This window comes from Lithobates pipiens, unplaced genomic scaffold, assembly GCF_037356315.1.
Source record: "Lithobates pipiens isolate NorthernLeopardFrog02 unplaced genomic scaffold, aLitPip1_a1.2 Scaffold_30, whole genome shotgun sequence".
Classification (NCBI taxonomy): Eukaryota; Metazoa; Chordata; class Amphibia; order Anura; family Ranidae; genus Lithobates; species Lithobates pipiens.
In genome coordinates, this window is record NW_027507791.1 from 82,307,556 (window position 1) to 82,595,913 (window position 288,358).

The 288,358-nt window shown below is 44.6% G+C and overlaps 1 protein-coding gene across 9 annotated transcripts; it reads right to left on the minus strand.

The window, feature by feature from the left end:
* Positions 1-6,034: 6,034 nt before the first annotated feature.
* On the minus strand, positions 6,035-150,982 carry MARK3 (microtubule affinity regulating kinase 3). Of its 9 annotated transcripts, none has more exons than XM_077464507.1 (18): positions 150,452-150,981; positions 116,888-117,079; positions 109,202-109,255; positions 82,642-82,690; positions 81,172-81,237; positions 72,615-72,685; positions 62,939-62,995; positions 54,624-54,860; positions 45,817-45,936; positions 43,495-43,594; positions 41,973-42,085; positions 39,640-39,793; positions 38,136-38,365; positions 36,386-36,489; positions 28,739-28,996; positions 14,352-14,378; positions 13,137-13,181; positions 6,035-7,488 (listed from the first exon to the last, which is right to left on the minus strand). In XM_077464507.1, exons 1-18 carry the CDS (start codon positions 150,500-150,502, stop codon positions 7,143-7,145), a joined length of 2,274 nt encoding a protein of 757 aa, XP_077320633.1. In that variant the 5' UTR covers positions 150,503-150,981; the 3' UTR covers positions 6,035-7,142. The 9 variants fall into 9 exon arrangements, with proteins under 9 accessions (XP_077320633.1, XP_077320634.1, XP_077320635.1 ...); XM_077464508.1 differs by having other exon boundaries at positions 38,148-38,365; positions 150,452-150,980; XM_077464509.1 differs by lacking the exon at positions 14,352-14,378.
* Positions 150,983-288,358: the final 137,376 nt, after the last annotated feature.

The window sequence follows — 288,358 nt, forward strand, 5'->3', positions numbered from 1 at the left end:
CAAGAACAGTCACCATACACAATAAAATAAAACAGCAGTGACCAGGTTTTATTACAGAACGATTCTGCAGGTTTACATCAAAATTCAGGAAGGGATTCACATGGCTCTTGTATTTAACCACTTCCCACCCAGCATATAGTAAAAATGATGGTAGCGGTGGCACTCTTGTTCTGGGACTGCATATGATGGTGCCCCAGAGTCGGCACGCATCGCGGCCACGCCATGTTCCTAGGACACGGCGCAACCCCAATCTCAGTAAAGAGCCAATGACAGTTCTTTACCCATGTGATCGGTTGTGTCCAATCACAGCCAGTCCCATGTAAACAAGGAAGTGTCATTTAGTGGCTCTCCTCACCTCACACTGACAGAGTGTGAGGCGAGAAGCGCCAATCAACGGCATTTCCTTGGAGGGGGAAACGTACAGGTAATCAGGGCTCAGATCATCGGGGCCTTGATTACAGTTCAGCCCCAGCCGTGCCCATCGGTGCCACCAATCATTACGCACCAGTGCAGCATCAGCAGTAGAGAAAAGATTTACAAAATTTACTGACAAACTAAGAAAACCTATTTTTTTTATTCAAAATGCAGTCTTTACATTTTTTTTTTTTTGGAGAAAAATCAAAAACCCAGCAGTGATTAAATACCACCAAAAGAAAGCGCTGTGTGAAAAAATGTCATTTGGGTAAAGTGCAGCATGACCGCACAATTGTCATTTAAAGTGTGACATCACTGAAAGCTGAAAATTGGCCTGAGCAGGAGGGGTGGGGTTGAAAGTGCCCAGTAGGCAAGTGGTTAAACATTTGCTAATCCCAGTGTTCAGCTTTAGGTCTTTGCCAAGATGCTCTCTTTAGGGAACCCTGGCTGAATCATTTTCAATCGAAGAGTTGGCATGGCTGCAGCCAGGGGAAGGCAAGGCCAGACACTGCAAGAGGAAGGTATACTGAATCATTTAGCTTGGTGCAGTTAGAGCCTGTTACTTGGGGGATACTTAGCCGGGTCAGACAAATACTTACAGTTCTCTTATACATCTCCTGTAACAACATGAAGAGCTTCCTCATTAAATATGGATGCTGATTACTCCACTTGCAAAGAAGGTGGTCATCAGGGTTTTTTCTTTGCATCATTGTAAATAAATTCCCACGTTACAAATGTTATGCATGATAGGTATTGGTCTTTATAAAATTATTGTAACATTAAAGTCATGCTGGTACATGCATTTCTTAAATCTATGTACTTCTACACCACATACTGTAATAGAAATCTTTGCCACAAAAAAAAAAAAACAGAACAAAACAAGAGGCAAAGCCTGCTGTAATAGCTGTAACCCTGGCATTTGGCCTCCATCAAATGGACATTTTCAGGAACAAAATATGCCTAGTCTAAAATTCATAGTTTTCCCACTCTCAAGGTGGTGCATAGCTGTACTCATGTAGACACCGATACGCCTATGCACTTGTGTTTACCGGCACACGCGCGTACAATGTACTTTCTGAATGTGAACGTTCCATGTTTGGGGAAAGACATTGCATGTGCAAGTTAAGTCCAATGCACAGAAGAATCATCAGGGCTTTTTTTTTTTTTTCAGTGGGAACACAGTTTCAGGACCTCTCCCACTGAATGTATGTAATGTCAAGTGATGTTGGGGTGTGCTGCAGGGTCAACTGCTGCTAGGGGATCGATTGTTGCTGGAGGTGATCTATTTTTTTTGCAAGTGTGTATTGTTGCTGGGGCTAGATCTCATGCTTCTGGGAGATGTTGTTGCTGCTAGGAGTGTAGCTGGCTGCAGGGTATTTTACTGCTTTTCTTGGAACAAATTACTTAGTACCAATTATACTTCTGTATTCTCTGAAATAGAGCTGTATTGGGAGGCGGGTAGGGACAGAGACAACAGATGACTTGAAAAGGGGTAGGTCCTGCACCTATTCTTGGAGGGGGAGGGAAAAAAAAAAAAAAAAAACACAAGCATTGCCATGTACACACATATAACCATTTACTTTTAAATGTCAGTTCTATGCCCCACCTGCAGCATGTTGGGGCACAGTAAAATGCTGGAAATGTTATGCTTCACTCATTTATGCCTAAAATTGTCTACATGCATGAGGTCTTACTGTGAAATAAAGGTACTTAGACTAATGGTGAGGCCACCTTGCTTGACCAATATGGCAGCACAGAAAGCAGAGCGCTAAAGCAACAACTTTCTAGTTTTAATTAAAAAAAAAAAAAATCCTTGGGTTTTAGGACCCTAGAGATGTTCCATAAGGGATACTAAAATCAAAACTAGAAATGAAAGGATCACACACAAAGAATGACACATAAACCTCTATTTAAAGTTGGAACAGGTTTTTAGAGCACACCCGTTTAATTTTTTTTCAAACTGCAAATTAAAAGTGTATGTAAAGGCTCAGGACCAAGAAAAATACAGTATTGCATTAAAGAATGGAAAAGCAAATTAAATCATAGCTTTACTTTGACCCAAAATTAAAAATCTTGGTGAATCTACAAACCATACATCTACAAGTTCACAAATCCAGGAAATGTCATACATTTTTGACCAGGTGGTAACGAACCCCAGCGAGATTGGCACAGATCTATCCAACTGCAGATGCCAATTGTTAGAGAGGATGCAGGCAGAGGGGTACCCCTCTCCACATATGGTGGCTGTGTCCCCTGATCAAGGGTTTTTGGCAGGAAATTGCCCCTTGGCTAGAAAGGTTATCCCCTGGAAAAATAGAACGCCCCTAAACTTCTTATTCCACAGGACAATGACATCAGCTAGAACATACAAGGATAGTATAAGACCATATTTATTAAATGCAGAAAAACTATTAATACCCAGATTATGGAGACAGACCACACGACCAACTTTGATAGAATGGAAGAAAGAAGTGGATAGGATAATGGAGGCTGAAAGATGGATACACAGTTAAAAATAGAAAGGAGGAATTTAAGGAAAATTTGACACAATGGGAGCTCTTTTCAATAGAGATCGAATAATGCGAGTTCTTTGGGGTGGCAGAGAGGGCAGGACGAGGTGTGTGAAGGGGGCACTGGGAAGAGAGGATTACCCCCTTTTTTTCCCCCTCTTTTTTTTGGGGGGGGGGGGGTGCACTGAAGATATAGTGTATGTAAATAAGATGTTGGAAATGCTATACAATACGGAACTGTTTTTTAAGACTAATAAAAATTTTGATTAAAAATTTTTTTTATATGTAAAGCTTAACAAAGATACTCTTATTTGGTTGCTTCTAGTCTAATACACAAATTAAAGTATTTTGCTCTAATTGATAAGTTAAAATACATTTTTTGATCTTACCATGCATTTGATTTGACTCCATTTTCTGATGCATTTCTGGAAGATCTTAACCATGCACATCTCCTGATCATTTATTAACAATTTTCAGTGAAATAAGGGCTCTGTCAAGTCGGATCTTTTAAGTTAACAAATTGAGAGCCACACAGAGTACAGTTTTTAGAAGACTGTTGAAAACAATCCCTGATTTACCTGCATTGCAGCTAAAAGGTGAATCTATTATATAATCAGGCCGTTCACACATTTCTGCTAGAGAAGAAAAGAAAAACAAAAAAAACACATACACTCATGGAAGGCGCACCAGACCAAAGAATAAGCGTGCAAATGAAGTTAAAGCCTTATAACAAAAAAGAAATACCCACAGGATTTCAGGGGTCAGTGTTGGCCATTTTAGTACAAGTCTTCCACATATGAATGTTCAACCAGCGAACTTTCAAAGATGTGAACATGTGTTTGGATGTCCAACCGTGTAAAGTTGGGTAAACTTTTTTACGATGAACGAAAAAACAAAAAACAAAAAAAAACGCCGATAGATCACCGTTCCAACACAAGCCACATTGGTGTGGCGAATTTCACCCACCTGAACACACTGATCAGCGCTTGCAGCTATTTTCAGCAGGTGCTGATCTTAGTTGTACTTGAAAACTAGCTCCCAGAACGGAACTTGTTCCCAAGTAGGCAACTTACCATATAAAAACTAATAAGTTAATTTGGACTCTTATCTTTTGGTCTGGTGCTCCTTCAATTAGTGCACTTATTTTCTGCTAACCTGTTGAGGTAACCACTGTAAGGTAGCCTTAGCTGTTGTGAATAGCCTAACATGAGCCAGTGAGCTCTCCTAATGTTTGTTCGTTCGTACTGTATGGACTCACATGAAAGTCCCAGTGTCTCTTGCATGCTTTTGTTTCTTCATTCAAGCATTTTTACTGGTAGTCTATGAAAACTACAAGTGTACTTTGTTTTACTAAACAATGTCAGCATGGACCTGCCTACCAGGAATGCTGGATCCACAGACAAGACAACCTCTGAAGGTAGAGAGGAGAGTTCTGCTCAGGGAACTATCTTGTCAAAGTCAGACAAATGGCAGCCTTGGGTGTAATAGGTAACAGATGCCCAGACAGGGTCTACTTGCGCTTCATTAAAAAGGTAAGCTCTAGAACCCATGTTAAAACAAGCACCATATTGGCCTAGTTTTCACCTGGGGATCCTGCAAGTAATACACTTCCTGGCCTCAGGTGACGCTTACCACATTGTATTTATGGAGAAAGCCATGGTTGTCACCACATCTCCCCCTCTACTGCTCCAATGGGCGTGAAGTCTCCAGACGATAGTTGCAATAGCAGAATACATTGTTTGAGATTTCATATCACAAAAAGTGAGAGCAAGCATTTTCTGTACGTGAAGAAAAATGTATTAAAACATTCATTTTCTCTTTTCCATCCAAGATATCAAAACAATGGAAGGCTGAAACTGAACTTACAGTAAAAGAATTGTATAGGCAGGTTACAGTCAGTGAAAACTCCATGTCAGAATGGAAACACCTGGCCTCAATTTCAATCTCCACATATTCTCCAAATAGCTGAGAGAACCATATACACTGCTATTTCTGAACCCCTTCCAAAAACTTGATACCTGGCTGTCAGTTATCCAATAGCTTCTATACTTTAAGTTAGTGACCCAAAAAAAGCATATGGGCATTTGAAGTGAGAACTTGTATGTATGCATGCTGTTGATCCAGAATTTGGTATGTTTTATTAGGATTAGCAATGCCCATGTTGATTTCTGCAGTGTTTTCATTTACATTCTGCCTCTGCATGTGTAGCGTATGTTACAATCGAGGCATGGGTCTGTCAATACCTGGCGCAATTGCCAGTGTGCTTATGTCTGCTCTCAATAGGACTTTTTAAAGCCATGCCTGCTCAGCCTGTGGCCCTCCAGCTGTACACACCACATGAGGCATTGCAAGCCACTAAATTACAAGCGTGACTCCCAGAGGTATGATGGGACTTGTAGTTCAGCAACAGCTGGAGGGCCACAGCTTAAGCACACATGCTTTAAGCCCTTAAATGACCTAGGTTGTACCTGGTCATGTGTGCAGCACCGTGGCAACTACAGATCCAATAAGAGGCCAAGATATCATATCATTCTCAGCAGATGGGGGGGGGGGGTTAATTCTGTGTTAACTGTATCTCCTTTAAATATGGTACTTGTCTAAGCTACCTTAGGTGCTGGCCCACTAGCCTACACCTGGGCACACATTAGTTCTAAAGGAAGAATGAGCAGCAAGCCCAAACTGCTCTGCCCCATTAACAATTCAAATGACCAATGCCCCATTGCTTTAGCCATGTGACCAGCACGGTTTCAGAATTTAAGGTTTTCTATTATTCCAGCTATCCATCGCTGCCAGACAAAAACAAGTTTAGTCTACTTTAAAACATGCTTGTTGCAAAATAAAGTATGCCGACTTTCAAAATGACAATGCCTACGCCCAGTAAACATTAAGTCCATCTATAATGGGTCTTAACATACACAGAAGAAGCCAGAGAGAATGCACAGTGCCAAAGCAATACAAGACTTAATTTCGGTATATGGCAGGGAGGGTGTCATCAAATCATTTTCATTAGGATAAAATCATACTGGCAAAGAATAAATTACTTCTCCAATTAAGATCAACCCAGGTGACTTTAGTTAAAACTTTAATTTCCTAAAAAAATGAAGCTCACACAGACAAGGCCAACAGTGGTTGCCACAGGCTGGCCAATTTATTTGAACATTCAGTGACAACTGGACAAAAATGTAATGAAATATGATGGCCTCATGCTGCAACTTTAATAAAGGCAAAAGTCTAGTGTTTGCAGCAAACTGACTTAAGAGTTCTCAGGTTATTTCTTTGCCTTGTGATCCCACCTACATAGTGATCTACCTATCCTAGTGGGAGTCCATCTACATACCTTGCATTATGGAAAAGCATTGGCTGTTTTTTTTTTTTCTTTAAGGGTTGTGGATTTCCAAAATTCAAATAAAGCACACTACATTTTCATATTAATGGTTACCAGGGTAAAAAAAAAAAAAAAAAGACACTCTTGAGCCACCTTCAGCAGGGACACCATTTAATTGCTGGTCATCTCACTCCTATTCAATTACAATTTTCATACCTTAGGTCACTAAATTTTTTTTTTTTTACCGTCTCAAATCAGACAAGGAAAATACTGTCAGAATAGAACATGTGAAAATTAACACTTAGTCTAAAAAAAATTCTTTGTAACAAAAAAAAAAAAAAAAAAAAAAAAAAAAAAAGGAAAAACAAAAATAAAATAACCGTTTTTTTTCTGAAACATGATCATGTGAAAAAACAGAAAAGGGAGGGTGGTACAATAGGTCTGTTTAATAACAGCCATATTTTTTTTTTCTTTTTTAAAACACAATACTGTGTGCTCAGTGCAAATGGAACATCCATACTTGCACACGCATACAGGATGGATATCAATAAGGAAATATATTAGATGGATAACATATCATCGCAATGAACAGAGCACAGGAAAAAAGCCAAAAGTAAATAATTTACATATTAGGCAACTTTTAATGCTGTAGTGCACTTATATATATATTTATATATAAAAAAAAAAAAAAAAAAAAAAAAAAAAAGTCCAACTCTCCCTCCCGTTCCAGCAGCTTGTTCCTTTTTTTGTCATATCGTAATTTCAGGAGATGCAGGAATTATTGCCTAAATAATTCTATACATTAAACCAGTGTTCTCAGGGAAAAAAACACCTCAAATTGCTACGTATTTTACAATGATTGTTCACCTTCCTGCCTAGTTATGTTTCCTTCTTTACAGTTTTAACTCATTGGCAATTTTGGAAGCAATGTTTTTGAAAGCTATGGAGGTTCCAGATATCCGCTTAAAGCGGACACCGTTCAGAGACAGTCTCGGCAACTTGCACACTTCCATCTCCCACTGGACGAGATTTTCGGCATGGCCATCCCCGTGGACACAGAAAAGCAAGAAGCGCTCTCGCTGCTCGTAGTCGCAGTTGTTGGCATCTAGAACCTTGCGGATCTCGCGCATCATGTCGTTGGGATCCATGGAACTGGTGGTTTTCATGCTCCACGTAAAACGTAGAGACCGAGGCTTGGATTCTTTGTTCTCATCTTTCTGGTCCCCTGACACGTTACGACTAGAAGAAAAAAAAAAGTGACGCTGTTTGTCATCTATCATGTCAAGTTGAAATATTAGGATATAATATTGTGATGAGCTGGACACAGTGGTGGAGATATACTAAAACTGGGGCACTCAAGCTGGTGCAGCTGTGTACGATAGCCAATCAGCTTCTAACTTCAGCTTGTTCAATTACACTTTGACAATAAAACCTGGAAACTGGTTTCCAACTTTCTATGCAGAGCTGCACCAGATTTTGCACTTCCCAGTTTTAGTAAATAACCCCTGATGTGTTTGAGGCTTTACTTCAGTGCTTTATTTTAACATTGTCATTTTTTTGGTGACTATTAAATTTAAAACCTTTTCAAATAGACATGAAAAGTGTACATAAAGTCAAACTATGTATTCTTTTGGAGTAGGAAAGAATTAAAACTATTTTTTTTTCCTATCTGGATCCCACGATTTTCTAATGTGAAAAAAAAGTCACTAGCACACCAAGGATATCTCAAACAGGCCCAAAGCTTTATTACAAGGTCACATAACACATACAAAGGCAACGATGAAAGCCCCTCTGTCAGGCAAGTGGTTCAGAAACGCTGCCTTTGTATGCAACCTCGTAATAAAATTTTGGACCCGTTTGAGGAATCCTTGGTGTGCTGGTGACATTTCTTCGCATTGTGTCCACGGTTCCCAGCCCGGGGTCACTGCAGCACCCACCAATACTAAACAGCCATGTTCAGGAACGTGAGCATTGAGAATATTGTGCTTGCACTGATATTTCCCCATGACATCTTGTCCCAGACACACAACAGAAGTGAAAGAACTCCAAAGGGAGAAGCTGTCACTAGAGCAGGTGCCCCCATTGGAATATTTTCCCTCACTTGCTATTTCTTTGAAAAAATTTGAATTTTAGATATCATTCACTTAAAGTGGTTATAAACTGCAGAAGTAAAAAAATAAAAAAATATCCCCTGTAAGGCAATTGCATAATGTGCTAGTACAGGGCTCTAAATGTCAAGTCCTGAGCTACTAGCCAGGCCTCAAGTGTTACTCGCCACCAGTGCCCAACAACGTAGCCTACCTGTAGCAATACCGCTTTACCTGTGCCGGGGAGGAGGAAGAGGAAGAGGATTGCCCGCCGTATCATCAGAGGCTTGAGGAACATTGCTGTAACGCAGGGTTTCTCAATTCCAGTCCTCATGGCCCACTAACAGGTCATGTTTTCAGGATTTCCCTCAGATTAAACAGCTGGGGTAATTACTAAGGCAGTGAAACTGATCAAATCACCTGTGCAAAATAATGGAAAGCCTGAAAACATGACCTGTTAGTGGGCCATGAGGACTGGAATTGAGAAACACTGCTGTAACGGCTTTCATTTGAATTGCCGTGTGTTCGCCATGCTTGCTGACACATACAGCCCCGCCTCCTGACCCGGGGGACTTTGCTAGAACACCCATGTAATCCTGGGATGTGTAACGTATATCAAAGTACCTGATCCAGGAGGCAGGGCTGTGTGAGACTGAGTGCGGGGAACACACGGCAATCAATGAAAGCTGTTACAGCGATGTTCCGTGCTCTGATGATCTGACCAGCTCTCTCCCTCTGGGCGATCATGTGTCAGTGATGTCACCAACTGCATCCAGTGTTATCTCCTAAACAGTGCACGCTTGAAGATATTAAGTTTACCTACAGGTAAGCCTTATTATAAGCTTACCTGTAGGTTAAAAAAAAAAAAAAAAAAATCACAAGACAGCCTTTACTACCGCCTTAATGACCACAGATGGCAGTAAAAGCTTGACAAGATTTAAACCCTTCTGTAATCTATCTAGGGGAAAAAAAAAAAAAAAAAAAGGCTTTATTAGTGCTGGCGAGGGAACCCAGAAAAGGAGATTCTGTGCAAAACCACTGCACGATGTGGTAAAAAACATTTTAGGGAAAAGTTATCCTTCACAATAATTTTAAAGGATGTGATTGGAAAAAAAATTAGACTTCTGTATCAGTCTGACTGGACTGAGATGTTCAGCCTGGCAACAGGGGGCACTGTCTCTTGTAGCAGGCGTGGAACTATGGTCCGGTCAGGCGCTTAAGTTACTTTTTTGGAGGCAGGTCAGTGGCCCTCTCGCTGTGCCCTCTGGGAGAGGATATTTAAGATGTGGACGTCACGTGGTTCGGGGTTCCGGACCAGTATGATGTGTCGATTACACGGTCCCAGTCCTCCTGACCAGCCCCCAGGAAGGCTATGCCCTGGGGTGCGGATCCACCCGACTTTAATGCCTCGAGGCTGGCTAGCCCAAGGTGGGGAAACTAGGAGGATTCTGAGGTGGATGGGTGCCATCTCCGGTTCGGGAGAGACCCAGTATACTTCAGGCATTCCAGGGGAGGACTCTTTAGAACACCACGCACGGGTTGGTTTTCTTAACAAGAGCCTGGAAGGGCTGAAGTTACCGAAAGAATCCAGTCTTGTGGATATTGCCAAGCAGGCTGAAAGATCCAGGTATCCTACAAGTGTTCTACAGCGTAGTTTCCCTATGTGTTCTGCAACAACGTCTGTGACAAAGACTTTGTTCCTGAGTAAGCACCTTGTTGGCTGCTAGGCCTTGCGAGAGAGGGACTGTCCAAACAGTGTTCATCCAGCTGCGAATGGCTATTCTCTGGATGCAGTCGAAGTTAGTTCTTTAACGTTTTTGGACTTTGACATTGAGAGTACCTGAACTTCCTTTCCAACCCTCTGATCCCAAGTTAAAAAACTGTTCAATGGTTTAAGTTTTGCAAATAAAATCTATTCAAGTGGATCTATTGACCGTCTCAAGTTACTGGGTCATCCACCACGGGACATCCCCTAGACATGCAACAAGGAGAGCGGAAGGTAACGGTAAGCCCAAAAATAACCAGCAGCTCCTTCGGGGGTTAGTGCTACATAATTTTACAGCAGTAACTCCAGTCCATGAAAGCTTTTGGCTTACTATAAAGGGCTAGGTGACTGCTGTAAAACATGGCGGCCAATCTGGCGGACTTCGATCTTCATCATGGAGACTACCTGCAGGCAGTGAATGTCAAGATGTCCAACTATGCATACACATGGCTGGCTAATCAATCATGGCTAAGCATCCAGATGATAGGCAATGAATAATTATGAACTTGCTGCTGGAAGTTGTAACCCTGCCACTGCCTGACTAGTAGCAGGAAGGCCGAGGGGGGGGGGGGGGGGATAAAATAAAACTCTCCTAAAGTGATAACGTTGCTGCGTTTAAATTTTTCACAGTTATATGTAGGAATCATTCTGGACAATTCTGAACAGAGGTCAAAATAAGCAATTCTTTTTATTAGCATCCGAAAAAGCTAAGGCAACAAAGGGATACTCTTCAATGGACAGACCCTCAGCTGAAGGTCAAGCCCAAAATATGGTGTAGCAAAAGAAAACCCTTTGCATAAGTACATAAGAAAATGTTAAAGCTTTCATTAAACCGATATTAAAGATATTTTAAACATGACAGATAAACCAACTACCTGCACGTCGGCCCCTGCAAGAAGGATAGCAATGTCCGCCGGTGGTAGACACGATAACCTTTGCGCAAACAAATATACGGCTATTGTGAGTTTAACAAAAAATATGTAAGAGAATACATATCGGCCTGAACTGATTAATTTTTTGGGATATGTATTATAGCAGAAAGTAAAAAAAGTAATTTTTTACCAAAAATGGTCTGTTTATAGCGTTAAAAAAAAAAAAAAAAAAAAAAAAAAAAAATGCAGGGGTCATAAAATACTGCCAAAAAAAAAAGCTATTTGTGGGGCAAAAGGATGTAAATTTTGATTGGGTACAGCACCACATTTGTTAAACTGGAGCAATGCCATATTGCAAAAAAATAAATAAAAAAGGCCTGTCATTAAGGTGACGAATCCTTCCAGGGCTGAAGTGGTTAATGAATCTTGAGCTGCATTAACTGGTACCTTTTTACCAGCTTGAAGCTCAGCTTTAAAACAGTAGTTGTAATTTCTAATGAACACTCAATAATGATCCTGAATTTTTTTGGCCAAATATATATTTTCTCTTTTAGGCTGGGTTCACACTGGTGCAAATTGGATGATTGTTTTCTGCATCCAATTCGAATGACAGGAGATTGTGACCGGTTCTTAAGGGGAGGAAGCAAACTGGAAAAGGGTCCAATGTATCTTTGACTCCATTTCAGGTGCGAATTCAGGCAAAAATGTAGTCCCGACTCACACTTGAAACAGTGAAAAGGGACACGCTGGACCCCTGCTGTGACCAGTTGGTGTGAAACCAGCCTTATTGGATGCGATTGTTTGACAAAGTTTCACAGGGTTGAAAAAGGAAAACTTACCCATAGCTACCAGATACCTCCTTTTTTAACCAGGTCAATGACAACACTTGTCACACGTGTAAAACTTTTCTTTTTTGCTAGAAAATTACTTAAATCTCAAACGTTACACATTTTTTTTGTAAGCAAAGGCCATACACGTTACACATTTTTTTTTTTTGGTCACACGGTATTTACGCAGCAGTTTTAAAACTCAATTTTTTTTGGGAGGGGGGGGGGGGAACCCAAATTCTAGTCCTCTTTATGGAAAGATCTGGGGTCTAATAGATGCCAGATGTCTCCTCTGGTGACAAAAATAATCTGATCAAACCGAGATTGGTTTGATCAGATGCTTGTACAAGCCGCTAAAAGCTTGTAAACATTAAACCAAAACTGGAAGCAGCAAAATCCTCAATTTCTGATCTCACAGAGGGAAGAAAAAAAAAAAAAAAACGCCAGCCAATGCCACCAGTTGGAGGGGTTCCGGGCTTCTCAATCAAAATGAGAGTCTGGGGAAAGGAGGCGGCAAGAGGGGTGCACCCCCCTTCCACCTCCCGTAGAAGTGATCAAGTGGCCGTAAAGGGAATTGCCAGCTGATGCTTGCTCGTACAGACAACATCCCAGAATAACCATCGAAACCCTAGGACGTCAAAAAGTTTAAAACTACAGAATATCAGCACCTGATATCAGCTATCGGCCCTGAAAAAAAATAAAAAAAAAAATAAGTCGACCCCTAACCAGAATTCCACTAAAGAGGAAGGCAGGGGAAGAAGACTTAAAAAATGTTTTTAGTTTATTTTAAAACTAAATTTACCTCTGTCACCTGAAACCTCAAGCCTTACCATATGGTACACGTCATTAAATTCAGACCCTTTTGACATGGGAATTACTATAGCTGATCTACAGAATTAGGTTTTGGGAGCATTTCCTGGTTTGTCTCTGTAGCATCATAAGAAATGTAGCCCTCGCATAGTTTCCACATAACCTAACTTTCCCAAGTTGCCATGGTGACAGTCAATAGAACATCTCACAGCAAAAGTACACATTAAACAGTTTCCAAAATAAGTTTTTTTTTTGGAGGCTAGTGTCTACCTACCTTTCCCTCTTCTTTCATAACATGTTTTACAAAAATCACAACAAAATGTGACCCTTTAACAGTAAATTTTCATGCACTATGAAGCAAAATGGAAATGCTATAGACAAAAAAAAAATAAAAATAAAAAAACTTCAGGAAACTCAGGCTTTTTGCAATTATATAAAGCAGCATGCATAAACATTCTCATGGAAGGGTTAACTGGATGCTTGAGAGTGAACGTTAGAAGAGAGAAATAAATATGATTGCCCTCACCTTGAGCCCTCATACCTCCCGTTTCTCTCAGTTTCAGATGGGAGCCTCATTGAAAACATTGTGAAAAAGCAAAGACAAGCAGAAACAAATCTTACACTGGTGTACTAGGACTCAAAAACGATAAGTGATCAGATCAAAACATTTTCTTTTTAACTTTCATTGGAATGCTGCAAATACTTTGATACTGCACAATTTAATTACCTTTTGGCTAACAGGTTAGTGTAATAAGTGCCATTCAACATTTGACCCCTAAAAGGTTTTGTTCCTTTGAGAATACAGTTGAAGAAATATCCTTTCGTTATTTGTGGCAAAGTGGCCAATACTGTAAAATCACAAAGACCAATCATTTGACTACCTTTGAGTAAATTACAGTGATTATAAATATCAGCATTGAAAAAGGTTTGACCATATTTTAGAAAAAAAAAGGCAACGGGGAAAATAAATAAATAAAAATAAAACCCAATCAGTACTAGATGGTCCATTTATAAAGGTCTCACACAACTTTACCTGAAGTTTAGCACATTTTTCAAATTGGATTTCATGGAAAAAATAAAAAAAATTTAGTCCAGGATGAAAGTTATGCAACTCACATGGATTAAAAACAGCAGTTTCCAAATTGTATGTTGCCTCCTCCCCCCCCCCCATACAAAATAGTATGCAGTAAGTTATGACCCATAAATACATTACAAGCCTTTACTACAAACTGTAGCTTTGAAACCTGGCCAAGATTTAGAAATCTGTCTATTCTACTCCAATGCTTGTGGACCTTTGACGAAGCAAAAAAAAAAAAAAAAAAAAAAAAAAGACTCGGTAGCTTCAAAAATTACAATTGTGGAAATCTGAAATATTGGTGGCCATTTATACACCAAACATATAATTACTACAATGGAGTGTGAGGGCACGAGCATTATAAACTTTGACAAAGTAACTCATATTTCTGAAATTGCCAAGAGCTACAAATCTTTGGCTGCCAGCATGCGAAGTGTATTAGTAATCAAGAAACATGAATTTTATGATGCGCAAGACTTCATGGTGCCACAGTGCACAAGACATGCACAGCTGAAAAAGTAGTTCATTATCCAGTGAACAGTAAGAAGGAAGGGCCCTACCAAAATTTAGTTGTCAGCAGAAAGGTTTAGTAGTCAGAAAACTCAGATATCCAGTAAGACAAGGTATACAGGAAAAACAAAAATGCATAGGCAACTTAAATCCTACCTTTTTATAAATCTGAATGACATGTTTCTAAAAAATAAAAAATTAAGTAGAAAAATTAAAATGGGCAAACTTACAAAAGGAAAGCGAAAAGCAGTCACACCTAAAACATGGCAATGCAAAAAACACCCAGAAACAAACTCAGTGATGTCAGTTGTTGGTCCAAATATTAACTTTTTATTAATGTTAATGTAAATTGCCTGGATCAACAGTTGGTTTTTTCTTGACACCATATTGTCACAAATTTTATTAAAGTAGCAGCCTATGCAGTTTGCAGATGTTTTAAAATTTGTATTAAAATGACTATTCAATTCTGGAAATTAGGTATTTGTCAAAGTTCTGTAACAGGTTTTGTGTAAACCCACAATGAAAGACTAAATGTTTGTCAAGTCTTGACCTTTAGGTAATAGGATTCAGTCTTTTGCTGCACGAAGAAACATACATACTCATGCAAGTCTTCTTACAAAAATGCTCATGTAGGATCTGGAATGTTTTTTTACATCATAACTAGTGGTCGACAAAAATAATAATAATAATAATAATAATAATAATAATAATAATAATATATATATATATATATATATACACACAGTATATAACTCGTGCGGTAACTTTTTTGTTGAAAAAAAAAAAAAAAATTCAAAGGCTAGTAAAATAAAATCAAGAGTTTAGCGTTTCATCAAAAGGCATAAAAAATATAATTAGTAGCTATATGCATAAATGCTGACAATATTAATAGATTAATATATCTCTATTATAAAAATATGTATAAAAAAAGCAAAATTCACATAACTGCACGTTTATGCCAACTAAAGGAGATGGGACAAAGATCTTTGTCCTAACATGAAATTGCAAAGAATGTTTTTCTTGTTGAATAAGGTTTGATCTACCTATAGGAGGTAGCAACTTTCAGTTGTGAGTACTGGGACACCAGACGTTATTCCATTACTGCCATTATCCCCACCAAGGGCTTAGGTTCCACCAAAATAGCTTTGTGCTTGAACTGGTGACCAGTTGTAAAATTAATGTGCATGGTTTAAAGTGATAACCTGAAAAGTGTGTCCAAGAGCAGAGTTCCCTTAAGCTGAAACACCAAACGGCCCCTTAAGCCGGCCATAGATGGATCAAATCTCAGCCGATTCAACAGGGACTGGGCGAGATTTGAACCACCAGTAATCATTGTGCTCCCTTGGCAAAGATGGCTCCCTGCGATCCCCGGCTGGGAAAACATAATAGTTCTGCGGGAGGGATTCCCCCCAACAATGCTGACAGCATTGATGGCGGAATTTAGCCATTTCCCTGCAACCGGTAGTTGCAGGAAAGAAAATCATAATTTATGGCCTGCCTTAGTGGAACTTAAGAATAAAATCTCTTCACCCGAGTCCAAACAATATCCACACACCAGGGAGTATTCCAGTTTGATCATGTCATCAGCCGTTAAAAGTAATCGCATACAAGCAGAAGGGCCCCCTTTGTCTTTTTTGGGGGGGGGGGGGGGGCGCACAAGAGGAGGAGTCTTTTGTCTGACAGCATCAATGTTTTCTAGGTTTCTATAGTAATGTAATGGGTTCCATGTTGCAAACCTGAACTAAATACAAAAAAAAACAAGATAGATATCTACATGAAATGTTTTCTTCTGAACCTGTCCCTAACCTTAGATCAAAGTGGGGGAAAAAAGTCATCTTGTAGAACACTTGTAGGATACTACACTCCATGTATTTTTCTGACTCCGGGCGCTTCATGAGGTCTAGAGCAGAAATAAGTGCCATACATCTCCACGAACTATGCAAATCGTTGGCTTTATATTGAATTGTGGCAAAAAAAAATAAAAAATTTACAGACCATCGTAAGGAGCGAGGAGGATGGCAAACGGCTTGTTAATGAACACTTCCACTTTTCCTTTGTTTGATTTTAGGGATAAAGGGAGAATGTCTGATTACTACTTTATTACCTACCTTTATTAAATGCCTATACTAGCACTTTCCAAATTCCCTTTGTGATCATGTAGGTTCCATATCTATATAGAAAGCTGGGTCCAATGTGAGCACCCCATAAAAAAAAAAAAAAAAAAAGAAGTATTTGCAGCAGGCAAAGTCAAACCCATCCCCTATACCAGTGATGGTGAACCTTGGCACTCCTGATGTTTTGAAACTATATTTCCCATGATGCTCCACTACACTGCAGAGTGCATGAGCATCATGGGAAATGTAGTTCCAAAACATCTGGGGTGCCAAGGTTCGCCATCACTGCCCTATACACACCGCCACATAGTACCAAGGAAAGACAACAGAAGGCCTGAAATTCACTGGCCACTAAACTACTGCTTTAAGAGCCAACAGCAGCTGGTCATGTAATCAAATGCCTAAAACAGAGGATGTGATCTCTGGAATGATAGGATTAGTCAATCAGGAACTCTGGTCCTCATCTTCTGCAAGGATTGCATGACCAGATGCTCAGTGAAGGTAAGCATTTCATGTGTTTTGTTATTCTTCGTTACAATAGTGGGACTAATGGTCTGCACTAAATGCTTTTGACAGACTACCAAGACAACTGGGGAATTATCTTAACATAGGGCACCAGGAATGAATTTTCAAAGCATAATGGGGAAAGATTATAAAAAGTATTTATAGCCAAAGCTTTGCAGTCTATTGTCTTGCTTTACAGTGTCATTTATCAGAAATGTCAATGTTATGATTGAAGTGGTCAAATAAAAGCAGAATTAAAAATTCAGACTGTCAGTCCCATCTAGGAGTCAATGGATAATTTAATAGTCAGAGATCAGGTGTTGCCATTAAGGACAATAAAAGGCTTAAATTAACTATCCACCAATTTTAGCCACTTTGGCTACCTGGGCCCTGAGTTTAAACCAGCCAAACTTGAACAAGCAACCTCCAACGGTTTTCAAAGATTTTAAAAATAACCTTACTGCCCAAGTGCAGGCATCCCAAAGTATATATGGCACCTTTTTTTACTTTTGGATAGAGCAAGGAAGGATTAGGAGACTTCCTGTGTGGGGGAAAAAAAAAAAAAAAATCTATGTAAAAGCAGTAAAACCCTGACAACGGGTTCCAATCTTTCTAAAATCCATTCAAAACTTAAGGAAAAAAAAACAAAAAAAGTTTGGGGGTAGAGCTATGCTTAAAGGGAACACAGCTTTCATCACTGGGAGGTAAATTTACCCAGCATGCACTCCTTGGATCAAAGGAAGGATTAAAGAACCTAATACAGACACACTTGCAGGCGTTTTACATTGTTTTCACTGAAAAATTTAACTTTTTTAAGCAAATCTCCAGGGGCTCAAACTTCAATCAGGACAAGAAGTCAGCACTCCACTCAAAAAAAATAAAAAATAAATAAAATGTTTTTGGTGGTTGCACTTCAAGCAGCAGGATCCTCTTACAAATATAGCAAACCCTGACAGGCTCATATAATGCCAATGAATTAGGGATGAACCGATACCAGTTTTTAAGACCAATACTTTTTCTTAAGTACTCACCGATACCAATCGCTGATACCCATTTTTAGTGTCATATGACAGTTTTACCAAACTAATGAAAAAATACTGGTTCACATATAAGTTTTGGATGAGTTTTGAACCACATCGGATTTGTATGACATGCGACCCAAAATCCTTTTCTATGGAGACAGTTCACACATGTGCGAGCCCGGCCGCAGTGCAGTTAAAAATTTTCAGCCCTGTTCAGGTCCAATTTCCAATGTCACACACTTTAACAATTTGCTCTGGAATCGCATCTGAACCGAAAAACAAAACTGCACCTGACTTTTACAAATTGCACTGCTAACCAGCCCCGCACACATGTGAATCCAGGCTTAGGTCGACAGTTGAAGTCTGCAGACTTGAAGGTAACGGTTCTATGATCAGAGCATTTGCACAAATACTCGTGCAAATTCTACGTACCGGTATAACACTACAATAAACGACTTACAATTTTTTTTATTAAAATGCCTAAAGTAAAAATAGTGAAAATAAAAACTTACACTTATTTTTCTAAAAAAAAAAAAAAAAAAACACTAAGTTATTTGACACAAACATGATATTTCTGAAAGTTTTATTAAACTTTGTTACAAGCAAATCAGAATGGAAGTTATGTAAATAAGTCAAATTGTTTTTTTTACAGACAGATTAAATCAACTGGTTAATTGAACTGTAGCAGAAAGAAGGAAGAGTGACTAAGTGACAACTTCTGGACCTGCCAGTCGTCAGGCTGCACACTGGAAAAAGTGGTATTAATGAGGATTAGATTATTAGGCCCTGAGAACATTTTTTCCTGTCAGGAGATTGAGGTCATCAGTATGTAACAATGTAACATTATTGCATTGCTCTTAACAGATCAAGGTAACCCATTGTAACTAACAACGAACACTGAAGGTTTAGAAGAAAAAAAATGTCAGGCTCACAGAATGTTTTTTTAAAACAGACCTGTCACCTACACAGAATAGAAGCAAAGACTGTCACTTCCTGTGTACAAGACAGGTCACCTTTAAGGCAAATGTCAATACTTTAAATTCAGGTGCACATTCAGGATGCATTCACACCTGAGCATTTTAAAGTTGTGCTGTTTACTGCGGTTTTGTACAGGTCACCAATGAAAAAAGCAGAAAACCACCTGTAATCTGCCCCAAAGAAGCTGGTGTTTTTTTGAGCTTAAGGCGCTTAACAGGCATTTTGCTTCAGGTGACAAAACACTCAGCTGTGAACAGGTGCCATTGAAATGAATGGGATTGTTCTGGGGGCCTTTTTCAGGCTTTTTACAAGCGTTTTATGAGCTAAAAATGCTCCGGTGTGAATGCAGCCTTAAATAAATACAGGCAAGATTTTGTTCAAGGGCTAAAACACACACAAAAAAAAAACAACAAAAAAAACACATTTTTAAACCGTATTTGAGACTTGACATTGCAAAGTAAAACATTTTACAAAAGGTTCTGTAACAAGTTTTATTTTAGGTACAGAAAACATAACCTGGATTCCTCTGCTCTTCCCAAATGCTGAAATGATCCAATTAGGCAAAGCTATCCCTAATATTGAGTCTGGCCACCAAGCAGTCCCGTCATGGTGGCAGACCAACAGAATAGGGAACAGACAAGCTCAAATATCAGCACAACCAAATGTTGCCTGATATCACCCATCAGAACTGCCCAGCATTTGGACACAGCAAGTGCACCGAAAGCTTGGCAGTTACATTTAGACACCTTGAGGGTTCTAAATGTATACCTCGGCGTAGCTTTTTGGGTGTTAGTCACTTTAAAGGCTTGCGTTCAAAACAGTCAGTGCAAACTGGAGCAGACAGAATCTGGAGGGGCTGCACATGGCAACCAGTTTGTTCAGTAGAGCTTTGAAAATGAAAGCTAGAATTGGACTGGTTGCAATGCACAGCTGCTCCAGATTTGATAAACTCCCTTCAATGATTGTTAAAATAGATCAACCAGGAAGCCACACTGCATATTTCGGCAATAAATGGGTCTTGGTCAGTTTATGGTTTAAAGCAGGAGTCTCAAACTGGAGGCCCTCCAGCTGTTGTGAAACTCCAAGTCCCATCATGCCTCTGCCTGTGGGAGTCATACTTGTAAACGGTCAGCCTTGCAATGCCTCATGGGACTTGCAGTTTCACAACAGCTAGAGGGCCGCCAGTTTGAGACCCCTGGTTTAAAGGATTAAAAATAATAAAAGGATTTTTAATGTCAAAGGGTACCAGTAACCCAAACTCTCCCTTACATTTTTGTCCCAGAGCTTCCTGAACTTTAATGACCAAAAAATGATGAATTTTAGCAAAGTCTGAAAAGACAGCAAAAATGTATTGGATAGAGCAGAGATTGGGACAATGGTGTAACAAAACCAAAGTTTTGGTCCATTACAAAAGCGACCAAATAAATTTAAAATCCATTTAGTTGTAGGTTTAAAGATCATTCCTTTTTAAAGCGGTTTTCTACTTTAAGAAAAAAAATTGACTTTTATTTACTATGGGTAGCAATTCAGGGGTGCCTTGTGCTAGGCCACCCCACACTCTGCACCAGCAATGCACTTGAAAAGTGGTATTGTGTCTTGTTCATTTATATGGGAGAGTCATATGGTTATGGTCAAGGAAGTTAACCAAATGGGCTGACCTAGCCCATGGAGACATCTGAAGGTAGTAAAACCATTCAACATGGATAATTTTAGCTCTTCTGGATAACCATATGTTCCGTGTAGGTGTGTGCAAAGACTTGATTGCAGCATAATTGATCAACTGCAATGCCTAATCTAGAAATGGCATGTGTGAAAAGATGGAGACAATGTCTCAATGGTCTGAAAACACTATTCGTTCTCCAGTATTCAAGTATATCTCATACAGATAGGGAGTAAACCATGTTTGACACTTAAATATGTGCATGAGTACAATCTTTTATAGTTTTACTTTAAGTTTCCTTAAAGCTAAAAGAAGATTTATGTCTTGAGTTGAGTTTTAAGCACGGAGTACACCCTTCATAGGTAATAAGAAAATATAGTTACCCCAATGCAAATACATAATTTTATTTGTGATGGCATTTATATGCCTACAAAGAAAAAAAAAATTTGGACCTGTTCACACTAGTAAATTATCACAACGCACAAATCCAGACATGCCCCGATTTTTTTTTTTCCATAAAAGTGCAGCACAACACAATGCACAGATGGTACAACACAACTACCTTGTGGTGCATTGGAAATCTATACAAAAATTAATGGCATTACATTATATTTCTTGCATTATGCTTAAAAAATTAAAAAATGTTAGTTTGTTAACATAATAGTAGATACCCTGTTTAAACGTGTGCCTACAAGTGTATAACAAGTCTTACCAGTACCATATCTTACATCTCCTAAATTTACATTGTATGTACAGTGTGCTCTGCATTCAGGACATAGATTGTGTGGTGAACGCAGAAAGCACCGTGCTGCGATTGTGACTGCCATGTGAGCGAGAACCAGAAAGGAAGACTGGGTGCAGATGGAAGCACCAGAATCGATGACAGCTCAGTGCTAAAGAGCTTTGCTTACAAAATAAGCTTGTCATAATGTGCTAGTAAATACTGCACATTATGGCATATACCTACCGGGGGCCCATTTAAGAAAAAGCTTTTTTGTTTTTAAATGGTAGCGTTTACTCTGGCTTTAAGAGGGAGCTACAAGGTCGATTCACACTGATGCACCACAGTAATGCTCTTAAGATTAAATTTTTTTGCGTTTTTTAAAAATTGTTAGTGCAACGTACTGGTGAACACAGTTTCCTCATTATATGGGTATTTTAAAAGCAGCAAAGAATATAGTCATTGCTTACAAGGGAATGTCGGAGGAGGGACATGTCCATCACACAACGTGAGCCCATTTTTCATTTAAAGTGAAAACACCCTTTTGATTCAGAATTTTTGTTTGCATTATATACAAGATATTAGTAAACTTTCAATTAAAGTGTGTGTAATACCAGATTACACTTGCGTGTAAAATTCAGAGGTAGCCTTAGTGTTCAAGTTACAAATACACTTGTGCCAATAACCCAAGCTCTAGGAGTTCTACGTTCAAAAAAAAAAACGTACACTAACATGGTGAACACAATACGGAAAGGCTAGACTGGAACAAATAGGGACAATGAGACCTTTGCGCTACTTTGCTCTCCAAGACATCGCAAAAGCTGAACTTAAATACACTGATTATATGGTCTAACATAACAGGCTTTACACTAGCAAAGCACAAAACTAAAAAAAGAAAGAAATGAGAAGAGTACATAGATACATTACAGCACCTCAATGGTTCAGCAGGTTGTGCTTTCATCCCTGGTCCAGATTGGAAGGAAATAGAAGGCAGCTGGGTTTAATATTGCACCGATACATACCACATTCACTGCAGTACACTTAACAAGCAGTAAAATAAATGGAGAAAATACATAAAAAAAATGATCCCACCCACACACAATCAAAGAGGTAAATACAAGCAGCAGAAAAGGAACTATATGTAGGTACTAAAGCCAAAGTCAGGATGACAGCCCAGGGGCATTCGCATTTAAGCACATCAGCTCCATGTATTTCATGTCTTAAGTGGGGACTGGGCTTGTGCAGGCAATGGGATTAATCAGGCAAAAAACACTGTTCACTTTACATGGGAAGTTGTAGTCTGTAAAAAAAAAAAAAAAAAAAAAAAGTCCCCAGAGCTTAGTAAATGAGATGAAGCTCGGCTGATTTCGGTCATGCAATCACACGTAAGCAATTTCTGTCATGCAATCAAACGCAAGCCTGACTTGGCATGAGCTGACCAGACAACCAGACACCTTGCTACCCAAAATAAGTCCACCATCTTCTTTGCATGTGTTTGAGTATTCGTTGCAAAGTGAATTTTCACATTCATTAAGCCCTGGGTTGCAAAATATAACTTCCCTTGCAAAGCAAACAGCCTATTTGCCAATAGTAAATCACGCTAAATGATTTCAGCCAGCTTTAAAAAGTATTTACCTAGCATCAAAAGTAATGGAGGCTCCATTTTATAAAATTTACACTAGAAAAGGTTTGTGCATTTTTACTAGTATTAACACATGTGCTCTCATCTGCGTGTGCATATAAAATACGTTTGCTTGCAAATGTAGCTGGACACTACATAGCTTCAACACCTGATAATCAATACAGAACAGGGGTCTCCAAACTTTATAAACAAAAGGGCCAGTTTACTGTACTTTAAACTTTAGGAGGGTCAGACTGGCCGGTGGGAGAACATGTTCTGGTGTCAGTGGGAGTAAACAATACCCCATCATTGGTATTAAAGTGTTACTAAACCCACAACTATAAAATCAATCTGTATATGCAGTAAAGAATGTTTGTTATACTCACTGTTGGACTTGAGAGGTTAATCCTGCGCATTGTGTAAAGGCAGTTTGATCTTGTATGCAAAGATCCTCCTCCTCTTCTACCGACTCCAGAACAGGTCCTGATAAGACCGTTCATGGAGTCAGGCTGCACATGTTCAGTTTGGTGTGTATTGCTAGAGTTTTTTTTGTTCTTGGAAGAATGCATATGATCAGCACAGGGCCGATCAGCACAGGGCCAATCAGCACCATCAAGACAGGGTCAAGGGTCCTGGATTCTGATAGGACAGCATGAAATCTCTTCCTACAATCTTTAACCAGGAACGGATAGAAGTCACCTAACTGCTATATAATGGTGATAAGAAAGGGTATTTAGCAGTTTATATTTACTAAAATAATTGCCTTTCCCATTTTCTGTGTATTGTGGGAGAGCAGATATAGTGAATGCAGGGTCCTGTTTTTAGTAACACTTTAAGGGGAGTAATAAAGCCCAATCTTTGGTGTTAGCAGAAGATATAGTACTCCATTGGTATCAGAGGGAGGACTAGTGTCCCACCATTGGTGTCGGTAATCGTGCCCCACCATTGGTGTCAACGGGAGGAATAATTCCCCATTGTCGGTTTCAGTGGCAGTAACTATGCCCCAGTGCTGACAGTGGGGGAATACTGCCCCAACGGCCAGATAAAAGCAAAGCAAAGGGTAGCATCTGGCCCCGGGCCATAGTTTGGAGACCTCTGCTATAGAAGCTTATCGGCTATCCTATTAAAAAACAAAAACACACCACAAGACAATTAAGGCGCTCACGCTTAAGGGAAGACTTTCCAGAAGATTTTACAGAGTCTGTGGGGCATTTCTGAGGTTGGGTACCAATGATGCAGCAAGAGAACACTCGGGTCATAAGCGGCATTCTAATTCAGCCCAATGCTGTTCTGCAGAGTTGAGCTTGGGGTTCCTCAACACCAAACTTCACAAACCAGGCTTTAATCAAATCTGGCACAGATATGCAGGAAAAAAAAAAGGGGGGGGCATTCTTCAAGCTGGTGCTGATTGGAATCGCCCAGTGTGGTAAAATGTAAGCTGTAGTTTAACCGGGACCCTTCACTGAAACACCTGAACTCATTTTGGTAAGGTATCCAAATACTGGTTATGCTGTAGGTGCGATCATCATGTGTTCACATACTTCTGGTTATATAATGCATCTGTGTGCATCAGGGGTTTGATGGGCACAGAAGCATGCGATTACACTGGAAGAATAGACAGGAAGTACTCGAAGCAAAAAAAAAAAAAACCCCACAAATGTAAACAATGTTTTTCTGCATGTTGCCTTTTCTGTTCATTTGCAAAAAGGACAATGCGCCAATATGGTGGCTGGGCAGAATTGGGTTCAGTGAGGGGGTGGTACCCCACCATTGGTCTCAGTGAGGGGGTGGTACCCCACCATTGGTCTCAGTGAGGGGGTGGTACCCCACCATTGGTCTCAGTGAGGGGGTGGTACCCCACCATTGGTCTCAGTGAGGGGGTGGTACCCCACCATTGGTCTCAGTGAGGGGGTGGTACCCCACCATTGGTCTCAGTGAGGGGGTGGTACCCCACCATTGGTCTCAGTGAGGGGGTGGTACCCCACCATTGGTCTCAGTGAGGGGGTGGTACCCCACCATTGGTCTCAGTGAGGGGGGGGGGGGTACACCATTGGTCTCAGTGAGGGGGGGGGGGTACACCATTGGTCTCAGTGAGGGGGGGGGGGTACACCATCATTGGTCTCAGTGAGGGGGGGGGGGGGATGGTACACCATCATTGGTCTCAGTGAGGGGGGGGAATGGTACACCATCATTGGTCTCAGTGAGGGGGGGGGGAATGGTACACCATCATTGGTCTCAGTGAGGGGGGGGGGAATGGTACACCATCATTGGTCTCAGTGAGGGGAGGGGGAATGGTACACCATCATTGGTCTCAGTGAGGGGGGGGGGGGGAAATGGTACACCATCATTGGTCTCAGTGAGGGGGGGGGGAATGGTACACCATCATTGGTCTCAGTGAGGGGGGGGGGGGAATGGTACACCATCATTGGTCTCAGTGAGGGGGGATGGTACACCATCATTGGTCTCAGTGAGGGGGGGTGGTACACCATTGGTCTCAGTGAGGGGGGGGGGGTGGTACACCATCATTGGTCTCAGTGAGGGGGGGTGGTACACCATCATTGGTCTCAGTGAGGGGGGGTGGTACACCATCATTGGTCTCAGTGAGGGGGGGTGGTACACCATCATTGGTCTCAGTGAGGGGGGGTGGTACACCATCATTGGTCTCAGTGAGGGGGGGGGGATGGTACACCATCATTGGTCTCAGTGAGGGGGGGGAATGGTACACCATCATTGGTCTCAGTGAGGGGGGGGGGGGAATGGTACACCATCATTGGTCTCAGTGAGGGGAGGGGGAATGGTACACCATCATTGGTCTCAGTGAGGAGGGGGGGGAATGGTACACCATCATTGGTCTCAGTGAGGGGGGGGGAATGGTACACCATCATTGGTCTCAGTGAGGGGGGGGGAATGGTACACCATCATTGGTCTCAGTGAGGGGGGAATGGTACACCATCATTGGTCTCAGTGAGGGGGGGTGGTACACCATTGGTCTCAGTGAGGGGGGGGGGGTGGTACACCATTGGTCTCAGTGAGGGGGGGGTGGTACACCATCATTGGTCTCAGTGAGGGGGGGTGGTACACCATCATTGGTCTCAGTGAGGGGGGGTGGTACACCATCATTGGTCTCAGTGAGGGGGGGTGGTACACCATCATTGGTCTCAGTGAGGGGGGGTGGTACACCATCATTGGTCTCAGTGAGGGGGGGGGTGGTACACCATCATTGGTCTCAGTGAGGGGGGGTGGTACACCATCATTGGTCTCAGTGAGGGGGGGTGGTACACCATCATTGGTCTCAGTGAGGGGGGGTGGTACACCATCATTGGTCTCAGTGAGGGGGGGTGGTACATCATCATTGGTCTCAGTGAGGGGGAATGGTACACCATCATTGGTCTCAGTGAGGGGGGGGGAATGGTACACCATCATTGGTCTCAGTGAGGGGGGGGAATGGTACACCATCATTGGTCTCAGTGAGGGGGGGGGGAATGGTACACCATCATTGGTCTCAGTGAGGGGGGGGAATGGTACACCATCATTGGTCTCAGTGAGGGGGGGGAATGGTACACCATCATTGGTCTCAGTGAGGGGGGGGAATGGTACACCATCATTGGTCTCAGTGAGGGGGGGGAATGGTACACCATCACTGGTCTCAGTGGGGGGGGGGGGGAATGGTACACCATCACTGGTCTCAGTGAGGGGGGGGGGAATGGTACACCATCATTGGTCTCAGTGAGGGGGGGGGGGAATGGTACACCATCATTGGTCTCAGTGAGGGGGGGAATGGTACACCATAATTGGTCTCAGTGAGGGGGGGAATGGTACACCATAATTGGTCTCAGTGAGGGGGGGAATGGTACACCATAATTGGTCTCAGTGAGGGGGGGAATGGTACACCATCATTGGTCTCAGTGGGGGGGGGGGGGTTGGTACACCATCATTGGTCTCAGTGAGGGGGGGGGGGTGGTACACCATCATTGGTCTCAGTGAGGGGGGGGGGGTGGTACACCATCATTGGTCTCAGTGAGGGGGGGGGTGGTACACCATCATTGGTCTCAGTGAGGGGGAGGGGGGGGGGGGGGGCGATACACCATCATTGGTATTAGTGGGAGGAATAGTGCGCCATCATTGGTGTCAGTGAGAGGGACAGTGCGTCATCATTGGTGTAAGTGGGATGAATAGTGTCCCAAGGACTGGATAAAGGCAAGCATAGGGCCACAGATTGCAGACCACTGTTCTAGGGTGTGACTCCATTTGATCCCACCAGAAATCTTTGTTAGCTTATAACTTGTGTTGCATTCATATCAGTTACATTGACCCCAGTTCTCTCTTGGGACTACAACAAACCTTCACTTGTTAGCCTTAAAATGCTTCTAAAGCCAAAGACGTTTAACCTTCATGCATTCCCTGCATTAAAAGGTAAAAAATGTTTTATATCTTTCTGTCCTCCCCCTTCTGTGTGAAGGGGGAAGAGAGAGGAAGAGAAAGTAAGAAGAAATCAAGCGCTGTGCATGGCTGCATCTCTTCGTCCCTCTTTTCCTCTTTACACAGTGATTTGGGCAGCAGCAGGAGCTAGCCAATCAAATGCAGTAAGGAGGAAATGGGAGGCTGAGCCCCGCTGTGTAGGTCTTTGCAGTTCGGCTCCATAGATGCACACAAAGAGAGTGAGCATGCACTGAGAGCCCCCATAGAAAGCCGCTTGTTATGGGGGGACGCGAGGAGCCAAGATCGCCGGTGGGGGACCCCAGAATAGGATTGGTGCCATTCTGCGCAATACCATTTCCCAGAGGTGGTGACTATAACATGTTTTCTTTTACATTTTTTAAAAACATACAGCCATCACATATTTAGGTTAATAAGCTATGTTACTTTTTTGGTCCTTGGGTTTACATGCACTAAAAAAAAAAAAAAATTCAAAAGCCAATTTTTTTTTCTCCAATTTACAGAAGGGAATGGTTAAAAGCATCTCAAAAAATGTTGCCATCTATGTCCCCATTTACAAGATTTGCTTTTAAGTGCAGGTAGTACCCGCTTAGAAACATTTGTCATTGAACAGGAGTCCCCGCCGGGAGATTTCACCTCTATTCATCACTTTACACAAAAATGTTGGCTTTAGATAGACGTTAAGCTGTGTTCAATGCAGCAAAACAGAGGTGAGAGCATAACTATCAAGAGCAATAAGAGGAAGGAACTATTGCAGTCACATTAGCTCAGTAAAGCACAGGACCCAACTAACTCATATTTACTGCTTGTTAAGTGTAGCTTCTTTTTAAACCCACATACACATCACATAAGGGCAAGATTTATTAAAAAAATCTGAGAGGAAAAATGATAAAGTGCTTAAAACTATAATAGCTTGATCTAGATCGTATCGGTATAGGTATAGCTTAATAAATCTGCCCAGCAGAGCCCATATTCTAATAGCTAGTCACCCAACTACACACCAGAACTAAACATATCAGAGCTCTTTAAATTTATGGAAGAGCACATTAGCCACCCGCCTTCTGGACCACAATAGTGTTGAAAGGGTTAATAAAGTTTTCAGAGGTCTGCTCATTTCCAGCTGTCTTTTTTTTTTTGCACAAGTGCATCAACATTTCACCAAGTGTAAAAGGGAATTGTAGTGCAAAAAAACTCAGACAACAGCTGACCAACTATACCATTTACAATAAAGCAGTTTTCTTTAGTTTAAACTGGTCTTGAGCCTTTGGGATATGCTGAAGTATTTACAAAAAACAGAAGTCGAATAAACAGTCAACACAAACACACAGAAGAAAGTAACCATAAAAATATGGCACAAAAATATACATAGTTTAAAAAATAAAAGATTCAGACGTTATGACTCCACGACATGAGGATCTCTTTTGGGAGTGATGGCACGCAGTGAGAAGAGGAAAGGAAAATTCCCCAAACCACCAAAGCAACTTACCTTCTTGTTAATTTTGAAGTTAATTTACTAAATAGATTAGTGGAGCCTCTACTTCGAGTCTGTGACAGAGGTGTGGCTTCGTGGGATAAACTGGGCGAGGCGGGTGGTCCGTTGTAGGTAGCAGTGCGTCGCTCGCGGAGCTGACCATGGAAAGTGCTTCGGCTGGCGGTTCCTCTGGGAAATCGCATGCGGTCTGGAGTAGTGGTGCTTGTTATGCTGTGCGTTGATGCTACAGATGTCCTCTGATCAGGCATTGTGCTATGGGGACAAATTAAAGTCATTGCCACATATAGTCTGGATAAAAAGCAGCTTTGGCTCTTAAACTCAGTCATATAAACACAATGACATTCATAAATGTTTATGAAAAAGATCCATGACCTTAGATGTGTAGTCTCAAAAAAATAATAAAATAAATGAGAGATAGATTGAGAGCCAAAGTTTAACCACTTGACTTCCAGTTTTACCCCTCCCCCTTCCAATTTTTTTTGCAATTTGGCACTGCCGCTACTTTAACTGGTAATTGAGTTTTCCTGCAATGCTGTACCCAAACAAAATGTCCTTTTCTTTCCACAAATAGAACTTTATTTTGGTGGAATCCGATCGCCACTGGAATTCGTATTTTTTGTGATAAACGAAAAAAATTATATTTTCTACTATTGAAAAACATTATTTGCCTCAGGTGCATATTTTGTGGGAAAGATGAATAAGCCATCCACACAAACTATTTAGGTCCAAAAAGTATCTAGCAACTTAAAATTTGATATTTAATTTAGTTAGGTTGATGTCAATAAATTAAACCACCAAAAAGAGCAGCACTATGTATTACTACATGTAGTGATTAATATCCACATATAGCGCTGCACTTTTTGGTTGTTGATTTGTGGTTATGCTTTGTGCTAAGGCATTGTGTCAGTTGCTTTTTGTTTTAATTCTGTCCAAAGCACTAAATTATCTTCCCTTTTATTGATATCAATGAAGTATCCACCATAGAAAAGATTTAGCCGGCCATAGATGGTTCAAATCTACGCCAGTTTAGCAGAGATCAGCCAAGATTCGAACCAGGTATGGGCAAGACTGATTGTACCCAAGTTTATCAACCTGGTACAACCAGATTGTCAGATTTTTAAACGCAATTGAAAAAGTAGCTATAGCCGCTAGGAATCACTGTGTTCTCCCAGCCGTGATGGAGAAGCCCCCCCCCCCCCCCCCGACGGGAGAACACAATAGCTTTGTGGGAGGGACCCCCCCCCCCCCCCCCCCACATCAACACATTCAGTGTTGATGGGGAAAGTTTAGCAATTTTTTCCCTGTAATAGGTGGTTGCAGGAAAGAAAACTGCACCATCTATGGACAACTATAGAGAAACAGCGAGATTCTATTCCAAGCCCATGCCTTCACCAAGCTGTCTGAAGGGAAGTCTATTATTGTGGAGGCCAGGTGTTATTGATTTTAATCTAGATTTCTACTGAGTGTTAGGACCCTTTCACACAGGACGGATCAGTAATGATCTGCCCCGTGATGATCTGCTTGCTCAGCGGGGATTGCTCTGTTGTCCCCGCTGAGCCGGATAGCACAGTGTGCCGGGACCGCCCTATCAGCTCTCCATTCTCCTCTATGGGGGAACGGACAAACACGGACCGTCTGTGTTCATCCGATCCGCTCTGCAGACGCATAGAAAAATATGATTTTCCTCAGGCTGCAGAATCGGACAATTGCGGAGGCGGACGATAGTGGGTGTCTGCGGATGTTCATCCGCAAGCACCCGCTATCCCAAATGAATGCATGTATGTCCGTATTTCAGCCGCAAATGGATGGATGAAATACGGACATAATGTCCGCATGTGTGAAAGGGGCCTTAAGGAAAAACAGGTGACATTAATTCTCATTAAGTACAATAGGACAGACTATCAGAAGTTGGACTGTGAAAATTTCATTTCTAGTAACTGCAGGTCATTAAAGCGTTAAAGATCTACATATCTACACACTGGCACACATCCAAAATTGAAATAAATGGACTTTTCACTTTAAAGGCCAAGGAACTCTTCCATATACACTTATAAATGTGATTAATAGCATTTTGGAAACGTAATGATATTTCAGGTTTATTGCTCATGGGGGTTCATTCACATCTATTTACATTGGTTTATACCCTTAGTACAAAGCGGTATTTAATGATGAATTTACAGAATTTCATCTGAAATTAACGTCACTCTAAACACACCAAAGCAATGTAGGTATTTGGTGCTTGAATGTTACCATAGATGTGAATGTAGCCTTAACAGAAGGTCAGGGAGGAGTAATGGGGAGATGCATCAGATGCTTTAAAAGTAAAAAACAATGGAAGATAATGGATGACATCTGAACGGAGGCTGAAATTTCACAAGAACTACAAATTATGTACACAAACAGTCACAAGTCACAGTGTCAGGAGAATTTAGTACAACATTGTAGTGTAGAGACCTACTGCACTACAAAACAAACATTATAAGTAATAGCAATTTAAACTGAACCTGTCATTAAAAACAGCATAATTTGTCCTATAGCGGGCCATAGACCGCTCTAATCCCAGGCGGTTCAGCAGGAACGGCCCAGATTAGAACCATGTACGGGCAAGGCTGAATGTACCCAAGTTGATCGATTGACTTGAGACACAACCAGCCCGCCAAATTGTACATGTGATTATTGCTAGCAGTTGTTATAGCCACTAGCAATAATCACTGTTCTCCTGGTGAGCAAGGCTTCTCCCGCCAGGGAAACAATATCTCTGCGGGTGGGATGACCCCTATAACATGGACTGAGTTGATGGGGGAATCTAGCGATTCTTTGCTGCAAACAGAAATTCGCTCCATCTATGGTCGACCTTAAGGGTTCCCTACATCAGATGTATTTGAGTTACAGATGACATTTGGGTGGCCAAATCATTCATTGCCTAATCATTTTTTTCAGATATGAAATCTCTACAACATCGTATCTGCTTCTTTAGGCTCCTGCTGCATTTTTCAGAATATGATAAAAATCCAGCAGTAGAATTGAACTTCCTGATAACAGCCACAGAGATTTACCCATAATTGAAATGTTTGGTGGTTATCTTTAATTATTCTTAAAAAAATAAATAAAAAAAAATGCATGACTTCCGAGGACAAATTGTGAAAAACACACACACACACACACACACAGACACACAGACACAGACACACACCTTGCGTTTTTGTCATGCAGGAGAAATGCATCAAAAACATGAGGCAACCACAAAACCAAAAAATGCATCAACTGCAGCCTGCATACCTGAGCCTAAAGGCCAACTCTTGACTGCTGTTAAAATAACTCATGCAGTAGGGTAATCCCAATGCACTGCACATGTTAAATGCTTACTTGGCTAGTGGGGAAAGAAGTAGAAATACTTATTCCTCACTCCCCCAGGCAGTGGAAACGATCTTCCACTCCGGAATGAGGACGGGGCCCTCGCTGTTCACAAACAAGGCAAATACAGCAGTCCTGCTTTGTATGCGAGATGTCGTCAGGCAGTGAGGTGATGCCGCTGGTCATATGAAGGGAAGGAAGCCAGCAGGATAAGGATCTCGACTTATTGCTTCCCCTCTGAACAAGCAAGCATTTAACCCATGCAGTACATGGGGACCAACTGCATGGGAAAATATAACAGCAGCTGGGCTGTAATAACTTCAATAAATGTGAATATATTTAATAAAATACATATGATGCATTTAATGACAGGTTTGCTTTAACTGCCATCCACAAACATTTTGAGGGGATGGTTAAGACAGCAGCCTGCGTTTACATCTATATTTCTGCCTGTAGTACTGCAGTTCAGATCAAACTGCATAAAAAAGTTCCTTGAACATCTTCCTCTGCTCACTGCCACCTGGTTAGAACTAGGCTGCTACCCCACTGACTTCAACAGCAGACAGGTAGCACACGCAAAAGCAAAGAGGGGAGGAGAAAATGCCAGGAACCTTGCTACACCAGCTCACTGCAATTGCCATTTACTTTAAGTAACCTTCATTATTACCACCAAGTAAATCTAAAGCCTAGTAGACATGGGCCGAACGTTGGGCGGCATAGGTCGGTTCAATAGAAACCGGCCAACATTCGGCCTGTGTATGCTGGAGTTAGGCCGGTTTCTGTTGAAGGGGCATGACCAATCAGCGCTCACAGCCATTAGTGTCCTGGTCATCCCCCGTCAGAACAATAAAACAGCAGGGGAGATTGCTGTACTAACATTGGGCAGTTAGTACAACAGCTCCTCCTGAGCTCTCAGTTTTTTTCATTCAGCCCTGCTGGGTTGCACGAAAAGAAAACTACTAGTGTGCAAGCTTTTTTCTTGCTTTGGGAAGAGTAGGAAGGGGTTAAAACCTTTATCAGATGTTGTGCACTTTCTGTGCTTGGAGAGATGCCCCTTCACTTCCTTTCCAATAGATACAAGGATATGTCCCTTCACTTCCTGTCCAATAGCTACAAGAGGAGAGATGTCTCTTGACTTCTTGTCCAACAGATAAGAGAAAATCTATCCAAAAACACACAGATAAGCCCCTCATACTCCGGTCACAGGAATAGGCATCCCCATTTCTTTGTGCTTTGCCATCAGTCCCTGCAACAGCACTGCAGCAACCAGTATAAAGAGTGTGAAATGTCCCTTGTGGGAATGCAGACAGTAACCCTGTTGAACCCTTCCCTACTTAATACAAAACAAAAAAGTTTTGGCTTTAAATATACTTAAAGCGGAGGTCCACCCTAAAGTGGACCTTCCGCTCATTGGAACCCTCCCCCCCTCCGGCGCCACAAATGGCACCTTTCAGGGGGGAGGGGGGTTGCAGGTACCTGTACAGAACAGGTATCTGCACCCACTTCCGGCGTAGATTCTGCAGAAGGTACGCCCCTTTCCGCAAAATCTACACCCCTTTCCGAAGGTCCCCCGCTGCCTGCTGGGAAACACACGGATCCCAGAGACAGCGGGGACCATCCTTATTGTGCAGCGCGACTCGCGCATGCGCAGTAGGGAACCGGGAAATGAAGCCGAAAGGCTCCACTTCCTGATTCCCATACCCAAGATGGCGGCAGCAGCACCCGAGAGACGATCGAGAGATCGGCTTCGGGTGCCGACATCGCGGGCGCGCTGGGCGGGTAAGTGTCATTATTTTAAAAGTCATCAGCTGCAGTATTTGTAGCTACTGGCTTTAAAAAAAAAAAAAAAAAAAAAAAAAGACTCCCGGCGGACTCCCGCTTTAAACAGTTTTGGTTATTTTTCACAAATTATGCTGTAATTGCAGGTATATATAATTTGAGTTCACGAACATTTAAGCACCTTTAGCTTAGGAAAGGAAAAGACGAAAAAATATACAACGACCCAGCAAGCAATACAATACCCGGGCTTTGTATTACGACTGGGAGACAGAGCAACACTGAGGGGCAGTGAGGTACAGGTTAGTTTGACATTTCTGAACGGGGAGGGGTAGATTTGGTTTATTGTGTTATACGTAGGTGTTCTTTTCTTACTCAGCCTCGAAGTTATCTGCATCACTGGCAATTGGCGGTAACATCTCCGAATGCCTGGAGGCTGACATGGACATCGATTTCGGATGCCGCAGCCGAGCAAAGATGGAGGTTATGGCGAATACTGAGGCAGGACTAGTTGCATAAGTGAAAATTCCTGTCAGGCTGTGATGGGGAGGGGGGAGGGGGGAATAGGTTTGGGCAAACAGAACAGTATAATGGACCAATAAAACAGGCTCACATGATTAAGAGCAGAAAATTCTACAGATTCAAAAAAAATTAACAAATAATAATCTTGTACTGTCGCACATCATTTTTTATAGTAAATACTGCACAACTGTCACATTATTCTAGCTTATCCATCCAGGGGTAAAAGTCATGTGTGGAAAACTTCCTCGGGTCAAGATGCTAGCAATAAATTCCAATTGAAGGAAAGAGCGTCATCCTTTCAACAATTTTGCCTTTCTGAAACGGAGACGTAGCGCTGTCTGCCCATGGCCACAGGCAATGAGATGGCTTTGCCTGCTTGCATTCACTGACATCTCTGCTGTGTCGAGCAACATTATGCAAAATTTCCGCCACAACACGTACTGACCTACATAACACTATGTAAAAAGGCTGTTGCTGGAATTGGGGGTGGGGGGGTGGCTTTAAGGAGGCTGTAGGGTTTTAAAAATAAAAAATCTAATATCTATTTCAGCGACACAAAATTAACCACTTCTGCCCCAGCAGCAATGAGGGTGCATTTAGCTCCTTTGCATACAATATTACACGCTTTGACCTAAGCCAAAGCAACCCATTGCAGCACGAGCTGCAAAACTTATTTCTGCCCATGTTTTTTTCTATGACCCTGGGAGGGGATCGTCTCCCCATTTCTGCCATAGCAGTGTTGGGCTGGCACAGCAACTCAGCTACTTGAAATCAACAGCCTGTGTACCATCTACATATTCATAATAAATATACACTAGAATGTGGGAGTCATGGATTAAAAAGAAAAATCTGAAAGGAGGCCCAATTTAAAGTGACCCATGCCATTCTCCTCTTGCTACACCCCTCATCAGTATCTGTGCACAGTGGCTGTTGTAAGCTTCTTATTGCACCCACGTACGTCATCTCTCTAGAAAATCCCTAGACAACGAGCTGTGAAAACTCTAAAAACTGAGTTTACCATTGCAAGTCTGCAATGGGCAGCACAGTGGTGTAGTGGTTAGCACTCTCACCTAGCAGTAAAAAGGGTCGCTGGTTTGAATCCCAACCACGACACTAACTGCCTGGAGTTTGCATGTTCTCCTTGTGCCTGCGTGGGTTTCCTCCGGGTACTCCAGTTTCCTCCCACACTCCAAAGACATGCAGGTAGATTAATTGGCTTCTGTCCAAAATTGGCCCTAGTATATGAATGGGGACCTTGGATTGTGGGCTCCTTGAGGGTAGGGACCAATGTGAGTGTGCAATGTACAGGGATAGGGACAATTGTAGACACTCACTCAGGTTGAACTGGATGGACTGGTGTCTTTATTCAACCTTACTAACTATGAAGTCGGTCAGTTGTCAGTCTGCCAGGAAGCAATGGTATCATACCTTCTTTACAGATTGGCTGGAATTTTCTTCTGCTGCCTAATCTTTGCCCACAGAAAAAAAAAAAAAAAAAAAAAGACAGACCTAACGGGAAAGCAGGGATGAATGCAATAACAGCGTTTTTTTCAGTAAAGTCGATTTTTACACAGCTATTATCTAGAGATTTTTACAGAGCTCTGACCTGAAGATGAGCATCTATTCATTGTATAGCACCTAGCAACTCTTCCTGGTCTTGAAGATCAAATCCAATCAAAATGTGGTTGTAAGTGGCCAGGTTGAACCCTCTACTTGTAATTGTATTAAAAAAAAAAAAATCCAGTGGGTTTTTACTACACTACAGTTGTCTTTACACAGAACGGCAAATACATATCTGAATTACTGTTTCAGGATTCTAAAATATATTAAAAACAATATATTTTGCCATTATACTCAATGCTACTTTAGGATAACCAAGAGAATACCAGCATAAAAATGTAAACCCTTAGAAAAAAGAATTTGCCATTGCAAAGCCTTGTAAAAAGGTAAAGTGTGGAATATTACAGAAGTCCAAACAACTTTTTATACCTGTTCTCTTTGCCGTTTTGAATGACAGAGTGCCGGTCAGTTGAAGCACGCTCGTTGCAAACGTAAGTATTCCGACGTGTCATTCCTCCGGATGTAGAATTACTCTGATGGGCAAAAAAAAACAGAATTTTTGAGTGTAAATCCTACACTTTCATAAATCTCCTTTTTTCCTGCACTTTCATCTTGTGATGTGACCTAAATAGCGACCCTTAACATTTACACTTTCAACCATGGGGCATTTTCTGGCAGCAGCACAATCTAATCCTGTTTAAATGTCAGTTCCGTAACACGGCACAGTTTTCCCACAGCAAGGGGGGGTCATGTAAAAAGTACAAGATTTTGGCACACTTAGTGTTTGGAGTGACAAATAATCCATTCACCAGCAACAGGGCCTACAAAGAACCAGTAAACCAAAAAGCAAGAAAAACTGAAAAGTTAATCTATACGGAAAACAACAAAAAAAAAAAAAATACATAAAAAAAAAAAAAAAAAAAAAAAAAAAAACTTACAAATATGTGCACAATACACAAATGTAACAGACCACATACCAGCTTAAGAAATGAGAAACCGAAGAGGATTTTGCAGCGCAGACTGTTCTATGCCCCCGCCCACTACCACGTGGGGCTCCACCCAATGGGCCACATCATCCATTCACGATATCCTGTGGGTTGGAAATCTACAAATCTGGCTTGTAGCGCTCACTGAACATGGCAGTGTGGAGCACTGTGATAGTTCATTTTCTGTCGGTGTGTATCTGCTTGCCCATACGAGGCATGAGCAGGCAGATGCACTGACAAGTCTGCAGGAGTCCTGTGTGACACTAGCGATCGGCTAATCATGGGCACAATGCTTTACAGGCTCCATGTAAAAAAAAAAAAAAATAAATCACTTTTTTTTACCAGCAAAAAGATATGCCTTTAGTTTTAAGGTGAACTTATCCTTTTATTTTTTTGCATTACAATTAAAGTAGTATTTTGTATAAGTGCTTGGTTATAATGTTGACCTAAGTGTCTTTCCTTAAAGCGGGAGCCCGCCTTTTTTTTTTTTTTTTTTTAAAGCCAGCAGCTACAAATACTGCAGCTGCTGACTTTTAAAATAACGACACTTACCTGCCCAGCGCGCCCGCGATGTCGGCGCCCGAAGCCGATCTCTCGATCGTCTCTCGGGTGCTGCCGCCGCCATCTTGGGTATGGGAAAAAGGAAGTGGAGCCTTTCGGCTTCATTTCCTGGTTCCCTACTGCGCATGTGCGAGTCGCGCTGCGCAATAAGGATGGTCCCCGCTGTCTCTGGGATCCGTGTGTTTCCCAGCAGGCAACCTTCGGAAAGGGGCGTAGATTCTGCGGAAAGGGGCGTACCTTCTGCAGAATCTACGCCGGAAGTGGGTGCAGATACCTGTACTGTACAGGTACCTGCACCCCCCTCCCCCCTGAAAGGTGCCAATTGTAGCGTCGGAGGGGGGGGGGGGGTGGGGGGAGGGTTCCAATGAGCGGAAGGTCCACTTTAGGGTGGACCTCCGCTTTAAGATTTTTATATCTGGCAATTTTTCGTTCATAAAAATATGATATGGGAAAGATTGTGGATATAAGACCCTTACACCTAAATGAGCTTGTTAGACAATTCCTAGTGTCAACTTCATATCAATGCTCATGCATTTGGAATAGCATGTATGAGCTTTACCCAATTAAAATGCATCATATTCTACAGGTAGTTCCAATATGTTCCAGAAATATATAAAAAATAGATCACGTACTTTCATACTTACACTTGGGACAACCGAACTCTTCTTTCGGTCAGGGATATCTGCTTTATTAGGATTGTTTGCGTTTCCAAGCATCGGGCTAGGAGGGGTCACACCCCTCCCGCTGACTGCGCTGCTACTTGACTTTCGAGACTGTACCGCCTCTTCTTTTAGATCGTTATCTGTGTTGCTCGTCTGGCTTCGTTTTGGGTAAACTGTAACTGCAGGGATGGCAGGGCCAGCTACAGGAACAGAGAACACACCTGTTATTTGTCTGAAAGGATTCAGGAACACCACACTCTGGGCCCTAGGTAAAAACTGACAGCAGTAAAAACGATTCACACACAATATCAAATACTGGGACACAAGCTCCAAGAAGGTCACTTCTAATAGCCAATGGTTAACAACTATAAATATATATTCTCTAGCAGGAGAATTTCTAAGCGGATAAATTTGCAACTACACATTACAATTCATACATCTAAGTGCCAACTGGCACTGGAGCTCAGTAGGGAAATTTTTCATTGGCACTTTGAACTTCATGTCTGTGGAGGTGAAAGCATAACCAAACATTTATGGAGTATTTATTGCACTGCACAACACCTTCCAACATACAGTAAGGCCACTACATACAAACTTTTTTTTCCATTCAGCCCAGCGGACGGAATAAAAAAAACAAAAGAAAAAAAACTTTGGACTTACAAACGAGCTCCCAAAAAACAAACAAAAAAAATAAAAACTCATTTGTAAGTAAGGGGACTTATTGTACCATGATTTATGCACTGGGGACAGGAGTGGAAGGTAACTAGCCAGACAAAAAAGGAGAACAGGAAGGATCGCACTAATGTGGACTAATGTGTGCAAAGAGGGCAGGTGACACAAAAAGGTGAAGACTCTGTATAAACATGTCACACTTCTGATTACACAGTATAGAAGGGATGTACGAATCACAAATTATAAATCTTTTGTTCAATATAATCGTTCACATACACTAAACAGACTCGCATACAAGTTTACATATGTATTAAGCACTTTGAGAACAGCACAGCAGATGGTCCGTCTGCTAAAAAGTGCTTCGAAATACATAGCTACATAGTTGTGGTTCTCCAAGCTGCAGGGTATTCCCAAGAAAACCACACAATTTCAGTTAAGGGGGGCTGCTGCTTTTTTTTAAAGAACTGAGGGCTGAGTAACATTAATACATATGCATTTATTATTTTTTCTTTTGGAGTCCGTAAAACATTGCACCAGTGATCAGATCATTGAGAACTACAAAGGATCTTGGGGCTTGTAGTTCATTCACACACAGATCTGGTCGTACCAATTTTAAAAAGTGACAGCTAGTACGGGCAACTTCTTCCCTACTACTGCCACAGGGAGTGTGAGCAGCGGCTGCAGCATTGGGAACATAAAAACGGCGAGGAACATGTAAACATGTTCCCAAAAGGGGAACTTATCCTTTAAACTGCCACCCCAAAAATATTGTGAACCTGTACTGCAGTAAATGTTTACTCACCATGGTCACTGTACCGTCTCTGTTTTTGGCTGGAAGAGATACTTCTCTGCACCTTGTGGTGGGGGGATTGTCCAGTGCTATTATTGAGATCGCTGCTCGGTCTTACTTTAGCCAGTGACAAGTTACTACTAGAGCTGGAGTCACTGGCATCCAACTGTAAACATGGAAAATGCATCATAAGCTGGCGTGACGTTACATTCTACAAGGTTACCATATGACAGACAAAATGACACCCACAAACTATGTCTATACTGGTGTATTATGGATCATTATCAATTGGTGTGCATTCCTCAAAGATTCTATCTATACATACACCAAAGTTAAACACCCTTTACTCCTATCAGTAAATTGTTAATCCTAATATTTCTATGTTAACCTCACTTGGTGCAGAGGATCATCACTTAAATGCTGCAGCTCAAGTTCTGTCAGCATTGTCACCCTCTACCCTAAGGACTACAAGACTACACAGGTACCCCAGAGCTACCCCATTATGTGCAGGTATTGTCACTGTGCCAGCAACATCTACATCTGCAGAGCATGAACAAGGTCTCGCTCTCTCCTAACCCCAAAGTCACAGGACTTAACTTTGGAGTGTAAGTTTGGTGCAGCTACGGATGGGCGAGATCTAGCTGACTTTTTGCCCCTCTGCAAAGTTGGACCCACTGTTGCGTGTAAGATTTTCATGCAACTTTTAAGGGTTAACATTGAAGTCTATGGCCATCAAGTTGCATGAAATTCAGACCAAAGTAGTGCATGAACTCTGAAGTCCCACATATATGAAACGGTCATCATTGTAAAACATGGGTATGACCCATCATGCGACTTTGAGGTCCAAAGTCGCATAACAAGTTGCACAAGTGAACGGAGTGTAAATCTCCTGCACTGCGTGTTAACGTGGCACGTACTGTGCAAGTGTTGGGATGGCTGGAGTACTTGCCTTTACTGGAGAAAATGGTGCTCTAAGCTGCCTTCAGTTCAGCCTGCAGGCCAAGAAATAGCTTAGCAGACCATTACCATTTATCCCAGTAAGATTGAAAGTCCTTAATCATCACCTACAATAAACCTACATGTATTATCTTTTTAAAGTTCCCACTGTTACTTTTTTTTAGAATATCTTGTTAAGGCTTATTTAGAGCACTCACATTTGTGTGATTAATTGGCGATCGATTGCCGATTTTATAGAGGAATATATCTTGTATTCCCATTTCGTGTCAGTTTCCATGGTGCTTGTGGGCATGTGAAGCCCACAAGCACTATATTCCGGGCTCTGGTGCAGCTGAACAACCAGCATGCAACGCCCATTCCCACGCATGCCCCTAATGTACGACGCAGCACTGTACACTTCTGATGTTGCCATCACAACGGGCGGTGGCATCGGAAGTGCCCTTCCCCATTGTGATGGCAACAAAGCCCTCGGTGCTGCCCAGTGACTAGTAAGCATGGGCGCTGAGGGAAATGACGTCAGGCGCATTGGAGAGGAAGATTACGAGGGACCGCCTAGCAACAGACCTGAAAAGGTGAGCAAAAAAATAAAAAAAAAAAACACGTTTTTTTTCCAAAGGTTATTTATATTTAATGCAGTTGAATAATGGAACTCCGCTTTAATTTAAAGCAACGCTTCAATATTTCAATTTTTTTTTATGCGAGTACAGACATTAGCGTAAGTAGTTTAGTTTCATTGTACGGTTTTGTAAAGCTTTTCTAAGAGCATCTGCCAAATTCTGTGTGTGGTTAAAACAGAACTACACAGAAATTTTCTAAATGGGTTTGCATCCCATAGCAAACGTATTGTTACAGTAACTACATTTTGAGAACCTAGTGGTCTTTTTTTATTTTAATTTTATGTAAGCAGACATAGGGAAGATATAGAAAAGAGACAATAAAATGTTTCAGGGCTTGTTCAAACCAGTGAGCCGCATTGATCACATGGCAGCTGGGAGACAGTCACCAATCTCGGGCCCATTGCACCATTTGCCTTTTCTGTGCACTCACCATTACAAAGCGGAGGTTCGGGTGTACTGCAAAAAGTACCGACATATTTGAAAACAAGGCATTTTGATTTGTCCAAGCACTGAAAAACATGCGACCGCTTTCAACACATGCATTTTTTAAGGCTTGTTCAGATGCTTTGGGGCTGCGCTGACCGAAAAAGTGGTCCGCGTAGCCCAAAAGCATCTGAACAAGCCTTAGAAAATATGCATACTTTATAAAAACGTATAGGTGTCTACATACACTCCAAAGCAGAGGGTGGAGCCATTCTTTTACAACTGCACAAATAGCACTGATATGATCTAAATGTGCAGCTAATTGTATAGCCTGCTAGTTAGTCCTACCTCAGTGGATTTTCTTCCAAGTAACAGGTAGGTAGCCGTTATCTCGTCATATTTCATCTTGCTGAGGGATTCTTGAATTTCCTCCTTTGAATATCCCATTCCTATCATTATGTCTATTAGGGAACAAGTAGTTTTAGCATTTCACAGTGTTATTATAGATTACATATGTCTATACCCAATAAAAATTATTTTATCTGCCCCACACAAGTCAAATGAAGTCTAGGAGACACCTTGTAGGCAGGTTGCGATTTGCAACTTTTTACCTAGAAGCCAAATGCAGTCATGTTTAATCTGACATTTGCAATTCCTGGAAATCATGAATTTCATTAGATACATATAATCAGCTCAACTGTGCTGATTCTTGGGGAACTCAGATGAATAATAAAGAGAGCATGTCACCATCACTGACCATCAAAATACAGGAGCCTGCAGTGTGAAATTGCTTTTTGCAAGGGGTCCTTGCTGAGCAAAGGACTAGAACAATGCAGAGAGACTGCTACCATCTGTATTTAAGCGAAATATTTTTTGTGTGTGCTGGCAGGTAAACTATTCACCTTATTGAGTAGTAGATATCACCCCCATCAAGAGGTTTAAACTTAAAGTGGTTCTTAAAGCATTCTATATATGCAGGTAAAAAACCTTCAGTATGCAGCTCCTCCCTCAGCCCCCCTAATGCTTACTCAAGCCCGATCACGATCCAGTGATGTGCATGAGAGCTGCTGCTCTCCCAAGTCTCTGTCATAGGCTCCTGCTGTCAATCACAGCCAATGAGGGAGCATGCAGCGAGGCCGAGCCCCGTTCTATGTGTCTAGCAAACACACAAAGTGGGGCTCGGGGAGCGATCATGCACGAGTACCCCCATGTCAAGCAGCTTGCTACGGGGGCACTGGGAGAAGATAAAGGCCATAAACGCCAGTGAGGGAACAGAAGAGGAGGATCGTGGCTGCTCTGTGCAAAATCATTACACAGAGAAGGGAAGTATGACATGTTTGTAATTTAAAAGAAAAATATATATACTTTTAATATCACTAGCTTGCTTGGAACATTTTCTGTATTATTTAGACATAGTCAGGGTAATTATAAACCCCAATTATATTTGTAATGACATAACATTGAGGGCCCATTCACACTAGGAACTGCATTTGAAAAAAATCACACAGGAACTACATAGAAAATTCACATGCAGTTCAATTTCAGTCCATTCATTTTGAATGAGCTGAAATCGCACTGCATTAAAAGTAGTGTATGCACTACTTTTTGAAACACACTGTGACCAGGGCAGGCTAACACTGTTTGAGGTGATGTTAACTTTGCACGGTCACCAACTGCAGATCGCAATGGCCGATCTATTGGAAACAGTACAATATGTAGGTAAAGCTAAAACTTCCTTTTGGCTTTGGGCTAGAGTGAGTGGTTGCTGAAAAAACAACATATTGACAGACTAATGTCTAGTAGTCATATGCAGCTGACCTCATCAGAGCCTATAGACTTCGCTGCATAAGTGACAAGCACAATTGATTACCTATTCGTTTCTGGTCTGAAATATCAAGCTCTGGCTCAACAAATGGTTTCAGTTCATCCTCTTCGTGCCCTGCGTTGATCCATCTGTCCTTCATTATTTGCTAAAATGGAAACACAGATGCAACAAGAGAAGAGGGGGGGGGGGGGGTAAAGAAAGTGAAAGCACAGCACCAGTTAAATGAGCCAGTAAGAAATCATGCCGGCTGTCAAGTCTGCTTATTAAACCACACAACACCTTCTAAAAAGAAGGCAGCATACAAATTAGCAAAGGAGAAAACACTTAAAGTGGTGTTGCCACCAAAAAAAAAAAAAAAAAAAAAAAAAATGTTTAAAATTCTTTAAAAAAAAAAATTAAAAAAAAATATACTCACCTCTAAATGCCTGTTGCTAGGGTGTCCCGCGTAGTCTGCCTTCTTCATTGCCCAGGCTGGTGACATCACTTCCCCTCGCGCCGCACAGTCATCTGGGACCTGTCACGTGTCCCAGATGACTGTGCGGCGTATCACAGCGCCCTGCGCCGCTTGCGCAGTGGGTGCCCGGCTGTGGCTTCACAGTAAGAATGACAGCGAGAGAACGGGGGGGGGCTTCGTTCCCCCGCATCACTGGACCCTGGGACAGGCAAGTGTCCAATTATTAAAAGTCAGCAGCTGCAGTATTTGTAGCTGCTGACTTAATTTTTATTTTTTAGGCGGCACCCCACTTTAAGCATAAGATCTTCAAAGCTTGGCAAAGACACAGCAATATCTGTATTTGCGTTAAAACACAGGGCTCATTAACTGGCCCATGTTATGGTTATATCAGCCTGTTCCTAGTGAACCCCACAGAGTGAAGCCTAAATGGCATTGAGAGGTCACTGAAAGACTAAAGCTGGCCACACATACTGTACACATTTCTTTTGCACACAATTTGAAAGGGTTTAGGTTTGACCCCCTATTATATTAGTTTTGATAAATCTAAAGGAAAATTTGATTAGTAAATTGTATAATGTGTAGCCAGCTTTAAAGGGCTAATCATCTGAAAAACACTACACCCTTTTATTAAAACAATGTACCAAACCTCTGAAAGATTGACCCCTTCTTCATGACCAGGTCATTTTGTGCTATACAGAACTGCGTTACTTTAAAAACTGACAATTGCGTGATCATGCAACGCTGTACATTAATTAAACTTATGTCCTTAAGTGGAGAAAATATGGCACAACAGTGTTATTACGAAGAACTGGACACCCCTCCAAAATTGATGAAAAGAAGAAAACTGGTCAGGGAGGCTGCTAAGAGGCCTACAGGGCATTTATACACCCAAAAGAGCTTTTATTTAATCACCACTGGGTTTTTTAGTTTTTGCGATATAAGTGAAAAACGAAAATTAATAAACACTTTAGTTTCTATGATAACATTTTGCAAAGTTATTTTTGTTCATAAATTTTCATTTTCAGCACATTCCTTAGTCCTTATGCACCCCGTTCTCTGCCTTGTGAATGGTCGAGATGGCCTAGGAGATCTCTGAACTAGCAAAAGCCTTTGGTTTCAATACGGTATCTCCATCTGTTAGAGGTAACTATACCTTGTAAATCCATATAGATAATATTTGTATATTTGTAGACTTTGCAATATTGCGCAACTATAAAGTTCAATATATTTTTGTATCTAGACATTGCAGCCCCCTGAAGACTATGACTTATGTTGTCGAAAACACATCAGTGGAATAGCTCAGGGCAGAAATACTTACCATAGTTAGTCCAGGATATTTGCACATTCTGTATTATATATGATGGGTCATGATTTGTAAACCAGAGCTCATTCTAAATCTTTGTGGATTTTAATATTTGTACAATAAAAAAAACTTTCTATTTACTATGACAATTTGATAGTCTGCCGCAAAAAAAAAAAAAATCCACAGAAAACACTGCATTTCGCAAAAAAAAAAAAAAAACACACACAAGATTTTAAACGCATATCTATTCGGACAGGATACTGCTTGAATTATAGCTACCATGTGAAGAAAAGGGCAAATGCCCCTAAAAATGGGACTTATAGCACTACTACAACGAGGAAAAGAAATATAGAAAATGTTGATATGCATTTTCTTTTTGAATAAAATTATCTTTATATCTACCTTTTTCTCATTGTAGTAGTGCTCTAAAATTCCCATTTTAGGGGTATTTCCCCTTTTCTTTCTTTTATTTATCAGGCTGTGGCACACCCATTGATAGTATTCTCTCAGATCCTTGCTCTATATAGCTGTTTAACCTATTCTCACCAATGGGATGGAGTTATAAAATGAAAATCTTTAGCAGAATGCTTTATAGACTTTGATCCTATACCTCTAGAGTGCCCCTTTTGGTTGGGTTTAGCACCAGGAACCGCTTGAGAAGATTTTCACAGTCTGTTGACATGTAGAAGGGAATTCGGTACTTCCCTCGTAGTACTCTTTCCCTCAATTCCTAGGAAGAGGAAAAAAAAAAAAAAAAAACTGCATTTAAGAGCGTACATCAGTAGTAAAAGTTAATAAAAATAGCAACACAAGTACAACAGGCATTTTGACTTAGGGTTTCCTTTATCTTCTGTGGGCCCACCACTGCAGTCTGAAGATGCAAGCCATACATGATGAAAATAGGATTTTTCTATTCACCACAAAATACTTTTCTTGAAGTCCACTGAGGGACACAGGTGTCCAACCATAGTTAAACTTCCTGCTGCAGGAAGATCTGACAAACAAAAACATCATAACTAAACTGTAGGCCAGCCAAGGATAACCCCCGCCCACCACTAGTGTGCTTCTGTCTTGTGGAAAAGTGGTATAGAGAGCACTAGGTGGTAGGAGAAGCACACAATGGAATTCAAGAAAATAAAATTACTGCCAATACAAAAAAAAAAAAAAAAAAAAAAACTGCTTTGTTGATTGAGGGGGCAAAGGAAATCTTTAAACGTCGGGGGTGTTCAAAAGCAAACACAGAGGTGGGCAAATGCAGCCCACAAAAAGCCAACTGAACACAAAAAGCCAAAAAAAAAAAACACCCAGAAGAAACCAGTAAACCCGTACAGGTATTGGCGCATACCACATTAGTAGGAGCCAAAGCAGTTTCAAAATTTGGAAGTAAAAGCAGTGGACTGCCTCTCCTCGGGTGCAAGCTCAAGGACTGGAGCAACTCAGATTCTTCATCAGATTAAGCCCAGGCACTGGGATTCTCAGGTAGAAGACCCAATGATATAATAAACACTAGAAGCAGAGGGAAGAATAACTTCAGGCTGCAGACACCAGCACCATCGTGAAACTCAGGGTAGGAGGCAAGGCTCCAGGTACTCCTAAAACTCAGACAACTGTCAGCAGGTGAGGGTCAGATGGCTGGAGTTGACCAAAGGTCCCCGTAGGTGGACAGCAGTAATGGCTCTACCAGTGAAGTTCCATGTGGCCCTCTGAAAGCATGACCAGCCATGGGGAGATGTTTCTTCAACATTGCATGGTTGGAAAGAGTGCTTAGGGCATAACACTCCACCCAACATACGTCAGCGCTCTGTCTCACAGCATACGCAACTTCCACAGGGGAAGTTTGTGGGAAATTTTAAAAGCTCCCACCAACTTATGTCATTAAGGTAGCTCATGGAACGTGATCTAACTGGCCTACTCACAAAAGGAGTCTGAGCAGGGCTATGACCCTGGAAAGAAACGAACACAGATCTGAGTGTTTTGATTAAAGCGTAATAACATTTTTATTTTTTAAAGTGCTAGCTAGGCTAGTCGTTCCACATGACAGAACTGAACAAAAAGATGTCTATCCTCCTAGGACACTAGCAAGAAAATAAAAAAATAATAAGGCATGCTGAAAGTAGGAGTTCTTGCAGGCTGGCCTACATTTTTTGTTTGCCAGTGATCAAACCTCCTGGGAGAGTAGTATAACTGGAAGGTTAAAGCGGAGCTCCACCCAAAAGTGGACGTTCTGCTTTAAAACACTCCTTACCCCCTTACATGCCACATTTGGCATGTCTTTTTGGGAGGGTGGTGCAGGTACCTAGTTTTGCTAGAGTGGAAGTTCTTCTCTCCCCCTCCCTGCAATCTTCTGGGACACACCACAGGTCCCAGAAGATTGCCTCGCCATTGAGGCAGTGCAACTCAAGTATGCGCAGTGCGCACCCGGCTGTGAAGACACAAGCAGTCACAGCCAGGTGTCCACACTTGCAAAACAGCTGGAACACCGCGTTTCTCAACAGAAGAGAAAGAAAGGCATTTTTAACGCAAGCAGCTTAAATACCTGAATTTGACCAGATATCCGCATTGTGAAAACCTCTTTAAAAAAAAATAAAAAAATAAAGTAGAGCTGCTACTGGGAGGGGCAGCACTAAATGCCAATAAGGAAAGAAATACAAATACTGGCCAATAAAACTATTATGCATTTAAAGTAGAACTATAGGCAATTTCTTCATTTTGGATAGCGTAAGGGAGGATTATAACCTCCAGATTTTTTTTTTCCCCCCCCCTCCATCTGTGCCCCATTGTGGAGATTTCCCTTTACTTCCTATGCTACAGCCAAACAGGAAGTGAGAGGAAATCCCTGCAAATTAAAGGAATTCCTTGGAGACCCCCAGGTCACCAGAATTAGTGTCCACATTTGACAATTTCTCATCGGTTACTTTTCTCGGGACAAGCCAAAATTTGAGAGTTTTTTTTACTTTCAATGATAACTGTAAACAGGACAAATAGAGAGGGTGAATGTCCTTGACGGAGACACACCCAGCAATAAAAACTGGCAAGTGTTCTACTCTATGCAAAACACAAAAAATAAAAAAAAGTTTTGCCTTTAGTTATATTTTAATTTGGGTATTTAGTAGTTTGCCTGGAACGGCGCTTTAACCACTTCCGGAGCACCCACCATGTTAAGGCCCCCACTCAACTATGCCCTTGGAGGGCCGATGCAATGTTAAACTTCACTTCCACCCTCCGTCCTTTATGGGCCCATTTTTATGTGCAAAAGTAAAAATTTCATAATTTTTTTTTTTTTATTGCTTTTAAGTGTAAATTGAGATCCGAGGTCTTTTTGACCCCAGATCTCACATTAAAGGAGGACCTGTCCTGCTTATTTCAGTTACAAGGGATGTTTAAATTCCTTGTAATAAGAATAAAAATGATAAAAAATATGATTTTTTATACTCACCGTAACCCTTCAGGAGAGGACTAGGCAGAACATGTTAACATGTTATAACAAAACTAGAACTTTCTAGTTCCGCCCAAGGGGCGGTCCCTTAGGCAACAACCCCTCGGGGCTTGCTACTGCAGCCTCAGTACGTCAACAAGCAGTATAACAGATAAAAATAGGAGGGGAGGGTGCTGTGTCAGTCGGTGAAGTACAGAGAAAAGGATTTTACGGCGGGTACAAAAAAATAAATTTTTCTTACGTTCACCAACTGAGACAGCTCCTTTCTTAGACCATTGGGACGTCCCCAAGCAGTGCCAAAACAACGAGGGGTGGGAAAAACAGCATAAAAACTTTACCCACAAAAAAACAACAGTGTGTGGGAATAAAGAACTTTTTATACCCACAGAGTGCTCCTCAACTGGGAGCCACTGCCTCCAAACCGCCTCAGAACAGCGGTAACAAATAAAACAGTGCATTTATTTAAAAAGGCACTCTGTTTACCAAAAAAAAAAAATGTAAGTGCAATTGCAATTATACGGCCGCCTGCAAAACAGGCATCAGCCGATGCACCGACATCTACCTTTTGGTCATCTGTCCATACCGTTACAAAATGCTAAGTCCCCGCTTTACATGCTTGAGCGACAGGCGATTGATGTCGGAAGGCCCAAGACATTTCAATTGCCCTGGTGGAGTGGGCCGCGACCTGTAAAGGGGGCACCCGCCTCTTCAAGGCATAGGCTTGTACTACAATCCGTCTGATCCACCTGGAAATGGTGGCCGACGAGACCGACATGCCTTTTTACGGACCAGCCAGCCATCGAAACAAAGGAGTCTGACTTCCAAAAGGGAGCCGTAGCAGACAAATACACCGCTGCCTCCTTATGGTGGGGTCGGTCTAGGACACAGAGATGGTAACACAATGTCTTCATTGATGTGGAACGCCAAAACCACCTTTGGCAGAAAAGGTTGCAGACGCAACACCACCTGATTGGCGGCCTTGTCTTGCAAGTCGCCCTGTTCCGAAACCCTCCTGGCCGCAGTTATGGCCACTAGAAAGACCACTTTCTGAGAAAGGAACAGAGGGATCTCTCTGATATTTTCAAATGGTGGTTTTTGAAGCTCCGATAACACCAGGTTTAGATCCCACAGGTGTAATGGTGGACGCACCAGAGGAACTACATGTCGGCCCCCCTTGAACAAAAGTGCTCACTAGAGAGTGAGACGCCAGGGGTCGTATTAAAAAAAAAAAAAAAAAAAAAAAACACACAACAGCCAAAGCTGATATTTGTCCCTTAATGGTGCTTAAAGCGGTTGTATACCCGCTAATGTTTTTTTTTGCCACCTGCAAAGGGAAAGGCATAATGAGCTAGTATGCACCGCATACTAGCTCATTATGAAATACTTACCTTAGAACGAGGCCCCGACATCTGGCCCGATCCACGCCGAGGGAGCAGACATGCTCCCTCGGTGTTTCTTCTGGCCACTCACAGCGCCGGAGCCGCGATATCGCCACTCCCGCGCGGGAGATTTCATCACGGCCGGGTCCGGCGGCTGCCAGGCTTTCAGCCGAGAATACCCTTGTGCGCATGCGCCGCTGCAGTCAGCGGCGCATACCGAGGGGAATATCTCCTCAACTGTACAGGTTTAGATTTTTTTTTACCTACAGGTAAGCCTTATTATAGGCTTTCCTGTAGGTAAAAGTAAAAAAAAAAAAAAAAAAAAAAAAATTACTAAACAACCACTTTAAAGAGGAAGTAAACCCTGATGGGTTTACTTCCTCTTTTTTTCCCTGCAAAGGTAAAGCATAATGGACTACTATGCATCGCATAGTAGCTCATTATGTGTCACTTACCTGACACAGGAGCCAGCGAAGTCGCCGCTGTCCCCTGTAGTCCGCCGCATCCATGTTGCTGGTGGCGTCTCGCAGCTCCGACGAATCACAGCTGCGCAGCCGCGATGACGTCACTCCCGCGCATGCGCACGGGAGTCGCGTCTCGCAGCTCCGCCGCTGCCATTCGGCGAAGCCGCGATGACGTCACTCCCGCGCATGCGCACGGGAGTCGACAAATTAGGCAAATCCATTCTTGGATTTGCCGCATTTAGTGCGCCTGCGCGCCGCTGTCTACGGCGCATGCGCCGTAGACAGCGGTGCCCATTTTCGGGCAAATATCTCCTAAACCATATAGGTTTAGGAGATATTGCTTGGACCTACAGGTAAGCCTTAATCTAGGCTTACCTGTAGGTCCAAGTTGTTTGGAAGGGTTTACTTCCTCTTTAAAGCCAATTTCTGGTCTACTCCTTGCTGTAGAAACAGCAGGATCCTGGATATAGAAAAGGAGCCATCCTTTCTCCTCACTAGGCAGAAAAAAAAAACAAAAAAAAAAAAACCTGAGGCTGAGGGGTTGTTACCTAAGGGACCGCCCCTTGGGCGGAACTAGAAAATTCTAGTTTTATTATAACATGTTCTGCCTAGTCCTCCCCTGAAGATGGCGCAACAACCCAATGGAGAAAGGAGCTGTGTTAGTTGGTGAACGCAAGTGAAATTTTTTTTTTTTTTTTTTTTTTAAGGGACAATGTAAAAAAAAAAAAAAAAAAAAGTTACAAAATAATTTTTTGAGCGCCCCATGCCCCCAAGCTCGCGAGCAGGAGCAAATGCAAGTCGCGCCCACATATGTAAACTGTTCAAGCCATGTGTGAGGCATTGCCGTGATCATTCAAGCAATAAATCTAGCACTAGATTTCCTCCAACTCTAAACAGGTAACCTGTAAAAATGTTTAAAGAGTCGACTATGGAGATTTTTAAGTACCATAGTTTGTCGCTATTCCACGGGCATCTTAAAGCATGACATGTTAGGTATCAATTTACTTGGTGTAACATCTTTCACATTATACAAATTGAGCCAACGTTACCGGTTTCTTATTTAAATTCATTCAAAAGTAGTGTATTTTTCCAAAAAAATTGCGTTTGTAAGATAGCCACGCAAATACGATGTGACAAAGTATTACAAAGATATCCATTTTAGTCCTCAGGGTCTCTGCTATATAAAAAAAATAAAAATAAAAAATATCCATCTATATAAAATGTTTGGGGGTTCCACGTAATTTTCTAGCAAAAAATACAGATTTTAACGTAAACAAACTCAGAAATAGGCTTGGTCCTTAAGTGGTTAATTTAGAGTAATAAATTTGAGTGCATTAATCTTAGTCCATTCCACATTTTGTACCCTATTTAGACCAATGGCGTCAACATACAACTGGCTACAAAAAGCTACCAAATAGTAAGGGTTACACAAACCTTGGGAAAACCCCTTCAAACCATTCACTTTTCAATCTTTAGGCTCTGTTAAAGCTTGCAGTTCACTTTGAAATCGCTTACAAATGTTCCTAATGACAGCTTGTGCAGTGATCAAGGGTCAATGAGTGCAGAAGCTCTGTGATCCACTGACATGCTCTCATCTCACAGCAATACAACAATCACATGTAGCGAGCGAACCAAGATTTCCTGAATCCCTCCCTTACACAAATGCCTGTTTTATGTCACTGCAGCAAGACTGTTTTGGCCGGAGCTGTTCCATAAAGCCAATTAAAAAAAAAAAAGGTAAATAAATCAAGTGCATGTTTGTTTAAGCAAAATTCTTTAACTACATGCTGACCGCCCCACGTGCATGCACATACAGGTACGCGATTCTACACCTCCGGGTATGGGGCATGCACGTGCGCCAGTCCACTCCCACTGTATCCAATCACATCTGGAGCGAGTCACTGGTGGGGCACGCGTCCCATACCCGATGTTCGCCGGGACCTGCCAATCGTTCCCAAGAAAAGCAGAACAGCAGTTTGCCTATGTAAACAAGGCAGATCACCGTTCTGTGACAAGGGAAGATAGGGATCCTGTGTTCCTACTAAGCAGGAAAATGGATCTCTGTCTTCCCAGTTAAAGCACGCGCCACACAGTTAGAAACCACTCCCTAGGAACACATTTAACCCTCTCATCACCCATGAAGTTAACCCCTTCCCTGCCAATTTTTTTAGCACTGATCACTGTATTGGTGTCACTGGTCCCCAAATAAGTATCACTTGGTGTCTGATTTGTCCGCCGTAATCCCACTATAAGTCGCAGTCCCACTATAAATTGTTGATCGCCACCATCACTAGTAAAAATAAATTAAAAGCCAATAAAAATATCCCCTAGTTTGTATGCTATAACTTCTGCGCAAACCAATCAATATACACTTGTTGGGATTCTCTCTTTTTTTTTTACCAAAAACATGTAGCAGAATATCTATTGCCCATATATTATTGGGGGGGGGCTAACCTTCTGGAAGTTGAAGTGGTTACACAAAAATTCAGTAAATCTATTACATGCACACTTCGCCAAGTCTTGTCTATTCAAAATGCTGCAAGTACACAAAAAATACTTGGTGATCCTGCCAGAAATTCAGCAAGCCCCGAACATCCTGTAAAAAAGCTTACAACGCTGACTTTTCAGCATTAACATCCCAAGCAGTGTTAGCCCTGTCTGTGTTCTCCTCTACTGGACTACAGAACACATCCCAGTCATTGCGACTGCTCCGGATTAGGGGCCTGCAGCATGCAGCACCACCACCCCCTACCCCCAGGTGTCCACAGGACACAATGGATTATAGTTACAGGTAATAGAGTATCACATGATTGCTATGATTGGTCATAGCGATCACATACTAAGGTAAACACAACCCATCATTAATGGCTTTCCATTCACAAACAGCTTGCTTACAGGTGATTTCATTGGCCCATGGCAATTACACGATACCTGGTTAAATGTACCCTATGAGTAACTGTAGCCAATCGCAGATCACAACCAAAAGCAAGCCGTTTATAAAATGGTTAACCCGTTCATGATAGCTAAAACTACTGCTTATACAGTGACTGTCACCTATACCCCAGAGCAAAAAAAAAAAGGGGGGGGGTGATGCTATACTGCACTGGTGACAGCATGTAAAGAAAAAAAGAAAAAAGAAGAAAAAAAAAAGTATATTTAAATTTCCCCCAAAAATGTGACAAAAGATTACAAAAAAATAAATAAAAAAGCTCCCCATGCCTCTTACTAAATACCCTAAACCAGTAATGGCAAACCTTGGCACCCCAGATGTTTTGGAACTACATTTCCCATGATGCTCATGCACTCTGCAGTGTAGCTGAGCATCATGGGAAATGTAGTTCCAAAACATCTGGGGTGCCAAGGTTCACCATCACTGCCCTAAACGGTCTACCTTCCAAAAATGGGTCATTTTGGGGACATTTGTACTATCCTGCCAATTGAGGGCCTCAAGAAATGTCAAGGCTGTCTACATCAGGGCTGATCAATTTTCAAACATATATACCATAGTTTTCAGTCACTATATTATATGGTGATAGGTCTAGGAATAAAAACATACACCAGGAGAGACTTCAGGAACCTAATATGTACAATCTTGAAGAAAGAAGAGAAAATGGGGTAATACATGAAAGCTTTAAATCCATAAAAGGTTTGAATAAGATTCAGTGGGGCAATATTTTCAATATGAAGATCAAATGTTCAAGAACACAGGGACATGCCCTCATATTCACAGGAAAAACTTTTAAAACTAACCTTAGAAAGTATTTTATCAAACTAGTGGATGCCCAAAACCTACTTCCAGCAAAGAGCATGTGTCAGTCAACAGTAAATGAATTTCAAGATCCATTAAACCGGCAGGTCCACAGCAACCTTACCCACATAGAAGTGGGGATGCATGGCATGAATGAAATATGTGGCTGTAATTCCACCTATGGGGTCCCATTCAGTAGCCTGCTAAATCTGACAACTGGATTTTATAAACTCAAAATGATAGTAAATTAGATGGACCAGTTAAATCAAACATATTTTAGCCTGCCAACTGTACTATACCTGCAACGATAGCACCAAGACTTTTTATTTTACATATATATTTAGATTTGTTGGCATCTAATAATTTCCAAAATAGCCCAAAGAAACATACCTTTAAATTTTGTCCATCAAAGGGTAAAGATCCACTGACCAAAGTGTAAAGAATAACTCCTAAGCTCCAGACATCCACCTCAGGCCCATCGTACTTCTTCCCCTGGAAGAGCTCCGGAGCAGCGTAGGGTGGGCTGCCACAAAAAGTGTCCAGTTTATTTCCAACAGTAAACTCGTTACTAAACCCAAAGTCCGCTATTTTAATGTTCATATCTGCATCCAGTAAAAGGTTTTCTGCCTGCAACATGAAGAAAATATTACTGCACAGGGGCAAAGCCGACATTCAAAAAGCAGAACGTTTGTAGTTTACAGCCTTTGTTGGCCATCTTATTGACCCCTTCACAATGGCCATACACAGGTGGGCTTTAATTCCTAGCTGATAGAGAGCGATATATTAATATTAAATTTTATATTATATATATATATATATATATATATATATATAATCTGTGTACATCTGGCATCCCTGTTCTGTGCTGGTGGCACTTATTGAGTGCCCACTGCACTGTGATCGCAGTGGCAACAACAGCCCCCAGTCACAAGGAGCTGGTGAAGCATGTTCCTAGTCAGGTTTTCGCTGTGACAGCCAACCAGTCAGGGGCGGACTGACAACTCATGGGGCAAAAGAAGATCATGGGGCCCCCTTGGTCTCCACACTCAAGCCAAACCTGCACAGGGAGACACTGGAGGGAGAACGCGCACACACACACACACACACAGGAGGGAGAACACGCACACACACACACACAGGGGGGGACACTGGAAGGAGAACACGCGCACACACACACACACACGGGGGGACACTGGAGGGAGAAGGCACACACACAGGGTGACACTGGAGGGAGAAGGCACACACACAGGGTGACACTGGAGGGAGAAGGCACACACACAGGGTGACACTGGAGGGAGAAGGCACACACACAGGGGGACACTGGAGGGAGAAGGCACACACACAGGGGGACACTGGAGGGAGAAGGCACACACACAGGGTGACACTGGAGGGAGAAGGCACACACACAGGGTGACACTGGAGGGAGAAGGCACACACACAGGGTGACACTGGAGGGAGAAGGCACACACACACACACACACACAGGGTGACACTGGAGGGAGAAGGCACACACACACACACACACACACAGGGTGACACTGGAGGGAGAAGGCACACACACACACACACACACACACACACAGGGGGACACTGGAGGGAGAAGGCACACACACACACACACACACACACACACACACAGGGTGACACTGGAGGGAGAAGGCACACACACAGGGTGACACTGGAGGGAGAAGGCACACACACAGGGTGACACTGGAGGGAGAAGGCACACACACAGGGGGACACTGGAGGGAGAAGGCACACACACAGGGGGACACTGGAGGGAGAAGGCACACACACAGGGGGACACTGGAGGGAGAAGGCACACACACACACACACAGGGGGACACTGGAGGGAGAAGGGACACACACACACACACACACACACACAGGGGGACACTGGAGGGAGAAGGCACACACACACACACACACACACACACACGGGGACACTGGAGGGAGAAGGCACACACACACACACACACACACACACACACACACACACACAGGGGGACACTGGAGGGAGAAGGCACACACACACACACACACACACAGGGGGACACTGGAGGGAGAAGGCACGCACACACACACACACACACAGGGGGACACTGGAGGGAGAAGGCACACACACACACACACACACAGGGGGACACTGGAGGGAGAAGGCACACACACACACACACACACAGGGGGACACTGGAGGGAGAAGGCACACACACACACACACACACACACAGGGGGACACTGGAGGGAGAAGGCGCACACACACACACACACACACAGGGGGACACTGGAGGGAGAAGGCGCACACACACACACACACACACACACAGGGGGACACTGGAGGGAGAAGGCGCACACACACACACACACACACACACACACACACACAGGGGGACACTGGAGGGAGAAGGCACACACACACACACAGGGGGACACTGGAGGGAGAAGGCACACACACACACACAGGGGGACACTGGAGGGAGAAGGCACACACACACACACACACACACACACACACACACACAGGGGGACACTGGAGGGAGAAGGCACACACACACACACACACACACACACACACACACACACACACACAGGGTGACACTGGAGGGAGAAGGCACACACACACAGGGTGACACTGGAGGGAGAAGGCACACACACACAGGGTGACACTGGAGGGAGAAGGCACACACACACAGGGTGACACTGGAGGGAGAAGGCACACACACAGGGTGACACTGGAGGGAGAAGGCACACACACAGGGTGACACTGGAGGGAGAAGGCACACACACACACACACACAGGGTGACACTGGAGGGAGAAGGCACACACACACACAGGGGGACACTGGAGGGAGAAGGCACACACACAGGGGGACACTGGAGGGAGAAGGCACACACACAGGGGGACACTGGAGGGAGAAGGCACACACACACACACACACACACACACACACACACAGGGGGACACTGGAAGGAGAAGGCACACACACACACACACACACAGGGGGACACTGGAGGGAGAAGGCACACACACACACAGGGGGACACTGGAGGGAGAAGGCACACACACACACAGGGGGACACTGGAGGGAGAAGGCACACACACACACACACACACACACAGGGGGACACTGGAGGGAGAAGGCACACACACACACACACACACACACACACACACACTGGAGGGAGAAGGCACACACACACACACACACACACAGGGTGACACTGGAGGGAGAAGGCACACACACACACACACACACACACAGGGTGACACTGGAGGGAGAAGGCGCACACACACACACACACACACAGGGTGACACTGGAGGGAGAAGGCACACACACACACACACAGGGTGACACTGGAGGGAGAAGGCACACACACACACACACACAGGGTGACACTGGAGGGAGAAGGCACACACACACACAGGGTGACACTGGAGGGAGAAGGCACACACACACACACGGTGACACTGGAGGGAGAAGGCACACACACACACACACACACACAGGGTGACACTGGAGGGAGAAGGCACACACACACACACGGTGACACTGGAGGGAGAAGGCACACACACACACAGGGTGACACTGGAGGGAGAAGGCACACACACACACACACACAGGGTGACACTGGAGGGAGAAGGCACACACACACACACAGGGTGACACTGGAGGGAGAAGGCGCACACACACACACACACAGGGTGACACTGGAGGGAGAAGGCGCACACACACACACACACACACACACACACAGGAGGGAGAAGGCACACACACACACACACACACACAGGGTGACACTGGAGGGAGAAGGCACACACACAGGGTGACACTGGAGGGAGAAGGCACACACACAGGGTGACACTGGAGGGAGAAGGCACACACACACACACACACACACACACACAGGGTGACACTGGAGGGAGAAGGCACACACACACACAGGGGGACACTGGAGGGAGAAGGCACACACACAGGGGGACACTGGAGGGAGAAGGCACACACACACACACACACACACACACACAGGGTGACACTGGAGGGAGAAGACACACACACACACACACACACACACACGGGGTGACACTGGAGGGAGAAGGCGCACACACACACACACACACACACGGGGACACTGGAGGGAGAAGGCACACACACACACACACGGGGACACTGGAGGGAGAAGGCACACACACACACACACACACACACGGGGACACTGGAGGGAGAAGGCACACACACACACACACACACACACAAACACACAAACACACGGGGACACTGGAGGGAGAAGGCACACACACACACACACACACACACACACGGGGACACTGGAGGGAGAAGGCACACACACACACACACACACACACACACGGGGACACTGGAGGGAGAAGGCACACACACACACACACACGGGGACACTGGAGGGAGAAGGCACACACACACACACACGGGGACACTGGAGGGAGAAGGCACACACACACACACACGGGGACACTGGAGGGAGAAGGCACACACACACACACACACACACACACGGGGACACTGGAGGGAGAAGGCGCACACACACACACACACACACACACACACACGGGGACACTGGAGGGAGAAGGCGCACACACACACACACACACACACACACACAGGAGGGAGAAGGCACACACACACACACACACACAGGGTGACACTGGAGGGAGAAGGCACACACACACACACACACACAGGGTGACACTGGAGGGAGAAGGCACACACACACACAGGGTGACACTGGAGGGAGAAGGCGCACACACACACACACGGTGACACTGGAGGGAGAAGGCACACACACACACACACACACACAGGGTGACACTGGAGGGAGAAGGCACACACACACACACGGTGACACTGGAGGGAGAAGGCACACACACACACAGGGTGACACTGGAGGGAGAAGGCACACACACACACACACACAGGGTGACACTGGAGGGAGAAGGCACACACACACACACAGGGTGACACTGGAGGGAGAAGGCGCACACACACACACACACAGGGTGACACTGGAGGGAGAAGGCGCACACACACACACACACACACACAGGAGGGAGAAGGCACACACATACACACACACACACACACAGGGTGACACTGGAGGGAGAAGGCACACACACAGGGTGACACTGGAGGGAGAAGGCACACACACACACACACACACACACACACAGGGTGACACTGGAGGGAGAAGGCACACACACACACACACACACACACACAGGGTGACACTGGAGGGAGAAGGCACACACACACACACACAGGGTGACACTGGAGGGAGAAGGCACACACACACACACACACAGGGTGACACTGGAGGGAGAAGGCACACACACACACACACACACACAGGGTGACACTGGAGGGAGAAGGCACACACACACACACACACACGGGGACACTGGAGGGAGAAGGCACACACACACACACACACACACACAAACACACACACACACGGGGACACTGGAGGGAGAAGGCACACACACACACACACACACACACAAACACACACACACACGGGGACACTGGAGGGAGAAGGCACACACACACACACACACACACAAACACACAAACACACGGGGACACTGGAGGGAGAAGGCACACACACACACACACACACACACACACACGGGGACACTGGAGGGAGAAGGCACACACACACACACACACACACACACGGGGACACTGGAGGGAGAAGGCACACACACACACACACACGGGGACACTGGAGGGAGAAGGCACACACACACACACACACACACACACACACACACACACACACACACACACACACGGGGACACTGGAGGGAGAAGGCGCACACACACACACACACACACACACACACACACACTGGAGGGAGAAGGCGCACACACACACACACACACACACACACACACACACACAGGGGGGCACGGGGGGGGGACACATGCACACAGCACAGGGGGACATGCGCACGGGGGGGGGACACATGCACACAGCACGGGGGGGGGACACATGCACACAGCACGGGGGGGGACACATGCACACAGCACGGGGGGGGACACATGCACACAGCACGGGGGGGGACATGCGCACGGGGGGGACACACGCACACAGCACAGGGGGGACACACGCACACAGCACAGGGGGGACACACGCACACAGCACAGGGGGGACACACGCACACAGCACAGGGGGGACACACGCACACAGCACAGGGGGGACACACGCACACAGCACAGGGGGGACACACGCACACAGCACAGGGGGGACACACGCACACAGCACAGGGGGGACACACGCACACAGCACAGGGGGGACACACGCACACAGCACAGGGGGGACACACGCACACAGCACAGGGGGGACACACGCACACAGCACAGGGGGGACACACGCACACAGCACAGGGGGGACACACGCACACAGCACAGGGGGGACACACGCACACAGCACAGGGGGGACACACGCACACAGCACAGGGGGGGACACACGCACACAGCACAGGGGGGGACACACGCACACAGCACAGGGGGGGACACACGCACACAGCACAGGGGGGGACACACGCACACAGCACAGGGGGGGACACACGCACACAGCACAGGGGGGGACACACGCACACAGCACAGGGGGGGACACACGCACACAGCACAGGGGGGGACACACGCACACAGCACAGGGGGGACACACGCACACAGCACAGGGGGGGACACACGCACACAGCACAGGGGGGACACACGCACACAGCACAGGGGGGACACACGCACACAGCACAGGGGGGACACACGCACACAGCACAGGGGGGACACACGCACACAGCACAGGGGGGACACACGCACACAGCACAGGGGGGACACGCACACAGCACAGGGGGACACTGTGGGATGGGGGGACCCGGGGCACATGCATCTGTCTGTACCCCCCCCACATCACGTGTGAGGGCCCTGGTGTCTCGGCTTCACTCACTGAGTCACCGAATGCTGAGCCTGAGACACTTCTAATGGCGCGCTGCTCCCCGCCGGCCCCTCCACTCTTCTCGTCCGTCCCAGGTGATGTCACGATGCATACAGTACAAGCACCTGGGACGGACGTGGGGAAGGAGGGGCCAGCGGGGAGCAGCGCACAGTTAGCATCTGCATCGCGGCATGTAATTCAGCAGCTGCAAGTGGCCTCTCACATGCCGAGTCCGGGCCCCTAATGTCCGCGGGCCCTCGGGCGGCGTCCGAGTGACCGACTGGTCAGTCCGCCCCGGCAACCAGTGTTTATATCACAGGAAGGGCCATGAAAAGCTCCCAGCATTAATGACTTTTAAAACAGCTCCTGCTAGCTGGAAATCGTTCAAGATTATTATTATTTTTATTTATTTTTATTTTATTTTTTTGAGATAGTATCTTCCAGCTTCTTAAAAGACTGCATTTCTAACTTACATTAGCCAATAAAGGGTATCACTGAAACTAAATGTATTAATCAATGGCTAATAGTATAATACACGCATGCTGAGCGTGTCACATAGGAGTATGGTGGCAAAGCGGCTCTTCTGCACTAGATCAAGTATTAGATAAGTGATCCAGCACTTGCACATAGTGGACCCGATCCGCCTTCCCTAGGGTCCCCCACCGGCGCCCTCGACTCCTCTTCTGTGTCTGCTATAGGGGGGGGCAAACATGCGGGCTGGAGCCCGAGCTGGGCTGTGTACCTCTATTGACACAGTGGAGCTCAGCCTCACCATATGTGAAGTATAGGGGGAACGGGAGATATAGCTGCCTTTTTTTCCCTTAAATTGGTTCTAAAAGGCAGAAGTTCTTTTTATCTTAATGCATTCTAAGCATTAGGATAAACCTGTGTGCAGCAGCCTCCCTCAATACTTACCCGAGCCCCATCTCAATCCAGCAATATCCATGAGAGACTCGCCTGGCTGGGACTCACCCTCCCGATTGGCTGAGACAGCAGAGGAGCGCCATTGCTGCTGTCAAAGTATGTGAGCCAATGAGGAGTAGGCAGGGCGCGGCTCTGTGTCAGAATGGAAACAAACCATTGGCTCAGGTGCTGCCTCATTGCAAGCTGCTTGCTGTTTGGACACTCGCCAGGGGGGCTGAAGAGGGTCCCAAAAAAGGAGAATCTGGGCTGCACTGTGCAAAATCACTACATAGAGCACGTGGCACGTGTTTGTTATTTTTCAATGAAAAAAAAAACAGAGGCTTTCATATCACTTTAATGCGTGGGAAGCCATAAAGGATAAAAAATGTCATGCCTTTAGGACCACTGTAAGCCATGTTTACATTGGAAACAAAATCAGCCCTTGCTGCAGCCCATCACCTTATGAAATGTTACAGAGTTACAATTACGCAGTCTTATCACTAGGGGGAGAGGTTACTGAAGAAACGCTTCCTCCTGCCTGCAGAACATTAACACCACTTTGCCTCAAACTCACTTATCTGGATATAGATGTATAGATTAATTATAGAATATATATATATATATATATATATATATATATATATATATAGAATATATATATATATATATATATATATATATATATATATATATATATATATATATATATATATATATATACACATATACACACATATACATATACATATACACACACACACACATCTATCTATATACACATACCAACCTTCAGCAAAGCTTAGAGGGGGGAAAAAAAGTTTTCTTTACTTACCTTAAGATCCCTATGAACAATGTGTTTTTGATGACAGTACTGCACTGCAGACACGATCTGCAAAAGAGAAAACGTTATTTGTAGCGTGATCAGTCTCAAAAATCTGCAAAGGGCAATTCCAGGCAAGTGACAAAGCTGCTTTATTGAACTTTGAACAAGCGTACCTTTAAAATGTCCAAAAGATATCACACAAGGATAAGTGACTTTCACAAAGACAACATGAGAATTTGATACAATATCCTACTTACCCACAATGCGTACTTATTCTGCCCACAAATCTAGACATCCAATGGCAAAAATTGTTTGGTCCCCTGCAGATTTTCTTTGTCCACTTACAAAGAAATGAAGGGTCTATAAATTTTTAACAGGTGTGTTTTAAGCAGAGAGTATAGACAGAATATCAACCAAAAATCCAAGAAAAATAAAATAAAAAAACCACGATACAAGTGTTATAAATGGAGTTGCAGCAAAACATGACTTGGTGGAAACACTTGTTGGCAAGCACAGTGGTTAGACGTTTGTTGTAGTTGGTTACCGGGTTTGCTCACATCTCAGAAGCGATTTTGGTTTACTCTTTACAGAACTTCTAAATCCTTAAATGTTTCTTGGTGGTAGTCTGGCAACTAGAAGATTCAGCTCCCTCCATAAATATTCTATAGGATTAAGGTCTGGAGACTGGCTAGGCCACTCCATGAGCTTAAAGTGGATGTAAACCCTCACACATATACCCAGTGAAGTGAACAGCCTCAGATGATACAGAGATGAAACAAATATCCCTACATAAGTATTACTTGTATATCTGCTGTCTTGTGCTTTATAAAATTCTTTAGAAAGTTCAGATCATGTTAGGAGATTTTCTCTTTCTGTTCAGCTCTGCAGTGAAGCTTGGGCATACAGCCAAGACAGCTAAATGAAGGAAGGGCACACACCCCCTCTGGTGGAGACTTTCAGAACTGTTGGTCAAATAGTTTAGCACTCTGCTAATTTATAGCATCCTCCCAAACACAAAACCTAGGCTGCTTAAGTCTCAGTTGATAAGAGAACTTGTGATTTATCAGGCTGATAAAAGAATGGAGCAGGAGACAGCTATGGGATATAGGGCTTTGAAGAGAGAACAGAAAACACTGAAGATGTATGCGCCTAGCTCAAATGTCATGAATCAAGTTTACATCAACTTGAATGTGCTTCTTTTTGAGCCACGCCTTGTTGCCTGCGTGGTATGTTTTGGGTCATTGCCATGCTGAAAGACTCATTCATAACCCACCCTCTGTTCTGGCTGAGGGAAGAAGGTTCTAATCCAGGTTTTAACAATACATGGCCCTGTCCATTAGCCCCTCAATTCACCAAGGTTGTCCTTATACCTTTAGCAGAGAACCAGCCCCAAAGCATCATGTTTCCGCCTCCGTGCTTGACTGTAGGGATAGTGTTGGGGGTCAGTCAATTTAAAGTGTTACTAAACCCACAACAGTAAAATCAGTCTGTATATGCAGTAAAGCATTCTTGCTATACTCACTGTGGAACTTAACCACTTCCCGACCACCGCACGACGATGTACGTCGACAGCATGGCACGGGCAGGCATATTGGCGTACATGTACGTCCCTGCCTTCCCGCGCGCCGGTGCCTGCGGCGGTCGGTATTCGTGCGGGAGCGATCCCGGACGAGGGGGCGGCCATTCGTTCATGGCCACCCCCTCGCGATCGCTCCCGACGAATAGGAATCGTTCGTGGCATCACTTCCTCTCCTGTAATGTAAACACAGGAGAGGAAGTGATGTATTCTCTCCTCCGTGTCGGTATTTTTCGTTCCGACACCGAGGAGAGAGGATCGGTGAGTTGCACCAACACGTCACTAAACAGTAGAACATGCCAGGCACACTCACACCCCCCCGATCACCCCTGCCCCCCAGTCACAGTGACACCAATGTCTTTTTTTTTTTTTTGCATTGGTGTCATTTGTGACTGTAATAACTGTTTATGAGAACGAATGTGATTCGCACCGCACTGCAAATCACATCCGATCTCTGTGCGATTCGAGTTCAGCCATTCGCCGCACCCGCCGCAAATTCGCACGGGACCCTTTTTTTGGCCCGCAGCAGAATCGGATAGCATGGGTGTTCACACCATGCGATCCGAGTTTGCAGATCGCACTGCGATATGCGAACTGATCTGGGGGTGTCATTAACATTTCACTGACACTCCCAGCAGTTCGCATAGGGCAGTGTGAACTGCCGCCGGGAGGCATGCGATGCGGGAACCCGCCGCGGATTCGTGGCGTTCCCGCATCGCTCCAGTGTGAACCCAGCCTAATAAGCGATCATTTTTCTGATCGCCGTATTAGTGTCACAGGTGACGCTAGTTAGGCAGGTAGGTATTTAGGTTCGCCGCAGCTTTTTATAGCGCCAGGGACCCCCATATACTACCGCATAAAGCCCCCTGATTGCCCCCTAGTTAACCCTTTCACCAGTGATCACCATATAACTGTTACAGGTGACGCTGGTTGGTTAGTTATTTTTTTATAGTTTCAGGGCACCCGCCATTTATTACCTAATAAAGGTTTAACCCCCTGATCACCCGGCGGGTGTCATTTGTGACTAATAACTGTTAGGGCAGTTAGGGTTAGCCCCCTTTAGTTCTAAGGTACCCCCCTAACCCCCCCAATAAAGGTTTAACCCCGTGATCACCCCCCGTCGCCAGTGTCACTAAGGCTGGGTTCACATTGCAGCGGTTTATGAGAACGAATGTGATTCGCACCGCACTGCAGTGCAAATCACATCCGATCTCTGTGCGATTCGAGTTCAGCTATACAGATAGTATGGCTGAATTCGTGTCGCACCCGCCGCAAACTCGCATGGGACCCTTTTTTTGGTCCGCAGCAGAATCGGATCGCATGGGTGTTCACACCATGCGATCCAAGTTTGCAGATCGCACTGCGATATGCGAACTGATCTGGGGGTGTCATTAACATTTCACTGACACTCCCAGCAGTTCGCATAGGGCAGTGTGAACTGCCGCCGGGAGGCATGCGATGCGGGAACCCGCCGCGGATTCGTGGCGTTCCCGCATCGCTCCAGTGTGAACCCAGCCTAATAAGCGATCGTTTTTCTGATCGCTGTATTAGTGTCACAGGTGACGCTAGTTAGGCAGGTAGGTATTTAGGTTCGCCGCAGCTTTTTATAGCGCCAGGGACCCCCATATACTACCGCATAAAGCCCCCTGATTGCCCCCTAGTTAACCCTTTCACCAGTGATCACCATATAACGGTTACAGGTGACGCTGGTTGGTTAGTTATTTTTTTATAGTTTCAGGGCACCCGCCATTTATTACCTAGTCTCACTAGTGTACCCCTAAATTTAGGGGTGTCTACTTTCCAAAATGGGGTCATTTGGGGGGGGTTTGTGCCATCTTGGCATTTTATGGCCTTCAAAACTGTAACGCCCTTAGAAAGCCTGAAGGCGGTGCTTGGTTTTCGGGGCCCCGTACGCGGCTAGGCTCCCAAAAAGTCCCACATATGTGGTATCCCCGTACTCAGGAGAAGCAGCAGAATTTATTTTGGGGTGTCATTTCACATATGCCCATGGCATGCATGAGCAATATATCATTTAGTGACAACTTTGTGAAAAAAATAAAAAATAAAATAAAGTTTGTAATTTTCCCGCAACTTGTGGCAAAATATAAAATATTCCATGAACTCAACATGCCTCTCAGCAAATAGCTTGGGGTGTCTACTTTCTAAAATGGGGTCATTTGTGGGGGGTTTTGTGCCATCTTGGCATTTTATGGCCTTCAAAACTGTAATAGGTAGTGAGAAGTGAACTCAAAAATTTACGCCCTTAGAAAGCCTGAAGGCGGTGCTTGGATTTCGGGGCCCCGTACGCGGCTAGGCTCCCAAAAAGTCCCACATATGTGGTATCCCCGTACTCAGGAGAAGCAGCAGAATTTATTTTGAGGTGTCATTTCACATATGCCCATAGCATGTGTGAGCAATATATCATTTAGTGACAACTTTGTGTAAAAAAAAAAAAAATATTTTTTTTTTGTCATTATTCAATCGCTTGAGGCAAAAAAATAAAATATTCAATGGGCTCAACATGCCACTTATCAATTTCCTTAGGGGGTCTACTTTCCAAAATGGGGTCATTTGGGGGGGTTTTGTACTGCCCTGCCATTTTAGCACCTCAAGAAATGAGATAGGCAGTCGTAAACTAAAAGCTGCGTAAATTCCAGAAAACGTACCTTAGTTTGTAGATGTGACAACTTTTGCGCAAACCAATAAATATACAATTATTGACTTTTTTTTTACCAAAGACATGTGGCTGAATACATTTTGGCCTAAATGTATGACTAAAATTGAGTTTATTGGATTTTTCTAATAACAAAAAGTGGAAAATATCATTTTTTTCAAAATTTGCGGTCTTTTTACGTTTATATCGCAAAAAATAAAAATCGCAGAGGCAATCAAATACCATCAAAAGAAAGCTCTATTTGTGGGAAGAAAAGGACGCAAATTTTGTTTGGGTACAACATTGCATGACAGCGCAATTACCAGTTAAAGCAGCGCAGTGCCAAATTGTAAAAAGACCTCTGGTCATTTACCAGCAAAATGGTCCGGTCTGAAAGTGGTTAAGGGGGTTAACCCTCTGCATTCTATAAAAAAGGCTGTTTTGATCCAGTCTCCTCTGATCCGCCCCTTCTTCCACGGTCTCCAATCAATCGCCTTAAAACAGAGCCTTTGGAGTCACTCTGCACACGCTCAGTTTGGTGTGTAATGCCAATTTTATTTTATAGTTTTTCTTGGGAGATTGCATGTGATCAGCAGTGTCCAGACAGAGGGCTAGGGGTCCTGCAGCCTCATGGGACAGACAGATTAGAATGAAACCCCTACAAGCTTTAACCAGACACTGGTAGAAGTCACAGTACTGCCATATACTGCTGAAGAGAAAAAAGGTATTTGGCAGTTTATATTTACTAAAAACAATAATTGCATTTCCATGTTTGTGTGCTGTGGGAGACCAGATATAGTCAATACAGGGTTCTGGGTTTAGTAACACTTTACTGCCAAGAACTCAATTTTGGTCTCCTCTAACCACATCCCTTTCTCCCAAATGCTCTCTAAATCATTTAGATGTTCTTTGACTTCAGACAGGCCTGCCTGTACATGTACCTTCTTGAGGGGGGACCTTGCAGGTGCTGCAGGAATTAAATTTATGGTGGTGTATTGTGTTACCAATGGTTTGTTTGGTGACTGTGGTCCCAACTGCCTTAAGATAATAATTCACAAGATCCCTCACTTTATTTATGATCATCCTTTTTACCCCATGAGGCAAAATCTTGCATTGAGTTTCAGACCAAGGGCAATTTATTATTTTGTATTTTTTCCATTTGCAAATAATCCCTCCAACAGTTGTCTCCTTCTCATCAAGCTTCTTGCTGATGGTCTTGTAAGCCCATTGCAGTCTTGTGCAGGTCTACAATCTTGTCCCTGAGGTCCTTTGACATCCGTTTGGTCTTGCCCATGATGGTGAGGTTTGAATGGAAGAAATATTCTGTGGACAGGCGTCTTTTATACACACACACACACACGTTGTCGTTCGGAGTGCCTTCTTAAATAGACAGGACTAATCTGCGTACCGCATGAGCACATACTGTAGCCAGTCTGTGGGAGCCAGAATTGTTGGCTGGTAGGGGTTCAAATAAATACTTTTTTTACGCACTGAATTGCAACTCAATATATAAAACATATGTATCTTGTTTTTTCTGGATTTTTGGCTGATATTCTGTCTATCATTTAAAATACACACATGATAATTATAGACCCTTCATTTCTTTGTAAGTGGGCCAACTTACAAAATCTGCCAGGGATCAAATAATTAATTTATTTTCACCACTACTGTTATCTTGTGCCACAGGCGGTCAGTATGACAAGGTATTTACTACGATTGGAAATCACACCATTAGCATAAGAAGTTTGAAGGACATCAGAAGTTCAAGCAATTAAATCCCTCTAATTAGGTGATCTGTGCCAAATCACTTGATATCATTCAACCCAATAATACAGCATTGGAACTTTGATCATATATAGTGCCTTGCAAAAGCATTCACCCCCTTGGCTTTTTACCCATTTTGTTACATTACAGCCTTCAGTTTGTTTGTTAGTCTAAGTTGATGAAATAAAAATTAGAAAAATGTATACATAAAACTATTTTTCAGAAATTAAAAAACTGATAATTGGCATGTGCGTATGTATTCACCCCCTTTGCTATGAAGCCCATAAAAAGCTCTGGTGCAGCCAATTACCTTCAGAATTCACATAATTAGTGAAATTATATCCACCTGTGTGCAATCTAAGTGTCACATGATCTGTCATTACATATACACACCTTTTTGAAAGGCCCCAGAGGCTGCAACACCTAAGCAAGAGGCACCACTAACCAAACACTGCCATGAAGACCAAGGAACTCTCCAAACAAGAGGCAATGTTGTTAAGTACAAGTCAGGGTTAGGTTATATAAAAAAAATATATATATATCCAAATCTTTGATGATCCCTAGGAGCACCATCAAATCTATCATAACCAAAATGGAAAGAACATGGCACAAAAACAAACCTGCCAAGGCTGCACACCAAAACTCATGGACAGGACAAGGAGGGCATTAATCAGAGAGGCAGCACAGAGACCTAAGGTAACACTGGAGGAGCTGCAGAGTTCCATAGCAGAGACTGGAGTATCTGTACATAGGATGATAATAAGCCGTACGCTCCATAGAGTTGGGCTCTATGGCAGAGTGTCCAAAAGAAAGCCATTACTTTCAGCATAAACCAAAAATGGCACATTTTGAGTTTGGGAAAAGGCATGTGGGACACTCCCAAAATGTATGGAGGAAGGTGCTCTGGTCTGAGGAGACTAAAATTGAACTTTCTGGCCAAAGAAAATGCTATGTCTGGCACATCACCCAAGAACACCTATTTTCAGCAGTCGGGACAGGGAAACTGGTCAGGGTTGAGGGAAAGACAGATGGTGCTAAATACAGGGATATGCTTGAGCAAAACTTGTACCACTGTGTGTGATTTGAGGCTAGGACAGAGGTTCACCTTCCAGCAGGACAATGACCCCCAAACTCACTGCTAAAGCAACACTTGAGTGGTTTATGGGGAAACAAGTAAATGTGTTGGAATGGCCTCGTCAAAGCCCAGACCTCAATCCAATAGAAAATCTGTGGTCAGACTTAGAGATTGCTGTTCACAAGCGCAAACCATCCAACTTGAAGGAGCTGGAGCAGTTTTGAAAGGAGGAATGGGCAAAAATCACAGTGGCAAGCTCATAGAGACTTATCCAAAGCAACTTGGATCTGCGGTATCCGCAAAAGGTGGCTCTACAAAGTATTGACTTTGGGCGGTGGGGGAGGAGTGAATAGTTATGCACATTGACCTTTTCAGTTATTTTGTCCTATTTGTGGTTTGCTTCACAATTAAAAAATAATCCTCAAAGTTGTGGCCATGTTCTGTAAATTAAATGATGCAAATCCTCAAACAATCCATGTTAATTACAAGTTGTGAGGCAACAAAACACGAAAAATGCCAAGGGGCGTGAATACTTTTGCAAGGCATTGTATGTATGGGTATGTTGAATTGTTATTAAATGTTTAAAGCCTGTGACATGGCTTGTTTTTGTGTAGATCCAAGAGAAGTCATAAAAGTTCAGTGCTCGCCTTTCAGTTTAACTGCAGTTGCATAAAACTATGGTGCCAACATCAGGTGATCAGTCAAGGTAGCGACAGTGTCACCAACACACTGATGTGGATAAACAGAGAAGTTATTGCCATAATGTTATAAGGTGATGTCTTGGGACCACTTCATCAAGAAATCATGGTTTATACACAGAATGCTGCCGATGATTAGCTACTTAAAAAAATACTGGAAAGAAGATCATAAATTAGACACAAACGCAGTAGAAGAAATCAAAAAAAAAAAAAAAAAAAAAAAAAAAAAAAGTGGAACAAGGGTGCTTATATTGAAATCCATGGTGCCAAAAAGGCATGAGTATGCTGCTAAGGCTGCTTTCACACTGGAGTAGGCGGGCTTTGACGGTAAAATACAGCTTTTTAGCTGCGCTTTACTGTAGTTTTTGCAGAGGTTTCCGCCCGCTAGCAGCCGAAAAAGGGTTAAAAACGACCCACAAAGCGACTCTCTGCTGTTGGCGATGCCCATTTTTAATGGGCAGGAACAGTTTAGGAGTGGTGTATACACTGCTCCAAAAGATGCTGCTTACAGTATTTTTGTTTTTTTCACATCCTGCCAGCGCATTGCCTCAGTGTGAAAGCACTCAGGCTCTCAGACTGCAGGGGAGCAGTTTTTCAGGCGCTATTTTAGCCCGAAAGCACCTGAAAAACACCTCAGTGTGAAAGGGGTCTTAGAGAAATAAATAAATAAAATGTACGTGTGTGACCGTGGACAATTAGAAATAGTGGGAATTTGCATATTGGACGTAGTCATGGATAGAGAAATGACTTCAAAAACCAATTGTGAAAAGAGAAGCAAAGGATTTTTTTTCCAGAAACATACTTGCCATTATTGGAAGCAGCATAGGTACATCTGTCCCCTGGCAACTCTGCACTGAGAACCGAGCAATCGAAGATCGCTGATCGCTCAGTTTTCAGAGCTCTGTGAGCAGAGAGCTCCAGACTGTCACTCACAGCTCTCAGTTCTGCCCCCTCTTTGCTCACTGGAGCGCTGGGCTGTGTGTGTGTGGGGGGGGGGTTAGATAGCTCAGTGGCTCGATGAGAGGCTGACCTGGGTGTCAGTCCAGGCACCTGATGGATCCAGACTTTGCTGTCGTAATTACGCGGTGCCTGGACTGACATCCGTGCATCAGCAGAGAGCGGACTTCAGCCCGCTCTCTGCTGAAAACGTGTTTGCGCTCCTGTGATCTATAGTAGTTCAGCCAAACGAACTTTGGCTGTATTTCTCCTTTAATCCCAATGTGCAAATGGAGGTGAATAATTCCCACAAACCACAGTTAAGCCTAGTACATAGAGGCTAAATGTCAGATGGCATTGACTGATTCAATAGAAACCGGCCGACATTCTGCCTGGTCCGTGTGTATGACAGTCAAAAGGAAGGGTCGTGACCGAAAGGTATGCCAACCAGCTCCCTTTCAGCGCTCTCAGACAATGGCTGAGAGCACTGATCGGAGTGGCGGGGGGACCTTCCCCATGTCAAAACACAATAGCACAGCAGGGGAGATCGCTGCACTAACATTGGCTTGTCAGTGCAGCGGCTCTGTCTGTTTTACTTCAACCCGATGGGTTGAAAGAAAAAAAGATAAAATAATGGCGTGTATGAAGCTTTAGTGTTAAGCACAACCAAAATGAAAGTCTGAGTAAGGTGTGCCACCTGAGAGTTTTTAATCTGCAGGGATTATAGAAAACAAGTTCTGATATTGTAAATAAGAAAAGTAAGCAAAAAAAAAAAAAACACAATTCAGAACAAGATCAGAACACACACATTGTAAATGACTCACAGTTGCCATTTGAGGAAAATACACTCAAATCACACTAAATGACTGTGCATGTCTTCTACATTGTCTGCAGGCTTTTTTTTTTTTTTTTTTTTTTTTTTTTTTTTTTTGAGGCGAGGGGAAATATATGTTTTCAAGGGAAATCTTTCCATATTTACACACCTGCCGGAATTTGGATCTTGCTTCCTTTTCCTTCATTCTTCCATGTGCTACCAAATAGTCAAAGACTTCCCCTGCAGAGGAAATGAAAAGGATAAATGAGAAAAAATGAAACCGAGAAGTAAACTCATCTGCTGTATTACACACAAATCATGTACACATCCCTCCATCTCAAAGCCCAATGCTGGCCATACGAAAAATTGGCCAAACCCATTTCTCAAAAAACAAACATTCGGCCGTATGAGCAAATGATAGTACCATCATGTAATGACCGATAAATCGTTCAGTGGAAAGGGGACGGGAAACACTTTATCCTTTCAATTTAAGAAAGTGTTCAAACTTGTGCTTTGTTTTTTCACATGGCTACACTGCCGGGATCCCAATACGGGCTTAAGGCCTGTGTTGATGTGCTTTGGGCTTGAACCGATGACAGTTTGAGTCTAACAAGGCTCATGGCCACTCATTAGAATTAGAAGAAAAGATGTTTAACCTTAAAGTGGATGTAAACCCACTCTCATCCTTTCTAAACTACTGCAATATTGGTTATCTAGAAGGGTATACATGTCTCCTGCATGTATCCTTATCTGTCAAATGTCTCCCCTCTGTCTGCTATGAGACCCGGAAAACTGCGGATTTTGTGGGTGGGTCTGTTTTCCAGGGCTCAGTGGGTGGAGTCGTGATGTCAGTAGACTCCCCGCCCACCTCTACACTCCCCTTATCAACATGCACATTGTCCTGTGTATTTCTTACACTGAACTTCTGCTATGATCATTAACATCCAGTGAAAACTCCAGAAAAGTCCCCACATGACTTCAGCATGCCAAATCATGCTGAGGTGGGGAACAGCCAATCCTTGCAGAGCAGCAGAAGAAAGGAGTGGGTGGGAATTAAATAATGCATTTCTCAATTGATAGGAAATTGTATACTCTACATTATGACAAAAAAAAAAAAAAAAAAAAAAAAGATTGAGTTTACATCCACTTTAAGCTATGTAGAGGGTTCTTTACTGTAAGAGCAGCAAGGATATGGAATTCCCTTCCACAGGCGGTGATCTCAGTGGAGGGCATTGATGGTTTCAAGAAACGATTAGATAAGCACCTGAATGACTGCAACATACAGGGATATACAATGTAATACTGACATATAATCCCACGCATAGGTTGGACTTGTGCCTTTTTCAACCTCGCCTACTATGAGATACTTCTGAGCTGTGAATAAACTCAAAGACAGATACATCGTGCTATTGACCTGCAGATCATCTCCTCTGACCTGCTTTAACTTCTTGCAGTCCATGCAACACATATGTGCAGTGGCAAAGAACCGCATGGGTGTCCATGAGCAAAAGAGCCTTCTGTGCTGGGAGCACGGTGACTGAGCTGTAAAAAGACAGAGCTGAAACCATACTAATGATCGGGAATCGAAGGATAGGCTCCCAATCATGTGTCCACTAACACAGCCAATCACATGATCAGCTGATCCTTCCCACATCCTGGGCGTACAGACTATATTAAAGGGGCCCCGGAGCTGAGCAGGAATGGGTCAGGCAGGTTTTGAATTCTCCATAGACTTGTATGGGAATGCAAAACTCATCTGAAGCAAAAAAAAGACTGTCAACACAGACCCTAGAACAGTCTGGCACAAGTGCCTGGCTTAATAGAATTAGAAATCTTTTGGAAGGAAAAACATTCACATACCGTATGCATTTAGTTGTTTAGAGTTGTGTTTTAAAGTGACACAGTCACCAGTATACACAGTTTAGCCTGAACAGAGCCTTAAAGCGTTATTAAACCCAGGACCCTGCATTTGCTATATCTGCTCTCCCACAGTAACAGAACATGGAAATGCAATTGTTTTAGTAAATATAAAGTAGTCAGCAGTATATAAAATGTCTTAACAGTCTTGTGATCCGTGTCCAGCCGAGCGCTGGATAAAGCTTGCAGGAGTTTTTATTTTCCTGTCCTGTGAAGCTGCACGATCCTCTGTCTGGCCCTGTGCTGATAACATGCATCCAAAAAAAAAAAAAAAAAAAAAAAAAAAAAACACAACCCCAACCACCACACCCAACTCTAGCAATATAACTCAAACTGTGCAGAGCGCCCCCAAGGCTCTGTGCTATTGCCAGATGGTTTGGGGACAGTGGAAGGGGAGGATCAGAGCAGACAGGATCAAAACAACCTTTTTATACAATATGCAGGATAACCTCTTAGGCTCAACAGTGAGTATAACAAGCATGCCTTACTGCATATACAGACAACGCCGATCATTCGGCACACTGACAGAATGGCAGTCTGCCTATGTAAACAAGGCAGATTGCCATTCTGTCAGTATGGAAGGCATGGATCCTGTGTTCTTGTAAAGCAGAAACACTGATCCATGTCTTCCACTAGTAAAAGCCCCTCCCCCACTACACTGAAACATTAGCTAGGCACACAGTTAGGGCCGGTTCACACAGGGGGCGATGCGAGGCGACACCGACTTGCCTCGTCGCGACCTCAGCGGCGACTTGCAAATGACTTCTGTATAGAAGTCAATGCAAGTCGCCCCGAGGTCGCCCAAAAGTAGTACAGGAACCTTTTTTCTGAGTCGGAGCGACTCGAGTCGCTCCTCTCAGAACGGTTCCATTGTACAGAACGGGGGCGACTTGTCAGATCGCGGCGAGGCAAGTCGTGTCGCCTCGCATCGCCCCCAGTGTGAACCGGCCCTTAACCCTTTGGTCGCCAGTGTTAACCCCTTCCCTCCCTGTCAGTGTCATTGGTACAGTGACAGTGCATTTTTTTTAGCACTGATCACTGTAATTTCGGCACTGGTCCCCCAAAAAAATAAGTGTCAGGTGTCCACTACAATATCACAGTCCTACTATAAAAATGACCCTGCGCACAGCTGCCACCCTGTAGCAGTAAAACTGCTATGGGGGGGACAGCAAAGGGTTAACAGTGGCTAGCAACAAACAACTTTAAACACACTTTATATAAAATATGAATAAACAGGTGATAGTGAAGGGCAGAGTGAGTTAAAACACATGGCTATATGCAAAGATCAGTCCGGACCAGAGTGGAGGTATCAGCGCTGTGTGTTTTGTTAAAAATCCACAAGATTGGCTTCTGCATTTTACGTCAAGGAGGGGCAACTCAGCATGTCCATAGCATTTGTTTGGAGACAGACTCACTTTAGTTCATTCTGCCAAGGTAGTCTGAACAGTTTTAAACAGGAAACGGTTACATGCCCAAACTGATATTTGGTTTTGTGGAAGATTTCATAGGAATAATAATAAGCGTTGCTGGTCTTTAAAGCGGTGATCACTCACTTCAAACTACTAAGCTCGTCCTTATTAGGAACATTTGAGGTTACGCCTAAAAAGCAAAAAAATTCAGAACATGACCTTCTGGCTCTGGCACTTTCCTCTGTAAAATAAACTTCCTCTCCCTGTACTTCATTAACACCGCTGACCACAGAGCACACACACAGAGCACACACAGCACTGCTGCCAAGAAAACACACCAAGCAGACATCATTTACAAGGGAAACACCATTTCATAAGAGCACGGGGGGAGAACAAAGGCTGATCACTAAAGCGATCACTTCTTTCGCACTAAGGTCTATAGAAAACGTGGCAATATTCAGTATGTCTGTTTTGGTGGAACTGCAAGTCCCAGCATTCATTTCCAGGTTTTAGCTCTACAAGAGAAGCACAAAAACACAAACCAGCACAGATATTTTGATGTGGTTTTCATGTGCAATGGGTTTCATTTGACCAATATTAACCACTTCCCACCCGGCCGTATATGTGCATTGGCCGGGTGGGAGCTGTCTACTTCTGATGGAGCGGGATCGTGCCCACGCAGCGGCGCAATCCCGATGTGCTGGTGTCACCCGGACACGGCGCATCTCAGATCAGCAGGAGGGCTCTGTGATTGGCCCTCCTGATCACATGACGGCCCTGTCGAATCACGGCCATCATGTGATGTAAACAGCCGGTTGCTAGGCAATCGGCTCCTCCTCTCCTCACACAAAAGTCATCGTTGAGGAGAGCAGATCGCTGCAGCCGGCTGAGGATTAGTATTTTTTACAGCTTTTTACTCACTGATCACCAGTTTAGTGTAAACACACAACACACCACACAGTATGAACACAATGTCCCCAAAACACACATGTCCCCAAATAATAAAAACACATGTCCCTAATAATAAAAACCTGTCCCACACATATGTCCCACTGAAATCACATGTTCCAATGATTATCTGCACACATATGTACATGATCATTTGCGTACATATGTCCGTGATCACACAAACCAATTATTATACACTTAACAGAATTTTTTTTTTACCAAAAATATGTAGCAGAATACATTTTGGCTTAAATTTATGACAAAATTTGATTTTATTGGATTTCTTTTAAAATAGAAAAATTTTTTTTTCCAAATTTCCGCTTTTTTTGCGCTTATATCACAAAAAATAAAAAGCTGAGTCATGAATAAATAACACCAAAATAAAGCTCTATTTGTGCGAACAAAATGATAAAAAAATTTCATTTGGGTACAGTGTAGCACGACCGCGCAATTGTCACTGAAAGCGCTAGAGCGATGAAAGCTGAAAATCGGGCTGGGAAGGAAGGGGGCGAAAGTGCCCTGTATTGAAGTGGTTAAACAAAGCTATACATACACATACTGTATGGATGTAAAAAGTCACTTTCACAGATGACTGATGTGTACCGACTACTATCTAATAAGAGTTTGAATGTGATTGGTTAATTCAGAACACAGCCATATCCCCAATTATAAGAGGGTGTGTACACTTATGCAGTCACATTTTAGTATTTGTTTCCCCCCCCCAACACACTACAACTTATTTTTAACTGAATTGGAAACATTAAAGTGGAAAAGTGATTTACCTTGGTCTGATTTTTTCTCTCTCAAAAACCTATCAATTTTACAAGGGTGTGTAGACTTTTTATATTCGCTGTATGGGAGATGTTTTACCCGACAAAGGATTTATAGTTTTGTTTAGTCATTCTGTATGCAGCACTGCAGAGTGGGTGACCTGACTTCTCTTTTGCTGAAGCAATACAGCTAGGTCACCTCCCCCAACCCCGGTCTGTGATTGGGCACTGAAGGAGCAGTAGCAGACTGATGAAGTCAGCTGATGCCTCTACAAAAGTCAACATGTAACCAATCAGAAAGTGTACACGCAACAGTCTACATTTATAACACAACTCCAATTGCTCTCAACTTTCTATGGCATAGCAGATGATGATCATTTAAATACAACCTAACCTGCCACAGCTGTCACGGCAGCATGAATATACAAGGGGATGTTAAACAGTGTAGTATTAAGTAGTGCTTTATCAAACTCTTTTATAATACAACCACCCAAAAAAATGTAATGTAGCTTACCAGTCCTTAGATGCAGACACTTAGTGTTTGTAAAAAAACAAAACAAAAAAACAACCCTTTTACAAACAAACATGTCATACCTGCTCTGTGCAAGGGTTTTGCACAGCACGGCCCTGATCCTCATTTTCTGGGGTTCCCCAGCAGCACTCCTGGCTGCTGCTCCTCCTCATTGAGTGCCCCCAAGGTGAGCCACATTCCCTGGTGGGACCCGTGCAGACACTGGTCACTGTATTTGACAGCAGCGGGAGCCAATGGCTCCCGCTGCTATCAATCTATCCAATGAGAAATCGAGACAGCGGCTGGAGCTGCTGGGCTCATGCTTGCAGCTGAAACGATAGTGTTCAGGTTCAGCTGCAACGTCTAGAAACTAAAAAAAAAAATATATATATTTTTTTTTTGTGAAGATGAAAAAAAATTCTGCTCCTAGAAGCTGAAGCTCAAAAAAATGCCAGTAGCCTAACAGTGTTCATGTACACATAGGATAACACCATTTAGCTTTTAGGTGTAAAAATGCTAACAGCTTCTAGGAGCTTAAAAAAAATAAAAAAAAACCCCACTAGTGTGCATGGAGCCTAAAAAGTTTTTATTTCACTTTTTAATCCCGTGAATCCCTCCACCGTACATGTGAAAGGAGCCAGGTTGGACTTCAAACTAGCCATAGATTAGTATTTTTTCAGCCAGCGGACCAAAGAAGCAAAAAATTCCTTCAAACCACCCAAGCGAAGTGGATAGAGGAATCCTCCCACTGGGACTTTGAACAGCGGCTGCAGTCAGCTGATCTAGACACATTTTCCAACAAGCCTATTCAACAAAAAAGTCAACCTAACAATCGATTTCTGTTGAACAGGCATGAACACACATGGATCAAAATTCAATGCTGAATTGGAAGGCTTTTGACTTGGGTCATTTAAACATGTCTGCCTTTGTTCATCTCCATAATATGGGGGATTGGAAGAGTACATGTTTACATAAGGAAGAACACATTGTTTCACGCTTTCAGGAAGTGACAAGGACACATTTCTGACAAGATCAGCATTTTCTGTACTTGCTGAGAATGTACTTAAAGTGGTGTTGCCACCAAAAAATAAAAAGTTGCTTAAAATTCTTAAAAAATAAATAGGCAAAAAAAAGAAATTTTTACTCACCTCTAAACACCTGTTGCTAGGGGGTCCCTTGTAGTCTGCCTTCTTCCTTGCCCGGGCTGGTGACATCACTTCCCCTCGCGCCGCACATTCACCTGGGACCTGTCACGTGTCCCAGGTGACTGTACAGCGTATCACGGCACCCTGCGCCGCTTGCGCAGTGGGTGCCCGGCTGTGAAGCAACAGCCGGGTGCCCACAGTATGCATGATGGCGCGGGGAACGAAGGGGGGCTTCGTTCCCCCGCATTCCTGGACCCTGGGACAAGTAAGTGTCCGATTATTAAAAGTCAGCAGCTGCAGTATTTGTAGCTGCTGACTTAAATTTTTATTTTTTTTAGGGGGTACCCCACTTTAACATGGAAAAAGAAAAAGAACAAACAGCAGACACCACATTTAAGGATTGGTAAACGGTAATACAGTATACTTAATTTTTTGTTCTTTAGATTAGTTATCCTTTAAAGCAGCATTAAACTCTACCGACCCATCAACAAATTAACTCAAACGCCCCATAACAAAAGTTGTCCACATCTTTATGAAATGTTAAACAGGAGATTAATAAATATGTTGGTCATGCTCTCTGCTCTAGGCTGCACCACCCTGAAGCCAGCGCCATCCTGGATGTAACCCATCTTCCTCTTTTTACATACTGTCTGCCCATCATAGAAGTCATCTGCAAATCCTGTGCAGTACAATGGAACTAAACCAAGCTTTCAATCCACATTTGCTAGTCACATGGAGGAATTGCGAGTGCCTATTTGGAAGAAGGGTCCTGATGCCATTCAGACAATACATTCTACAGATTGTGACACAGGCAGGATGCTGGGAATTAAATGTTAAACTGTGCTTGCATTAGTGATGCAACAAGAACGAATTAAGGCTGGGTTCACACTGATGCGAATTGGATGCACTTTTATGCACATGACAGGAGAGTGAAACTCGGTGGCGTGCGTGCTCTGCACTGGAAAAGGGTTCTATGCGTTGGTTCAGTTTCAGGTGCGAATTCAGGCAGAAATTCAGACCTGATGATTCGAACCTGAATCAGCGTACAGGGACGCACAGGTGTGAACCCAGCCTAAAGCAGTAGTAAACTGGGAGGTAGTTAAAAAGAAAAACAAAAATTCACTGCTAGGAAAATGTCATAATGTGCTATTACGTAATGCATACTAGCACATTATGAGAAACTTGCATTAGGACGAAGCCCTCCAACGCCGATATCTTGCCCCGTTCTTCCTTCTGGATTCGTAGCCTCTGGCTACACGAGTGGCAGGGGGGCGCAATGACATCATCACTCCCACACGTGTGCGGGAGCCGCCATCAACGGCACAGGCTCTGAAGGTCTGGTACTGTAACCCGGACCTTCAGAGTGCATGCGTCAGTGAGGTCATCAGCTGCATGCAAGTTTAGAAGATATTTACAGTACCTACAAGGTAAGCCTATAATAAGTGGTGTAACGGTTTACTATCACGTTAAAGTGGTTGTAAACCCTTACAGGCCACTACAGTTAAGCCTAGATTAAGGCTTACCTGTAGGTGCAAGAAATATCTCCTAAACCTTCACAGCTTAGGGGATATTTGCAAAAGACAGGCACCGATGTCTACGGCGCATGCGCCGTAGACAACAGTGCGCAGGTGCACTGAGCGTGCCGTTTCTAATAGCGATCGATAAGTTAGTGGCCACTCCCACGTGCACGCGTGACATCGCTGCTATGGCCAGTCACTTTGCCAGAGCCGCTATACCCCACGTGCACGCGTGACATCGCTGCTATGGCCAGTCACTTTGCCAGAGCCGCTATACCCGGCAGTCACTCAGGGAGATATGGCGGGGGCTTCGATCTCAGGTATGCATACTAGCTCATTATGCCTTTGTCTTGCAGGTTGATTATTTTAATTTTTCCAGAGGGATTACTTCCTCTTTAAATAGATACAAGAGAGCAAGGGGAAGACTTGAGAATCTTGCTTCTATGTACATTTTCAAAGCATGTTTTCAGCAACAAAAGCCCAGGCTCATATTAGGTTAATGTACTCACCGCCACTCGCATATTCCATTATCAAGTAGAGCGTTTTCTCAGTTTCAATAACTTCAAATAATTTAACTGCACAAAAGAGAGAAAGAAATAAACCTCATTACTTTTTTTTTTTTTTTTTGTGTTACTACTGGTCTGCAAAGACAGTTCAGATAAATAAAGTATTGCACAACACGAGATGAAGTGTTTCCAGCTGTTCAGGGGACCAAAATATAGGAACCAAGCTATTTTTTCTCTTTGGTCTCCACGACAGTACAAAATGCAACAATACATAATCCACGCAGAGAGGTGGGAGAATAAGCTTTTTTTGCAAGCAGTAATACAGAAGACAAAAGCAAAGATATGCAGCATCCGGGGACTTAAAACTAAAGGGAAATTATGAGTAAGGGGTTTTAATTAATCCCCTATGTTTCCAGAATGGGATTTCCAGGAAACACTGAACACGTACTGTATGTAAGGCCATAAACTGCTCACCACAATAGCATTTAAAAATAATGGAGACAGCTGTATACTGAACACATATAGAAAGGGAATGGTCAGGATACAACAGAATAATCCTGGTGACTACATTTAACAGAGGCAATGTGTAGTAACTCGCAGCAGCCAATCACAAAAGTTTTTATCCACTCCTTTGAAAAAAATAAATAGAAATAATCTATAAATAAATCTGAGTTTTGTTATGAGCTCCATGACATGCCTTTGCTGTTTCAATTCCTTAAACACCATTCACATGGATGTAAACACTGACCAACAACCCATTCGCACTGAATGGGGCATTGAAATTGCACAGGAAAAAATAAAAAATTGTGAGAAAAAGGGGATAATGTCCACAAGATTTTTTGCTCAGGTGATCAATCACATCAGTAGAGGAGAACAGGTGTAATGAGAGGAGGAAGCCTTATGCAGGCCATACATGGGGGGGTCAAACTCCAAATGATTTGTTAATCAAAAATTGAAAATTGTGTGCGTTTTGTAATCCGATGGTGGCACCATGGATTTAGAAATGCGACCCACCAAGCTTTTTTACGGAAATTTGTGGCCTGGAATCTTGTTTTCTTTTTAAATCAAAATCTTTTTCGATTTCTTGCACGATTCTCTCATTGATTAGAAATTCATTTGTCTGTTTTAACAAAAATTTCCAACATGCCCGATCAACCAAGTTCGATGGCCACACAAAACTGTCTCTTGTCCTACTAATCATCAAAAATCAAACGGTGCGATTTTCGAACAAAAAATGTAATCCGAATTTGACACGCGTTTGGCGGGCCTTATTCCTAACCCACTTGATAAAATGGCCATTTTAACCCTTTCAGTTGAGGGATTTGGTTCAACTGAACCTCCCCATGACACTCCATGTGTTCTAATGTGTGCTCTGGGTTATTGATCCCCAATTGCAAAATGTTATTTTTAATACTGGGATGGCAGCTTCCAACTAAGGCTTCTCACACGGGCACTATGCTATGAATTACTCACCTATATTAGGATGATTTAAAATCTTCATTATTCGTACTTCCCTGAATAGCTGAAAAGAAAAACCAAACAAAATTCAGCACCAATTAATTCAGAAATATACTCATCACAACAATGATATGTATAAAATATATGAAACTCCCATAAAAGTAATTCCCCATATAGTAGGAGATGCATCAAAATTTCAGCTGCTGAAACATACCGGCCAAAAACGGCATTACCGGCATTTTGCCGATGAGAGATAATGGCAAGGAAAATGCACACGATTTTTCGACAATTTTACTGCGTTTATGGCGTTTTTCATGGGTCATGTGACAGCTATAATATTCAATGTGAAAAAAATGCAAAAAAGATGAGAACATATGTACAGTACCTAAACCAAACATGTGGGGGTAGGAAGACAAAAAAATTAAAAGCTGTAAATATGTTTCCGCTCAAAAGGTGTTCATATAAAAATTAGATACATTTTACGTATAGCAGCTGGTGATCATTTCTTTCATGGTTACGTGGCTAAATCCAAACGCCTTATAATTTCACTGCGGAGGGGACTATGTTTTATTACAAAAAAGTTACTTAAATAGTTACAAAAAAGATTGTCAGAAAGCCACTGTTCATTGTCAAAAGTATGAGGGACAGAAAAGATGTTGCTGGCCCATTACAACACTGACCATGTAGAAATTTGGTCAAGATTTTTGACAAAGGTTTCCCCCATAAATGCTACAACCCTCGCTGTACACCCCCCTAGGGCTTCCTTCCTACATGCTACAACCCTCGCTGTACACCCCAGGGCTTCCTTCCTACATGCTACAACCCTCACTGTACACCCCAGGGCTTCCTTCCTACTCTCCATACATGCTACAACCCTCACTGTACACCCCAGGGCTTCCTTCCTACTCTCCATACATGCTACAACCCTCACTGTACACCCCAGGGCTTCCTTCCTACTCTCCATACATGCTACAACCCTCACTGTACACCCCAGGGCTTCCTTCCTACTCTCCATACATGCTACAACCCTCACTGTACACCCCAGGGCTTCCTTCCTACTCTCCATACATGCTACATCCCTCACTGTACACCCCAGGGCTTCCTTCCTACTCTCCATACATGCTACAACCCTCACTGTACACCCCAGGGCTTCCTTCCTACTCTCCATACATGCTACAACCCTCACTGTACACCCCAGGGCTTCCTTCCTACTCTCCCATACATGCTACAACCCTCACTGTACACCCCAGGGCTTCCTTCCTACTCTCCATACATGCTACAACCCTCACTGTACACCCCAGGGCTTCCTTCCTACTCTCCATACAGGCTACATCCCTCACTGTACACCCCAGGGCTTCCTTCCTACTCTCCATACATGCTACAACCCTCACTGTACACCCCAGGGCTTCCATCCTACTCTCCATACATGCTACAACCCTCACTGTACACCCCAGGGCTTCCTTCCTACTCTCAATACATGCTACAACCCTCACTGTACACCCCAGGGCTTCCATCCTACTCTCCATACATGCTACAACCCTCACTGTACACCCCAGGGCTTCCTTCCTGCTCCTCACACATGCTACAACCCTCACTGTTATCACGTAAAAATTAGATGTGGACCTCTGCAGGAACAACATGTCAATTCAAGACCCCTGCTCTATAGTATTGTCCTTTCCTCCTCCACCTGGCAGCTACATAAAAGGTCACATAGGAAGGTGCGAGAAGCGGTAGATGAGCTGGGCCACAGAAGATCGTGATTAGACATTCCCAGAAGAGGAGGCATATGAAGTTAAAGTAGGGAGGGGGCTGTGCTTGGCGATTGACTTTCCCTACAGCAGGCAAATTTGCTAGCAAGTCAAAAAATGTTTATGTAAAGAAAAACACTGCAAGTATACATTTAACATTTGTAATTCTTCTGCGTTTTTACCTGCAATTTAGGCCGACGACAGGGCGTCTTTAGGAATGACATGTGGGCATCACAGAATAATCCATCACCCTCAGCAAACTGCACACTTGCCAAGAGGGCTATGTAACAAGGTTCAGAAAGGACATGGTCTTTAGTAAAGGCGGCCATAAACAGATTGAATCTTCTTCTGAACCGGCCGAAATTCAAATATTTGGACAGGCTGAATGTACTTTGGTACAACCGGCCTGCCGGTTTTACATGCATTTTCCTGGCAGGGGTTGCAGTCCCTAAAGGGGAGAATACAATGGCTCTGCGGGAGAGATTCCCCATCACCACTGAAAGAAAATCGCTCCGTCTATGGCTGGCTTTACCCATAGCAGCCAGTTAATATATCATTATCAAAACAAGCTGGTCAGTACAATGAAAGACTTGATGACTGCATGTTGTGCTTTACAGCATTTTGCCTCATTTAATACGGTTGTGTTTTCAGTTTAGTTTCCTTTTCCATCAGACAAGAACTCATGTCACACATTCCCTCGGACTGGAAGGAAACATGTCTTACAGCTTATATGGGATCAGCATTCTTCTCAGTAATTATAAAAGGACAAATGACATTCACATTGCGAAAGAACTGCACAACCAGGCTGAATTAGGCACTAAATTTAGAACAAAAATTATCATCTCCATTAACTGTTAGCTGATTGATGCAAGATTTAAATTATAAATGAGATGCCCGGCTTCCTACCCCGCCCAGCAGCCTGAGAGCTAGCGCAGCTACAACCTGGGATTCTGCAGACCAAGCCATGCCCGCTAACTGGGCCTTATTCTGCATACATGGAAATACTGACCCAAGGAGATTATCCTCTACATTTAAATGCATCTCCAAGCAGATAAACAAAAACGACTACGCAATCCCGTATAGTATGTACAAAAAAAAAAAAAAAAAAAAAAACACACACACACACACACACACACACACACACACACACACACACACACACACACACACACACACACACACACTTTTCATAGTTTGTTAAAATTTTTGCAAAAGGGTAATTTTTCTCCTTCACAGATGTGCGCTGCTGTGCATGCACGGGTGGGCACCGATTAGCAGCACTGATAATCAGTACTGATAATCAGTGCCGATGTCCCTTTAACATAAGCCAGTTATCGGCTTTCTTATTCTCTTCTCACACTATCAGCGTGAGGAAAGAAAAGCAGATAACCGGCTTGCGTTTACGTCCCGTGATCAGCTGGCAATGCCTCATAGCTGACCATGTAGTCAATTGCCCCTTTAACCCGATCTGTGATCAGCAGAGTCCAAAAGACTTGGCAATCACTGGGAGCGCAGGCAGCACGATCACAGGAGGACTTCCATGTACGTCCTTCTGGCAACACAAGCCCAGACTGTAGCTGTATTTCGGCTATAGCACGGGCGTGAAGTGGTTAAAGTAGAAAATATATAATGTATCAAAAAAGGTAATACAATTATGCGACAGTGAAGACTCAAGAATTGCTAATGATAACCTGCATCATGTGTATCCTTGCGATTTCCAATCTACTTTAACCACTTGCCGACCAGCGCACGACGAATGGCACGCGCAGGCAAATGGGCGTACATGTACGTCCCTTTAAATTTGCCGCCCTGCCATCCCGCGCTGCCGCTCCCGCGCTGGTCGGGACCCCCATGAGTGCAGTCGCGGGACCCGCAGACTCGATCGCCGTCGGCATACCCGCGATCGTCTCACGGAGCGGCCAAATGAAGAAATGCCGTTGTAAACAGCATTTCTCCATTCTGCCTAGCAACTAGTGACGCTGATCTCTGCTCCATGTGATTGGAGCAGAGATCAGTGTTCACTAAATGAAAGCCCAACCCCCCCCCCCACAGTTAGTAACACACCCCTAGGAACACTTAACCCCTATACTGCCACCCACTGGTTAACCCCTTCACTGCCAGTGTCATTTACACAGGAATCACTGCATTTATATAGCAGTGATTACTGTATAAATGACAATGGTCCCAAAAATGTGTCAAAAATGTCCGATGGGTCCCCCACAATGTCGCAGTCACAATAAAAAAAAAAAAAATAAAAAAATAAAAAAAATAAAAAAAAAAAATCGCTGATCGCCGCCATTACTAGTAAAAAAAAAAAAAATAATAAAAAATTAATAAAAATGCTATAAAACTATCCCTATTTTGTAAACGCTATAACTTTTGCGCAAACCAATCAATAATCGCTTATTGCGATTTTTACCAAAAATATGTAGAAGAATACGTATTGGCCTAAACTGAGGGAAAAAAATGTTTTTTTTATATATTTTTGGGGGATATTATAACAAAAAGTAAAAAATGCGTTTTTTTCAAAATTGTCGCTCTATTTTTGTTTATAGTGCAAAAAATAAAAACCGCAGAGGTGATCAAATACCACCAAAAGAAAGCTCCATTTGTGGGAAAAAAAGGACGTCAATTTTGTTTGGGAGCCACGTCGCACGACCGCGCAATTGTCAGTTAAAGCGACGCAGTGCCGAATCGCAAAAAGTGGTCTGGTCTTTGACCAGCAAATTGGTCCGGTCTGTAAGTGGTTAATGAAATAGAAGGCAATTTTTTTTTAATTATACTGTTAAATAGAGATGCACCCAACTTTGTGTCATTTTGCTGATCGAGAAAAGGGTGCACCATTTTGCCACGATTTTTGTTGTGCATTTTTCATTAGATCATATGACTCAATAACTACATGAAAAAAGTAACACGGGTGCATAATTGATGCGTTCCTAATGCATTTCAGTGGGAAGGTGCGTTTTTGGTGCAGTTTTTTTTTTGTTTTTTTTAAACTGACCAAAAATGTATTAAGCAAGATTTTTAACACCACAACGGAAGTGCAGCAGACTGGTGTGAAGAGACAGAATTTAAAGGAATGCATTTTTTCGCTTTTCGTGTGCTAAAATGTGCTGATAATGGCCAACTACATTTTTTTTTTAAATTTCTGCTATAAAAAAACACTACCAATTAGATTTTTATTTTATTTTATTTTTTTTTTCTAAATCACAAGCAGCGTATATTGATTGGTTACTGCAAAAGTTATAGCTTCTGCAAAATAGGGAATAGATTTAGGGCTTTTTTTATCGTTTTTACTAGTAATGACAGCGATCCGCGAATGCGACATTGCGGCAGACAAATCTGACACCGAGTGACACTTTCTTGGGGACCAGTGACACCAATACAGTGATCAGTGCTCTAAAAATGCACCGATTACTGTATACATGACACTGGCAGGGAAGGGGGTTAACACCAGAGCCGAACAAAGGGTTAAATGTCCCCTAGAGAGGTGCTTACTGTGTGGGGTAGTGTCACACTCTGAAGGAAAAACGAACTCTGCGATACAGCTTAGCTGAATCACAAGATATCTCTTTACCTTCCTGACAGATCTGCCATTTGCCTTGTTTACACGGGCAGATGGCTGAGCTGTCTCTCCTGTGACTGATCAGCGGAAAATCGCAGCCACTGGACCAGCTGATTGGCTCCCGCTGTGTCCAATCACAGCCAGGACAGCATGCGCGCTTAAAATCACATGCATGAAATGATGTGCCTGTACATCGTTTTGCGCAGCCGGGTCGCCCTGCCACAGTATATATGTGGTGGGCAGGCTGGAACTGATTAAAAAGTGTGTGTGTGTGTGTGTGTGTGTGTGTGTGTGTGTGTGTGTGTGTACATACATAAATACACACACACGCACACACTTTTTAAAAGTGTCAGTTTCGGTCAAGAGCATTCTCCATTTTCAGTACCAAAATTTCCATTTGGTGCACCTCTACTGTTATAATAAATTGCGAGACATCGTATATGAATTCAAAGTCAAACCACAAAGCTACTGATAGGTCTGCTTTAAACAGAACAGTGTGTGCATATCTAATCTAGTCTTCGATCTGAAATTGTGGGATTTATCAAAAGTTTTTTTTTTTTTTTCATGTGACAATGATCTAGTGTCTGCTTGAATGAATGGCTTCTGCCTGCCAGACCTTTACCAGTGAATCAACCCATCCTGCCCACACTGGTAGTTCCCAAAACACCTTCTGTTTCCTCACTTCAGCTTAAGAGGATGATTACCAGCTGAGAGAGAAAAGAACAGCTCATCACAATCCCTTCTTACCACATATAAAACAAACCTATTAAAAAGAAGAAGTGAATAAGTGCCGGAACAATTCTGAATCATATCAACTGGTAGATAGATAAAACAGAAGATAAAAGCAGTACTGAACTGCTCAACCCTCTTATCAAAGTTCCAACAAAGGCCACAGACATAAAATAGTGGCACAAATTTCCTGCACATTTTAGAAAGATATGTACACAGACCAACAAGTTGCGTCACCAGTACAGGTCTAAGCAAGCATGGACACCTCTGTGCGAGCCCCTATCTGGAGGGTTCTCAAGTATAGAGAAGCTCAGAAATTATACAAAATCTCTTTCCTTAGACAAAGGAAAGAAAAATCAATATATTACCCCACCGTCACAGTCTCTCTCCTCGCCGCCCGCCCCCGCCCGGCTCTAGAGGAGTTCCAGGAGGAATACTCACAACTGAATGACCCATTTCTGAGCGAGTTTAAGCTCTATAATTTGAGATCCACCTAAACCGGTAAGCGCCCTCTCTTACTATAAAGATCACCATGTCCAGAATGGTTTAATATCACTACTGAAGCACCATATGGACTTGAATACACAGTATTTAATTTGCATCTGTTTTTGGTTGCGCAATTTGCTTTTCACAAAGAAGTCCAGCCTGAGCTTTTTAGACTGGGCTTCTCCTATGGGTTGCATTCCTACGATCCATTTTCAGCAGGAAGTCTGCTCTCCGCTGAGTTGAGGCAGCACGTCATCCTGACTTCAGAAGTCTGGATCCTCCACTCGTCTTGACTGATGGCTCTCTGCCTCGCCCCTCCACAGCTCAGCGCTCCAGCGAGCATGAAGGAACAGAGCAGGAGAGATGCTGATTGACATGCAGCAGCTCTCTGCTTGGGGAGGAGAACCGAGCCACCGGCTGCGTTCAGTGGCTCAGTACCCAGTGAAGAGGTTGCAGGGGACAGCTGCAGCATCGGTCTGATACTGCATCAACCCAAGTATAAATCTCAAAAAAAAAAAAAAAAAAAAAAAGAAGCCCCACACACAAACAAATACACACCACCGTGACCCCATATTTCTCTTTTAAGCCCTGGTCCCAACAATATTGTCTGGTGATCTGTACAACATTTGCATTCACTGTGCAAGCTTAATAAATGGCATATGTGACGCATGAGGTCATTTTAACTACAAAGCAAAAAAAGTTACTGTTGTGCAAATTTGTGCATTTGTCAACTTGACTCAAGATTTTAATATGTTTAATATGTTAAAGTGAAAGTCCATGCAAAAACTAAAATCCTTACATCTATAGCCACCAGGATTCAAACACTAACCTCTCTAGCCCAGTAAAGGGTAAACAAAACAAAAAAAAAGCCACGTATACTAATTTTCTTCTTTACAGGGCAAGAGAGGTTAGTGTTAGATCAGTGGTGTCCATAGATGCAGGGATTTTATTTTTTGCATGGACTTCCACATCAATTTAAGCAAACTGCCTCTGTCTATTTGTCACAATTTAGCATCTAAAAAAGGGAATAAGAATCCGCTGAAGTAAAATGCTGCATTTTGAGCTTTAGCATTCTGTTCCATAAAAAAGTCACGCGATATAATTTTTCACATCACTAATTTGGTGGTAATTATAATTATATGGAGCTATGAAAATGTAAAGTTTGTGCAATGAAATTTTGTAGGAAAATGCATTTCCCACTTTTTTTAACCACCTTCAGACCGGACCATTTTGCTGGTCAATGACCAGAGGTCTTTTTACAATTTGGCACTGCGCTGCTTTAACTGGTAATTGCGCGGTCATGCAATGTTGTACCCAAACAAAATTTGCGTCCTTTTCTTCCCACAAATAGAGCTTTCTTTTGATGGTATTTGATTGCCTCTGCGATTTTTATTTTTTTGCGATATAAACGTAAAAAGACCGCAAATTTTGAAAAAAAAAATGATATTTTCTACTTTTTGTTAATAGAAAAATCCAATAAACTCAATTTTAGTCATACATTTAGGCCAAAATGTATTCAGCCACATGTCTTTGGTAAAAAAAAAGTCAATAATTGTATATTTATTGGTTTGCGCAAAAGTTGTCACATCTACAAACTAAGGTACGTTTTCTGGAATTTACGCAGCTTTTAGTTTACGACTGCCTATCTCATTTCTTGAGGTGCTAAAATGGCAGGGCAGTACAAAACCCCCCCAAATGACCCCATTTTGGAAAGTAGACACCCTAAGGAAATTGATAAGTGGCATGTTGAGCCCATTGAATATTTTATTTTTTTGCCTCAAGCGATTGAATAATGACAAAAAATATATATATATATTTTTTTTTTTACACAAAGTTGTCACTAAATGATATATTGCTCACACATGCTATGGGCATATGTGAAATGACACCCCAAAATAAATTCTGCTGCTTCTCCTGAGTACGGGGATACCACATATGTGGGACTTTTTGGGAGCCTAGCCGCGTACGGGGCCCCGAAAACCAAGCACCGCCTTCAGGCTTTCTAAGGGCGTAAATTTTTGATTTCACTTCTCACTACCTATTACAGTTTTGAAGGCCATAAAATGCCAAGATGGCACAAAACCCCCACAAATGACCCCATTTTAGAAAGTAGACACCCCAAGCTATTTGCGCTGAGAGGCATGTTGAGTCCATGGAATATTTTATATTTTGCCACAAGTTGCGGGAAAATTACAAACTTTTTTTTTTTTTTTCACAAAGTTGTCACTAAATTGCTCACATTGCGCATGCCATGGGCATATGTGAAATGACACCCCAAAATAAATTCTGCTGCTTCTCCTGAGTACGGGGATACCACATATGTGGGACTTTTTGGGAGCCTAGCCGCGTACGGGGCCCCGAAAACCAAGCACCGCCTTCAGGCTTTCTAAGGGCGTTACAGTTTTGAAGGCCATAAAATGCCAAGATGGCACAAACCCCCCCCAAATGACCCCATTTTGGAAAGTAGACACCCCTAAATTTAGGGGTACACTAGTGAGACTAGGTAATAAATGGCGGGTGCCCTGAAACTATAAAAAAAATAACTAACCAACCAGCGTCACCTGTAACAGTTATATGGGGATCACTGGTGAAAGGGTTAACTAGGGGGCAATCAGGGGGCTTTATGCGGTAGTATATGGGGGTCCCTGGCGCTATAAAAAGCTGCGGCAAACCTAAATACCTACCTGCCTAACTAGCGTCACCTGTGACACTAATACAGTGATCAGAAAAACGATCGCTTATTAGGCTGGGTTCACACTGGAGCGATGCGGGAACGCCACGAATCCGCGGCGGGTTCCCGCATCACATGCCTCCCAGCGGCAGTTCACACTGCCCTATGCGAACTGCTGGGAGTGTCAGTGAAATGTTAATGACACCCCCAGATCAGTTTGCATATCGCAGTGCGATCTGCAAACTCGGATCGCATGGTGTGAACACCCATGCGATCCGATTCTGCTGCGGACCAAAAAAAAGGGTCCCGTGCGAGTTTACGGCGGGTGCGGCGGGTGCGACACGAATTCAGCCATACTATCTGTATGGCTGAACTCGAATGGCACAGAGATCGGATGTGATTTGCACTGCAGTGCGAATCACATTCGTTCTCATAAACCGCTGCAATGTGAACCCAGCCTTAGTGACACTGGGGTGATCACGGGGTTAAACCTTTATTGGGGGGGTTAGGGGGGCACATTAGAACTAAAGTGGGCTAACCCTAACTGCCCTAACAGTTATTACAGTCACAAATGACACCAATGCAAAAAAAAAAAAAAAAAAAAAAAAAAGCAATTGGTGTCACTGTGACTGGGGGGGCAGGGGTAATTGGGGGGGTGATCGGGGGGTAAAGGGGGGGTGTGAGTGTGCCTGGCATGTTCTACTGTGTAGTGTAGTGCTTGTGCAACTCACCGATGCTCTCTCCTCGGTGCCGGAACGAAAAATACCGACACGGAGGAGAGAATACATCACTTCCTCTCCTGTGTTTACATTACAGGAGAGGAAGTGATGTCACGGGACATTTTCATTCGTCGGGAGCGATCGCGAGGGGGTGGCCATGAATGAATGGCCATCCCCTCGTCCGGGATCGCTCCCGAACGAATACCGACCGCCGCAGGCACCGGGCGGGGGCCCGATCGGGCCCCCGACCGTCGGGCAGGCAAGGACGTACATGTAAGCCCTTATGCCTGCCCGTGCCATTCTGTCGACGTACATCGTCGTGCGGCGGTCGGCAAGTGGTTAAAAATAAAATATTAAATTCAAAAAACAAACACTGAATGATATCCAAGGGCAGACTAAAAACAAAACCTAAAAAAGATATACCCTGCATATCTGAGGAACCACCAGGAAAAAAAATAAATAAATAATAATCTAAGACTAAAAAGGAGAAAACCGCCTGGGAACTTGGATGGTTCGAGGCTCAAGCAATGCATCCTGGCATAAGACAAGGTGGCCAGGTGCACCCACATACCCAGGAGTACACAGGTACTCCAGCTCAGACAGGAAAAAAAAATAAAAAAATAAAAAAACACACACACACACAATCCTTTACAGATAAGATGAAGTGGACCTATATTCCAATGTTAATATACAGCGACATTAACAGGCAAGGTGGGTTAAATAATAACTAAGGGCTCGTTCACACCATGTGCAGTGTCCTACAACAATCTGCACATCAACACAGGCCTAAAACAAAGGCCCTGTTCACATCAGAAAACCACGCTCAGATGAGTAGCGGTGTCTTGCATAAAAATGCAGCCATGCTTCTCACATCAGCACATCCTGCTGCAGTGCAGACAGATGAATGAAGTGTCATTTTGTGACAAAAAAGAAAAACCCTTGTGCCTTGCACTGCAACAAAGCAGGGCACCACCCCTCACTGCTGCTACAAACCAGACACCAGGCCGCATGGTAAAACTGAGTTTTAGCGCACAGGCTGGAACGAATGAGCTCTAAGGCCCCTTTCACACTGACTGAATTCGCCAGCTCAGCAGGAGATCTCTCTGCTGATCCCCGCTGAGCAGGCGGATAACAGGTCCGTGTCCTGTTTTTGCAGAGTGGACACTGACAAATCACGCAGTCTATGGGCTGTTCATCTGTCGGTTGTCATCCAAACCGCCAGACGGATGGGAAACAGAATCGGATGTCAGCAGCTGTCAGACATGTCTGTTGACATCCACTGCTCCATAGAGAGCAATGGAAGGTTCGACTGACAGGCAGACCCAATGGGTCCATCCGTGTGAAAGGGGTCTAAAGCTTCAATCACATTGGCATTGTCAAACCTGTGTAGGACACTGGACATTTCTACATGCTAGAGCTGCACGATTCTGGCTACAATGAGAATCGTGATTTTTTTTTGCTTAGAAGATAGCTCATGATTCTCTCACGATTTTCGCAGCGTATCATCTTTCATCATTAAAACAAAAAAATTGGGCTACCTTTACAAAAAAATGTTTTAGTCAAAGTGTATTTCCCCCCCCCCCAAAAAAAAGCATTTGAAAGACCGCTGGGCAAATACATTGTGACAAAATATTGCAGCAATTGACATTTTATTCCCTAGGGCAGTGATGGCGAACCTTGGCACCCCAGATGTTTTAGAACTACATTTCCCATGATGCTCATGCACTCTGCTGTGTATTTGAGCATCATGGGAAATGTAGTTCCAAAACATCTGGGGTGCCAAGGTTCACCATCACTGCCCTAGGGTCTCTGCTGAAAGTGTGTGGGGGTTACAAGTAATTTTCTAGCAAAAAATATTGATTTTAACTTAAGTGTCAGAAAAATATTTAGACTTTAGATGGTTAAACTTCCTGCATTTACAGGTTGTTTAAAAAACTTGGCAGACTGCCTGGATATTTTTTTTTCACACAAGTTTATCCCTTTGATCTGAAGAGGAAGAGCTAGTTACATTTTAAAAACTTGGCAGACTGCCCAGATGTTTTCTTTTGACAGCTGAGTGAACAGGTAAGTCTTTCTGCTTGTTATATGAAGGAATCGCAAACTCAACAGTGCCATTTATACAATTTATTTGCGTTTAGGTGCAGTCAATTTTGCTGCGTTTAGAGAAAACAGAATTTTAGAATTCTAAGATTAATTTATCTAGCCCTGTAAAGCAAGAATTTCTATACTTGCCTGTTCTGTAGACACTCAGGTCAAGTCCCATGCTTGGCTGTCAGCGGCAGCCTCAGTGTGTGAGTGTGCAGTAGAAGCAGCTAACAGAAGCCTCATAGAGACTATGGGTGATGTCACTTCCCAGCCATTGTCGGTTCTCTCCTGCACTCAGCATCCACAATGGGAGACCAGCTCAGCTGCAGAAATGGCAAGTATAGTGATTTTTTTTCTTTACAGGGCTAGATAGATTAGCCTTAGAATTTGGCATAGAGTAGGATTAGAGTGTTAGCTTTGCCTACACTTCCACTTTAAGTGCATGTTCCCTGAAAATGTGTGTTTGATAAAAAGGGCTGCACAAGTATCGTGTGACCAAAAAATTGCAACAACCATTTTACTCTCCATGGCATCTGCTTTCAAAAAACAGTGTCGGGTGGTCGAAAGTAATTTACTAGCAAAACACAAAAATACTAATTAAAAAAAAAAAATAAAAAATTATAAAATCCATACATACACACACCTCAGCAAGGTCAAAATTGGTCTGGAGAGCAGTGTTAAGTTTGTAATTTCATTAATGCCATTTTTTAGTTTGTCGTATTTTAGTCGACTAAAATGGTATTAGTCAAGAGTATGACAGGGATCCATTATTCCTCTTCAGAGAAATGAACAGACTCACACGTTACTTTTAATATGTATGTTTTCTTTTATACAGAGAAACTCGTGTCCACCCCTAGGTCGTCTTCTCTTTCTATTCTCCTACTTAGTTTTCTCGCTTTCGAACACGGTTACAAGCCTTCTGAAACCCTTTTTTGGGTAATTTACTACTGCCCTGACTACATGTGTGTTACAGGCCACTCTGGAGACACTGGTTCTCAGGGGTCCCTTTTCTACTGCTGTCGCAAAACTTATTCAAAACTTGTTTGGGTCCTCGCAGCCCTTCTTATTGAAATTTTATTGTTGAAAACTACCCAAGTAGAGGGGGAAAAAAAAAAAAAAAATAATTAAAAACTCCTCTGGAAACTGATCCAGTGCACCATATTGGTTTCACGAATATTTTATTAGATCAACTTAGATCGATTATTTTTGTTATCTTCTGAACTGGTTAACAAAAACCATATTCAACCATAAGAGTGACAAACTAAATTAAAATTTTACATCAAAATGAACACTGGCATGTAGTGCACGTTCAAACCTAAATACCATAAATAACATTGGATTTTTCACTCCAGTAGTATAAGAGTTTGGAAATTGTAGAGAAATGCATTACAATTTAACTACGCCTATTTGATTTTAGTCGACTAAAATGTATTGGAGATTTAGTCAACCACATACGAGGAAAACAATTGCGAAGACTAAAAATGGGACTAAACGCCATTTTAGTCAAAAGACCAAGACAAAACTAAATTGACATTTGCTGCCAAAATTAACACTGCTGGAGAGCAAGTGGTTAATCATCAGATATGCCCTGCGCTACTGCACTTTATAAATTCGCATGGAATAGAACACTGTAGTGTGAATATTCAGTTATCTCACTAGTGTCTGAGATTGCACAAACTGCTGGCGTCACTTGAAACTTTTTACTAAAAACATATACAAAGAATCTCTCTTCATACACAGTAGGACTCATTTGCTGAAAAATCTTCAAATCTGACAACTGATCTAAAGCCAGCTTTTCCACATTACCTCACTTCCTGCAGTACCTTATGTTCTAGAAATTTGCTCGGTCAGGCAATACGAGATGAGCAGCTTATAAAATATTAAAGAGACAATAAAAGGAAGGCTGAAGACTAGAACTGATTGACTGCACATTTATTCCCAAATGCAACTTTGAAAACTTGAGCATATGAGATTTTCCATTGGTATGAAGCTGCCAAAAAGGGTTTTTCAACAGCAGCACTACAATGGTGTCAGCAGTGTTGTTCATCTACGAAAACATTTGTCTGGCTGTTAAAGGGGACTCAAATATTACTAAAATGTACACAACACAGCCTAGAGCTGGAAAAAAAATGGTTTGAATTTCGGAAGGTACCAAGTGAAATTAGCTCAGTGGGTGGCCCTCTCGGTCACCTCCGTCAGACATTAAAGTTAAAAATCGAAGCGGTCAGGCAGAAAATGGTCAGCTGAAAAGGGGCTGACAGTGGGGCCGGTTGTTAACACAAAAGGCATTTTATTAATCAATACGAGTTGTATATGTATAGTGTGGATGGGAGAATGTAAGTTTTTTTGCTTTAGCAAAAAAAATAAAAAAATAAAATAAAAAAACACCAACATCAACATATTGGTCAACTTGCTTAGTTTAAACAGGTCATACCTCCACTGTGCAGCTCGTTTCACAGAGTGTCCCTGATCCAAGTCTTCTGGGGTCCCTCGGCGGCTCTCACGGCTCCTCTCCGCATTAGATAACCCTCTGGGAGAAGCTCTCTTCCCCAGGGGTTACCTTGTGGGCAGGCTCCCGAGTCCAGGCTTCAGCAGCCATAGACGCCGAATGCAGGACTCTGCCCTGCCCCCATCGGCCGCATCAATGGATTTGATTAACAGCAGCGGGAGCCAATGGTTGCGCTGCTATCCATCTAATCAACAGAAACCCCAAGCCAAGAGACGGCACTTCCCCGTGGGACAAGGTTTGAGGGTTCAGGTAAGTGAAACATATGGGGGCTGGTCATTGATAGGTGTTTTTCCCCTTAATGCATAGGATGCTTTAAGGTTAAAAAAAAAATAAAAAAATAAAAACACACTTACCTTCACAACTCCTTTAAGTCAGCAGCTGCAAACACCAAATAATAAAAAAGCACACTTATCCAGGGGTCCAGCACCATCCTCACCTCAACGTTGCCAGTCTTCAGGTCCCCAGCATGTTTACTGTGGCCAGCTGCCCGCTACACTTTGTGAATACTCCTAAGACCTTCTGGGACCTGTGATGTATTGCTGATTTTGGGGGGGGGGGGGGGGGGGTGTTTTGGGAGAAGGTGAACTTCGGGTGGATCGCTGTGGTGATCCGCCCAGGAATGGGAGCAGGTACCTTTCAAAACCAGGTCCCCGTTCCGCCACAGGTAAACAGAAGCTAGCTCAGTCTCCCTGCAAAATGAAATTCATAATTACTGGGGATTGCTCAGCCTCCAAATATCACAACACTAAAGCCGGCCACAGACTGTGCAAATTTCTTTCCTGCAACCATGGGTTGCAGAAAATAAATTTGAATGACCCCCTCCCCCATCAACAGTGCTGAAAGGGGAATCCCTTCTGCTGAGACATTGTATTCTTCCAGTGGAGAAGCCATCCCTGCTGGGAGAAAACAGTGATTATTGCTAGCTGCTATAGCAGCCGCTAGCAATACTTGCAAGTAAATCCGGCAGGCTGGTTGCACCCAAGTTGATTGACCAAATTTGGTACATTCAGCCAACCCATACAAGGTAAGAACCTTCCCCTGGATTGAAAACTGTACCCGATTAGCAGATATAGTAAAACTTCCCAAAACAAAAGTAATGTTTTAGCTGCTCATTTGAAGTTGGAGCATTTTAAAGTCTGATCATTGTTTTGGTCCTCACCAAGGTCACGACTCTGAAGGAGGTGAAGATCAAAATCGCAGTCTGGCCGTAATGTTTTTGTTGTCTTTCCCACAGTGTTCAAGCCAGAGGAAGGATATTCAACTTGATGTAGGAGCGGAAACTGAGGGCTTCCTCCTCTGAGAAACATGTTCGCTTTCTTGAATGAGGGCTGCAATACGTATAAATGCAATGAAAATCTAAGGTGCACTTGTTCTCTTGACCTAGCAGTGAAGAAGCTGTCGCATTTCCAAAAGTGCTGTTGGAGGGGCATGAAAACCAGGCCACACAAGGATTGAAATTTGGACGGTTCAGCGTGGATTGGCCAAACTTCAATCCATGTATGGGCAGGCTGGTTGCACTCAAGCCAATCCATCAACTAATTCGTATACAACCAAACTGTTGGAATATTTTCTCCAGATCAGTGCCGGCGGAGCCAGTGTTTTCTGACAGCAGGGAAGTCTCCCCACTGTCAGAATAAAATAGCACAGCTGGAGGGATTCCCCCATCCACAGTAAGAGTGTAGATGGAGGAATCAAGGCTTTTCGTTCAACTCACTGATCGAAAAAATAAAGAAAAGGATGGCTAGCCGAAGGGTTGTAGAACCCTTTTCAAAAGTTTTGCATGCAAATTACCCTAGGAGGTCTTATTAATCTATTAGGATGACACAGACTGTCCTTTTCAAGACCTTTTGCGTTCCCATGGCTGAGGCAAATGGTGTCCATTTAGGAGCTGGGAGCCTTTATATTCTAGTGTAACCGATCAATGAAAGGTTTAGAGCAGCAAAGAGAGCAGATAAAAAGGAGCTTAACAATACCTCCTTTAGCCAAGCATGCGTTTACCCAGCAGCCTTTGAATGTATTGTAATGACACATAATGGCCTTTGATTCGCAGCTAAAAACTTGCTCTAAAATGCTCCCTATTGAAACCCCCAATAGATCTTGTGTGAAGAGCTCATGCAGCATCAGGCTCGTAACTTCCAACCAATCTAACAGGAAACCGTTTTGCTCTCTTCCACCACCACAGAAACATGGGATTAATCCAGGGCACTGCTGACTTGGCAATACATGGACGCACGCATTAACAGCAATCATTCTTAAACGAGTCATGGGGGTGTGCAGATTGATTAGACACCACATGGCACTCTACGTAACTCGTACAATACGTGACATCAGGCAACAGCTGAACAAACAGCCAGCCGTCGGGTGTATCCAACGGCAAGCTAAAGGTTACTTTGTTCCTGTGCAGAGCTATCCTGGTAACAAGTCCGTTACAAAATGTGGTTTATTTTTGGCTTCAATATTCTTATTAAAGTTTGAGATTGCTTAACATCTGATACAATAGGGTTTTCAATGTACGTCCAACAATTTTGAAAAATCTGTTAAATTAACATTAACGGTGTTAATTAGGAGTGTTCATTGATGAATATTCAAGAGAATTTAGAACACAACTGAGACTTAAACCAAAGAACTTTACATATAACCATTTATTATAGTTTTTCACTATGAGCTAATGGATAATGTGTATCCACAGTAATGACCATTTAAAAAAACAGACCATTAAACCGTAACTTAACATTTCCCCCCCCCCCCCCCCCCCCCCCAAGTGATCTATGTACAATGTGAAATATCAAACTTTGTTGCAGATTCCTACTTTTTCTCATTCCTACCTGTGTCTGTGCCCATGTGGTAAAATGAATCTAATGGGAGTGGTTTCTTAGTTATCAATCAGCGGCGGCGGCACCTGCAGGGCACTAATGAGGAAATATGCTGGGCCTTCATCCCTTTAGACGTGTTCCTATTGGGAGTGAGTATCTCGTCAAAAATTAAATTGTTGCAGCACCAAGGGATTCCCTTTATTTTCTGTGATATCCCCTCGCTTCCTGTTTTGGCTACGGGACAGGAAGTAAAGGAAATTCTCAGGAATGAGACATGAAAACAAAAATTTTTGTTTGACATTTGGGGGGGGGGGGGTAAAATGTTGCCTATAGTTCAACTTAACAGATATATGGAAAACGAGGAAGCGTGGTGCAGGACTGTCTTCAGCCAATGGAAAAGGGATGCCGTTTGGGCCCGATGCCTTAGGTTCAGCAAGTCTCCACAAAACAGGAAAGAGAAGAAAATCCACATTAAAACTGTACACTTTCATAATAGTGTTCAATTAGGAAAGATAAACAGTAAAAGGGATTCAAATGAATGACCCCTGCCGATTCTGAACTTTTTACCCCCCCCCCCCCCCCCCCCAACGCTATTCAGTCTACATAGAGGATAAATGTCCTTGGGTACTTTTGTATGAGAATGGCATTCCTGTGTCCTCCCCCAGCTCATATTGTAGATTCTGTGCTGGATCTGACAGCAGGATAACAGGAGCAGGGAGGAAACTGCCTCTTATGGGAAATGCTCTTCTTACCTTCCTTTAAAAGGATGGGAAAGACAGCTGACCCCCACAACTGACTAATGTAATAATGCAACACTCCGCACCACTAGACAACAGTTACAGGAATGGAAAAATGCTAAATGTTAATGAGACTTGTGCTACGCTCAACACTGCAAGGAATACACAACGATCAGGTTACAAAACTGAAAATACTGCTGAAAAAAAAAAATAAAAAAATCACCATCTGGTGCAAGGCTGTATTTGAAATTGCACAATTTTCTTAAAATGTTGAACCTCGTCAACTTCAAAAAACACAGCAGTATAAACTGGCTCACCAAGCCCAATGAAAACAAGCAATACGCCCCTTACAAATAGGATGGTTACAGGTACAATACCGGCCACTCAGCACTCTCAAGCATCGGAAGTACTTGTTATAACACCAAACTTTAATTTAACATACTGAACAATCTTTGGGACTGTGATAATTCTCTTTGATAGGATGCAAATTTCTTGCCCAATTTGCACTGTGTATTCGACTTGGATAATCTTGGAAGACAACTGTAGCAGGTTAATATGTGTGGTAGACTGATGTCCGTCTTTCTCAGACATCTACCAGCCTTAGGAAATAAGGTACCCCGGAAGATGGTCTTCAAATAACAGAACCGGAAAGTAATCACAGAAATCAGGACCTTTAAGATACCCCCTGAACTAGATCTAAGAACTACTCCTCCTGTTCTTTAACAATCAAAGATCCCATGACAATGCACTTTGAGCAGCATTTGGTCAGTTTAATTTCCATTCAATTCCTGACTCGGCCAAAATTTGAGCATTGTAAGGTTCCCACCACTTAAATTTACAAAGGTGGTCTGCTGCTAGAATTACCCCCCATGATCTGACGTTCATCGCGATACCTCATACAGTTAGGGCCATAAATATTTGGACAGTGACACAAGTTTTGTTATTTTAGCTGTTTACAAAAACATGTTCAGAAATACAATTATATATATATAATATGGGCTGAAAGTGCACACTCCCAGCTGCAATATGAGAGTTTCCACATCCAAATCGGAGAAAGGGTTTAGGAATCATAGCTCTGTAATGCATAGCCTCCTCTTTTTCAAGGGACCAAAAGTAATTGGACAATGGACTCTAAGGGCTGCAATTAACTCTGAAGGCGTCTCCCTCGTTAACCTGTAAATCAATGAAGTAGTTAAAAGGTCTGGGGTTGATTCCAGGTGTGTGGTTTTGCATTTGGAAGCTGTTGCTGTGACCAGACAACATGCGGTCAAAGGAACTCTCAATTGAGGTGAAGCAGAACATCCTGAGGCTGAAAAAAAAAGAAAAAATCCATCAGAGAGATAGCAGACATGCTTGGAGTAGCAAAATCAACAGTCGGGTACATTCTGAGAAAAAAAGGAATTGACTGGTGAGCTTGGGAACTCAAAAAGGGCTGGGCGTCCACGGAAGACAACAGTGGTGGATGATCGCCGCATACTTTCTTTGGTGAAGAAGAACCCGTTCACAACATCAACTGAAGTCCAGAACACTCTCAGGGAAGTAGGTGTATCTGTCTCTAAGTCAACAGTAAAGAGAAGACTCCATGAAAGTAAATACAAAGGGTTCACATGTAGATGCAAACCATTCATCAATTCCAAAAATAGACAGGCTAGAGTTAAATTTGCCCAAAAACACCTCAAGAAGCCAGCTCAGTTTTGGAAAAGTATTCTATGGACAGATGAGACAAAGATCAACCTGTACCAGAATGATGGGAAGAAAAAAGTTTGGAGAAGAAAGGGAACGGCACATGATCCAAGGCACACCACATCCTCTGTAAAACATGGTGGAGGCAACGTGATGGCATGGGCATGCATGGCTTTCAATGGCACTGGGTCACTTGTGTTTATTGACGACATAACAGCAGACAAGAGTAGCCGGATGAATTCTGAAGTGTACCGGGATATACTTTCAGCCCAGATTCAGCCAAATGGTGCAAAGTTGATCGGACGGCGCTTCATAGTACAGATGGACAATGACCCCAAGCATACAGCCAAAGCTACCCAGGAGTTCATGAGTGCAAAAAAGTGGAACATTCTGCAATGGCCAAGTCAATCACCAGATCTTAACCCAATTGAGCATGCATTTCACTTGCTCAAATCCAGACTTAAGACGGAAAGACCCACAAACAAGCAAGACCTGAAGGCTGCGGCTGGAAAGGCCTGGCAAAGCATTAAGAAGGAGGAAACCCAGCGTTTGGTGATGTCCATGGGTTCCAGACTTAAGGCAGTGATTGCCTCCAAAGGATTTGCAACAAAATATTGAATAAATAAATATTTTGTTTGGGTTATGTTTATTTGTCCAATTACTTTTGAGCTCCTAAAATGTGGAGTGTTTGTAAAGAAATGTGTACAATTCCTACATTTTATATCAGGTATTTTTGTTCAACCCTTCAAATTAAACGTTACAATCTGCACTTGAATTCTGTTGTAGAGGTTTTATTTCAAATCCAATGCGGTGGCATGCAGAGCCCAACTTGCGAAAATTGTGTCACTGTCCAAATATTTATGGCCCTAACTGTATGTGTAGAACGATCACCGTTTGTGTGCAGGACCAACACAAGCTCACCTTTGCGCAGTAGCACAGGGGTGCTTTAAATTTTTTTTTCAACAAGATTAGTGTGATCAAATGCTTTCCATTTTAAAAAATGGCACCAGGGCAACGGGAAGTGATGCATGGTCCTTGCTTTCCATTTCCTATATCAGAGGCAGACAAAGGGGTTGCGTTTTGTCCGCCTGTATGATCAGCTTACAGAAGCGTCGGCATGTTGATCGGGTGTCCCATGAGGGGGCTGCTTAGCCACTTAAGAGATTGATTTTGAGAGAGCCGACCATCGGCTCTAAACCATGCCGCTTGCCTGCAGCAGAGCTAAAATGGAAAAAAACTTCTTGCCCCGGAACTGCATGTCTTGGGCGTCCAGCAATAGGAATTCACTATTCCAAAATCGCTTTGATTTTTTTGCATTCAGCTTGCAGGCTTAACAAAAGCAATTGGTGTATGACCAGCTTAGACCCGATGAGCAGAACAAAGGTTAGCAAACCGCGCTACACATACCTACAACAGCGTTCTATGCTAAAGCAATTTGAGCTACTCAGATATCAGGAATACAGGCAGTCCATGGGTTACAAACAATATCGGGTCTGTAGGTTTGTTAACAAGTCAAAACAGGTAAATTTTTTAAGTGTAGCTCCAGCCAAAAATGTTTTAAGTTTGTTGGATAGCATTGGGGAAGGTCAACACCCCTGTAACATCTTTTGCTGTCTGTGCCCCTGTTCATCTTACTTTCTGTCCCTTTGACAATTGGATTTTGAAAATTTTGCATTGTTGTGGAAACAAAGATTGGTGATAAAGCTTCAGTTGATACAGGAGAGAGTGTCCCTTCCTAGGGGTAGATTTCTTCTCACTTCCTGTTGTCTCCCTTCGTTGGTAAGTAGTGGTTGTTTGTAAGTCGTATGTATGTAACCCGGGGACCGCTTGTACCTGGTTCCCACTCAAATTTCATCCTAGTATGCAACACTAGGAGGGAAACATTTGATTAACTGATTCTCTACAAGATATCTTGCTATGGCTAGCAATACATGCCTGGATTTCACTCATTCTGCCCCGCTGGCTGAGCAAGAGAAATAAATGAATTCCATACTGAACACGGAAGGAGGAATCTCCCCTACTGACTATGGTAACCACTCGTGGAAATGCCTGAACAGTGTCTATTTTTTTAAACTTTCCACCAATCTTTTCAACTGCCTTTTGTGATGCAGACAGGGACATCCACCCTTCAAAATTTTGGCCGATTCCTGCTAAACCGGCTAAAGTAAAATATGGTATGTCCAAGGAGAAAAGCACACAAAAGGCAGAGATAAATACTAAGCCTGCAAAACTGCTAGGTAACATAAGGCATGATTACATAATTATTATGCATATTGCTAAAGATCTCTGCTGTACATCAAGAAGGGTAGGGTGGCGTGGGGTGAAGGCTGGGGGGGGGGGGGGGGGGTCAGGCGTTTCTACAAACTGACGTAAACACTACATTTTCCTTTAGAAAGCCCCATGTTTCACTGTAAAGCATTACCTGGGACTTTATTTTTTTTTTTTTTTTTTTTTTTTTTAATACGCCCATATCAAGTTGTTCTTACATTGTAGTACCAGAACAGTATGCAGATTAGGAAAGTCCTAATGGAAATCAGAAGTCATTATCTACATACTTATACTGGGTCAATGCAAATTCAGGGGGTCAGCATGACAAGTAACATTTTTAGAAGGATCCCCAGTGGAAGCCTTCATATAGCTTTCTAGACTGGCTTTACATGTGCTCTTAAAAAGAGAGCCTAACAATACCTTTCATTCGCTCCCTTTTGGTCTGTTGAAACTGAACTCCAGGCAATCAGCTAAATACACACAAATGAAATACATAAAGGAAAGTAGTCTTACATGCCAAAGTATTTGCATTTCTGTCCATTCAGTTAAGAGTTACGCAGCTTTGCCAACAAAACACAGTTCTGTCTAGCAAGGCAGAAGATCTGATCTCTCTTCTGCGATTCAGCTCTTACAGGTCACCTCACCACACCCAGCCTTTGACTGGACAGCGATAGGAGAAGCAGCACTGATGAACTCATCTGTCATTCTGCTCTTGCCAACTATTAGTATGTATCGGCCTCCCCCCATCAAATTATTCTCTGCAGCTATTACCTTTTATACCACCACCCCCACCCTTTAGAATGTAAGCTCTAGGAGCAGGGCCCTCCTGTACCTTTTGTACTGAACTGAAATGTAATGGTGTTGTCCCCCCTATACATTGTAAATCGCTGCGTAAAATGTTGGCGCTATGTAAATCGTGAATAAGATTATCATCATTAATAATGTTCCTTGCCCTGCACCAAAACTGCTCTTAGTGCCACTCTGCCTTCCCCCAGTCTGAGCTCTGTTTTACACGAGTCGAGTTCAGGTGCTTTCGCTGCATGCAATTTATGGATGTAAAAATAAAAGCTGCATTCATTTGTGTGCCATATCTGCCTGGAGATCAGCTTAAAAATACAATTAAAAGCATTTCATCTGTCCTACATGTGCAAAAAAAATAAAAAATAAAAAATTTAAATACACCTGGATCCTACCAGAAATCCAATGCTGTCTTGTGCACTCTGCAGTTTTATTAGCCTTACCCAGATCACCCCAAAACTATAGAACTCCCCTTTGTCACGCTATGACGATAAAGAAAGGAGGTGGTGTTCAGAAGTCTGAATACACTTATTTCTGGGTTTAAATACATTGACTACTTCCACACAAGACAGACTACATAGCTCATTTTTTTTTCCACAGCCAACATTGTACAACTTACAATGCCTGCAAACATTTCGTTTAGGCAAAAAAAATAAAAAGCCAGTAAGAATTGGTACATAAACCTGGGAGTGACGTCTATGGCAATGACAATTACAAGTGTGTGAGCAGTTGCTATAGGTAACTCCCGCACACTTCCTTTCCTACAAACTTTGTACAAAAGGCTCTTTGTTTAGCTCAACTTTCAGTTTCGGCACCCAGAACAACAAAGCAGAACCAGACTCCAGAGGAAGTACAAAACTTCCTCTAGAGTGCGGAAAAGGGAAACATTAAAATCTTCCTATATGATCGCCAAACAATTGACGTCACCACAGGGCCTCACAAGCAACGTTTCAGTAACTTTAAAGCTGAAATTTTGTGCGAATTCAAAAGTTTGCTAGAAGGAAAGGTTCTTATATCGCAAATGAGACATTCTAGGTCTATTCTGCCATAGAGGAATAGTCTCTTCTGTGTCACAAACTGTTACATGTACACTCCTATATGCTTTAAAAAAACGTGGAAGAACAAAAAAAAAAAAAAAAAAAAAAAAAAAAAAAACTTTCCAATTTTATAATAAAGCTTACCTGTAGGTTAAACTAATCTCTCCTAAACGTGCACATTTAGGAGATATTCTAGTAAGCAGGAGTCGGTGACGTCACCAGCACATGCACTCTGAAGGAACGGCATTACCCGTACCATTTCTTTAGAGCTCTGTACCGTCCAAGCGACATCACGGCTCGGCTATTCAATCCGCTGCCGTTTGCAAACCCGGAAGACCAAGTGAAGATGGAAGCCTCTGCAGCGTTGACAGCATGGCGCTCGAGGCCTTTGTTTCAAGGCAAGTCTTTAATAGCACACTATGCCTTTACCTTGCAGGGAGAGTTTCTTTTTTTGCTCAACCTTTACTACCGCTTTAACTGCGCCATGGTCTGGTTCAGTAGGGATCGGCTGAATTTTGCTCTCTATTTGGCCACTCACACTGGGAAATAAATTTCCCAATGAGCAATGTATTCCGACAGCGGCGAGTCCCTGCTGTCAAAATACATCTCAGCGAGGAGGATTCCTCCATCCATGTTGCGATTGTGCAGATGGAGGATTCTTTTTTTCATTTGAATATAAAAAAAAAGAAGATCCATGGCCAGCCTTAGACAATCAGGTAAGATAAACAGGCATTTACTGTATAGCCCCATCTCTATCCTTAAAACTCCAGGTGGTATAGTGGGGGCACCAAAGACAGAAGCTAAAAGGCAAGCAAAAAAAAAAAAAATAAAAAAAAAATAAAAAAAAATAAAACTGGGGAGGGGGATGGAGGTCGCATTGAAACCCATGAAAACCCTTGTTACATCCAATACGTGACCTCCCTTCACCCACTCCTACCAGAACTTATCCATTTCACTTTAACAATTTAGCGGCGGTAGAAGAATAAAGTAATTTACCCTACTCCTAAATCTAGCATCAGTTTATGATCGACTCCTGGATTTGGTTTAACTACTCACCCTTATTATTCATATGCAGTATACCACTACATAAGGAAACTGTTGAAAATATTTAAACCGGTATCCAACCATCCCATACACTATGAAATTTACAAATTCTCTCTGTAGTTATGCATCAGGTCCCATAAAGATAAAATTGGTCCACTTTCCAAAGCCCCTTTACCACAGTTGGCGATTTACCTGTCTCCATATAGGCATCAATATCTTTGCTGCATTTAACAGGTGCGGTATTATAATGAGCCCTTGTACTTTATATCTCTTGGGAGATCCCGGTAGCATGAAAAAAAAAAAAAAAAAAAAAAAAAACGCTTTGCCAAGCATCTTGTGAGATTTCAACGCCAGATTAACCACTTAAGCCCCGGACCAATTTTGCTGGCCAAAAGGCCACAGCACTTTTTGTGATTCGTCACTGCGTCGCTTTAACTGACAAATTGCGCCAGTCGTTCGGCGTGGCTACCAAACAAAATGGACGTCTTTTTTTCCCCACAAATACAACTTTCTTTTGGTGGTATTTGATCACCTCTGCAGTTTTTATTTTTTGTGCCAAAAAAAAAAAAAGTGCCAATTTTGACAGAATTATATATATATATATATATATATATAGCTAGAATATCCCCCAAATATATATATAAAAAACTTTTTCCCTCAGTTTAGGCCGATACGTAGTCTACATATTTTTGTGGAAAAAAATAAATAAAAACCCACACAGCAATAAGCGTTTATTGATTGGTTTGCACAAAAATTATAGCGGTTACAAAATTGGGGTTAGTTTTATGGCATTTTTATAAAAAATGTTTTACTAGTAATAGCGGCGATCAGCGATTTTTATCATGACTGCGACATTATGGTGGACAGACATTTTTGGGACCATTGTCATTTATACAGCAATCAGTGCTATACAAATACACTGATTCCTGTGTAAATGACACTGCCACGGGGGGTAGTGTAGGGGTTAAGTATGTCCTGGGGAGTGATTCTAACTCGAGGGGGCATGGCTTACGTGACACGTCACTGATCTCTGGCTCCCAATCACAGGGGGCAGAGATCAGTGACACTGCCAATAGGCAGAACTGGGAGATTCTTGTTAACATTATCTCCCCGTTCTTGTTTCTCTGTGAGACTATCGCGGGTATCCCCGCGGAAAACGACTGTACAGGACCCATGACCCGACTCACAGAGCTTGCCGCGGGCAGACACGCCCGTAAGCCACCTCTTAAAGGGCAAAGTACAGGTACATTAGTTTGCCTGTACGAGCCCTTCTGCCGACGTATAGCGGTGTAAGCGGTTAACTGGAACACTTGTGGGATTTTCCTTCAAACATGTCCGTATGATGGAACACTGCCACAATACTGCATATGAGCAAGGCACACAGTAGTGGATATAATTTTTGGCTTTTAGGGAATATATTTAAATGGAAAAGTTTGTATGTTCCAAGTTCAGCTTTAAAACACGCAGATGCCTTTCCTGGTAAAAGAGCAGAGCCCACCTTCCCTAGACTCCTCAGAGGAATGACATCTTTTATCAGATGACAGGTGCAGTTTAACTAGCAGACACAGATCACTATAAATGTGATCTTGCTCTGCTGCTCCCTATCTACTATACAAGCACTGGAAAGTAGCTGTATAAAATAATCATGTAATGTTCCACATGTAAATTAAATCATAAACTTACCTTTTGCAGACTAGTTGGATTTAACTGTGTTTTATCAATTATTTTTATTGCCACCTGCAAAAAATAAATAAAATAAATAAATAAGTTACATTTTTAAAATTAGCAGGGCACATGTAGTTATTACTAAACCACAATTCTGAGCTCTGACTATACACTGGAAAAAACCCACACAAAACCACATAACTGCCAGGCAGCTTGGGCCTAGATTACATCCCCCCACCCCTGGCTACCAGACCATTAGGAGAGCTTCAGTTGAGAAGTTTGGAGGAGAGTGCTAGAAAAAATGTCTGAGGCACACGTAGTGAATTATGTGTAAAGATATGGGCTAGTGCCACATTATTTCATGAAATCCCTGGCAGAATTTATGATTTCTTGGCCAGTTTTCAGAAAATATGAACACAAAAACATTTTTCACTCATGGTTATTGTTTCAGAAACTACCCAAATGACCCTGATCAAAAGTTCACATACATGCGATTTTGCCCCGATAACATGCACAAGTGGACACAAAGAGGTTTTAATGGCTATTAAAGAGGTAATCATCCTCATCTGTGATCCGTTTGCTTGTAATTAGTGCGAGAGTGTGTGTAAAAGGTTGAGTTTCTGGACTCCTGACAGACCCTTGCATCTTTCATCCAGTGCTGCACTGACATTTCTGCATTCTGAGTCATAGCGAAAGCAAAAGAATTGTCAAAGGATCTGTGGGAAAAGGTAGTTGAACTGTATAAAACAGGAAAGTGCTATAAAAAGATATCCAAGGAATTGAGAATCCCAATCAGCCGTGTTCAAAATCAATCAAGAAGTCGAAAATGAGGGGTTCTGTTGAGGACAAACCACGGTCAGGTAGACCAACTAAAACCTCAGCCACAACTGCCAGGAAAATTGTTTGGGATGCAAAGAAAAATCCACAAACAACTTCAGGTGAAATACAGGACTCTAAAAACATGTGGAAGCACTTAAAGACTGTTAGAAAAGTTTTAAATGTTTATTGTGCGACTATTAGAAAAACAAAAACCTGAGACTGATTTTTAAGAGGACTTCTGAGCAAGTTGTATTAACATTAGTTGCATTTGTTTTAACCAACTCCACAGTAAGTTGTAGGATGATTAGGCTTAACCATATATGGTAGAACAGAGTGTACAGAAAATGCTAACTGGCCAATAAAGTATGTACCACTTTGTACCAAGCATGCTATCAGTGTTTCCTAGGTATTAGGAGGGGGGCTGTACATCCATTTGTACGATTCTTACTGCATCCTTTGACTTGTAAGGATCATCCTTTTGTGTGACATCTGAAATAAATTGTCTGCTTTTCAATACATCTGGAGTTTGACTGATCACAGGAGAAGAATAATCCTAACAGATGGGTTGCATGGTCGAGTCGCCAGAAGAAAGCCATTACTAAGCAAATGCCACAAACTATCCCACTTACAATACGCAAAACAGCACAGAGACAGCCCTCAAACCTTCTGGCACAAAGTCACTTGGAGTGATGAGACCAAAAATTAGCTTTTTGGCCACAACCATAAAACGCTTCATTTGGAGAGGAGTCAACAAGGCCTATGATGAAAAAGTACGGAGGTGGAGCGCTGATGTTTTGGGGATGTGTGAGCTACAAAAAGGCACAGGAAAATTGGTCAAAATTGTTAGCAAGGTGAATGCAGTATGTTATCAAAAAATGCTGGAGGAACATTTGCATTCCTCAGCCAGGAAGCTGCGCATGGGACTTACGTGGACATGACAATGATCCAAAACAAAGGCCAAGTCCACCTGTCATTGGCTACAGCAGAATAAAGTGAAGGTTTTGGAGTGGCCATTTCAGTCTCCTGACCTCAATATCATTGGGCCACTCTGGGGAGATCTCAAAACGTGCAGTTCATGTAAGACAGCCCAAGAATTTACAGAACTCGAGGCTTTTTGCCAAGAGGAATGGGCAGCTTTACCATCCGAAGATAAAGAGCCTCATCCACAAATACCACAAAAGACTTCAAGCTGTCATTGATGTTAGATGGGGGCAATACACGGTATTAAGTACTGGGTTATGTAAACTTTTGAACAGGGTCATTTGGGTAGTTTCCGTTGCCATTATGATTTAAAAAAAGTGTAAACAGTTAATAAATGGCTTCAGCCAAAACACTAACCATGAGTGAAAAAAAAAAAAAAAAAAGTTTGTGTTATTCATATTCTTGGAAAAATGGCCAAGAAAAATTCTGCCAGGGTATGTAAACTTATGAGCACAACTGTACATTTTATTATTACCAACTTTAGGAGTGCACCAATACCAAGCATTTTCACGAGTACTCATAAAAATGTTCAATACCAATACTTTACAGTGCGATTTGCATCCATGCAAAATGAATGGGTGCAAATCACACTGCAAAAGAATCGGAAGAGATTTGAACACGAATGCAGTGCAATTCCTGTCCAAATCGCCTGCGACTTCCCCCACCGCTGCTGTGTGCGAGCGCTATATAGGGCAGCAATAGGCAGTTTATTAAAATGCTATAAAATAGCCCATCGCCGATAGCAAAATATGTCCCCTGGGAGATGCTCACAGGGCTGGAGATGTTCAGGAGCTTCCAATAATAAAGACCGCTCAATGCTGAGCTCTCTCCCCTTGTGCAGTGTGACTGGTCTCGTCTTCACCCCATTCTGTAGTGGGAAGGACCTACTTAAGCCCCTTTCACACTAGTACGACTTGGGACTTTAAAACCACATGACAAGTCCTACCCCATGATTTCCAATAAGCACAATTTATATCGGTGCAACTTCAAAGTAGACCCTGCACTACTCTGGTCCAACTGATGCAACTTGAGGTCCATAGAGACAGGCATTGCTTCAAGTAGCAGCAAAAAACAACAAAAAACAGTGCGGTAAAAATGACGTGGCTTTCAGGGCGCACAAATGTGAAAGGAGCCTTAATGGGCCTTCGCCCACACAGCGTCTCTCTCTGTACAGACTATATGTAGCACAGAAACCTCTATATCCTTTGTGGCTATAAGAGAATATACACTATATTGTCAAAAGAATTGGGACGCCTGCATTTACACACATTAACTAATAAAATTCCAGTCTAATGGCCCGTACACGATCCGAATACCGTACGAAAACGGTCGTCCAAGGATTGTGTGTACACTACTTTTACAGCCGATCACGACCTTTCATCCAATCGATCGGGCATGCACGATAAGTTTTCCTTGTAGGATTCCAGATCGTACGATTTTTGGTTAGTCGGTATGGTTGTCGTCTGAAAATTTAATACAAAAAAACATGACATCACTTCTGATTTTTTTTTCTGTCGTATGAGAATTTTTGTGACTTTATTTAGCTATTCAATTTCTACTTGCGACTATTAAGCGAAAACGGTCATACGATATTTGGATCGTGTGTACAGGCCATTAGTCCATAGAGTTCAATATTGAGTTGGCCCACCCTTTGCAGCCGTAACAGCTTCAACTCTTCTGGGAAGGCTGTCCACAAAGTTTAGGAGTGAGTCTATGGGAGTGTTTGACCATTCTTCTGGAAGCACATTTGTGGGGTGAGGCACTGATGTTGGAAGAGAAGGTCTGGCTTGCAGTCTCCGATTTAATTCACCCCAAAAGGTGTTCTATTGGTTTGAGGTCAGGACTCTGTAGGTCAGTAAAGTTCCTCCACCCCAAACTCGCTAATCCATGTCTTAATGGACCTTGCTTTGTGCACTGGTCTAAATCATTTGGTGGAGGGGGGGGGGGGTTGTGGTGTGGGGTGTTTTTTTTTTTTTGTTTTTTTTTAAGGGGTTGGGCTTGGCCCCTTAGTTCCAGTGAAGGGAACTCTTAACGTGATTGTAAAGTCTTGGGGGTTTTTTTTCTCTACATGTTCTACTTACCAGCTCTGTGTAATGGTTTTGCAGAGGGTAGCCCAGATCCTCTTTTTCTTGGGTTCCTGGCTGGAGCTCCTCACCCCTCCCTTCGGTTGAGTGCCCCCACAGAAAGCAGTTTGCTATGGTAGCACCTGAGCCAAGCTGCAGCTCTGTTGATCCATTCAGACACGGGCCAGTCCCGCCCTGATTGGCAGAGTTTGACAGCAGTGGTATCCAATGGTGCTGCGCTGCTGTCTCAGCCAATCAGGAGAGAGTCCCGGATGGACAAGGCACTTATGGATATCGCTGGATAGAGATGAGGCTCAGGTGAGTAGTAGGGGGGGGGGGGGGGGGGGCTGCTGTACACAGAAGGCTTTTTATTTGAATGCATAGAATGTATAAAGATAAACTTCTGCATTTACAACCACTTTAAGGTATCAGCATACCAAGACATTTTGGACAATTTCAAGCTCCCTAATTTATGGTAAGGGCCGGTTCACACAGGGGGCGACACGGCTTGCCGTGCTGCGACCTGACAAGTCGCCCCCGTTCTGTACAATGGAACCGTTCTAAGAGGAGCGACTTGAGTCGCTCCGACTCAGAAAAAAAGGTTCCTGTACTACTTTTGGGCGACCTCGGGGCGACTTGCATTGACTTCTATACAGAAGTCATTTGCAAGTCGCCGTTGAGGTCGCGGCAGGTCGCAGCGAGGCAAGTCGTGTCGCCTCGCATCACCCCCTGTGTGAACCGAGCCCAACAGTTTGGAGATGGCCCCTTCCTGTTCCAACATGACTGCAAACCAGTGCAAAAAGCAAGGTCTATAAATAGATGAGCAAAAAGGAAGGCGTCCCCATACATTTGACAATATAGTGTATGTAAGCCAAAGTTTTTGCATCTGGATTTCTGTTTTAATAACTATTCATATAAGAGTTTGCTCAAATCACCCAAAAAAAAAAAAAAACACTTTCTTCTGGCTCTGTATTACATAGCAGCTAGGGCTAGTTTACACTTGCTTCAAAATATGGCTTCAGACACACTTTTTAAAAGATCCCCGAATGTCAAAGCCCCTGGTCACTAAATAAAATGGTTAGCTTACACTCCTGCTTACACATTGCTTTTGCTTGGTGCTCCGGTGGAGCTTCGATGAGGCTTCGAGAGAGCTTTGCCATGAGGCTTTGAAGAACCACTAAAGCTACATGGGAGGTATAAATTTTTGAAGCAAAGCAAAAGCAGGTGTAAACAGGACAGTAAGTTAACCATTTTATTTAGTGACAGGGGCTTTGACTACTGTTCAGAGAGCTTTAACAAAGCCTGTCTGATGCCTTGCTTTGAAGTGTAAACTAGCCCTTAATGTGTGTTGGAGCCCTCAAGTCAATTTTTTTGCCATCTTTGTCCCCACTGGGGCGATTTCCTGCTACTTCTGTCTCACTAAAACAAAGGGAATCTCTTCAACAGAGACATAGGTTCTACATTTTCCACGCGCTAAAGTGTTTTCGGTTCCTGTTGGAGTGATTTCCCCCTGTGGACACAGCAGCAAAGGGAAATCTCTCAAACTATGACACAGATGGCAAAAGAAACCCGAAAGATGTTCTAAAAACGCAATCCAAAAATGTTACTATAGTTCGCATTCATGTGCATATAATATATAAAAAAAACCCACACAGTTTTATTTGATCATCAAAACAGGCCAACCTCTAATACAATCGTCAGGCAGAGATTTTTGTAAACAAGGAGCTCCTGAAAGCCAGCAAGGTTTCCTGGGAATGTAACTAGATATCAGAACAATTAGCAGGGCACACAATGGCATTTCCCAGAACAGAGTGTTATTGAGGTGTTATTAAAGGAGGAGAAGGAGAGCCAAAGTCCAGGGAATGAGAGAGCAAGCACTGCTGTGTGTTCAATGCATGTTTTCCACGCTCATGGTAAAGTGAGAGTAAGTCTAGATGGGATTTTTACTTGCCGTGTCCTTATTAAGAATATAGATGGGTACTTTATAGGGCCATTTGTAGGTCAGACAATGCAATCAACTTGGTGATAATACCCAAAGATGTTCAATTGACGTTTAAAGTGGTACTCTGGCCACTTGAAGACCAGGCCTTTTCTGGCAGTGTGTTTAAATCATTTTTTTTGGCTAGAAAATTACTTATAACCCCCAAACATTTTTTAGCAGAGACCCTAGGGAATAAAAATGGTGATCGGTGCAATATTTTGTGTCACATGGTATTTGCACAGCATTTTTTGGGCAAAAAATACGCTTTAAAAGAAAAGAAGAAAAAAAAACACCTTTGTGGACCAGGCAGTATATCACTAGACTGATTATTATTTATTGTTTTTATGTTTTTAACTATTTTTGTACAGATTTTATAGATAAAACCAAGCACACAACTGTGAGGTATGCTAGAGATCAAGTATCTTGGCAGAAATAAATGGTTCTCGAAATGTAATATTGGGTGAACAGGACATAATATAAACCCAACTTTTTGTAAAATATCGAGTTGTGCTTTAACATGCACATGCTCGTGGAATGGCAACAAACTACAGTTTACAGAGGCGGTCTAGCGCTAGAATTATTGCTTTCGCTCTAATGTTCGCAGCGATACCTCACATGTGTATATGACTTTTGTATGCATTTGCTTCTGCTTACTTTCTGGCTAAGACCAAGAACTGAAGGATCACAGACTGCTGATTGCTCAGTCTTCAGTGAACAGAGAGCCGGTGACTGTCAGTCACCAGCTCTCTCCCCTGCCCCTCCAGTGGTCACTGGAGCATTGCATCTTTGATGCATTTCTGCTGCGTTTTTGCAGGTTTCTCCTGCAAGACGAGAACTCCCAAATGCGCAAAAAAAAACAAAAAAAAACAAACACACACACACACACACACACACACACTGCACCTGGAAAACCATCAACCACAACCTGCATAGGTGTGAACCAAGTCAGACAGTAAAAATAGAACTGGGTCTGTGTTCTATCCAGACGGACAATCTGGGGCTATGTCAGGTTTTTTTTTGTGTAGAAGTGGATAATGTGTTTCGGGGTGGGAGGAACTTCTATCTTTCTCATGTAAGCTGTCCTGGAAGATGACTTGGGAAATGCAAATAACTAAGCCTTATGTATTACATAGTCTACTCTTGTAGCACAAAACAATTCTACAGCACCTTACAGAATGCATATTAAAAAAAAAAAAAAAATAAAAAAAAAAAAACACACACACACACACACACACACACACACACACACACACACCTTTTTTTGGAGCCTGTAATGATTACATGCTCCAACAAATAAAATGCTTGCACCAGCGATCAGGTCTCCTTCAGATCTGTCAGTGTATCTGTCTGCCCGTACATCCCGCACAGGTAAGTAGATACAATGTGACATGGAGAGAATGAACAACCACAGTGCTCCACTACTGGTGATCTGAAGATAATCGGGTAGCTGTCAGATCGGGGATGTGTGGGGGGGGCCTGTCCGCAACTTGATGCACTCTGAATACGAGAAATGCAGTAACATGCATCCTATTGAGTCACAGTCTCAAGAAGCAGGCCAAGAATCTCAAATCCAACAGATTCTAGCCCTGACCTTTTACTGCAGACAAGCTCATTGTGTACTGGAGCGAGCGCCACATGGGGATCTCAAATGGATTGCTGTAGTGAATACACAATGAGGTCTTCTAACAATATGCATGCTTTAGTAACATTCCAGCACAGAATGACATTGAAAATATGCATGCACTCTACTCCTAGTTACACAACACTCTGCGTACTGGGGATGAACGTGAATGAAGCGAGTACAGGCCATGTACAGTTCTGCCAAAACAGCAAACACACAAAGTCTAGAAGCCGATTTACCTCTCTGCCAGTGAGGATATGCCGAGCCAGTTTCACTTTAGCAAAGTTTCCTTTGCCGATGGTTTTAAGAAGCCTGTAGTTCCCAATGTGGGGCTGCTCGTCCGCACAGGAGGCGATGGAATTCCTGTTTCGAGCTCCAGAACGGCTGGGACGGGTAGGGACATCTTGTCGTCCATCTCCATGAGACGTATGCTGCAAAAACATAGGAAATAAGCTTAAATAACAAGAAAATAAGACCGTAAATTACAGGATTAGCTGAAAAAAATATATATTTTATGGTGGTATATTAAAATACATGCAAACGCTTTTGCACATGCTTACACTTAAAAGTAAAGGCTAACAGCACTAAAAATGGTCAATATAGATATGGAACTGCTGGAAACACCTATTCTTGGATATTCTGCACCTTGGCCACTTGATAGATATGCTTTTCCTCCACAACTCATTAGCAAATATGTGGACAGGGGTTTCCAGAGTGCCCGGGGCTGTAGAGCTCAATGAAGATCCAGTCAGTCACATGGCACCCCAGGTGGCACTTCTGCACATTTTGCAGGATATCTCCATGGTTGTGTGACAGCAGAGCACTTTCTTTTCCTCTGCCATCAGATGAACTTCAGGTACAAGTCTGCATTTTCACAAGTGTCACGTGAGCTGGATAAAAAAATGTAAGAAAAAAGGACGAGCTCTACTGCCAATCACGATGATTGAGCTGCCCCACGCCTTGAGGCTTGACAGGAAGCCAAAACGGGAATGCATGGCTTCCCAGCGCAAAATTTACAGCATACATTAGGCAAAGTGGCAATGCAGAAGACTGATCAACCAGCACAGCATTGCCACTCTGAAGGACGTACTATGAACCGACAGGGTCACTAGGCACTTACTATACAAAATAGTTTTTAGAGCCAATGAGGCAAAATACTTTTGGGTTGGCAAAAAAAAAACAAAAAAACAAAAAAAAAAAAAAAACAACACCACGTCACCACCCGATCGGTCCTTCAAACTCCCCCCCCCACCCCAATCAGTCATTACGGGGACCTTGAGCCAGTCAGTGCAGCCTGTTGCTGGCCATACACTATACAAAAAAATCAGGCGAACCCAATTTCGAAAAACAAATGTTAGGCCACGAGTGCAAACAATGGTGCCTTCGTGTAATGCCCGATAACTGTTAGGTGGACATAAATACATTTTATGTTCGTTTACATATATCTAGTGCAGACAGGTCGGACGGGAAACACATTAACCTTTCAATCGTTTGGCAGAAAATTTCCAAACTGGTTTGTTTTTTTGGCTCAAAAACGTCCAAACGCTTATCGATTTTGTGCCCTTTAACTGGCCGAAAAAACGAACCGTCTAATAACCAAATTTCGGCTGATTTTTTGTAGTGTATGGCCAGCATAAGTGTACAAGCAGCGGCTGATCACATAGCCCTGTCAGCATTCAATAGGGCAGTATAGTTTAGCACTTTCTCATCAGCGTTTGCCCTAATGCACCTTGGGAAGTTGCACAAACGATTCTGCCCCAGCCATTTTCGTGCATTGTATGCAAGCTAGGACACGGCACAAAAAACATTTTTAGGCTTCAAATACTGCTGTCCAGGGCTTTACACCACTCAAATCAATGTAAATCTGCAGCAGGTATGGTCAGGTGTTTGCAATGAGCTGCAGCCACTCAGCCAGTACAAAATCAATTACAGGTGCCACAGCGGTTTACATGGAGAACAACATTTCCTGGGCTTTACATACACTGAGCCCCCCGTTCATATCGGGGCAATATGACATGTCAAGTCATTGCCCATTGCAGGCAACGTCCGAATCAGTGCAACACCACACCGATTCCCAAAAGTAGTTCCTGCTCTACTTTTGGAGACTTCAGGGGCAATTTCAATAGACATTTGTGCAGCAACCCACCCGCACAGATGTCTCCGAAAACGCTCTCGAAGTCAGACTGAAATGCGGGTTTGAACTTGCAGTTTCAAACCCGCATTCAGTATTGAACCTAGGCTAAAGGCCAGCTCACACCACATGCAGGCCAGTGCATTTTTTATTTTTTTGCATTAAAAACACACGAAAAAACATTATGAATGGATCTGGAGTGTGTTTTTTCTTGTGTGAACCAGCCCTAAACCTGGATACACACTACACAATTTTCAGTAGATTTTTCCTTCAGATTTACCAAACCCATATAATATGAGGTCCAGGCCCTTGCACTACATGGTTTTGGTAAATCTAAAGGAAGTCAGACAAAAGTTGTATAGGGTGTATAACATCTTAGTCCTGTCTCCAAATGGTGCCAAGCCCCATCGCCTAATTAAAATGCCAGAGCCTGAGATTCATCAATCATTACCTTGAAAATATTTAGTGCCAGTTGCTTCAGTGTGTTTAGTAGCTTTTGTTTTTTTAGACCACTTTCAAACTGGGAGGCGTTTTTTCCCCCAGTGCTTTAGCAAATAGCACATGAAAAAAAAATCTTCAGCTGCAATCCCAGTGTGAAAGGCACAGTGTTTTCACACCGGGGGTGCTGCACTGGCAGGGTGTCACAAGAATCCTGCAAACAGCTTCTTTGCAGCGCTGTTGGAGCGGTGAACACACCACCCCTAAAGTGCCCCTTGCCCATTGAAATCAATGGACAGCACCACCAAACCGTCAGCAAAGCGTCGCTTTAGTGCCGTTTTGTGGGTGGTTTTAACCCTTTCGGCTGACAGCGAGGGTTAAAAGTGCCCCGATATCAGCAGAATAGCGCAGCTAGAAATAGCCGACGCCCAGGTGATGGCAGCGTGAAAGTGCCCTTAGTGGAGAGTTTTTAGAATGGCACCATTCACTTGAACTGGACTCCCTCTGCTCCAAAGAAGCTCATGTGCCAAATCTTGGCACAGCGCCAGGAGCATTTGTGGCTCCTAACTTTTTAGCTGCCTCCTAGAGTCAAAAGCAAGTTTGTCAAGCCCCGCTTTAACCCCTTCACTGCAGAAGGACTTGAAACCATTTCATGGCTTTTAGGCACAATTTAACCTTTACATCTGACCACTGAAGTTATGTCCAAACTGATTATGAATTATGTCATACCAGGATTTGAGAACGATGCCATGGCAACACTTCCTGTATACCCCATTCAAATTTAATACAGACTGTTTTAGCCTTGTTGGCCTTGGCATTTATTCTATAAAACAAGGCATGTATAGAGCAGATACCTAGACAGGCTACAGCTGCCAAGATAAAAGGTGTCTAGTATGTTACTGCTAAAGAGTTGTGTGCACAGACAAGACACTGGCAGACAGAGCAACAGAAACTTGACAGGGGTTTTAGCCCCTTCCCATCTAAGGGTAAAACAAATCTAAATGCCCAAGCCCAATTTTGTGACTTTGACACGCGTTAGTAAAACCGTACATATCACCACAACTACTTTGTGCATCCAGGTTGATTATAAATGGTTTTATTCCAGGATAAAATTATAACGGTCATCTCCCACTTTTGTTTTATTATCAAAAGGAAGGCCCAAAATAGAAAAATAAATAAATGTATATCTATAAAAATTTTACTTGGCTGTATATTTCTGATTACTACCATAACCTACCACCAAAGAACAACCCAAAATAAATGATCCTGCTCCTGGCGATACCACATGTGTAAGTTAGTTGTATATACAGCCCAAAACAAATAGTGCACCAAACACAAAAAAAAAAATAAATAAAAAAAAAGCAATCCATCGCTCTCCTCCATTCACAGAAAAAGAAAGAAAAAACAGGGCGGGCTGCACAGTGACTGATTACCGATAGCCTCTTATTGGCTATCACAGCGATCGTAGTCCGGAACTCGAGATTCCGGGTCACCTGATCGGTGGTACAGGGTCTGAGCCTCACAGCAAGACCCCGGTCTCTGCGCTGAGAGCGTGCCACGTGGTGTGGAAATTTGCGGCCCCATGGGAAAAATGCAGCCCCACTGCACCGGGCTATTTGAGGATGATGTGAAGGGGTCGTTTGCTGCCTTATCCAAAAAAACATGCATATCCCTGGGCAATACATAGCATTATGATCAGAATGCCTCGTACACTGGACATTAAAATAATGTTCTAGAAATGCCAGTAGCTTTGCAGCGAGTTTTTTAAAGGTTTTTGCAATAGCGTTTACGATACATCAACACCACTCCTATCACAATGCACTCCAGTGGCTGCTGGTGAGAATAGGCATGGGACTCCTGGGTGCAGAAGCTTTCAGCAACAGCGAAATGTAGGATGTTCTGCAGGGACTATGGGGTCAGCAGGAGAAACCATCGCCCCAACACCACAGCAGGGAAACCAAGAAATTTACATTCCTGAAACTTCAAGTGATTCTTATTCAATGGAGTGGCAGTCAAAAACTGAGGCAGCAGGAAAAATGTCTACCTAGTGCTTAAGTTTTTTTTTTTTTTAATAGAACAGAACAGGTTATACTTGCCTGTTCTGTGCAATGCTTTTTTCCCCCAAAAAAAGTTGCATATAAAGACCACTGCACAAATACCGTGCGACATAAAATATTGCAAGAATCGCCATTCTGATATAGATGGAAGCGCGAGAGAGAGAGCGAGCTCATATAGATATATCTATCGGGGGGGGGGGGGTCCTACCAAAATAGTGCTTATTGTAGGGGTAATGTGTATTTACAAACCTGTGTGGTCACTTAGTTGCTGCTACTCTTAAGCTGTCCTCAAGCTGTACATACCTACTCTATTACCAGTGACTAAAGCTGCACGATTAAGGCCCCATGTACACAGGACACTGAGGCAAAGCCCCCTGAACAAATTGTTTGACATCTTGAAACAGGCGTTTAAAATGCCCGTTTAGCCACGTTTGCATCTAGAAGTGTTTATTAACCCTTTCATGACTAAGCTTTTTGACATTTGGTGTTTACAAGATAAAATCCATATTTTTTGCTAAAATTATACATTTTTTTTAGCAGAGAATCTAGAGAATAAAATGAAAACTGTTGCAATATTTTATGTCGCACGGTATTAAAAAAAGTCGCTCTAAAAAAAACAGGTACCGGGATGATGCCTGCAGCCGCGGGCATCATCCCAGTATGACCCCCAAAAGCAGAGTATGCACATCTGTGTACGCTCGGTGGCAAGGGGTTAAGATTACTTCATTTAAGACCCTCACCAAGCTCAAAAAACATTGTAAGTTAACCATTTCAGCCATTTTGACCAGAGTGAGTAGCAGCAGCAGAGAGAAATTGTCTACTTATATTTGCCTCTATTACTGTGCTTTTTTTTTTGGACATGTCACCCATAATGAGCATTTGAGAAAATGCTCCTGATATTGCTCTTGATGAGGCTAGAACGACACCAAAAATTGCATGAGAGGTCCAGAGTCTGGGTTTGTCACTACTGGACCCATCCATTGATTGCGAAATGAATGTCAGCAGGATATTTTGTAAACATGTACATACAGCTGCGTACCTAGCTCCCCCAGCCCCAGGAACTTGCATCTGTAGTGATCCTTCAGGATATCGGAATGGACCATGTGAGACTTCATTGGGTGCAGGCTTATCCTCCACCACCAAAAGCTTCTCTTTAGCCTGGCGGGTAGCCAGACCCTTGACTCCAGGGACCTCGAGTCTCCATCCCAGTTTAATAGAAACAGTTGTAATGGACATGGTACTGCGGGAACGCATGAGGTCATCAGACCCACTGCCCTTGAAACTTGTCTTAGCGAGACCAACCGTTTTGTCTGCAACGCTGACAGTTTGGATCACTTTTGTAATCTTCTCCTGAGGAAAAATGACTTTTTGGTCTACTGATCAAAAGTTGTAACCCAGATACGTTACTTTCTGGGCCAGAATTAAGGATGACTTCTCTACGTTTATTAACCAGCCTAGTGATTGTAGGAAGTCTTGTACAGTCTAGAGATCCGCTACCAACTTCTGGTATGACTGCCACTACAAGGAGGTCGTCCAGGTAAGGAAAAATCGTTATCTCCCTTAACCTTAGTGGAGCCAGCGCTCAACACTTTTGAAAAAAAAAACGTGGGGCCGAGGACAAACCAAAGGGGAGGGCTTGAAATTGAAAGTGCCGAGTCTCTGTTCCCATCTTGACTGCTAATCTCAAGAAACTCTGGAAGACTGGATGGATGGGGGATGTGAAGGTAAGCATCCCTCAAATCCAAAGTGGCCATGAAGGGTAGAGCAGATTTGATTGTGAATATCGTCTCCACACGGAAGTGCTTGTATCTGATCGAGTTTAAAGACTGAAGGTTCAGGATAAGCCAAAACCTTTCCTGACGGCTTTTTGATGACAACTGTATGAGAATACTACCCCTTGCCCTGATCTGACCACGGAACAGGGATCAGGACTTTTTGATCTAACAAGTCTCCAATTTGGAGACCCAGAGTCTTCGCTTTCTCTTGAACTTGGGGAGGAAAGGTGACCAATAACCACTCCGGTGGTTGGTGAACAAATTCCAGCCTGTACCCTTTGGTCACTAGGTCCAGGATTAAGGGACTTGAATTGACTGCTGCCCATTGTGGGAGAAAGGCCCTCAATCTTCCTCCCACTGGGGAACACGATTCACTGTGGCTTGGCGGGTTGTTGAGGAGGATTAAACAAGAACCCCCTTTATGTTTTTTTTTAGGCCTGCTGTCCTTTTCTCTAAGACCTTGCTGCCTGCCTTGGCCATGGAAAAACTTCCTGGCTGTCGAGTTGTTTTTCTCTGATAACGCCTTTTCCTTATCGGCTGTGCGTTCCAGTGCCTCCTGCAGTCCTTGGCCACAAAGATGACATTACCGTAAGGGGGAGCCCACAAAGGCACAACTTAGAGGCTGAATCACCTGACCAGGTTTTAAGCCATAGGCTTCTCCTGGCCAAATTCATGGCTGTCATTCTTACCAACTCTGCAGAAGAATCAGCCAAAAATCCCACTGCACGAAAAAGGAGGAGAGGGAAGGACTTCAAAGTCTGCTCTCTAGAGATACCCGCCAACAGATGTGTTTGAATTTATGTCAACCAAACTTCCAGATTTCTGGCTACACGTGGAGGCCAGAGCTGATTTAAGGTTCCCAACAGCTGAATCCCAGGCTCTGTGGAGAAGGATATCCCCTTTCCAAGGATATTGTCCATCGGGTCCATATCAAACGCTAGGTCTAAGTTTTTGAAACCTTTGAAAGAGGAGTGTCCAACTTAGGGTTTTTGTTCCACGGCTGTGCTCTCATCAAAAAGGAAACCTTTTTAGGTTAGGTCAGGTGTTACACATGTCACCCATGGCCATCTCTTTGGTTAGATGATTGTGATATGTTGATACGCCAGCACTCGGCTCTGGGTGCTTAAGAATGTGAGTACATTTCTGTGTAATTTTATACGATAATAAAGCTTTTATACAGTGAGCACTAGATTGCTTTCTCCCCTTTATCGTGCGAGGAACATTGCTTTTACCTGCTTCTGTGGACAATGTTTTAAGAAGGTGGATTTGTTTCCCTGTTTACTGCTTTATGACCTGTTGCAGGTCAATGCTTTGAGGCGAGAGGCTAATTTTACCTGTGGTGGAGGGATCAACAGCACCGGATCTGCCATTTGTTTTAGGTTTTCATCACCGCATGCAATGGGACTGTTGTCATTATCAATGTGCACTCATTTGGGATCTCCTTTGGATTAGAGGACTTTTTAATATCTAGGGATTTCCTTTTTAATCCATTATAGAATTGCGCTGAACTATTTTATTTTGGGGATTGATGAATTTACCTGGAGTGCTAGCTTGCAGTGTGTTTGTATATTTTTTGTTTATGCATCAGCGTTGAATATTTCTACATTTGTTTGATAGCCTCTCTTTTGTGGTAACCTAAAAAGGTTTTCTCTTTGGATTTTCCCACTCCAGTTTGATATTATCAATCACAGAGCTATGTACTGGAAAAACCTCTAGACTACTTATGCAAACCCTTATACATATCATGTTTAGATAATTGAACCTCTTACTCTTTCAATTCAAGTGTAGTATAGATAGCCTTTAATAAGTCATCAACATCTTCTAAAAAGAACTTAAACCTTGAGCCCTGGAGTGGATTCTCTATCCCTGGGCTCTACATCTGACCCCAATTCTTCCAGAGAAGAACAGGTAGATCTGACTTCAGCTTCAGACTCTTCGCTCTCCGCTTGCTGAGGAGTGCTACTGACTGAAGCCCTATTTGAAGACAGACTCTCAGCTGGAGCCTGAAGCTTGTCAATTAGCGTATTAAATGAGCTAAAGGTAGATGCAAGTTCATCTCTAACAGATGTCAGCATCTTCTGTCAAAAAGCTACCCGGTCACCCTTTACTAAGCCTTCTATACAAGTGCGACAAACCATCAATTTGTTTGCGCAAAAAGCACATTTCCTTTTTAGTGGTTGCGCTTGGGGCTTGTCCTGGGTCTTTGTCTGCAAGACAAAATAGGATGACCTGCAATGAAGCCATCACCCCGATACTCCGAAACACCACATGCAGGAGGGAGGAAGTGTCCCCTTACACCCACTACTACAGAAAGGGGAGAGGGATGGAACACACACAGGGATAGCGAGTGGGTGACTAACACTCCAGGTTTACCTGTGAGGTGCTAGTGTTGGGGATCGCATCTATTGCCTGTGCAGGTACTGCCAAAGGATCCACCCTGCCCCACTTTGTCCACAGCCTCGCTGCTTTAACAAAGTGAAAACACCAGCAGCCAGCGTCCCCTATCTGCGCCCTTATGAAGACCGGAACTGGCGTCTTCAGCGCCCAATGATGACATAATCTGCCCCGGAAGTGACCCCTCTAGGTATTCTCTGTGGGCCAGCTTAAAGAACAGTAACCACGCCCCCCTCAAGCGCTGCAACTTCCTCTTTTCCCTGCATGCATCAGCTATGCTGTCAGCGGGGAAAGGACATAGCCGTTCTAAACTTATTGTGTTGCACCACGCTTTCAGGAGCCATCACCACCCCAGTCCTGACCCTTTCCAGGCACTGAAAACAGAGGGACAGCAGCACAGGAAGGTTAGTGGAAAGCCCCCCAAACAGCCATTTCAGAGCCCCTGCTCATGAGATCTAGGGGGACCAGGTTCCAGGAACATGTTACTCACCCCACCGGAGGAAACACTAATAACTGACATGGGGCCTGGAGGACCGCCCTTTTATCTGGTGGGGGTAACATGTTTCCTGTCCTTGTGGGGGGAGCCCTAGGTCTCATGGGCTGTCCTGGAAGATGCTTGGAGAAAAATATTAGGACCCCCAAACATGCAGTCATGGCCAAAATTGTTGGCACCCCAGAAAAAAATAAAGTATTGCAGTAACACATGTTTTGCTATACACGTTTATTCCCTTTGTGTGTATTGGAACAAAAAATAAATAAATAAGGACGGAAAAAATAAAAAAATAAATAAAAAAAAAACGCAAATTGGACATAATGTCACACAATTACAAAAATGGGCTGGTCAAAATTCTTGGCACCCTTTCAAAATTGTGGATAACTAAGATTGTTTCAAGCATGTGATGCTCATTTAAACTGACCTGGGGCAAGTAACAGGTGTGGGCAATATAAAAAAGTTCACTTAGTCTTTGCATTGTGTGTGCCACACTAAGCATGGACAACAGAAAGAAGAGAACCGTGAGGACTCGAGAACCAAAATTTTGGAAAAATAAACAAACAATCTCAAGGTTACAAGTCCATCTCCAGAGATCTAGATTTGCCTCTGTCCACAGTGCACAACATTAATCAAGAAGTCGGCTACCCATGACACACTAGCTAATCTCTCTTGGCATGGACGGAAGAGAAAAATTGATGAAAGGTTGCAACGCAGGATAGTCCGGATGTGGATAAGCAGCCCCAGCCAAGTTCCAAAGAAATTCAAGCTGTCCCGCAGGCTCAGGGAGCATCTATCAGCGCAAACTATGCATTGACATTTAAATAAAATGAAACGCTATGGCAGGAGACCCAGGAGGACCCCACTGCTGACACAGACACATAAAAAAGCAAGACTACAGTTTGCCAAAATGTACTTAAGTAAGCCAAAACCCTTCTGGAAAACGTCTTGTGGACAGATGAGACCAAGACAGATCTTTTTGGTAAAGCACATCATTCCACTGCTTATTGAAAACGGAATGAGGCCTACAAAAGGAAAGAACACAGTACCTACAGTGAAATATGGCAAAGGGTCAATGATGTTTTGGGGTTGTTTTGGTGCCTTGAATGTGTGCAAGGCATCATAAAATCTGAGGCTTACCAAAGGATTTTGGGTCACCCTGTAGAGCCCAGTGTCAGAAAGCTGGGTTTGCGTTCAAGATCTTGGGTCTTCCAGCAGGACAACGACCCCAAACATACGTCAAAAAGCACCCAGAAATGGATGGCAACAAAATCGCTGGAGAGTTCTTCAGTGGCCAGCAATGAGTCCAGATCCAAATCCCATTGACCACCTGTGGAGAGATCTTAAAATTGCTGTAGGGAAAAGGTGCCCTTCCAATAAGAGACCTGGAGCAGTCTGCAAAGGAAGAGTGGTCCAAAATTCCAGGCGACAGGTGCAAGCAGCTTATTGGCAGTTATAGGAATTTCATTTCTTTTTTCCAAATGATTTGCAACCAAATGTTAAGTTAAGGGTGCCAAGAATTTTGACCAGTCCATTATGTCCAATTTGATTTTTTCCTGTTTTGTTCCAATACACACAAAGGGAAAACATGTGTATAGCAAAACATATGTTACTGCAATACTTTTCTGTGAGAAATGCTTGATTTCCTGGAAAAATGTCTGAGGTGGCAACAATTTCAGCCATGACATATACATATATACACACACACACACACCTCAATGCAAAATTTAAAAACACTCGTATACTCACTTGAAGGATCCAACCTTTACAACGTGTGCAATGCATCAAGGAGGATGTAACAGTATTTACTAAGCCTTTCAAATCTCCAGCAACATGGAAGTGCACAAGAGAAAGCAATAATGTGGACTTTATTTGGAGCATGGCATTGCACTTTAATGCCCTTTGTCTCTCAATGGCATTTTTAACTTACATCCACCCCCAAATAACACTGTTCATTTATCTGTATTGCAACCTTGGTGAACAAAGCAAGGGACAAACATTATTAAAGCAGTGCCTAAAGTCTGTGGGATGCATAACTGACACGGTCATCTGCAAGGCTCTCCCCACAAAGCATTGACGCATTTCCTGACAGCTCAGAAGACAGGCTTTGTAACCAGAGACTCTACAGCAGACCCTACAGAAACCCCTACAACAGGTAATGATATGGAGGGACTCATGCATTTTCATACAAGAAGAAATTACAAGATCAAAACACTGTCAATGACAACATGCTCTGCAAATGTCTGACAAACATATTATGCAGAGATAATTAATTGTCGCAAGAATTTTCACACCAATAGAAAAACTACACAGTGCATGCCTAATTGCCATCACAACTAGAAATCTTTATTTTGATCATAAGCGTGTACATCTCACACCGAGGTAAAGATCCTAAAACAAAAACACAAAGAACAAAAGCAGATTTGGCTGTATGACAATTGTTGGTTATCCCATGTAAAACAGGCAATCCAAAGTGATAGGAAAACATGGGATCACATTCTATATACTGGCCATTTGGGGACTATGGAAGAGATCGCCATCGGCCCATAGTCAAATGTCCCAATCACAGAGAAGGGCTAAACTACACCTGCATACTTAAAGTGGAGCTCCACCCAAAAAGGAAAGCTCCGCTTGCTTGCTTCCACCCAGATGTTTGATGTGCGATGCATAGTAGTCCATTATGCTTTGCCTTTGCAGGGAATGAAAGAGGAAGTAAACTCATCAGGGTTTACTTCCTCTTTAACCGGCTGTGAAGTCACAAAGCTTCACTGCCAGCTCCCTTACAAGGAATGGCAGCGGCAGCATCTGTGAGCAGAATGGGGGAAAAAAAAGGCATGAAGACACTGCTGGATCCCAGGACAGGCAAGTGTCCTAATAAAAGTCAGCAGCTATAGTATTTGTAGCTGCAGACTTTTTTCTGAAGACACCCAGAGCCCTGCTTGAAGCCCCATACACACGATAAGAAGATTTGAAGAAAAATGTCATACAACGAATAATTGCCCTATTATCTGATCATTAATATAGTTGTAGAACTGCCATCCTTGCCTACTGTGGTTTTGCACCAGAGCCATCTAGTGAATGAATGAATGAATGAATGAAATACTTATATAGCGCACAATGCGAACTGAATCGCCTCTAGGCCTCTAGTGACCAAATAGGGGTAAAGCACCTGTTTATGATTACCTCAGAACAACCTAAAGACTTGTACAGGAAGTAACTGTTTTGGATTCTGAAGGTTCACCTTGTTACCCAGGAGTCCGTGTGACCTACCCATGAACACTTTCTTAGGCAGTGCAAGGTGGGTAGGAGATAAAAGGGACTGGAGCGGGCATTTTAGGCATCATGGGACCATGCTGCCTGCCTGTGTGGATCTGTGGGGAGGATTCCCGGAGACAGCGGCCGACAGCCATCACAAAGCGCCAGCCTGTTTGTGAGGTGACCTGACGGAGCTTGAAAGACGGTGGCCGGATTGAGAAGGTCTAGAGACACTCAGCGGAAAACCAAATTGATTGATTCAGCAAAGCGATACAGAGCGTCTGGCCCAGCTGACAGAGAGGCAAACTACAGTCACCGGAGGCATAGCAGAGCAACTGACACTGAGCAGGCTTGATTTACCTATTTACCTTGGTGCCTCAAGCATTGTAAATAAATTTACTGGAGTGTCACCAGGAGCATTTCAGCTTAATCCTCCATGAACTTTGGATTATAAATAAAAAGAAGTGACTTTAGCTAGCAAAGAAAAGAAGACCCTGGATAAAGTACTTTAAGTGAGGCCTCACATATAGCTTTTAAGCAGGGGGAGCTCCCAGGTCTATATATGTACATATAAACAGCTTGCATTGTTTTATATTGTACTGTATTACATTGCACAACAGCTGTGCCAAGGGGATTGAGTCAAGTTAGTGGGGTTTCTCGGTAGAGTGCAGGCCCAATTCAAACCAGCAGCTCCTTTGGGGGGTCAGTGCTACATAGTGATTTCGACAGACAATTCCAACTTTTCAAACAAAAACTGAAGGTGCATGCTAGAAAATTTATCGCACGTGAAAAACATCCAATTAGTACAATTTTCCACCGAAAAAATAAATAGGATGAAGATCAGAAGAGCGAGACTATGCATGCTCAGAAAAGAAAGAATACATTACCGCCTGTCAGTTTACATCCAACTGTCATCCAATCCGTATAGGCGGAAAGGATCAGTTGTCAGCCGGTGTTTTTTTACCCTAATATAGAGAATGCACAAGGTAAAAAACCTTTAGCTTTTTCAACCACTGCGATAATGAAGACTGTCTGCTAATGGTTAGTGTCAGCCTGGGCTAAATTACATTCAGGACATCCCTGCAAGACACAAACCTTTTCCCATCCCCTTATGCCACAAAATACAGAAAACTACCCAGTGATCTGCTGAGTCAGATCAAAATGAATACAAAAGGTCACGTGTGACACATGGGTCTATTGTGGCTTTAGCTCCATCCTGATGGAAGAAAGTACCCAAATAATAGGTTTATGGGTGGCTGGATGTGAGGCTAGGTTTACACATGAGCTTGAGAATCTTCAAACATTTTTGGAGGGTTTTTTTTTTAAACTTTAGGTTTGCACATTTGTTTTTGGGTGTTTAGCATTTTTGTTTTATACAAATTTTACCATTTTTGTTAGCGAAATTTTTTTTTTTTAATATATATATAAAATTTTCCGGCGTAGAAGACGACCTTTTACACTTAAAACTGGCCGAAAATCAGGTGTCGACTTATACGCTGGATCAGCCCCTCCGATGCCTGCTGAGGGTTCGGTAATACTGCATGTAGCTTCGGCTACATACAGTATATACCGCTGAGCCAATCCCAGCGAGCGATGTATTCAAATGAATACAGAGCCTGCTCGGATTGGAGTAACAACCTCTGCCAATCCGAGCAGGCTACTCTGTAGCCTGCTCGGATTGGCTTTGAGAGTCAGAGGCGCGGGCTGATGATGATACAGCCTCTGCCAATCCAAGCAGGCTTTGTATTCATTAATAGAATACATCGCTCGCCGTGATTGGTTCCAGCAAAAGTAGGAAGGAGGATATGGCGCCAGCTCCTGCTCCAGTAAGAAGGACGAAATATCAAGCGTCGGAAGCCTTGGAAGGGGGTCGTCTTATACGGTAAGTACAATAAAAAAAATGCTTAATCAACAGTAGGATTAGGGGGGGGTCGTCTTATATGCCCGGTCGTCTAACACCAAAAACCTTTTACTACACTATAGGGCCCTTATTTTTTCTTGTATGCATACCCTTGGCTGCATCGGAGAGTGGTGAGAGCAAGGAGTTGTTTGCTGCTACAGCTGGGAGATCTGCCCCCTGAGCATATCAGGTGTATCCTAACGGATCCAGGAGCGAGATACAATTGGATGATAACAGCTGAATGTCGGATGCTTAGGATTATAACATCTGGGCTCCAACCCTACTTACATGCGTAATACTCCTGCAGGGGTTACTGCAGCTGGTGAGTGGGGAACCACAAGGGGGAGCACCGAAAGTCGCCAGGATATTTTCCTGTGTTCACTGCAATAGGAAGTCACTGAGCACTTTATAATCACCAAAGACTGTTTTTTCTAGCATTGCATGGTTTCAGACATAATCTGGCCTTGGCTCATTTATCTCACATTTTCATATATTTTATCTGCTCATTTTTTATGCAATTTTTTATGCAATTTATTGGTGTTACTTCTGGCACTGTATATCACGGCTTATCACAATGTTAATATTTGGTATGTCACATGGTACACGTATGACACATGTACATTGTAGCAACTAAGGAGTTTAGCACTCTAAGGCGACTTAGTATTTTTCTGTCGCTTTTCAGACTATAGCCACATCACCATTTACTATATTTAATTGATAGGACTGTCGTTTCTCACTATATAGGGAGTGCCGGATTAATTTTTATATATATTTTTTACATTCTAGTCCCTAGCAGGGTAGGCTGCATACCTATTGCCCCTTTTTGCCTAAGCGCAGTTGTTTTTATTAATTTATATATATATATATATATATATATATATATATATATATATATATATATATATATATATATATATATATATATATATATATATATATATATATATCTCATTTTGTTTTAGTCAACGGAAGGCTAGTCACTAGGGGAAGGAGAGAAGAAATGGCGTTACATGTGTTTTCGATTGCTCCCATGAAAAAGTCTAGAGACCAAACATTCACAACTGCCCCAAAAAAGAGACACTTTATTTTTTTGACTGGCAAGTTTCAAGCAACACAGTACTCAGGTTTTAAAATGGATATCAGTGACTATAATGGATATCAAAGTGCAGATCTGAAGTGCTTTGGGAAATGCAATTTAATTCGCTCAGTTGTGACCTGTACCTAAGCAGACATTCATCCACCTATATGCACCCACGTCCAATCAGGTCAGTAATGGCAAACCTAGTTGCAAACAATTTGTGCTCAGTCCGACATACCTGCATATGGACTGGATACTGGAATCATCAATGTATATATTCGCTAGCACACAAAAGGATCCTCAATCACCATCCAAAAGGTTTTTTTATTGTAGAAAGATCACATATCACCAAGACAAGTGCAAGGTTTTGGAGCCACGCAGGGCCCTTTTGTCAGGAAAGTGACGATTACAATGCCTGACAAAGGGGTCCTGCGTGGCTCTGAAACGTTGCACCTGTCTTGGCGATGTGATCTTTCTGCAATAAAAACCTTTGAATGGTGATTGAAGATGCTTGGTGTGCTGGTGAATACGTACACTTCTATGTGGATGCATATCAGTTTACATATGACCACCCATAGGAATACACTGAACAGATTTTGATTTGTGCAATCACACTAGTCAAAAAACAGACCTCCAGAATGCCTGTGTGAAAGGCCCTATTAATATCTGACAATAGCTACACCTGTATGGGCAACAAAACTGCAAGACAATAAAATAAAATTCTGCAAAAGAGGCTACATTCTTTGAAAACAAAGTAGATCTGTAGGAAAACTTTTTTCTTCATTTTGAAGAGAGCAAGGGAGGGTTATAACCCCTGTAAGATGTTTATTTTTTTTACCTTTAATGCCCCATTGCAGAAATTTCCCCTTCATTTCCTGTCCCATAGCCAAAACAGGAAGTGAGAGGAAATCCCTGCAACAGGAATTCCTTGGGACCCTTAAGTCACCAGAACTAGTGTGCCCATTGGAAGATTTCCCCATTATTACTTTTCTGGGGACAACCCAAACATTTTATTTTGTTTTTTTGTTTTTTTTTATACTTTCAATGAGAATGTTAAGCAAATTGAGAGGATAAATCCTTTTAATTGGGGCATAGACAGCAAGAAAAACCGACAGGCGTTATAATCAATCGCCACTCTGTCCAAAACTAGAAAAAAAAAAAAAAGTTGGTTATACTTTAAACACAAAAAAATAAAAAAAAGGAGGCAGAAAAAAATAAGACGGATAAGACGGACTAAACAACCACAGTTTTTATCTTAGAAATCTTGCCCACCCACTGGGTTCATTACAAGGGAGCCAACACTCCCCTTGTTGAGCTTTCAATTATTGAGAATACAAGAATAACAGCACACCCTTCACAACAAGGTTTGCAGGAACATAGCCAGGAATGATGGGGGATTTGGAGTCACTGGAAGCCATTGGGTGACTCACTGCACCGGACTTCACCTCTAAGTGAATAATGGCTATCCACATCTGAAATGTCACTTTTTCAAAGCCAAAAAGGGACCAATTTTTTTTATATCTATCTATCTATCTATGACTCTAGCTATGTGTGTGCAAGCCTGAAAAGAACATATGGAAATAACTGCTGAAATCTGCCTACTATGAGACAATTATATCTCACCTCCACTTTATACAAATCTACCGAAAAACATGAGCCAAAATGGGACCAGAGCATACAGATTTAGCCAGAATGCTAGACGAGGAAGATCCAAAAAAAAAAAAATAAAATAAAAAAAAAAAATTTATGAAAAAAAGCAAACAGACACGGATCTTCTCCAATAATCTGATACCCCAACAGCACTTTTTTTTTTTAGACGTTAAACCAGCTCTGAGCAGTTATTTCAATATAAACACAAATACATAATCACATGAAAACTTCCAAAGCCAATGGGGCTCTCAATAGTTGCTAATGCTGTGCAAGCAGATCCATACACAGTTGGGCCAAAAAAAAATAAAAAATAAAAAATAAAATAAAATAGGTACAAAAAGGAAAAATAAAATATGGGGGTGTATGCAAAATAAAAAACTGGCTGGAAAAGTTGACCTACCCTTCATTTGCAGTTTGACTGGGGCATCTATATAAACACAAACGTAAACTGGGAGCTGTTGGCCACAGCAAGCAATAAGAAAAAATGCGCAGGAGTGACGTCATCGCTGCTCCGGCGAATCACAGCGCCGGAGCAGCGATGACGCCACTCCCGCGCATGCACACGGGAGCCGACACTTGCGGCATATCGCCGCGATCTGCGGCCTGCCCAGTGCGCCTGCGCACCACTGTCTACGGCACACAGAGGAGAAAGATATCCTTTGTGAATGCCAGAGAATGAACGGACACCCAAACCTTTTTCTGACATTTGTTGGTTTCAAGTTAAATTATTTTTTTTGCTAGAAAATTACTTAGAACCCCCAAACACAAATATATACATATACACACACACACACACACAACACATAAGACACTATGCATTGTGGTGTGCTGCAGAGTACGGGCATTTTAGAGGCACTGAAAGACTGGCGCCGCAGAGTGTTAACATCTGTTACTGCAACACAACACACAGACCCTCGACAGATTTCAAGGTCATACAGCAAAAGACCATTCATAACACTATGCCTCCAACGGAAATCTATAAAAAAAAAAAAAAAAAGTAAAAATACACACCCCCACACACACCTCTCTCATGAATTGTTTTTGACACACTGTGTCTAGGAACATAAAAAGCTGTACAAGTCACAGCATCCATTTCTTTATATCAGAGAAATAGACAAACATTTACACAAGGGGGGGGGGGGGGGGAATACATTTCTAAACCATAGATATACATTTGTGTTTTAAAGATTACTTTGCTGAACATTCTCAGCTTTTATGAAGAGATCAATTCAAGATTGCCTGCTTCTAAACCTGAAACTATCAGGAGAGAAAATACAGGGGTTGCCATTGTCAAAGTGAATTCTGTTGCAAAAAAAAAAAAAAGGAGATAAAAACAAGGTCCTACCTGCAAAGAAATTATTAAAACAATTCCCTCTTTTGCTGTCCCAAGCCACTAAACCACCATTGTCCCGCTGCGCTCAGTGCTTCCACCTGCCAAGCCTTACCATTACTTCTGTGACCTGTATAAGGGCTCTTTCACACTGGGGAGGAGTTGGCGGTAAATCGGCAGTATTTTTAGCGGCGCTACTCTGTCACTAGCAGGCGGTTTTAACCCCCGCCAGCAGCCGAGAAAGGGTTAAAAACCACAACAAAGCTATGCAGGCGGTATAGCCATGCTGTCCCACCGATTTCAATGGGCACGAGCTGTGTGGTGTATATGCCGCTCCAAAGATGCTGCTAGCAGGACTTTGAGTGTTCTGTCAGCGCACCGCTCCAGTGTGAAAGCCCTCGGGGCTTTTACATTGGAGAGACAGCAGGCGCTATTTTTAGCACTGTAGCGCCTGCAAAGCGTCCCAGTGTGAAAGGGGTCTTAAGGTCAGTGGGAGCAACTACAAAAAGCACATCAGGGGACCAGGGCATCGACACACTCATGCCTGGTACACACAGCAACCTAGAGGGCGAAAGCCCACTTCACACTAATGGGGTGCGGGAACCGTAAGGGATTTGGACAGGAATCACACCGCAATCCCGTTCAAATGACATGCATTTCTCTAGGGCTCAAAACGCACTGCATCAAAACCGTGCAGGACCCTTTGAGGCACCAAAAATCGAATCGCATGGGTGTGTTTACATCCATATAATCTGATCTTGCAATTTGCGCTGCATTTTGCAAACTTTCAGGGTACATTAACACACACCTGCAGCAGTTCGCATGAACGGGTGCCATTTTGAAACCGCACAGAATTCGCTGCAAATTCCGCACAGCATCGGTGTGAACTGGGCCTGGGCAAAAACACCTCTCTACTATTTGAAGTTAGTACAGGGATCTCTCTACTGTGCTATTGTGTTCTGACAGGGGGACCGCCTATCCTCACCCCCGCTAGAACACAGTCAACTTTGGCAGCCATTGGCTGAGAGCACTGAAAAAATGTAAAATTAAAAAACACCCCCACACAAAAAGTGATATTTTCTATCACTTCCTATCCTAAAACTGCAAGAAGAGTCACTGTATTAGGGATCGACCAATAGTTTTTTCGGTGCCAATGATACTGATATTTCAGCCATCTCTCAGGCTGATATTATGTGTCAATGTTCTGTACATTTTACGTTTTCACACTTTTTTTTTTAAATCACTTATTGCTGTCCCAAGGAATGTAAACATCCCTTGTGACAGTAATTGGCAGTGACAGATACTCTTTATGGAGGGATCGGGGATCTACAAGACCCCAAACCCCTTCTTCCTCTGCACTTGAAAGTATTTAAGATGTCAAGATCAGCGTTTTTGAATATTATTAAAAAAAATAAAAAATTAACTGGCGCCTTTAAGATGCCAATAATCTGGGAAGTGATGCCATGACATCGCTTCCAGGTTACTAGATCCGAGACCCGATGGAAGCATTGGTTTTGTTCAGGTCTTCGGCCAGCTCAGGCCTTCTGGTGGGATGGGAGAGCCTATCCGAGTGGCGGGATGTCCCCTCCCACTGCTTGTAATAACAGGCGAGTGGCTGCTGAGCCGCAGCGATCGTTATTACAATGAAGCCGACCGTCTGCTCTAAAGAACAGTGTGATGCCTCCAGCTGCCAACCTGGTAAAACCCCTTGAAGCAATATCAGTCTAGTTTGCAACCAACACCGATTTTTTGGAAAATGCCGATATCAGCCTGCAATAAATCAGCCGATCGCTACAAAATAATAGTGTATATTTTAATATAACATATCCACACATATAAAAAAACAATCACACACAAAAATGTCCCATAAGAAGCTCATGTATATGTTATAGCTTCATCAAGCTTCTTCTGTCACGTTTCAAGCAATACGACCCTCAGGTGTTAAAAAGGGAACTATAATGGGAGTCATGTTGTTCAACAACTCAAAGTGACTGTCCTTAAACAAGTTGCTTTGTTTGGTGAAGTTTCTTCTGAAACCAACACTTCCAGGCATGTCAATCTCATGAGTCCCCTGCAGTGCACGCGGTTTCTCCTGTCAACTCCACATCATCACACGATACAAAATAACGATATAGGATTAAAGTGCCCGCGCTGGTCGGGACCTCCGTGAGTCCAGTCGCGGGACCCGATCGTCTCACGGAGCGGCCGAATGAAGAAATGCCGCTGTAAACAACATTTCTCCATTCTGCCTAGCAACTAGTGACGCTGATCTCTGCTCCATGTGATTGGAGCAGAGATCAGTGTTCACTAAATGAAAGCCCAACCCCCCCACAGTTAGTAACACACCCCTAGGAACACTTAACCCCTACACTGGCACCCACTGGTTAACCCTTTCACTGCCAGTGTCATTTACACAGGAATCACTGCATTTATATAGCAGTGATTATTGTATAAATGACAATGGTCCCAAAAATGTGTCAAAAATGTCCGATGGGTCCCCCACAATGTCGCAGTCACAATAAAAATCACTGATCGCCGCCATTACTAGTAAAAAAATAAATAAAAAATTATTAATAAAAATGCTATAAAACTATCCCTATTTTGTAAACGCTATAACTTTTGCGCAAACCAATCAATCGCTTATTGCGATTTTTTTACCAAAAATATGTAGAAGAATACGTATCGGCCTAAACTGAGGGAAAAAAATTTTTTTTATATATTTTTGGGGGATATTTATTATAACAAAAAGTAAAAAAATGATGCGTTTTTTTTTTTAAATTGTCGCTCTATTTTTGTTTATAGCGCAAAAAATAAAAACCGCAGGGGTGATCAAATACCACCAAAAGAAAGCTCTATTTGTGGGAAAAAAAGGACGTCAATTTTGTTTGGGAGCCACGTCGCACGACCGCGCAATTGTCAGTTAAAGCGACGCAGTGCCGAATCGCAAAAAGTGGTCTGGTCTTTGACCAGCAAATTGGTCCGGTCTGAAAGTGGTTAATGCAAGCCAAATGTATAGATTTCTCCATTTCAACCCACGGGCTGAACAAGAGAAATCAAAAAAAAAAAAAAAAAAAAAAAAAACATAGGGAGGTCTCCCCTGCCAACTACTCTGTTCTTAAGGCTGCCAACCAATCGCTGTATATCCAAACAGTGCCCATATATGACTGGAAGTGGTCAGGGCTTGTTCACACCAGCAGCTGCACTGGACATGTATGTTGGAGGGACAGTGCGAATACTCCTATTTTTATTATAATACAGGACTTATATATAGCACCAACAGTTTACACGGTGCTTTACAACAACATAAGGGTAGACAGTACAATTTAATACAGGAGGAATCAGAGGGCTCTGCTTGCTAGAGCTTACAATCTAAGCCTAGGTTTACACCGAAATGTGGGTCTGAACTCGCACAACTTCAAACTGGCATTTGGCTTTGGGGGACGATTTCAGCGACATCTGTGCAGGTTCCTGCACAGATGTTTATTAAAAATCGCCCCTGAAGTCACTAAAAAGTAGTGCAAAAAACGACTTTTGGGAATCGGTGCAGCGCTGCAAAGTCAGCATCACACCGATTCTGAAAGTGCTGTTTGCCGTTAAGAGAAGCTTTTTTGGCATGCCTGATGTAAACAGGGCCAAGAGATACACAGTAATAACTGTGGAGGATGGGCTGATTGAGAAAATAAATGTGCAGTTAGGTGAGAGCAAGATAGGTTTCTCTGAAGAGATGACTTTTCAGGCATCGTCTAAAGCTTCGTACAGACTAGGATTGCACAGATACCATTTTCTTTACGACGAGTACTTTATTTTTATTTTTTAGTACTCGCCGATACCTACCGCAACTGTTTTGTTTACACTTCAGCTGTCAGCAATGGTACAAAGCATTGAAAAGTCATTTACAAGTTAATTTTTTTTTTTTTGCTTTGTTGGTGAATAATCTCACATAAAAAAAAAAAAGCGCAAAATTAAAAAACAAAGTTTTAATTGTTTATCGCTTATAAAATAGATGTGAAAAAAAAAAAGCAGTAAAATAATTAAATGGAGGAGAATAGGGAGTAAATTAAGGGTTAATAAGGGGTTAAACAGAGGAACATTTGCTCATTCCCACTGACGGCTCAAAGAACCAAGCTTGAAAGTATCGTATTCAGGTATTGGTGCATTTGCACGATTACCGATACTTGTGCAAATACTCGGTATCGGCACAAATAGCAATACCAGTATCGGTGCAACCCTAGTACACACTCTGATTTTCAGACGACATAACGTCCGATATTTGCGGCATGCTAGTCTCATTTCGAAAGTGAAATGGTTACTAACAATCCAAGAATTTTCATTTGACAGAATATGTCAAAAGCGATGTAACGTATTGAACAATTTTGTATGTATTCTTTCGTTTCTGAGCATGCGTAGTCTTGCTCTTATGATTTTTTTTCATACGAAAAGCAGACATTGAGTTCATATCTGACAAAATTCGCATTTTTTCGGATTCTGCACATCCAGCTTTTGTCTGACAAAAAAAAAAAAAAAAAAATAAAAAAGGGAAATCGGCTGTCGAAAGCTCTGTACTAACGGTAAGATTTGCGGATGATCGGTCGTCGTAACACAATTGACATCCGAAAATCAAAGCGTGTGTGTGGGTCTTAAGAGAGGTCAGAGTAGTGATAGCGAGACGGATTGGGGGAAGGGAGAGGCTCTGGAGAAGTCCTGGAGGCCACAAGGTGCTAGAGAGCAGGAGGTCCTGGGAAGAAAGAACGATTTGGTTGGTATTTTGAGACTAGGTCAGTGATGTAGCTGGGGGCCAAGTTGTGGATAGCTTTTGAAGTGACCCATCCACCTTACGAACTGCTTAGTGTCTGCTACCCCACTCTGCCAATCCCTCCACTGGCTTCCTCTCGCCCAATTCAATATACTAACCACTGCAATATACTAACCACTAAGCAGTTTGTAAGGTGGATGGGTCTGGCAGCAGTATTCATGATGGACTGAAGGGGAGATTAGCCTATGTAAGGGTAAGCCAATGAGGAGGGAGTTGCAATAGCTGAGGCGAGGAGATAACCAGGGAGGGAAGTAGAGGCTTTGTGGTATCATTAGTTAGGAAGTCTTGGAGAAGTTGTGTAGGTTGAGGTGGCATACTTTGGACAGTGATTGGATGTGGCTGAAAGGATAGTTCAGGATTACACCTAGAACTTTGGCACATTAAATAATTGTTATTTTTATAGGAAAAAAACTAGAGACTTTACAAACATATTACGCTTAACTGCTCTGTGCAGTGGAATTGCACACAGCAGCATGGATCCCTCTTCTGTGATCCTGTCCCCTCCCTCCTATTCAGTGCCCCCACAGCAAGCAAGCAGCCAGCTATGGGGGCACCCGAGCTGAGCCACAGCCCCCCTGTGTCCATTCAGACACAGAGCCTCGCCCCCCTCTCTCTCCCCCAATTGGCTACCCTGTTTCCTCTAAAATAAGACCTAGCGTGATTGTCGGTGTTGGCTGCAATATAAGCCCTACCACCCAAATAAGCCCTACTCTGTTTCCTCAAAAACCCTACCCTGAAAAAAAGACCTACAAGGACTTTAACTAGGGCTTATTTGGGGGGTAGGGCTTTTATTGCAGCTATCACCGACAATCACACTAGGTCTTATTTTAGGGGAAACAGGGTAGCTGATGTTGATTGACAGCAGCAGAAGCCAATGACACCATTGCTGTGTTTCAATCAAGAGGGAGAATATCTGATGGCTGAGACAGTCATGGACATCGCTGGACAGAGAGGCACCTTATGTAAGTTTTAGGGGGGACTGCTGCACACAGAAGGCTTCTTACAACCACTTTAAGTGCTACTGGCTGCAGCACCGAATGATGAAGCTGACTGCATCATACCACACTGTTCTGAAAAAGAAAGATTAAAGGGAGGAAGAAGTACAGCAAGCCATACTTCTTTCCAGTGCACGCTGCTGAGACAGTGCTATTTGTTACCCAGTGCAGGCTCAATATACATGGTTTGAAGGGGCCTTCACTTTTCAGTCAACAGTTTTCTACCTGGCTCCTTCAATTTTTCAGTTGAAGTTTGTAGACAGGGCCACATGGCTCAAATTTTGATGCAATCAACCAAACTTTGAGCAGTGTATAAACACTGTTATAGGACTGTTTCATGCTTGCATGAAATTTAGTTGCATCTGTCATAACAAAAAAAATAAGTTGTTTATGAATACCTCCTAATTCCCAGCCATCCACTACATGAATTCTACTACTGACATTTTGGATGCCCTCACTTGAGCTGAAATGTATATTATAGCCAAAACTTTTCCCCTATGGCTGCCTGTGTGGATTCATCCTCTCCATTTGTCCTGGTGATTATTACCACAGAGAAAGTTCAAATGGGACACCTGTTCTAATGACAAGAGGGCAATTCCTCTCACTTCACACAGACATCCTCCGACTTCCTGCTGTGTCTTCAGGACAGGAACTGAAGAGAAATCTTGCAAAAAAAGAAGTTGTAAAAGTTGACAATAAACTGACATTTTACCCATTCCCAACAATATCCCAAGCAACTACAGTTTGGTTTTAAATGCAGTGTACACAAACTGACAGGAGCACTTTGAGAGCAATATTCCAGCCTGCAGAATGCCAAGTTTTGGCTGCTCAAACCATGATTGTGCCACCACTTGCTGGAGGCTGGGTTCACACCTATGTGAATTGGATGCAGGTTTCTCTGCATCCAATTCGCATGACAGGAGATTGTGACCAGCTCTCTATGGAGCCGGTGTCTTATCATACAAGGTCCCCCATCAGATAGTGTCCGCTGTGTACTGCGCATGCGCAGTACACAGATTCCGAAAATAGCCGAGGATGAACGCGCACTGAGTTCAGGTTCTAGCCCCACCATCCAAGTGGACATAGAGTAGGAATAAAAAAATTTAAAAAGCGCCGAGCGCAACGAGGCCGAGCCCGAAGCGTGGCGAGCGAAGCTCGCCCGCGAGAGGCCGTCTAATTTTCACAACCCTATGTCCGCTGGGATGGTGGGGCTACCACCTCCACTCACGGCGCAGGTGCCGTTCAGCTTCGGAAATTTTACGAAGCTTCTTCTGCCCCGTATTGCGCAGTACAGGGCGGACGCTATATGATGGCCGGACTGAATATGCCAGAACACCCGTTCACATATCTCTATTGCAGCTGCAGAGTGGCTTGAACAGGAACGATCTGCGTCTCTGGCTCCATTTCAGGGTTGAATGCAGGCAAAAAAAAAAAAGGCTCCCTGATTGGTTGCTGAAACGGAGAACAGGGACGCAGTGGACCCCTGCTGCAAGCAGCATCCATCGGAGGTGTGAACCCAGCCTTACCGTTGGCACAAGAAAGTCCCGGTCATAAGTTTGGGACAGTGTTTGCCACACAAACAGACTCCAGTGGTTGGGAACGGTGTGAAGCTCAATTCCTTGGACCATTTTACAGTTCTCCATTGATCAATAGTCCACAATTTATGGACTCCTCTCCACCACTCTCTCCTCTGAGTAGAGCTACACGATTCAGGCCAAAATCACAATTATTTTTTTTGCTTACAATGAAGATCACAATTCTCACGGTGTAACATCAGCTTTCACATTATACAAAAAAAATTGTGCTAATTTTATTCATTAAAGTGTTTTGTTTTAAAAAAATAAATAAATAAAGTTACATTTGAAAGACCGCTGTGCAAAAAATAAGGATTTTAACTTGAAACCAACAAGTGACAGAAAGGTTTAGTCTTTACGTGGTTAAACTTCCCTCATTTACAGACTGAAGTTCATTGCTTTGATCTAAAGAACAATGTTTATAGTTAGCTCAGGGCTGAGGAATGTTGCGATACTTGGCAGATTGCCTGTTTTTGTTTTTTTGACAGCAGTCAGCATTCTCTGCATAGAAAGAATCGGAAAATGCTTTGATAAGATCGCAAAGGGGGGGGGAAGTACTTCTGAGCATTAATATCTGTCACTGGTGGTTTGGCAATTGAAGCTCGCCCGTGAATGTTTTCCTTATGGAGTTCCCTCCACACAGTTTTTGTGGACACAAGCTTTGGAAGACTGAAATTGAGCCCTAAAGTCACTTTTGAAGCCATTATTTTCTTACTCTGGGTCACAGTCCTGCACAATGTCACTTCATCTCTTTTGGTCAGGTGACCATGTTGACTGCGCTTATGCTTATCAGATGATGTTTTCACTGAAACTGTATACGCAGTCATAACCTTCGATGCTGTACCTCACGAGACCACAAAAACATTGGCAACTTCAGTCACATAGGCACCAGCAATTTTCCCCTCTTTGAAACGCTGAGTTCTGACATTACTCAGTATTACTAGCAGCGCATGCAGTGAATGACGGAAGTGAGGCTTCCCACCTGTTAGCTAGGAGCCTCATCACACAGCAGAAGCAAGAGAATGTTACATCACAAATATAAGAGACTGAATAATCAGTCTCCCCAAAAATGAATCCTAGGACACAAAAATGGGCTTCAACTCCTCCACACACCTCTCAACAAGTGACAGGATGTCAAACACGTTAATGCTCATCTTTCTTTGTTACTGGACCCCAAAACTCAAACTGAATGGTGAGACCATTTAGATCAAAATGTAATTCTAGATCCCTTGGCAAACCACTGGTACCAACAAACATCTGGAGATCTCAAAAATCAACTCTGGCATTTTATACAGGGTCTAGACCACCAAACAAAAACCCAAAATGAAAAGATTTTTCATTGCTTCGAAACCCAAAAGTTACAAGAAAGGGTCTTCAACTATTCAGACCAGTCAAAATTAAATGTGGGCTTCAGCCCCTCCACACACCGTCACAAGTGGCAGAAGACCTCAAACCTATGTCAGTCAATGTCATTCTTGTTGTACCAGACCCCAAAAACACAAGGTTACCATTAAGAAATGTAATTCCAGATTTCCCCCCTCCCCAATACAAATAGATGTTACAGAACCCCAAAACACAGCGATTTCCCCCCAAATCCCAACAAAGCAAAACAGTTTGATCATTAAGGGTTTTCAAATATCATTTTAGATCCCTCACGCTCCACCGGTCACAAATAGAACTCATAGCAACCCAAAATAAAGGGATCCCCAAAACCCAATAAAGTGAGTGGTGTGACCACATAGAGCACCGAAATGTAATTCTAGATCCCTTAACCAGTTGCCGACCGCCGCACGACGATGTACGTCGACAGCATGGCACGGGCAGGCATATTGGCGTACATGTACGTCCCTGCCTTCCCGCGGGTCGGGGGCCCGATCGGGCCCCCGCCCGGTGCCTGCGGCGGTCGGTTTTCGTCCGGGAGCGATCCGGGACGAGGGGGCGGCCATTCATTCATGGCCACCCCCTTGCGATCGCTCCCGACGAATAGAAATCCCCCGTGACATCACTTCCTCTCCTGTAATGTAAACACAGGAGAGGAAGTGATGTATTCTCTCCTCCGTGTCGGTATTTTTCGTTCCGACACGGAGGAGAGCGGATCGGTGAGTTGCACCAACACTCTACACACACAGTAGAACATGCCAGGCACACTCACACCCCCCCTTTACCCCCCGATCACCCCCCCCCCCCCCCCCAATTACCCCTGCCCCCCAGTCACAGTGACACCAATGTAATTTTTTTTTTATTTTTTATTTTTTGCATTGGTGTCATTTGTGACTGTAATAACTGTTAGGGCAGTTAGGGTTAGCCCCCTTTAGTTCTAATGTACCCCCCTAACCCCCCCAATAAAGGTTTAACCCCGTGATCACCCCCCGTCGCCAGTGTCACTAAGGCTGGGTTCACATTGCAGCGGTTTATGAGAACGAATGTGATTCGCACCGCACTGCAGTGCAAATCACATCCGATCTCTGTGCGATTCGAGTTCAGCCATTCGCCGCACCCGCCGCAAATTCGCACGGGACCCTTTTTTTGGCCCGCAGCAGAATCGGATCGCATGGATGTTCACACCATGCGATCCGAGTTTGCAGATCGCACTGCGATATGCGAACTGATCTGGGGGTGTCAGTAACATTTCACTGACACTCCCAGCAGTTCGCATAGGGCAGTGTGAACTGCCGCCGGGAGGCATGCGATGCGGGAACCCGCCGCGGATTCGTGGCGTTTCCGCATCGCTCCAGTGTGAACCCAGCCTAATAAGCGATCATTTTTCTGATCGCCGTATTAGTGTCACAGGTGACGCTAGTTAGGCAGGTAGGTATTTAGGTTCGCCGCAGCTTTTTATAGCGCCAGGGACCCCCATATACTACCGCATAAAGCCCCCTGATTGCCCCCTAGTTAACCCTTTCACCAGTGATCACCATATAACTGTTACAGGTGACGCTGGTTGGTTAGTTATTTTTTTATAGTTTCAGGGCACCCGCCATTTATTACCTAGTCTCACTAGTGTACCCCTAAATTTAGGGGTGTCTACTTTCCAAAATGGGGTCATTTGGGGGGGGTTTGTGCCATCTTGGCATTTTATGGCCTTCAAAACTGTAACGCCCTTAGAAAGCCTGAAGGCGGTGCTTGGTTTTCGGGGCCCCGTACGCGGCTAGGCTCCCAAAAAGTCCCACATATGTGGTATCCCCGTACTCAGGAGAAGCAGCAGAATTTATTTTGGGGTGTCATTTCACATATGCCCATAGCATGTGTGAGCAATATATCATTTAGTGACAACTTTGTGTAAAAAAAAAAAAATATTTTTTTTTTGTCATTATTCAATCGCTTGAGGCAAAAAAATAAAATATTCAATGGGCTCAACATGCCTCTTATCAATTTCCTTAGGGGGTCTACTTTCCAAAATGGGGTCATTTGGGGGGGTTTTGTACTGCCCTGCCAATTTAGCACCTCAAGAAATGAGATAGGCAGTCGTAAACTAAAAGCTGCGTAAATTCCAGAAAACGTACCTTAGTTTGTAGATGTGACAACTTTTGCGCAAACCAATAAATATACAATTATTGACTTTTTTTTTACCAAAGACATGTGGCTGAATACATTTTGGCCTAAATGTATGACTAAAATTTAGTTTATTGGATTTTTCTAATAACAAAAAGTAGAAAATATCATTTTTTTTCAAAATTTGCGGTCTTTTTACGTTTATATCGCAAAAAATAAAAATCGCAGAGGCAATCAAATACCATCAAAAGAAAGCTCTATTTGTGGGAAGAAAAGGACGCAAATTTTGTTTGGGTACAACATTGCATGACCGCGCAATTACCAGTTAAAGCAGCGCAGTGCCAAAGTGTAAAAAGACCTCTGGTCATTTACCAGCAAAATGGTCCGGTCTGAAAGTGGTTAACACACCCTAAATAAAAACAGATCTTGTAAACCCCAAAATAAAAGGGATCCCCAAAACCCCAAAGTATTCTGGGAAAGGGCATTTAAGGTACTGACATCACGTCCTTTGGGGTTCTGGTCCAGAAGATCTTTGTTTGGTCCTGGTCCTCCTGACCAGCCCCCATGAGTCTCGGGGCTGGCTAGCCTGAGGCAAAGTAACTGAGAGGAGGATTCAAAGGTGGCCTGGTGCCGTCTCATCTGTGGAGAGGCCCAGCAACTGGAGAAGCCTCATAGTTAGTAAGGTTGAATAAAGACACCAGTCCAACCTGAGCAAGCGTCTACCCCTATGCCTGTATATTGCACACTCACATTGGTCCCTACCCTCAAGGAGCCCACAATCTAAGGTCCCCATTCATATACTAGGGCCATTTTTGGACAGAAGCCAATTAACCTACCTGCATGTCTTTGGATATGCAAACTCCATTGGCCCATCAGGCCTGATGGACCAATGGAGTTTGCATATGTGTATACTTCATCAGATATTAAAGGAGAAGTTCTATCGTACCCGCTTAGCTATTTATGTGTGAGCAATGGGAGTCCTGTGATGAACCCTGGCACTTTTTCCTTACACACATGATGATGTGCCTGATTTACTCCTATACAGAGTGAGTATACTACTTTTTAAATAAATACTTGTGGACTTCAGTACTGCACTTATGTTGGCGCTGTTTTGTTTCTCTTTGCTTGTATATCTTTTAAAGGTGTCTTCTACCCTTCAACATGCTGCCTCCCTGCTTGTGCTACGATACCTCCTTTTTCCAGTGACTACAGACTATTATTGTCCAATAATAACTGCTGAATTGTTTGGACCCATTTTCAAAAAAGCAATATTGGAAATCCAAACATTGCTCTATACCACAGTCATAGTATACCCCCTATCTCCCCATCCTATCCCCTACCACACCCGATATAGATAACCCAGCAGCGCAACAAAAAAAACTGTGTCTTTCTTTGTATAATCAGGCTCTCCAAGAATACATCCAAGAAAACAAAAATCTGTTTCTGGACCCCAAAAAAACAGAATACCCCCCAAAACGCAACAGTGTGACCAGTAAGAGCACCAGAATTGAATTCTAGATCCCTCACGCTACAGTGGGTACAAACAGTTCACGTTACAGGACCCCGAAATAAAAGGATCCACCCAAAAAGTGAATGTGTGACCATTAAAGGAACAAAAAAACCCACACACAAACACACCCCCCAATGGTGTGTCCATTAAGAGTCTCAAAACTTTATTCTAGATCCCTCATGCTCCACTGGGTACAAATAGATCATGGTATAGGACCCAAAAACCCAACAAAGGAACCCCAAAATGTAATTCTAGAACCCTCAATGCACCCTGGGTACAAACAGATCATACTGCAATATCCAAAAAAATATAGGAAAGGCTCTTCGTATAAATCAGGCTCCCCAAAAATAAATGCCAGAACCCACATCGGTTTCAGTCCTGCCACAAGTGTTGATAAATGTCAAAGTTAAAGCGGAGTTCCACCCAAACATGGCACTTCCACTTTAAGTATTCCCGACATGCCACATTTGGCATCTTTTTTTTGGGGGGGGGTGGTACCTAGTTTTCACAGGTGCCAGGAGAGGAAGTTCACCGACTCCACCCCAATCTTCTGGGACACATCACAGAACCCAGAAGAATGCCTGGCCATTCATAACGCGCAGCACGGCTCGAGCATGCTTAGTGCACTCCCACACTTGCAATGCCCATGCCGCAGAGAGGAAGGGGGGGGGGGGGAGAGAGGCGAGGCTTCAGGCAGCCGCATCACTGGACTGTGGGACAGATGAGTGTCTGTTTATTAAAAGTCAGCAGCTACACTTTTTTTTTTTTTTAAATGGAACACCACTTTAATGTTAATCCTCCTTTGGCATTCCAGATGGTTGGACCCCAAAAGACAGAATTCCCCCAAAACACGTGAACAGTGTGACCATTAAGAGACCCAAAATTTTATTCTAGAACCCTCAATGTACCCTGGGTGAGACCATATAGCAGCATGCAAAAAATATAAGAAAGGCTCTTGGTAGAAATCAGGGCCCCCCCAAAAAATAAATATTAGAACCCAACATGGGTTTAAGGCCAGCTACACACCAACTGACAGATGTCAAACCTAAGTTAATGTTAATCTTCCTTTGGCAGTGCAGATGGCTGGACCCCAAATGACAGAACTCGCTCAAAAAAGTGAAAAAAAAGTGTGACTATTAAAGTGGTTGTAAACCCTTACAAACCACTTTGACCTACAGTTAAGCTTAGATTCAGGCTTACCTGTAGGTCCAAGAAATATCTCCTAAACCATATAGGTTTAGGAGATATTTACCTGAAGACAGCCACCGCTGTCTACGGCGCATGCGCCGTGCAGACGCACTGGGTAAGCCGCGAGTGTTGGCTCCTGTGGGCATGCACGGGAGTGACGTCATCGCTGCTCCGGCCAATCACAGCGACGGAGCTGCGAGACCCCACCAAGAAGCTGGACGCTTGGAACTACAGGGGACAGCGGTGACTTCGCTGGCTCCTGTGTCAGGTAAGTGACACATAATGGGCTACTATGCGATGCATAGTAGTCCATTATGCTTTACCTTTGCAGGGAATCAAAGAGGAAGTAAACCTATCAGGGTTTACTTCCTCTTTAAGAGCCTCAAAATTTCAGTCTAGATCCCTCACGCTCAACTGTGTACAAATAGATCATGTTACAGGACCCAAAGTCAATGCGTGAGCATTAAAGTTCACCCAGAATTTAAATTCTAGATCCCTTAATGCACCCCTGGATACAAACAGGTCACGTCCCAAAAATTATAAGAAAGGCTCTTTGTATAAATCAGGCCCTGCAATAAATGAATCTCAGCATTGGGTTTCAGCCCTGTCACACACACACACCGCAACAAGTGACAGAAGACGTCAAACCTACGTCGGCGTTCATCTTCCTTTGTTACGAAACCCCAAAAGCCAACAAAGCTAACAGTGCGACCATTAAGGGCCCCAACATTTTATTCTAGATCCCTCAAGCTCCATGGTGTTAAAAAAAAAAATGTTCCAGCAACCCAAAATAAAGGGATTCCCAAAATCCAGCAGAGTGAGTGGTGTGAACATTTAGATCACTCAACATACCCTAGGTACAAATAGATCATGTTACAGGCCCCCAACAAAATCAATGGAGTGACCACTTAAGAGTCTCAAAATGTTATTCTAGATCCCTCACGCTCCACCAAGTACAAATAGCTCATGTTATAGGACCGCAAAATAGTGCGTTTTCCACCAAACCCCAACAAAGTGCAAGGTGTGACCATTACGAAACCCCAAATATGTTACTGTAGAACGCAGAACATACACCACCCCCCCCCCCCCCGCTACAAAATAGATGATGTTATAGCTCCCAAAAATAATAAGGATGGCTTCTTGTTTAATCAGGCCCCCCTCAGAATGAATCCAAAAATCTGTTTCAGCCCTGCTACAAGTGACAGAAGATGTCAAACCAAAGTCAACGTTCCAGAAAGGCTGGACCCCAAAAGATAGAACACCCCCAAAAAGGCAACAAAGTGAACAGTGTGACCATTAAGAGACCCAACATTTCATTGTAGACCCTTCATACTCCACTGGGTACAAATAGATCACGTTACAGGACCCTGAGATAAAAGGGAACCCCTAAAACCCAATCAAAACGTGTGACCATTAAAGGACCCCAGAATTTAATTCCCCTGGGAACAAAAGTCATTGTACAGCACCCAAAAAATATAAGAAATGCTCTTCATATAAATCAGGCCCCCCAAAAAAAGAATCTGAGCACTCGGAATTGGGATTCAGCCCCGCAACAAGTGACAGAAGACGTGAAACCTACGTCAGCGTCCATTTTCCTTTATTACGGGACCCCAAAATATAGCGATCCCCCAAAAGCCAAGTATGCAGTGTGACCATTAAGAGCCCCTGAATGTAACGCTCCCCGGGGGGGCACAAAAGGAAGAGTCGTTAGGTGGGGGGGGGGGGGAACTTACATTTTCGGTGTCGCGCTCGTTGACGGTGGGCAGTGGGGTTCTGGTGGACATGGTGTTCCCTTGTGGTGGCCAGTGATGGAGGAAGGATAGTGGTTACAGATCAGATCCCCGGTGATTGGCTGGAAGGACGGGGCTCTCACCGCAGCTGACACCCTGTGGCCTCCAGGGGGCTCATTCTCTACACACAGCGGTGAGGACGGAGCTCACATCATCCTCTATGGACACAGCGCAGCCAGGAGAACGGCCACCGGGCAGCCAATCACACAGGCCCCGGTGTGAGGTTCCAGGGGCGAGGCTCACACACTCTCCCGGGGCGGGAGGCAAGCCTAGGCCGCTCTCGCTGTACGCCGAGCCCCGGTGGCTCCTCGGGCTTCCCTGAACATCTGGGGGCTGCCGCCGGTGTTTCTTCCCCCCCCCCGGATGGACCGCTCTGCCCCCTCCGTGCTGCTAATACACCATCCAAGATGGCCGAACCGCTTCCTCCGGACGGATCCGATCAGCCTAGCCCTACAGCCGCCGGAAATGACGCCGTCTCCGTCGGCGGCGCTGATTGGGGGCGGGATAGAGTGCGGGTTAAATGTTGTTGCTAGGAGCGACTGGAGCAGCTGAAGGAGGGAAGGTGGGGTGGGGGGCGTTGCCCGGAGCAACCAATGGCGTTGCAGCTGGGTTTGTTGCTGCAGAGGCTAGTAATAAAAGGGCGCAGCTGATTGGTTGTTATTGGCAACACAGGGTACACAGGAGGCGTTAAAGTTAAGGAGATGTAAACACAATCACTAAAATTACATGTGTTGATGTTCCAAAAGCCGTTCTCAGTATTTTTAATTCATTAACCACTTGCTTCCCAAGCCTGTTCTGACACTTCTCTCCTACATGGAAAATGTAGTTTTTTTTTTTTTTGCTAGAAATTAATTGGAACTCCCAAACATAGATTTTTTTTTAAGCAGAGGCACCAGAGAATAAAATGGCGGTCGTTTGCAATTTTTTATGTCAAACGTTTTTTGCGCAGTGTTTTTTCAAATGCAGTTTTTTTGGGGAAGTAATTAAAACAAAACACAATTTATACCCCAATTTTTGGGTATAATATGAAAAATCATGTTACGCCGATTAAATAGATACTTAACATTTCATATTTAACCACTTAAGCCCCCGACCATTTGGCTGCCCAAAAACCAGAGCACTTTTTGCGATTCGGTCACTTTAACTGACAATTGCATGGTCGTGCAAAGTGGCTCCCAAGCAAAATTTACGTCTTTTTTTCCCCACAAATAGAGCTTTCTTCTGGTGGAATTTGATCATCTCCGCGTTTTTTATTTTTTGCGCTACAAACAAAATAAAGTGTCAATTTTGAAAAAAATGCATTTTTTTTTACTTTTTGCTATAATAAATATTCCCCAAAAATATATAAAAAAACATTTTTTTCCTCAGTTTAGGCCGATACGTATCCTTCTACATATTTTTGGTAAAAAAAATAAATAAATCACAATAAGCGTTTTTTTGATTGGTTTGCACAAAAGTTATAGCGTCTACAAAATAGGTGATAGTTTTATGGCATTTTTATTGATAATTTTTTTTTTACTAGTGGCGGCGATCAGCGATTTTTATCACGACTGCAACATTATGGTGGACAGATCGGATACTTTTGGCACGATTTTGGTGTCATTCACATTTATACAGTGATCAGTGCAACTAAAAATGCATTGACTACTGTGTAAATGTGACTGACAGTGAAGGGGTTAACCACTAGGTGGCGCGGTAGGGCTTAAGTGTGTCCTAGGGAGTGATTCTAACTGTGTGGGGAGGGGCTGTGTGTGACACGTCACTGATCACCGGTCCCAATTACAGGGAGCCGTGATCAGTGACAGTGTCACTAGGCAGAATGAGGAAATGCTTGTTTACATTAGCATCTCCCCGTTCTTCCTCACCGTGAGACGATCGCGGGTATCCCAGTGGACATCGAGTCCACGAGACCTGCAATCACGGAGCCCCTGGCGGCACATGCACGCCCACAAGGCGCCTCTTAAAGGACAACGTGCAGGTATGTTAATCTGCCTGTATGTGCCCTTCTGCCGCAGTATATCTGCGTGAGGCGGTCGGGAAGCGGTTGAAAACCTCCATAGGTAATACGTTAGACATTTCTACAGGTTACTTGTTTCGAGCTACAGGTGTTAGAATTAATGCTCTTGCTCTGACGTTCGCGGCAATATGTGTGGTGCAAGCACTATTTACATATGTGGGACGGGGCGCATTAACCACCGTACCGGGCACTTTCGCACCTTCATGCCCAGGCCAATTTTCAGCTTTCAGCACTGTCACTTTTTAAATGAAAAGTGCACGGTCATGCCACACTGTGCCCAAACTAAATTTTTATACTTTTGTTCCCACAAATATAACTTTATTTTGGTGGTATTTGATCACCTCTGCGGTTTTTATTTTTTGCTAAACGAATAAAAAAAAGACTGAAAATTTTGAAAAAAAAAAGTTTTTCTTTGTTTTTGTTATAAAATGTTGTAAATAAGTAAGTTTTCTCCTTCACTGATGGGCACTTACAAGCTGCATTTCTTAGGCGGCACCAGTGAGGTGGCACCAATGAGGTGGCACTGATGGGCACTGACAATGGGCACTGCTTGGCAGCACTGGTAGGTGGCACTGATGGGTATTGATAGGCGGCACTGATGGGCACTCATAGGTGGCACTGGTGGGCAACACTGATGGACACTGAAAGGCGGCACTGGTGGGCACTGATAGGCAACATGGATGGGCACTGAAATGCTGCACTGTTGGGTATTTATGGGTGGCACTGATAGACAGCACTGATGGGCACTGATAGGCGGCACTAATGGGCACTGAAAGGCAGCACTGATAGATTTCACTGATGGCACTGGCAGACATTTTTAATTGAAACTGATTGGCAGCTGTCTGGGCACTGATTGGCATTTCTCTGATGGTCTCTGGTAGCATACCTGGTGGTCTAGTGTGTTTTCCATCCCTGATGGTCCTGGCAGCATCCTTGTGGTCATGGGCGGGCATCTGAGGGGGGGCTGCGCTGACCAGGGGGTTTGCGCTGAATCAGCACAGACCCCCCCTCCCCTGTCAGGAGAGCAGCCGATTGGCTCTCCTCTACTCACGTCTGTCAGATGCAAGTGAGGAGAAGCCGATCAACAGCTCTTCCTGTTTCCATCGTGATCAGCTGTGATTGGACATGGCTGATCACGTGGCAAAGAGTCTCTGTCAGAGACTCTTTACCTAGATCGAAGTTGCGGTGTGTTAGACTGACTCACGCGCCACTGTGCACGGCATGTGATCGCGATCGCACTGACCGTGCACGTCGGTGGCGGCGTGTTCCCGGGAACACTGCTTGTCACCGACGCTGGTAAACTGCCATTGGCCTGCTGTTTACCCATGCGATCGTCTGTGATCGTTTCACAGCCGATCACTAAATGTAAACAAACCGCGGTAATAAGATTTTACTGGGTCCTCCACCTCACACACAGATCTTGTGTGAGGAGGAGATTGTGGTAACATCTCGTTACCGCCTACATTGTACACCAATCACACTGATTGCCCCCCTAATAAAGAGGACCTGTCACCACCCATCAAAGTACCTGTCACAGTCCATCAAAGTACCTGTCACAGTCCATCAGAGTACCTGTCACAGTCCATCAGAGTACCTGTCACAGTCCATCAGAGTACCTGTCACAGTCCATCAGAGTACCCGAGTACCTGTCACAGTCCATCAGAGTACCCGAGTACCTTTCACAGTCCATCTGAGTACCCGAGTACCTGTCACAGTCCATCAGAGTACATGAGTACCTGTCACAGTCCATCACAGTGCACGGGTACCTGTCCCAGTCCATCAGAGTAGACGAGTACCTGTCCCAGTCCATCAGAGTACCCGCGTACCTGTCCCAGTTCATCTGAGTACCCGAGTACCTGTCCCAGTCCATCTGAGTACCCGAGTACCTGTCCCAGTCCATATGAGTACCTGAATACCTGTCCCAGTCCATATGAGTACCTGAATACCTGTCACAGTTCATCTGAGTACCTGTCACAATCCATATGAGTACCTGTCACAGTCCATATGAGTACCTGTCACAGTTCATATGAGGACCTATCACCGCCCTTCAGAGTACCCGAATACCAGTCACCAGGCCATCAGAGTACCTGTCACCAGGCCATCAGAGTACCCGAGTACCTGTCACCAGACCATCAGAGTACTCGAGTACCTATCTGCAGCCCATCAGAGTACCCAAGTACCTATTTGCAGCCCATGCCTCATAGAATATACGTTGGGGTGTTTGCTTTCCAAAATGAGGTCATTTTGTGGGTAATTCCATTGTCCTGGTGCTCCTGTGAATAGGAATGAAATGAGATGTGTCATTTATGCTCCTAGAATGCCTGAAGGTACTACTTCAATGTTCGGCCTCTGTATGTGGCCAGGCTGTGTAAAAGTCTCACACATGTGGTATCACCATACTCGGGAGGAGTAGCTGAATGTGTTTTGGGGTGTAATGTTTGCTATATACATGCTATGTGTTAGAAATATCTTATAAATTGGCAACTTTGTGTAAAAAAAAAAACGCGTTTTCGTTTTTTTCCACATATTCCAAAAACTTCTGGAAAAAAATGAACTGTTCAAAAGACTCATTCTGCCTCATAGATTATACGTTGGATTGTTTGCTTTCCAAAATGGGGTCATTTTGTGGGCAATTCCATTGTTCTGGTGCTCCAGGGCCTTTAAAAGTGTAATAGGTGGCTGTGAAATGAGATGTGTCATTTTTCCCCATAGAACGTCTGAAAGTGCTACTTCAATGTTGGTACTCTGTATGTGGCCAGGCTGTGTAAAAGTCTCACACATGTGGTATCGCCGTACTCGGGAAGAGTAGCAGAATGTATTTTGGGGTGTAATTTGTTGTATGCATATGCTGTGTGTGAGAAATAACCTGATAATATGACAATTTTGTAAAAAAAAAAATCTTAATTTTGCAAAGAATTGTGGGAAAAAATGGCAACCATGCTACTTACTTAATACCTCGGAATGGGGTCATTTGGGGGGTATTTGTACTTTCCTGACTTGTTAATGAGATACACCTGATGTACTGAAGGCCTGATCAGATGTGATCAATTTTCAGTGATTGGCACCATAGTTTTTAGACTCTATAACTTTCACAAAGACCAAATAATATATACTAATGTGGGTTATTTTTTACCAAAGATATGTATCAGTATAAATTTTGGCCAAAATTTATGAAGAAAAATTACTAATTAGCAAAATTTTATGACACAAACAAAGAGAAAGGCATTTTTTTCACAAAAATTTCCTTTTTTTTTTTATTTATAGCACAAAAAAAACACTAGTGATTAAATACCACTAAAAGAAAGCTCTATTTGTGTGGAAAAAAGGACACAAGTTTCATATGGATACAGTGTTGGATGACTGAGTAATTGTGAAAATGTAGCTGAAAAAACAGCAACTAATAAACTCCGCGCCACTCAAAATAAAAAAATATAAACTAATACTCAGTGAATCAAATAGGCTAAGTGAAACACTAGTAGCTGCTCCCTAAAAAACAAGAAAAAAAACTTGTCGTGCTGAAAATATAATAGTAATAGGGGCGCTGAACAAATATAATTTGACTGAGTAATTGTCTTTCAAACTGTGAGAGCGCTGAAAGCTGAAAATTGGTCTGGACAGGAAGAGGGAGTAAGTGCACTTGTATTGAGGTGGTTAAAAAAAAATATTTTTGTTATCACTTTTATTGCTATCACAAGGGATATAGACATCTCTAACAATACAGCATGACAGGTCCTCTTTATGGAGAGACCGGGGCTGATTGGGCAAAGGGGGAGCCAATCAGCAGACCTGATGTCAGTCAACCACCCTCGATCATTCCTGAGAGAAGCAGAACGGTGGTCTGTCCATGTAAACAAGGCAGCTCGCCATTCTGACAGGGACGAAGCAGAAGCATGGATCTCTGTCTTCACCCAGTCAGACCATCCCCCGCACAGTTAGCAAGCACCCCCAGGCACACAGTTTACCCTTTGATCGCCCCTGATGTAAACCCCTTCCCAGCCAGTGTCATTAGTACAGTAACAGTGCATTTTTTTTAGCACTGATCACTAGGGATGAGCTCAATGTTTGACTCAAACATAAGGCGTTCTCCTAACAGCATTCACAGGAATATAATGAGACGTAGGGCCCCCCCCCCCCAAAATCCATACCAGACCCTTATCTGAGCAAGCAGCCATGGCAGGCCAGGAAAGGGAGGGGGGGTGAGCAAGCCCTCCCTGAACCATACCAGGATGTCGACTAATTGCCAGCTCTCATCTCTCTCCACAGTCACCCAGCTGTTCCTGATCCTACTTGTCGGACCTGCCTACTTAGAGCTATCCAGCTCACTTCACCTCTGCCTTCGCCTTGGTCACATCACAAGAAACCATCTCCTGCAGTTCTGTTTAAAGACTGGCTTGCTGACATCCCTTCTGGATCCTTATCCTGCTTGCTGTTGCTCCACTTGGATCCCTGACTTCTGGCCTGGCTGATTACCCGATCTGGTTATTGAACTCTGGACTGGCTGACTACTCGATCCGGTTACTGGACTCTGGCTATGCTTTGACTACGTTTCTCTATTTACCTTTTTATTTTTTATTAATAAACAAGTGTAATCTAATTGTACTTCTGTCTCAGTCTGGTTCATGGTTTCTGACAGTTGGGGACAAGGGCCTCATCTCCACAGCCATTGGTGGTTGTGGGGGTCTGCGGGCGGGGGGGCTTATTGGAATCTGGAAGCCCCCTTTAACAAGGGGGCCCCAGATCCTGGCCTCCCCCCTATGTGAATGGGTATCATTGTACCCCTACCCATTCACCAAAAAAAGTGTCAAAAAAGTAAAAGCGACAGGAGAAAGTTTTTGACAATTCCTATATTAAAAAAAAGAAAAAGAAAAAAACTGTCCCACGATGTCCATCTATCTTCAATCACAGCGCCCGGACCCGAAAAATAGAAAAAAAAAGCTCTGCCTTGATGGGAGGTATCTCACCAACTGCTGTATTTTCGTGGTGACCGCTGTTATATAGACACGTAACCGGGTAACCCCACCCCTTCTGACGGCAGAGAGGGGTAGGGTCACCCATTTAATGCACCGGGTGGCCCCACCCTTGCCTACACAACAGCTGTCAAAGCCAAGAGACAGCCGGTCTTTAATACATCTTAAATCACGGCGCCCGGCACGCAAATCGTTCTTTTGAATAGACAGTGTAAGTGTATCTTAATATGTATGTTCATATGTTTTGTGTTCTCGAATCGTTCTTTGGGCAGTGTATTAGTGAGCGATGTATCTTACTTAATATCTTTAGCCAATCAGCTTATCCCTTTTGTGTCTGAGTCACACGGTATTCCTGAATCTTTTTAGATTCAGTTGAGGAGGAGTCAGATCTCGTGACTGAGGGAGTGGACTGGGAGTAAGTACAGGACTTATTAGAAAAGCAAGCATAGGATTATTATTCTTTATTTCCTACGAAAGTAACAATTAACGAAAAAGGCAATCTCACAAAAGTAATAATTACTAAATTACGAGTAGTGTACCGAATAAACAAAAATTATTATCTAACAAAATTATGAATTTAGAATCAAAGAAACAGAATTACAAATCATTTCGTATCAACAAAAATATAACTGCTACGAAAATACGAACGAGTCCGATCATGAAAACTTGCATCTTACGAAATTACGAATCGCTAGACTAACGGAATTCCGAATCATTTCGTACCAACGAAAAAATATCTGTTCCTAAAATACGAACAAGCCCAAATATATAAAACTCACGTCTTACGAAATTACAAATTGTTACGAATCAACGGAAACGTAAAGAAACAAAACAAAACATTTTTTTTGTTGTACACATGTCTAGCCACCAGTTCACAGTACAATGCGGGCGGGTTCGGCTCATCCCTAGTCTCTTGCAAATTTATTTTAAAGTGGTTGTAAACCCTTACTGACCACTTTGACCTACAGGTAAGCCTAGATTAAGGCTTACCTGCAGGTCCAAGAAATATCTCCTTAACCTACACGGTTAAGGAGATATTTTTCAAAAACCAGGCACCGATATCTACGGCAACGGTGCAGGTGCACTGAGCGCGCCGCAAGTGAAGCCGAAGATGCTGTCAATGATGGCTCCCACGAGCATGCACTGGAGTGACATCATCGCGGCTCCGGCCAGTCACAACGCCGGAGCCACGATATCCAGAAGTCACTCTGGGTATCATGGCGGAGAAGGTGACCGAGGACCACTGCGGGGGCTTAGATCTCAGGTAAGTAATTCATAATGAGCTAGTATGCTATGCATACTAGCTCATTATGCCTTTGCCTTGCAGGATGTAATTTTTTTTTTTTCCGACTTTACTTCCTCTTTAAAGTTTGGTTCTAGTTGCAACTATCCAACAGGGTTTACTCCATCAAGTGAATCCACCTGCTCAGCAGGGAATCTCTCTGCTGATCCCGCTGAGCAAACGAATGACAGGTTTATGTCTGCTCCGCTATGAGCAGACACGTACACAGCCTGCTGTTCTCTATGGGATGGTTGGATGACAACGGACCGCCTGTTTGTTTCCATCCAACTATAATCCGATGCGCTGGATAGATGGCGGACATATCCCCATCTGTCTATTTCTAGCGGACTAGATCGGATGCCAACGGGTGTCAGCGTTCATCCACCACTCTATAGAGAACAATGTGTGGTCTGATCGAGTCCGTCTGAAAAACGGACAGACGACCTGATCGGTCCGCCGGTGTGAAAGAGGCCTAAGATGTCACCATCCCACCTCTTCACCTCATCGTCCTCGCCTGAGAATGGTTTGTATTCACTGAGCAAATGCAATGTGTTTACTATGTGTTGGTGCTGAATGATCAACCTCCCATGTTCAGTAAGCAGTAGGACAGCCACTTGGCATAGGACCTGGAAGAAAGTGGAGATCACTGTATTAGCAGTGTCTATTATATAGATTTCCAGCTTCTATGGGGATCCTACAAGTATGACACATGCCGACTTACAGTACATTGGGCCAAGCTGTACCAATAAAACTATATAAATGTTTCCATACCTTTATGCTCCATTCACAGTTGTGTGATTTGTCATGCGACTTTGAACCTCAAAGTCTGCATAGTCTCACCCCATTATTTTCAATGGCACTTAAAGTGAGTTGGAAAACGTGCCTGCCTACTGCACTGTTTTGGTGCGACTTTTGATGCAACTTAGATCCATTGAGTGTAAAGTCAGATCAAAATTGCATCAAAGTCGTTCTCCAAAGTTGCACTGGAAATCCTGCGACTTTGGTGATGCGCTAATGGGAATGGAGCCTTAACATTGACTTTAAAATCAAACAGTTACAAACAGTTACAAAAGGGATGGATAATATATTTAACAAATACAATCCTTTGTTTTGTTTTGCATCCCCCAGGTACAGGGCCAGACTTACCATTGGGCTTGACTGGGCTCAAGCCCATGGGCCCGCCGAGATACATAGCTCACAGTCACGCCCAGTCCCACCCTATGATGGACATAACACACGGACTCGGCGTGACTGTGAGCCTAACCGAGAACACTTGGCTACTCTTGGCTCCGCTCGGGACTGCGAGAGGACCCGAGAGCCGCAGAGAGCTGTCGAGATGACCCGAGAGCCGCCGAGATACACAGGACTCTGTATCTCGGCAGCACCATTTTTAAACTTCAAGACTACAATGACAAAGCTGCAAATGACACTGGGGCAAGGCTGCAAATGACAAGGATACACTGACAAGGCTGCAAATGATAAGGCTACACTGACAAGGATGCAATGACACTGACAAGGATGCAATGACACTGGACAAGGCTGCAGGTGGATGGGCAAGGCTACATATGGATGGGCAAAGCTGCAGATGGATGAGCAAGGCTGCAGATGGACACTGATAAGCTGCCTTGATGGGCATTTAAACGTAAGTTTTTTCCTTACATTCCCCTCCTAAAAGTTATTTTCCTTAAAATTCCCTCCTAAACTTGGGGTGCGTGTTATACGCCGATAAATACGGTAATGTATAGAAGGTAGGGCCCGAAAGTGACTCAAGCCCAGGGGTCCCCACTACCCTAAGTCCTGCCCTGCCCATGTATACTGTTGCTTTTACTTGTTATGCTCAGGAAGCATTGTTTTCTTTCTTTAAAGTGCAGTGGAGTATCTCTTTAATTATGCTCAGTTATGTGATTACAGATCATTATCATGGCATTGTGTTTTTTATATTGTTGCTGTATGACTGTAAGGTGAAACTAGTCTCATTGAAGGTGATTTCATTGGTTTCTTCCTGAGCTGGCAAGTGTGAGATTGTCTTACTGGAGTAATAAGATTACCTCATTGTCTCTCCAGCCCGGGCCGTTTCTCACCCCAATTTGTGTCACTGATTCAATTAAGGATGTCATGTACGGTATAAATATCTATTGTAAATAAAATAATTTTTTTTATTATATTTTAAGATGATCACACATGCATTGATTTTATTAGTATCATGTACTAGGTATAGCAGGCACAATGTTTATGTCTATTGTAAGTCTTCTGATACGCAGTAAGTGGAAGTTATGATCGATAATGGCAGTTTTTGCCTTAACCACTTGACCCCCAGGCCTTTTCTGACACGTTTTCTTTACATGTAACAATCAATATTTTTTTCTAGTAAATATCTTAGAACCCCCAAATGGCAGGTTTTGCATTTTTTTATGTCACACAGAAATTTGCTCAGCGGTTTTTCAAACACACTTTTTTTTAAGAAGAAAATACACTTTTTTCAAATGTAAAAAAAGCGCTATACAAAACCCAATTTTTTGCTAAAATATAAAAGATGATGTTACGCCGAGTAAATAGATACTAAACATGTCGTGCTTTAAAATTGTAACGGCAACAAATGACGAAAATTTTAATATCCATAGGTGACATTTTAACCACTTCAGCCCCAGAAGGATTTATCCCCTTAATGACCAGGCCATTTTTTTGTGCTACAGCACTGCGTCACTTTAACTGACAATTGCGTGGTTGTGCGCCGCTGTACCCAAACGAAATGTATGTCTTTTTTTTCCCACAAATAGAGATTTCTTTTGGTGGTATTTGATCACCACTGTGGTTTTTATTTTTTGCGCTATAAATAAAAAAAGAGCAACAATTTTGAAAAAAAATTATATTTTTTACTGTTTGCTATAATAAATATCCAAAAAAGTAAAAAAACGAATTTCTTCATCAGTTTAGGCCAATATGTATTCTTTTACATATTTTTGGTAAAAAAATTGCAATAAGCCTATGTTGATTGGTTTGTGCAAAAGTTATAACGTCTACAAAATAGAGGAAAGATTTATGGCATTTTTTTTTACTAGTAATGGCGGTGATTAGCGATTTTTAGCAGGACTGCGACATTGTGGCGGACAGATCGGACACTTTTGACACTTTTTTGGGGACCAGTGACATTTATACAGCCATCAGTGCTATAAAAATGCACTGATTACTGTATAAATGACACTGGCAGGGAAGGGGTTAACACTAGGGGCCGATCAAGGGGTTAAGTCTGTCCTAGCGAGGTGCTTCTAACTGTGAGGGGATGGGACTGACTGGGAGAAGAGAGAGATTGCTGTTCCTGATTACTAGGAACAGATAATCTCTCTGCACTTCCCTGACAGAATGGGGATCTTTTTGTTTACATTGACAGATCCCTGTTCTGCCTCCCTGTGGAATCGATCACGGGTGGCCAGCGGACATCGTGGCCTCCCTCTACAATCTCAACTTCACCCCAGTAATATCTAGGATACTTAGTGAGCGGGAGACATGGAGGCATGGATCTCTTCGGGAGATGTCATCTATTCAAAATGGTTAGCTATTCCCCTACTATTACGCCACAAAGACATACAAAACTTACACGGAGCCCTAGCCAAATTTCTCTGGCGGAGACGGCGCCCCCGCATTTCACTGCAAAAACTCTTTCTCCCGGGGAGCGAGGGGGGAGCTAACCTCCCCATTATAAGAGTGTACAATTTGTCTTGCACCCCTTCTGGAACAACAACGCATCAGGATCATGGACATTTATCCACTTTTGAATACACACCTCAGCAAACCCCTGCAAACAACGTCTGTTGCATCATGGACCTCCATTCCCCGGATGCTGTAGACCGTATCATTACTGGATATAATTCAACCTGTCTTTTTGTCACCAACAAATTTTGTCATGAACAACAGTTCAAAATAATGCATCATGCCTATAACTCAACAAATCCCCAAACAACATTGCCCTCTCTGTGGCCAGAAAAGACTCACATTGCTCCACAAACTCTGGCACTGTCCCCACATCACCTCCTTTTGGAACCAAATTGAGAAATTTGCTCTAAAAGTCATGGGCCGTACCCCTACAAAAGACATCTTCTCTTTACACTTCGGGAACCTCAAAATCCCGTCCATGAATTGTACGACCACTCAGCCAATGGCCCCACAATGCAACAAAGCATGGCTATCTACATGCTTTATGTCAGCCAGATGTGCTATACTCAAAAAGTACTCAGAATGTACCCCTCCTACAGCCAACCTATGGTTCAGAATGTTAAACTAGACCTTACATTCCTGCTGGACAAAGAAAAGCCTGATGCAAGCTTATCCAAACGTGGCCCCTCACCGTGATTTCAACTCAAATGGTCACCCTACATCACCACAGCACTACCATCTACAGACCACCCTGAATGCCTTCCATCTCCCTCTGTTACCATCGGAACCCTCCCTCTACCTACAGAACTCTATTCTCCTTAAGACCACCCTATGGATCTTCCCAACATTTGCTGGAGCCCGGTGGCATCCCTAATCTCATCCACATCCAACGACATTTAACACGGAGTGCCACCCCCACATACTGCATATATAGCAATGGATAAACCCCAGGTCACCCCTACCCCCTCTCCCAGGAGCCTATCTGTATACACAGGCTCACTTCTATCCCCCCGGTTCCTCGTCCCACCCGTATCCCCAGAATTACTATGCTGTGGTTATGTTGCCCTTTCTGCCAATGTTGTATCATCTTGAACCTACCGTCACATCCATAGTCTCCAATTTAGGGATAATACTTGACATACACAGCTGTTACACCTTTCCTTGAAGACTATATCTTTTAACTAACTTCACCGGGGATGGGGTCCAGGGGTTGCACTTCATTCTTAGGAAGGTAACACTCCCCTGTTATGAGAGACAAGGAGGGGCGATTCCACAGGGACTGGAGAGAAGTTCTTCCACCCTCCATACCACACCAGCTCTCACAGTTGGAAAATTACCTTCCCCTTGTATCATAATTTCTGTACTCTGTTCTCAGGGAAAGCCTCAGCAAGTTCACTTTGCTATGTATTGTTGTACTCTCTGCAGTTGTAAAATCTCAATAATATATTTTGAAAAAAAAAAAGCATTTGATCACACCAAGATGGGTGTGATCAAATGCTTTGTATTTTTAAAAATGGCGCAGTTTACATCCGGGTAAACTGTAAGTGATGTAAGATCATTGCTTATGGGTTACTATATCATAGAGCCGAACAAAGCCGGTCCAGATGAATGGTTTGCTCTCCAGCCCCCCGGGTTTGCTCGTTCTCAGAGACTTCCACCAGCCTCCCTGGACTCATTTGCCACCTCGACTTTCCCAGCCTCCCAGACCCTCTCTTGGTCTCCCATGCCTGCATAGCCAACCTGAACTCCCCAGTCCTTCGGGCAAGAAATCCCCCTCAGCAGTCTTTGACATAAACCAGTTCTCCTCCCTGGGGTCTGTCCCAAAAGGACATCAGATTTGGCTGTAGATAACTAGTAAAAACTGGACACAGGACTGAAGGCTCTGTCCCATCCAATACTCTTTGGAAACTTGAGCCCAGGTTTACAGTGATGCGGTGCGGGACACCACATTTAGTTTAACACATTTCAGTATGGCTCCTTTCTCTTGCAGCAACTTATGGATCCACCCTTGTGTAGCACTGACCCCCGAAGCAGCTGCTGAATTTTTATTGGGCTTAGCGTTACCTCACCTGTTCACTGTGTCCATCTCAGGCGTCCCATTCACTTAGGGTCCTTTCACACGGGGCGGATCAGTGCTGATACGCCCCGTGGATATCCGCTTGCACAGCGGGGATCGCCAGAGCGATCTCCGCAGAGCAGGGAGATGACAGGTCTGTCTCTGCACACTGTGCAGGGACGGACCTGTCACAGCGCCGCTATTCCCTATGGGAGATCGGGTGACCACGGACCGCAGTGTCCTTCGTCACCTGATCTGGTCTGATGACGGATGGAAAAATATCTTTTTCCTCCGTCACACTTTTTCGGATCGGAGCGGGTCGGATGTCAGTGGACATGTCACCGCTGACATCCGACACCCCATAGAGCTCTATGGAGCATCCGTTCAGGTCCGCCTGAAAAACTGACGGGCGGATCTGAACGGATCGGTAGTGTGAAAGGGGCCTTAGTCCTTTTTTTTCCAAAGATTTATTTGAAATAAACAAGGTTTTGCAATAGAGGGATAGAGGGTTAAGGGGAGTTCAGGTACCATGTAATTACGGATTAGAGGTATTTCCTTGATCCAGAGCACAAACAGCTTCCACAGACTGGATCCAGCAATCACCAGATAGGCCTCTCTCACTGACCTAGCAGCCGGTGGGATGCTCAAACAAAGTCTCTGCCACAGACTTGTCAATTTAAATAAAATCGTTGTACAATCCTCTGCCACAGGAAAGCACAACCAGCAACTTGATCAGAAATTAAAGAATTGTCGCACAGTACCAGTTTCCTTCAGCCAATCCGGCAATACAGTGTGTTGGTGACCCAGGATGCGTCCTCCAACTAAGTCTCCAGGCTCTTCCAGAGATACTAGTCTTGTTGCTCGGTTCTCTCCTGAAAAAGTCCTCCCCTGGATCCTCCAGTCGCTTGGCTTCTCCCCGCAGGCAAGACAGCACAGGACCACCCCTGGATCGGTAGGCCCCAAGACTTTTGAGCCTACCCTTTCAGTTACAAAGCCTCGGGCCAGCCGGCCCCGAGACCCAGGAACAGGTTGGACACACCCCAGGCCAGGAGGGCCATGAGGTCGGGATAACGAACCCCGAATGCACAGTGGGTGAACCACTCCCACTGGGCTATTTCTGAGTAAAAGGGGTATTCAATGCATTCAGCCTGTTGCATTTCCAACACTTACCGGTGGTCACAGCGACACCCACGGCCAAGTGGAAACTAGCACAACCCAGCTGAACTGGTACAGAAACCAGAACTTTGAAATAATTAGTCTGAGCCAAACTGCAGCTTCAGACAACTTAAATTTGCAAAAACAATAGCGTCTGCTCATTAGGAGCAGGGCGCTACACTTGTATACAGGGACTAGAGTTGTGTCGCCCTACACTGTGTGCACACACAGCCCCATGGCCCAGGATGGCAAGGTGCTCCCCTGTGCCTCCTTCCCTTCTCCCAGCTAACAGAGTGGTTTAAAACTGCACTGTCCACTGTTAACACTTTCCTGTGAAGACTGGAAATTCAGAGAAGCCGCACTGAGAGAGCAGAAGCAACATTGAATGTTGTGAGCTGCAAGTGCTGGGGTAAGAATTTTGACAAATAGTTTACTGGGGAATGTTTATTTTATTATGCCTAATGTGTTAAGTTAAAAAAAAGCTGAGGATTTAATACTGCTTTAATCGCTTGATGACCGTGCTATATCTGAAAGAGGACTACAGCATGGCTCGCTCTGGGAAGGCGTCCATGGATGTCCTCCCAGAACCACCCCCCCATGTGCCCCTGGACACAGATCATAGTAAAGGGCCAATCACAGTGACCCATTAGCATGTGATCAGATGTGTCCAATCACAGCTGATCGCATGCAAACCAACTTGCAGGTTATCGGCATTTCTGTCATATTGTGAGGAGAGCCAGTAACCGGCAAATATGATCAATCAAGCCCCTGTTGAAGACCTCTAGAGTCGAAACATGCGTCGGGCAGCTTTCTTGTACCCCACATTGCTTTTACTATTGTTTTACCATTGTTCGTGATCACTTTTTATGGATATTTTATGGTGTGTCATTTTATTTATGACATATTGTAATAAACATATGAGTGTTTTTTGACCTGCACCATTTGGAGCCCCTTTGTTCCTTTTTTATATCTCAACCTGAGCATTGGAGGACAACAAGTGAACTGGTCCCAGATATGGCCATCTTGGAGTATTTACTCCTTGGAGCTCGTGGATACAGAGTTAAGGACCTTCTGTAAGGATCTATCTAACCACTGCTCCCACATGGCATTAGATTGTGATTGCAAGCCTTTATGACCCACTGTCATATGACATGTGTGTCCAACTATATCAGTAAGAGTACCCACCTTTTTTCTTGACTGGTCAATGTTGATGTGACTTCAGACAACTAGTCCTAGCCTCCATTGTTGGCATCGCTTTTCCCAGATTTCTCTTTGTGTTTGGCATTATCCTACAGGAACATTCACCTGCACATTTGGGCTTATGCAGACTATTTCCAATACAGGACACACTGGAGTTAATTTTTTCAATGTGAACCAAGTCCTTCACTTTGTCTACTTTTTTTATATATTGTTTTGCACTTTTATGTAAATTTTATCACATTGTGCAGTGCTGTTTTATGTGCTGTATCACACTTGTATTTACACTTGTGGGCTTTAAAGGTACACTGGTAAACAGTCTAAAAGTAATTACATTTATTTAAGTACATAGATAAAAAAACATAATTGCATATAGATATATAAAAATCAATAAAGCTAGTAATTATGCACCCTGTACACAAGAAGTCTGGCACCACATTGCATAGTATTAAAAATACATAACCAAATCCGAGAAACAGTGACTAGAATTCTTGTAATGATCTCCAAGTAAGGATGTGGGTGTACAAAAGCTGTGGGTCAGGGTGTGAGTCTGGGCGCAAAAAGTTCATTTAGTTGCTCGACATGTTGCGTGTAAACGTACACTTCTTCAGGAGCATAGGATTCTGATAAAGTACCCTATTTTTCGCTCCATAAGACGCACCTGACCATAAGACGCACCTTGTCCCCATGTTGATGAGGACAAGGGCCTCTTCCCGACAACCCTGGCCGTTGGTTGTCGGGGTCTGCGGGCGGGGGGCTTATCGGAATCCGTGAGCCCCCTTTAATAAGGGGGCCCCCGGATCCCGGCCCCCACCCTATGTGAATGAGTATGGGGTACAATGGACCCCTACCCATTCACCTGTGAAAAAAAAAAAACACAACACACAAGGGTTAAAATAGTTTATTGCACAGCTTCGGGGGTCTTCTTCCGTCTTCGGGGGTCTTCTCGCCAGACTCCTCCACTATCTTCTGCTCTTTTGCTAGCTCTTTTACTAGTGGAGGAGCCCGGCTTTCTTCTTTGTCGCCGCCCTCTTCTTCCGACTTCGGGGGTCTTGTCCCCCTCTTCGGGGGTCTTGTCCCCCTCTTCGATTCTTCTTGCCGGGCCTCCGCGCCTTCTTCTAGCTCTTTTACAAGCGGTGGCCCGGTCTTCTTTTGCCGTTGTCGCCGCTGTCTTCTGGCCTTCTGTTCTTCTCTTCTCTTCTTGAGCTGTTGCCTCGTCGCTGTCTCTGGCCACAATGACAGGCACGCAGCGTGCGCCGACTTATATAGGGACTTTGTCGGATGATGTCCCCGCCCATTATTATGTCACAGTCACAGCATCCTCTGGGACTGTGAAATCATAATGGGTGGGGACATCATCCGGCGATGTCCCTGTATAAGTCGCCGCACGCCGCGTGCCTGTCATTGTGGCCAGAGACACACATGGACTCAAGTCCGCCGGACTTTTCCACCGGATTGTTTGATCGTGTGTACGCGGCATTATGGTCCGAAAAATAGGGTACATACAAAAACATCACATAAACATACAGATTATTAACATGACAAAAAAATATAGGCAAACATATATACAAAAATGCTCTAGTAAGGTCAAATGGTAGCAGGCAAACTCCCCAACAGAGATTGGACCACCTGGAGGCGAGGAGCAAAGTCACCCAGTTGGGGCATATATATATATATATGTATAGAACTGAGGGTGTGGTATGCAATAATATATTCTATGGAAATTCGTAGGCTAGACAGATATAGCACTAAAAAGTGCACCTGTATAATTAAAAAACTGGGCAGATAAAATACCCCAAGCAGTAGGCAAATGAATAACCCGTTTTTTATGTATTTAAAGAGAGTAAATTAAAACAGTATCAGGGGTAGTGGCATGCTAAAATCAGATGTAGGATTAGATATTTTACCCCCTACCTAGCTCTGTCCCATCCAATACTCTTTGGAAACTTGAGCCCAGGTTTACAGTGATGCGGTGCGGGACACCACATTTAGTTTAACACATTTCAGTATGGCTCCTTTCTCTTGCAGCAACTTATGGATCCACCCTTGTGTAGCACTGACCCCCGAAGCAGCTGCTGAATTTTTATTGGGCTTAGCGTTACCTCACCTGTTCACTGTGTCCATCTCAGGCGTCCCATTCACTTAGGGTCCTTTCACACGGGGCGGATCAGTGCTGATACGCCCCGTGGATATCCGCTTGCACAGCGGGGATCGCTAGAGCGATCTCCGCTGAGCAGGGAGATGACAGGTCCGTCTCTGCACACTGTGCAGGGACGGACCTATCACAGCGCCGCTATCCCCTATTGGAGATCGGGTGACGACGAACTGCAGTGTCCATCGTCACCTGATCTGGTCCGATGACGGATGGAAAAATAGCTTTTTCCTACCATTTTACCGAGCAAGAACTTAATGTACTCAAATTTGGCCTGAGTTTTTGTACATCTCAACAACTAGACAGATATGAAATGATAAAAGATGTTTATATGTTCACTAGAAATCTTATTCACAAATTTATGTTTGACGGGGAACATTTGCGAGCCAGAGAGGAATGTAATTTCTCAGAAAGCATCAAGCACTTCAAAATAGAGGACTTTAGAGCCCTCTGTGATTTGATGCTTCTGCTAGATGAGAATGAGGACATCAAAACCATTGAGACTACCACCTCTGATACACAACTACCCCCCCCCCCCCCCTTAAAACGGGAGTCCGCCGTTTTTTTTTTTTTAAAAGCCAGCAGCTACAAATACTGCAGCTGCTGACTTTTAAAATAATGACACTTACCCGCCCAGCGCGCCTGCGATGTCGGCACCCGAAGCCGATCTCTCGATCGTCTCTCGGGTGTTGCCGCCACCATCTTGGGTATGGTAATCAGGAAGTGGAGCCTTTCGGCTTCATTTCCCGGTTCCCTACTGCGCATGCGTGAGTCGCGCTGCGCAATAAGGATGGTCCCCGCTGTCGCTGGGATCCATGTGTTTCCCAGCAGGCAGCGGGGGACCTTCGGAAAGGGGCGTACCTTCTGCAGAATCTACGCCGGAATTGGGTGCAGATACCTGTACTGTACAGGTACCTGCGCCCCCCTCCCCCCTGAAAGGTGCCGATTGTGGTGCCGGAGGGGGGGAGGGTTCCAATGAGCGGAAGGTCCACTTTAGGGTGGACCTCCGCTTTATTCAAGCCTAAATCCAAACATTTTCCTGACCTCTATGTCAATCCCCAGGCTTGGGCCTTTTTACAGAATGTTGTCAGTGACATTAAGCGAATGCACGTTACTCCCAAGGAGAGTAACTTAACAAGGACACGATGACAAACTATTTCCAAACTACAAGACCACCCTGATGTGGTCAGCAAGGCCACGGACAAAGGTGGAAACATAGTTATTATGACCAGGGGTTTCTATGAAAGAATGTGCCATAATATCTTGTCCAACCCCCATTGGTACCATCGCATCTCCAAACTTTGCACTTCTTCCTTTAGAAAGGATTATCTCGATATTATCAACAATGCCTATTCTGAAGGCCTTGTTGATAAAGACATCTACGATTACCTGAATGTTCGGTCTCCCAGGGTGGCGACGTTCTATGCACTACCCAAAGTGCACAAGAACCCCTCGGTCACCCCCTTGGAGACCGATAATTTAGAGACTCGGCAGCCTCACTGAAAATGCTAGCAGACTTATAGACTCTGTTCTAATGCCACATTTTACAGCGCTACCTTTGTACACTCGAGATACGTTAGACTTACTCAAACAGATCGAGGGATTGGTCGCTCCTCCCAACTCCCTGCTTGTGACTCTGGATGTTGAGGCACTTTACTCCAGCATCCCGCATGAGCAGGGAGTTGGGATGAACTGTATCTTCCTTTACGAGGAGGACCACCATCAGTGGAAGTATAATGGATTTATATTGAAGCTGATGTGGTTTATCCTCACTCACAACTGGTTTTGCTTTATGGACTCCCACTATCTCCAGATACAGGGGGTGGCTATGGGCACATGTTGCGCCCCTGCCTATGCCGACCTGTATCTGGGGGGGTGGGAGAGACATATGTTTTTTGGCAAAGCACTGATGGAATTTCTTGACAAAGTCTTAGTTTGGAGATGTTATATCGATGACGTCTTCATTGTCTGGATGGGTACCCAGACACTCCTTGATGAATTTGTGCAGTCGCTTAATGTCAATCAGTTTAATCTAACATTTACATAAAATTGCGACACAAATAAAACCAATTTTCTTGACCATGTTATCTACAAGGATAAAGATAATATATTGGCAACCAATCTTTTCCGCAAAACAACGGCTGGAAACACTTTGTTGCACGCAGCCAGTGCACATCCTCCAGCAGTTATTCGGAGAATACCGTACGCTCAGTACATTAGGCTCTGTTGCATCTGTATGCATCTTTTGAATTTCCAGGAACAAGCTAGGCTATTACAATCATGCCTACTTGTGAGAGGATACAGTAAATCACTCTTGCGCCAGGCCTATAACAAGGCCTTGCGCCAAACAGGTAACAACCTACTATTTAAAACTGAGATCCCACTTAAGAAATCAACAGTGAAACTAACTACGAAATTTTCATCACATCATGAGGATATCAGGATGATAATGGGCACTCACTGGCACCTCTTAGAGGAAGATCTGATACTTAAAAAATATATTGGTGAAATTATTTTTAGAAGTGCTATTTCTCTCAGAGATAGACTTGTTAGCAGTCACTATACTGCACATAAGTCTCTATCCAATCTGCCTCTAGGGACATCACCCTGTTGCAGATGTGCATTCTGCCCATAGGTTTCATCTAGCCCCAAAATCTTACTTCCCAATGGCGAGACGTACTACCCTAAATTCACTGCTACGTGCCACACACAGGGTCTGGTATACCTCATGATGTACAAATGTGAGGCTTTTTATGTGGGGAAGACAGCCAGACAGCTAAGACAAAGAATCAATGATCACATATACAATGGCAGAATGCTCACTCAACATCTTGATTTTTACCATTGACACTGCCTTGTTTGCTGTTCTGGCCGTCGTCCCTAAAAGCCCCGGGGGGGCGAATGGGACAAATTTATTTTGCAAAAAGAAACTCTTTGGATAGAGCGATTGAATACTACACGAATGCTGGGGTTAAATGAGACCCAATCATACAAACCCTTCCTGTAATTGCATGCCATCTCTATATGTGTTAATAAAAAAAAAAAACTTTTTCTAGTTGATTGAGTCAACGACCTCCAAATACTTCTTTGGTCCAATTTTTTTCCTATAGTGATAACCCCTGACCATTTCCTTGTTCTCCCTTTCTAGTCTAACCCACTTAATCAATGTCCTATATTAACCACTTTCAGACCGGACCATTTTGCTGGCTTAAGACCAGACCACTTTTTGCGATTCGGCACAGCGTCGCTTTAACTGACAATTGCGCAGTCATGCGACGTGGCTCCCAAACAAAATTGACGTCCTTTTTTCCCCACAAATAGAGCTTTCTTTGTGTGGTATTTGATCACCTCTGCGGTTTTTATTTTTTGCGATATAAACAAATAGAACAACAATTTTGAAAAAAAAACACGTTATTTTTTACTTTTTGCTATAATAAATATCCCCTAAAAAGATATATAAAAAAACTTTTTTTTTCCTCAGTTTAGGCCGATACGTATTCTTCTACATATTTTGGTAAAAAAATGGCAATAAGCGACTATTGATTGGTTTGCGCAAAATTTATAGCGTTTACAAAATAGGGGATAGTTTTATGGTATTTTTATTAATAATTTTTTTTTACTAGTAATGGCGGCGATCAGCGATTCTCTTGTGACTGCGACATTATGGCGGACACATCGGACATTTTTTACACATTTTTGGGACCATTGTCATTTATACAGCAATCAGTGCTATACAAATGCACTGATTCCTGTGTAAATGGCAGTGAAGGGGTTAACCAGGGGGTGGCAGTATAGGGGTTAAGTGTGTCCTAGGGGCGTGTTACTAACTGTGGGGGGCTGGGCTGTGTGTTAGTGAACACTGATCTCTGCTCCAATCACATGGAGCAGAGATCAGTGTCACTTGTTGCTAGGCAGAACGGGGCGATGCTGTTTACATCAGCATCTCCTTGTTCAGCCACCCCATGAGATGATCGTGGGTATCACCGTGGCGATCGAGTCTGCGGGACCCGTGACCGGACTCACGGGGGTCCCGGCTGGTGGCGTGCACGCGATGGCAGGGTGGCAAATACAAATGGATGTACCTGTACGCCAGTTTGCCTGCCCGTGTCATTCTGCCGATGTACATAGTAATGCGCCGGTCGGGAAGTGGTTAAAATAACAATAATAAAATAAATCTAATTTTGTATTCTATCTAGAATTACTAATATTAGATATTGTATATGATGACTGCATGTTTACGTCCTTAACCTGGTGGTGCAGCGGTTCTTGGGCAGGTACCCGGGCTTACAGGATGTCCTGAAGCAGGCCAGGAAAGTCTGTGTGCATTTCCGCCGATCATTTAATGCCTGTGCTCGGCTGGCTGAGCTCCAAAAGAAGTTGAACCTGCCCAAGAACCGCCTTATATGTGACATGCCCACCAGGTGGAACTCAATGTTGGCCATGCTGCAGCGGCTGCACACACAGCAGAGGGCCATCAATGAGTACCTGTGCGACTACGGCACCAGGACAGGGTCAGGGGTCCTCGGTTTTTTCTCACCACGCCAGTGGGACATTATCAGAGATGCATGCACTGTCCTGTCACCGTTTGAGGAGGCCACAAGGATGGTGAGCAGTGACAGTGCATGCATCAGTGACACTGTACCTCTTGTCCACCTGTTGGAGCATACGCTGCGTGGAATAATGGACAGGGCACTTGAGGCAGAACAGAGGCAGGAAGAGGAGGACTTCCTTGCTTCTCAAGGCCCCCTTTATCCAGACAGTGTTCCTGCTGTCCCACCCATCACACAGGAAGAGGAGGAGGAGGAGGAGGAGGATGATTGTGTCAGCATGGAGGGGGAGGCTGGCACTCAGCATCAGCAGCAGTCTTGTAGGGATAATTTACAGTCCCAAGAAACCCGTGGACTTGTACGTGGCTGGGAGGAGGTAGCTGTGGATCATGTTGTCCTTAGTGACCCAGAGTACTCCGGACCGAATGCCTCAGCTAACCTACGCTGCATGGCCTCCCTGATCCTGCAAAGCCTGCGGAAGGATCCTCGTATTCTTCGGATCAAGGAGAGGAACCATTACTGGCTGGCCACTCTCCTTAATCCACGGTACAAGGGTAAGGTTGCCGACCTTATCTTGCCATCGCAGAGGGAGCAGAGGATGAGACATCTCTGGGAGGCCTTGTAGAAAGGTCTGTGCAACGCGTTCCCAGAGACTGGGCGGTTACAAACTCCTGGTCCTGGACAACGTGTTGCTGAGGCATCAGTCAGAAGGAGCAGGTGGCCATCTGACCGATGCGTTCAGACAATTTTTTAGTCCGCAGCCCCAAGGTATGATCGGTTCCAGCAACCATCGCCAGCGTCTGATTTACATGGTGCAGGAATACCTAGGGGCAAGGTCAGACTTGGACACCTTTCCCACCGAAAATCCTCTGGCTTACTGGGTCTTGAGGATGGATCACTGGTCAGAGCTTGCACAGTATGCAATTGAGCTACTGGCCTGTCCTGCATCCAGCGTTCTTTTGGAACGCACCTTCAGTGCTGCTGGTGGCTTTGTTACCGATCACAGGGTGCGCCTGTCCACCGACTCGGTTGATCGACTGACTTTCATAAAGATGAATCAGTCTTGGATCACCCACAGCTACCAAGCACCTGAAGCTGATGTAACCGACTAATTTTTTTTGAAATATCACATCCCTTCAAGCCTATGCTGATGCTGAGTGACTGTCCTGTTATGTTGACTGTCTATCCTCTTCCTCCTCCGCTGATATCTTGGAAGAACAATTTTTCTGCCCCTGTTTAACAGGGGCGTTTAATTAAAAATTTTGATGCAATACTTTGCAGCAGGGCTCATTCCTGCACTACAACTAGAGTATATGGGAGAGGTTGCAGTGCCTAAGGCCCAATTTTTCAGCCCCTGTTTAACAGGGGCATGTAATTACAAATTTTGATGCAATGATTTGCAGCAGGGCTCATTCCTGCACTACAACTAGAGTATATGGGAGAGGTTGCAGTGTCGTGGCACCAGCACCAGTGCCTAAGGCCCAATTTTTCAGCCTCTGTTTAACAGGGGCATGTAATTACAATTCTTGATATAATATTTCACAGCAGGGCCCATTCCTGTGCCCACCGAGAGTAACTGTGAGGACTTATAGTGTTGTGGCACCAGCACCACAACCACCAAAGGCCCAATTTTTCTACCACTGTTCAACAATGGCATGTAATTACAATTCTTGATATAATTGTTCACAGCAGGGCGCTCCATCGCCCACCAAGAGTCACTTTGAGGGCTTACAATGTTGTGGCAACACCAACACCTTGTTCCGCCATTTCTGCAGAGCATATAGGGCAGGCCCCTACTTTCAAACATCCAACTTACAAACGTCTCCTACTTGCAAACGGAAGGAGACAACAGGAAGTGAGATGAAAAAAGACGGACAGCAAAACGAATTATACAAGGGTGATAACCCTTCCCTATGTTTTCCAAAAAGCTTAAAAATGTTTTGACTGGAGCTACACTTTAAAAATGTACCAGTTCAAAATTACAAACAGATTCTACTTAACACAACAAACCTACACAGTCTCTGTCTTGTATATATTGAGTATATAGGGCCTGGGGGCACCACGCCTTTCCTTTTTTTAATATGGGTACGGAGTTCCCCTTAATATCCGCACAAGACGCAAAGGGGCTGGTAATGGGCAGGGGGGCTACCCATGCCATTTTTCTCAATGATTTTCATCCATATTGCCGGAACAAGATATTACATTAAAACCGCAAGCAGTTTTAAATGACTTTTTTTCCGTTAGATGTCATTTTGTGCAGGGACTGTTCTAAACACGGGAAACACATGGCACTTTACAGGGATAATATAGACACCCCCCAGGCACGATATTTAACCACTACAGATCCGCGCTATTGCCAAATGACGGCATCAGCGCGGACCTACATTTCCGGGACGACGTCTATTGACGTCGTCCCGGATACGAGGGGCGCGCGCGGCGCGCTCTGTGATCGGCGAGTCCGTGAGACTCGCCTGATCACCGATCCGTGCAAGGGGTCGATCCCGACCCCTTATCACGTGATCAGCTGTCAGCCAATGACAGCTGATCATGTGATAGAACGGAGCCGGTAATCGGCTATTATTCCTCCTCGCGCTGACAGCGCGAGGAGAGAAAAAAAAAGCCGATCACCGGCGGCCGTGATCGGGACATCAGTCCCGATCACGGCCAGCAATACAGCTGACCACCTGCCCCCTGCCAGTGCCCACCTGCCCACCGCCGTGTCATCCTGAATAAAAGTAAGTGCCCCCCATCAGTGCCCCCCATCAGTGCCCATAGTGCCCACAGTGCCACCTACAGTGCCACCCACAATGCCACCCACAGTGCCATCCAGCAGTGCCACCAACAGTGCCACCCACAGTGCCCACAATCTGCCTCAAAGGTGCTGCGACCCAGTGCCGCCCATCAGTGCCCAGCAGTGCCGCCCATCAGTGCCCAGCAGTGCCGCCCATCAGTGCCCAGCAGTGCCACCTATCAGAGCCACCTATCAGTGCCACCTATCAGTGCCCATCAGTCCCATCTATCAGTGGTACCTATCAGTGCCCATCCGTGCCACCCATCCGTGCCACTTATCCGTGCCACCCATCCATGCCATCTTATCTGTGCCCATCTTTGCCCATCAGTGCCGCCTTATCTGTGCCCATCGGTGCCGCCTTATCTGTGCCTATTAGTGCCGCCTTAACTATGCCTATCAGTGCCCACCAGTGCAGCCCATCAGTGCCCACCAATGCAGCCCATCAGTGCCCACCAATGCAGCCATCAGTGCCGCCTAATCAGCGCACTTCAATGAAGGAGAAAAATGACCCGTTTGCAAAATTTTATAACAAACTATTAAAACATGATTTATTTATTTTTATTTTTTTGCATCTTTTTTTGTTTGTTTAGCAAAAAATAAAACTCCGAGCTGTAACTAAATACCACCAAAAGAAAGCTCTATTTGTGGGAAAAAAATGATAAAAATTTCATTTGGGTACAGTGTTGTATGCCCGCGCAATTGTCATTCAAAGTGCATCAGCGCTGAAAGCTGAAAATTGGTCTGGGTCTGGGATTTTAATGGTTATTAAAATCAGTGCTCCTGAAAAAACTGCCATTTTTAAAAACATTTTAGGCATTGAGCCATGTCCCCTGGGGCAGGAGCCAGGTCCCCAAACCCTTTTTTAGGACAACATCTTGCACATTAGCCATTAAAATTAGCACTTTTTATTTTGAACATTCGAGTCCCATAGACTTCAATGGGGTTCTAAAGTTCGCACAAATTTGCGGTCCGTTCGAAAGTTCTGGTACGAACCAAACCAGGGGGTGTTCGGCTCATCCCTAGTGGTCTATGATCTAACCTAGGATTGGCCACAGACACCGATAAACTTTATGGATTAGAATCCAAAGGACATCGACCAGTCTAAAAAAGATTAATTATAACAATAAATTAACTTTAGTAGAAGAAAAATATATATTAAATGGTCAGTCTAATAAGACGGATCGATTATTAAATGTATTCAATATAGTAGGGACGGTGCCGAGCCATGGTCCTGTAGTATGTAGTTGCTGTGCAGGGCTTGCGTGTGCTCTAGAATTGGGACTTAAATTTGCTTTAGATAGGAATCTTAGCAAGTTTGATGTTTTTATTGATTTCCAGAAATTTATTAGGAAAATTAATATTAAAAAGTTTTATGCCAAGAATGATTTACCAGTGGGGCAGGCAGCAGAGGAATATCAGCATATCCGTCTTAAAAACAATTCCGTTTTTAATCCCAAAATGGCCAACAATCACTTTGTTGAAGTTCTCAAGGCAATGGTGGAGCAGGATTTGGACAAAATGGTTGTCCATCCTAGCAGACAAAAGAAAGCTATTGAGAGGGGGTTTGAACAGTTGGAAAAAAATAAAAATATAGTGATTAGATCAGCTGACCGGGGTGGGGGGGGGGATTTGGTTATTCTCAATAAAAAGGATTATTTGGATGAATTAAACAAATTAAAGGGGAATCCCATACATAAACTTAAAGCCAAATTGATTAATTAAAGGGGTGCACAAGGAGGGAATATTAAACAAGGAAGGAAGCTGGTGATGTGAGACCTAAGGGAATTGGTTATTTCCTATTGGATTGTGCGAGAGGAGGACCCATTTTCGGGGATATAAATCAGATCACACAAAACCGGAAGCAGTATGGAAATCTCCACTGTAAGAGGCTCCAGAGAAAACCTTGTGTCTCCCAACTGATCCTATTTGATCCAAGCTTTTCTGACCCCAGAATGCAAAGCTGCGGGTTCTTGCAATCTGGTGAGTGGGGTCACAAGAGGGGAGTGTGGTACATGGCACTGTTCTTAACTGTGGAGCACTAGCAATAATATTGGAGAACTAATGTGCTTTTCAAGCACCTTTTTGAGCACCTTTTTTTTTGAGTTATCATTTATGCAAATCATGTTTATTGTAGTTAATTAGTTGTATATATTCACTTACTTGTAAGCGCTGTTCTTATTGATTTTTCTAGTAGTGGTTGATTGCCAAGACCACTCAGTGTCTAGCAACCAACCACATGGATTGTCTGACTCTGCCCCGACCCCTGGTGTTCAGTGGAGGAGCACGAGACTTCATACACTAGACCGGGCTGCTGTGGTGCTTGCCAGAGCCACATGGCTTGTCTGACTTTGCCCTTGAACCCCCCTGTATTCAGTGGAGGAGCATGGGGCTTCCTCCTCCAGACCTGGCTACTACAGCTACTGACAGTGGAAGCTAAGTGAACTCAAGTAGGGTAAGGAAATGCTCTGATTTATTGTTAGAGGAGGAGCAGCTCTGGGTCCCTGGTATAAGAAGGAGGTGACCCTGATGAAGGAGGGAAATGTGTGGACCCTGATGTAAGGGCAGTGGATCTGAGGATGCTGATGTAAGCATGGGGAAACTCTGGGGATCCTGATGTAAGGAGGGGGGCTCTGGGGACCCTGATGTAAGGAGGGGGGCTCTGGGGACCCTGATGTAAGGAGGGGGGCTCTGGGGATCCTGATGTAAAGAGGGAGGCTCTCTGGTGACCCTGAAGTAAGAAGGGGGCACTGGTGACCCTGATATATAGAGGGGATAACTCTGGGGATCCTGATTTAAGTTTGGGGGCTCTGGGGACCATAATATAAGAAAGGTGACTCTGGGACCATGATATAAGGTTGGGAAACTCTGGGGACTCTGCTGTAAGAAGGGGGCTCTGGGGACCCTGATGTAAGGAGGGGGGCTTTCTGGAGACCCCGATGTATGGAGGGGGGATTTGAGGACCTTGATGTAAGGGGGAAGCTATGGGAACCCTAATGTAAGGAAGGGGCTCTCTGGGGACCCTGCTGTAAGGAGGGGGCTCTGAGGACCCTGATGTATTAAAGGGGGCTCTGGGGACCCTGATGTAAGGAGGGGGGCTCTGGTGACCCCGAAGTAAGGAGAGGAGCATTGGGGATCCCAATATATTGAACACTGGGGATCCTGATTTAAATTTGGGGCCTCTGGTTACCTTAATACAAGAAAGGTGACTCTGGGGACCATGATACAAGGTGGAGTAACTCTGGTGGCACTGCCACTGATCCCATCCCCCCACCAGCACTGCCACTCATCCCATCCCTTTCCAGCACTGCCACTCATCCCCCCCAGCGCTGCCACTAATCACGCCCCCCAACACTGCCACTCATCTCATTCCCCCAGCACTGCCGCTTATCCCCCCACAGCTCCAGCAACCAACAGGTGAGTGGTAATGATGTGCAGTAGCCTCTAGCAACCAATCAGCGAGTGTAAGGATGTGCAGTAACCTCTAGCAACCAATCAGCAAGCAAAAATGATGTGCTGTAACCTCTAACAACTAATCAGTGAGCTATAATGTGTGCTGTAACCTCTAGCAACCAGTCAGTGAGTGGTATTGTTATGCGGTAAGTTTTGGCAACCAATTGCAATCACTACCTGATCTGCTGTAGTAAACATATTTTGAGTTTATTTGGGATTTACTGTATGTCTCATAGCAGATGAAGAGAGAATTTGCATGGTGGGGGCCCAAAAAAATGTTTGTCTGGGGTCCAATCAATATTAAAGATGACCCTGGTGCTCAACAGTGCCACCTATCAGTGCCGCATATCAGTGCCACCTATCAGTACCAATGAGCTCCAACTATCAGTGCCTATGTGTCCCGCCTCATCATTGCCCATCAGTGCAGCCTCAACGTTGCACATCAGTGAGGGAGAAAAATTACTTATATGCAAAATTTTATAACAGAAACTAGGAAAAAATCTTTTCACATTTTCCGTCGTTTTTCATCTGTTTAGCAAAAAAAATAAAAAACCCAGTGATGATTAAATACCACCAAAAAAAAGCTCTGTCTCAAAATGATGATAAAAATGTGATATATGGGTACAGAGTTGCATGACCACACAATTGGCATTTAAAGTGTGACAGCGCTGAAAATTGGCCTGGGCAGCAAGGGAGTCAAAGTGCCATGTATTGAATGGGTTAAAAGAATTACCAAAATGTATTTTCTGTCAGGTTGAAATTAGTAAAATCACACAAAAACTATCAAACATGCTGTATCGTGAAGAGAGTAGGAGTAATCAGAACAACATTATTTTATTTTTTTAATCTCAAAAGAATTCATTAAAAGTACACTGTGAAAGTCATGCAGAGACAAATTATGAATCGACCACATTCTAATAATTCAAAGCAGAATGGAAAATCATAATAGTAAGAATACAATACGTCTAAATTTAGCACAATGTTCTTCCACAAGACCAGAAGAAGAACAAAAGGCACAAGAAGAATATTCAATTCCGATGACAGTACTCTGAAAGGAAGCTTTTGTAGAGAGAAAAGGAGAGGATGCCTTGCTGATCCCCTTTTGAAAATGCTAGCTGCCTGGCAGTCATGCTGATCCTTTGACGTCGGTACATTCTGAGCAGCCAGTGAAATCAAAACTCCTTATTGTCATTCTTGCTCCAGATTTATGGTTAAGGTAATGGATCAGCATAACAGCACCTAGAAATTACAGAAAGAGATTTTAGCATTGGCAACCATTACATTTTCTTCTTTAAGAAAGTTTTACACTTCTGATACAGTAGATTTATATAGTCTTTTTTAACCTAAATAAATAATTAAATGATGAAGGCTCAAAAGACATACAGGTTGTAGTTTAATACCATTCACTTTAAAGTAAACCTCTCAGGTGTTAAACCTCCCAAAGTGTATAAACTGACACTTCTAGTAAAATGCAAACTCCTTGTGGTGCCTTCACAAGCTCAAGCACTAAGCCCTTGTACACACGATCGGAGATTCCGACAACCAAATCCTTCGGATTTTGTCCGTCGGATTTTGTCCGAAACTGTTGTATACACACGGTCGGACGAAGTTGTCGGAAAATCCGATCGTTCAGAACGTGATGACGTTATTTCGTTACGACGTGACTATGTTCAGGCTAGTAGCCAATAGCTTTGATGTAGGAATTTGATCTGAGCATGCGTGGCACTTTGTCTGATCGGAATTCTCTACACATGATCGGAGTATGTCCGATCGGAGCATTTTGTCGGAAAATATTTCCGGCAAGTTGGAAAATTTGGTCCGACTGATATTCCGACGGAAAGAGTCCGATGCAGACCACACACAGTCAGAATATCCGACAAAACGCTCCGATCGTGTGTACAAGGGCTAAGAGGCACCAACTCTTGTAAAGTTAGCCTTTGATAAATCTGGAAGTTTCAGTATAATAGTTCCCAACTTCACACCTACCTCTTGTTTGGATAGTGGTAGAGTTGTCTTGAGACCTCATAAGCTATGGCTGATCAGAGAGGCACACTTTTTTTTTTTTGCTGAGAGCATAAAAAGCTAAAAACCATAAGGCCGCGTACACACGCGCGGACAACAGTTTCAGCAAACAGTCCGCTCAAAATTAGCATGGACGGACATGCCCACACACGACGAACGAACAGTTTGCTGAAACCGTGCGCGATGACGTGAACAGCACGTACGACGGGACGAAAAATACGACGTCCTATACACTGCATTATAGCTTTCGGCGTGAAAATCCTTTCTGAGCATGCGCGCAACTTTGTTTGACGAACAAGCCTACACACGAGCGGGCTGTTCGCTGAAACAAGGTTTCAGCGGACAGTTTTTCGGAATTTCCGAAAAACCTTGTCCGTCCAACTGTCCGCTGAAACTGTCCGCTGAAAGCCCACACACGAGCGGACTGTCCGCCCAAACACTGTTCAGCGGACAAAGTTGGGCGAACAGTCCGCCCGTGTGTACGCGGCCTAATACTATGAATAAATCTATTACTGGTTTGTGAATTCTCACCAATAATTGATCAATATATATATATATTTGTACTTGGACTCCAGAAATTATTCTTATTGCATATTTACATAGGTCCAGCTTTTTACAATGTATGTATGCATGCATATATGATACTTGAGGTATGTAGTAGTTGGAACTACTACAGTGATAGTCACAATCTTCTGGTGTTGTGTGCGAGTGGCTTCCCCTCTGCACACTGGCTGCAGGGGTCACTCACTCAGCACCACTGCCATTTATAGAACTCCTTGTATTTTTTTCAATGAGTACAAGGCATTCTCTAATTGGATGAGGCAGTGAATCCATCACCCCTCCTCTTCACCTAGCCATAATCATTGCTAGTGCCTTGAACCTGAATCACATGCTGCAACCTTTGAGGGGTGCCCTGGGTCCTGAAGCATGAGACCAACATTTCTTTTTATTTGGGCTGCACTGCAGTGCTCGTAGGGGTGGTCTGTACTGCAGAGAAAATTTAGGGCTGAGCTGTGGGGGGAAATCTGTTCCAGCTGGGGACTTGTACTTGGAGAAGAGAGTCATTTTTAGTTCTGTTCTGTACACTGGCCTGTGCATCACTCTTTCCTGACCCTCTGAACGTTGCATTGCCAACAACTGCACTCTCTGTATTGCGCGGACATAACCCATACACTCTCTGCTTTATGCACCCCAGATTCCTGCATTTCACACTCCTGATCCTAGTTCTGACCCCTGCACTCTGTGCATTACACAGTTCCGGGCCCTGCACTCTCTCGACATTATACATTCATGAACCCTGTACTCTGGCTATGAACTCTGTGTAAAATGCAGTCCTGACTTCTGCTCTCTTTGTGTTGCAAACTTCTGATCTCCGCACTCTCTGCATTCTGTATTCCTGATATCTACACACTGTTCAATATGCAGTTCTGCACCCAGTAATGGCCCCTGTAGAATACACATTACTGGCCTCTTTACTCTGTGTGATATGCACTTCTGAACCCTAAACTCTATTTATTAACCACTCCTACCACTGCACTCTCTGTGTTATGCACTTCTGATTTCTGCACTCTGTGCACTATGCACTTCCAAGCCATGCACTCTCTGCTGTAAGTACTTATGGGCCCTACACTCACTTAAAAACCAAGTGGTCCATTCAGTCTGTCCACTGTGTATTCTAAATGAGGTCTAAGTAATGAGCTACTGTATATTGTGGAATCGGGACCTCCTTCATCCTGCTGGGTTCCTCGTACTCACAGCTACCCACTGGATCCCTCAAGCTTATCTCACAGCTACCCACTATACTTCGTGGATGAGTTCTCTCCTGAAGCTTTCCCAGCTACTTCACAGTCCCCGGCTGATGAAGAGTCTCCCCTGGTACTCCTTCAGGACTCCATCCCTTTACACCTGCCTGTGTCAACAAGAGTGGTTGACCCTCTGGCAACTTCTTCTCCCTTGCCTCCAGGCAGCAATCAGGCTCCCCTCAGGCTGAGCCCCTTTGCATGTGGTTAGGCCCCAGGCTTCAGGACTACACCTCTGCTGCTGCTCCACACACACCCACCCAGGCCGCATCCTGGGTGGAAAGAACCCCGATCACCTGACTATCTCCAAACAAATAGATTATCCCACCAGCCTCAGCGGCCAAAGAAACTCCTGCTGATTGGCTGAGAAAAGCATATTTACTCATAACCAGAATTCACTGTAATCTATCATACTAATGCCAAAGGTAACAGTGACACCTATTGACAAAAGAGAGAAATCACAGTTAAACCCAAGATTAGAAGAAACCCATTTGATCAAAGACTACAAATTGTCCAGGCTAGTTACCACTTAGCACCACTAAATTTACTAGCTACACTCATTTTGCATTAATCTGATCTGTTACACACTCCTAAACCCTGCACTATATACACTATGTTGTACATTTTGTACTTCTGACTCCCCTGTACTGGTAATGCTATATTATACATGTAGCGCCGGTACTCCTGAGGAGTATGCGCTATGTTTTGTAAATTTAGTTTTTCTAAGACCATAGTTGGGTCTTGGGGTTAAATTATGTAAATTGCTATTTTGGCATCAGTTTGGCTGGACTGTACTATGTTCTGCCTGGTCATAGGTGCATGTATCATCTCTGACAGGCATTGGAACACAGTCTGGTTGGACGCATTGGGTACCAATCTCTCTCTCTGAGCCAATCAGTGGGTGCGTTGTCTCGCTGTGTATTCCGGGAGAGGGTACTTAAGGTGCTGAGGTCACGTGGTTCTGGGTTCCGGTTCAGAAGTATGTTCTGACTCCATGGTCCTGGTCCTCCTGACCAGCCCCAGAGGCCCTCATGGCCTGGGGTGTGGATCCATCCGTTTCTGTGTCTCGAGACTGGCTAGTCTGAGGCGCAGTAACTGGAAGGAGGATTTCAAGGTGGTCCGGTCCCGTCTCGGGTTTGAAGAGGCCCAGCAACTCAAAATGCAACCAGGGGAGGACTCTTCAGAAGGGGGCCATGCACGAGGCTGGCTGCTCGGTAAGAGCCTGGAAGCTGAGCTGAAAGGACACCAAGTAAATCCGCATTCTTACGGTATCGCCGGACCGGCTGCAAGATACTGGTACTGTAAGAAAGTTCCTAATTTTATCCTTCGGTTACAACTAAGTTCCTGTGAGAGACTTTCTGTGTTCATCTAAAGTTTTACAACCAAGTCTGTGGCAGAGACTTTGCTAAATTTGAATCACTTGTCGGCTGCTAAATCTATAAACGAGGATTTATTCGACAGTTGAAGTATCTAGTTGTGAGTGGCTATTCCCTGGATCATCTAGAGAGAGACAATTCAAGTGTCAGCAGTAGGGATGGCCGAACGGTTCGCCTGGCGGTCGTTTCGCGGCGAATTTCGGCTGTTCGCAATCCGCCCGATCGGCGGACTATTGCTGCCGTTCGCCCGGCGGACTTCCGTGTTTACTGTGTAAAAGAACTTTGACCTATGATGACACATCCTTCATGGGGTACAGGACAGCCAATTGAGACATTACAGCACATGGACACTTGGACATTCCCCCTAACTTATAAATAGACCCGATCCGGTGGCCATTTTACATTCTTTCTTCTGTCACTATAGGGAGAGGTTGCTGTGTGGAGCAGGGAGAGACTGCAGTGACCCAAATCGCTAGCTATTTGGTCCACAAAAGTTCTTTTCAGGACTGGTATAGGTGTTAGGTGTAGTTCAGGATATAGGTTTGAGGCACTGCTGTGCTACTGATTTTTGCAGCAGCCTGTCTTTTGTCAGTGTAGAGAGAGGAACAGGATGCTGTGTGCTGCAGGGACAGTCAGTTTAATCATTAGCTGTTACTATTAGGTCCACAAAAGTGCTATTCAAGTTATTGTTCCAGCAGCCTCTGTTTTGTCAGTTTAAATAGGGACAGGCAGGAAGCTGTGTGTGAGGCAGTGAGGGACAGTCAGTTTAATCAGTAGCTGTTACTATTAGGTCCACAAAGGTTCTTTTCAGGACTGGTATGGTAATAGGCTTGTACACGTATAATATTCTTTCTTCCAAATATAGAAATAATATTATACTTGACTGCTGCCCTTCTGCTGCAGTAGTCCTTTATCAGTATAGGGACTGAGGTACAGTCTGCTAATCATTCACAACCTACTTGTTTCACAAAGGTCCTTATAAGGACTGGTAAGGTCTAGGGTACTACAGTACATAGGGTTGAGTGAGGTACAGTCTGCTATTCCTTAAGGACTGGTATAGGTCCACAATACATAGGGTTGAGGTGCACTACTGCTGACTGCTGCCCTACTGCTGCAGTAGTCCTTTATCAGTATAGGGACTGAGGTACAGTCTGCTAATCATTCACAACCTACTTGTTCCACAAAGGTCCTTATAAGGACTGTTAAGGTCTAGGGTACTACAGTACATAGGGTTGAGTGAGGTACAGTCTGCTATTCCTTAAGGACTGGTATAGGTCCACAATACATAGGGTTGAGGTGCACTACTGCTGACTGCTGCCCTACTGCTGCAGTAGTCCTTTATCAGTATAGGGACTGAGGTACAGTCTGCTAATCATTCACAACCTACTTGTTCCACAAAGGTCCTTATAAGGACTGGTAAGGTATAGGATACTACAGTACATAGGGTTGAGTGAGGTACAGTCTGCTATTCCTTAAGGACTGGTATAGGTCCACAATACATAGGGTTGAGGTGCACTACTGCTGACTGCTGCCCTACTGCTGCAGTAGTCCTTTATCAGTATAGGGACTGAGGTACAGTCTGCTAATCATTCACAACCTACTTGTTCCACAAAGGTCCTTATAAGGACTGGTAAGGTCTAGGGTACTACAGTACATAGGGTTGAGTGAGGTACAGTCTGCTATTCCTTAAGGACTGGTATAGGTCCACAATACATAGGGTTGAGGTGCACTACTGCTGACTGCTACCCTACTGCTGCAGTAGTCCTTTATCAGTATAGGGACTGAGGTACAGTCTGCTAATCATTCACAACCTACTTGTTCCACAAAGATCCTTATAAGGACTGGTAAGGTCTAGGGTACTACAGTACATAGGGTTGAGAGAGGTACAGTCTGCTGTTCCTTAAGGACTGGTATAGGTCCACAATACATAGGGTTGAGGTGCACTACTGCTGATTGCTGCCCTACTGCTGCAGTAGTCCTTTATCAGTATAGGGACTGAGGTACAGTCTGCTAATCATTGAATGAATGAATGAATGAAATACTTGTATAGCGCACAATGCGAACTGAATCGCCTCTAGGCGCTGTGGCGAGCTTTGATCATCTGCTAAAAGAGGAAGGTCTTGAGTTTTTTCCTAAAAGCCAGGTGATTTTCTTCACATATAAAAAAAGAATGCTTGTAGTTGTCGATCCCAGATTCACCTCATACATGTGTTATGTCATTGGCCATGTGGTGGGACTATGTTTGCACAGCTAGTAATTATTTTGTGGCTGCAAATTTGACCTGTAGGTTTGCAAAGTTCGCCTCCCATTGAAGTCAATGGGGCCCGCCGTGAACGTTACGGTTCGCAAACTATCGGCCGCGTTCGCAGTCCGCATTCGCGAAACGTCCCGTCGGAAGTTCGTCCATCACTAGTCAGCAGTTTCCAAAGTGCCTCAGCTTTCCTACCCATACTCTCTATTCCCAACTGAGAGACTGTGTTTTGTTCAATGTTTTATGCAAATAAAAATTCCTCAAAAGGGATTCAAATGTTGGTCTCTGCAGTTATTGGGCCATCAACCTTGGGAACCCCTAGACAAGAACAATGAGGTGGAGAAGGTAAACGGTAAGCCCAGCAAAACTAGCCGCTCCTTTGGGTGTCAGTGCTACATACATTACATGCTTCTTTGGTGCAGCGTGCTACGTTGCCTCATTCTTCTCTTCTGGGTGCCCCAGATCAATCATAAACATAGCAATGCTCCTGGTTCCAGCCCAATCACAAAGCAACAGAGGAGGTCTAGTCTAGTAAACTGTGCTGGAAGGTATTTACTACATAGAATTTTGCACTGTTGCTGATCATTTTCCTGTTGCTTTTCTAGAGGGATGCAGTAGGAAATCCATACATGCACTATAACAGATCCCTCAAGGTTCTGAAAACAATCTAGGTAGTAGACATATGCATTCGTTTTCGTCCAAATGCATTTTTGTCCGAATTTCAGGTATGTTCGTTATCGTTTTAACAAACGATAACGAAAGTTCAGAATTCGAAAAACGAAAGATCCGACATAAACAAATGCCTTATTTTCGTTGTGACAACAGTTCGATATATAGATAGGAGATTCAACATGACGCTGACTATAATAATCTGTGTCTATTGAACCTGTGGTCGAATGTGCCTAACCTTAACTCTATTAGTCCAAGATTATTCGACATAGAGAGAAAAGATTTGACATAGAGAGAAAAGATTGTTGCTGGAATTGGGTGGGGGTAGTAAAATAAAAAAAATGATGATGATGTTGAATGTTATTGGTTGATTGTAACCAAAGAGGAGGAGCAGTAAAATAGCTAGAACTAAGTACACACGTACAGCCAACTTACTTTCACTTATGATTTCTAGCAGAGAGACGCACACACTGAAACATTTCAGAAGACAGTCAATCTTAGCTGGTCCGTTTTGTCAGAGAACCTAAATGTGAAGCAAGCTACAGCTCAACTTAACTTTTTCATAATAATCTGCTGCTATTGTGTTAGTGTTGTGAACTTGTTAGTGATATTAGTGTTGCTAGTGTTGTGATAGCCTCAGAGGCTGCCCATGTTGTGGGGGGAGATTTATTATTATAGATTCTATATTACAGATTGAGATTCTATATAGATTCTATATTCCCTATCTTGTTACCTGTCTGATCAGTGATCACTATCACCAGTCGATTTTCTGTTTAAACCATATACATTCAACATGAAGGACAAAGATTCCAAAAAGCAGCGAAAAACATACAAACATCAAATCTTATGGTGTCTGACGAAAGTTCTAAGAATATTTGACGGAACAGCTAAACTATACAGAGTCATACAGTTTAGCTGCTCCGTTGAATCTTCTTTGAACATTCGAGAGACACCATAAGCCTTCAATGACAGATTTGACCTTAATTCATTTGGATTTTCGGACGAATGCAATTTTTACCGAAAAACTAAATAAACGAATTTCGGGTGTAACTAAATAAAGGTATTTTTCAGACAAAAACAAAATATTTCAGTGTGCACATGTCTACTAGGTAGGGCAGGGGATGATTGTTTGATATACTATATTTGGTACCCAGCTTAGAGTGGACGTTCCTATTTGGCACAAGTGAAGTCAAGGGCGTAACTGTAGCCATAGGAAACCATTCATCTGCTACGGGACTCAGCACTATGTATCTACATATGACGAAACATTGTCGAGCGTGGCTGTGCGGCAATCACGTGTAACATTTGACGCTGCACACTGAACGAGTAAGTGGAGATCTGTTCAAAGCCTGAGGGGCGGGTGAGAGTGAACCTTTTATCTGCATACCTCGGGTCCGCCGTGACCACAATACACAGTTGCTACAAGTTGTTTGAAGATTTGCTGTGATTTCACTTTTTGCTTTTAAAGAATTTACTTGATGTGAGTTTAATGATTGAAGATTTTTCTGAGTGTCATAATTAAATTTGTTTTACATTATTACACTATTTGGAGCACATGTGGAGAAATCCTGAGAGATGTTCACAGTTGTATTCTGAAATTCACTTAAGCCCTTTGTGTGTGGTTGAAAGCGCTTGAGCCAAGCATGAGAGTGCAAGGCATTGGAAGTCAGTGAGTGCATTATCTGAAGGGTGTGGAATCACTGCCACATATTGGGGTGGTGGAAGAAGACACTACACAAAGCTTTAATATTGGAAGAATTTATTTATGGACTTTTTTTAGATAAATTTGTCTTTCACACTAGTCACGGGGTGATTAAACATTCATTGATGCATGTTTAACTACTTAAGCCCCGGGCCAATTGTCAGCCTAAGGACCAGAGGTCTTTTTACAATTTCGCACTGCACTGCTCTGCCTGGTAATTGCGCGGTCATGCAATGTTGTACCCAAACGAAATTTGCGTCCTTTTCTTCCCACAAATAGAGCTTTCTTTTGATGGTATTTGATTGCCTCTGTGATTTTTATTTTTTGCGATATAAACGGACTGAAAATTTTGAAAAAAAATAAAAAGATATTTTCTACTTTTTGTTATAAGAAAAATCTAATAAACTAAATTTTAGTCATACATTTAGGCCAAAATGTATTCAGCCACACGTCTTTAGTAAAAAAAAAAGTCAATAAGCATATATTTATTGGTTTGCGCAAAAGTTATAGCGTCTACAAACCAGAGTACATTTTCTGGAATTTACACAGCTTTTAATTTATGACTGCCTATCTCATTTCTTGAGGTGCTAAAATGGCAGGGCAGTGCAACCCCCCCCCCCTCCCCAAATTACCCCATTTTGGAAAGTAAACACCCCAAGGAAATTGCTAAGAGGCAAGTTGAGCCCATGGAATATTTTTTTTTGTCCCAAGTGATTGGATAATGACAAGAAAAATAGAAAAAATGGTAAATGGTATATTGCTCACACATGCCATGGTTATATGCCATGGTTATATGTGGAATTGCACTCCAAAACACATTTTGCTGCTTCTCCTGAGTATGGGGATATCACATGTGTGGGACTTTTTGGGAGCCTAGCCTTGTACGGGGCCCCGAAAACCAATCACCGCCTTCAGGATTTCTAAGGGCGCAAATTTTTGATTTCACTCCTCACTACCTATTACAGTTTCGAAGGCCATAAAATGCCAAGATAGCACAAAACTCCCACAAATGACCCAATTTTGGAAAGTAGACACCCCAAGCTATTTGCAGAGAGTCATGGTGAGTATTTTATAGCTCTAATTTGTTTTTGAAAATGAAGAAAGTAAAGAAAAAAACATTTTTTTTTTTTAAATTTTCAAAAATTGTGACAAAAAGCGAGATCTGCAGAATACTCACCATACCTACTTTTCAAAATGGGGTCATGGGAGGGGGGGTGTGCCATCTGGGCATTCCATGGCCTCCGAAACTGTGACTGGCAGTGAGGAGTGCAATAAAAAATTTACACCCTTAGAAAGCCTGAAGGTGGTGCTTGGTTTTTGGGGTCCCGTAAGCGGCTAGGCTCCCAAAAAGTCTCACACATGTGGTATCCCCATATGAGGAAAAAAAGGAGAATGTTGGGGGAGGGACTATGCCTTTAATTTATGCTATTGACTAGTCCTGAGCGAGGAGTCGAGGTGGAGCTCTATCACCAGTATGCTGCCATGGAGGCACCAGAAAATCTAACTACCACATCCACATTGTTTAAGCACAAGTACATATCCTACCCTTACCCAGAAAATGAGCAGCACCTCCTCTTTACTAAAGAGGGACCTCTACATGTCCACCTAGATGGAGATCCTGACCAGCACAGGAACTTCCGGGTGATTAGAATGACTTATTTCTGGGTCAGAAGGCGAAACCACGCTCTTTTGATCACAGCTGCGAATATTTGATCGCAACCACAATTAGAATTTTATTATTTTTGTTTATTTGCAGATATGTTAATTTGTATTTCTACGTATGATATTTAAAGGTGTTCGATAAGAAATGGTGTCCATTTCTGCCATGCTCTGGCTCTGCAATGCCATTGCAGAGTTCGCGAGATCCAAATCCCCAGGCTCGGATGGCCTTCCCATTGAATTTTACTCCCACTTCCAAGAGATACTAATACCGAAACTACTCGCCCTTTATAAAAACCTCTTTGAGACCCTAACACTGCCACCCTCAATGAGGGAAGCCACGATAGTCTTGATACCCAAACCAGGCAAAGATCCAGGATACCCGGAATCCTACCGTCCCATATCCCTATTACCGGTGGACATTAAGATTTTGGCCAAAGTACTAGCTACGCGATTGAATAAAATAATATTTACCCTGATACACACAGATCAAGTGGGATTTATGCCAGGCCGTAATATGTCGTTCAACCTTAGAAGGCTCTTTATTAATCTTCAGGCTACGCATGATAACGTCGGCACACGGGTGGTGGTGACACTCGACACGGCCAAGGCATTCGACTCGGTTGAGTGGAGGTATCTTTGGAGGTGCCTGGAGGGATGTGGCTTTGGGCCCAATTTTATCAGGTGGGTTAAGCTGCTATACCAACACCCAACAGCCAAGTTGGTGGCGAATGGTTGGTTGTCCCAGACATCTAACCTCAGTAGAGGCACAAGGCAAGGATACCCGCTTTCTCCGCTTCTGTACGAATTGGCTGCAGAACCCTTGGCTGTGTCGATCCGTGCAGACCTGGAGATCGGGGGGCTGATGGTCAGGCACTTGACTGAGAAAATTAGCCTATATTCTGACGACACCTTGCTTTACCTGGCTGACTCTGGCCCATCCTTATAAAACGCCCTACACACGATCGAGCAGTTTGGAACCTTCTCCAGGCTTTGAATAAACTGGGGAAAATCAAAAATTTTACCCATTGATAGCTTCTCACCATCGGAATCCCAGGCCAGTCTACCCCTCCAGCGAGTCAAAACTATTAAGTACTTGGGTGTACATATCTCTAGAAACCCAGCAGACTATGTAGCATTAAACATAGAACCATTATTCTCCCTAGTTTGAGCTAAAATTCATGCTTGGTCCCGTCTGCCACTGGGGCTCCGGGGGCCCATCAACTTGCTAAAAATGGTCTTACTGCCCAAGGTGTTATATATACTATGGCACACCCCAGTCTACCTGCCATTAAGATACTTCAAATCCCTTGAAAGTCTCCTTAGGCCCTTTGTGTGGGGAAACAATAGGTATAAAATTTTTCCTGGCAAGCTCTAAAAAAAAACAACGGATATGGGTGGTACGGCCCTCCCTGACTTGAATCACTATTATATCGCCTCATAACTGTCCCAACTCTTTCATGTAGATAAGACAGATAAAGAACGATTCCTCACCCTCCTCTACCCCCACTGGGCACAGACTGCTGACGACCCGATAGCTGCCATATCGGCGGGAGCAGGAGGCGCATTACCAAAGAAAAACAGACGATCATTGCTCTTCCACTATAGACATATATGGGAACTAGCGTCAGCCAAATTAAATATTCCATCACCAAACGACTTTACGCCACTTTGGTATAACAAATATCTACTTGAATTTCAACATATCCAGAACTAGGCACTATGGGTCTCAAGGGGGATATACTATATGCACCATTTGATCCAAGATAGAACCATCAAATCATTCAAAACAATTAGGGAGGAATTTGGTGTCCCTGACCGTATGCTATTCCAGTACCTTCAGGTTTGGCATGCGATCCGGGTGCAATTTACACAGTCGACACCACAGCCTGCTCCTAACCCTATTATAGCAATAATAAAGGACTCAGATCCCAAAAAGCTTATCTCATGCTTTTACAACATTCTCACAGTTCCCACCTCGTGGAAACAAGCTTATGCCCTAAAGTCTCGTTGGGAGGGAGATGTGGGAATATTGGAAGATGAAGAGTGGGAAGAGGCTCTGGAGACTTGCAGGATGGTGTCCCCTAGACTTCCGGATAGACTATCCCAAATATACATAATGCATAGAGCATATTTTAGCCATATTTTAAGGATGGCCAGATACAACAGGAACCAATCTGCTACATGCCCAATGTGTACCCTTGAAACGGGGACGTTCTTTCACCTTATCTGGTCATGCCCTAAACTACAGGACTTTTGGAAACAAATAGTGTCCTTTTTTGCACAATGTCATGGGATCATCCCTGGCTCTTGACCCCAAATCCTGTCTCCTCGTTATATTCACTAGATAAATTTACCAGAATATTTCTACAAGAAACCTTGTTTTCAGCCAGGAAAGTTGTGGCTAGGCAGTGAATGAGGTCCATTCCGCCCAGGGTAGAGGATTGGAAAAGGGAAGTTAACATGACACTCCCATACAAAAAATTTGTATATAAAAACAGGGGATGCCCAACTAAATACAATAAAGTCTGGGATAAATGGCTACAAGAGGCTGATACCTGTATCTAGGAAGCATGGCATGCTGTCGGTGATTAAGGATGAGCCGAACACCCCCTGGTTCGGTTTGCACCAGAACTTTCGAACGGACCAAAAATTCGTACGAACTTTAGAACCCCATTGAAGTCTATGGGACTCGAACGTTCGAAATAAAAAGTGCTAATTTTAATGGTTAATATGCAAGATACTGTCCTAAAAAGGGTTTGGGGACCTGGCTCCTGCCCCAGGGGACATGGGTCAATGTCTAAAATGTTTTTAAAAATGTCAGTTTTGGCGGGAGCACTGATTTTAATGATGATTAAAGTGAACAAAAAAAAGTAAAAAAATATTCCTTTAAATATCGTGCCTGGGGGGTGTCTATAGTATGTGAAGTGCCACGTGTTTCCCGTGTTTAGAACAGTCCCTGCACAAAATCACATTTAACGGAAAAAAAGTCATTTAAAACTGCTTGCGTTTTTAATGTAATATCTGGTTCCGGCAATATGGATGAAAATCATTGAGAAAAATGGCATGGCTAGCCCCCCCTGTCCATTACCAGCCCCTTTGGGTCTTGTACGGATATTAAGGGGAACCCCGTACCCATATTAAAAAAAGGAAAGATGTGGGGCCCCCAGGCCCTATATACTCAGAACAGCAGTATACAGGCGGTGCAAACAAGACAGGGACTGTGTAGATTTGTTGTGTTACCGTATATACTCGAGTATAGGCCGACCCGAGTATAAGCCGAGGCCCCCAATTTACCCCCAAAAAACTGGGAAACCTATTGACTCGTGTATAAGCCGAGGGTGAGATATGCCTGTCCATCCCTGTGTGTGTGTCCATCCATCCATCCATCCCTGTGTGTGTGTCCATCCATCCATCCATCCCTGTGTGTGTGTGTGTCCATCCATCCATCCATCCCTGTGTGTGTGTGTGTGTCCATCCATCCATCCATCCCTGTGTGTGTGTCCATCCATGTGTGTGTGTGTGTGTGTGTGTGTGTGTGTGTGTGTGTGTGTGTGTGTGTGTGTGTGTGTGTGTGTGTGTGTGTGTGTGTGTGTGTGTGAGGCCTTGTGTGTCCAGCCTACCTGTGTCCCCAGCCTCCGTCCGGTCCCGAGCCTCCGTCCGGTCCCGTCCTGTCCCGAGCCGAGCCTCCGTCCGGTCCGGTCCCGTCCCGTCCCGAGACTCCGTCCGGTCCCTTCCCGTCCCGAGCCGAGCCGAGCCTCCGTCCGGTCCCGTTCCAGGATCACCGCTCTTCGTCGGCGCCCATTTTCCTGTTCAAATGCCGCGCCTCCCTGTCTGTGATAGGCGGAACACAATTTCCCAGCAGTCTGTGTTCCGCCTATCACGGCCATCCTTTCATCCTCGTCCGTAGTACGAGGATGAGCGGATGTCCGTGATAGGCGGAACACAGGCTGCTGGGAAATTCAGTGTTCCGCCTATCACAGGCGAAGGCGGAGCCGGAGGCGCGGCTTTTGAATTAGAATAGAATGGCCGCTGTCTGTCTGCTCGACACGCTGATCGAGCAGGCAGACAGCGATGACTCGAGTATAAGCCGAGGGGGGCACTTTCAGCCTCAAAAAAGAGGCTGAAAATCTCGGCTTATACTCGAGTATATACGGTAAGTAGAATCTGTTTGTAATTTTGAACTGGTACATTTTTAAAGTGTAGCTCCAGTCAAAAAAATCTATTTTTAAGCTTTTTGTAAAACATAGGGAAGGGTTATCACCCCTGTATAATTTGTTTTGCCGTCTGTCTTTTTTCATCTCACTTCCTGTTGTCTCCTTCCGTTTGCAAGTAGGAGACCTTTGTAAGTTGGATGTTTGAAAGTAGGGGCCTGCCCTATATGCTCTGCAGAAATGGCGGAACAAGGTGTTGGTGATGCCATAACATTGTAAGCCCCCAAAGTGACTCTTGGTGGGCGCTGGAGCGCCCTGCTGTGAACAGTTATATCAAGAATTGTAATTACATGCCATTGTTGAACAGTGTTAGAAAAATTGACCTTTGGTGGTTGTGATGCTGGTGCCACAACACTATAAGTCCTCACAGTTACTCTGGGTGGGCACAGGAACAGGCCCTGCTGTGAAATATTATATCAAGAATTGTAATTACATGCCCCTGTTAAACAGGGGTTGAAAAATTGGGCCTTAGACACTGGTGCTGGTGCCACGACACTGCAACCTCTAGCATATACTCTAGTTGTGGTGCAGGAATGAGCCCTGCTGCAAAGCATTGCATCAAAAATTGTAATTAAATGCCCCTGTTAAACAGGGGCTGAAAAATTGGGCTGCTGGTGCCACGACACTGCAACCTCTCCCATATACTCTAGTTGTGGTGCAGGAATGAGCCCTGCTGCAAAGCATTGCATCAAAAATTGTAATTAAACGCCCCTGTTAAACAGGGGCTGAAAAATTGGGCTGCTGGCACTGGTACTGGTGCCACGACACTGCAACCTCTCCCATATAATCTAGTTGTAGTGCAGGAATGAGCCCTGCTGCAAAGCATTGCACCAAAAATTGTAATTAAATGCCCCTGTTAAACAGGGGCTGAAAAATTGGGCTGGTGGCATCACCCAGAACCAAAAATGTTCTTCCAACATATCAGCGGAGGAGGAAGAGGATAGACAATCAACATAACAGGACAGTCACTCAGAATCAGCATAGGCAGTCTTGAATGGATGTGATATTTAAAAAAAATATATATTCGGTTACATTAGCTTCAGGTGCTTGGTAGCTGTGGGTGATCCAAGACTGATTCATCTTGATGAAGGTCAGTCGATCAACTGAGTCGGTGGACAGGCGCACCCTGTGATCGGTAACAAAGCCACCAGCAGCACTGAAGGTGCGTTCCAAAAGAACGCTGGATGCAGGACAGATCAGTAGCTCAATTGCATACTGTGCAAGCTCTGGCTAGTCTGGCTGATCCATCCTCAAGACCCAGTAAGCCAGAGGATTTTCGGTGGGAAAGGTGTCCAAGTCTGACCTTGCCCCTAGGTAGGCTTGTGCAATTCGTTTAGTAACGAATCGAAATTCGGCCGAATTTTGCATCTTTCGGACATTCGGATGCATCCGAATGTCCGAATAAAAAAATAACAAATTACAACGAATACGAAAGAAATATAACGAATGAATTCGAATGAATTCGACATGATTCGAAATTATTTCAACCGCATTCAAAATTATTTCAACATGATTCGACATTATTTCAACTGCATTCGAAATGATTTCAACATGATTCGACATTATTTCAACCGCATTCAAAAATATTTTGTGACCCGAATTTAGGGCCATGTATCTCGGGGTCACTTGATGCTAGACACTTCAAATTTGGATATGTTGTATTGCTAGTATTATTGTGTTTGCATACCAAATTTGGGATTTCTAGCTATAAATGACCCCGAGATATGTGGCCCCAAAATCGGGTCACAAAATGTTATTAGTTATTAGAGCAGAGAATGACATTTTGCGACCCGATTTTGGGGCCACATATCTCGGGGTCACTTATAGCTAGAAACCCCAAATTTGGTATGCAAACACAATAGTACTAGTACTACAACATATCCAAATTTGTTTCTAGCACCAAGTGACCCCGAGATACATGGCCCTAAAGTCGGGTCACACAATATTTTCGAATGTGGTTGAAATAAAGTCGAATCATGTTGAAATCATTTCGAATCCGGTAGAAATATTTTCGAATTTCGTTGAAATATTTTCGAATGTGGCCGATTTTTCGAATTCGGTAGAAAACTAAACTAAATCCGAAAATGAATTTAAGGACGTTAACGAATATAACTAAACAAAATTAATGAATTAACGAATTAAAACGAAACTAAACTAAACAAATTTTTTCCTTTTGCACATGTCTACCCCTAGGTATTCCTGCATCATGTAAATCAGACGCTGGCGATGGTTGCTGGAACCGATCATACCTTGGGGCTGTGGACTAAAAAATTGTCTGAATGCATCGGTCAGACGGCCACCTTCTCCACCGCTCCTTCTGACCGATGCCTCAGCAACACGTTGTCCAGGACCAGGAGTTTGTAACCTCCCAGTCTCTGGGACTGCGTTGCACAGACCTTTCTGCAAGGCCTCCCGGAGATGTCTCATCCTCTGCGACGGCAAGATAAAGTCGGCAACCTTACCCTTGTACCATGTATCAAGGAGAGTGGCCAGCCAGTAATGGTCCCTCTCCTTGATCCGAAGAATACGAGGATCCTTCCGCAGGCTTTGCAGGATCAGGGAGGCCATGCAGCGTAGGTTAGCTGAGGCATTCGGTCCGGAGTCCTCTGGTTCACTAAGGACAACATGATCCGCAGCTACCTCCTCCCAGCCACGTACAAGTCCACGGGTTTCTTGGGACTGTAAATCATCCCTACAGGACTGCTGCTGCTGCTGATGCTGAGTGCCAGCCTCCACCTCCATGCTGACACAATCATCCTCCTCCTCCTCCTCCTCCTCATCCTCTTCCTGTGTGATGGGTGGCACAGCAGGAACACTGTCTGGATAAAGGGGGCCTTGAGAGGCAAGGAAGTCCTCCTCTTCCTGCCTCTGTTCTGCCTCAAGTGCCCTGTCCATTATTCCACGCAGCGTATGCTCCAACAGGTGGACAAGAGGTACAGTGTCACTGATGCATGCACTGTCACTGCTCACCATCCTTGTGGCCTCCTCAAACGGTGACAGGACAGTGCATGCATCCCTGATCATGCCCCACTGGCGTGGTGAGAAAAAACCGAGCTCCCCTGACCCTGTCCTGGTGCCGTAGTCGCACAAGTACTCATTGATTGCCCTCTGCTGCATGTGCAGCCGCTGCAGCATGGCCAACGTTGAGTTCCACCTGGTGGGCATGTCACATATAAGGCAGTTCTTGGGCAGGTTCAACTCCTTTTGGAGCTCAGCCAGTCGAGCACAGGCATTAAATGATCGGCGGAAATGCACACAGACTTTCCTGGCCTGCTTCAGGACATCCTGTAAGCCGGGGTACCTGCCCAAGAACCGCTGCACCACCAGGTTAAGGACGTGAGCCACACAGGGCACATGGGTCAGTTGTCCCTGTCGGAGGGCGGAGAGGAGGTTGGTGCCATTGTCACAAACTACCATTCCTGGCTTAAGCTGGCGTGGCGTCAACCACCTCTCGGCCTGCCCCTGCAGAGCTGACAAAATATCTGCCCCAGTGTGGCTCCTGTTCCCCAAACAAACCAGCGAAAGCAAGGCATGGCCTGCGTACTTGCGTAGCCCCTGGAACACCTACGGAGCACCGCCGGTTCTGAGGACAGAGCACTGGAAGAGGCCATGGAGGAAGAAGAAGAGGAGGGGGTGTAGGAGAGAGGTGTGTCACAACCAGTAGTAGCATTTTGGAGGGGTGGTGGCGGAACAACCTCCAACACTACTGCACCTTGTCCTGCATCCTTCCCAGCTGCCAGAAGAGTGACCCAATGGGCCGTGAAAGACAGGTAACATCCCTGTCCATGCCTGCTGGACCATGAGTCAGCGGTAATATGCACCTTACCGCTGACCGCCCTGTCCAGCGAGGCAAGGACATTGCCTTCCACATGCTGGTAGAGAGCCTTCCGTGAGAAAAAGTGGCGTTTGGGGACCTGCCACCGAGGAACCGCACATTGTACAAACTCACAGAAGGGGGCCGAGTCTACCAACTGAAAAGGCAGCAGTTGAAGTGCTAGCAATTTAGCCAAGCTAGCATTCAACCGCTGGGCATGTGGATGGCTGGGAGTGAACTTCTTTCGATGGTCTAGCAGCTGGGGCAGGGAAATTTGCCTGCTATAATCGGACGTGGGTGTACTGCTAGCAGAGTGCCCGGAAGCACTTGGCTGTGACACACCTAATTCTATACCTTCATTCCTCTCAGAGCAGGCTTCAGAGAGGACTGAAGGTCTAGTGGGGTTGGAGATCCCAGCTGATGAGGAGCAAGGAGAGGTCCGCTTTGTTCTTTGGTGTGGGTCTTTGAGGTACGCTTGCCAACGAGCTGCATGGCAGGTCAACATATGTCTGGTCAAGCATGTGGTGCCCAAGCGGCTGATGTTTTGGGCACGCGAGATACGCTTGAGACATATGTTGCAAATAGCAGCGATGCGATCTGATGCACTCATCTCAAAAAAGGCCCACACAAAATAACTTTTAGAATAACGCGCAGAGGCAGCGCCCTGCACTGGCGGAGCTCTGCGGTGTGATTCAGTCGGTGTGCTGCCCCTAGGCTGGCCCCCGGAGGGCATCCTGCCACGTTGGACATGTGCCTCCTCCTCCTCCTCCTCTCTCCTACCAGGCACCCACGTGGAGTCAGTGCCCTCATCATCCCCTCCCTCTTCATCGCTGGAGCAAACCTGGCAGTATGCTGCAGCTTGTGGAACACGACTGCCAGATTGCTGTCCTTCTTGAGCATCCCCTTTCTCTGTGCTCACGCTACTGCCTTCCGCTAGATGAGTATCATCATCAGAGCCTACAAAACACTGGGCATCCTCCTGGAGCATGTACCCAACACTGTGCTCAAAGAGCTCAGGAGACTCCTCAGGAGGACATGGTGGGTCTAGGGAAGGAGTCACTGATGATGACATTGAGAGGAGGGACGACGATGCGTTGGCAGCTGCTTTGCTAGTACCCTGAGCCTGGGTGAGAGAGGATGAGGAGGCTGAAGAGGGCTTGGTCATCCACTCTACCAAGTCTTCGGCATGATGCGGCTCAACACGTCCAGCTGCCGAAAAGAAGGACAAGCGAGTCCCATGGCCACGGGCTGATGATGACGATGTACCGCGTCCACGACCAGCACTGTTGTCTCTAGACATAGAGCCTGCTTGGCCACTTTTATCGGCTCGCGCCTGTCTGCCTCTCCTTGTTGGCCTTCCAGACATGGTAATGGCCTGAAGGGAGATGGGAAAACCAGCAATTGGGTAGTGTATATTGTGCTGGAGGCACACAACACCCACTAACTCCTGCAGATAGCAGATGGCTCAATTAGAGAAAAGCTATATAGGTGGATATAACGGTGTATAGTGCAGTCAGGGCACACAGACAACACGTACAATCTCCTACAACTGACTGCAAGCTCTATTACAAAAGAGCAATATAGCTAGCTATATAGGTGGATATAACGGTCTATAGTGCGGTCAGGGCACGCAGACAACACGTACAATCTCCTACAACTGACTGCAAGCTCTATTACAAAAGAGTAATATAGCTAGCTATATAGGTGGATATAACGGTGTATAGTGCGGTCAGGGCACGCAGACAACACGCACAATCTCCTACAACTGACTGCAAGCTCTATTACAAAAGAGCAATATAGCTAACTATATAGGTGGATATAACGGTGTATACTGCGGTCAGGGCACGCAGACAACACGCACAATCTCCTACAAGTGACTGCAAGCTCTATTACAAAAGAGCAATATAACTAGCTATATAGGTGGATATAATGGTGTATACTGCGGTCAGGGCACGCAGACAACAGGCACAATCTCCTACAACTGACTGCAAGCTCTATTACAAAAGAGCGAAATAGCTAGCTATATAGGTGGATATAACGGTGTATACTGCGGTCAGGGCACGCAGACAACAGGCACAATCTCCTACAACTGACTGCAAGCCCTATTACAAAAGAGCGATATAGCTAGCTATATTGGTGGATATAATGGTGTATACTGCGGTCAGGGCACGCAGACAACAGGCACAATCTCCTACAACTGACTGCAAGCTCTATTACAAAAGAGCAATATAGCTAGCTATATAGGTGGATATAACGGTGTATACTGCGGTCAGGGCACGCAGACAACAGGCACAATCTCCTACAACTGACTGCAAGCTCTATTACAAAAGAGCAATATAGCTAGCTATATTGGTGGATATAATGGTGTATACTGCGGTCAGGGCACGCAGACAACAGGCACAAACTCCTGCAGATTGCTAACAGCTCAATTACAGAAGAGCAAGGATGCAAAAATCGGCCGATAATGAACGGTGTATACTGTGTTGAAGGTACACAGAGAACACCCACGAACTCCTACAGAGGCCAACACACTACACAAGGCCGCCGTGCTGGCGGCCTTATATAGTGTGGGGCGTGTACTACACAGCCTGAGCTATGATTGGCCACAGGCATCCTGCCTGTGGCCAATCATGGCTCTCCTCGCTGCCGGCGCTGTGATTGGCCAAGCATGCGGGGTCACAGTGCATGCTTGGCCAATCAAGAGCCAGCAATGCACTGCGATGGCGCAGTGCATTGTGGGCCGTGAGCGCCACACGAATTTGCCGCGAACGGCCCATAACGTTCGCTATTCGCCGAACGGGCGAACAGCCGATGTTCGGCTCGAACGTATGTTCGACTCGAACAGGAAGCTCATCCCTATCGGTAATATTCAAATGTTTATAACAGTGCATTGCTATAGTGTAACACTTATTTCATGCTGTTATGTAAGACTATTCTTATATGTGATGTTACGATTGCTGTGAAGCAGTTCCCATCTGTTTTGTGTTACATGCTATGATTGTAATCTCTGCAATAATGTTCAATAAAATCCTGTTTAATTAAAAAAAAAAAGTCTATGGGAGAAATCAAAAGTGCAAATTTTTAAGGTTAATACGTTATTGTCATAAAAAGTGTTTGGGGACTTGGGTCGGAAAATTGTTTCATACCGTAATTTTCCTTTCCTGGTGCCAGCTGTGGCAACATACCTGTGATAAGCTCCGCCCCAGTGTCCTCCCCTCAGGATAGTTAATAGCTTATAAAAATTACAACCATATCCCTCCCTAGCATTCTCCAATTATATCGAATACCAAGGGAGGGCATGTATGCTGCCATGGATAGGCACCAGGAAAGGAAAATGTAACAATTTTCTGTTTTCCTGGTGCCTCCATGGCAGCATACCTGTGATACAATAAATAGCTAAGACAAGGGTGGGTAATGCTTCAAAGGAAAAATTTTATTTAAGGAAATGTAAGAGCTGACTCAATTCTGTAGTGACGCATGAACGTATTTGGAGCCATTCATGTGGCTGCTTTGCAAATAGTTTCCAAAGAAACACTTGCCCTTGCCACCCAAGAAGATGAGACTGCCCTCATAGAATGGGCTCCAACCACCGGTGGATCCAACCTTCTCGCCCTATACACCTTTTGAATTTGTTTACAGATCCAAGAATTTATAGATGTGGCTTCCTTCCCCCTTATTCCTACCCCAAAGTAGTATGAATAGTCTGATGCTCTAAAGGGGCTTGTGACCTATAAGTAGCGTGTTAATACTTTGGAAATGTACAACTCTTGTAGTGTCACAGAAAGTGGATCAGTAAAAGTAGGCAGTGCCCAGGCTTCAGAGAGAGTGGCACGAGATGAAACTTTTGGGACAAATCCTTGCACTGTCCGTAACTCTATCCTGTCCGGGAAAAGGGCTATGTGTTCCTTTTCTGCTCCTAAAGCTTGCAATTATGAGGCTCTCCTTCCTGAAGTTATTGCCACTAGGAAAACAGTTTTGAGAGTCAGGTTCCAAAGTGAAGCGGCTTCTAACAAGATAAACGGCTGAGCCATTAGACATTCTAGAACAAAAGGTAGATCCCAGGCCGAATAGGAACATTTTAACGGTGGACAAATCTTCTTGACTGCCTTAAAAAACTGTGCGATGAGTGCATCTTCTGCCCATCTTTTCTGAGTACTCGCCGAAATTGCCGCCACCTGGACCTTTAGTGAACTTAGACTGAGTCCCAGGTCTAAGCCGGACTGTAAAAACTCTGATCTGACTGCTTGTCCCCTGCAAACTGTTTAAATTTATTCCATCTCTTAGAATAAATGTAATTTGTAGAGGGTTTTCTAGCCTTTAATAGAGTTGAAATTACACCTGCCAAGCATCCTAGGGATTGGAATTTCTCCCGTTCAAGATCCAAACATGTAGGTTCAGCTTGTGTGGAGCTGGATGAACAAACTTCCCTTGTGAGAGCAGCTGCGGGAATACCGGGATCTTGAATGGAGTACATATGCTGAGGCTCATTGCCCAAGGGAACCATGGCCTCCTCAGCCAGTAGGGAAGAATCGCCACCACCCTGACTGGTTCCCTCGTCAATCGGAGCAGAAACTTTTTGTAATCAAGGGTCTGGGAGGAAACGCATACACCGTCTTGCAATGCAATAGGCTCGGGAGGGCATCTACTGCTTCCGCCCTGGGGTGAGGTAGGCGGGATAGGAATCTTGTCAGCTTTGCGTTCGTTGGGGAGGCGAACAGGTCTATTTCTGGAGGCTTCTGCAAATTCATGATCCACCTGAACACTACTGGGTGTAGAGACCACTCGTTGTTTTGAAAACGAGATAGGTGATCCGCCTGCTGATTCAGATGGCCCGGGAGGTAGACTGCCTTCAAATCCACCTGATTCCTCTCGGCCCACAACATAATAGGCTCCACTCTCAGGGCTGGCTTAGCCCTTCCTCCTCTGGGCTGGCCGCTCAGCTGTTGGCTAATTGCTAGCTCTCTTCTCTTTCCACAGTTACCAGCTGTTCCCGATGATACTCGTCTGACCTGCCTATTTAAAGCCTTCCTGCTCACTTTTTTATTTGCCTTCACGTTGGTCACATCACAGGGAACCATCTCCTGCTGTTTGTTTCAAGACTGGCTTGCTGACATCCCACCTGGCTTCTTATCCTGCTTGCGGTTGCTCTCCTTGGATCCCTGACTTCCGGCCTGGCTGATTACCCGATCTGGTTAATGAACTTTGGACTGGCTGACTACCCAAACTGGCAACAGGACTCTGGCTACGCTTAACTACGCTTTTTTCTATTTACCTTTTTATTAATAAACAAGTATGATTTGATTGTACTTCTGTCTGTGTCTGTTTCATGGTTCCTGACAGTACGCAAAGGCCATGAATTCAGAAGATACAGTCAATCCACTTTTGGTAATATTTTTTCCAGATTGGATGAGCAAGATCACTGCATGGATCAGTTTGCCTTGGCGTTACAAAAGCTCCTGAATCGCACGGCTCACCTGTAATCCCCCACGGTGGCTGCTCCGGTACAAGTCGCAGGCCATCCCTGCTGCTGCGCCAGTCTCTGTGCAGGCACCCGCCTCGAGTATTACCTCTATAAGAGGTATGTCTGGTTCTGCTCCGCTTCCCCAGCGATTTGGGGGTGATCCAGTTCAATGCAGAGGGTTTCTCAATCAGGTTGAGATATACTTCGAAATGCTGCCCCATGCGTTTTCCACGGACAGAAGCAAAGTAGGTTTCGTGATATCTTTGCTTTCTGAGAGGGCCTTGGCCTGGGCTAACCCTCTATGGGAGACGCAAAAACCTGTTGTCTTGAGTTACCCTCAAATTGTGGCCTCCTTTAAAAGGGTTTTTGACGTTCCCGCACACGTTCCGCTTCTGCTGCCAAGTGCCTTATGTCCATCAAACAGAGTACGAGAACTGTTGCCGACTAAGTCATTGAATTCCGTACTCTGGCAGCAGAGGTTGCTTGGAACAATGAGGCCCTCATGGCTGATTTTTCTCATGGTCTCTTGGATTCCACCAAGGATGAGATAGCAGCCCGGGATATACCCACTGAGCTGGAGAGCTTGATCTCATTTGCCATCCTCATTGACTCCAGACTCAGAGAAAGACTTTCTCTTAAGGAGCACTTGCGGAAGCCTCCTGTATGTTTGCCTCCGAGCTTTGTAGTCCCACCCATGCCTCCCTCACCTCCCATGCCTCCTGGTACCGAGTTGGTCAGTGAAGATGAACCCATGCACCTGAGCTTCACGCGTCTCTCTGCGGATGAGAGTGCCTTTAGGAGGAGGGAGAGATTGTGCCTTTATTGTGGCCAGGCAGGTCACTTTTTGTAGTCTTGTCCTACCCGTCCAGGGAACGCCCGAACCTTGAGGTCCTGTCATGGACAGACCTTAGGTGGCGTTGTTTCGTCCCCAGTTATCCAGAAGGATAAGCCCCTGGTTTTGGTCACCCTTTCTTGGGCTGAGTCGTCCATCGAGATACAGGCTCTAATCGACTCTGGGGTTACAGGCCTGTTCATTGATGCTGCATTTGTTTTGCAGCACTCGATTCTGCTGCAGCTGCGTGACATTCCACTTGCCATTGAGGCTCTTGACGGGAGATCTTTACAGCCTGCCCATGTGACTCATGAGACTGTTCCGTTGTCCATGGCTGTAGGGGCTCTTCACCATGAGATAATCCAATTCCAAGTTATTTCCTCACCCAGATTTCCGCTGGTTATTGGTTATCCTTGGTTACAGAGGCACAACCCCTCTTTTGATTGGCTCCGTGCTGAGGTTCTCTCCTGGTCACCACAATGCAGTGAGACATGCTTCCTGAAGGTATCCAAGGTCCTGTGCACCACTTCACTCCCCTCCTTGCCGGAGGAGTACTGTGATTTTGGCGATGTCTTTGATAAAGGTCAAGCTGGTAGTTTGCCTTCACACCGACCTTATAATTGCGCAATTGACCTTCAACCTGGTGCCATACCTCCTCGTAGCTGGGTTTACCCTTTGTCGGTCTTGGAGGATAAGGCCATGGAGGAGTATGTTGCTGACGCACTTTCTCGAGGTTTCATCCACAAGTCCTCGTCTACTGCTGGTGCTGGTTTCTTCTTTGTGAAAAAGAAGAGCGGTGAACTGAGACCTTGTATAGATCATAGGGGTCTCAATCGTGTCACGATTAAGAATGCCTACCTGATTCCATTGATCACAGAGTTATTTGACTGCCTCAAGGGAGCAACGGTTTTCACAAAGCTTGACCTGAAAGGGGCATACAATCTCGTGCGCATTAAGGAGGGCGACGAATCGAAAACTGCGCTTAATACCAGAACAGGCCATTATGAATACCTGGTAATGCCTTTTGGCCTTTGTAACGCCCCGGCAGTTTTCCAGGAATTTATTAACGATGTCCTCCGAGATTTGTTGCAATTGTGTGTGGTGGTTTATCTCGATGATATTCTCATATTTTCCAAGTCCCTGGAGAGCCACCACACAGATGTCTGTCGTGTACTTTAGAAACTAATGCCGCGTACACACGTAGCAGACTATCCGGCGGACTTAGTCTGGTGGACTGTCTGCCAGACTGTCCGCCGGATTTTCCGAACAAGCTACATGCCTACACACGGTACTTTTGTGGCGGACTAAGTACGGCGTACTAAGCGAGCGCCCCCCCTCCCCCTCCTGAGCTGTACCAGGCTGCGTGCCCTCAACATGGGGGGTGCCTTGGGGTCCCAGAGGATGCTGGGACTGTGACTTCATAATGGGCAGGGACATCATCCGGTGATGTCCCTATATAAGTCACTGCACGCCGCGTGTCCTATCATAGTGACCGGAGACAGCGACGAGGCAACATCTCCAGAAGAGAAGAACAGAAGACGGCGACAGCGGCAGAAGACCGGGCCACCGCTTGCAAAAGACCTAGAAGAAGGTGCGGTGGCCCGGCAAGAAGAACCGAAGAGGGGGACAAGACCCCCAAAGTCGGAAGAAGAGGGGGGCGGCGAAGAAGAAAGCCGGGCTCCTCCACTAGTGAAAGAGCTAGCAAAAGAGCAGAAGATAGTGGGGGAGTCCGGCGAGAAGACCCCCGAAAACGGAAGAAGACCCCCGGAGCTGTGCAATAAACTATTTTAACCCTTGTGTGTTGTGTTTTTTTTTGTACATTTTTTTCACAGGTGAATGGGTAGGGGTACATTGTACCCCATACTCATTCACATAGGGTGGGGGGCCGGGATCCAGGGGCCAGGGTTGTCGGGAAGAGGTCCTTGTCCTCATCAACATGGGGACAAGGTGCTTTGGGGTGGGGGAGCCGCGTGCCCCCCCTTCCCCAGGGCACTCTCCATGTTGAGGCCACGCGGCCTGGTACGGCTCAGGAGGGGGGGCGCTCGCTCGTCCCCACCCCCTTTCCTGGCCGGCCGGGTAGCGTGCTCGGATAAGGGTCTGATATTGACCTAGGGGGGACCCCCATGCCGATTTTTTAGCATAGGGATTCCCCTTTAAGTCCATACCAGGTGACAGGGCAAGCGACGCCTCCTTCGCTGGCCCCGGCTACCTGGAGCCGCGCTCAAAATGAGCGGACTTTTCTCCGGGCGGGCATAAGAGAGAACAATCTCTATTGTAAACTGGAGAAGTGCGAGTTCCATCGTGAACAGGTAACATTCCTGGGTTATGTCATTTCCACTGCTGGTTTTACGATGGACCCAGAGAAACTGTCACCAGTCCTACAGTGGCCTCGACCCGTGGGTTTACGTCCTCTGCAGCGGTTCCTGGGCTTTGCCAACTACTATCGGAAGTTTATTCGTAACTTCTTGTCTCTGGTCAAGCCTCTGATGATATGACCAGAAAGGACGGTAACCACAGAGTTGGTCTCCAGAGTCCATTAAGGCCTTTAAAACTCTCAAGGCTGCCTTTGTTTCTGCTCCTGTGTTGGCACATCCTGATCCTACGTTGCCTTTTATCCTAGAGGTTGATGCTTCTGAGATGGGAGTTGGCGCCCTTCTGTCTCAACGTACAAACTCTGAGAGCGCTATGCATCCGTGTGGCTACTTTTCCAAGAAATTGTCACCTGCTGAGTGCAATTATGAGATTGGTGACAGAGAGCTGTTGGTGATCATTTTAGCCCTGAAAGAATGGAGACATCTCCTTGAAGTTACCACTGTGCCCGTTCTTATTCTGAGGCTAAGCGACTCTCTCCCAGAAGGGCGCAATGGGCTCTTTTCTTGTTGAGCTTTAATTACATTGTCTCATTCTTACCCAGTACTAAGAATGTAAGGGTTGATGCCTTTTCACGACAATTTTCCTCCACTTCCAAGTCGGAGTCGGTTCCGGTTCCTATGATTCCTCCTGATCGTATCTTGGCTACGGTTCGCACCAGTCTTACTTCTCCTTTGGGTGACAAAATTCTTGCTGCTCAGGTCCATGCTCCTCCTGATAAACCTTGTGAACGCTGCTTTGTCCCAGAGAGTCTACGTACTGCAGTGCTCCAGACTTACCATTCTCCCAAGGCAGCTGTCCATCCTGGGAAGAATCAACTCATTTAGGCCATCTCACAACAATTCTGGTGGCCTAGTCTATGGGCTGATGTTACTGCCTTCGTAGCTGCCTGTCCCGTGTGTGCTCAGAGTAAGAATCCACGACACCTTCCAGTGGGCCTCCTACAACCCATACCCAATGGAGAAAGACCCTGGACTCACCTGTCTATGGATTTCATTGTAGAATTGCCCAACTCCCAAGGCAACACTGTTATTCTTATGGTGGTTGACCGGTTCTCAATTGTATTCCACTTAAGAAGTTGCCCACCTCTAAGGAACTGGCTTCCATTTTTGCTCGGGAGATCTTTCGCTTACATGGGCTACCCAAGGTGATTGTCTCAGATAGGGGCAGTCAGTTTGTCTCCCGGTTCTGGTGAGCCTTTTGTGCACAGTTGGAAATCCAGCTTACGTTCTCTTCTGCGTATCACCCGCAGTCTAATGGGGCCGCAGAACGAGCCAATCAGTCCTTGGAGCAATTCCTATGTTGCTATATTTCTGACCATCATAACAACTGGTCTGACCTATTACCTTGGGCAGAGTTTGCTCACAACAGTACCTTGAATTCTGCCTCCCGATTGTCTCCATTTATGGCGAATTATGGTTTCCAACCTTCCATGTTGCCTGACTCGTTTGTTCCGCAGAGTATTCCTGCGTTAGAGGAGCATCTCCGTGGTCTTCGTTCCACTTGGGTACAAGTCCAGGAGGCTTTGCGTCATGCTAATGATGGGTACAGACTCCATGCTGACCGCAGACGCCTGCCTGTGCCTTCCTACCAGGTTGGGGACAGGGTCTGGCTGTCATCTCGCAACCTCCGACTTTGTGTTCCCTCACTGAAGTTTGCACCTCGGTTTATTGGGCCGTTCCATATCCTTCGCAGGATTAACCCAGTAGCTTACGCGTTGGACCTTTCTCCTAGTATGCGCATCTCTAATGTGTTTCAGGTCTCCTTATTGAAACCGTTGGTCTGTAAGTGATTTACCACCTCGGTGCCACGTCCTCACCCTATTCTGGTTGAGAACCATGAGGAGTATGAGGTACAATCCATTGTTGACTCCCGTAGGTTCCGTGGGCGCATACAGTACCTGGTGCATTGGAAGGGGTACGGTCTGGAGGAACGCTCCTGGGTTTCATCCTCTGACGTACATGCCCCTGTTCTCCTCCGAAAGTTCCATAGACGGTTTTCCCTCAAGCCCGGTGGCCCTCAGAGGGAGAGGGGTCATTGGGGGGGTACTGTCAGGGCTGGCTTAGCCCTTCCTCCTCTGGACTGGCCGCTCAGCTGTCGGCTAATTGCCAGCTCTCTTCTCTTTCCACAGTTACCAGCTGTTACCGATGAGGCTCGTCTGACCTCCCTATTTAAAGCCTTCCTGCTCACTTTTTCATTTGCCTTTGCGTTTGTCACATCACAGGGAACCATCTCCTGCTGTTTGTTTCAAGACCGGTTTGCTGACATCCCACTTGGCTTCTTAGTAAGAAAAAGTTGTTTTTTTGTGCGTTGCGCTGCTGGATTATATATGTCCTGGATGGGGGGAGTGAGGAAGGAAAAAAGAGGGGGGGGGTTTATGGGGGAGGGGGAAAAGGTTTGGGGGAAAAAAACCGCTGAAGTTGGTAAATTGGTGTGGCGGATTTAGGGATGTCAAGTCTGCTTATCACAGAGTTTTGCAATCCTTGCTGTGTATGTCAGTAAATGCAGCAGAAGTAATGGATAGCTGGCAGGATCACAAATTATAGTCCACAGTTACTGGTTGTGGAAAATAGTCATAGAAAGGGGATGATTTCTTTAGCACAGGCAGGTAGGCAGCATGTTCAAGGGTAGAAGGTACCCATCCCTAAAAACTGCACAAGCAGAGTTTATCTTAGATTCCACAAAGTTCTGCCTCACCCACAACTACTTCTCCTTCAATAAAAAATTCTACTTACAAACCCAAGGGACAGCTATGGGTGCCAATTTTGCACCTAGCTATGCAAACCTGACAATGGGCTTCTGGGAAACTCTTTACATTTGGAACAACAATCCATATACAGAGCATATTATATACATAGGTCGCTATATAGATGATATTATCATCATATGGGACAACACCGGACCACCCATAGACCACTTCGTCTCACACTGTAACGCTAATGATCTAGGCCTATCTTTCACTTTTGAATCCAGTCCAGATACCTTACCCTTTTTAGATCTTGAACTCTGTCATATCAATAAAACCATCTTCGCAAGAAACCACATAAAACCCACTGCAGGAAATTCATATTTACACTTCCAAAGTTGCCACCACCCAAGGTGGATCACCAATATCCCAAAGAGTCAATTTAATCGTTTAAAACGAAATTGTACTCACAACTCAGATTATATCGAGCAGGGCACTCTGTTTAAAAGAAAATTTGAAGACAAAGGCTATCCCCCCACCCTAGTAGATGAAGCCTTCACCAAATTCCTGGACACCCAGCCAGAAACACACCCGGTCACACCCCAACCACATGAAACCACACCGAACAAACCGACTGTCCATTCCCAAACTCACAGCACCAGATTCATTACTCAATATCACTCCCAACACCAAAAAATGGAAAAAATCTTCAAAAACCATTGGAGTATCCTTCTAGAAGACCCTCTGTTAAAAACCTCCATAACAGATACCCCCAAGATAACATATCGTAGAGCACGCAACATAAAAAGTTTTATTGCCCCGAGCAAATTAAAAACCGATAACAAACCAAAGCCACTCAGGACATTCCTCACCCTGAAGGGCATGTACCAATGCAAGAAACAAAAATGTCTCACCTGTAAATTTGTCCAACACCGCCAAAAATCTTTTACCACAAAGGGCAACACATACCAACTAAAAGAGTTTTACAACTGCTCCTCTGAGTTTGTAATATATGCAATCCGCTGCCCTTGCAACCTACTTTATATAGGGCGTACCATTCGTACCCTAAGAAAAAGGTTTGGCGAACATCGCCGATCAGTAGAAGGGGACTCCAATCTCACTATCCCACGACACTTTAAAGAACACCATCAAGGGTCCACAGAGGGCATGCAAGTATGGGCCCTTGAACAGATACCTGGATCCTTCCCCCTCGCAGAACGTTTCAAACGTCTCTGCGAGAGGGAAACTTTTTGGATATATACGTTAGACACCCTCACGCCTGGAGGCCTCAACGAGGACATAGAAATCAACTCAGTTGTCTAATTTTTATCCATCACACTTTTTCCATGAGATTTTTTAATGAGACTTAAAATTGCTTAGCCCCCCCCGCCCCCCCCGCCTTCACCTCCACAAATCAGTATCCACGCGCCTTTTTCTGATCCCACTATATGTGGGTTCACACACGTACGAGTGCGTGTGCATGCGTATGTATGTATGTATGTATATATATATATATATATATATATATATATATATATGTATGTGTGTGTGTATGTGTGTGTATATATATATATATATATGTGTATGTTCTATTTTAACATCCACGTCTCATTTTAACACCATTTTATTGTATTTTACAGTACCAAATTTTCACAATATCAAATCCTATCAATATACATGTCTCTCACTATGTTATGTCATAATACCCACCATAGAAATATACCTTCAGCAATTTAATTAACAATTTTTTGCCCCTTTTTCATTTTTATTTTTATTCCTACTTCTATTTTTATTTTATCTTATTTTTATTTTTATTTTTATTTTTATTGTTATTTTTATTCCTATTTTAATTTTATCCTTATTTTTACTTCTATTTTTATTGATTCTTTATATATTTTTTATATATATTTTTTATATATAAAAAATTTTTTTATATATATTTTTTATATGTATTTTCTATGTATTTTTTCAACCTTTAACAACCTTCTTTTAATTCTTGCAAAATCCACTTCTATTTTATACCTTTAACAAGTATTTTCATAATTTTTAAAACAATTTTTAAAACAATTAAATAAATAAAAAAGTTCCAACTCTTATCATTTTTTCCCACATCTTTTCCACATTATCCAACTTGTATCCACATACATTGATGGACACACACACAATAATCACATATAACCAGCCTGCAACACATGAGCAATCAACACCATGCTTTGGTCGGAACAGCTCCGCCCCATAAGGTGGAACCTAAACTCGAACGACCAATTAGAACTGCCCCTTTTTTCCTATTTAAACCACTCCAAACATTGTAACCCAGATGCCTGATGAAGGAGCACGCATGCTCCGAACGCGTGCAACGTAAACCACAACGAAACATCATCGCAGTGCGCCCCTCAACGCAACAACGAACGGACGAACGGACCTCCCTGACGCTGTTACACCAAGCCGTGCGACGCTGGGAACCACCGGCGCCACCGACGAGAGATACAGCCGAACGAGTTACCGCTTCTCCTCGAGAGCCCTGCGATGCCCTCTAGATACATGATGTGCCTGAAACTTTCTGGTAGAGTGTGAGTGCATAACTTCACAAATTAAATGTCTTTGATTCAACAATACTGCACTTAGATTGGCGCTGTTTTTTCTTCTGTTTATATCACTTGGCTTCTTATCCTGCTTGCGGTTGCTCTGCTTGGATCCCTGACTTCCGGCCTGGCTGATTACCTGATCTGGTTAATGAACTTTGGACTGGCTGACTACCCGATCTGGCTACAGGACTCTGGCTATGCTTGACTACACTTTTTTCTATTTACCTTTTTATTTTTATTAATAAACAAGTGTTATCTGATTGTACTTCTGTCTCTGTCTGTTTCATGGTTCCTGACATCCACTTCTTTTAACAACGTGATGCTGTAGGTTCCCCCCTGCCGCTGTATATACGCTACTGCTGCTATGTTGTCCAGATGGACTAGAACCTGTTTCTGAAGTAGATGTTCTTTCAGATTCACCAGCGCCAAATAAACTGCTCGCAGCTCCAAGACAATGGAGACTATTCCCTCCGTGGGGACATCCCATCTTCCTCCAGGTGACCGCAGTGTGCTCCCCTCCCCTTTGAGCTTGTGTCGGTGGTAAGAATGGTCCAGGAGGGACACCGCAGGAGATGAGGCTTTGAAATTATGTCTTCTCTCGACCACCAAAGAAGACCCCTCTTCATGGATGTTGAGATCGCTATCCTTTGATATAGTGACTTCCTCCTCCATTGTGTCAAAAAGCCCTATTGAAAAGTCCTCAAATGCCAATGGGCCCAGGGTACCATCGGTATAGTAGCCGACATAGTCCCTATCAGACTTAAGCAATTCGACACTGATAGGTGAGAGAGTGTTCTTACATGGCACATCTTCTGAGCGATCGCCGTCACCTTGGTGTCGAAGAGGGCACCAAGGTAAACCATTAGTTGAGTCGGAGTTAGGAAACTCTTCTCTGTGTTTATCAACCACCCAAACTCAGGGTGGACAGAAGAATCTGCTTGTGTACCACCAATTGGTCTGGACTGGATGCACACACGGTACTTTTGTGGCGGACTAAGTACGGCGTACTAAGCGAGCGCCCCCCCTCCCCCTCCTGAGCTGTACCAGGCTGCGTGCCCTCAACATGGGGGGTGCCTTGGGGTCCCAGAGGATGCTGGGACTGTGACTTCATAATGGGCAGGGACATCATCCGGTGATGTCCCTATATAAGTCACTGCACGCCGCGTGTCCTATCATAGTGACCGGAGACAGCGACGAGGCAACATCTCCAGAAGAGAAGAACAGAAGACGGCGACAGCGGCAGAAGACCGGGCCACCGCTTGCAAAAGACCTAGAAGAAGGTGCGGTGGCCCGGCAAGAAGAACCGAAGAGGGGGACAAGACCCCCAAAGTCGGAAGAAGAGGGGGGCGGCGAAGAAGAAAGCCGGGCTCCTCCACTAGTGAAAGAGCTAGCAAAAGAGCAGAAGATAGTGGGGGAGTCCGGCGAGAAGACCCCCGAAAACGGAAGAAGACCCCCGGAGCTGTGCAATAAACTATTTTAACCCTTGTGTGTTGTGTTTTTTTTTGTACATTTTTTTCACAGGTGAATGGGTAGGGGTACATTGTACCCCATACTCATTCACATAGGGTGGGGGGCCGGGATCCAGGGGCCAGGGTTGTCGGGAAGAGGTCCTTGTCCTCATCAACATGGGGACAAGGTGCTTTGGGGTGGGGGAGCCGCGTGCCCCCCCTTCCCCAGGGCACTCTCCATGTTGAGGCCACGCGGCCTGGTACGGCTCAGGAGGGGGGGCGCTCGCTCGTCCCCACCCCCTTTCCTGGCCGGCCGGGTAGCGTGCTCGGATAAGGGTCTGATATTGACCTAGGGGGGACCCCCATGCCGATTTTTTAGCATAGGGATTCCCCTTTAAGTCCATACCAGGTGACAGGGCAAGCGACGCCTCCTTCGCTGGCCCCGGCTACCTGGAGCCGCGCTCAAAATGAGCGGACTTTTCTCCGGGCGGGCATAAGAGAGAACAATCTCTATTGTAAACTGGAGAAGTGCGAGTTCCATCGTGAACAGGTAACATTCCTGGGTTATGTCATTTCCACTGCTGGTTTTACGATGGACCCAGAGAAACTGTCACCAGTCCTACAGTGGCCTCGACCCGTGGGTTTACGTCCTCTGCAGCGGTTCCTGGGCTTTGCCAACTACTATCGGAAGTTTATTCGTAACTTCTTGTCTCTGGTCAAGCCTCTGATGATATGACCAGAAAGGACGGTAACCACAGAGTTGGTCTCCAGAGTCCATTAAGGCCTTTAAAACTCTCAAGGCTGCCTTTGTTTCTGCTCCTGTGTTGGCACATCCTGATCCTACGTTGCCTTTTATCCTAGAGGTTGATGCTTCTGAGATGGGAGTTGGCGCCCTTCTGTCTCAACGTACAAACTCTGAGAGCGCTATGCATCCGTGTGGCTACTTTTCCAAGAAATTGTCACCTGCTGAGTGCAATTATGAGATTGGTGACAGAGAGCTGTTGGTGATCATTTTAGCCCTGAAAGAATGGAGACATCTCCTTGAAGTTACCACTGTGCCCGTTCTTATTCTGAGGCTAAGCGACTCTCTCCCAGAAGGGCGCAATGGGCTCTTTTCTTGTTGAGCTTTAATTACATTGTCTCATTCTTACCCAGTACTAAGAATGTAAGGGTTGATGCCTTTTCACGACAATTTTCCTCCACTTCCAAGTCGGAGTCGGTTCCGGTTCCTATGATTCCTCCTGATCGTATCTTGGCTACGGTTCGCACCAGTCTTACTTCTCCTTTGGGTGACAAAATTCTTGCTGCTCAGGTCCATGCTCCTCCTGATAAACCTTGTGAACGCTGCTTTGTCCCAGAGAGTCTACGTACTGCAGTGCTCCAGACTTACCATTCTCCCAAGGCAGCTGTCCATCCTGGGAAGAATCAACTCATTTAGGCCATCTCACAACAATTCTGGTGGCCTAGTCTATGGGCTGATGTTACTGCCTTCGTAGCTGCCTGTCCCGTGTGTGCTCAGAGTAAGAATCCACGACACCTTCCAGTGGGCCTCCTACAACCCATACCCAATGGAGAAAGACCCTGGACTCACCTGTCTATGGATTTCATTGTAGAATTGCCCAACTCCCAAGGCAACACTGTTATTCTTATGGTGGTTGACCGGTTCTCAATTGTATTCCACTTAAGAAGTTGCCCACCTCTAAGGAACTGGCTTCCATTTTTGCTCGGGAGATCTTTCGCTTACATGGGCTACCCAAGGTGATTGTCTCAGATAGGGGCAGTCAGTTTGTCTCCCGGTTCTGGTGAGCCTTTTGTGCACAGTTGGAAATCCAGCTTACGTTCTCTTCTGCGTATCACCCGCAGTCTAATGGGGCCGCAGAACGAGCCAATCAGTCCTTGGAGCAATTCCTATGTTGCTATATTTCTGACCATCATAACAACTGGTCTGACCTATTACCTTGGGCAGAGTTTGCTCACAACAGTACCTTGAATTCTGCCTCCCGATTGTCTCCATTTATGGCGAATTATGGTTTCCAACCTTCCATGTTGCCTGACTCGTTTGTTCCGCAGAGTATTCCTGCGTTAGAGGAGCATCTCCGTGGTCTTCGTTCCACTTGGGTACAAGTCCAGGAGGCTTTGCGTCATGCTAATGATGGGTACAGACTCCATGCTGACCGCAGACGCCTGCCTGTGCCTTCCTACCAGGTTGGGGACAGGGTCTGGCTGTCATCTCGCAACCTCCGACTTTGTGTTCCCTCACTGAAGTTTGCACCTCGGTTTATTGGGCCGTTCCATATCCTTCGCAGGATTAACCCAGTAGCTTACGCGTTGGACCTTTCTCCTAGTATGCGCATCTCTAATGTGTTTCAGGTCTCCTTATTGAAACCGTTGGTCTGTAAGTGATTTACCACCTCGGTGCCACGTCCTCACCCTATTCTGGTTGAGAACCATGAGGAGTATGAGGTACAATCCATTGTTGACTCCCGTAGGTTCCGTGGGCGCATACAGTACCTGGTGCATTGGAAGGGGTACGGTCTGGAGGAACGCTCCTGGGTTTCATCCTCTGACGTACATGCCCCTGTTCTCCTCCGAAAGTTCCATAGACGGTTTTCCCTCAAGCCCGGTGGCCCTCAGAGGGAGAGGGGTCATTGGGGGGGTACTGTCAGGGCTGGCTTAGCCCTTCCTCCTCTGGACTGGCCGCTCAGCTGTCGGCTAATTGCCAGCTCTCTTCTCTTTCCACAGTTACCAGCTGTTACCGATGAGGCTCGTCTGACCTCCCTATTTAAAGCCTTCCTGCTCACTTTTTCATTTGCCTTTGCGTTTGTCACATCACAGGGAACCATCTCCTGCTGTTTGTTTCAAGACCGGTTTGCTGACATCCCACTTGGCTTCTTAGTAAGAAAAAGTTGTTTTTTTGTGCGTTGCGCTGCTGGATTATATATGTCCTGGATGGGGGGAGTGAGGAAGGAAAAAAGAGGGGGGGGGTTTATGGGGGAGGGGGAAAAGGTTTGGGGGAAAAAAACCGCTGAAGTTGGTAAATTGGTGTGGCGGATTTAGGGATGTCAAGTCTGCTTATCACAGAGTTTTGCAATCCTTGCTGTGTATGTCAGTAAATGCAGCAGAAGTAATGGATAGCTGGCAGGATCACAAATTATAGTCCACAGTTACTGGTTGTGGAAAATAGTCATAGAAAGGGGATGATTTCTTTAGCACAGGCAGGTAGGCAGCATGTTCAAGGGTAGAAGGTACCCATCCCTAAAAACTGCACAAGCAGAGTTTATCTTAGATTCCACAAAGTTCTGCCTCACCCACAACTACTTCTCCTTCAATAAAAAATTCTACTTACAAACCCAAGGGACAGCTATGGGTGCCAATTTTGCACCTAGCTATGCAAACCTGACAATGGGCTTCTGGGAAACTCTTTACATTTGGAACAACAATCCATATACAGAGCATATTATATACATAGGTCGCTATATAGATGATATTATCATCATATGGGACAACACCGGACCACCCATAGACCACTTCGTCTCACACTGTAACGCTAATGATCTAGGCCTATCTTTCACTTTTGAATCCAGTCCAGATACCTTACCCTTTTTAGATCTTGAACTCTGTCATATCAATAAAACCATCTTCGCAAGAAACCACATAAAACCCACTGCAGGAAATTCATATTTACACTTCCAAAGTTGCCACCACCCAAGGTGGATCACCAATATCCCAAAGAGTCAATTTAATCGTTTAAAACGAAATTGTACTCACAACTCAGATTATATCGAGCAGGGCACTCTGTTTAAAAGAAAATTTGAAGACAAAGGCTATCCCCCCACCCTAGTAGATGAAGCCTTCACCAAATTCCTGGACACCCAGCCAGAAACACACCCGGTCACACCCCAACCACATGAAACCACACCGAACAAACCGACTGTCCATTCCCAAACTCACAGCACCAGATTCATTACTCAATATCACTCCCAACACAAAAAAATGGAAAAAATCTTCAAAAACCATTGGAGTATCCTTCTAGAAGACCCTCTGTTAAAAACCTCCATAACAGATACCCCCAAGATAACATATCGTAGAGCACGCAACATAAAAAGTTTTATTGCCCCGAGCAAATTAAAAACCGATAACAAACCAAAGCCACTCAGGACATTCCTCACCCTGAAGGGCATGTACCAATGCAAGAAACAAAAATGTCTCACCTGTAAATTTGTCCAACACCGCCAAAAATCTTTTACCACAAAGGGCAACACATACCAACTAAAAGAGTTTTACAACTGCTCCTCTGAGTTTGTAATATATGCAATCCGCTGCCCTTGCAACCTACTTTATATAGGGCGTACCATTCGTACCCTAAGAAAAAGGTTTGGCGAACATCGCCGATCAGTAGAAGGGGACTCCAATCCCACTATCCCACGACACTTTAAAGAACACCATCAAGGGTCCACAGAGGGCATGCAAGTATGGGCCCTTGAACAGATACCTGGATCCTTCCCCCTCGCAGAACGTTTCAAACGTCTCTGCGAGAGGGAAACTTTTTGGATATATACGTTAGACACCCTCACGCCTGGAGGCCTCAACGAGGACATAGAAATCAACTCAGTTGTCTAATTTTTATCCATCACACTTTTTCCATGAGATTTTTTAATGAGACTTAAAATTGCTTAGCCCCCCCCGCCCCCCCCCGCCTTCACCTCCACAAATCAGTATCCACGCGCCTTTTTCTGATCCCACTATATGTGGGTTCACACACGTACGAGTGCGTGTGCATGCGTATGTATGTATGTATGTATATATATATATATATATATATATATATATATATATGTATGTGTGTGTGTATGTGTGTGTATATATATATATATATATGTGTATGTTCTATTTTAACATCCACGTCTCATTTTAACACCATTTTATTGTATTTTACAGTACCAAATTTTCACAATATCAAATCCTATCAATATACATGTCTCTCACTATGTTATGTCATAATACCCACCATAGAAATATACCTTCAGCAATTTAATTAACAATTTTTTGCCCCTTTTTCATTTTTATTTTTATTCCTACTTCTATTTTTATTTTATCTTATTTTTATTTTTATTTTTATTTTTATTGTTATTTTTATTCCTATTTTAATTTTATCCTTATTTTTACTTCTATTTTTATTGATTCTTTATATATTTTTTATATATATTTTTTATATATAAAAAATTTTTTTATATATATTTTTTATATGTATTTTCTATGTATTTTTTCAACCTTTAACAACCTTCTTTTAATTCTTGCAAAATCCACTTCTATTTTATACCTTTAACAAGTATTTTCATAATTTTTAAAACAATTTTTAAAACAATTAAATAAATAAAAAAGTTCCAACTCTTATCATTTTTTCCCACATCTTTTCCACATTATCCAACTTGTATCCACATACATTGATGGACACACACACAATAATCACATATAACCAGCCTGCAACACATGAGCAATCAACACCATGCTTTGGTCGGAACAGCTCCGCCCCATAAGGTGGAACCTAAACTCGAACGACCAATTAGAACTGCCCCTTTTTTCCTATTTAAACCACTCCAAACATTGTAACCCAGATGCCTGATGAAGGAGCACGCATGCTCCGAACGCGTGCAACGTAAACCACAACGAAACATCATCGCAGTGCGCCCCTCAACGCAACAACGAACGGACGAACGGACCTCCCTGACGCTGTTACACCAAGCCGTGCGACGCTGGGAACCACCGGCGCCACCGACGAGAGATACAGCCGAACGAGTTACCGCTTCTCCTCGAGAGCCCTGCGATGCCCTCTAGATACATGATGTGCCTGAAACTTTCTGGTAGAGTGTGAGTGCATAACTTCACAAATTAAATGTCTTTGATTCAACAATACTGCACTTAGATTGGCGCTGTTTTTTCTTCTGTTTATATCACTTGGCTTCTTATCCTGCTTGCGGTTGCTCTGCTTGGATCCCTGACTTCCGGCCTGGCTGATTACCTGATCTGGTTAATGAACTTTGGACTGGCTGACTACCCGATCTGGCTACAGGACTCTGGCTATGCTTGACTACACTTTTTTCTATTTACCTTTTTATTTTTATTAATAAACAAGTGTTATCTGATTGTACTTCTGTCTCTGTCTGTTTCATGGTTCCTGACATCCACTTCTTTTAACAACGTGATGCTGTAGGTTCCCCCCTGCCGCTGTATATACGCTACTGCTGCTATGTTGTCCAGATGGACTAGAACCTGTTTCTGAAGTAGATGTTCTTTCAGATTCACCAGCGCCAAATAAACTGCTCGCAGCTCCAAGACAATGGAGACTATTCCCTCCGTGGGGACATCCCATCTTCCTCCAGGTGACCGCAGTGTGCTCCCCTCCCCTTTGAGCTTGTGTCGGTGGTAAGAATGGTCCAGGAGGGACACCGCAGGAGATGAGGCTTTGAAATTATGTCTTCTCTCGACCACCAAAGAAGACCCCTCTTCATGGATGTTGAGATCGCTATCCTTTGATATAGTGACTTCCTCCTCCATTGTGTCAAAAAGCCCTATTGAAAAGTCCTCAAATGCCAATGGGCCCAGGGTACCATCGGTATAGTAGCCGACATAGTCCCTATCAGACTTAAGCAATTCGACACTGATAGGTGAGAGAGTGTTCTTACATGGCACATCTTCTGAGCGATCGCCGTCACCTTGGTGTCGAAGAGGGCACCAAGGTAAACCATTAGTTGAGTCGGAGTTAGGAAACTCTTCTCTGTGTTTATCAACCACCCAAACTCAGGGTGGACAGAAGAATCTGCTTGTGTACCACCAATTGGTCTGGACTGGATGCTAACAGTAGGATGTCCTCTACAAAATGAAAACCCTTTTCCCTGAGAGGTGCCAGAACTGCGATTAACACTTTCGAGAATATCCTTGGTGATGTGCACAAGCCGAAAGGAAGGCACTGAAATTGGAGGTGTGTTGAGCCAACTGCCACTCTTAAAAACTTTTGGAAAGCTGGTAGAATGGGCACATGGAATTAAGCATCTTGCAGATCTACCAAGATCATCCAATCTCCTGGTTGAACTGTCTGGATGATCGTCTGTAAAGATTCATCTTGAAAGTGTCCAGCTGAATAAAATGGTTTAACCTCTTCAGATCCACTACTGGTCTCCACTCTCCACTCTTTTTGGGGATAAGAAAGAGAGTAGAATCCTGTGAATCTTTTGGAGGGAGGGACAGGTATTACCGCCTGCTGCACTAGTAGAAGTTGAAGGTATCTTTGCAGAACTTCCGCTTTTTGAGGCGAAGTTGGAATCTTTGTTAGACTGAATGAGTCTTGTGGGGGCCACTCTTGAAACGTCCAAAAATGTCCAAACCTGACCGTAGATACCACCCAGGGGTGTTTGCACCTATTTAACCAGAACAGAAGTGGCCTGAGTGCTTCTCCAATTCTTTTTGGAGTCCCTATTTTGCCGGAAGTTGGTGAAATTCTTATTTCTAGACCACTGAAATTTAGAAGACACTACTCGAGAGCGCCTCACTCTTCTATCCTGGGGGAGCAACCCCGATTTCCGTCCGGTCACTCTCGAGATCGCCTTTTCCAGCCTCTCTCCGAAGAGAGCCTTCCCGTCAAACGGGATTTTACACCAATTTTGTTTGGAAGCCGATTCGGCCGCCTACACCTTCAGCCACAATGCTCGCTTGGCCATGACTGTGTGTAACATCGCTCTGGCTGAATATCTCATAGAGTCTATTGCGGCCCCTCCAATGAAATCGCGATAATTTGAGCTCATCCAAAGCTTTTATGATATCATCTTTCGGTACATCCTCCCGAATGGCTACCTCAATATTTTCCGTCCACCCCTTGACCGCATTAGAGACTGAGGCTAAGACAACAGCTGGCCTGCAGGCTCCCCTGGTTAACTGGTAGGCCTTCTTTAGGTTAGCATCTATACGCCTATCCAGCGGGTCTTTAAAGGATGCCGAATCCTCCATAGGTAGGGTGATATTTTTTTGCTAGATGCACCACCGCAGCATCAACTACCGGGGGAGTGTCCAGGAGGGCTGCGTCCGAATCTGCCAGAGGGTATAACGTCTGAAGCCTATTTAAGGAGAAACATTTGTTTGTCCTTCTCCATTCCCCCTCCATTAGGTCTTTCAATTCTTCTAGAAAGGGGAAAAAAATTAGCTTTTTTGGGCGGCTCTTCTGCATCCTCCCAACCAATAGCTTGCTTGACTGCCAAAGCAAACGGTTGCACTAGCGAAAAGTTGAAGCCAGAGGGTTCCGATTCATAAATGGAATCCTCTGAGTCTCCCATTTCTCCTGTTAGGAGGCAGGCTTGGTGCGGTGCCTGCAAGGCTGCAGAAGACGGGCCAGGGGTGGCTAACTCTTAAGTCTGCAACTGGCCTCTAGAAGTATCTTGCAGAGAGGGGTTTGCATGCATTAGCTCAGCTAAAGAGTCCTTGACTACTCTTTTAATTAGATCTGCGACTTGCTCCACCTCGGCTCTTTCCTGGTTTGCATACCCCTGTAAACAGTCTTTGCAGATTTGTTTATCCGGCAAAGGAATTGCACCGCATGCTGTGCATTCTCAGATTTCTCGTCTGGATGGGCTGATTGACCGGTGTCTTTCAGAAGACGACTTCCCTTTAGAATGATGTTTGGAGCACATCCACCCATGCGCCGAACGGTCACGCCACCCCTCCGCCAATCCGAGGCAGACCCAATCCATAATCCCTGCAGAGGCACGGCGCCCCGTGCTCTGGCGCTCGCCGGCCATACAAGAGCCAGGGAAATAAAAAAATGATGCCGCCCAAAATGCCAGACGGACCATACAATAAAAACTGACAGAAAAAGGAGAGAAAAGGAAAATTAGACTCAAGAGCAAGCCCCTACCTGCCTTCACAGAGACCAGCTGCGCCTGCCTGCAGAACTGTTGCCCCATGTTAGGAAGCTGCTGCTGCCCCAAAAGACCCTCATAAGGGGCATCTGGGAGAGACCTGAACCCAGACAGAAGCTGCACCAGGCAGAGGTAAGACCACGTACTGACACTATCCATCAGGTATGAGGAAAAAAAGGAGAATGCTAGGGGGGATATGGTTTTTCATTTTTAAAAGCTATTAATATCCTGAGGGGAGGACTCTGGAATGGAGCTTATCACAGGTATGCTGCCATGGAGGCACCAGGAAAAAAAGTTTTAAAAACAGCCGTTTTTTCGGAATGCTTAAAGTGAAACAATAGAAGTGTAATATTCTTTTAAATTTCGTACATGGGGGGTGTCTATAGTATGCCTGTAAAGTGGCGCGTGTTTCCCATGTTTATAACAGTCTGACAGCAAAATTACACTTCAAAAGGAAAAAAAAGTAATTTAAAAGTACTCAATTAATTGTCGGTCTGGCAATACACATAAAAGTTCATTGATAAAAATGGCATGGGATTCCCCCACAGGGGAACCCCGAACCAAAATAAAAAAAATGCGTGGGGATCCCCCCAAATTCCATACCAGGCCTTTCAGGTCTGGTAGGGATATTAAAGGAAACCCCACGCCAAAAAATGGCATGGGGTCCCCCCAAAAATCCATACCAGACCCTTATCTGAGCATGCAACCTGGCAGGTTGCAAGAAAAGAGGGGGGACGAGAGAACCCCCCCTCCTGAACCGTACCAGGCCACATGCCCTCAACATTGGGAGGATTCTTTGGGGTATCCCCCCCAAAGCACATTGTCCCCATGTTGATGGGGAGAAGGGCATCATATCCACGACCCTTGCCCTTTATTAAAATAAAATAAAACTGTCCCACATAGTCCATTCACCTCCGCAGACGGACCGAAAAAAATTAATAAAGAAGATCTGCCTCTATGGGAGGCACATACCATATGATGCATCCTCGCAGGTGACAGCTCTTTTAAAACTGTGGGCAGGGCCACATGGTGTTGTCGCTGGGTGACCCTGCCCCCGACACATGGGGACTTCCCTGTAACCCCACGCCCCTCTGACGCACTGGGACATCCCTATGGCTTCCCCCGTATACATCTCTATGGCTTCCCCGTAGCGTCAGAGGAGGGAGGGGTCACAGAGAAGTCCCCGTGCATCAGAGGGGAGCAGGGTCACCCGGCGACGACACACTGTGGCCCCGTCAACTGTTTTAAAAGAGCTGTCGCCTGTGAGGACGCATCATAAGGTGTGTGCCTCCCATGGATCTTCTTTATTTTTTTGGTCCGTTGGCAAGGTGAATGGACTACGTGGGACAGTTTTATTTTTTAATAAAGGACTTCTCCCACGGTGTGTGTTTTTTTTTTTTTACCATTTTCACACTTTTTTGGGAAATGGTACGGGTACAATGTACCTGTTACCATTTCAAACGGGGAGGCAGGATCTGGGGGTCCCCTTGTTAAAGAGCTCCCAGATTCTGATAAGCCTTGCCTGGTGGTTGTGGGGGTCTGGGGGAAGGGGCTTATCAGAATCTGGGAGCCCTTTAACAAGGGGACCCCCAGATCCCGGCCCCCCATTTGAAATGGTAACAGGTACATTGTACCCGTCCCGTCAACATGAGGGCAAGGTGCTTTGGGGGGGCTACACCAACCTCGGGGGTTTCCGAGTCCAAATGAACATGACCAATGCTTGGTTCGTTGCTCTAAGGAAAGCATTTGGGATCCTCACAGGGAGGGTCTGAAGGTGGTATAATAGTCGGGGCATAATGTTCATTTTTATTATGCTGCTCCAGCCAAACCAGGAGAACATGCCCGTCTGCCACTTCTGTAGGTCTTTTTTGATGTCCCTCAGCAGGGAGGGGAAGTTGAGGGAAAAGATATCCTCCATCTTACTGGGCAGGCGGATGCCCAGATATTTAATATAAGAACCGGCCCATTTAAAGGGGAAATCTGTCGACATGGAGACATTTAAAGCCTCTGATTTCTGGAAGTTGACCTTAAAGAAGGACATTGATCCATATTTCTGCAATTCTGACATTAGGTTCGGTATAGAAACCAGGGTATTGGATATATTAAAAAAAGTAGGTCATCAATAAAAGCTGCTATTTTAAGGGACAGGGAGTCACTTAGATGGATTTTCGTTATGTTAGGGTTGTCTCTTACCGTACGGAGGAAGGGCTCCAGGGACAAGATAAATATCAATGGGAATAAGGAGCAGCCCTGTCTTGTCCTGTTGGTTATACCAAAGGGGGAGGAGAGCTGACCATTTACTTTTACTTGAGCTGAGGGCTTGGAATAGATGGCTTGTATCCGGTTCATCATCTGCTGACCTAAACCTACGTGCCAAAGGGTCTCAACCAGAAAGGGCCAGTGCACCCTATCGAACGCCTTTTCGGCATCGGTCGAAAGCAGTAGCATCGGGGTTCCCTGTGTCTTGGCAGCATGGATAAGGTTAATTGCTTTTGTTATGTTGTCCCTTGCCTCTCTTGAGGGCACAAAACCAACCTGGTCTGAATGAACGAGCGATGGAATTTACTCCGACAACTGCATTGAGGACCTTAGTAAAGATTTTTAGGTCAACGTTGAGGAGGGATATTGACCTGTAGTTTAGACAGAGTAAGGAGTCCTTGTCCTCCTTGGGTATCACTGAAATATATGCTCGTAGTGAGTCCTCTGGGGGAATCAGCCCCCCCCCCAGCATCGTTATAGGCCGCTAGAAAATGTGGCGTCAGGATCTCGCTGAAAGTCTTAGCCCTTGTACACACGGTCGGAAAATGTCCGATCGGACCGCGTTGTCGGATAATCCGACTGTGTGTGGGTTCCATCGGACTGTTTCCATTGGAATATCTAACGGACAAAGTTTTAGAGCTGGGCTATAAAACTTTCCGACAACATGATCTGATCGGACTTTGTCCAATTGTGTGTAGAGAATTCTGATTGGACAAAGTGCCACGCATGCTCAGATCAAATTCCTAGACCAAAGCTATTGGCTACTAGCCTGAACGTAGTCCCGTCGTAACGAAATAACGTCATCACGTTATGTACGATCGGATTTTCTGACAACTTTGTCCAACTGTGTGTATGCAACACAAGTTTCGGACAAAATTAGTCGGACAAAGTCCAACGGATTTTGTTGTCAGAATGTCCGACCGTATGTACAAGGGCTTATAGTATACTAATGAGTACCCATCTGGACCCAGGGCTTTGCCATTTTGCATTTGGGCTATGGCTAGCATCACCTCCTCTCCTGATAGCGGCTCTTCTAAAACCATCAGAGCCTCGTCAGGCCGCCGCGGAAGGCCAGAATTTTGGATATTCTAACCTAATATGGCTTCCCGTTCTAGGGACTTCTTTCTTTCTGATGATGGGCGTGGCAGATTATACAAGGAGGTATAATACTTGTGAAACTGATCCGCGATCTCCTCAGTGGTATGCACCTTGGAGCCACCTTCCGCCATAAGCTCAGGGATAAAGGCTTGCGCCCGTTGGGCTCTCAAGGCCCACGCTAATAATTTACAACAATTGTTACTATGCTCATAGGAGGTACGTTTACATTTTGCAATAACTGCCTTAGCCCTGAACAAGGCCAGGGATCTCAATTGGTTTCTCAGGGTTGTTAGATCCAGCAGTGCCCGGGTGGCTAGGGATTGTTTATGGGTGGACTCTAGAGCCCTATTTTTTTCTAGAAGTTCAAGAGTTTGCTGTGCTCTTGCCTTCTTGAGGTGGGTACTTTTATTAAGATTCCTCTAATAGTACACTTATGGGCTTCCCAGACCATCAGGGGAGCGCTGTCCGAGTCCGCATTAGAGAAGAAAAAATTCCTCAATTCCCCGGAGACCTCCTCCACCCCCTCTGGGGTCTGAATTAGTGTGTCATTGAGCTTCCACTGCCATTGTTTAGGTGCCGGGGGCAAAATGTCTATGTCCACGAAGACCGGGGCATGGTCCGAAAAACTGATGGACCCTATCAAGGCAGATCGCACCCTAGAAAGAAGAGATTGGGGCAACATGAAAAGATCAATTCTAGTGTAATGCCCTGTACACATGGTTGGACATTCCGACAACAAAATCCATCAGATTTTTTTCCAACGGATGTTGGCTCAAACTTGTCTTGCATACACATGGTCGGACAAAGTTGTCGGAAAATTTAATCGTTCTTAACGAGGTGACTTACAACACGTACGTCGGGACTATAAACAGGCCAGTAGCCAATAGCTGTGGTCTCTTAATTTATTCTGAGCATGCGTGTCACTTTGTCAGTCAGAATTGTCTACACACTATCAGAATTTAACCACTTAACAACCGGCCCATAGCCGAATGACGGCTACAGGACGGTTGTTTAACTCTGGGAGGCCGTCATATGATGTCCTCCCAGAATTCCGCTCTCGCGCGCCCCCTGGGGCGCGCACTCGAGGACATCCGTGACCGCCGGGTCCACAGGACCCGGCACATCACGGATCGCGGTAAACGTCCGCTCATCGCGGCCGTTTACCACGTGAACGCTCCGTCAAATGACGGAGTGATCACTTGTAAACAAACCGGCGTCATGAAATGACGCCGGTTCCTCCCTCCCCCTCTCTGTGCCGATCGGTACAGCGGAGGGGGAAGAGATCGTGTCAGCAGCGCTGTGGGCTGCATCTGCAGTCCCCACATCGCTGCTTACCGAAATTTAACCCTCAATTCCCTGCCATTACTCTGCAATACCCTGCAATACTCTGCAGTACCAGCAAATACTCTGCAATACTCTGCAATACCTGCAAATACTCTGCAATACCCACAAATACTCTGCAGTACCCGCAAATACTCTGCAGTACCCGCAAATACTCTGCAGTACCCGCAAATACTCTGCAACACCCGCAAATACTCTGCAACACCCGCCAATACTCTGCAACACCCGCCAATACTCTGCAACACCCGCCAATACTCTGCAGTACCCGCCAATACTCTGCAGTAAAATTCCAGCCAATACTCTGCAATACCCTGCCAATACTCTGCAATACCCTGCCATAAATTGCCATACTCTGAGATACCCAGCCATACTCGGAGATACCCTGCAATACCCAGCCATAGTCGGTGATACCCTGCAATACCCAGCCATAGACATCCCCCCCCCCTCCCGCCGTCCTCCGGTGCTTCTACCTACTCGCCAATACGATCAAAGCCAGAATCTTTTTTATTTTTTATTTCAGGCTTTCCAACCTAGAGGTGAGATGTGGGGTCTTATTGACCCTATATCTCACTGTAAAGAGGACCTGCCATGCCATATTCCTATTACAAGGGATGTTTACATTCCTTGTAATAGGAATAAAAGTGATCAAAAAAATTATTTTTGGGGAAAAAAATGTCAAACTAAAATAAATAAAGTAAAATGAACAATAACATTTTTTTTTTTAAAGCGCCCCTGTCCCCATGTGCTCGCATGCAGAAGCGAACGCATACGTAAGTCCCGCCCACATATGAAAACGGTGTTCAAACCACACATGTGAGGTATCGCTGCGAACGTTAGAGCGAGAGCAATAATTCTAGCTCTAGACCTCCTCTGTAACTCAAAACATATAACCAGTAAAAAAAATTTAAAGCGTCGCCTATGGGGATTTTTAAGTAGCGACGTTTGGCGCCATTCCACGAGCGTGTGCAATTTTGAAGAGTGACATGTTAGGTATCTATTTACTTAGCGTAACTTCATCTTTCACATTATGCAAAAATTGGGCTAACTTTACTGTGTTTTTATTTATTTTTTAAGCACAAAACTGTTTTTTTTCCCAAAAAAAGCATTCGAAAAATTGCTGCGCAAATACCGTGCGAGATAAAAAGTTGCAACGACCACTATTGTATTCTCCAGGGTGTTTGCTAAAAAACATATATAATGTTTTGGGATTCTATGTAATTTTCTAGCAAATAAATGATGATATTTACATGTAGGAGAGAAATGTCAGAATTGTCCTGGGTGCTCCAGAACGCCTGATGGCGCTCCCTGCATGTTAGGCCTCTGTATGTGGCCACACTGTGTAAAAGTCTCACACATGTGGTATCGCCGTACTCGGGAGTAATAGCAGAATGTGTTTTGGGGTGTAATTTGTGGTATGCATATGCTGTGTGTGAGAAATAAACTGATAATATGACAATTTTGTGAAAAAAAAAAGTAAAAAAAATCTTGATTTTGCAAAGAATTGTGGGAAAAAATGACAACTTCAAAAAACTCATCATGCCTCTTACTAAATACATTGGAATGTTTTCTTTCCAAAAAGGGGTCATTTGGGGGGTATTTGTACTTTTCTGGCATGTTAGGGTCTCAAGAATTGAAATAGGCCGTCAGTACTTCAGGTGTGATCAATTTTCAGATATTGACACCATAGCTTGTGGACTCTATAACTTTCACAAAGACCAAATAATATCCACCAATTTGTACTTATTTTATTTTTATTTTTTTTTCTCAATCAAAGGTTTTTATTCAATAAAAAAAAGTATTAACATTGAAAATATAAGGTAAACCAGCGGTATGCATATACATGGCATATTACATGGCATGAAATTGAAATTAATACATCATATTCAGTAAGTTGTTGCAAAATAATCTTTGAGGAGTAGTAGACAAGGGGTGGGGGTGATAGGTGCGAGGTAGAGTTGTGGAGTGTGGGAATAGGTGAAGAAAGGAAAAAAGAAAAAGGGGGGGGGAGGAAGGGGGTACAAAGGGAGGAATATGAAGGGGCAATACGACATATATAAGCGGTAATTTTCTATCAACAATGGTACACTAGGCATCGGAATAGAGATCTAGTTTGGACTCGAGGGAGTCCGTGCTCATGTTGTGCCCCTCCGGGCTATGCTAGGCCTATATAAGACAGAGATTCTCAAGAGATGGTTACACCATGTAATACATCATTTTACAACTGGAAAGACAGATATTCCCTCGAGAGCGTGAATAGTAGCCAGGGTTGCCAAGTTTCATGAAAATAGTTACAGTTTTCTTTTTTCATGGCTACCACTTCTTCCATTTTATATATATAGTGGACTCTGTCCAGCCAATCCCTGACCACCAGAACATGCTTGGATTTCCAATGCAGTGGGATTAAACACTTAGCTGCAGTCAGTAAATGCCTTGATAACGCCTTCTTGTATTTGCTTATAGAGAGTGAGTTCATGTGTAGCAAACAAGCAGCCGCATCAAATTTGATCTTGGAATTTGTGATATGTTTAATCCAGTAAATAATATTGTTCCAGTAGTCTTGGATCGGGGGACATCCCCACCATACGTGCATAAAAGTGCCCATTTCTTTTTCACAGCGCCAACATAGATCAGAGGATGTTTGCAACCATTTATTGGTTTTGACCGGTGTTATATACCACTGGGTGAGAATTTTGTAAGATATTTCTTGATATCTTGAACTAAGGGAACACTTGTGTGTTAGTATACACGCTTTTTCCCATTGAGCGCTACTGATCTGCATTCCTAGATCTATTTCCCATTTTTCTTTATGTTTGTAGTAACTATTTGGTGGGGGGGAGGCTAGCCACTTATACGCTGGTGCCAAAAATTTGAGCACCTTTGTAGCATATGTCCTCAAGCTGTGTCAGCCTTTGAAAAAATGACAGCTTGTGTTTACTGTTGATTAAAAAGTTTTGTATCTGTAGATAGAACCATGGGTTCGGGGTAGCATTGCCTAGTTCAGTTTTTAGTGTATTTAGTGATTTGACCCTAGTTCCCTGTATACAATGCATAGCTAAGAAGCTGGAGTTCGGGCCAGGGGTTGGCAGTATCCTCTGATTAAGGCCCGGTAAGAAGTCAGGATTATTTGTCAGTGGGGTCAGTGGGCCAGGTACGGTGGCAAGCCCGTATCGAGAGACAGTTTTATGCCATATCTGTAGTGTATTGGCCACCAGTGGGTGTGTGATGCGTTTGGTGTTTTTGGAATGTATGGACCAAGGGTAATATAATAACTTTGGTTCTCTGTGTTGATATTCCAAGTGTACCCAATCTTTTGTGTTGGTATGGCAGTGCCAGTCAATCAGTCTGGCGATATTCGTGGCGTAGTAATATTTTTTGTAGTCGGGTAGACCCAATCCTCCTTTGTGTTTGGGCCATGTTAGGAGTTGGAAGTTTATTCTGGGATTCCTGTTAGCCCACAGGAATTTTCTTTGCATTGCTAATAATTTTGAAAAAAAGGAGTTAGGTATTTGGATGGGCAGTGCACTAAAAAAGTATAGTAGTCTTGGGAGTATCGTCATTTTTAATATGGCGGCTCTTCCAAACCAAGAGAATCCCCTTGGGGTCCAGTTCTGGAGATCTTTATGTATTGATCTCAACAGAGGGATAAAGTTAGCTGGGAAGAGGGATTCTATATTGGGCGTTAATTTTATTCCTAGATATTTAAGCGTATCCTGTTCCCATTTGAATTTGTAGTTACCTATAATTGTGCTAAGTTTTTCAGTAGGGAGGTTTAGATTAAGTGCTTCGGATTTGGTTTGGTTCACCTTAAAATTAGATATATGGCCAAAAATGGAGAAAATTTTCATAAGATTGGGCAGTGACAAGTGTGGCTGGGTAATAAAGAACAGTAGATCATCCGCGTAGGCGGCCAGTTTGTAGTCTCTTTTGTGTAGGGTAAAGCCTTTGATATCAGGGGACAAGTTTATGGTTCTACTTATTTTTACCAAAGATATGTAGTAGTATAAATTTTGGCCAAAATTTTTGAAGAAAAAATTACTAATCTGCTAAATTTTATAACAGAAACAAAGAAAAAATCATTTTTTTACTGAATTTTCGGTATTTTTTCCTTTATAGCACAAAAAATAAAAAACCGAGCGGTGATTAAATACCACCAAAAGAAAGCTCTATTTGTGTGAAAAAAAGGACAAAAATGTCATATAGGTCCAGTGTTGCATGACTGAGTAATTGTCATTCAAAATGTGAGAGCACCGAAAGCTGAAAATTGGTCTGGTTATTAAGGGTGTTTAAGTGCCCAGTGGTCAAGTGGTTAAACTATCGGATTTTGTTGCCGGAAAATTTTAAATCCTGCTCTCAAACTTTGTGTGTCAGAAATTCCAACGGAAAAAGCCTGCTGGAGCCCACACACCATTTTCCGACATCACGATCTCATCGCACATTTCCGTCAGAAATTCAGACCATGTGTACAGGGCATAAGAAACATGAGGGTGTGAATAGAAAGTATAGTCCCTCTGGGTCGGGTTCAAAAACCCCCCTACGTCCACCAGGTGGAAAGCGTAAAGGCTCTTCTTTAGACATTTGACTGCTATATAGGAAAACTGGGAAGTTTGCCTGGATGTGTCTAAGGAGGTATCCATGGTAAAGTTGAGATCATCCCCCTAGGATCACTGCCCCCTCTGAAAATTCTTGCAATTTTGTCAGAGTAGATTCAAGGAATCCAATCTGGCCAGTGTTAGGGAGGTACAGGTTCACCAGGGTCACCAAGGAGCTGCCCAGGGTCCCTTTCACAAACAGGGCCCACCCTTAATTGTCACTCCACCAGTCACATAGCGCCCACGGTGTCGCGGATTGTATCAATATGCTGACCCCTTTGGACTTAGACTCGGAGGAACATCCTCTGAGTCTAAGGCAGTCGGGAAGCAGCGATCATGGAGTCTCGGTGTTCTATCGGCTCAAAAATGAGTCTCCTGGAGGGAGTGGGTTTTTGCATGTCTCAAGTTGGATAACACCATGGACTGTTTCTCTGGGGTATTAAGTCCCTTTACGTTAATGGACATTAGTCTCATGCCGCGTACACACAATCGGAATTCTCGTCGGAAAAAGCTCTGATGGTTTTCCCGATGGAATTCCAACGGAATTCGGCTCAAGCTGTCTTGCCTACACACGGTCACATCAAATTCCGATCATTTATAACACGGTGATGTACAAAACGTACGACGTGACTAGAAAAAGGACGTTCAATAGCCAGTAGCCAATAGCTTCTGTCTTGTAGTTGAATCTGAGCATGCGTGATTTTTGGCGTGTCGGAATTGCATACACACGATCGGAATTACCAATAGAAAGTTTTTCCGTTGGGAAAATTGAGAACATGCTATCAATTTTTTGGCTGGTGGAAATTCGGACCGCTAAATTCTGATGGAGCATATACACGGTCGCATTTTCCGATGAAAAGCTCTCATCGGTCTTTTTCTGGCTGGAATTCTGATCGTGTGTACACGGCATCAGAGTTTGCTTTGGGCTCATGGTCTAATCCGGGCTGGAGGAAGGGGGGAGAAAGGGGGAAAAAAGGGGGTGGGGAGAGAGAGGAGTGTAGGAGGGAAGTGAAAAGGAGTACAGAAAGAAGGTAGAAGGAGGAATTGGTAGAATAGGGTGGAAAATAGAACAGCGGGTCACTGATAGGTCAGTAGACCCGGACGACTAAAATGCCTATGACGTTTGAGAGACACCCTTAGGGCTCCAACTCTGAGCCCCAGAGGGGTGTGTCAGGAACCATGAAACTGACAGAGACAGAAGTACAATCAAATCACACTTGTTTATTAATAAAAATAAAAAGGTAAATAGGAAAAAGCGTAGTCAAGCAAGCCAGAGTCCAGTAGCCAGATCGGGTAGTCAGCCAGTCCAAAGTTCATAAACCAGATCGGGTAATCAGCCAGTCCAGACGTCAGGGATCCAAGGAGAGCAACTGCAAGCAGGATGGAAGCCAGGAGGGATGTTAGCAAGCCAGTCTTGAAACAACAGCAGGAGATGGTTCCTAGGGATGTGACCAAATGTGAAGGCAATGAAGAAATGAGCTGGAAGACTTTAAATAGGCAGGCCAGACGAGCATCATCAGGAACAGCTGGTAACTGTGGAGAGAGAAGAGAGCTGGCAATTAGCCTACAGCTGAGCGGCCAGCCCAGAGGAGCAGGGAGGTCTCCATCCAGTAGTTTGTGCATAATTGCCCTCACCATCTCTGTTAAATTCTCCGGGCTAGTCGCTTCAGGTATTTCCCAGAATCATAGATTTTGGCAGCGGCTCTGGTTCTCCAAATCTTCGGCATGCAGTTACACCTCTGCCAGCTGGTCCTGATGCCTCTGCTGCGCTCTCTGCAGCTGTTCTACTCAGGTCTCTAGGGCTCCCACCGAGGCTTCTTCTAGGTCTCATGGACCTCCAAGCGGATCTCCTGGAGGTCACAGCGGTGTTGCTCCTCCGCTCTGAGTACTAGTGCCTCCATGTCCGCCTTGGTGGGGAGAGCCTCTATATCTGCTTTGGTAGTGAGAGAAATCAGCAGTGCTCGTATATCCGAGTCTTCTCCCAGTAGCTGCATGGAGAGATCGTCTGGCTGCCTAGTGAGGGGTTTAACAAAGCTGGGATTCCCGTCAGGGTGTCACGAAGATCCTGCCAGCAGCGATCAGCCTGGACCTTCCGCCGCGCGTCCGCGGGTGCGCGCGTCCGCGGGTGCGCGCGTGCGCGTCTGTGCGCGTGCGCGCGGTCGTGCGCGCGTGTGTGCGCTCGTTGGCGCCAGGCGGGCTATTTAGTCCTGTTGGTCACATCCAGTTCTTGCTGTCTGATCTACAGCGTGCTAGTACCCTGATCCTGAGAACCTGCTTCCTGTGACCTGTTGACCCGGCTTGTTTACCTACTGCTCCTGCTATCCGCCTGCATCTGACCTCGGCCTGCCTGACCTCCCTTCTGTTTATCCCTTCGGTACCTTGCTGCCTGTCCGCTTACTGACCCGGCTCGTCCGACCATCCACCTGCCTGATCCTCGGTACTTCTGCTGTCCGCCTGACCTCCGACCCGGCTTGCCTGACGACTCTGCTTCCAGCCTTCTGTTCCGGTGCCATCCGCTGCCCATCTCCTGTACTGGTTCCAGCATCTGCCTGAAGTCCTACCTCTGCCAGAACTCCTGCACTTGTGTCCGACTACAACCTCCCTGCCTGCTGTCCTGCTTCAGTCTCCTGCACCTGCCTGCTTTCCAGCTCCCCTCCGGTCCAGCATTCCTTACCCAGCTGTTGATCCTGCCAGACACTCGTGCTCCTCTTGACTCCTGAGTCACCTGTATATACTACCAGGGCTCTCGAGTCGGAGCTGCAAGAGAGGTCTCCCTCTGCAGGTCGGGCTCTACCACCAGGTACGTGACAGTATCAGACAGCCATGTCCGAGCCCGCGCAGGGAGCCTCTCCCATGGACGAACTTTGTCTGCATCTGGCTGGCCTCACCCAGGCTGTTAAGAGTCTCCAGGAGGGTTACACGCGTTTGGAGGAAAGGGTCCAAGCTCTCACTTTGCCCACAACCGCTCAGGGGTCTCTTCCGTCTACTGCCGGCTCAAGCACCCCTTCTCCGACGGTGGTAATGCTGCCTCCCGAACCAAGGGTTCCCATGCCTGAAAAGTTTTCCGGGGAACGAAGTAAATTCAGAGCGTTCCGGAACTCTTGTGAACTGTACTTTGCCCTTCAGCCTCGCACCTTCTCACTTGAAGCCACCAAGGTGGGATTCGTGGTGTCCTTACTCCTGGGAGATCCTCAAGCTTGGGCTCATCGTTTACTGGAACAGAAAGCAGAGGTCCTAACCAACCTGACCACCTTCTTCGATACGATGGCCCAGCTCTACGAGGACCCTCAACTCTCCGCCACGGCCGAAGCCGCCCTGCATACCCTTCAGCAAGGGCGTAGGGCCGTAGAGGACTATGTCGCTGAGTTCCGCCGTTGGAGTACTGATACGGACTGGAACGATGCGGCCCTTCGCTACCAGTTTCGGATGGGGCTCTCAGACCCACTGAAAGATGAACTGGCCCGTGTGGGAATCCCACAAACTCTGGATGCCTTGATTAACCTGGCCATCCAAATTGACCGACGGCTGAGGGAGCGAAGAGCTGAAAGAGGTCCTGGGCTCACTCGCCCCACCTGGATGCTGCCTCGGGTACCTAACTACTCTCATCCGGCTCCCATTCCTGGTCCTGTTCCAGCACCTGATACCTCTGAGCCTATGCAGCTCGGAGTCCTTCGCCCTGCTCTTACGGTAGAGGAGCGCCAACGTCGTCGGGTCAACAATTTGTGCCTCTACTGCGGAGAACCTGGGCACTACGTCAGGAACTGTCCGGCCAAGCTTCGTAAGTGCATGTCTGTCTCGCCTGGCTCTACTACTGCTTGGCTTAAGACCTCTTCTCACCTCGCCCTTTCTGTCTCGTTGCAGCTCCCAGGAAAGACTTTGCAGGTCCCCGCTATCATTGACTCGGGGGCTTGTAGTTGCTTCATGGACTCTTCTTTTGCCAGTAAACACCAAATCCCTTTGCTGTGCAAGGCTCAAGGACTCTCCATCTACCTGGCCGATGGCTCCACGATAAGATCTGGACCAGTTACGCAAGAAACTACCCCCATTTCAGTTTCTGTCTCTAACCTGCATCAGGAACTGCTCCGCTTTGACATCATTCCATCTCCTTTGTTTCCAATCATCCTGGGCATGCCATGGTTGCAGGCCCATAACCCTGCTATTAACTGGGTCACTGGGGAGATCACGTTCTTTTCTCCTTACTGCCAGCAGTATTGTCTCCTGAAAAATTCTGGCGAACCTTCTACCCTACTATCTCTGAATTCCGATTCCGAGCTTCGCCAATCCGTTCCCGAAGTATACCACGACTACCTAGATGTCTTCAGTAAGAAGGGGGCAGAATCTCTGCCGCCCCATCGGGCATATGACTGTCCCATTGAACTTCTTCCCGGGGCTGAAATTCCCTTTGGCAGGATCTTCCCACTGACCGAACTGGAACAGGAAACCCTAAAGACATACATAGACGAAAACCTGAAGAAAGGCTTCATTCAACCCTCCACTTCTCCAGCGGGTGCAGGCATCTTCTTTGTGGAAAAGAAAGACCATACCCTCCGACCCTGTGTCGATTACAGAGAGTTAAATAAGATAACTATAAAGAATCGATACCCGCTTCCTCTGGTACCGGAATTATTTCAGAGACTGGGAACCGCCTCTATCTTCACTAAGCTGGACCTCAGAGGGGCCTACAATCTGGTCCGTATCAGAAGTGGGGATGAGTGGAAGACAGCCTTTCGAACCCGCTTTGGGCATTTCGAATATCGGGTGATGCCCTTCGGACTGTGCAACGCTCCCGCTACCTTTCAGTATTTTATTAATGATGTCTTCCGGGACTATTTAGATTTATTTGTCATTGTTTACCTTGACGATATCCTCATTTTTTCCCCTTCTCTAGATTCCCATCGCAAACACGTTAAATGTGTCCTGAACCGGCTCCGGCAACACGGGCTGTACGCCAAGGCTGAAAAGTGTGCGTTTGAACAAGAGAGTATCTCATTCCTGGGCCTAGTTATTTCCATTGAAGGAATAAGGATGGATCCACAAAAAATTTCTGCAATCCTTGATTGGCCAGCTCCCACTGACAAGAAAGGGGTCCAACGTTTTGTTGGCTTTGCCAATTTCTATAGAAAATTTATCAAGGGGTTCTCCGCTATCATCTGCCCAATCACGCAGCTAACCAAGCAAGGGGTGCGTTTTCACTGGTCCCCGGAAGCTCAAGTCGCTTTCGAGTCCCTCAAGAGACTGTTTACCTCCGCGGATGTCTTAAAACACCCCGATTCTTCCCTACCATTTGTCCTGGAAGTAGACGCCTCTGAAATCGCTGTTGGAGCTGTCCTCTCCCAACGACAAGGTACCAAAGCCTCACTTTTTCCTATTGCCTTCTTTTCCCGAAAACTGTCCCCCGCGGAGAGAAATTACGACGTAGGCGATCGGGAATTACTGGCCATTAAATCTGCCCTGGAAGAATGGCGTTACCTGTTAGAAGGAGCTGCTCATCCTATCCTGATCTACACAGATCACAAGAACTTGGAGTACCTGAAATCTGCAAAGAGGCTGAGACCGCGACAAGCCAGGTGGGCCCTGTTCTTTTCCAGGTTCTCTTTTCATGTTACTTACCGGCCCGGCTCCAAGAACACGAAACCCGATGCCCTCTCTAGGATGTTCCACAAATCCGAAGGAACTCCACCCCCTGACACTATCCTGGCCCCTGGGAACTTTCTCCTGTTACAGGAAGATCTGCTCTTGCGGTTGAAACAAGCTTTCATGGGACCAACACCCACCGTTGGAACTGAGTTACAGGCCAGGGATGGACTGTTTTGGTACGGCAGCAAGATCTTTGTACCCGAATGCTTGCGAGTGAGCATTCTCGAACTTTGCCATGACCATGCTCTAGCAGGGCACTTTGGTGCCTATAAGACTGCGGATCTTGTTCAACGTACCTTCTGGTGGCCCCAAGTACTTAAGGACTGTAGGAGTTACGTGGAGTCCTGCACCACCTGTGCCCGGAGCAAGACCTGTAGGTCCAGAGCTTGGGGGTTACTGAAACCTCTGCCCATCCCAGATAGGCCGTGGAAGATGTTGTCTATGGACTTCATCGTCGACCTGCCCCCTGCAGCTGGGCATACTGCCATCTTTGTGGTGGTAGATCGGCTGTCTAAAATGGCCCACTTCATCCCGATGAAGGGTACCCCCTCTGCATCCGAAACGGCCCAGACGTTTATCAGGGAAATAATTAGACTCCATGGAATCCCGACTAATATAGTGTCTGACCGCGGAGTGCAATTTACCTCACGGTTTTGGAAAGCGCTGTGTAGAGTCCTGGGAATCACGCTGTCATTTTCCACCGCTTACCACCCTCAGACGAATGGTCAGACCGAGAGGACCAATCAGACTCTCGAGCAATACCTCCGTTGTTTTTCATCCTATTCCCAAGATGACTGGATCACACTGCTCCCGTTGGCCGAATTCGCCTATAATAATTCCGTGCATTCTGCTACCAAGCAAAGTCCGTTTTTTGCTAACTATGGGTTTCATCCAGCTTTCCTCCCTAATTCCATTCCCGAATGTTCGGTGCCAGCAGTCTTGGAGACTATAAATTTTTTCTCTTCAAACAACCAACTACTACAGAAGACCATGGCAAGATCCCAGGAACAGAATAAGGAAGTGTTCGACAGGAAGAAGCGGGGTGAATTGCTGCTCGAACCAGGTGACCGCGTATGGTTATCCTCCGCAAACCTTCGATTGTCGTGTCCTTCCAGGAAATTGGGCCCCAAATTCCTGGGCCCTTTCACTGTAAGGAGGAGGATCAACGAGGTAGCCTACGAGCTGGAGCTCCCGGATTCACTCAAGATCCACCCTGTCTTTCACGTCTCCCTGTTGAAACCCTTTGTCCCCAATCCTTTTCCCGACCGGAATGTGAACCCCCCAGACCCTGTAATGGTGAACGGGGAGGAAGAATTTTAAATTGAAGCTATCCTGGATTGTAGGAAAAGGAATAACCAAGCTCAATTTTTAATTAAATGGAGAGGTTACGGCCCGGAGGAGAATTCTTGGGAGCCTGTGGAAAATATCCATGCAAAGACCCTAATCCAAGCTTTCAGAAGATTGCACCCGGAAAGATGGGCCCGATTGGGCATCCGGAGGCTGCCCCTTGAGGGGGGGCAATGTCACGAAGATCCTGCCAGCAGCGATCAGCCTGGACCTTCCGCCGCGCGTCCGCGCGTCCGCGGGTGCGCGTGCGCGTGCGTGCGCGCGCGCGGTCGTGCGCGCGTGTGTGCGCTCGTTGGCGCCAGGCGGGCTATTTAGTCCTGTTGGTCACATCCAGTTCTTGCTGTCTGATCTACAGCGTGCTAGTACCCTGATCCTGAGAACCTGCTTCCTGTGACCTGTTGACCCGGCTTGTTTACCTACTGCTCCTGCTATCCGCCTGCATCTGACCTCGGCCTGCCTGACCTCCCTTCTGTTTATCCCTTCGGTACCTTGCTGCCTGTCCGCTTACTGACCCGGCTCGTCCGACCATCCACCTGCCTGATCCTCGGTACTTCTGCTGTCCGCCTGACCTCCGACCCGGCTTGCCTGACGACTCTGCTTCCAGCCTTCTGTTCCGGTGCCATCCGCTGCCCATCTCCTGTACTGGTTCCAGCATCTGCCTGAAGTCCTACCTCTGCCAGAACTCCTGCACTTGTGTCCGACTACAACCTCCCTGCCTGCTGTCCTGCTTCAGTCTCCTGCACCTGCCTGCTTTCCAGCTCCCCTCCGGTCCAGCATTCCTTACCCAGCTGTTGATCCTGCCAGACACTCGTGCTCCTCTTGACTCCTGAGTCACCTGTATATACTACCAGGGCTCTCGAGTCGGAGCTGCAAGAGAGGTCTCCCTCTGCAAGTCGGGCTCTACCACCAGGTACGTGACACAGGGGTTGCGAGCTCGACTGCTATGAGGACACCATACCTCCTGGAGAAGACGATGATGGTCTGGCCTCGCCACGTGTTGTCACGGTGTAGGCCTCTGGGCCGGTCCTGAGCTTTTCTTCGAGGTATTGGTCGATTTGGGCCGCCGGAGTCATTTTAGCAGAACCCTTGTCTTTGCCTTTCTTGCGGTAGCTCACGGCTGGGTGGAGAAAGGCTGGATAATTGGCATAACAGCTTAGACAAATGGGTCTGGGGTCAGGAACTCAAACACCAATCGACTTCACTTCGCCATGTCCAGGCCACGCCCCTCCAGGTATGAAATTTAAAGGAATATTTCACTTTTAGTATTATTAAAATCACTGCTCCCGAAAAAACTGCAGTTTTTAAAACTTTTTTTTGCATTGATGTCCCCTAGGGCAGGACCCTCCAAACACTTTTTATGGCAAAGAACTTGCATATAAGCCTTCAGTGAGAACTTTGGATTTTGCAGGTTCGAGCCCCATTGGCTTCCACTATTCCAGCATATGTGATCTGACAGGCATTATTGCCGGCAATAGTGCTGCTTTCCATTTGCATTAGCACTTTGTTTCTGAGAGTTGAAGTCTTTTTGGCCTTTTTTGAGCGCTATTTTTTGGCACTGCAGGATAATTTTTCAGTGCTATAGTAAATGACCCCCTTAGTGAGGTTGAAAAAAAGACACAAGTCCAACCTATTTGTGTGATTATATGTCAGTATTACATTGTATATCCCTGTATGTTGCAGTCATTCAGGTGCTTATCTAATAGTTTCTTGAAATTATCAATGCCCCCCCCCTCTCAGACCACAGCATGTGGAAGGAAATTCCACATCCTTGCCGCTCTTACAGTAAAGAACCCTCTATGTAGTTTAAGGTTAAACCTCTTTTCTTTTAATTTTAATGAGTGGCCACAAGTCTTGTTAAACTGCCTTCCGCGAAAAAGTTTTATCCCCATGGTGGGGTAACCAGTATGGTATTTGTATATTGAAATTATATCCCCTCTCAAGCATCTCTTCTCCGGAGAAAATAAGTTCAGTGCTCGCAACCTTTCCTCATAACTAATATCCTCCATTCCCTTTATTAGCTTTGTTGCCCATTTCTGAGGACTGGTGCCCAGAACTGGACAGCATACTCTAGGTGCGGCCGAACCAGAGTCTTTTAGAGTGGGAGATTTACATTTTTGTCTCTGGAATTAATCCCGTTTTTAACGCATGCCAATATTCTGTTTGCTTTGTTAGCAGCAGCTTGGCATTGCAGGTAATTGTTGAGCCTATCATCTACTAGGACACCCAGGTCCTTTTCCATCCTAGATTCCCCCAGAGGTTCTCCCCCCCCCCCCCAGAGTATAGATTGCATTCATATTTTTGACACCCAAATGCATTATTTTACATTTTTCTACATTGAACCTCATTTGCCATATAGTTGCCCACTCCATTCATTTGTTCAGATCTTTTTGCAAGGTTTCCACATCCTGCTATTAGTTGTACACTCAACAAATCTGGCCTTTATGAAAAGAAAGCCATAAGAAATCCTGTTTGCAGTTTGCGTAAAGCCATGTGGGGGACACAGCAAACATGTGGAAGAAGGTGCTCTGGTCAGATAAGATAAGATAAGACCAATATCAAACTTTTTGGCCTAAAAGCAAAACGCTATGTGTGGCGGAAAATTAACACTGCACATCACCCTGAACATACCATCCTCACTGTGAACCATGGTAGTGGCAGCATCATGTTGCGGGGATGCTTTTCTTTGGCAGGGACAGGTAAGCTGGTCAGAGTTGATGAGAAGATGGATGGAGCCAAATACAGGGCAATCTTAGAAGAAAACCTGTTATGCCACATACACACGACCGGACTTTCCGGCAGACTAGGTCTGACGGTCTTCCCGACGGACTTTCGGCGGAGTTCTGACTGACTTTACGAATTAATGCACTTGGCCACACACAAATGGACTAAGTCAGTTTGAAAGTCCTTTCGTTTTGAACGTGATGATGTAAACGGGACTAAACAAGGAATTTTAATAGCCAGTAGCCAATAGCGTCTCTTGCGTCGTATTTGGTCCATAGGACCAGCACACAGACGAACGGTTTTCCCGATTTTAGTCCGTCGGAATTTAGTCTGTCAGATTGATTTGAAACGTTCTATTTCTAGATCCGTCGGATTTATTTTACGAAAAATGATCGGACTAGCCCGCACGCGATCGGATTGTCTGGACTAATCCCTTCGGACCTAGTCTGCTGGAATATCTGGTCGTGTGTACGCGGCTTTAGAGTCTGCAAAAGACTTGAGACTGGGGTGGAGGTTAACCTTCTAGCAGGACAAGGACCCTAAACATACAGCCAGAGCTACAATGGGATGGTTTTGTTCAAAAGCATATTCACGTGTTAGAATGTCTCAGTCAAAATCCAGACCTAAATCCTATTAAGAATCTGTGGCAAGACTTGAAAATTGCTGTTTATAGATGCTCTCCATCCAATCTGACAGACCTTGAGCTATTTTGCAAAGAAGAATGGGCAAAAATGTAATTCTCTAGATGTGAAAAGCTGGTAGAGACATCCCCAAAAAGACTTTTATCTGTAATTGCAGTGAAAGGTGGTTCTACAAAGTATTGACTCAGGGAGGCTGAATACAAATGCACGCCACGCTTTTCAAATATTTATTTGTAACAAAATGTTGAAAACTGTTTCTTATTTTCCTTCCACTTCACAATTATGTGCCACTTTGTGTTGGTCTATCACATAAAATCTCAATAAAATACATTTGTGTTTTTGGTTGTAACATGACAAAATGTGGAACATTTCAAGGGGTGTGAATACTTTTTCAAGGTATTGTAAAGGAACTATTCCTTTAAAACAATTCTAGAGCAGCTTTGTAGCGCTTCTTAAAGCCCAACTCCAACTTTTAGGGTATACTGTAAGGTGAATGAAATTAATTGGATTAGTACATACTTGGAGATGTGTCAACTTCATGCTGTGCTTTCTTACAATAACAGTTGGCTGCAGTGAACAAGTTGCTCACTTCACTCATTAGCACCATGTTCTGGGAAGAACAGTAAGATATTTACATGTTGAAGATCCTGTGACAGTTTTGGTCACCCTTTCTAGTGGTGTGGGGAGACAATGTAGAACAAGAAATATTTTCAAGTATTTTACAAGGAAACAAACAGCTCACTTATTAAGGTAGTGCAAAACAATAATTGAACTTATATAATCTGCAGTAGAGTGCATTTTATATCAGAAAAGTAAAAGAAATGTGTTTGGTTGACATGCAGAACTATTGCTCTTTTCTGTATTGTATTAACCAATTTAGTAATGTGTACTGCCACCTATAGGAAAAACATAATTATGCAGGTCACTTCTTCATGGATATATATTTGACTGTTGAAGGAATTTATCCATGCTACAACATTCTCATGAACATGTGTTCCACAAAAGCCACCAGGGTTTTTGTTCTCTAATAAATCAAAACCCAACTTTATGAAAAAGGAAACAGAGCAGGGGCGGACTGACAACTCATGGGGCCCCCCAGGCAATAATAGATCATGGGGCCCCCTGTGTCTAGGGTTGCCACCTGTCCGGGATTCAGCCGGACAGTTCGCATTTGGAATCATCCGTTCGGGTTTCAGACCACCAGCAACCCGGACACATTTTTCAGACCAGGCTATGGTTTCACAGCAGGGTTGCTGGCTACAGTTGTGTAAGCCGAATGTGTCTGTTACACTCTCTTTCACACTATCCAAAGCCAGCATTACCAATTCCCCCCCCCCCCCCCCATACAGACAGGAGAGGAGAGAGGTCTTGATCTGCTCCTCCTCCTTCCACCCCTACCCCTCTTTGTCTGCCCACACTTCAATCCCTGGAGCTGTGCCTCAGAAAAGGAAGTCCAGCAGCCTCAGCTACATCTGTATTAGAGGTGCTGACTGCCAAGGGGTGAGTGACCTCACCATCCATCCCTGTCCATGACTGAAGTCTTCCCCTTTCTCTCTCCTGGCTCTGAGTGAGTAAACTAAGGTAAATCAGGGTTCTCAATGCACCCCTTACATCAGAGTTCCCCTTTACACCAGAGGCCACAGTTTTCACTGCCCCCCCCTTTAAATCAGGGTTCCCAGAGCATCCCTTATGTTAGAGTCCCCAGAATTCTCCCTTACATCAGAGTCTGCAGAGTCCCCCCTTACAGTGTAAGGGAACTCCGTGAGTTCAGATATGAAAAAGGAACTCTGTGGACTCTGATGTAAAGGGGGATTCTTGTGATTAACTTCATTTGATTAGAAATATTATTTAATTGAAAAATATATGTAAAGTTTATACTATAAAAAAAAGATTGCTGTGCGCCGCTAAAGTGTTCGGATTTGAGTTGAAGAAAAGGTTGCAACCCTACCTGTGTCCCCACCCACATGCAAGCCACACCTACACAAAGCCCCCACTACATAAATCCTTGGGGCGCACAGCAGGGCACATCATGGGGCACAGGGCACATCAAGGGGTACACAGCAGAAAACAACACAGGGCATGGGGCACACAGTAGGACACATCACAGAGCACACAGGAAGGCACATCATGGGGCAAAGGGCACATCAGGGGGTACACAGCAGGGCACTGAGAACATCACAGGGCATGGGGCACATCGCAGAACACACAGTAGAGCACATCACAGGGCACATCAGGGGGTAAACAGCAGGGCACACGGCATGGGTCACACAGCAGGGAACATCACGGGACACATAGCAGGGTTTATTATGCTGTACACAGTAGGGCACATTATTGAGCAAAGCTTGGTGCATCACAGGGGGCACATGGAACATCAGGGGGTACACAGCAGGGCATTGGGCACACAGCAGGGCACATCATGGGGAATACAGCGGGACACATCACAGGGCACATCAGGAGGTACACAGCAGGGCATGCGGCACATCACAGGGCATAAATAATAAAAACAAATATACCTGCGCCAACCAATTAGATAGGGAAGAATGGGTATTGCTGCAGACACTGAAAGGGGTATCAAGACCCAAATATGTAAGATCAAAGAATAGAATAGTGCTGCGCTATACAGAATAGGGTGCACGAGTAGGCAAGGGAGGTATTAGACTATTTAGCAAGAGGCAATGATATGCATAAATTTCATAAATATACAAATAAAGTTAGCTTCAGTACTTCGTGGAAAAATTAATATAAATAAAAGCGGTCACGATCTATCTGCATGAAAAAACTTTTCTAATAAAGTGCAAAGAAATTATCAAGTATTACTCCAAAGCATATAAAGTGCTGGTGCTAATAAATATTGTTAGAAAGCATTTGATATGTATATAATGAGTCATGAAAAAAGAGTCCATAAAATAATCAAAATAAATGTCCGTGCAACTGTTGCAAAAAATAAAGTGCAAACTTATAGTGACCCAATATAAAACATATAGGTGATAAGAAAAACTTGCAATAACGCAGTTGCAATAATAATAATGTCTGTGCAAACAGTTGCAAAAAAGGTGCAAACTTAAGGTGGCCAAAGTATCACAAATTATTATAAAGTGCTGGTGCTGTGGTAAATATTTCTGCAATGCAGTGCCAGTGATGAGTGGTTTCTCCCCTTCTGTGTGGTTAGGTAGATGGGTGTCCCCTTACCTTACTGCTGTAAGGTCACAGCATAAAAAAGAGGCTTTGTAATGGAACCCTTGTGTGTCCCCAGGAGGGGCGTCCCCAATATGGCCTCACAGGTATCTGGTCATAATTGTGTATGGCGTCCCCTTTATAATTACTTGGAGCGGGTATGTGGCGTCCCCTTTAAAATTGCTGGAGTAGGTGAACCTCGTAGACAGGGAAAGAGGGATGCTCGATAGTGTAGTAGTTTAAAATATTTATTGGTAACAACACAGTAAAAAATAGGTACTCACATTTATTAATTAGTACACAGGCAAAACAGAAACGAGCACCGAGCTTGTGCACATCACTTCCCCGATGCGTGTTCGTCGCGGTCACGTGACTTCATCAGGGGAAAACATGAGACACTGGAAGTGTCCTTTATATGTGTATTGATAAATGTATATGGTGTAAGTGTAAGTGTACTGATAAGTGTACTGAAGCTAACTTTATATGTATATTTATGAAATGCATGCGTATCATTGCCTCTTGCTAAATAGTTTAATACCTCCCTTTCCAACTTCTGCACCCTATTCTGTATAGTGGAGCACTATTCTATTCTTTGACATCACAGGGCATGTGGCACATAGTAGGGCACACAGCAGAGCACAGGGCACACAGTAGGGCACACAGTAGGGCACATCATTGGAAACAGGGCACATTTGGCAGTACACAGAAGGGAACACAGTAGGGTATATCAGGGGGTACACAGCAAAGCATGGGGCACATCACAGGGCACATCAGGGAGTACACAGCAGGGCACAGAGCACATCACAGGGCACAGAGCACATCACAGGGCACACAGTAGGTCACATCACAGGGCACACAGTAGGGAACATCATGGGTCACAGGGCACATTAAAGAGGAAGTAAACCCTGTTGAGTTTACTTCCTCTTTCATTCCCTGCAAAGGTAAAGCATAATGGACTACTATGCATCGCATACTTACCTGACACAGGAGCCAGCGAAGTCACCGCTGTCTCCTGTAGTCCGGCGCGTCCATCTTCTCGGTGGGTCTCGCTGCTCCGCCGCTGTCATTCGGCGAAGCCGCGATGACGTCACTCCCGCGCATGCGCACGGGAGCCGCCACTCTCGGCATATCGCCATTGACCGTGGCACGCTCAGTGCGCCTGCGCATCGCTGTCTACGGCGCATGCGCCGTAGACAGCGGTGCTTGTCTTTCGGCAAATATCTTCTAAACCGTGTAGGTTTAGGAGATATTTCTTGTTCTACAGGTAAGCCTTAATCTAGGCTTACCTGTAGGTCAACGTGTGTTGTAAGGGTTTACAACCACTTTAAGCGGTACACAGCAGGGCATGGGGCATATAGTAGGGCACATCAGGGAGTACACAGCACATCACAGGGCATGGGGTACACAGTAGGTCACATGAGGCGCTACACAGCAGGGCATGGGCACATAGCAGGGCAAAGGACACATTACAGTGCATGTGGCACACAGTATGGCACATTCGGAGGGTACACAGCTGGGTACGTCACAAGGCATGGGGCACATCACAGGCCACAGGGCATGCAGTAGGGCAAATAGCAGGGGAAAAACCAAAACACAAGGCACACAGCAGAGCACTGGGATCTTCCAGACTCAGCACAGTGTCTCTCAGGGCAGCCGGGGGAGGGGAAAAAGGCACAGGGGGACACCGTGGAGGGTGGACAACACATGGGGACACCGGGGGGAGAGAACACAGGGGGACACTGTGGGTGGGGGGAAGACACAGGGGGACACCATGGGGGTAGACAAAACAGGGGGATACTGTGGGGGGGAGTGGACAAAACAGGGGAACACTGTGGGGCGTGGAAAAAACAGGGGGACGCGTGGGTGGAGAACACAGGGGGACACTGTGGGTGAGTGGAGGACACAGGGGGACACTGTGGGTGGGGGGGAGAAGACACAGGGGGACACCATGGGGGTAGAAGGCACAGGCAGACACTGTGGAGGGGTGAACAAAACAGAGGGACTCTGTGGTTGGGTGGAGGACACAGGGGGACACTGTGGGTGCAGCACACAAGGGGACACTGTGGGTGGGTGGAGGACACTGTGGCTGGAGGTCTGGAAGACACTGTGGGGGGAGGTCTGGAGGTCACTGTGGAGGGACACTGTGGGTTAGTATAGGTCTGGAGGACACTGGGGGGGGCACTGTGGCTGGAGGTCTGGAGGACACTGTGGGGGGGGACACTGTGTGTGGGTGGAGGTCTGGAGGACACTGTGGAGGGAGGTCTGAAGGACACTGTGGGGGGAGGTCTGGAGGACACTGTGGGGGACACTGTGGGTGGGTGGAGGTCTGGAGGACACTGTGGGGGGAGAAGACACGGGAGGACCGGGAGAATATCATGGCCCCCTGCAATCCTGTTGTGGGCCGGGCCCACTACACCACCTGTACTGCCTTCCTCCCGCTCCCGCAATGGCGGCCATGGTACCTTCAGAATCCAGCAAAGAAAAACAGTGCCTCACCATCACCCAATGCCTGAATACCTCTCACAGCTCGCTGCTCCCCGCCAGCCCCTCCTCTCTTCTTGTCCGTCCCAGGTGATGTCATGTACAAGCACCTGGGCTGTGAGAGGTTTTATAACAGATACAGACGCATCCTGATCCCTGCTAGATGCTGCATGTTAGCATGTATTGCAGATGCAAAGGCTCTCATGGGCCCCCAGCGGCACGGGCCCTCAGTCCGAGGCCAAGTGACCGATGGGTCAGTCTGCCCCTGAAAGAGAGATACCTTTTAGCACACATTTTTTATTCATATATTAGACAAATCTGGGGCTAAAGCCATAGCAGCAGTCACCAACCTTCCTGCAGGCCCAGGGGGCACAGCGGTGGTAAGCAATTTTTGCAGGCAAAGGCTGGCCACTGTCGCTTGTCACCAGATGCAGCTTTTTAATTTGCCACCGTCACCAGATGTGGATTGTCACTTGCCACGTCGCCTGCCACCATTTGCAGATTGTCACTTGCCACATCACCTGCCACCATTTGCAGATTGTCACTTGCCACGTCACCTGCCACCATTTGCAGATTGTCACTTGCCACATCACCTGCCATGTCCCTTGCCACCATTTTCAGATTGTCACTTGCCACCATTTGCAGATTGTCACTTGCCATGTCACTTGCCACGTCACCTGCCACCATTAGCAGATTGTCACTTGCCATGTCATCTGCCACTAGACTAGTTGTCACTTGCGATGCTAAGCAGTGGCACAAAATGTGCATTGTCGCTGCATTGGTGACAGCACTGGTCCATTTAGTGAGGGCATGAGAGTAGAGATGCGGGGCGGGCAGTGAGAAAGTATGTAATCTCTCTGCTCCCCGCCCCACCTCCGACATTGAAGAGGCCCACTCTGTGAGGGTGGAAGAGCGCTGATGTGTGGCGGGCAGTGAGAGATAATGTCATCTCTCTGCTCCCCACCGTACATCGCTCCCACATTGAAGTGGCTTGGCTGTGAGGGTGGAAGAGTGGTGATGTGTAGCAGGCGGAGAGAGGTGATCTCATATCTGCTCGTTCCCCTGCTCGTCTCTCTCCTCCACCTCTAATGCAGCCGCCCATCCGCCACAGCCACGACCTGCTGGTTAGGCAGGGACCCTGCGGCAAGAGACTCGGGGCTATGGGCTCCAGATTCGGGGCTACAGCCTCAATAGCCAACCCCTGGCGGCGCTTATGGCTCTAGTATATGAATGTGTGTTAGGGACCTTAGATTGTAAGCTCCTTGAGGGTAGGGTATGTGCATGAACAATGTATATGTAAAGCACTGCATAAATTGATGGCGCTATGTAAGTACCTTAAAGCGGGAGTCCGCCGGGACTCCGCGTTTTTTTTTTCTTTAAAAGCCAGCAGCTACAAATACTGCAGCTGCTGACTTTTAAAATAGTGACACTTACCTGTCCAGCGCGCCCGCGATGTCGGCACCCGAAGCCGATTTCTCGATCGTCTCTTGGGTGCTACCGCCGCCATCTTGGGTATGGGAATCAGGAAGTGGAGCCTTTCGGCTTCATTTCCCGGTTCCCTACTGCGCATGCGCGAGTCGCGCTGCGCAATAAGGACGGTCCTCGCTGCCTCTGGGATCTGTGTGTTTCCCAGCAGGCAGCGGGGGACTTTCGGAAAGGGGCGTAATCTACGCCCTTTTCCGCAGAGAGCTATCCCGGAAGTGGGTGCAGATACCTGTATTGTACAGGTACCTGCACCCCCCTCCCCCCTGAAAGGTGCCAATTGTGGCGCCGGAGGGGGGGAGGGTTCCGATGAGCGGAAGGTCCACTTTAGGGTGGACCTCCGCTTTAAATAATAATAATACCACAGCTCAGATTGGCAACACCAACCAGGGATACTTTTTGCATAGAATATTAGGATTTTTTTATTTACTGTAAAATGTTACACAGGAACTCCTAGCCCTTGTACACATGATCGGAGATTCCGACGACCAAATCCGTCGGAGTTATTCCGACGGATTAATTACGGATGAGGTCCGGAAGTGATGTTGCATACACACGGTCGGACCAAGTTGTCGGAATTTCCAGTTGCCAAGAACGCGGTGACGTAAGCCGCGTACGGAAGGCCTAAAAAAGAGAAGTTCAGCACCACGTCCAGCACCCTTTGGGCTCCTTCTGCTGATCTCGTGTGTATCGCGTGTTAGTAGAAGTTTGGTGAGAGACGATTTGCACTTTTCAGATTAGTGATTCAGATCGCTACTGCTCTTCAGTTTCTGCTTGTCTTTGCGTATCTGATAATCAGTGCGTGCAGTCAGTAAGTATTTGTTTCTCATTGTGGACTATATATTGGTATAGTACGCTTTGATTTGCATTTCTTATTGTCTGCTTGCTTCTGCTATTCAGTTCGTTCTTTCAGGCATTGATGTTTATCCGTGCTTTCTGTTGTCCGTTCTGACCAGCCGACCGTTTTGAAACCATGTTTCGTCTACGTACTCGTCGTAGAGTTTGTGCTGTGCAGGGGCTTTGTGTTGGGGTTCTTACTTTGACACAAGCCCGGTCCATGAACAGGGAGGGGAGGTGTTTGTGGACCAAGAATTGGTTGCGCCAGCGTGACCAGTTCTCGCACATGCCTTTGCTCCGTGAGATCCACGAGAATAATCCTGATGATTTCAGGAATTATCTCCGGATGACGGACCACGTTTTTCACCGTCTGTTGGCTTTGCTGACCCCTTATATCACCAGGCAGGATACCTGCATGCGGCAAGCCATCACTCTGGAGGAGAGGCTCATCGCCACGTTGCGCTACTTGGCGACTGGGAGAAGCCTTCAGGACCTCAAGTTCTCTACAGGCATCTCCCCCCAGGCTCTGGGGATTATTATTCCAGAGACCTGTTCTGCCATCATTCAGGTCCTGCAGAAGGACTATATGAAGCTAAGTTTTATCCTTTAACATCACATTCTATGTATTTCATGATTGCTAATGTCTTGCATTTCTTTCCTCATTCCCTAATTACCATCATTGCAATATCCTCTAATTCATATGCTCTAACTTCCCCACCATGCTCTTCTTGGCCCATAAAACTATAGTCTAGTCACTTACCAATGTCTTTTGTCAGCTCCATAGTATTGCTTTCCCCTAAACACCCCCTAAAATGTCTACAAATGTGATGTGTGTGCTTCAATTCATGCAGAGTGACATTTTTTTTTTTTGGTTGTGCCAAACTCATTAGGAACCCCCCCCCCCCCCCCCCCAACTGCTAGCTCAGCTGATAGCAATCCTCTATCTGCTGACTTTACCAAACCCAATACACACTATATCTACCTTTTTGATGCTCACATTTATGGGTGAATTCACCAAAGCATGTAGTGCAAGGGCCTGCCTCAATACTTTCAAATGCTATATTTTTTTTCCCCCCTATTATTATCTTGATATGTAATAGCAGAATGTCAAAATGTGCTTCCATTTATTTATTTATTTTGGTATTATGACACTTATTACCTGTCCGGTGGGCTGCCAATAGTGTAAGTAAGGAGGGGCTTCCCAAAGTATCACACGTTATTTAGGCATTCAGCTCTCAATCAAGTGGAGAGGGTTACCTGTCCAAAACACCCCCCCCCCCTCATTTTTTAGCAAGGGCCCATCAGATGGGGGGGGGGGGGATGGGGGGGTGATGACTCTGATAAGGGGACCTTATACTTTAGGCTTTAAATACTCAGTTCCCAAAATGTTATACTAATCTTGGCCAAAAATGTTTGTGTCTAATCTGCTTGCAATGTTGATTTTTAAAATTACACATTTTTGGTCTTGTTTCACTCCACAGTGTCCTTCAACGCCACAGGAATGGCAGACTGCGGCCTCCCACTTTGCCAGTCATTGGGACTTTCCCAATTGTGGAGGAGCAATTGATGGGAAGCACGTCCGCATCGTCCCACCACCCAACTCGGGGTCATACTATTATAATTATAAGGGGTTTCATAGTATCGTAATGTTGGCGTGGTGTCTGCAACCTATGAGTTTTTGTATGTGGATGTGGGGCAAAATGGACGGATGTCGGATGGTGGAGTGTTCTCCCGGACGGAGTTCTACTGGTGTCTCCAGAGTGGCAGTCTGGCCTTGCCACCCCCAGAGGAGAATCAGGAAGGACTCCCGTTCGTCTTCATCGCGGATGAGGCGTTTGCCCTGGCGAATCATCTGATGCGGCCTTTCCCGATGAGGACCGTCACCCCGGACCAGAGGATTTTTAATTTCCGCCTGTCCAGAACCCGAAGAGTGGTGGAGAACACCTTTGGAATACTGGCCAGCCGGTTCCTACTTTTTTTAATGCCTATCCGCCTATTTGCGGAATACAAACTAAATCACATAGTGCTGGCCTGCTGTGTTCTTCACAATTTTCTAAAAAGACATTCTGCAAACTATGCGGTCTCATTTGTCCAACAAGAAGCAGACTTGCTGGAAAATGATAACCTCACGGGCCTTGAACCTGCTCATCCTGGCTTGCCCCACCCCAAAGTGCCCGTGAGGTTAGAACCCAATACATGGACTACTTTGTGGGTAGGGGGGCCATTGATATGCCAGACAATGTCTGAGCGGCATTTTCCGAATAAATTTTTCTTTGAAACTCCTTCATTTACTGCTTGGCTTGCTTTTAGGTGTCTCCTATGTAAAAAAAAAAAAATTCTTGTTGTGCCTTTTTCACCAACAGTGCAAACCCAAGATCTGAGCGAAATGAGGGGACAGTCTCTTCTTCAGATAATCTTATTATGTTGTGGGTCTGCTACACACACACCTTGTTTTTGGTAACTAATGTATGTAGTGCATTACTGACCAAAATCGTGCTCATTTTCAGCACCATGGCAGGAAAATGGCATGATTGTGAAAATGAACACATCACTGTGGGTCTTTTTTACTAAAGGTACATCCACTATGCACTACAAGTGCGCTGCAAAAGTACACCTGAAACTGCACTTGGAGTGCAAAGTGGAGTTACCTTTAGTAAATAATAGGGATGAGCTTCGTGTTCGAGTCGAACGTACGTTCGACTCAAACATTGGCTGTTCGTCCGTTCGGCGAAATCCGAACTCTTGGTCCGTTCGCGTCAAAATTCGTGTGGCGCGCACGGCCCACAATGCACTACGATGGCGCAGTGCATTGCTGGCTCATGATTGGCCAAGCATGCACTGTGACCCCGCATGCTTGGCCAATCGCAGCGCCAGCAGCGAGGAGAGCCATGATTGGCCACAGGCATCCTGCCTGTGGCCAATCATAGCTCAGGCTGTGTAGTGCACGCCCCACACTATATAAGGCCGCCTTTGAGGCGGCCTCCTGTAGTGTGTTGGCATCTGAAGCAGTGGGTGTTCTGTGTACCTTCAACACAGTACACACCGATAGTTTTTGGCTGATTTCCTATCTTGCTGTTGTGTAGTGGTTATTGTCTGTGCCCTGACCGCAGTATACACCACTATATTCACCTCACCTATATAGCTAGTGATCTATCTTTAATAATAGAGCTTGCAGTCAGTAGTGTTAGGAGATAGTGCGTGCTGTCTGCGTGCTCTGTACCCAGTACATACCGCTATAATCCACCTACATAGCTGTTCTCTATTTGAGCCCAATTGCCATCTGCAGGAGTTATTGGAAGTTGTGTGTGCCTCCAGCACAGCACAGTATACATCTGTATATACCCCTTTATCTCTGCTGTTTTCTGGTTATTGTCTGCGTGCCCTGACCGCAGTATACACCGTGATATTCACCTCACCTATATAGCTAGTGATCCATCTTTAATAATAGAGCTTGCAGTCAATAGTGTTAGGAGATAGTGCGTGCTGTTTGCGTGCTCTGTACCCAGTACATACCGCTATAATCCACCTACATAGCTGTTCTCTATTTGAGCCCAATTGCCATCTGCAGGAGTTATTGGAAGTTGTGTGTGCCTCCAGCACAGCACAGTATACATCTGTATATACCCCTTTATCTCTGCTGTTTTCTGGTTATTGTCTGCGTGCCCTGACCGCAGTATACACCGCGATATTCACCTCACCTATATAGCTAATGGTCCATCTTTAATAATAGAGCTTGCAGTCAGTAGTGTTAGGAGATAGTGCGTGCTGTCTGCGTGCTCTGTACCCAGTACATACCGCTATAATCCACCTACATAGCTGTTCTCTATTTGAGCCCAATTGCCATCTGCAGGAGTTATTGGAAGTTGTGTGTGCCTCCAGCACAGCACAGTATACATCTGTATATACCCCTTTATCTCTGCTGTTCTATAAAAAAGGCATCTGCAGGAGTTAGTGGGTGTTGTGTGCCTCCAGCACAATATAAACTACCCAACTACTGTTTTACCCAACTCCCTTCAGGCCATTACCATGTCTGGAAGGCCAGCAAGGAGAGGCAGACAGGCGCGAGCCGATAAAAGAGGGCAAGCAGGCTCTCTGTCTAGAGACAACAGTGCTGGTCGTGGACGCGGTGCATTGTCATCAGCACGTGGCCATGGGACATGCTTGTCCTTCTTTTCTGCAGCTGGACATGTTGAACCGCAACATGCCAACGACTTGGTAGAGTGGATGACCAAGCCCTCTTCATCCTCCTCATCCTCTCTCACCCAGTCTCAGGGTACTAGCAAAGCAGCTGCCAACGCATCGTCTTCCCTCCTCTTAATGTCATCATCAGCGACTCCTTCCCTAGACCCACCACGTCCTCCTGAGGAGTCTCCTGAACTCTTTGAGCACAGTGTTGGGTACATGCTCCAGGAGGATGCCCAGTGTTTTGTAGGCTCTGATGATGATACTCAGCTAGAGGAAGGCAGTAGCGTGAGCGCAGAGAGAGGGGATGCTCAAGAAGGACAGCAATCTGGCAGTCATGTTCCACAAGCTGCAGCATACTGTCAGGTTTGCTCCAGCGATGAAGAGGGAGGGGATGATGAGGGCACTGACTCCACGTGGGTGCCTGGTAGGAGAGAGGAGGAGGAACATGTCCAACGAGGCAGGATGCCCTCCGGGGGCCAGCTTAGGGGCAGCACACCGACTGAATCACACCGCAGAGCTCCGCCTGTGCAGGGCGCTGCCTCTGCGTGTTATTCTAAAAGTTCTTTGGTGTGGGCCTTTTTTTGAGACGAGTGCATCAGATCGCACCACTGCTATTTGCAACATATGTCTCAAGCGTATCTCGCGTGGCCAAAACATCAGCCGCTTGGGCACCACATGCTTGACCAGACATATGTTGACCTGCCATGCAGCTCGTTGGCAAGCGTACCTCAAAGACCCACACCAAAGAACAAAGCGGACCTCTCCTTGCTCCTCATCAGCTGGGATCTCCAACCCCACTAGACCTTCAGTCCTCTCTGAAACCTGCTCTGAGAGGAATGAAGGTGTAGAATTAGGTGTGTCAAAGCCAAGTGCTTCCGGGCACTCTGCTAGCAGTACACCCACATCCGATTATAGCAGGCAAATGTCCCTGCCCCAGCTGCTTGACCGCCGAAAGAAGTTCACTCCCAGCCATCCACATGCCCAGCGGTTGAATGCTAGCTTGGCTAAATTGCTAGCACTTCAACTGCTGCCTTTTCAGTTGGTAGACTCGGCCCCCTTCCGTGAGTTTGTACAATGTGCGGTTCCTCAGTGGGAGGTCCCCAAACTGCACTTTTTCTCACGGAAGGCGATTCCGGCTCTCTACCGGCATGTGGAAGGCAATGTCCTTGCCTCGCTGGACAGGGCGGTCAGCGGTAAGGTGCATATTACCGCTGACTCATGGTCCAGCAGGCATGGACAGGGACGTTGCCTGTCTTTCACGGCCCATTGGGTCACTCTTCTGGCAGCTGGGAAGGATGCAGGACAAGGTGCAGTAGTGTTGGAGGTTGTTCCGCCACCACGCCTCCAAAATGCTACTATTGGTTGTGACACACCTCTCTCCTCCACTTCTTCCTCCATGGCCTCTTCCAGTGCTGTCCTCAGAACCAGTGGTGCTCTGTAGGCGTTCCAGGGGCTACGCAAGTACGCAGGCAAAACGATGCCATGCCGTGCTTGCGCTGGTTTGTTTGGGGGACAGGAGCCACACTGGGGCAGATGTTTTGTCATCTCTGCAGGGGCAGGCCGAGAGGTGGTTGACGCCACGTCAGCTTAAGCCAGGAATGGTGGTTTGCGACAATGGCACCAACCTCCTCTCCGCCCTCCGACAGGGACAAATGACCCATGTGCCCTGTGTGGCTCACGTCCTTAACCTGGTGGTGCAGCGGTTCTTGGGCAGGTACCCGGGCTTACAGGATGTCCTGAAGCAGGCCAGGAAAGTCTGTGTGCATTTCCGCTGATCATTTAATGCCTGTGCTCGGCTGGCTGAGCTCCAAAAGGAGTTGAACCTGCCCAAGAACCGCCTTATATGTGACATGCCCACCAGGTGGAACTCAACGTTGGCCATGCTGCAGCAGCTGCACACGCAGCAGAGGGCCATCAATGAGTACCTGTGCGACTACAGCACCAGGACAGGGTCAGGGGAGCTCGGTTTTTTCTCACCACGCCAGTGGGGCATGATCGGGGATGCATGCACTGTCCTGTCACCATTTGAGGAGGCCACAAGGATGGTGAGCAGTGACAGTGCATGCATCAGTGACACTGTACCTCTTGTCCACCTCTTGGAGCATATGCTGCATGGAATAATGGACAGGGCACTTGAGGCAGAACAGAGGCAGGAAGAGGAGGACTTCCTTGCCTCTCAAGGCCCCCTTTATCCAGACAGTGTTCCTGCTGTACCACCCATCACACAGGAAGAGGATGAGGAGGAGGATGATTGTGTCAGCATGGAGGTGGAAAAAAACGTTACCCTGTGACACTGCGCTATCCAACTAAAAAAAAGCTGCTATCACAATCACAAGGATATAAAACAGTGAATCATTGACAAATATTAAATCATAGTGTAGCGCTAAAAAACAAACAAAACAAAAATGACCTAATACATGACGATATGTGATCATAAAATATTTAACCAGTCACAAAACTCATATAATGTGCAAAGAATACACCTTAAGTGTATAATTCATAAGTGTATATAATGAAAAAAAAAAGTCCAAAGAAAAAATAAGAGTCTCTATATAAATGTTGATCCAATCCAAACGTGAGATAAGGGTCACCATCCACCTTCCTTAAATGAGATTAACATGCAGACACCATGTGGTATTCCCGTCACCTTTTAAGATAAAGGCTTACCAGATGTAATAGATCCTACACGAATATACATTCGGAGGATCACACAGGCTTGTGTACTCGTATAAGAGATTTCAGACGTAAATTATCCAGGGAAGTAGCGAATCAAACTAGATGTCTCGGCTAGTTGACAAATCCTCAGCAGTAAAATCCAACTCAAATAGTATTGAACCCATATAAAGAGAAAATAGGGGCTACAATAGTGTAATTCCGTTTAAGAAAAAAAATTTTTTAATAAAAAAGTAATGAACTTACATGTAACCAAAGAATCAAGCGCTTAATCAATAAAAACAGTGCTACAGCAGGAGTCCCGACGCGTTTCGTCCTCCAAAGACGTCATCTGGGGTAAACTCCACTGTAACACACTTACTTTTATATCCCCCCTTTCAATCTGGGCGAAAATTCCATCTGCCTGTGTCACCGCATATTACTTCCGGTTTAAGATGGCGCCCGGCGTGCGTTCCACGCCTCATTCCAATGTTACAACATAAATCTGCCAGCGTTTTAATGTCATAACTTGTATGGAGTAGACCGATATATAAAATCAGCATTAATCCACCTAAAAAACGAAATACTGGGGATATTCCCATTGCACAAAAAACCTCATTTCCGGGTCATGGCTGAAATAATAGCAAACGCCCAATAAGAAAACTAGTCCCATAGTGGGCGTATCCCGTTGCACAAACAACCTCATTTCCGGGTCATGGGTGAAATAATAGCTAACACCCTATATGAGAAACTAATCCCATAGTGGGCGTATCGCCGATTAGGGCGTAACGTTTCCAGACAGCGGTGCTGGAACGCAACGCCCACAGGAGGCGCCGACGAAGCCGGCGCACCTGACGCCGGAAGTGACGTAGAAGGAAATACGTCACCTCCGGTCAAAACACATCCGACACCGGAAATGACGTAAAGGGAAGTACGTCACCTCCAGTCAACAACGGAGCGCATATACATGCTCCGGAACGCACGGCTCAAGAGGCTGTGCACTAATGCAACCGCCTATTCAAGGATGCAAAAAGTACTAAAACGATTAGACTTTATACAAATAAAAAATCCACCTAAAGATTTTTTTAGTGTAAAAATTTAAATCAAATGTCACCTAACAAATAATCCGGAGGTGCATCTACAAAGGACATGAATATATCACCCCCAAAAAAATTTATATATAGAAAATATTTTTATAAAAAATATTAATTATATAAAAGAGTAATTATATAAAAAATCTAAACCAGCAATGGTATACTATATGCCGGAATGTACATCAAACCAATTAGCATTGACACATACGGCAGATGGAATTCTGTCCCAAAAGATTTTTTAAACATATTGCATAAAGAGTTAAAAAATTATAAAAAACCTAAGCTAAAGTGAAACATTGACAGTATACACATTAACCATCATTAATAAAAGCATTAATATCCCATTCTATATTTAGGCCAAATGGAGAGTAGGATCGAATAGTATATATCCAGTAGGTCTCTAATCTGGAAACACCCCGAGTCATGGCACCCCCTCTCCAGGGGGGTGTATATTTGTCAATAGCCAAAAACTGGGTACCAGTAGGGTCACTATTATGACATTCCCTATAGTGTTTCGGGACAGTATGTTTAGAGACCTTACCCCTTATTAAAGCTATATGCTCACCTACTCTAATCGCAAACGTTCTTGTTGTCCTCCCCACATATTGTTTGCCGCACGGGCAAGTGATCAAATAAACCACATACTTGGTGCTACAAGTACAAAATGATTTTATAGTATATGTTGTGTTAGTTACAGTTGATGTAAACTCAGTTGTTTTTTGTCTTCCGGCTGTATTAAATTGGCAAACGCTACATTTTTTACAAGGATAAAAACCTGTTAGGTTATGAAAAAAAGATGGACGACAGGGTGGATTAATGACATTGGGAGCAATGCGGCTCCGTAAAGAGGGCGCACCCCTAAAGAGTAGTGATGGACGAACTTCCGACGGGACGTTTCGCGAACGCGAAACGCGAACGGACACAAACGTTCGCGAAAACGACCGTTCGCCGCGGGCTCCATTGACTTCAATGGGAGGCGAATTTCGCAAACCTTTAGGTCGAATTTGCGGCCACGGGGTAATTATTAGGGGGTAGCACGTAGTCCCACCACCTGGACAATAGCATAATACATGTATGAGGTGAATTTGGGATCGATAACTACAAGCATTTTTTTTTTATTTGGGAAATTGTTCTGACAATTCAGGACTATGGAGCTAATGAAGGCAATGGAGGAGAGGGAAGGTCAGGGACCAGGGTAGGCAAACAAGAGGGTGCAGGAGATACAGAGCACTGACAGCAGCACCGTAATACAGAGCACTGACATCAGCACCGTGACATACAGCGCTGACAGCAGCTCCGTGACATACAGCGCTGACAGCAGCTCCGTGACATACAGCGCTGACAGCAGCTCCGTGACATACAGCGCTGACAGCAGCTCCGTGACATACAGCGCTGACAGCAGCTCCGTGACATACAGCGCTGACAGCAGCACCGTGACATACAGCGCTGACAGCAGCTCCGTGACATACAGCGCTGACAGCAGCTCCGTGACATACAGCGCTGACAGCAGCTCCGTGACATACAGCACTGACAGCAGCTCCGTGACATACAGCGCTGACAGCAGCTCCGTGACATACAGCGCTGACAGCAGCACCGTGACATACAGCGCTGACAGCAGCTCCGTGACATACAGCGCTGACAGCAGCTCCGTGACATACAGCGCTGACAGCAGCTCCGTGACATACAGCGCTGACAGCAGCTCCGTGACATACAGCGCTGACAGCAGCTCCGTGACATACAGCGCTGACAGCAGCTCCGTGACATACAGCGCTGACAGCAGCTCCGTGACATACAGCGCTGACAGCAGCTCCGTGACATACAGCGCTGACAGCAGCTCCGTGACATACAGCGCTGACAGCAGCTCCGTGACATACAGCGCTGACAGCAGCACCGTAAGCAGCCCCAGGAGGAAGTCAGCACAGCACAGGGATGGTGTGATCCCCTCATAATAAGAACCCCCAGGAGGAAGTCAGCACAGCACAGGGATGGTGGGAGCCCCTCATAATAAGAACACCCAGGAGGAAGTCAGCACAGCACAGGGATGGTGGGAACCCCTCATAATAAGCAGCCCCAGTAGAAATATGACACCGCTCAACCTCTTCAAAGAGGAGGGTAGGGGCATATAGTACGGTGTGCTTTTTTGGGTCAGGGAAGTGAGCCAAATGAATTAAGAAGGTCTGTGTGCTTGATTCCAAAAATTGTTTATAGACATATACATGGTCTACTGATCACATGTGTTGAATTCCTCCGAGATCCATGCCTCATTCATTTTTAGAAATGTGAGGTAGTTAACACTGTGGTGAGCTAGGCGAGTACGCTTATCGGTCACAATCCCCCCTGCTGCGCTGAACGTCCTTTCGGACAGGACACTGGATGAGGGGCAAGCCAACAGTTCGATTGCAAATTGGGCAAGCTCTGGCCAGAGGTCAAGCCTGCCCACCCAGTAGTCTAGGGGTTCATCACTCCTCAGAGCGTCCACATCGGCCGTTAACCCAATGTAGTCGGACACCTGACGGTCTAGGCGTTCCCTGATGCTGGATCCGGATGACACCTGTCGATGGGTCGGCTGAAAGAATGACCTCATATCCGAAGTCACCAACACATCTTCAAACCGGCCTCTTCTTGCAGGCGCTGTTGGATTGGTACCCGCAAATCCTTCTCTGGGAGTGGGAATTGCTCCTCTGCCAGCGCACGCAAAAGCAGAATGCAGCATTTCTCGAAGCAAGGCCTGGAAGTGCTGCATTCTGACAGCCCTCTGCGACGGCGGTAACATTTCCGCCATTTTGTGTTTGTACCGGGGGTCTAAGTACGTTGCCACCCAGTACTGGTCCTTGACCCTCATGCTTTTTATACGGGGGTCCCTATTAAAACACTGGAGCATGAAGGCCCCCATTTGCACTAAAGTGGAAGCGGTGTGGTGGCCTGGCTCCTGCTCATCATCCAGGATAATGTCGTCCTCTTCATTCTCCTCTCCCCATCCTCGCACAACAGGGATCCCAGAAAGGTTTAAAGCATGCTCTTCTTGCTCCTGCTCATCCGCCCCGGCACCATCCTCCTCTGACTCCTCATCAGACTCCTGTTGTTGACTTGTCTCAGATAGAGTAGCCCCCCCTGGGAATTCATCCAGCATTGCGACTTCCTCATCTTCCCGCTCCTGCTCCTCCACAGCCTGATCAATGACACGACGCAATGCACGCTCCAGAAAGAAGGCATAAGGTACCATGTCACTGATGGCGCCATGGCTGCGACTGACCAGTTTGGTGATCTCCTCAAATGGCCGCAGAAGTCTGCATGTGTCGCGCATGAGCAGCCACTGGCGCGGTGAAAAAAAACCCAGCTCCCCAGAACCGTTTCTTTCGCAGAGTTCATACAGGTAGACGTTAACTGCACGTTTCTGCTGGAGCAGCCTATCAAGCATATAGAAGGTTGAGTTCCATCGCGTCGGGCAATCGCAAATAAGACGTCTGACCGGCAGATGGTGTCGCCGCTGAATGTCAGCAAGGCGAGCCATGGCCGTGTAAGATCTTCTGAAATGGGCCGAGATTTTCCTTGCCTGCCGCAAGATGTCCTGGACCCCAGGGTATTTGACAAGGAATCGCTGCACGACCAAGTTTAAGACGTGTGCCATGCACGGCACGTGCGTGATTTTGCCCTGTTTCAATGCGCTAAGCAGATTGGCACCGTTGTCACACACCACTTTACCAACTGTCAAATTGAGCGGTGTTAGCCACTCATCTGCCTGTGAACGCAAAGCTGAAAGGAGTGCCGGGCCAGTGTGGCTCTTTGCTTCCAGGCACAACAGACGCAGCACGGCATGGCAACGTCTCACCTGGCATGTGGAATAGGTTCTGGGGAGCTTGGGCGGTGCAGTGGAAGAGACGCTAGCAGCGGAAAAGGAGGAGGCAGCTGAGGAGGAGAGGGAGGAGGATGGAGTAGGAGGAGGAGAAGAAGAGTCAGGCCTGCATGCAATCCGTGGCGGTAAAACCAAATCTACACGGGTGCCACGGGTTACATGCTTGACGGCCGTCAGAAGGTTCACCCAGTGGGCAGTAAAACTGATATACCTTCCCTGCCCGTGTTTGCTAGACCACGTGTCTGTGGTCAGATGTATCTTGGCACCGACACTGTGTGCCAGAGATACATTCACTTGCCGCTGAACATGGCCATATAGCTCTGGGATGCCCTTCTCTGAGAAATACTTCCTTCCTGGGACCTTCCATTGTGGTGTTCCAATGGCCACAAATTTGCGAAAGGCCTCCGAGTCCACCAGTTTATATGGCAGTAGTTGGCGGGCTATGAGTTCTGACAAGCCAGCCGCCAACCGTTGGGCAAGAGGGTTATCCGGCGTCATCATTTTTTTACGCTCAAACATTAGGCCCACGGAAGCCTGCCTTTTTGCAGAAAAATGTGAGCTTGGCGTGATGGAAGGTGGAGTGGAGGACAATTGTGAGGAGAGAGGAGAAGGAGAAGTAGAAGACGAGGCTGGACGGTGAGAGCCTGCAGTGTGGCTTTGTGTGTTCCGTTGCTCCCACTGGGCTCGGTGATGGCTGCTCATGTGCCTTCTTAAGGCGGTCGTCCCTAGGTGAGTATTGGGCTTACCGCGACTAACGCGTTGACTGCAAAGATTGCAGATGGCAACGCTATTGTCAGCAGCGGACACGTTAAAAAAAGCCCACACTGCGGAGCCATGTGCCGGTGTCCTGGGAGCGCCAGATGTGACCGTACATGGTCGATGACTCGCTCCTGATACATTTGCAGTCTGCTTTGTCCCTGCTGTGCAATGTAAGTCATTGCTGCTTCTCCTCCCTATCTGCTGGTCCATATCTCCCTCTGAACTCCCCTCCTCTTCCTCTCTTGTGGGCACCCACGTGACATCACTAGACACGTCATCATCAACGTCACCTTCCCCACCGCTATAAGTAGAGTAGGCAGCAACACCGGGGACCAACCTCCTCCTTGGGCTGATCTGGGTACTGGCGTCAGACTGCTGAGTAGCGCTTGTTGCTACCTCCTCTTCCTGATCCAATACCAAGAGTGGCTGCGCATCAGAAATGTCCTCTTGATATGGATCGGAAAATAATTCCAGTGACTCAAGCGGAAGGTATGTGGTGGTGGTGGTGGTGGTCGTGTTGTTGGTGGTAGTGTCTTTGGGGGTGCACATAGCAGAGAGTGAAGAAGAGGGTGCAGATCGAGAGGATGAGGAGGGTGCAGAAGAGTAAGGCTGAGCGAGCCACTCAACCAAGTCTGGTGCATCCTTTAAAGTAATTGAACGCACCTTCTGCAACTTCCCACTTTGGCTCAAGCCTGTTGCTCCTGCCCTACCCCTACCACCCCTGCGGAAGGGCCTGCCTCTTCCTCTGCATGTCATTTTTTAAATGACCCTGTGACAAAACTCTTAGTCCCTATACCGCTGAAGGACTGCTGCAGTATAGGTGAGCGGTCAGCAGTGGTGCACGTCAACCCTATCTATTGTGGACCTATAGCGGTCCTTACAGAACAGCAGACTGTACCGCACTCAAGCCTATGTACCGTAGCACCCTATACCAAGTTACCAGTCCTTATAAGAACTTTTGTGGACCAAGCAGGTTGTGTATTAGTGTTTAGCAGACTGTACGTCAGTCCCTATACCGCTGAAGGACTGCTGCAGTATAGGGCAGCGGTCAGCAGTGGTGCACGTCAACCCTATCTATTGTGGACCGATAGCGGTCCTTACAGAACAGCAGACTGTACCGCACTCAAGCCTATGTACCGTAGCACCCTATACCAAGTTACCAGTCCTTATAAGAACTTTTGTGGACCAAGCAGGTTGTGTGTTAGTGTTTAGCAGACTGTGCGTCAGTCCCTATACCGCTGAAGGACTGCTGCAGTATAGGGCAGCGGTCAGCAGTAGTGCACGGCAACCCTATGTATTGTGGACCGATAGCGGTCCTTACAGAACAGCAGACTGTAACGCACTCAGGCCTATGTACCGTAGCACCCTATACCAAGTTACCAGTCCTTATAAGAACTTTTGTGGACCAAGCAGGTTGTGTGTTAGTGATTAGCAGACTGTACGTCAGTCCCTATACCAATGAAGGACTGCTGCAGTATAGGGCAGCGGTCAGCAGTAGTGCACGGCAACCCTATGTATTGTGGACCGATAGCGGTCCTTACAGAACAGCAGACTGTACCGCACTCAAGCCTATGTACCGTAGCACCCTATACCAAGTTACCAGTCCTTATAAGAACTTTTGTGGACCAAGCAGGTTGTGTGTTAGTGTTTAGCAGACTGTGCGTCAGTCCCTATACCGCTGAAGGACTGCTGCAGTATAGGGCAGCGGTCAGCAGTAGTGCACGGCAACCCTATGTATTGTGGACCGATAGCGGTCCTTACAGAACAGCAGACTGTAACGCACTCAGGCCTATGTACCGTAGCACCCTATACCAAGTTACCAGTCCTTATAAGAACTTTTGTGGACCAAGCAGGTTGTGTGTTAGTGATTAGCAGACTGTACGTCAGTCCCTATACCAATGAAGGACTGCTGCAGTATAGGGCAGCGGTCAGCAGTAGTGCACGGCAACCCTATGTATTGTGGACCGATAGCGGTCCTTACAGAACAGCAGACTGTAACGCACTCAGGCCTATGTACCGTAGCACCCTATACCAAGTTACCAGTCCTTATAAAAACTTTTGTGGACCAAGCAGGTTGTGTGTTAGTGTTTAGCAGACTGTGCGTCAGTCCCTATACCGCTGAAGGACTGCTGCAGTATAGGGCAGCGGTCAGCAGTGGTGCACGTCAACCCTATCTATTGTGGACCGATAGCGGTCCTTACAGAACAGCAGACTGTACCGCACTCAAGCCTATGTACCGTAGCACCCTATACCAAGTTACCAGTCCTTATAAGAACTTTTGTGGAACAAGCAGGTTGTGTGTTAGTGATTAGCAGACTGTACGTCAGTCCCTATACCAATGAAGGACTGCTGCAGTATAGGGCAGCGGTCAGCAGTAGTGCACGGCAACCCTATGTATTGTGGACCGATAGCGGTCCTTACAGAACAGCAGACTGTACTGCACTCAGGCCTATGTACCGTAGCACCCTATACCAAGTTACCAGTCCTTATAAAAACTTTTGTGGACCAAGCAGGTTGTGTGTTAGTGTTTAGCAGACTGTGCGTCAGTCCCTATACCGCTGAAGGACTGCTGCAGTATAGGGCAGCGGTCAGCAGTAGTGCACGGCAACCCTATGTATTGTGGACCGATAGCGGTCCTTACAGAACAGCAGACTGTAACGCACTCAGGCCTATGTACCGTAGCACCCTATACCAAGTTACCAGTCCTTATAAGAACTTTTGTGGACCAAGCAGGTTGTGTGTTAGTGATTAGCAGACTGTACGTCAGTCCCTATACCAATGAAGGACTGCTGCAGTATAGGGCAGCGGTCAGCAGTAGTGCACGGCAACCCTATGTATTGTGGACCGATAGCGGTCCTTACAGAACAGCAGACTGTAACGCACTCAGGCCTATGTACCGTAGCACCCTATACCAAGTTACCAGTCCTTATAAAAACTTTTGTGGACCAAGCAGGTTGTGTGTTAGTGTTTAGCAGACTGTGCGTCAGTCCCTATACCGCTGAAGGACTGCTGCAGTATAGGGCAGCGGTCAGCAGTAGTGCACGGCAACCCTATGTATTGTGGACCGATAGCGGTCCTTACAGAACAGCAGACTGTAACGCACTCAGGCCTATGTACCGTAGCACCCTATACCAAGTTACCAGTCCTTATAAGAACTTTTGTGGACCAAGCAGGTTGTGTGTTAGTGATTAGCAGACTGTACGTCAGTCCCTATACCAATGAAGGACTGCTGCAGTATAGGGCAGCGGTCAGCAGTAGTGCACGGCAACCCTATGTATTGTGGACCGATAGCGGTCCTTACAGAACAGCAGACTGTACCGCACTCAAGCCTATGTACCGTAGCACCCTATACCAAGTTACCAGTCCTTATAAGAACTTTTGTGGACCAAGCAGGTTGTGTGTTAGTGTTTAGCAGACTGTGCGTCAGTCCCTATACCGCTGAAGGACTGCTGCAGTATAGGGCAGCGGTCAGCAGTAGTGCACGGCAACCCTATGTATTGTGGACCGATAGCGGTCCTTACAGAACAGCAGACTGTAACGCACTCAGGCCTATGTACCGTAGCACCCTATACCAAGTTACCAGTCCTTATAAGAACTTTTGTGGACCAAGCAGGTTGTGTGTTAGTGATTAGCAGACTGTACGTCAGTCCCTATACCAATGAAGGACTGCTGCAGTATAGGGCAGCGGTCAGCAGTAGTGCACGGCAACCCTATGTATTGTGGACCGATAGCGGTCCTTACAGAACAGCAGACTGTACTGCACTCAGGCCTATGTACCGTAGCACCCTATACCAAGTTACCAGTCCTTATAAAAACTTTTGTGGACCAAGCAGGTTGTGTGTTAGTGTTTAGCAGACTGTGCGTCAGTCCCTATACCGCTGAAGGACTGCTGCAGTATAGGGCAGCGGTCAGCAGTAGTGCACGGCAACCCTATGTATTGTGGACCGATAGCGGTCCTTACAGAACAGCAGACTGTAACGCACTCAGGCCTATGTACCGTAGCACCCTATACCAAGTTACCAGTCCTTATAAGAACTTTTGTGGACCAAGCAGGTTGTGTGTTAGTGATTAGCAGACTGTACGTCAGTCCCTATACCAATGAAGGACTGCTGCAGTATAGGGCAGCGGTCAGCAGTAGTGCACGGCAACCCTATGTATTGTGGACCGATAGCGGTCCTTACAGAACAGCAGACTGTACCGCACCCAAGCCTATGTACCGTAGCACCCTAGACAGACCAAGTTACCAGTCCTGATAAAGAGCTTTGTGGAACAAGTGAGTTGTGAATGATTAGCAGACTGCAGCAGAAGGGCAGCAGTCAAGTATAATATTCTTTCTATATTTGGAAGAAAGAATATTATACGTGTACAAGCCTATTACCGTACCACTGATACCAGTCCTGAAAAGAACCTTTGTGGAACTAATAGTAACAGCAAGTCTTTAAAATTATCCTCACTGCCTGACACACTGCTTCCTGCCTGTCCCTATACAAATTGGCAAAAAAGAGTAGGCTGGAACGATTAGCTGGAACAGCTCTTTTGTGGACCTGATAGTAACAGCTAATGATGATGATGATGATGATGATGAAGAAAGACTAATCTGGCTGAGCTGTCCCTAAAATAGCAGCATACAGCGCTCTGTCCCTTTATCTAAACTGACAAAAGAAACTCAGGCTGCTGACCTAACACCTATACCAGTCCTGAAAAGAACTTTTGTGTACCAAATAGCTAGCGTTTTCTCTGTCCCTACTCCACACAGGATCCTTTCCCTACAGTGACAGAAGAAAGAATGTAAAATGGCCACCGGATCGGGTGTATTTATAGGTTAGGGGGAATGTCCAAGTGTCCATGAGCTGTCATGTCTCAATTGGTTGTCCTGTAACACATGATAAACGTGTCACGAAAGGTTAAAGTTCTTGTATACATTAAACACGTAAGTCCGCCGGGGCGAACGACGGAAAAAGGCGTTCGAACCCGCGGACGGCGAAAGTCGGAAATTCGCCGCGAAACGACCGCCGGGCGAACCGTTCGGCCATCACTACTAAAGAGTACTTTCGCTCGCTCAGGTAACCTAGAACTAAGAACCGGATCACTTCTTAACACATCCCAATGTCTGTTTATAATGGTCTTGATTTGTTTGTGCTGTACTGAAAAAGATGTAAACATAGACCATCTATAGGTGTCATCCGATTCCTGGCGTGATTTCTCAGCAACCAGGCTTGCCCTATTAGTACCGATAACTTTCTGTATCTCTACATCAAGAACCTTAGCATCGTATCCCTTATCCTCAAATTTTTGTTTAAGGGTTTCTGCCTGTGTCCTGAACGTATCCAGGTCTGTGCAATTCCTCCGCAGCCGTAAAAACTGGCTACGTGGTATCGAACTCAACCATGTTCTGTGATGACAGCTATCGAGGGGAATAAAACTATTCCTGTCCGTCGGTTTAAAATGCGTTTTGAACACAAATTTATTATCCACTAACTCTATCTCTAAATCAAGAAAATTGATCCTAGAGAAACTCATTTCAAACGATAGTGAAATACCCCTGTCATTACAGTTCAAATTCCTAAAAAATTCAGTCAACGAATCCGGTTAACCACTCCATAGGAGGAGGATGTCGTCTATATACCTAGCCCACAGGACCAAAGAAGGGTTCCGTTGGGCATAGACGACATCCTCCTCCCACTTGGCCATAAATAGATTAGCAAGACTGGGGGCAAACTTAGCCCCCATGGCTACACCACGTTGTTGTAAATAATACTTATCGTTAAACCAAAAATAATTGTGTTCCATAGCAAATTCTAAAAGTTCTATGAGGTAATCACATTGAAATGACGCCAGGGAATCTTCAAGATCCAAAAAATGCCGGACAGCCTCTATACCCATCCCTTGGGGTATGCAAGTATAGAGGGACGCTACATCAGCTGTAGCCAAAAGACATTGCTCATGAAGTACTAAGTCTTCAAGTCTCCTAATTGTAGCACCAGTATCTTTAAGATAAGAGGGGGTTTTCTTAACAAGAGGTTGCAAATAAAAATCTATATAACGGCCTATACGTGAGGTGACCGAATTAATGCCACTCACTATGGGCCTACCAGGGGGGCTCACCAAATCTTTATGGATCTTCGGTAAGTAATAGATTACGGGAATACGTGGGGAAATAGGAACCAAAAAATTTTTTTCTTTCTTATTCAAAATTTTTTGATCATAGCCTCTATTAATAAGATCTATAAGTTGTTTTTTATATGTAATCGTGGGGTTATTGGCAAGTTGCTTATAAGTACCTGGCTCACCCAAAATCCTATGCATTTCCACTTCATACTGTTCCCTGTCCAAAATCACGACTCCCCCACCCTTGTCCGCTGGACGTATAACTACGTCTTTTTGTTCACATAAAGATTTAAAACCATTTACTGAAAAAGTGGTTCTATTAATACTTTTGGTGGGGAGTCTGTCAAGATCTTTTAATACTAAATCCTTGAATATTTTAACAGCTGGAACCGTAGATACAGGGGGTACAAATAAAGACGGGTTAGCCAACCCTGAATGTACGGTTCCTGATGTGGCCACTAAATAATCTGTTCTAAAGGGATTGGTTGTCAAATACCGCTGAATATTAATCTTTCTAATAAATTTGTGTATGTCAATAAAAGTATTAAATTTGTTGAGTTTTTTAGGGGGTGCATATTTTAATCCCTTATCAAGTACTGACAGTTCAGCATGAGAGAAGGTTTTCTTACTTAAATTAAACACACCCTGTCCTACTAGACCCGCCTTCTTTTTCCTCCTTTGTACTCGCTCTCCGCCTCTACACCCTCTCTTGGGTCTTGATCCCTTTTTCGGATATGTGGATCCTCGCGAAAATCCTGACTCCTATAGTTAGTATTAGGTGGATTATACCCAGGTGGTACGTAGGCATTATTCTTATTGTCTGGATCACGTAATTCTCTCAATGGGGAGAACCTATTATATGTAGGAACCAAAGCAGTATTATAGTATTGCGGTCCACCATAATGAGGGTTGGGGGGAGCACGTCTAGGTGATGGAGAGTAATAGGAGGAATCATTATACTCTCTATAATGGTGAGCATCATGATTATATGGACGTCCTCTGCTGAAACCTCTACCCCCTCTTTTTCCTCGATTATTACCTCTTCCTCTCTGGGGATTATTGGGGGTATAGGGAGTATAATGATGTACCCTCTGTTGAAAAGAGGGCGGACCATCACACGTCCCACTCTGTGCAGCTTCACTATAAGACATAGGGGGCAAGGCAACCCTCTGAGAGGCAATAGAACCTCCGGATTGGGAACCATTAATAGGTTGTACATCTACGGCGGGTGTATTCTGAGCCAATTTCTGCCAACCGAAAACAGTACCCATTTTATAATCATTAACATCTCTTGAGTACTTTTTCTGTTTCTTATATTTTTGTTCCCTGTCCTCTTTTTCCAGATGGTTTAACAAATTGGCAGAGAGAGAGTTATATTCTGGGGTGTCTTTATATACCATCAGTTTATCTTTAATTTCTTTGATTTCTTTATCTAACAAGGCCATTTTACTGTTCTTCCTTGCAATCAAAAAACCCAATAAATTAGTTCCTGCCTCATTGAAGTATTTGAACCAGATATCCAAATCCGTTTCACCCTGTTGAGGGTTTACATCCCACCTTAAGCTTCTGGGGACCATATGTTCCGCAATATATTGTTGCAGGAACACAAGGTCCCACTGCAGGTGAAGTTCGGATGTCATGATATTTTTAAGTCTCATAAACATCCCACCCACCTCGGTGTTACTACCCGTAGCAACAAATACACCATCTGTGTTAACTTTGTGCGAAGCACGATATTCAAAAATATCCATACCCACAGTGAAGTGTATACAAAAAAGGGGATTGCCGCAATGTGTATATCCAAACAATATATAGTCAAAAAACGTTACCCTGTGACACTGCGCTATCCAACTAAAAAAAAGCTGCTATCACAATCACAAGGATATAAAACAGTGAATCATTGACAAATATTAAATCATAGTGTAGCGCTAAAAAACAAACAAAACAAAAATGACCTAATACATGACGATATGTGATCATAAAATATTTAACCAGTCACAAAACTCATATAATGTGCAAAGAATACACCTTAAGTGTATAATTCATAAGTGTATATAATGAAAAAAAAAAGTCCAAAGAAAAAATAAGAGTCTCTATATAAATGTTGATCCAATCCAAACGTGAGATAAGGGTCACCATCCACCTTCCTTAAATGAGATTAACATGCAGACACCATGTGGTATTCCCGTCACCTTTTAAGATAAAGGCTTACCAGATGTAATAGATCCTACACGAATATACATTCGGAGGATCACACAGGCTTGTGTACTCGTATAAGAGATTTCAGACGTAAATTATCCAGGGAAGTAGCGAATCAAACTAGATGTCTCGGCTAGTTGACAAATCCTCAGCAGTAAAATCCAACTCAAATAGTATTGAACCCATATAAAGAGAAAATAGGGGCTACAATAGTGTAATTCCGTTTAAGAAAAAAAAAATTTTAATAAAAAAGTAATGAACTTACATGTAACCAAAGAATCAAGCGCTTAATCAATAAAAACAGTGCTACAGCAGGAGTCCCGACGCGTTTCGTCCTCCAAAGACGTCATCTGGGGTAACACTCCACTGTAACACACTTACTTTTATATCCCCCCTTTCAATCTGGGCGAAAATTCCATCTGCCTGTGTCACCGCATATTACTTCTGGTTTAAGATGGCGCCCGGCGTGCGTTCCACGCCTCATTCCAATGTTACAACATAAATCTGCCAGCGTTTTAATGTCATAACTTGTATGGAGTAGACCGATATATAAAATCAGCATTAATCCACCTAAAAAACGAAATACTGGGGATATTCCCATTGCACAAAAAACCTCATTTCCGGGTCATGGCTGAAATAATAGCAAACGCCCAATAAGAAAACTAGTCCCATAGTGGGCGTATCCCGTTGCACAAACAACCTCATTTCCGGGTCATGGGTGAAATAATAGCTAACACCCTATATGAGAAACTAATCCCATAGTGGGCGTATCGCCGATTAGGGCGTAACGTTTCCAGACAGCGGTGCTGGAACGCAACGCCCACAGGAGGCGCCGACGAAGCCGGCGCACCTGACGCCGGAAGTGACGTAGAAGGAAATACGTCACCTCCGGTCAAAACACATCCGACACCGGAAATTACGTAAAGGGAAGTACGTCACCTCCAGTCAACAACGGAGCGCATATACATGCTCCGGAACGCACGGCTCAAGAGGCTGTGCACTAATGCAACCGCCTATTCAAGGATGCAAAAAGTACTAAAACGATTAGACTTTATACAAATAAAAAATCCACCTAAAGATTTTTTAGTGTAAAAATTTAAATCAAATGTCACCTAACAAATAATCCGGAGGTGCATCTACAAAGGACATGAATATATCACCCCCAAAAAAATTTATATATAGAAAATATTTTTATAAAAAATAATAATTATATAAAAGAGTAATTATATAAAAAATCTAAACCAGCAATGGTATACTATATGCCGGAATGTACATCAAACCAATTAGCATTGACACATACGGCAGATGGAATTCTGTCCCAAAAGATTTTTTAAACATATTGCATAAAGAGTTAAAAAATTATAAAAAACCTAAGCTAAAGTGAAACATTGACAGTATACACATTAACCATCATTAATAAAAGCATTAATATCCCATTCTATATTTAGGCCAAATGGAGAGTAGGATCGAATAGTATATATCCAGTAGGTCTCTAATCTGGAAACACCCCGAGTCATGGCACCCCCTCTCCAGGGGGGTGTATATTTGTCAATAGCCAAAAACTGGGTACCAGTAGGGTCACTATTATGACATTCCCTATAGTGTTTCGGGACAGTATGTTTAGAGACCTTACCCCTTATTAAAGCTATATGCTCACCTACTCTAATCGCAAACGTTCTTGTTGTCCTCCCCACATATTGTTTGCCGCACGGGCAAGTGATCAAATAAACCACATACTTGGTGCTACAAGTACAAAATGATTTTATAGTATATGTTGTGTTAGTTACAGTTGATGTAAACTCAGTTGTTTTTTGTCTTCCGGCTGTATTAAATTGGCAAACGCTACATTTTTTACAAGGATAAAAACCTGTTAGGTTATGAAAAAAAGATGGACGACAGGGTGGATTAATGACATTGGGAGCAATGCGGCTCCGTAAAGAGGGCGCACCCCTAAAGAGTACTTTCGCTCGCTCAGGTAACCTAGAGCTAAGAACCGGATCACTTCTTAACACATCCCAATGTCTGTTTATAATGGTCTTGATTTGTTTGTGCTGTACTGAAAAAGATGTAAACATAGACCATCTATAGGTGTCATCCGATTCCTGGCGTGATTTCTCAGCAACCAGGCTTGCCCTATTAGTACCGATAACTTTCTGTATCTCTACATCAAGAACCTTAGCATCGTATCCCTTATCCTCAAATTTTTGTTTAAGGGTTTCTGCCTGTGTCCTGAACGTATCCAGGTCTGTGCAATTCCTCCGCAGCCGTAAAAACTGGCTACGTGGTATCGAACTCAACCATGTTCTGTGATGACAGCTATCGAGGGGAATAAAACTATTCCTGTCCGTCGGTTTAAAATGCGTTTTGAACACAAATTTATTATCCACTAACTCTATCTCTAAATCAAGAAAATTGATCCTAGAGAAACTCATTTCAAATGATAGTGAAATACCCCTGTCATTACAGTTCAAATTCCTAAAAAATTCAGTCAACGAATCCGGTGAACCACTCCATAGGAGGAGGATGTCGTCTATATACCTAGCCCACAGGACCAAAGAAGGGTTCCGTTGGGCATAGACGACATCCTCCTCCCACTTGGCCATAAATAGATTAGCAAGACTGGGGGCAAACTTAGCCCCCATGGCTACACCACGTTGTTGTAAATAATACTTATCGTTAAACCAAAAATAATTGTGTTCCATAGCAAATTCTAAAAGTTCTATGAGGTAATCACATTGAAATGACGCCAGGGAATCTTCAAGATCCAAAAAATGCCGGACAGCCTCTATACCCATCCCTTGGGGTATGCAAGTATAGAGGGACGCTACATCAGCTGTAGCCAAAAGACATTGCTCATGAAGTACTAAGTCTTCAAGTCTCCTAATTGTAGCACCAGTATCTTTAAGATAAGAGGGGGTTTTCTTAACAAGAGGTTGCAAATAAAAATCTATATAACGGCCTATACGTGAGGTGACCGAATTAATGCCACTCACTATGGGCCTACCAGGGGGGCTCACCAAATCTTTATGGATCTTCGGTAAGTAATAGATTACGGGAATACGTGGGGAAATAGGAAGCAAAAAATTTTTTTCTTTCTTATTCACAATTTTTTGATCATAGCCTCTATTAATAAGATCTATAAGTTGTTTTTTATATGTAATCGTGGGGTTATTGGCAAGTTGCTTATAAGTACCTGGCTCACCCAAAATCCTATGCATTTCCACTTCATACTGTTCCCTGTCCAAAATCACGACTCCCCCACCCTTGTCCGCTGGACGTATAACTACGTCTTTTTGTTAAGGTGGGATGTAAACCCTCAACAGGGTGAAACGGATTTGGATATCTGGTTCAAATACTTCAATGAGGCAGGAACTAATTTATTGGGTTTTTTGATTGCAAGGAAGAACAGTAAAATGGCCTTGTTAGATAAAGAAATCAAAGAAATTAAAGATAAACTGATGGTATATAAAGACACCCCAGAATATAACTCTCTCTCTGCCAATTTGTTAAACCATCTGGAAAAAGAGGACAGGGAACAAAAATATAAGAAACAGAAAAAGTACTCAAGAGATGTTAATGATTATAAAATGGGTACTGTTTTCGGTTGGCAGAAATTGGCTCAGAATACACCCGCCGTAGATGTACAACCTATTAATGGTTCCCAATCCGGAGGTTCTATTGCCTCTCAGAGGGTTGCCTTGCCCCCTATGTCTTATAGTGAAGCTGCACAGAGTGGGACGTGTGATGGTCCGCCCTCTTCTCAACAGAGGGTACATCATTATACTCCCTATACCCCCAATAATCCCCAGAGAGGAAGAGGTAATAATCGAGGAAAAAGAGGGGGTAGAGGTTTCAGCAGAGGACGTCCATATAATCATGATGCTCACCATTATAGAGAGTATAATGATTCCTCCTATTACTCTCCATCACCTAGACGTGCTCCCCCCAACCCTCATTATGGTGGACCGCAATACTATAATACTGCTTTGGTTCCTACATATAATAGGTTCTCCCCATTGAGAGAATTACATGATCCAGACAATAAGAATAATGCCTACGTACCACCTGGGTATAGTCCACCTAATACTAACTATAGGAGTCAGGATTTTCGCGAGGATCCACATATCCGAAAAAGGGATCAAGACCCAAGAGAGGGTGTAGAGGCGGAGAGCGAGTACAAAGGAGGAAAAAGAAGGCGGGTCTAGTAGGACAGGGTGTGTTTAATTTAAGTAAGAAAACCTTCTCTCATGCTGAACTGTCAGTACTTGATAAGGGATTAAAATATGCACCCCCTAAAAAACTCAACAAATTTAATACTTTTATTGACATACACAAATTTATTAGAAAGATTAATATTCAGCGGTATTTGACAACCAATCCCTTTAGAACAGATTATTTAGCGGCCACATCAGGAACCGTACATTCAGGGTTGGCTAACCCGTCTTTATTTGTACCCCCTGTATCTACGGTTCCAGCTGTTAAAATATTCAAGGATTTAGTATTAAAAGATCTTGACAGACTCCCCACCAAAAGTATTAATAGAACCACTTTTTCAGTAAATGGTTTTAAATCTTTATGTGAACAAAAAGACGTAGTTATACGTCCAGCGGACAAGGGTGGGGGAGTCGTGATTTTGGACCGGGAACAGTATGAAGTGGAAATGCATAGGATTTTGGGTGAGCCAGGTACTTATAAGCAACTTGCCAATAACCCCACGATTACATATAAAAAACAACTTATAGATCTTATTAATAGAGGCTATGATCAAAAAATTTTGAATAAGAAAGAAAAAAATTTTTTGCTTCCTATTTCCCCACGTATTCCCGTAATCTATTACTTACCGAAGATCCATAAAGATTTGGTGAGCCCCCCTGGTAGGCCCATAGTGAGTGGCATTAATTCGGTCACCTCACGTATAGGCCGTTATATAGATTTTTATTTGCAACCTCTTGTTAAGAAAACCCCCTCTTATCTTAAAGATACTGGTGCTACAATTAGGAGACTTGAAGACTTAGTACTTCATGAGCAATGTCTTTTGGCTACAGCTGATGTAGCGTCCCTCTATACTTGCATACCCCAAGGGATGGGTATAGAGGCTGTCCGGCATTTTTTGGATCTTGAAGATTCCCTGGCGTCATTTCAATGTGATTACCTCATAGAACTTTTAGAATTTGCTATGGAACACAATTATTTTTGGTTTAACAATAAGTATTATTTACAACAACGTGGTGTAGCCATGGGGGCTAAGTTTGCCCCCAGTCTTGCTAATCTATTTATGGCCAAGTGGGAGGAGGATGTCGTCTATGCCCAACGGAACCCTTCTTTGGTCCTGTGGGCTAGGTATATAGACGACATCCTCCTCCTATGGAGTGGTTCACCGGATTCGTTGACTGAATTTTTTAGGAATTTGAACTGTAATGACAGGGGTATTTCACTATCGTTTGAAATGAGTTTCTCTAGGATCAATTTTCTTGATTTAGAGATAGAGTTAGTGGATAATAAATTTGTGTTCAAAACGCATTTTAAACCGACGGACAGGAATAGTTTTATTCCCCTCGATAGCTGTCATCACAGAACATGGTTGAGTTCGATACCACGTAGCCAGTTTTTACGGCTGCGGAGGAATTGCACAGACCTGGATACGTTCAGGACACAGGCAGAAACCCTTAAACAAAAATTTGAGGATAAGGGATACGATGCTAAGGTTCTTGATGTAGAGATACAGAAAGTTATCGGTACTAATAGGGCAAGCCTGGTTGCTGAGAAATCACGCCAGGAATCGGATGACACCTATAGATGGTCTATGTTTACATCTTTTTCAGTACAGCACAAACAAATCAAGACCATTATAAACAGACATTGGGATGTGTTAAGAAGTGATCCGGTTCTTAGCTCTAGGTTACCTGAGCGTGCGAAAGTACTCTTTAGGGGTGCGCCCTCTTTACGGAGCCGCATTGCTCCCAATGTCATTAATCCACCCTGTCGTCCATCTTTTTTTCATAACCTAACAGGTTTTTATCCTTGTAAAAAATGTAGCGTTTGCCAATTTAATACAGCCGGAAGACAAAAAACAACTGAGTTTACATCAACTGTAACTAACACAACATATACTATAAAATCATTTTGTACTTGTAGCACCAAGTATGTGGTTTATTTGATCACTTGCCCGTGCGGCAAACAATATGTGGGGAGGACAACAAGAACGTTTGCGATTAGAGTAGGTGAGCATATAGCTTTAATAAGGGGTAAGGTCTCTAAACATACTGTCCCGAAACACTATAGGGAATGTCATAATAGTGACCCTACTGGTACCCAGTTTTTGGCTATTGACAAATATACACCCCCCTGGAGAGGGGGTGCCATGACTCGGGGTGTTTCCAGATTAGAGACCTACTGGATATATACTATTCGATCCTACTCTCCATTTGGCCTAAATATAGAATGGGATATTAATGCTTTTATTAATGATGGTTAATGTGTATACTGTCAATGTTTCACTTTAGCTTAGGTTTTTTATAATTTTTTAACTCTTTATGCAATATGTTTAAAAAATCTTTTGGGACAGAATTCCATCTGCCGTATGTGTCAATGCTAATTGGTTTGATGTACATTCCGGCATATAGTATACCATTGCTGGTTTAGATTTTTTATATAATTACTCTTTTATATAATTATTATTTTTTATAAAAATATTTTCTATATATAAATTTTTTTGGGGGTGATATATTCATGTCCTTTGTAGATGCACCTCCGGATTATTTGTTAGGTGACATTTGATTTAAATTTTTACACTAAAAAATCTTTAGGTGGATTTTTTATTTGTATAAAGTCTAATCGTTTTAGTACTTTTTGCATCCTTGAATAGGCGGTTGCATTAGTGCACAGCCTCTTGAGCCGTGCGTTCCGGAGCATGTATATGCGCTCCGTTGTTGACTGGAGGTGACGTACTTCCCTTTACGTCATTTCCGGTGTCGGATGTGTTTTGACCGGAGGTGACGTATTTCCTTCTACGTCACTTCCGGCGTCAGGTGCGCCGGCTTCGTCGGCGCCTCCTGTGGGCATTGCGTTCCAGCACCGCTGTCTGGAAACGTTACGCCCTAATCGGCGATACGCCCACTATGGGATTAGTTTCTCATATAGGGTGTTAGCTATTATTTCACCCATGACCCGGAAATGAGGTTGTTTGTGCAACGGGATACGCCCACTATGGGACTAGTTTTCTTATTGGGCGTTTGCTATTATTTCAGCCATGACCCGGAAATGAGGTTTTTTGTGCAATGGGAATATCCCCAGTATTTCGTTTTTTAGGTGGATTAATGCTGATTTTATATATCGGTCTACTCCATACAAGTTATGACATTAAAACGCTGGCAGATTTATGTTGTAACATTGGAATGAGGCGTGGAACGCACGCCGGGCGCCATCTTAAACCGGAAGTAATATGCGGTGACACAGGCAGATGGAATTTTCGCCCAGATTGAAAGGGGGGATATAAAAGTAAGTGTGTTACAGTGGAGTGTTACCCCAGATGACGTCTTTGGAGGACGAAACGCGTCGGGACTCCTGCTGTAGCACTGTTTTTATTGATTAAGCGCTTGATTCTTTGGTTACATGTAAGTTCATTACTTTTTTATTAAAAAATTTTTTTTCTTAAACGGAATTACACTATTGTAGCCCCTATTTTCTCTTTATATGGGTTCAATACTATTTGAGTTGGATTTTACTGCTGAGGATTTGTCAACTAGCCGAGACATCTAGTTTGATTCGCTACTTCCCTGGATAATTTACGTCTGAAATCTCTTATACGAGTACACAAGCCTGTGTGATCCTCCGAATGTATATTCGTGTAGGATCTATTACATCTGGTAAGCCTTTATCTTAAAAGGTGACGGGAATACCACATGGTGTCTGCATGTTAATCTCATTTAAGGAAGGTGGATGGTGACCCTTATCTCACGTTTGGATTGGATCAACATTTATATAGAGACTCTTATTTTTTCTTTGGACTTTTTTTTTTTTCATTATATACACTTATGAATTATACACTTAAGGTGTATTCTTTGCACATTATATGAGTTTTGTGACTGGTTAAATATTTTATGATCACATATCGTCATGTATTAGGTCATTTTTGTTTTGTTTGTTTTTTAGCGCTACACTATGATTTAATATTTAGCATGGAGGTGGAGGCTGGCACTCAGCATCAGTCTTGTAGGGATAATTTACAGTCCCAAGTTGTCCTTAGTGACCCTATGCTGCATGGCCTCCCTGATCCTGCAAAGCCTGCGGAAGGATCCTCGTATTCTTCGATGCGTTCAGACAATTTTTTAGTCCGCAGCCCCAAAGTATGATCGGTTCCAGCAACCATCGTCAGCGTCTGATTTACATGGTGCAGGAATACCTAGGGGCAAGGTCAGACTTTGACACCTTCCCCACCGAAAATCCTCTGGCTTACTGGGTCTTGAGGATGAATCACTGGCCAGAGCGTGCACAGTATGCAATTGAGCTACTGGCCTGTCCTGCATCCAGCGTTCTTTCGGAACGCACCTTCAGTGCTGCTGGTGGCTTTATTACCGATCACAGGGTGCGCCTGTCCACCGACTCAGTTGATCGACTGACCTTCATCAAGATGAATCAGTCTTGGATCACCCACAGCTACCAAGCACCTGAAGCTGATGTAACCGAATAATTTTTTTTGAAATATCACATCCCTTCAAGACTATGCTGAGTGACTGTCCTGTTATGTTGATTGTCTATCCTCTTCCTCCTCCGCTGATATGTTGGAAGAACATTTTTGGTTCTGGGTGATGCCACCAGACCAATTTTTCAGCCCGTTTAACAGGGGCGTTTAATTAAAATTTTTGATGCAATGCTTTGCAGCAGGGCTCATTTCTGCACCACAACTAGAGTATATGGGAGAGGTTGCAGTGTCGTGGCACCAGCACCAGCAGCCCAATTTTTCAGCCCCTGTTTAACCACCTCAATACAGTGCAGTTACACTCCCTTCCTGACCAGACCAATTTTCAGCTTTCAGCGCTCTCACAGTTTGAATGACAATTACTCAGTCATCCAACACTGTATCCATATGAAACTTGCGTCCTTTTTTCCACACAAATAGAGCTTTCTTTTAGTGGTATTTAATCACTAGTGGGTTTTTTTATTTTTGTGCTATAAATAAAATAAAACGTACATTTTGTGAAAAAAATGCCCTTTTCTTTGTTTCTGTCATAAATTTTTGCTAATTAGTAATTTTTCTTCATAAATTTTGGCCAAAATTTATACTGCTACCTATCTTTGGTAAAAATAACCCACATAGATTCTACAAACTATGGTGCCAATCACTGAAAATTGATCACTTCTGATCAGGCCTTCAGTACATCAGGTGTACCTCATTTCTTGAGACACTAACAAGTCAGGAAAGTACAAATACCCCCAAATGAACCCTTTTTACAAAGTAGACATTCCAAGGTATTAAGTAAGTAGCATGGTGAGTTTTTTTAAGTTGTAATTTTTTCCCACAATTCTTTGCAATATTAAGATTTTTTTAATTATTATTATTTTTTTTTACAGAATTGTTATATTATCAGGTTATTTCTCACACACAGCATATGCATACAACAAATTACACCCCAAAATACATTCTGCTACTCTTCCCGAGTACGGCGATACCACATGTGTGACTTTTACATAGCCTGGCCACATACAGAACACCAACATTCATGTAGTACCTTCAGACGTTCTACGAGCAAAAATGACGCATCTCATTTCTCAACCACCTATTACACTTTTGAAGGCCCTGGAGTACCAGGACAATGGAATTTCCCATAAAATGACCCCATTTTGGAAAGAAACACCCCAACGTATAATCTGTGAGGCATAATGAGTCTTTTGAAAGGTTAATTTTTTTTCAGAAGTTTTTGGAATATGTGGAAAAAAATTAAAACGCATTTTTTTTTTTTTTTACACAAAATTGTCAATTTATAAGATATTTCTAACACATAGCATGTATATAGCAAAAATTACACCCCAAAATACATTCTGCTACTCCTCCCGAGTATGGCGATACCACATGTGTAGGACTTTTACACAGCCTGGCCACATAGAGAGGCCGAACATTGAAGTAGTAGTACGTTCAGGCGTTCTAGGAGCATAAATGACACGTCTCATTTCATTCCTACCTATCACACTTTTGAATGTCCTGGACCACCAGGACAGTGAAATTACCCACAAAATGACCCCATTTTGGAAAGCAAACACCCTAACGTATATTCTATGAGACATGGGCTGCAAATAGGTACTCTGATGGGCTGGAGATAGGTACTCTTGTACTCTGATGGCCTGGTGACAGGTACTCGGGTACTCTGATGGCCTGGTGACAGGTACTCTGATGGCTTGGTGACTGGTATTTGGGTACTCTGAAGGGCGGTGACAGGTACTTGGGTACTAAGATGAACTGTGACAGGTACTTGGGTACTCAGATGGGCTAGGACATGTACTCGGGTACTGAGATGGGCTGGGACAGGTACTCTGATGGGCTGGGACAGGTACTCGGGTACTCTGATGGGCTGGGACAGGTACTCAGATAGGCTGTGACAGGTACTCAAATACTCTGATGGACTGTGATTGACAGGTACTACGAGGGGTGGTGACAGGTCCTCTTTATTGGGGTGGCAATCAGTATGATTGGTGTACACTGTAGGCGGTAACGAGATGTTACTGCAATCTCCTCCTCGCACACGATCAGTGTGTGAGGAGGAGAACCCGGTAACATCTCGTTACCGCGGTTTGTTTAATTTTAGTGATCGGCTGTGAAAGGATCACAGCCGATCACGTGGGTAAACAGCCGGCCAATGGCGGTTTACCAGCGTCAGTGATGAGCAGTGTTCCCGGGGAACACGCCGCCACACGACGTGCACGCGCCGTGCAAAGTTGGGGTGTGACCATCTGTGATCAGCCGTGACTTCATCACGGCCGATCACGTGCTAAACAGCCATAACCAATGGCTGTTCACCCCCTCCGGTGGCGAGCGGTGTCTCCGTGACACACCGCCACCGAAGAAACAGGGGTGCGTGTGCATGATCGCGCGCATTCCCTGTTTAAACGGGAGGCCGTCATATGACGGCCTCCCGCCACAATAGGTGCGCCGCCTGGCTGTCATTTGACAGCCGGCGGTCAGCATTTAGTTAACAGGGGCTTTTAATCACAATTTTTGATGCAATGCTTTGTAGCAGGGCTGATTCCTGCACCACAACTAGAGTATATGGGAGAGGTTGCAGTGTCGTGGCACCAGCGCCTAAGGCCCAATATTTCAGCCCCTGTTTAACAGGGGCGTTTAATTACAATTTTTGATGCAATGCTTTGTAGCAGGGCTCATTCCTGCACCACAACTAGAGTATATGGGAGAGGTTGCAGTGTCGTGGCACCAGCGCCTAAGGCCCAATATTTCAGCCCCTGTTTAACAGGGGCATTTAATTACAATTTTTGATGCAATGCTTTGTAGCAGGGCTCATTCCTGCACCACAACTAGAGTATATGGGAGAGGTTGCAGTGGCGTGGCACCAGCGCCTAAGGCCCAATTTTTCAGCCCTTGTTTAACAGGGGCATGTAATTACAATTAGTGTATAAATTTGCGCAACACTAAAACCACTTAATCGATGTAATTACAATTCTTGATATAATATTTCACAGCAGGGCCCGTTCCTGTGCCCACCCAGAGTAACTGTGAGGACTTATAGTGTTGTGGCACCAGCACCACCAAAGGCCCAATTTTTCTACCACTGTTCAACAATGGCATGTAATTACAATTCTTGATATAATCATTCGCAGCAGGGCGCTCCAGCGCCCACCAAGAGTCACTTTGAGGGCTTACAATGTTGTGGCAACACCAACACCTTGTTCCGCCATTTCTGCAAAGCATATAGGGCAGGCCCCTACTTTCAAACATCCAACTTACAAACGTCTCCTACTTGCAAACGGAAGGAGACAAAAGGAAGCGAGATGAAAAGACGGACGGAAAAACTAATTATACAGAGGTGATAACCCTTCCCTATGTTTTCCAAAAAGCTTAAAAATTGATATTTTGACTGGAGCTACACTTTAAAAATGTACCAGTTGAAAATTACAAACAGATTCTACTTAACACAACAAACCTACACAGTCCCTGTCTTGTTTGCACCGCCTGTATACTGCTGTTCTGAGTAGACACATATTTCCTTTTTTTAATATGGGTACGGGGTTCCCCTTAATATCCGTACAAGACCCAAAGGGGCTGGTAATGGGCAGGGGGGCTACCCATGCCATTTTTCTCAATGATTTTCATCCATATTGCCAGAACCAGATATAACAATAAAACCGCAAGCAGTTTTAAATGACGTTATTTCCGTTAAATGCCATTTTGTGCAGGGACTTTAATCGTCATTAAAATCAGTGCTCCCACCAAAACGGCCAGGTCCCCAAACCCTTTTTAGGACAGTAGCTTGCATATTAGCCATTAAAATTGGCACTTTTAATTTCGAACGTTCGAGTCCCATAGACTTCAATGGGGTTCTAAAGTTTGTATGAATTTTGGGTCCGTTCCAAAGTTCTGCTGCGAACCGAACCGGGGGGGGTGTTCAGCTCATCCCTACCGACCGTGTGTACAAGGGCTTACAGGGTTCAGTTGAGCCCAAGGTCTAGCTCCCAGCAGGTTGCTTGGGTCCAACCACCATTCTAGAGATACTTTCACCTGGTGAGTAAGGACCACCTTGTAACCTAGAAAAGGTTTTGACCTGAGCTGGTTCCAGTGTTAACCTTACTTGCTATATATCTTTAAAAAAAAAAAAAAAAATCTTCATCAGTTTAGGGCAATATGTAGCCTTCTACACATTTTTATTTGGGGGGGGAAGAGAGAGAGAATCACAAGAAGCATATATTAGATTGCACAAAAGTTATAGTGTCTACAAAATAGGGGTCATTAATAGTAATGTAGTTTATCAGCAATTTTTAGCAGGATTGCAGCAGACAGATCAGACACTTTTTTTTTGGGACCATTTGACATTTATATAGCGATCAGGATTACTGTATGTCACAGGCAGGGAAGGTGTTAACACTAGGGGGCAATCAAGGGGTTAAGTGTTCCCTAGGGAGATATTTTTATCTGTGTAGGGGGGAGTGGACTGACAGGGAGTAGAGATCACTGTTCCCAATTACAAGGAACAGCAGATCTCCACTTTTCCCTGAGATAACAGGGATCTGTCTGTTTATATTGACAGATCCCCGCTGAGGGGGCAATCGCGGCTGCCCCCTATTGCTCTTAAAGCAGCCAACGTAGTTTTGCCAACCTGTCACTGGTCGGAAAGCAGTCCTCCGTTTTGTCAGAGGCCTTCAGGGATCAGATTGGGGGGTTTCTGCAAATGAGATAAGGCAGGAAAAAAAAAAAAAAAAAATTTGGATTTTTTGTAATCACCGTAAAATCAGTTTCCCTGTAGTTCACCAACTGACACAGCTTCCTTCTTATACCATCAGGTTGTTACGCCACCTTCAGGCGAGGACTAGGCAGAATATGCTATAAACAAAACTAGAACTTTCTAGTTCCGCCCAAGGGGCGGTGCCTTAGGTAACAACCCCCCTGCCTGCTCCTGCAGCCTCAATACCTCAACAAGCAGTATAACTTAAAAAATAGGAGGGGAGGGTGCTATCAGTCGGAGAACTACGGAGAAAAGGATTGTACGGTGAGTACAAAAAAAAAAAAATCCTATTTTCTCTTATGTTCACCGACTGACAGCTCCTTTCTTATAGCATCAGGACGTGCCCAAGCAGTGCCAAAATGAGGGGTGGGAAAGCATAAAACGTCACCCACAATGGCATGCGGTAAACAGTATAAAACTTCACCCACAAAAAATGTGGAAACAGCATAGAACTTTAGCCACAAAAAAAATAAAAATAAAGGCCAGAGTTCTCCTCATCTGGGATTCACTACCTCCAGACTGCCTCAACAACCTGCGGTAACAAATGCAACAGTGCATTTAGTAAAAGGAACAGTTTTTTTGCCCAAAAAATGATTTTGCAATTGCAAATTACACAGCCGCCTACAAAACTTGTGGCCAAAACAGGCATCAGCCGATGCACTGACATCTACCTTGTAGAATTTTGTAAAGGTGTGAACAGACGACCAAGTCGCCGCTTTACACACTTGAGCGACAGACGCTTGTTGCTGGAAGGCCCAAGACGTGCCAATTGCCCTGGTGGTGGGCAGTGACCGGAAAGGGGGGCACCTGCCCCTTCAAGGCATAGGCCCTGTACTACAACCTGTCTGATCCACCTTAAAATGGTGGCCGACGAGACTGCCATGCCTTTCTGCAGACCAGACACCATCACAAACAAGGAGTCTGACTTCCAAAAGGGAGCCGTGGCAGACAAATACACCCTCAGGGCCCAGACCACAGCCCTCCATTCCCTGGACACCTTCTTAGGATGTGTCGGTTTAGGAGACAGAGATGGCAACACAATGTCTTCATTGATGTGGAAAACCACCTTCGGCAGAAAAGAAGGTTGCGGACACAGCACATTATCCTTGTGGATAACCAGATAAGGCCACCAGTTCTGAAACCCTCCTGGCCGATGTAATGGCCACTAGAACGACCACTTTCTGAGAAAGAGTCAGAATGATCTCTCTGATATTTTCAAATGGCGTTTTTTTTTTTAAACGCGATACCCCGTGGGATCTGACACTGGTGTTAACAGTGGGCACACCAGAGGAACTACATGTCATACCCCTTGAACAAAAGTGCTCACTAGAGAGTTAGACGCCGGAAAAAAAAATAAAAAAGCCAAAATGTGTCCTTTAAATGGTGCTTAAAGCCAATTTCTGGTCTACTTGCTGTAGAAACAGCAGGATCCTGGATATAGAAAAGGAGCGGACGCCATCCTTTCTCCTCACACATGGAGATGTAGGCCTTCCAAGTACGATGATATATCTTTTGAGATTTCCGTACACTCAGCATAGTTGGAATAACAGTCTGAAAGACCCCAGCTTCTCAACACCTGGCTCTCAATAGCCATGCCGTTAAAACCAGCGATGGTAAAGTAGGATGGAGAATCGGACCTTGAGACAGCAGGTCTTCGCGTAACTGCAGTCGCATGGGGCATCCACCACCAGGCAGCTAGGTCTGCCTACCAGGGATGCTGGGGCTAATCAGTATAACTGGAAAACCCTCGGCCCCCACTCTGCAGAGCAGACGTGGTAACAGTTTTAGCGGAAGAAAGGCATAGATTAGCTGGTACTGATCCCACAGAGCCACCAGCGCATCTGCCCAAGGATCTCTCGTCCTGGACACGAATCTCGGCACCTTCCGATTGAGACTGGAGGCCAGAAGATCCACGTCTGGTGTGCCCCCATCGCAGGCACAGCAGCCTGAACACCTCCAGATGCAGCACCCATTCTCCTGGGTCCAGCATTTGGCAATTTAGATAGCGCACCTGCCAGGTCTCCACTCTCAGAATGTAAGTGGCCGATAGGGCCGGTACACGTCACTCTGCCCACTGACAGATGTGAGCAACCTCCCGTGCGGAGGCCAAGCTTCTTGTTCCTCTTTGGTGATGGACATATGCCACAGCCGTGGCACTGTGACTGGATCCTGATCGGACGCCCTCAAAGTCTTATCGACCATGTGGAGAGGCATAGCCTCATCGCTCGCAGCTTGAGCACATTGATCGGCAATTTGGATTCCTCCTCCGACCAGAGGCCCTGGGTCGACTTAACTCCCATTACTCCACCCCAGGGGAAACCTGTTGCTCGCCCAATTTGCAGTGCAAAAGTTTTGCCCACTCAGTAAGTATTTGTGACAAATGCGGACGCCAGTACTGGTTGCATTGCTGACCCCACCACCGTAAACAAGGAATGAGCCACTGCCTCAGCCTTCCTGTCCATGTGGTCCTTAATCAGGAGTCCCCTCTACCGGGATCATGGTTGCATTGTTTAACCTAGATACTGGGGGGGGTCCATGACCAGAGACGCCAACCATTTTTTGAGAAGGCTCTCCTCAAAAGGGGTAACGCACCGCCACGTATTTGGGGACGGAAAAGGTCCGTTAAGTTCATATACAAGAATGGGGTTGAACGCATCAAAATAAGTCAGATACGGCAACACCTTTAGCTTACGGGACCCAAAAGGGACCACTACATCAGCAGAGGGATCTGCTGGCACATGAATTTTCAGGGTATCATGCACAGACCCGGACGGGGATTTGTCCTCACGGTTCTGGTCAGCATCTAAACCATAACAGGGGTCACCAGCCTCAGCGGGGCCCCGGAGGATATGGGGGGCTGTTTTTTTACTACCTTTGTGCCCACGCACC

What these genes read in the sequence shown, in the direction of transcription:
- MARK3 (XM_077464507.1), bottom strand. Translation starts at nt 150,502, where the DNA reads ATGTCCACCAGAACCCCACTGCCCACCGTCAACGAGCGCGACACCGAA. An exon ending in CAAGATCCAAATTCCGGCAG is followed by an intron (nt 62,996 to 72,614) that starts GTGTGTAAATAT and finishes TCTCTTTTGCAG; the next exon opens with ATCGTGTCTGCAGTGCAGTA. An exon ending in TTGATGGACAAAATTTAAAG is followed by an intron (nt 45,937 to 54,623) that starts GTATGTTTCTTT and finishes TCCTCTTCCTAG; the next exon opens with GAATTGAGGGAAAGAGTACT.